The sequence below is a fragment of the Diuraphis noxia genome, unplaced genomic scaffold (assembly GCF_037042655.1).
Source record: "Diuraphis noxia isolate RWA-SAM2 unplaced genomic scaffold, SU_Dnox_SAM2 contig0005, whole genome shotgun sequence".
Taxonomy (NCBI): Eukaryota; Metazoa; Arthropoda; class Insecta; order Hemiptera; family Aphididae; genus Diuraphis; species Diuraphis noxia.
The window spans coordinates 28,942,532-29,230,889 of record NW_028301715.1 but is presented as its reverse complement, the minus strand read 5'-3'; the positions used below and the strand labels follow the sequence as shown (position 1 = coordinate 29,230,889).

The window sequence follows — 288,358 nt, the reverse complement described above, 5'->3', positions numbered from 1 at the left end:
GCCTGTATGAAAGGACAATATTATTGATAATTGATGATCATACGAGTAAAAAAATTCAGTAATATGAGAATAGCCATGTACAGGATTTCGTTGCATGTGTTTTTGAGTTTATGATGATAATTTTGTAACTGAGATTATGAAAGAGGGAATTTGAATATACTACTATTATGCGACAAATTTTATTCCCATCTTATACTAAAATACTAAATTAAAATCGGAAATAAGAATTTAATACAAACTTTGTACATATTAAATTTAAATAAATATTTTAAAAACATTTAAAATATATATCATAATATTAATACATATTATTATTTTATATTTTAATTTTATTAAGTTTTTATCAAAACACTGAAATAATTTAACGATACTCGATAGTTTATACAAATTATAATCATTAATACTTAATAACAGCGGCGTAGCCAGGATTTTTTTTCGGGGGGGTTGGGGGGGGGCTGATCAATTTTTTACACAGCGGTGCATTAAATACCTATTAGCACGGCCGAAGCTATAGAAAACTAACAAAATAAAGATGACAATTTAAAATTAGTAAAATACAATTTAAGACTTTTTGAGTGGATATTGTAGACCATTGAAATAATTTTTAAATTTTATTAACATTTCGGGGGGGAGGGGCTGTAGCCCCCTCAGCCCTCCCCCTGGCTACGCCACTGCTTAATAATAATAGCTTTGAAATACATGGATTTGTAAATAGGCATTAATGGTAAAATTAATTTGTCTTTATTATTTTATCTTTCTGCATCAATAGGTACTTACTTTATTCGATGTACATATATTTAATATTTAAATACATTGAAATCTTCGAACGATTTCTCTGATTTCGTCATGGTCAACTTGATTAAATAAGTCTTGTTCCACAAACAACAATTACGACGAATCAAGCCAGTCCTAGGCTTCCCTAGCTATTGCACATAATATTATACATTACGTATACCTATAGCTACCAAAATAATGTAATGAATATGGCTAAGATTTATATGCATTTGTTTTTTTTTGCAACTTCTAATGACTACTTTTGTTAGTAATATCTAGAAATTAGCTCTCATTGTGAGGTAAATGGTGGTATTTTTTTTTGCATACCTATGTTCGCATAATTTTGTATATTTTGAAGAAATTTAATATTACAATAACTCAAAAAATTCATATCTTATACTATAATATTTCGTTACAATTTATTTCATCGCTGTAAAAAACCCTTAATTTTTAGTCTCTTATCGTTAATATAAAAAAAAAGCGGGTAAATCATGGATGTTGCTCTGCTGTACAGTAGGTTACTGTAATGGATGGGATTAAATTTAAATGCAATGATAGGTATCATTGTATACGAAAAACGATTCTGGACGGAGATGATTTGTCAGTCTAGGATATATTATATTTAAATATTGTCATATATTCTATTTTGAAACAAATATTTTATTTTTCAATTAAGACGCATTTTGCATAAGGCATGATTAATCAATTTTTCCAAAAACATTGCATCTAGTTATCATAATTCATAATACTTTATATATTAGATATACATAATATACCTGGTTTGAGGATAAATCGTTATCATTACGCGATTTCATAAAAATTTTAAACTCAAACGCTCAAAACACTTTTCCTATAATGACGCTTCAAATTTTCTCTATAGCTATTTGAAGCAAAACTTATGGAAAACTTGGTGTTAAATTTTATAACCTTAAATATAAATACAAACAATATTATGAATTTTGAACTACAAAATAATTTGCAAATATTCATGGTTTTGACGAATTTTCGTCAATATTTGAAATTCAAATGAGAATAAAAATTTAATTTGAATTTCCGGTTGACATTTTTTTTGTGATAAAGATTGACAAATTTATAAGGAATCTTGTATTAAATTTTCAAATCTTAGATTTAAAAAGAAAATTTTTATAAATTTCTAACTTAAAACAATTTGCGAATTTTTGTGATCACTATAAAAATCACTTATGAGAAACTTTGTATTAAAATTTCAAGTATTTTTATAGGGTCAAAAAAAATTTATCGACACTTCAAAAAAAAATTTTCAGTAAAATTGAAAATTTTAGTTGTCTATAAATATCTCAAAATAAGTCAAAATATTTTGAAAATTAAATCATGTAAAGAAAATGCCAATCTTAATAACTAGTAAAATTTTCAAGTATCTACTACATATACTTTTTGAATAATAACAAATATTTAAAATCGTTTGAGGATAAATCGTTATCGTTACGCCATTTCGTCAAAATTTAAAATTCAAACGCACTTAAAATTTTTCCTATAATGATGCTTCGAGTATTCTCTATAGCTACTTGAAGGATAACTTATGGAAAACTTAGTGCTGTATTTTTAATCCTTAGTTATAAACACAAAAAATTTTATGATTTTTAAACTTCAAAATTACTTGCAAATTTTCGCGTTTTCGACAGATTTCGTAAAAATTTGAACTATAAATGCTTATAAAAAAAAATTGTGACTTACGATTTTTAATTTTTTTTAGATACAATAAGAACAACTCATAAGGAACCTTGTATTAAATTTTCAAGTTGTTTTGGTCGTCCAACATTTTTTTACCGGCACTTCAAAAAAAAATTCTCAAAATAATTGAAAATTTCAGTGGTCTATAAATAACTCAAATAAAGTCAAAAATTTTTGAAAATTAAATTTTATATAGATATCACTAACATAAACATTTGGTGAAAATTTCAAGTATTTATAGTGATTAGGTTTTGAATTACAACCATATAAAAAAATCGATTTTTTTGAAAACTGTTTGAAAATATTTACTTTTGACCTCTATAATGCACCAAGGATATTCACTTTTACATCGGTAAGCGGTAACCACCCCCAAAGATTGAAATTGAAGCATTATTTCGACTAGTTATGCTGTACACAGACACAAAAAAAACACACACCATTGTAAAATCAATACATTCATCACTTCGTTCAGAATCTAAAACTATGAGAAACTTTTTTCACAATTTAATCGTTCCATGTATATATTTTTGAATATTGAAGAAGAAAGTTGTCATTGTCGAATAAATGTTTATACTTTACACTGAGTATACAAAAAAAAAAATAATAATAATAACAATAAAACACAGTTTATTACAACTAAGTAAACAATCTCGAATAAAATTAATATAAAAACAATTTATAAGTTCATCCAAGGTTTATAAGGCGTATAAACAATGAAATTGAATACGAATGAGCTAAATTCATAACTATACTTAAACAAGCAGAATTAATTTAAAATAGAAAATAAAAAATTTTCCATGACGTGAAACAATATAATATTTTTGAAAAAAACTTACATCTATAAAGATATAATAGTTATATATTATACTTTGTAATACGAATTTGCGTATATCTACTAGTGTATCAACCTACCAAGTATATCAACTCGACGAAATTGACAAAACAAGGAAAATTTATATTATACTTATGAAGTAAAAAAAAAAATCGTGTCTAGATTTAAATTCGTGTTGGAACTTTACTTACGTACCAAGTACATTTTTCGTGAGAGATCTTACATATTATAATTAAATTTTAAATATAACCTCTTACCTACTTTGCTTCGTGTTGGAATTTACTCCCATATTTTGCACGTTGCACCTATCAACCAATCATTTCTTTGGTAGTAACACATAGACGCTAAACAATACAACACGTTTTGATACAACTAAATAGGTACACCGTTTTGGCACACCTGCAAATTTCTAGAACAATAACAAGTTTGGGTACATAGGTATTAATACAACGTTTAGAAACACTTAAAAATGAAAAATAACACGTTGATACTTAATTATTATTTTTAAATTTTTAGAGCCTATTAGCGACTGGTGTTATTCAGGAGACACCACGAGGAGGTTAGCTCTTTTTAGTCTCCCATAAAAGTTCTCTCTAAGTTCACTAAATTTATAACTGTTAATCGCAACGCACTTTTTCTATTTCTCACGTCGGGTTTCAAATACATCGAAAATGTTCACATCCATGATAAATTACAAAGAATAAAATAATTTTACCGATTGTAAATCCAAATCAGAACTGAACATTGAAACATTTAGATATTTTCATAAACCACATCTTATAATTAATGTATATTGATAGTTAATCATTTCTTTTTTTTCATGATAACCTATTGCAATTGACAATTATAGCATTTACGCCTAAACGCTTTATGTGTTAATATACCCAAATGTGTTTCACATTACAGGTAAAAATAATGCAATATACCTACTCAAACTTGATGCGCACACTTCCTTAATCTTCATACTCTTCGCAGCAATGCAGTACTGCCGTTGCAAGGTTTTGTGAGGCCCTGAGCATCATTAGAATTTGAGGCCCTGGACTTACAATATTACATGCTAAAATGTTTGGAAATATTTTATTTACACGATATATTATTTTATTTTTTATACGCGAGACCCAGGGCATGTGCCCCGTTTGCCCTGCCCTCGGGACGGCACTGCTTCGCAGCAAAAAAACTACATACTATATTGCCTATCTTAATCTAAAAAACGGGTTTGATTTAACACATTTTTCAGATATTATAGCTATTATTCAATATTCAAAATTAATGAATAATTATGATTGTTGTCTCTATACATATATACTCAGCACCTCAAAGTTATGACTGTGGGCTGTGGGAGATCAGATGCTGCAATTCTTTTCATATTTTCATAGATGACACCCACATATAATGTTATAATGATATCATAATTTCATAATCTACAAAATGGAATATGTTGCGATGTTATCGATTGTAATATTTAATATAATTAATGTCCATGCAGTATTTCAAGTGCAACTTAGGGTAGCTGGTGAATGCTAAGCTCTTGCTCCCCCAAAGCAATGTTGGGAAATATCTAGATAAATTTATTAAGATCAAAATTGATTATCTTTTGTTTCATCTCGATAAATATAAATATAGCTGAGCTGAAAATTATCTAGATGAAATTCTAGTTATCTATTCTTACCTATAACGTCCTAACTTGATATTTTATTTTAAAGGACTAAAATAATAGTTAAAAATATTATTTCTAATGTATTAATTTGTCTGTATAGGTACCTACTTAGATTCGATAAGATCTATTATTATACAAAGTATTTCACTATTAATTTAAAAATTAAATAAACGTTTGTACTAAGCTACTAACAATTTCCAACCACTAAATCTCTGCTGCCTATTACCCGACACCGTACTTTGACGACAATGTTATATAGTAGATACCTACATAGTCTGAACCTTTACAATTTCCACATCATTCCATATGTCAATATTGTGTATACCGTTTAAAATAATTAGTATTTATAATTATTAAACCGACGGAAATAAATAAACATTCATGACGATATTGGTAACCATTGTAGGTACTTATATATTGGTAACCCAATCTGAACCCTGAACCAATTTAAGGATTGTAAAAAAAAATGTTTATAGTTCTTATTTGTTTAATCTTCTGGAAGATGTATTTATATTGACCGATTTATCATCCCGAGTAACTCTAATGGCATTACAGAGTCTATTTAGCCCAAGTTAAAGCTTAACTAAAACATTTTAAGAGGACGCCACACTCGCATGTGTTGTCTCCGTCTAACAAACGTATAACATAGCAAAATCTGTTTAGCGCGGGACAACTTTTCTCCCTAAATATTTATAATAGAATTTTCAAAATTTCACAACGTATAGGTAAGAACATTATCTATGTCATAGCGTCGTTATTTTTTTTGATAGCACAAACCAATAATTTTAAGTAATTTAATGAAAAAATAAAAAATAAATGTATTTTCTTAAGCTTATAACTTTAATTATATTTATGTTATCAAAAAAATAACGACGCTATGACACAGATAAAGTTCTTGAGTTCTTGCGTTGTGAAATTTTAGTAATTCTACTATAAATACAAAGGGAGTAAAGTTGTCCCGCGCTAAACAGATTTTGCCATGTTATACGCTTGTAAGACGGAGACAACACATGCGGGTGTGGCGTCCTCTTAACCTCAATTATGTATAAAAAATCAAAATACCATGAAATAACATGATAAAATGGGTATATTACATCTGATTTTAATTTTTTTAAGTAGACTTGAAACAAGTCGTGAACGCTTTTATTGTTTTATTACCTGGTAACAATACAATTTACTGCCAACTCAGTTTTCAATGAAAAAATCATTGTATTCGTGCAATACGCCTAAAGCAAATCGTCTATGAACGATAGTTCAGGACACGTCTAACGGCTAACGCTATACTAATAGAATGTTGAACAAATTGTTATCATACAATACGTGGTATGCTTCTGGATAGTTCAGCCCTCTAAACTATATTCACGCATATACCCCCTGCCACCTTATCAAAGGCTAAATACATCCCTGAATATACGAATAGGTTGACAAGTGGGCTTAAAACACGTTCCTTAAATTGCCGCTTGTTTATATAGGTATCGTATTATCAAAATTCATAACTGTATACCAGAAGCAGGCTGTAGTCCGCATGAACATAATAAAGGTATTTTGATAAGGGTGTACCTAGCGGCCAGAACGCCATCTACTGCCCACCACCTACTATCTTCACCTAACCTAACCTGACTTGGCCTGGTCAATGGTCACAAACCTGGTATTACATTTCTTTGTAGTCCATAAGTCGACAATCACACTATTTAATAATTACTATTTAGTCAAAATTTACTCAGTTTTGCTCGCTCATTATTGCATTGGAGTATTTGCTGAATAGTATAATTACCATCGGTATCTAGTTACTGACTCTATAATCTATAGTTTTCAACGGATCGCCTTCACTGTGGAATTGTGGAACTGGAACGTAGAAACATGGATAATCTTAAATTCATACTCATATTTTTTATGTTTTTGTACTTCATAACATTGATATTAGCACTAATATGGCAATTGGTGAAACCCGAAATCTTGCAGTATTTGGAGGCCAGTAGACAAAGTAACCATTTCAACCATGAATGTCAATGTGTCGAACAAACGGAAACTATAAACGTATAACAATCATGCATTCACGGTGATCATGATTGAAAAATTACTACCCATATTCGTATGAAAATTTAAATATATTGTGTCGTGTATTTTAGGTATGAACAGTGTTTTACTTCTGCCTACTATATTGTAATACTTAATTCATGCATGCAATACTTATTCAATAAAAAAATAATGTAAATCAAATTAATATGTTATTTATTTAATTTTTTATTTATTATAATCACAGTTAAGGCTTTGTTGTTTACTTACAAAAGTGTACCTACCTACAATATTAAAGAGGCAAATGTTAAGTATTGTAACAACAGTATTTTATGATTACCCATGTCGGTAATTATAATCAATATTGAACGCAGCTAAGTCACTCTGGTCTATATGGAGTTTATACCCTATACAATATTTTAGATAGCTATCTTAAATTGTTATAAATGGATATTTCATATACCTATTGTTCTTATCTTTTTACTAAAGGCTCTGCCTTAAAGCAAAAGTTGACTCCTATTATTTCTCTTTGGTGCTGGTCTTTATATGTGGGTATGTTAGCATTCAGTCATTTCTACCATTGAACCATCTCTCCTATAAATCTCTTACTCGGTTTTCTCCTTCCTTTCAAACAATGATTCTTCATTCCAATATGCTTGTCTAGAAGGAATCTTATCTTATGAGGTGTCTCCTATTCCAAAATTTTAGTGATCTTCGATATACATGAATTCTTTTCTCTCCTACCATTTCTAGAATTTCTGCATTGCTTTTCCTTGCAGCCCAGCTAATATGGAGTAAGTAGTCTTCTCCAGAGTTATAACTAACCATTTTACAAACTTTTTTTGTCTTGCACTTGAGTCCAAGTTTCGCAAACTACAACAAAATACTAATAAATGGTAGATATCTTTTTTGCAGATAGCTGACTCCATAAACAACAGTATTTTAATAGAAATTTAGGTATTTTTATTCACAACCATATTATATCCATTAAAATATAAACAGAGTTGAAATTTTGATATAAATTATTGAATTTATTTTAAATTAGATAGCTAGTTACACAATAAATCCAATTTTATTATTTAATTGTTATTAATAAAAATACCCAAGATAACACAGGTCATCGCAAAACAAATATTATTTTACTGAGTAGACTTAATTCTAATGATTGAAAGATAAAGAGAATTAAGAGAGTACTATTTGCTAGTAAACAAAATTATTAGGAAAAAGAGTATGTGCATTTCTATAGTTAACAATTTGTTTTGTAGATTTGCTTTTATGATGAAGTCGATGGTGACTGTGAGAGACAATATTCTGTGATCAAGAGATTCTAATAGCTTTTCTTATTTCAAGAAGTTTAGCATTAGTTCCGAGTGTAGGTATGACATTTCTTCATTATATGTTTGATTGAAAGAAGGATGTCACATGATGAACAACTTCAATCGGCATCTCCAACTTCAATGTTTAGGGGAGTAGTCATTTTTAATTTTTATTCATTAGGCGATGTGATTTGTGAGTGATTTTCATTATACTTCGTAGCAAAAACAAAATTGTTACAGATTCGCTCGATAGTATCATTTTTGTTCATCAAAAAATTAAGTACAAATAGTCTTTACTTTATGATCGTTTTTGAATATTATTGGTAATTAAAAAAAATATTAAAAAATCATTATTTGTTAGTTATTGCACATCATTTACAAGACCAAATTAAATTATTTAATGCTAAAAAATGAAATTTTTGCACATTATTTATAAGAAATATTCAAGTCCATACACCACTTATACTGCTATTATTACATAATATCATAAAAAAATTAACAAATTAAAAATACCAGGTATTTTTTTTGATGATTAGGTCTTAGGTTCTCTATTTTTTTTTTTTTTTTATGTTTACCTACTTGATATAATATGCTAAATTATTTAACTTCTTGAAAATCTAGATTCAAATAACAAATATTATTAATTTAAAACAAAAAACTTAAGGACTTGTCACCATTTATGAAATACACAAAATAAAGCCTTAAATTGGAAAAGTTACTGTTTTGTTCATATATCTGAATTAAAATTCAGCAACATCTTAAATTAAAATGTATTAATATGACATAATTTAAATGGTGTACTTAAGATAGGAATTAAATAATAAATCAAGTAATAGAATTAAACTCATTTGTATTATGATATATAAAAAAAACATTTTGAAAAAGTATTTTAAAACTAAACTTGAGCTATATTTTATAATGCTATAATTACAATACTATAATATTATAATTTTATGTGGTTGTTACTTTTATTATTTAGTAGAAAAATTGTTTATAAAGGTAAGAATGAAGGATAGACTAGATGATAGTTATATAAACTTAAAGTTGAAATCTTATTATTTTTGAAATACAAATAAGTAATAATCTTTTGATATGGGCAGTAAACACACTCAACAGTCTAAAAAGTTGGCGGCCATCAGTAGTTCCAAAGCGATTTGTGGCTTGATGGTGAACTCTGGTATTTCTGTAGAGCTATTTGAATAACGAGCTTTGTATGTCAAGTACATACAGACATTATGCAACACGTGTGAGCTAAACAAGAGGAAATCATAATATCAACACTTCTGGTATTGTCTGTCCAACAATATTGTTATTGCTTACGGTATCTCCCTAAAGTGGATTTTATTTGTTTCATTTTCTGAAAACTGACCAGGACCACTCAACATGGCTCTGATCGTGCCAGACATCAAAGCATATTCTCGCTTGACGATGAATTCGTGCCCATCACTCGAGATAAGTTTGATGTACAAAGCTTCTGGACCGTCGCAACTGCAGTACCCATTCTAAATTACAAATATATCTTAAATAAGTTTACAGTATAATTTAGCAAATACATTTTTAATATATTTTACAATTCTATTAGGTACCTCATCCTCTTGAACCTCGTCGACGATCATGTTTTTCGATCAAAACTCGGGACCGTTTGATGATCAAAAGACCAAAACTCGAGGTGAAATATTCCGGCCAATAACGAGAACAATTATAATATTATTATTGACAGGCAATATCACTGGTGGCTGGACAGTTTTCACTTTACGGGGGACACTCACTACTTCACTAGCGTCTAACACGTCTAGTTCAGCTGTTGCTCAAATGCCCATATGCTATAATTGGCGCATGATAAATAAATACATTTAATTTATCATGAATTGGCGCTAGTGCTATGGAAAATTAGAAAATAGAATACAAACATTACAAACAGAACAACGCAACCCGCCAACCCGGTGATGATAACGTGCTACAAGCTACAACATCACAAAATCACGGTTGTAGATGGTTGTTGATGTATTATCTACAACGCTACAACCGTGGTCCAAATATCAGGCATCAGTAAATCAGACACCGCCTTACCACGCTATCAGTATAGTAGTATTTTTGGTTTATATTTATTGTTTTTGAAATTAAAATTAGCTAATTGACCAATTAATTAAGACTCAATTATTTAAAAACAGTATTTTGATTATCACGAAAGAGTGTAATATTACTAATAGGGCCCGTATTTATATGCAAAAAAATTTATAAAATATGCAGATTTATATCATAAATATGCAAAATGATTTTTTTTACAAATTAAGTGAAATTAACAATATATTTATATATTATGTATAAAAATGACGGAACAAATGCACTTTACCACGCACCTCACTAATTTCGATTTAAAAAAAACAACGTGTTTTTCAACGCTGATTTCGAAACTGCAAAAATATGCAAAAAAAAAAATAATAACCCTAGGCTCTACAGTCTACACATAACGAAACGTCGATATTTATAATCAAATATCAAAATTATTCAACGACAATTGTACAAGAATATGCATTTTCATATAAATCCAGCCCCTAATTATTACATTTACACAAAAACTATACCTATGAAATAAAACAAAAATTAGTGCCAAATAAAATTCACTAAAGGCGCCACAGAGGGTAGTTACGGCACAGATCAATAATAATTAAAATATAGGGGTAATGACGATAACTTTTGACCTTTTTATAAAAAATTAAAGAATTTTCTATGATCCAAACAATTGTCATTACACTTCGGTACCCTAAAATTTAGAGAGATTACACCTATACTTAAATATATTCACAATGTATCAATAACATTGAATAAAATACAAGATAGAATTAAAAATTCTTTAGAAGTTGATTTTATTAAAGATGAACAACTGATATAAGAATAAAAATAAAATATTTTTGACAAATGACTAAATAATAAGGTAATATATTCAGTATTATATTGATGTATATGCAATGCAGAGGCGTCATTTGGGGGTGGCAGGGTGCACGGTTGCACCCCTTACTTTTAGAATGTTACAATATTGGCCTGCGCCTTGCTGATGCCTAAAATAATGCACGAGCCACGGATGCACAATTATTTATATGATTAAAATCAAATTGTAATAACCGGTCTATAATGTATGGAAATAATTGAATGCAGGATAATATACATAATACGTATGTATATCTATTTTTATATGGCCTGGTGAAATACTGAAATTTCAAAATGGCCTGCTTGAAACTTCACACACCCGAAAAAAAAACCTGAAATGACGCCCCTGATGCAATGTCCACATCAAACAATCTGTAGGTAATATAACAGATTATTATTAAGAATTTGATTGATAGAGATGAAATAATAAAAAATAGAATATTTTACATCTTTAACATTCAGTAGCACTAATTATATTTGTATTTATTTCTAACATGACTTATGCCATTGTGTTTATTTTGCTTTAATAATGACAATGATCATCAATATGCACCATTCCATAATAAAATATAAACACAATTAAAATGATAATCATTTACGTCTAATTTTTAGGGTAATACCGGATCACAGACTTATACTTAATCATTATTTAGGGTCTACACATTGTAAGATGGAGATAACAACAAAACTTAATTTTTCATAGCAGATGGGATCTAAATTATTTCTAATCAGTCATTGCTTGCATGTTAGAATTCTCATGTATTTTTTTAAATTTCGAATTACTGGAACTTAATAATTATTTGCAAGTCCATAATTCATATAGCTTTAATAGTTTAGGCTCCATGTTGATCAGTTAGTTAACCAGTTGGTACATGCTTGATTGTATGTATTGATACTTTATTGTTTGTTTAAGTAAACATATTGGTTCTGAAGTCAACTAGTGTTACGTGAATTCTGCTATATACAAGTATTAGTAATAGTGACAGGGTAAGAAAGTAACAGACATTTTAAAGGTCAGTGATAACATTATAATTATGGCTGTATAAATAAAAAAAAACATTTTAAATGTTATATTATTTATTATAGATTATACTAAATTAATTCATTCCTAAATCATAAATAATTACTTTTACGACAATATAATATTACCAGGTCAGCTCATGAGCAATAACGTTTAAATTCTATAATTAATTGGCTTCAGCAAGGTATGAATATAACTTCATGGTATGTAAAATTATGTTAGTATTTAGAATGTACATATATGCTATAATATAGTAAAAATTAAACCTAATTCATTTCTAAATTATTGAATAAATAATATAATATAATACATTAACAACTAACATGTATTATTTAAAATTTAACTTTCCATTCATTTTAAGATTTAAAATATCAACAAAAGGTATTTATATTAATTAAGTACTAATTGTTATTACTAGGGCTTGGATTTATAATATGTGAATAAAAGTTTTTACTTTGACTAAATAATTTGATTTAGACAAGTGATAGATTTGTTTCCATTGATTTATAATAAAATGAGCAGCTTGATATCACATATTTTTACATATTATATAACAATAATTCCATTTTCCCAACATAGTCACATGTTGATAATATACCATTATATACTTTTGAATTCCAAAAGTATGTGAACAAAATGATACTAGTCATTATATCTAATTTATGGATTATGCTCAATATAAAAAGTATATATATATCATTGCTAGGTCCCAGAACTTGATGCATTTGCATCTTTTTTTCTAAATTTCTAATGCTTATATACGAGGCTCGTCTTTACGGAAATTTGATTCATGGAATATAGAATTTAATGGTACAATTTTTATTTTGCATTTTTTAGGAAATTTATTGCTTTACAGTCATTTTTTAGTATTTTTGGTGCATTTTATTAATTTTTGTACTTTTTTTACAGTTATTTGCATTTTTCTAGTTGAATGTTACACTTTATCGTAACACATATTCAGTTTCCGTTACCTTGTCGATTATCAACGTTCATTATCTTCATCGTTTGTTGTCGCAATCTATGATTATTTAATTAACTATTGGCAGATACTATGTTAGGCCTGGTGCACACGTGTGTTATCGCTGATCTGTTTTATTTGAAAATATTAAGCACACTTTAATCGTTCAGTATAACACATTTATTGTTTAAAGGTAAAAACATAAATTAAATTTTAATTGTTTAATTAATAAAAGCATATTTAATGTATAAAAATAAAATTAATAATAATTATAAATTTATAAGAACCATTATGTAAAATTATAATTTTGTAAAACAAAATTTTTAAAATTATTTATACAATAATTTTTATTTTTTAAATTATAAAGAAATTTTTGTTTTTTGTGGTCGTTTTTTTAAGTTATTTTTTAATGTTTATAAGTCATAATATTTTTTTAAGTGCATTTTTTTAAAGATTTTTAGGTCATCAAGTTCCGGGCACTAATCATTACTAAATACCTACTATATACCTGTTACCTTATTAATAACATTTTGAAATTTGATAAATTTTTCAATTATTTTTTTTTTAAGTATAATATTTTAGTGCTTAAAAATATAATATATTTAAAATTGGTGATTAAAGAAGTTGTTTTTTGTATTATGTAGAGTATTTATTTATGTGGCACACTTAAATATCAAATTAATGTCATACTAAATTTATTTGTCAGTAAATAAATGTATAAAGTTCATTATAGATAACTAAATTATTAAAAAAAAACAACAAAATTTAATATAGCTATAAATATTCATAAATATATATATATATTAATACAAAAAGTATAGTAATAATGAAATTGTCGAACAAAAAAAAATAATAATAAAGAAACCAATTAGAAAACATTAGTTTATGTAAATCTGTGCCCACATATTATATAGTTACATTAAATAATATTGACTATAAATTATTATTTACCATTCCAATTATATTTAAAGTATCAAGATAATGGATACAAGAATGTTTAAAAAATTTAGATTAAGAATTTAAATTCTGAAATTTTAATAGTTTGTAAATATCTGTTTTTATTACTCAACATTAACAATCCAAAAAATTGGCTGCCATCAGAAGTTCCAAAGCGATTTGTGGTGGAATAGGGAACTCTGGAATCTCGGTTGAGCTGTTTGTATAACGAGCTTTATATGTGAAGTACATACAAACCTTTTGTAAAACGTGAGAACTAAAGATAAAAAAAAAATAATTGTTTAGACTTGTTTTAAAAAGTACTCTATTACACATTTATATAGTGGTCAACGCCACTGCCACTTACGGTATTTCCCTGAAATGGATTTCGTTTGTTTCGTTTTCTGAAAACTGGCCAGGCCCACTCAACATGGCTTTTATGGTGCCCGACATCAAAGCATGCTCCCGTTTAACAATAAACTCATGCCCATCACTTGAGATCAGTTTGACATACATGGCATCTGGACCCTCACAGCTACCGTATGCCGAATTCTCCTCATCCTAAACACAAACAAGCATCATTACATTTAATTTGGTCATAGTTACCACCATTAAAATATTTATATTTCATCGTTATAATTAGGGCTGGGATTTCGATGCACTTAGCATTGTTTTTCAAAGCTTACTGTGCAATGCTCATCTTGTCACAAATTTGTTTTATGTACATTTGAATAAGAATAAGAAAGTTTATTTTGCATTTTTTGGCATTTTTTAGTTTTTAGGTCATTTTCTTAATTTTTTAGGGCATTTTAGAGTTTTTGGAGCATTTTTTGAGTTTTTGGAAACCAAGTGCATGAATTTGAAATTTTATTTTAAGATTTTTACACCAACATGGTTTTTAAATAAATATAACAGATTATAAGTAGGTACTCGTAATTAGTATTATATTATCGGTTTGTCGCCATTATCGGAGTATTATCGAGTAACCTCTACCCGCATTTCCTGTTAAATAATCTTAAATCGGTAAAATCGACGTCCGATGATATCGTTCGACGTTCAGTACGAGTTTTGTCGTGGTTAACACCGTTTTATTACTCAGGTTAATTTTTTTTGGTAATTTAATATAAAAATGCCAAAAGTAAAATGTAAAAATTTTAGTTCATAAAAGCAATTTTTAAGGGCATTTTCGGTTTTTTTTAGGGCATTATTTAGAGTTTTTAGGTCATAAAAGCATTTTTTTTAGGACATTTTTCGGGGGTTTTTAGGGCATAAAAGCATTTTTTTTAGGACATTTTTCGGGGGTTTTTAGGGCATTAAAATCCCAGCCCTAGTTATAATATACATAAATCCCAGACATGTGTGAAATCTTACATTTATCCTGAACCTGTATTATCATAGTCATACCTTATAGGTATGTGTATAACTATTTATGATTACTCAACTAAATTTATAATATCAATCCTTCAGCCTACTACACATGTTAACACTTCTAAACTAGTCTCATTTCAACGATTGCTCAGTGTATTTTATTGCTAATTGCTTCCAGGTCAGCAGGGTATAGTGAAATAAATGATATTAATATCTAATTTCAATTGATATAACTAAGAGTATTGTCTAACATTGGTAACATCAAAATCCTCTCACATTCGCCATTTTTGTATTAATCTATCAATGGTACATAATACGAGAGATATATGTTTTAATAGGTACTATTAAGTAAAAGTCACTTTGTCGGACATTATCAATTATGATTGTTACCTGACCGTCTTCCACCATGTCGACACTCATGTTTTCACACGTGTGATCAATGACGTTCACGGACAGGAAGGACACAGACGACGAAATAAACGGTTGATATCAAGTCCAGACGGCCGAGTTGGGGGCGGACGAAGTGTAATTGCGACCCGATCGACACTAAAAGCCTCCAAGAGTGGTTACTGCCGTTACTGGTTATGACTTATGACCGAGGCCAGTGAGAAAGTCAATCGTTGTATCGTACATTCGTACACTATATAGAGGGGCATAATATTTTGATATCTCTAAACTAGATTCTCATTTCTTGATATGCCGCGGGCCGCGGTGGCGTTATCAAACTTAAATTCGTCGTCGACAACAACGCGATTATAAATAAACAAAATAATATGGTTACACAACAATCCTGCATGTTATAGACTTATAATGACGTCAAAATCTCAAAATGTTATCATGTTCTCATTAAATTACTCAACAACCATGGCTAATAGGATGTAGCCATGACAAAAACAAGCTCATTTCTGGCATAGAACAATGCTAGCGCTTCCAGAATCCAGAGGACTCGGTAGTGTACTATTAAGTATTAATAATAGTATTCATTTAATAGTTAATACTATTATAGTATTATCACAGAATAGATAAATAAATAAGTAAATAAATCTATTCTGTGGTATTATACTTATACCTGGCGTTACATCATGAACAATCAAATACATTCAATTTTATTTATTTTGTGATATGAGTTATGACTACAGCCATGACAAAATATAAGATACTGTATGAGGCTTAAAAATTTTGCTTAAAACATAATAACCCTCAAAACGTCAAAACTAAATTTCTAAGTTCTAACTACTCCACTGTATTGCAACTAGGGTGACCATATTTAAAAAAATAAAATACAGGACAAAAATGTATAATAATGTAATAAATAAACTAAGTATTTATTATTATTATTATTTAATCAGGTATATTATGGTAACAACAAAAAACCCAAAAATTCAAAAATACAATATACAACTAAAAATTATAGACTCTTATATTATTATATTCTATTATGACGTTCAAAAATAAAGTAAAAAAACGATTTAAAAAAAAAATTTAAAAATTATAAATTAACAGTATGTAAGGCAAAAAACGGGATTAATATGGGACAGACTAAAAAATTACGGGACAAAAAGCCTGCTGACTTCCCGAGAGATGTTTGTCAAGACAACAGGATACAGGAACAAAATAAAGGACAATCCTTTATAAAAGTACAGGACGTATGGGTATGGTCATCCTAAACTATAGTATCTATAGGCTATAATAGATCATCAGGGGTATAATACTATAATATTACAACATTAACTTTGTTTTTAAAATGAAGGCCTTTTTTTCCGTTGAAAATCACTACATGGGAGCCGTAGGTACTGTTTTCACATTGCTTAGTCCCGCATTTCATATTGCTTAGTCGCCCCACCCCCCCTAAAATAAAACGATGGCCTCTCTAAATGTTTGACAACACCTCCGCCTATTAATGGAGAAAATTAATTTTTTTTGGTTAATTACCAAGACAAAAACTCTATCATTTGTTTTTATTTAACATTAGTTTCGTTATGATAAAATAGGAATACTACGAAATATGAATGCTATACAACCGAGCAAATATTCAGTATCATTATTACATTATTACCTCTGTACTAATTGATTATGTTTAAAGACAAAATATTTAAATTAATAAAATTTGTACCATACACCATACTGTACGAGCGACTTTTTTTTTCATGTGAGACCCCTTTTTAAAATTTCCTGCTAGGCCAAAAATGGCCTATCCACCCATGACCGTACACCTATTTTAAATGTTTGAAATATATTTTAAAATTCAATGAATATTTCTAATTTTATGTATCATGTATCTGAATTCAACAATTCAACTGGGTAAGAAAATAAGCTCTATTTAAAAATAAAATTTAATTTTTAAATTTCTAATATTTCTCCTTAGAGATTTCTTGAATTTCTGAAGTTGTACATCACTACCACCAATGCAACTATACATAATTAAAAATTAGCAAGTATTTTTAAATTATTCCTTGATATTGATTATGTAAAATAAGAATTTATTACGTACTTAGCAGTGTCAAGAGTTTACATACGGTAATATAATCAAATAAAAATTATTTTTCATATAACAATAGCAGTGTTCATTGTGTTCAATGTAAAAACAAATAGCTACATTATAAAAATGACTGTACACATCAATAATTGGTAGCGACATCTGTCTGGGAACCGAGGAACTATAGAATTGCCTTATATTCCAGCATCCAGCATCAAAATAGACAAAATATAAATATTGTTGTGCCCGGAGCAAGAGATTACAAAGCCGCATCGCGTTATCTTTCTACATCGCGGGTACAATAATTATTAAAAGTTATATATTATTATTATTATTATCATCACAAAACATATCTTTATTATTGTTTATTATTACCAAATACCAAAACTGTAGTTACAGATTTTTGTGATATTACGTAAATATATGCATATACATATATACATATATGCGTATATTAATATTATTGATTATTAATAGACGGCACGATGTAGAAATAGAAAAGATATTATATCGATAGGCGGTTGAGAGTTGAACCACAGACTGTGGTTGAACGATTTATTAAAACAAAAGGTATATATATATTTAAATCGTACGTATGAATGTATAGACAACAGTAGTTATTATTATGACTTGAATGTAATTTAATTTAATGTTATTATTTACTTTGAAATGTTATATTGTTGATGATTACGTGTTCGATTTAATGTATCAATATGCTTAATAATTCAAATTGCATACTTGCATATTGTGTTGCACTCGTGAACGGTTGCGAAAACGCGAAATGAAAATTTCTGTTTTGGACCGTTCACGACTGTAAAAAATCATAACATTTATATTGTGTATGCCGTAGTTGAGTTTAGTCGGCGAGTGCAAGACGAATGACATCGAATGAAATGTCGGACAAGAAATAATATCATGTACGAGTGATGTAGTTAGATTTATTCACATTGTACATGCCCATACACAGCTGTCATACGTTTTTGAATTAGTTTTTGAGTTCTCGACCATAATGAATCAAATCTTTACAAACCGTTATCAATTTTTATGTTTGACGAATTATAGAAAAAAATTAGGTACGCTATAAAAGTATAAATATGGGTACAAATTGTTTACCAAACGTGTTCAAAAACGATTTGTTTACTTTAGGTATAGGCATTGAGCGCATACTACAACCACCCATGCTATGTTATAAACTGAGTTATTGAATTGGCTCTTTGACAGTCAATGACAATGGATGATGTAGGTGACATCGAAGATTTGATTTTGTCTGTTGCCGATATTGCTGAAATTGGTAGAGTCAAACCTAAGAATATTGTATCTCTACGTCCAAAAGTTAAGGACAAACCAGTAAGGGAAACTGATCACCCCACATCCCAAGTCCCTGGCACCCAAACAATATTTATTAAGACTTGGGGATGTTCACACAACAGTTCAGATGGGGAATATATGGCAGGTCTTCTATCAAACTATGGATATAAAATAACTGGTAAGAATTAAAATTCTTGGTAACTATTTTTTGGTATTAATAATATCTGTTTTAAGAGGACAAAGCTATTGCTGATCTGTGGATACTAAATAGCTGTACAGTGAAAAATCCAGCTGAAGATCATTTTAGAAATGAAATTTCTACGGGTAAAAAAACTGGGAAATTTGTGGTAGTGGCTGGTTGTGTACCTCAGGGTGATCAAAAGTCTTCTTTTATTCAAAATCTGAGTGTTATTGGTGTTCAGCAAATAGACAGGGTAGTAGAAGTAGTAGAAGAAACATTAAAAGGTTTGTTCAACAATATTTCTTTTGCATGACACATTATTTTTACTTACTTTCAATAGGACATACTATTCGTTTGTTGGGTCAAAAAAAGATAAATGGAAAAAAAGATGGAGGTGCCAGATTACAGTTACCAAAAATGCGCAAAAATAAATTAATTGAAATTATTGCTATCAGCACTGGATGTTTGAATCAATGTACTTATTGTAAAACAAAACATGCAAGGGGAAACCTTGGTAGTTATCCTCCAGGTAAATTAGTTATATAGTAATATTCAATGATAGTTGTTAATTCTTATAACAACAGCAATATATTTTAGATGAAATTGTACAAAGAGCCATAGAATCATTTAATGAAGGTGCTGTGGAATTGTGGCTAACAAGTGAAGATACTGGTGCATATGGGTTGGACATACAAACAAATTTACCAGATCTTCTTTGGCGATTAGTGGCTATCATACCTGAAGGTTGTATGATGCGTATTGGTATGACTAATCCACCATACATACTCAATCATCTAGAGGTTCAGTAAAATCACACTTGACGTAAAGAGATAGGAAATTAATTATTTTTTTAAATAGGAAATAGCCAAGATTTTATCTCACCCTAGGGTATATTCATTTTTGCATGTGCCTGTACAATCTGGAAGTAATCAAGTACTAGCAGACATGAAGCGTGAATACTCAATCGAAGAATTTGAAACTGTCGTTAATTTTTTAAGACAAAAGTAAATTAAATTGTAGAAACCATTTGAATTGTATATTATAATTTATATGTTTAAATTATTTTACCAGAGTACCTGGTGTTTCTATTGCAACAGATATTATTTGCGGCTTTCCAACTGAAACAGATGAAGATTTTTCTGAGACAATGAGTGTTTGTGAAAAATATAAATTTCCTAGTTTGTTTATTAATCAATTTTACCCACGTAAAGGTACACCGGCTGCAAGAATGCCTAAAATTCCTACTGACATGGTAATCAATTATTTGTTTTTTCTCATACAAAATTACAACCAAATGTTATCCATAGGTTAAAATTCGAACAAAACGTCTGACTGAATTATTTCATTCCTATTCCACGTATGACCATAGAATTGGTGAAATACAAGATATTTTAATAACCGAAGAAGCCAAAAATGGTATTGAGTTGATTGGACACAATAAATATTATGAACAGGTTAGTTACAAAAATGAATCATTTAAAATCCTAATGTGGTGGAATATTTTAACTATCTAGTATATCTGATGTTGAGCTGAATCTATCTTATTTATTTAACTTTAATTTACTATTACAAATTGAGGATAAATCTTAAAATGTGAGCTTTTTTTTATTAGGTTTTGGTGAAAAAGGAACCAGAATTAATGGGGAAGTGTATTAAAGTAATTGTGAAGTCAGCAAAAAAACATTGTCTAATAGCTGAAATAGTGGATAAACCAAGAATTTCTAAGAATAACCTTAAAAAAATCAATGATATATACTCAATATGGCCTGTATTTGCTTTATTAGTTTGTGTTTTAGCAAGAATACTTTGGTTATTTGTATAACTTGAAAAATTATGTAGTGTATGTAAAAAAAGCTTTAACACATTTTCATGATCTCCATGTAACTTCAACTTCATCTGTCCTAAACCTAAGAAAAATTATTTATGATTATATTAAGACTATTTTAGAAATTAATAATTTATTTAATATTTTAATAATTAAATAATACCTCTGTGTACAAAATGTATCTTCCCATGTAGTCTTATATCCACTATTATGCATTAATGCTCCAGTATGAGCTATCATTACTCCATTGTCTATACAAAATCTATTATAAACAAACATTTAAAAACAATATATCAATATTGATTTTTAGATTCTAAATGAAACTAAAAATATGTTGGTTTAAAAATTTAAACGTATATATGTTCTTGACTGGAAGTTATAATTTTTGTAGTTATTCAGAAATATGTAGTTTCGATACTCAAATGAAAATTTAGAAATTATACACAAATAGTACTTTTCATGTATATTTATAATCCTATAAACACAGGAAATATAATATACATGGGTAGTACGTGTAAGTTATAACAAAGACAATTACTATAACTAGATGATTATTAAAAGATATACACTTAATATTAATACAATATTATAACTGCATATGTCTAGTATTAATTTACTAATTTTGATCATATGGCTAATGGTATACACATACTTGTGTTTTCTAACTACACAAAACCTTAACGTTTTCATTAAGGACATAGGTTAACAAAAAGACTTTAATTAGATAGTGTAATTTAAAAAAATTGTAGGAATTCTAGAAAAATAATTATGAAAACAGAAAAATTATTCCGTTATGTTATTTTTTTGAAATTCAAAAAGTGATAAATCTAGTCATCTGAAATAATAAACAATAATTATTTTCTGCAGTTTTACTTAACACAGTATAATCTTAAATCATAATATTAAAGAAGTCATAAAAATGTATTATCCTAAAACAAAATCATTCATGTTAGTGGTCAATTAAGCAAAGAAAATTTAAATCGTCCTCACATTTTAAGCAGTTTTTCATAAAATTTGTCACAGATTTTAATATTTTATACACTCATAACTCATCTAAAAATTCAAATAAAAAAAAAAAAATAAGAGAACACAGATGAGGTACCTACCTTAAGCCGTGGTCATACAATGATAGAATAATGCGATAGTTGCTGTCGTGAAAGAACTATCATGAATACATGACAATGTGAGTGAATAAGTGAATTAGATAGTGATGGTAAATCAACATCTCCTGATAGATGATTTCATAATAGAAACTATTGTGTAACCACAGCTTTAAAGTTAAAAAAAAGGTGTATAATTTTATTTTTTTTAACTTGAAAATTTAAATAAGATATGAATTTAACTGCATAACACTAATCAATTTTTAAAAAAATGTTCAAAAACCTTGAAGGATAATTTTATGAGCAATAATCATTTATAATATGTTTAAAGTCCATTTGTTTAAATATATAAATTATAAATATATAAAAATAATTATTTACTATGTCATAATTGATTATTATTCATTATCTAACCTTTCATCAGTAGCATATAATACTGCACCCCTTTCTTCACACATAATTTTCATCATTTCTTGTAATCTTTCATTACAACCAACACCCCCGACTATTAGTACTTCTTTTGACTGACAATGAGACATTGCTCTTTCTGAAAAAAAGTTTAAAAATTAAATTTTAAAATGCAGCTTAGTCTTTCTATGTTATTACTAATTATTTTTTACTCTTCAAAATAACGAAGCAATCAAAAGTTTGATTAAATATTTTAAAATATTATTTAAAAAAAAAAAAAACTCAAACCCTAACTTCTTGTCAGGTGGCACTGCTGGGAGCCTTCCTTCTCTGTAATTAATGTTATTTATTTTTTATTTTTAAGTCACCACACTTACTTATTATGCACTGTATGTATAGATTGTAAATAAACTTTTATCTTCAATAAAAAAAAAATAAAAAAATATATTATTTTGAATAAACACAAAAATTGAATTAAATGTGAAATTATGTGGCTGCACATTGAAAATAATTTTTAAAGAGTTAAATAACGGTTTTGATAGAAACTGTAAATTTAAGATAAAATATAAAAAATTAATATCAAAAATCTAAAAGGTAAATAGTGTGTAAGTAATTGTTTTTGATTAAAGCTTCATAGAATAATGATTTACTTATTTAATCAAGTAACATTGGCTAGTAGCTTTGTGCCATTTAGTATGATCTTAAACTTGTAATTGCTAATGAGTTATAAATTGTATGTGCTGTATTCTTATTATCTTATTCAGGTGCATAATAAGTAGCTATGTTATAGTATATAACCAATTTTATTAAAATGATAAATTTTAAATAACTATATTATGTATATATAGTGATGTAAATAAGGGAAGAGGGGTCCAGGGGTACTGGATCCCCCCTCTAGAACCTCATACATATTTGCAGAATCCGATTTAAGTAAAGACTAAATGGATTGGCCATGTTAAACATTCACAAGGAAGTTGAATACTTCATAATATGTAGTGCTAAATATAATATATATAAATGATATTCATAGGCAGTGTGGGCACCGACCTCCCCAGTGACTTGATTCTTGGCCTTTTGGCGTATAATCTACCGTGGTTGAAATAACCATATATAATAGTTATATATAATTTCCATCCAAAAAAAAAGTCACAAATATAGATTATAAAATACAGATCGTTGTAGTAAGTAAAAATTTTAATTTTATAAATGGCCTACTCAGCCATGGAGATCTGGACACGTCTATGATATTACAATATTGTTACATAAGACTAGACTATACAATCATATATTTAGTCCCTCCGAAAACTTCATGAGGGGACGTATCTATTAAAAGATATCATTATATTAGTTATGTATAAACTGAGGAACCCCCTCCCCCCCAGAAAAATAAAAAATATGCCACTGCTTATATGATTTTTCACATTTTTAACACCTTAAAACAATAAATAACATTATTGTACAGTAGCAACGGAACTAACAGCCGTAATTGTTTATTATATAATAATATATAATCAATATTATTGAGGAATATATTCAATAAAGCAATACAGGTCTAATAAAGATTAATTGGTAAGTTGGAATATTTGAATTTGAATTAAAATTAATTCTTATCATTTTATGATTTCAAAACCATATAGTTTGTGTGATTTCAGATTTATACTACTTAAAATTAAAAAAATACTGAGCCAAAGCTACCATAATATATAAATACCAAGTAGGTTACCTAGTAGGTTACTGTAATGGATGGAATTAAATTTGAATTCAATGATATTATATCATTGTATATGAAAAATGATTCTGAGCAGAGACGGTTTATCTGTCTAGGATATATTATAGATTATCAAAAATTTTCAAATCTTAGATTTAAAAAGACAAATTTTTATGAATTTTTAGCTTAAAAATTGCAAATTTTTGTGATTTTTACGTATGTTGTCAAAATTCAAACTTTGAATGTTTATAAAAAAAAATGTGACTATGGGAGCAAGTTTAGAGGGAGAAAAAGTGTTAACAGAATAAAAAATAAAAAGCAATTAACATAACTGTAAAACCAATACATTCCTCGCTCTGCTCAGAATCTAAAATTAAATATATATGATTGTATTTATTGTTATTGTAGTATTAAAATAGTAAAATATACACATTGTATCGATCTTACAAAAGAATTATATTTTGTGAAAATTTTCATTAAAAAGACACATTGTCTCTATCTTACAAATATATAACATGATCAATTGTAAGTTCTACATAACCCCTTTAATTCAGTTTTGATTAATACTAATGTAAATTAACATATCAAATTTAAAAGTAAAAATAATATGTAGAATATCAAAATTTTTTTTTTTTATATAATTTTAAAGTGAGATATGGAGCAATGAAAATTTCAAAATTGTAATACTTGGTAATTTTTGTACAGTTACATATTTGTACAGTATTATAAAATATTCATAACTAGATTTAAAATTATAATAAAAAATAAAAACATATGACATTTACTATATAATATTTCTGATAATATCATTTTTTTAAATTTAATACTAGGTAGGCAGACCAAATCATTCCAATATCACAGATTAAATAAAACTCATTTAATCTGTATTAATATTATACATAATACAGTTAAATGGATTATTTAAAACGTACAATTTTCTTTATTATTTGCTAGTTTGTCATTGGACACAAATACACAATGTGTCTTCATAGTGAAAAATTTAAACAGAATGGGTACCAGCCACCAGGACATTGGGTGGTAATAAATTATCAGTGATCAAATGAATTACTAAAGATAATTATAATTGTATTTACCTGTTGTTTCTATTAGCATTGCAAAAATAGTTTCTTGAAGTGAAAAACACAAATCTTCAGGAGTATATTCACCAGATGACAACAATGATGGTGCTTTTTCTTCAATATAGGATAGTATACCAGAGAACGAAACATCCATACCTTTAACCACATAAGGTAATTTAAGATATTTTTTTCCACTAAAAATGTTAATACATTATTTAATAGAAATTTAAAATTTTTAATTTAACATATAATTTATTACTTTTTAGCCATTTGTTCAATATTATAACCAGGACTAGGGTCATTGGATAATTTTAAAACTCTCGCAAATCGATCTAAGCAATTTCCAACTGCAATATCTATTGTTTCACCAAATATTCTATAATATCTCCCAGAATAAGCTATGACTTGAGTATTTCCTCCACTAACATATAAAACAGTAGGGTTGTCACTACCAGTTATTAAACGACCCATTTCTATATCTGATCATGATTATTAAGGTTGGATTTAAATAATAACTAATAAGTAATAACTAAAAACATCAAATGCCTTAAAAGGATACGTGCAATACAATGGTTAACAGGTATTAAAGGTTTGTTCCAAAGTTGAGCAAGGGTGCGTGCTACAGCAGCAACACTAGTTAAGGAACTACCAATTCCAGGACCTTTTGTAAAACATACAATATCAATCTGTTCTAGTAGTACGCCAGATGTTTTGATTGTTTCTTCTAATAACAATACAATATTATCCTGGTGATGTTTTGCAGTTTCTCGAGGTAAAAATCCTAAAATCAAAACAATATTGGTTTTTTACAAATATAGGTAATAATTAAAAAGGAGGAAAAACAAATACCTTCACCAGGCGGTGTTATGTATGTTCTTCTACAATTCGCTAGCACCTCACCATCTTTAACAATTCCAATACCTAGTTTATTTGCACTTCCTTCGAATCCTATGCTAATAACCATTGTTAAGAAATAAACTTATTTCACTAGTGGTTTATGCTTGAAAATTCGATTTCCAAATTCATCAAATTCATGTTGGAGCCAAATGACTTATCGGTTATCACTTTTAACAGTTAGTTTTAACTCCGGCCCATAAAACACGAAGCCATGAGGTATTTGTATTTCTGTGGTGGTATACAAACTTTTTTTTTATAGTATCACAGAATTCAGTATCACGGCCATAGATAATACTTATCATAAATCGTGGGTGGTGGTATTTAAAGTACATAAAAACTATACACTATATAGTCTTGTCTGTGGTCTGTGTAGACTACTAAGACTAGTAAGTGTCTACGTCGACGGACGATGGTGATTTGAGACTTAAAAGTAGTTGTAGTTGAAACAGTACAAAAGATTTTTTTGTTGTTGTTTGAATGAAGACTGTTGAACCACGGTTACGAGTAAATTGTAGATATTTATACCTTCTGTAACCCAAATCTAACATATGTTTTTCATCTATTTTATATTTTTATCTATAATATTGTTCTGTATTTTCGTAAAATAATAATACAAATTATAAAAAAAAAATAGTAATTGCTATAATTTACTACCTATATAGACTATAATATAATATAGTATCTATAATCTACTATCTAGGTATATACAGTTTGTATTTTGCAATTATTTATGTTTCGTTGGGTATGTAGTATATTATATATTTTTTCTCAATCGTTTTATTGTTTTTTCACGTATAATTTTATTTCCAATTTAATTAAATTTAATATTTGCTGAAATCTATGAATATATCCTTACATTAATTAATTGTGTTATTTACTTTTATTTATGAACTATTAGTCATGGATAAATTCAGCACATCCCGTTTTAAATGTTTTATACTCATAACTCTATTAACATGAAAATGCCAAAGCTAAAAAAGTAAAAACGATTCTGTGTTTTGGTTTAAATATTGTGTAAATAATATTAAAATGTCGTCAAACAATACTATTGAAAATTCTAAAAATACTGGTTTGTAAAATCTATTAACATACCTAGGTACATGTGAATATATTTTTATTTAATTTTTTTGTTCTATGATAGATATGCTTACTCGAAGTTATTCAGATCGAAGTAATGATCGAAATCGAGATGCTAATAGTAACCGCGAACGTGATTATGATGGATTAAAGCAACAATGTGATAAAGCAATGCATGAGTTGATGATGTTGAGAAGGTATATAATTATTTCAACTTCAATTCTGAAAAGATGTAAGTATCACGCATTTTGTTTGTTAATACAGACAACATGGAGAAACAGTTCGAAGATATGATCAGACTAGAAAAGAATTAGACTATTATCGTGGTCAAAATCAAGTTATGATTAACCAAATTGAACAGGCTGCCCAAGAATCATCTTCATTACGTGCTAAACTAGCTGCGGAAAAACAAATTTTAAATAGATCGGAACAGGTACATATTTCTTATCACTTACTAAATATTAGGAGTAAAAGGTCCCCTCATTGCAGTGGTTACGGCAAAATGAAGCCTGACACAATTTTACTGTCACCGCTGCAGTGTGTGGTGACCTTAATAGAATTAATTTTAAAGAAGGTTAATATTTTATCTAACTATATATAGGCTTGCCATTCGTCCCGGTTTGACCGGAACAGTCTCGGTTTTAACAGCATATCCCAGTGTCCCGGCCGGTCATTAATTTTGTCCCGGTTTATGGAAGACAAGAGAAAATAACTTTAATATTATTTTGTTTAATAATAAAACATAAAATAATATTATACATAGAATTTGGGTTTAACTTGTAAAGAATTTTATTTAAAAATTAAAAGTAATACAGCTGTATTGAAAACAATTTATTCAACTAAAAAGTATGAACATTAGTCATTAGATTATTACTAACAATTAATAAATGTAAATGCAGTAAATGTAGTATATGTAAAAAATTGTATTGGGTAATACATTTTTCAATTAAAATATGGGATATTATTAATTTCCATATAATTATACAAAAAAAGGTTTTTACTATTTTTATTTTTTATTTTTATTAACTTCTAGTATTAAACCATGATAGCTCAACAATTACAATTGAACATGATAATTAACAAATTTACGAAAAAAAGGTTATTCAATATGATGTCCCAGTTTGGCGTTTTTAAAATCTGGCAACCCTACCTATATACAATTCTATAAAGCTCATCTACTTTCTTTTATTCTGAAATATTCAATTATAATAATGATTCATAAGTCATAAAAACCCACAGAAATGCCTCGACTGTTCAGATCAATCAGCTTCTTACCCTATTTCTCAAAAATTTTCGAAAAACTGATACTTTAACTACTCATACCAATCATAGAAATAAACCTTCCCAATACTTAATTTGGATTTAGATACAATCATTCTACAATACATCAGATTCCACCGTCTTGTAGATAAGATAAGTTTCTTTTGAAGAAAAGCTCATATGCACCAAGGGCTCCTTCACAAAATTAAAGCAATTCCCCCCCCCATACTTATTACTTGTATCTATTTATAAAATCATATCTTAGTGATTACCACTTCTCTGTGCGCTCAGGAACAACTTTTTCAAATATTTCTAAAATAGAAGCCGGTGTCACACAAGGTGCAGTTATTGCCCCACTTATTTTTAACATCTACACCTCAGCCCAGTGGCTTAATTACAAGGAGTGATATGGGGGATAGATCCTCCTATAAGCTGTATTTATATATTGACTTTAACCTACAAATATTTTAAATTCAAATTTCATATTTATAAATTATTACAAAAATACAAAACGAAATCAAGTTGTGTCAGTTGTATCTTGTATTAGTATATAACTAGTTTGTTACTGGGTAAGCAATAAGCATGATTCAAAAATAAATGGTTATTTAATTTTCATTTTTATCTTATTGATTTATAAACACAGGGTGTCCTGCCATACATTGTATCTAATTAGTAGGACATAGAACGTTTAGCATTTGCATAGTCTCAAAAATAGTAAAGTATAAAGCAAATACGTTTCATGTTTAAAAAAACTAGTTTTGAAATTTTATTTTGCATTTAAATGCATATTTTGAGTTTTTTAATTTTTAAGGCATATTTCTTCCATGTTATACTTTTAGATGCATATTTTTTTATTTTTTTTTTTACAATTGGAAATACACAATCTATACAACATAGCACAATAAGTATATATGATATTATAATAGTAACATGAATATCTTGAATTAAGAAATCACCCATTGGTGACACTTGGCTGAGAATTAACGCTGTCTAGAGTCTAGAACTTCGTTTTTTTTTTCATTATTATTTATAACAAGTCACGGGCACCAGTTCCTTTTTAGACGACGGCGAGGGTTTCCTGGTATGGTTTGAGTGTAGAGACTCTTTATCAATGGATTTTGGTGGGTTTGTAGGCGATTATGAAAGCGTAGATGCATATTTAAAAATAATTAATCATTGTATCAATATATTTTCGCTAACTTCCAAAATAACGTTTAATTTAAAATTATTTAAAATTTTGATCATAATATTAATACGGTTGTTGAATTTTTCAGGTTGCATGTTTTTCCTAGAAAAAACCCTGAATAAAAGATTGTAAAAACAAAAAATAAATATTTTTTGTAGTTTTCAAATTCTTTGTAATTTGTACAAGTATTATTAAAGTAATAAAATAATAGATAACATTATTTATCTTATTACCCATGTCTTGATAGTTATTTTGAGAGGAGAACATTTTTATAGAAATTGTTAAATAAGATATACTTAAATGCACTTAAATGCCCATGCTCTAAAATTCTAAATTTTTATGTTTGTAGGTAATAATAAGATAACAAAACAGTAGGTACAAATCAAAAATAAAATATTTATAAGCTTTATTATAAAAATATTGTTGAAAAAAAGGAAGAGATGGGGTTAAGAATAGATTGAATAAAACTAATATGTAAGCGTCAGGGAAAATAGTAAAATACCAAATAAATTTAACAAATTTACAATTTCATAAAAATTCTTTTGGTATTAGATCAGGACCAAGATTGTATTGTCTTATCGATGATACTATCATATTTATATTTTTGTTATAAATTAATAAATAACCATAATAGTAAAATCTCGTCATAATCCATATGCATCAAAATTACTTTTTTAAACTGTTACTGAGCTTACCATGTTTTTTTTTTATGAAATAAAATATTTATGCAATTATGAGTTTGGATTTCTTCTCTGATAAAAATTATGAATAATGTTACTGTTTACTTATCTTGAATTTTTGGTTGATATTTTATAGTTAATTTCGTTAGTTAAAAATGTATTAAGATGGGGCAGTTTTTTCTGACATACATTACATTACTGTAATTTAAAATACCGTACATAAAGAAATTATTTTATAGACTTACATCTCTAAATACTAAATATATTAATTATTGGTATATTATAAACATCTATGATTTGTTTAAAATATGAATAGAATTTATATAACTTATTAATTTAACTTAGTTATAAAATTTATATTTTTGGTATTTATTTTTTTCATATGGCTAAATTAAGCTCAGATAAAGTTATAAATTATAACATTAAATATTTAAAAATTGTATTTTGACATCATTAAAATATTTTTTTTAGGATATTCCTGAAGATGATACAGCAAGTGGTGATTCACTTAATGATCATTTTATGCCATATGATTCAAGGCTAGAAGATTATGAAGCTCTGAGAAAGGGATATGAAGATTTGCGCACTACACATTCAGCAGCTGTAGATAAAATGGACATGATGAAAGATGAAATTAATCAATTAAAAAAACAATGTAATGAGTTATTTAAAGAACGGGATATAGCTTTACGAGAAAGAGATGGTTTAAAACAACAATGTACAGCTGCTATACGCCAATGGGATTTAACACTTCGAGAACGTAATGATCTTCAAGAAGCTATACAAAAAGTGCAACAACAACATGAAGAAGCAGTTCAAGAAATGAAAGCTGCTGTTGCTTATAGTGTAAAAAGTAGTAAGGAACTTAAAGACTTGAATAAAGCTCATGATGCTGCTGTTAAAGAATATAGACTCATTATGAGTGAACGTGATAGTGTTCATAATGAACTTGAAAAGCTCTCTGAAGATTTATCTCAAGCTTACAACAAAAATAAATCATTGGAAAATGAAATAAAATCTTGTAGAGATGAAAAAAAAACTCTACAATTGCATGTTGAATCATTAAAGCGTGAAATATCATCAGCATTACATGATCGTGATAAAGCACTTAAAGAATGCAATGATTATCAGGAAAGATTTGGAGAAATAACTGCTAAAAATGAATCTCAAAGAGAATTTAAGAGTCATTTAGATTATGGTTTCAGTAGAGAAAGAGAAAATCGAAATGATTCACGAGAACAAGTAGCTTCTCTAGATTTATTCAACTCTTGTCAAAAAGAGCGAATGGATAATTTAGATCAAGCTAATCAAGAAATTGAACGTTTAAGAAAATTAGCAGATAAATATCATAACGAATTAGATGAGTCTCTAGAAGAAGCAGAAGTATCTAAAAGACGCCGTGATTGGGCATTTAGTGAACGTGATAAAATTGTGTTAGAGCGTGAAAGTATACGAACCCTGTGTGATAGTTTAAGAAAACAGCGTGATGATGCTGTGAGCAAGTTAGCGCGTGCTATGAGAGATTGTGACGATATAATGAAACAAAAAAGTGATACAGCTAAAGAACTCAATGATTTTAAGTATGATAATAATTGTTTAAAATGAATTTTTTCTAATGAAAATATGTTTTATTATTTTGAAGGGAAAAAATGGAAGCTCAATTGGAAAAAGAAGCTCGTTTACTACAATTACAGGCTACTGGTCGTTATAGTCAAGACTCTGCTATAGATACCGACCTTCAAGATTGGGATACAGAAATATTAAATATTGATTTAGTAAGTATTATTTAAAATTTAATCAGTTTATATAATATGATTTAATGTAAATTTATATTTTTAGGGTGTTTTAGGGACAAATAAAGATTTAGGGATTGAATTACTTGGTGGAGCAGATGATCCTTTATATCCCAATGATAATGCAATTTATATATCATCTATTAATAAAGGAAGTGTTGCAGCAAGAAAATTGAGGTTGAACATTCTATTTTTTTAAATCTATTTATACTATACTATTTACTATACAGTATGTCCCAAAATGTTTCATATCACCCTTAGTATCTCCATGAAAAATCAATATATTTTAATGCATGATATCAGTGTACTTTTTTCTGCCTAATATATTATATGCAATATAGAACATTTGATCCAGTTTGGTTTGGTTTGGTTAGTTTTCGAATTGATTGATTATAATAATAAAATAATATTTTATTGATGTATTAATTTTAAAATGTGTTACAACTTTTTAGGTTCATAGCTCACTTTTAAAACCTAGATTATCTTAAATTCGTATGATAAGTCACTGCTCTTTAATATTATTGGTAAAAAGTAACAACACAAAATCATTTCTAGTACATGCAAATTGTCTGTTTTGTGTAGGTCTGATATAGAAATTAAACAATGTAATAATTTCTGCTAAACAGTTATATTTAATCATTTTATAATATAAACGATAATTTAAAATATTGAATATTTTTTTCTACCATTTGTTAATATTAATACCTATATATGTTTTTCTTCTAGAGTTAATGATTGTATATTAAGAGTGAATAGCCTTGATTGTACATCAATTAGTAAGCGATTAGTTTTAGAAACTATGAGATCATTAAGCAGTGCTACTTTGGTTGTAAGACGAAGAAAACCTGCTTCTCCATCTAGGAGTCTTTTCACAACTCAACTTCAAGTAAATAATTATGATCATGGAATCTCATTGGAAACTGGTGTATACATTAATAAAATAACACCTGGATCTCTGGCTGCTAAAGATGGAAATTTAGATGTTGGTGATAGAGTATTAAGTGTAAGTAAATGTTTAAAAGAAAATAAACAATTTGGCTGGATATTCTTATTTCTGTTTTATATCTAGATTAACAATACATCAGTCGATAATATAAAACATTCAAGAGAAGCAATGCTGTTACTGCATGAACCTGGTGATGTATTAACTATTACTACTATGAAATCAACATATTGTGCTGGAAATTGTGGTTCCGGTCCAAATCGTGATATTTATAAAAAATATACTAATAGTACAACTCAAACCGACAAATCTAGTTATTCAAGATATCAAGAACCTTATCAAAAACCTCAATATGTTCAGTCAAGAAGAGTGATGCTTGATGTACCAGAAAAACCTCATAGAAATCCTTCACCTGTCAATAATTCTATCTCTGAACGAGATCAAGAAGACGCTATTGCAGAATTAGATTCTGTAATAGATGCTTTTAGACCACATCCTGCACCTCCTACTGCTACTAAACATTCTAGGTAATTATTTATTTTTTATTAGTTATATACAATTTTTTTTTTTAGCGTAATATTATCTACTACTATAATTTCTTCATTGATGATTTTTATTAATATGCACAAATTTTTCCATATTTTTAGTATCTGCTGCTTTAGGCTTATATATATTCAATACAAAATTCGTATATCTTTAACTTTTCATGTTAAGTAAAAATATATGTTGAAATAATTCTTAATAGCATAGTCTATTATATAATCAAGTAGTAACTTGCAGTTTCAGTTTTAAGCTATTATTAGTTACAGGCAGTTGTGTCATTTCAGTTTTTTTATCTCCAAATTAATAGTATGCTAAAAAAATGTGTCTGTGTACTATGTAAAATTTATGAAACCAATGCCTGTAAAAAAATTGTTTGCTTTACTTGCATCTCAACTTTCTCACATTAAAAACAAACAAATTATTTCAAAATATGAATGTTTTAATCAACTTATTTCTATGAAAACTATAATTTTTTTATTGATATTATTCTCATGACATTCAAGTCATTAGCTGCAATAAAGTTTACTGAAAAACCATAATAATATATTTAAAACAAATTGTATCCAGAAATTACTGTTATAGATATAAAAATAAAATAATATAAAACACAGATTTAAATGATACTGTAATAACAATATGTCGTAGGTATATAGTCAAATTCGGCAATTTATTAAATTCCCAGGCATATAGTCAAAGTATTTAATATTTATGCAATTTCACTATCTGCCTAGACATTTAGTCAAATGCCTATTTCATGGCAGTCAAATAATAAAAATGTAATATTTTGTATTATTTAAAAAATTTAAATATATTTTCTATTAGTTATTTATTGCTATTTTACGTATAAAAAACTATGTATTATTTATTAATATGTAAAACAGGTAGAAAATAAAATAATAATAATAATTTAATAATTATGTGAAATAATATGTTTAGTTTCGTGTCCACTGTTACTATTGTTTTAAAAATGAAATGAAAATTTAAAAATAACAATAAATAACAGATGGAAAATATATTTAAATTTTTAAAATAGCACAAAATGTATTTTTTATTATTTGCCTGACATGAAATAGGTATTTAATCAAATGTCTAGGCAGATAGTGAAATTGCATAAATAATAAATTCGTTGACTATATGCATTACTAAATGCCTGATTTGACTATATGCCTATGACATATTTAATATATACATATATTATCAGTATTAATTTGTTAACAATTTGTTGAATGATGTCAACATTATTACCAGTCAAGATAATATCTTCTTTGTTGATTTGTTTGTAGGTCTATTTCTAAATTTAAACTTACAGTCGTATAAGCTAATGGCGAATAAAACACTCTAACTTTTACATTATGTAATATCATTTACCAAAAAAAGAGAGACAGACAACTATACAAATTAAGATTTATGAGTATGGAAATAATAAAAAACATTTTTAAATAAAAATATTTTTCACTGTAAAATGTTTATTTTTACAAATAAATTATTCATAATTTGGTACAACCACATGATAGTGCACAGGAATTTAATGTAGGCATTTATTTTTTCAATAGGAATTTGCATACCGTGCGATATTATGCCCCTGGTTATAAGTACAAATTATGTATTATAGTATCAATTGAATATTAAAATATCATACAAATTGTGGGGGACGGAGTGGCCGAGCGTTTTAAGGCTACAACAGCAACACCGGTCTCTGGTTCAAATCTCCTGCACCTCTCTTCGAACAGTCACGGTGTCTTCTGGAGAGAGAAGCCTCCATGTTTCCCCTGGGCATGGCAGAAACCTACGGCCTACGGGTGCCCATTAGAAATTCTGCCAAATAGGTGTCCGAACTAGGCCTTCGGACCTACTCAAACATAACGCCATATGAAAAAAAAAATACAAATTGTTTTAGATAAAGACAAAACAAACTACTTAATTTTACAAAACTCTGAAATAAATGTCAATTAGTTCATTGTATATTTATACTTTCATTTAAAATTATTTTATAAACATATGTTTCGTGATTTTTATTTTTTATAGTCGACATAGGAAGTCTAAGGAATTAGACAAGAATGGTGGTACTTGGCCGAAAGCTAGAAGTGGCCCTGTAATTGAACATGGAACAGGTACAATACTTCATCCTCGTAAAAACAAGGAACGTTTGCCATTATCTGTACTTTTAAATAATCCTCCATCTTGGTCTTCTCAAAATAATTCAAAACCTGATACTTCATCTATAGATTTCTCTGTCAGGTAAATATTTCATTTTATTCTATACTTCAAATATATATATATATATATATTTGAAACTATTTGTTTATTTAATTTAAATAGATCTGGTAAAGTTGGTAAAGATGTAATGGACTATTATGTCAAAAAGAAAACTGGCAAATATACAAATAGCGATACTGAAAGTAATGCTGGGGATAGCCTTGCTGCAAGACCTACATCACATATGTATGGACCACCATCAACCAATACTCATCATTTTTTCACTCCACAGTATAGTAGATATTCTCAACCATCACCATCTCATAGTGGAGAATCAATGTTATACTGTTTTGAACCTCCTTATAGTCACGTGTCTCAAGTAAATTAAAATATATATGAAAAAAATATTATATAAATATACTTGTTATTAATATAGATAAATAATTTTTTTACAGTATCATAGTCACTCTCCTTCGGTTGATATGCACTACAATAGACATACAACTAGATCACCTCATCGCATAATGACTAATATCGGCTATCGTGGTGAAGATATGCCAGAATCCTATCATGGTTATGAAGTTGGTACATTTCCTAGAAAGAGAGAAACTCCTAGATTTAGGTTTGTATTTCATAGGTGAACATTTTTATTTTAAAGATAATACTAAAAATACACCATACTCACATGTGTTATTCTTGTCTTACAAATTAATTTATCTTCAGTAAAATTGATTTTGTATTGTTAGGTTGATTCAGTCTAATATTAAAGCTATGAACATACAATTTGTTCTGTTAAATACAAATTTAGTATTTACAATTTTTAAGTATTTGGCGACTCATAATTCACTAAGAATTGAAATATTATTTTTTTTAAATGTATGTGAAATGTACATACAAATTATGTTCTTAGTACTTCTTACCTTTAAATTTTAAAATCAATCAATTCGCTATAATATTGAAGCTATTAATATAAAAATTGGTTCTGATGATTTTGAACGTTTGAAGGAGACAACACATGGATTTTGTCATTATTTTAAATTAATGTGATAAAAGTATTAAAACAATTTATAATATCAAAGTAAAAAAAGAATTAAGAATTCTATGACCTATACCCCAATTGATTCAATTAACTTAATACATTCATTATTTCAAAACTTATAATGTTTTTAAAAATATTTTTTTATTTTATATAATTTTAAGTTTTTAAAAACAAAATGTCTCTAAAAAATATTTTTTTAAATATCTTGTTTCGTTTAGTGACTGAGCCACATTAGATAATTAGATATATACATTTAAATATAATAATAATAATAAATAATTAACATATTATTTATTTTATTTAGAATACCTTCCAACCCAAGTGTGGCTAGTAAAAGTAGTGGTGGTGCAGTTGGTATATCAACTGGGAGTATTGATAGATCTGTTAGTAGTGAAAGGGATAGCCCAATGCCTACTTTTAGAGTTGAAGTTCTTAATCCTGGACAAATACCTATGCCTGCTAACAAGCGACAATCTTTACCTGAATATGGTTGGGCATCAAAGTTAGTATAAAAATAAAATTATTAATAGTTTCAATGCTAATTACTGACATAATAAATATTTTAGATATTTGAAAAAACCGCTACTAAGAGGTGTTGGAAGTGGTCCATTAACTGGCGAGTTGAGATGGATCAGTATAGAAAAATCAGTAGAACCTCTAGGAATTCAGATATCTTGTGTAGACAGTGGTGGAGTTTTTGTATCTACTGTTAGTGAACATAGTGTAGCTTCCAAAGTAGGTCTTCAAGTTGGAGATCAGCTTCTAGAAGTTTGTGGCATAAACATGAGAAGTGCAACATATCAATTAGCTGCAAACGTTTTACGACAGTGTGGAAACTCAATTACCATGCTAGTACAATACAGCCCAGATAGTATGTCATAATTAGTTCATAAATGATTTTGTATAATTACATTTTAACTTAATTATGTTTTTAGAATATCAAGAATTAGAAGGCGCTGAAAGTTCAACTAGCAGCCGTTCAGAAACACCAACACCGTGCAATTCACCTACTGTTAATAGAAAATCTACTGGTGCTTCAGTTATAACTCATGGCATGGCTACATTAACTCGTCGAAAGAGTGATAGAAATACAGATAGTAGAAGCATAAGAGCATATGAACCACGGTATTTTATCATGGAGACTAGGAAGTGTAGTAATTTAGGAATAAGCCTAGTTGGTGGAAATGCTGTTGGAATATTTGTACATAGTGTTAATTTAAATTCATTGGCTTATAATGCAGGGTTAAGGTATGGCTACTTTTAATTAATCTTAATTATACATTTATATTTTATTTACAAATACTTTTATATATATATATGTAGAACTGGAGATCGCATACTTGAATATAATGGAACAGATTTAAGAGAAGCGACTGCTGAAGAAGCAGCTTATGAATTGGCCAAGCCAGCTGAAAAAGTCACAGTTCTCGCACAGTATTTAATTGATAGTGAGTAATAACATAATTTTAAAATTTTTGTCAAATATTTCTAATTGAATAAATATGTGTTTAATATATATACATATTTTTTTTAAATAGAATATAATGAAATAAAGGATAAACCTGGTGATAGCTTTTTTATACGAGCACTGTTTGATCGTACAATTGAATTAAGTGATGCTGGTAGTAATTCTTCTCAGCTGCAATTTCGCAAAGATGATGTTCTGTATGTAGATAACACAATGTATAATGGAGTTCCAGGCAATTGGCGAGCGTGGTTAGTTGATCACAATGGTTATAAACAACAAGTTGGCATTATACCTAGCAAATACAAGTAATTATATTTGAAATTTAAATGTATAAATATTTTTTAATTATTTAATTTAATTTTTTATGATTAGAGTTGAGGAAGAACTTGTAATTAGACGTAGTGGGGGCGAATTAGAAGGCGATGCACGACGTGCAACAAGACGCAGTTTCTTTAGACGTAAAAAGCATCAACGTAGCAGTTCCAAAGAATTGGCTAGTTTTTCAAATATAAACTTAGGATGGTATAGTAGTGACTCTGGTACTTTACATGATGATGGCATTGTTGTTGCTTCTTATCAAAGAGTTATACGGTTAAATTGTAAGTGTAATTTTATGAATAATGATGACTTGTGTTTACATGTTGTATTTATTCTAGCTGAACCTAGCATACGTCCTGTAATGGTGGTTGGACCTCTTGCAGATTGCGTAACTGATAAACTAATAGCAGATTTTCCTGATTTATTCATGCGATATATACCAGAGGCTAAACATTGTTCTCAAGCCTCTATGGAAAAAGGAGTTGCTGATAGTGTGTACATTGATTATCGGAAAAAAGGGTCTATTTATGAATGCGTTTCTGTTTCTGGACTTAAAGAAGCATGTAGCAAAGTAATTATCTGAACATTTCTTAAACATTTTCAAACAAATATTTACCAGACTTTGTGATATTTATTTTATAGAATTGTCATTGTATAATTGATATTGGCCTAACCAGTGTTGAGAGACTTCATCGTCATCATATATATCCTATTGTATTGTTAATTAAGTTTAAATCTACTAAACAAGTGAAAGAAGCTAAAGACTCTCGATCATCTCATGATAAAATTTCTGCTAAAGCAGCTAAAGAAATGTATGAACACGCGTTAAAGCTTGAATCAGAATATCGACATTACATTTCAGGTGTGTTTCTATTAAGAGACCATCTCATCCACGTGTGTCTTCTCTGTCTTTCAGACATACAACATAGCAAATTTTTGTTCACTAGTGTCAATAGTGTGTTGTTAATTTTGATATTAGACTATTAGAGTGAATAGACCTATTATGAAATTTAAAGGTAAAATTAGTATCTAAGGCCTCACTAAGGTATCACAGATTTTTATTGATATTATTATTAAAAAAAATTATAAAGTTTTAGATTCTTAGCAGAGTGAGGAATGTATTGGTTTTACAATGATGTTTATTTTTTTTCCTTTTTCTTTTTTATTCTGTAAACACTTTTTCTCCCTCTAAACTTGCTCAAAAGTATCAAGTGTAGCATCTTCTCTTAAAGTTAATGTTATTGAGCTGGTACTCAGACTCTAAAGTTTAGAGAGGTCATTTTACGATTTTCGAAACTGTACTCGAAATAAAAGCGGTTAAAGGAGAAAAACATACGATTTTACGATTTTATAATATTAAATAATTACGGACGACATTTTCTACTAGTAATATTGATTTAAATGAAAAATGACAAGAGATCTTTTTTGTTGTATTTTGGAATTTGTTTCTTACGGTTTAAAGTTTGGAAAATTTTAATCATTTTTGAGCTATTTATAGACATTTTAATTTTGGTAGTTTTTTTGTTGTAATTCGGTTAAATTTTGAAATTTGGGTTGTTTAATTATATTAGCTTTACCTAAACATCGGAACATTTTCAAAACATTTGAGAAAATTTTTTCTTTTTAAATCTAAGATTTGAAAATTTTTAATAATCTATAATAGGTATATCCTAGGCAGATAAACCATCTCCGCTCAGAATCGGTTTTCGTATACAATGATATAATATCATTGGATTCAAATTTAATTCTATCCATTACAGTAACCCACTTGTAACCTACTGTACAGCAGAGCGACATCCATGACTTGCCTGCTTTTTTAAACTGTAAATTTTAAAATGATCATGACCTACTTAAAAACAATAAGATTAATAAAATCTTTTGTGGGGCCTTAGATAATAATTTTATCTTTAAATTTTATAATAGGTAAATTCGCTTTAATTTCAAAATTAACAGCACACCATTGAAACTGGGAACACAAATTTGATAATATGTATTATGTGTGTAAGACGGTGACAACATACATGGATATGACATGATCTTAGACTATAAATTCTCATGGTGAATACCATAATTAAATATTAAATATTTTATTATAGCCGTCATACCAGCTGGAGTTAATGTGGCATACATGTGTACACAAATTAAAGCTGCCGTCGATTTAGAACAAAGCAAAACACTTTGGGTTCCTTCTCCAACTCCACTTTGATAACAAGTGTTTTATAAATTACTGTTCCGTCCAAACAATTTAGTTTTATTATTATTATTATTATTATTGCTTTTATACTAATTTGGGAATACCCTTCGAGTTTTATATTGAAAAATGTTTTTTAAACTGTTGTTGGTTGTTGGATTTTTTTTTATACATAATAATTTTGTATTTAAAAGTTTTACTGCTTATAACCTATTAAATATGTAATGCATAACATACTATAAAGAGTATCAATGATATTATTATAAACATTATCTTTAATTATTCTATTTTATAAGAAATAAAATATAGCCCTATTTTATCTATTTTTAATGAGTGGTTAGGTGGAAGTGAAGTGGCTAAGTTTATTGTGGCTTTGAGAGGAGATACATTAAAGATACAATGTATCAATATATACCCAAATTTCTAACTTAAAGTACAATCTATACAGCAGAATGAAAAAATAATAAGAATTATATTATAAGCACTGGTGTTAAGCTGTAGATATCAATTTTTTTACTTGCAAATGGTTATTTTTTATGTATATTTAACTAAAAATACATGAACTTGTTTTGTTTTTTTTCAAACTCCTAGTTTTTTTATTGTATATTAATTAGTTGGTAATTGTTCTCCAATAGATAATATTATAAATTTTATTGTTTAATATTATTGCTTATAAAATTATCATTTTAAAATCTTTTGACTCAAAGTGAACTGTGGTTTTTATTATGTTTAACATTTAACAACTACGAAAATTAAATTTCAAAATGTACTATATTAACAATATTATGTGTGGGGTTGGCATGCTTTTAAAAAATAAATCAAATAAAGAATTACTTTTGATTATATCTGTGGACTTACAGACAGCCTATAGGTAAGTGAATAACAGAATAAGTGATACCACTGATACAGAAATTTAAATAATTAACTTTGAACTTGGACAAAATATATACCTAATTACTTGCTAACAAACTTTAAAGTCTGTATACTTAGTTAAAATTGAAGCCAATAGCCCATAGAATCCCTAACTTTATGTTATTTAGTATTTATAGATATTTAATATTATTAGTGGCACTTGTCGGTTATCGCGACTACCATAAAATTATAAAAAAACTTGTATAAACTAGAAATAATTAATAATTCACTTTAGGAGGGAAATGCTCAGACATGCAATTTAAAATTCCTATAAACGGGTTTTTATGCTTTTGAAGTTTTGACGCAACATGAATTCAACCAAATAACTCTCCAAATGAGGATCCCTATAACCTTTCGATATTCTGTGTTTGAGCGCCAGTTTGAGGATCGTCAAAATTATAAGTGGTTAAAAGCCACAGCATCTTTTTCGCTCGATGGTACATCCCAGATTTGCATTGTAATAATAAGACACGACACACGACAATGATCCATCACTAACTGCATTGGAAAATAGCATGTAAAAGGTCATATTAATATTATATTATCTATTATCTAAAAAAAATCCCCACACCAATGCTAATAAATAATAATAACCACCATTCAATACGCCTCGCCAGGTAGTCACGATAACCGACATGTACCATTATTTTATATAGGTTTTAGGTGGAGTTAAGTTTTTATGCATGGTTTATGCAAGAAAAGTTTTCATAAATTATATTGTGACCATAATCATTTTATCCTAAAGGGGGACACTAAAAAAAGAGGTACGTAAAATGTAAATACATAATAATAGCAAATACATTACATTTTATTTAATTTAAAATTATTTTTTATTGATAAACATGTCAGACAAACGTTAGATACTACATATTTTAAAATGTTAAAGTTTTTACTTAAACAAATTTTAATTTACAATTACAATTACAGTTTTAATACTTATCCTTAGATACGATTGTTTTATTATTATCAACTTATGCATTTTCATAAATGAATTTAGATATGTCGGACGCACCTCTGAAAAACGGTACAATCCCTCCTAATGGGGGACGTCTGGTCACACTAATAAATTATTTTGGCTGTGTTCTTGAAGATATGTATGTAGGTAGCTTCAAAGATAAATGTGTGAGTCAAAAAATAATTTATTGTAATACAAATACCAGCAGGGGCGTCATTTGGGGGGTGGCAGAGTGTGCGGTTACACCCCTTACTTTTAGAATGTTATAATTGGCCTGCGCCTTGCTAAAGCCTAAAATAATGCACGAGCCACGAATGCACAATTATTTATATAATTAAAATCAAATTATAATAACCGGTCTATAATGTATGGAAATAATTGAATGCAGGATAATATACGTATACATTATACATATGTATATCTATTTTTATATGGCCTGATGAAATTTCAAAATGGCCTGCTAGAAACTTCGCACACCCGAGAAAAAACCTTAAATGACGCCCCCGAATACCAGTATAACGAGGGATATAATTTCTAATAAAGTATAACAATTTAAAAAAAAAAGATCAAGTAGGTACTTTATTTAATCAGTACAATCTTAATATAATTAAAACAAATTTTAAATTTAGATTTTTCAACGGTAACTATATTCCTTGGATTTATCAAAATGAAATTATTATACTTAACAATAAAGAAATAGGTAAAATGATATTATTGATTCATGAATACAATTTTTTTCGTCAATTTATGACTGTTACTTATTGTTATTGAGTTTAAAATATCTGTAGAATACATTTTACCAAATGAAAATGTAATCTTATGCTTAAATTATTTCTGTATAAGTAATGCAATTAAAACTAATTTATGGGGTCTATCTTATTATTATTATTATTATTATTAAGATTCATCAAGTTTCATTTGCGTTTGAGATGCTTAATAGTTATAAATAGCTGGCGATTATCATATTCTATGTAATCACATGCAAATGCAATAAAATATTAAATCGTTTGTATAAATAATAAAAGAATTCAAATTTTAGCTCCAATCAACTAGTTCTAGATAAATATTATTCGGGAAAAAAAATTTCTTAAGTCTTATGTCCGAACAAAATTAAAATATTGTATGCCTACCAAATTGTATCTTATCATCTAAATTTGTAAAAAGTCACCTCTTAAATAACGATTGGCTAACTTATTATTCAATAGTCAATACCATATAGATATTATATATGGTTCCATATTTCAACCATGTTCAACCAACTTACCAACTGTAGGACCAGAGACCAGACCAATGACAGACACAATGAGGTAAGGCTAATTAATGGGTACCATACGTTCATAATTACTACTTGGGGTCCTTATCGGCGGTACTTTTTTATATACTCGTAAGAGAACGATTGTACATGCTATATTATTTTTGATTTCATACAATGTTACCAAATAAGTTTTTCCGGCTGTCTAAATTAAAGCATCCTATTTTTACTTAGGACAATCTAAATGGTACGAAGTAAGTTGAATTGAATAAATACGATTTGGAGCCGTATATATTAAATCTGTTTATTCATAGGTGGACTATTTTTGGGCTGAGAAACTATCACCTGCAGAGCCAGCCTAGGTAAATATTAACTAATGCAATTCCTAAAAAGCGGGTAATAAGTGGATTGTGGATGTCGTTCTGCTGTACAGTAGGTTACAAGTGGGTTACTGTAATGGATGATGGTATTAAATTTTAATTCAATGATATCATATCAGTGTATACATTTTGCATACGAAAAACAGTTCTGACGGTTTATCAGTCAAGGTTCTAGACTCTAGGACACTAACTAAATAATTTTTTTATTTTTAATTTAACAAATTTTGCAAAAACATGAACTCTAAATACCATTGTAAAAATGCGTGCCTATGTATTTTTTATATTTTCCAGTTGTTATTATATAAAAGTATGGGGAATCTAAGATTTTCATGTTTTTTGACTCAACGAATAAAATTTTATTGACATTTTAGAATAACATAAAATAAAATTATTTTTAAGAAAAACAAAATTGTTCAATCTTAGGTATATAAAAAAAAAATGTTATCCAAATTAATAACTTTCCATTGTATCAATATATATATATATTATATTATATAATTACTGTATAAATAAGTGAAACTAATGGCCTTTGTTGTCGATGTAAATATGCTCAATAAAAAAAATAAAATAAAATTACTACTAATTATTGAACATATTATTATAAGTTATTTTAAAAAATAATTCCTAATAGTCTCAATAAATTCTAGCGATTAAACAGCATGCTAATTTTTGAACACTCCAAACCCAGTAATGAGATATTTTTTTTAGTAATGCGTAGGTTCATATCATAGTAATAATGTTGACGACTGACGAGTGAGCTTAGATTTAAAATTGAGACAATTTACATTAATGTATTAAATGCATAATACCTACCTACATTAAATAGTTGTGTAGGTACCTATTATATATTTTTTTTAAAATTATTTCCTATTTTCCTATAGAGTTAAGTATGAATGTTTAATTACCCCCTTAAAACAAATGTTTGATAATATTGATTTGATTTTATTATATAGTTTAGTGGTAAACAGATCAAAGTAGTCAATGTTTCAACTTTTAATAGGCAAGTAGATACATACAGTACTTATCAACTATACCATACTAACTATGGCATAGTTGATAAGAGTTGAACTCTTACTTAAATCTTCTGTATACAGTATATTCTATGTATGTACTTACCTTAAGATACATAACATAAAATATAATTATTTAATATACTAAATAACATGTATTACATCGAAGGTTTATAAGAGTTTCTTTCGTATGTAGATGATATTTTCATAAAATTAATTCGATTTGCCCATGTTGGGCCATGTATCGTTGTTCCACAAATTTCATTGTTTATATTATATTAAAATATATTCAAGTTATTTTAATTGGTATTAAGAAAATATTCAAAAATATTTGAATAAATTTGGTATAAATAGATTTACCGTTGGTTAACTACATAATATATTAACAACTATGAACTACCTATACTTACCCTGTTAGATTGTTATAAATTAGAATACCTAATAACAACACACAAATAATATAGGAAATGGACAAATATATATTGTATAATTATATATATTATAAAAAACTTGTATACAAAATACTACAAAATAATTAAATATAATATCGTTAGTTCGTTACGGATTCAAATGATGGCTCTTTTGAAAATCATTCATTAGAATGATAAATTGATAAATTAAAAAAAAAAAATAATTTTTATAACATATCGTGATGTAATAATATTATAAACATTGAAGTTAGGTAAGTGTATTCATGCTTTCGTAGATACAGTTAAATTGGTTTTCTGACCAAACGTTCGTTGCCCTTCAGAGGTCATAAACCGTAATTATACTTAACCGAGAGCTCATATTTCTTTATTTGACTAGAAAGATCTATTTAAAAAGTTGTTTAAAAATGTGTCATATGGAAAACTATGATATAATATTCCTAAAGACTAAAGAGACATAAAAATAGATGGTGAATCATGTGAGTAAATACTTCCAGGTACAAATTAGTAATTACTAGTTTGACGGTCTAATACACTGTTATAATTTATTATTTCGATTAAACATGATAGTTTATAACAAACAAAATGTCGAATTTAATTCATTATATAGGCATTATATTTAAACAAACAAAATAAATCTTGCATATCAACAGATCTATCTGTACTACAATAATTCTAAACATAACATAATACTGCAAATACCATATATTAATGTTCTTATATAGGTACTTAAATTTTGTATTTTTGTCATAATAATTATATAGATCATAATCGTATAGATTTGCATACCTATTAACTAATAACGTAATGTGATTTTATTTTCTAAAGCGCAATTGATTATACGAAATTATATATGAATTTGAACAAATGCCAAATCGGCCAAGTCGAGTCGTCGTGGCCGGAGACTTAAACGTGACATAAGCAGTAAAATAGGTACGCATTACAAATTTAAAGCATCTACACATTTACCTTAGAAAAATCAATAGTGCTCTGCTCTATGACAATTATACCCTATATTTGAACTACCTAGATTTCAAAGGGGTTCTAAAATTAAAATCGTCAATATCCGTACATAGTTTAGTTGAACAAATAAATAATAAAAAAAAATAACAATAATTTAAATCTCAGTAATACGTCGCCGTTTATAAAACTATAGTATCAATAAGTATATCGTAGATATCTATTATACTTATTAATATAACTAAAATAATCAAATTACCGCAGACCATGTCGATGTTGTCACGTTTTGATCGATTTCGGTCGAATTCGATTTTTATTCGCACGTGCGCCGAAAACAAACAAATCTTATTGACTTACAGCCTATTTTAATAGTAGGGGGCACGAAAAACGAAATAAACCATTAGCAATAAGAACGAAAAAAAGGGAAATGCGCTCGTCCACGCCAGGATATCCGCGAACTATTTTTGGCTGCAATAATAATATTATAATGGCACACGTACGTTCGAATTATTAATTATCATTATCGTTATTATTATCATTGTTATCATTTTATACGCTGTGTAGGCAGAGCATAAAATAATAATATTATTATTATAATATATATTATCCACACACACGGCGGCCGGTGAAAGTGAGCCACGTGATCGGGTGTTACGTGCGCGGGCGCCGTCGATATGATGGCGGCGATGGCGACGGCGGTGCACTCGCGTGGGAACTACCGATCTTCGACTCATTCTTCGTCTTGTACGGTCTTCTTCCTCTACTCTGCCGCCGCCATCGTCCGAGTAGGCTAAATGTAACGGTATATACCGCGCTACAGAGCTGCTGCTGACCCAGTTTTGCAGTCGCCGCCGCCGCCGCCGTCACCGTCGCCGACAGGCCAGTCAGTCAGTCTCGCGTGCGACACCCGACCGAGCTCAGTCAAACCCATGTGCGTGGTCGCGCGCGCCCCTACAGTGTACTGCATGTGGACGACTCATGTACTTAAAGATACTATTCCTTTGGGCAGTAAGTACTAATTGATGATATTATAATGATATTGATACATGGTGATGATGATGATGATGGATGTAGTACGTGGATTATGAGTATACGTCATTAAACAAATTATTATTCGTTGTTCAACAACCCCACAATGTCAAGTTTTTTATTTAACTTTTATGTTTTTTTATAAATATAATATAATATACGATATTTAGGAAGAATAAGGAAAAAACTTTTACCTAAAACTTAAATTTATAAGTTATGATATTATGATACGTATATTATTATCGTGATATTATTATATATTATAATATGACATAATATAATAATATAATAAAATAATATAATATATCATACCTATGAAATGTTGTATGGAAGTTTGAAACACCGAGAATTTTAAAGTCAAATAAATAATAATGCAATTCTAATATAGTAATACACTGAATACATAACATAATAATATAACAATATGTAACATGCAGCCATAATAAACCTTAAAGAATTATAGTACATTTTTATTTATCTATATGTCCTGTTGCATACTCTCCGCATGGGTCCCATGCCAAATAAAATACACGAACTTTTGGGGGTGCACTATGACGATAATGAACTTTTTCACTCTTGCGAATACTTTGAATTCTCTTCTGTTTTGAAAATCACCTATACGTTTTTCGTCTTGAGCATAATATATGGCGTGCCTCAATAAAATATCTTTAGCTGTTATTGTGTATGAGTATACCTATGTGCAGGAAGGTAATACCGAATTCGTGCATCAATACATAAAACGAGGTTTTAACAAAACGCGTGGTCAGGAGCAGGAAGAGGAAGAGCTATCGGCAAGGTAGGGTGAAGGTCGGAGCTTCACCTTTCCAGTGCGGTCGAGTGTACCTTATACTAAACTGAACCATGCAATGCCCTCGACCAAGTTAATATTATCTTAATATCAAAGATATTTTTGATATATTTCACTGTTAATACTTAATATTAAAATAAACTATTATATATTTTACATTTATTAGGTACCTATGTATATATCGAGATAAACCGCAATATCCAATCCAATAAAAATAAATAAATTTAGAACTTTTCAAAAACGAATCTAATTCACTCGTATATGAATCGTGAAAGATCTTATTGCTACCTGCATTTAAATTTTAAAGGATATGTGCCAAATATGGTACAGTACGCTGTTCTATATAGATATGTTAAACTAGGTTTCGTTTTTATAATTTTATCAAACTTAATAATATGATAAATTACAATAAACTATAAAAATAATAAATAACGAAAAAACACGATAAAATCGTACTAATAATACTATATTGTAAGCATGGTTGCCATTGCTATGAATTATTAGACATAATCTTATTATTTTCGTAATATCACAAATATTTAAATTTGTGTACATTTATATTTATTTTGTGTATTATATACGTAATATATAATATATAAGTAATAATAATCCGAATATATGTTGTGAAATTAACTTCTCAAAATTTCTGAAATTATTGAGTAAATATAATTACATGAGAATAATGTTACCTATTGCGTTTTAATCGTTTTATATTTTAATGTAGGCACCTAACACCCCTTTAAAGTGATCAAAATCGTTAAAGTTTATAAATAAATACATATAATATAATAGTTTAAATTTACATGGAATAGCCCTAGAAATAAATCTTATTCCATAATACTGAAACGTTTTTAATTTAATTAATTTAACCTTAGTATAAAAACCATATAACAAAATTATTTCTTAAATTGTACTTGAATATTAACTGAAAAATTATATTAAATTTATTCGAATAGTTTATAACCATATAAAAGAACAAAAACATTAAGTATTCGGTGTGCACCTTCTCGTCTATTTGTATAACCAATAGGCGCAGATTGTGTACAATTTAATTCTATCAATAGTAATTTTTGTCAGAATACAGGAATACATCCATTCAGTTCATTCTGAAAATAGTTTGCTTATTATAATAAAGGCTCGGCAAATTATTAAAGCTGACTTCTGCTTGATCATTGCACACATTTTCAGTTATAATTTATAACTTATAGGTACGTGCAATTATTTATGTTATTATTGTTAGGTATTATAATAATAACGACAATATTGTTTTATACGCTATTTTTATTTATTTATTTAATTTCATATACATATGAATACTGGGCCCACTGAGATGACTCGTGTGGGAGCCTACGCTATGTTTGAAAAGATTTGCCTAATAAATAACCCCTGAAAAAATAACCCCGAAAAAATAATCCCGTGAAAAAATAACCACGGAAAAAATAACCATATAATAAAATTGATTTGTAAGGTGTACCTGCAGGCACCTATCTATTTGTAATACAATTCAATTTCAATAATATAATAATAATTTAAAACAAATTGTCAAATTTTTCAATTACGGTAAAAACGAATGGAAATATAAATAATATATAAATAAAAAATATTCACCATAAATGTATAATACGCATTGATGTTCATGATCAATTTTAATTAAACGTTTTTTATCCAGGGAAGTTTTTAAAATACATGGACATTTGTGAATATTTTTTTTTTGCAGCATTTCCACCTTATAAAATTTAAACACTCTTTGTGTACAACATACATATACTTTTTAAATGCCAACTTTTCTTTGTCCTTCTAGCTCTCAAAAATATCTAGTATAGCCATATTATTATTCAAATAGAAATTAAAACAAAGCACAGAGAAATATATAATATACGAGAGCACACTGTAGTACCTAATACTGAGAAATGAACTCACAGGACTTGACAAATTTTATAAATTACCGCTTTTATCAGAACATTAAAGATAAAGGTACCTTTCTTATCCATTAAAATATTATTTCACATTGCCGCTGTACCTTGTTATTATACATCTGATCGATATGACAGACTGGCATCGTGCTCTGAATCGTTTTTATCGTAGGTAATTAATAATTTATCATTGAATTCAAAATTAACGTTATTCGTAGGAACATAAAAATTGTACGTAGGTAATAGGTATATTAAACATTTTTTAATTTTTTTCACGCAATGACATATTAACACCAATATTTAGATTAATTTGCAAAATCTCATTTGGGGTTATTTTTTCTGTGGTTATTTTTTCACGGGGTTATTTATTCGGGGTTCTTTTTTTCGGGGTCTAAATTTACGGGGTTATTTTTTCGCGGTACCGTTTGAAAATGTTCTGTAGTCCGTCTGTCATTGCCCGATATGTTACCAATTTATAATTATTATTGTCTATTCCAAATGTCGTGTTATGATTTAACTTTAAAGTATAGTTTTCTTTCCTCGTTTCCGGTGTATAGGTAAATCGTATACCTTTGTGCTTATAAAGCTATAGCTAAAACCTTACTAATCCAGATTCGTAGGCCGTTACGACAAATGGATCAACCTAACTGGTTGGTCATTAGTTCATTACTCATTACTCATTACTCATTAGTCATTATAGACTATATAGCTATATAATAGTACATTGCTCATTAGTTTTATTATTGCAAACCATCGGACAACGGATATGCCCAAATGCAATGTTTTATAACATTGTCTGTGTACATTTCTCAAGTATAAAGCTTTAAAAATATATATATTACTATATTAGTTTAAAAATGTATTGAAATAATAATTAGGTACTATCAAAAAATAGGCAAAAAATAAAACATAACCACTACGGTCCCATATCGAGTGCGATCTTCACAAGCAAAATCCGAAACAACTGTGTGCATATATAGGTACGTAAAACGTGACGTAGAGTGCGTTTTAAAGTGGTCAGACCAGATTGGTGGCAAAAAAAAAATAACGTTCATCATTGACCGCGCAGAGGTCGAATCCGCGAATTTATTGCGAAACTAGCGGCTCGTACCCATATTACAATATTGTTTCCATGTATTATTATTACACTGCTGCACAACATACTATAAAGCGCAGACGCGTGGTGTACTGCACCTGTACATGAATTAATAATTCATTCGTCCTTGTGAAATAGAGACACCACTGGAGGAGGTCTTTGACTGTTTCGAGAGTGGTTATAATAATATGCCTTTATTTTGTGTTTAATTGAATAAATATGTATACGAAAATCGTCGGTGACGTTTTCACATGCATGTATACATTTTTGCTGAAGACGTTAATTGGAAATCCGACCGTTTTATTTTCGACACCGGGAACCGTAACTAAAACATGATAGCCATTGTTCACATAGTGTATGATATATACGCATATTTTATAGTTATTTAGTGTATATTATTATGCTTCACGAGACGAAAAATAATCGTTGTTCATCCTTGCAATGTTGAGGCACCTTGACATTGCGTGCACAATAAAAATCACCGTCGGCCGCCACATGGCACAGTTTCCAATGCCAGCGCTTAACTTTCACGTCTCCTTTCTTCTGCCCGACATACTGCTCCTATATAACACATAAAGCAGGTCATGCTTTTCTCAAATTTTGATATTGCGTTGAAATTTTCAAAAAAAATTTTAAATGCTTATATAAATATTTTAAAATAGATTATATCTACGAAACAATTATATTATTTTTGCTATACATAATAAAATATATTATATTTTTTTCAGCTGCCGTTGGAGCTCAATGGTTACGGTTACGATGGTTATAGCACCTGCACAAAACCGTATCGTAATGCAAGAGCCAAATTTCCAGATTTACCTTGCGATTTTAACTCTCAATCATGGTGCATGGTACCTGGATCAACGTACCCGTGGTAATATATTATAATATTATTTGCGACACAAAAATCTCAAGGATCTAGTATTTAGAAAGCAAAAACCCCATTGTTACCCAAAAATATACGTAGGTTATATGGGTTATTTGTTGTGAATGAAAAAAAATTGCCCATTATATTGTTTGTCATGATTTATGTAACACACGCATAAATGTAGGTGAAAGTATGTCTAATGTGACACGAGCGAGTGAAAGTTCTAGATTTAAGCGGTGATGTTCTTTGTTTGTGTTCGGGATCTGATAAGACGTATATTTTAGGGACACGGTGAAAGTATACCTATAGTGTTTATAATTTAGGTATTTTCAAGGAAAACTAGAGTATTTCCATGAAATACAATCATTTCTGGCTTTTTCTTGGGGTCAAGGTCAATCAATTCGTATTGTTATAGTATATGTTTTTGTAAATAATATCCCAAAAGATGTTTTTTTTATAGACTATTATTTTATAAATATTTCATTTAAAAAAATTGGTTGAACTGTAAGAAAATTCCTAGTCTCGTGTTATTTAAAAGTTTAAAACATGTAAGCCCCATGCCCCTCATAACGACATTGTATAGATCAAAAATGAAAATACAATACCTATATCTTTATATACCTATTGAAATTTAAGTATAGATTTTTTTGCCATATTACTATAGAAATAGGTAAAAATTTACATAAAAAATGTTTAAAGTTTAACAACAATCGTATTGGAACAGTATATGATGCATAAAACACATTTGATAGTTTGAAAAGCTTCACGTATCAGACAATCCAATGATGTAATGATATTATACATTTTTAGATGTAGATATATATAGTTTTCAAAATATTTTGCGGCTTATAGACATTTTATGTTTGAATTTTTTTACCTTTAAATGTTGATGCTTAGTAAAAACGTTATAAATGTATCCAATACAAAGTTCTTATAAGCATAGTATTAAAATATAGCTATACTAGCTGCTAAGTATAGTAATTTTAAGATTTTAAAAATAAAATCGAAATATAATGAGCGATAACAAATTATTATGAAGCTTAAAATTAATAAAAATTTTTATTTTTATATAGATTAACATTACAATTTTAATATATGGTTCTTCATAAATTGGTCTTACAGCATCTAACTCAATGATAAAGTATACACGAAAATTATTATACATGATGCAAATGAGTAGCTTTCCTGGTTTAAAGAGTTATTATAATTTAAAAAAACAAAAATACAATTTTTAGTTAAATGATTATCAAAAAAAAAAAAAATATATGATTTATTTAAATAGACAAGTATTCAACAAAATATTCAAAGTAAGTTTGTTCTTAAATTTCATAATATATTTATATGTTACATACCTGTACCTACCTACTTTAAAATCAGTATGCGTCCTTTACTGTAACTCATGCTGTATGGTTGTTATTACTAATCATTAATTAATATATATTATACCGGATGCAATAGTGGGAGTGTACTTATTGGAGTGGTGAGTCAGTCAGCAAGACAACTAATACAATTAGAAACATCAATGGACAATAATTATGTTATCATCATACAGCGAAACTTGGTTAACTCGAAATAGTCGATACCTCAAACCTTTTCCAAGTTCCTGGAATTTTCTATAATAATTATACAATTATTGTATAACTCAAACTTTTTGGCTAGTCCCTTTGTGTATTCACATATTCTTGATACCTTAATGGAGAATTGGAGAATATTATATTATTATATGTAACTCTCACTCTGGAACACTAATTAACACCACAAAAAAAGGGAGAAGTAGGTAACCATTTCTCGTTATTAAGTAATAACCGCCATGCACTGTAATATTTGTGTTCGATTTGAATTCGATAATAAATCATTGCATGCGATAAACGATTGCGAAAGAAGAGATCAATATTACCAAGTACATTTTATGATATAATTTATATTAAAATATTATTTTACTTTTAGTAATAATAGTAATAGACTATTAGACAATTACTAATAGTATTACTGTGTTAGTACTTTAAGCACTTATGGAGTTTGAATTATTTTTTGCCAAAAATATTACATTTTAAATGTCATCATTGTTTGTTAAAAATATAATAATATGCTTCAATTTCCCAAGAATAATATTTTTTTAGTCACAAAAAAACAACTAAAATCGTAATTATTTTTCGTTTAAATATACCGGGTGATTCTTTTATCATTGAACACTCATTATTTCAAAAAGTATCAATGTTTTTTTTACAGAGTTTCATGTTGTTAAAAAAACAACATTTTTATTAAAAAATTATGTTTTTTTAATATTTTTTATCCTTATAATTTTTTAAGTTTTTTACTTTTTTGAATGACAACATAGAGTTTTAATATCATATTCCAAAGCAGAATATTTTTCTAATTATTTTGATACGTAAAAATCGAATTTTGGAGTAGTTTATGAGTTATAAGTATTTAAAGTTTAGATTGGCGGAGTGGAGTGGTATGGGGTTACCCCGCAAAATGTTTGTTCACTACTCCACTTGTCTAAACTTTAAATACTTATAACTCATAAACTACTCGTCCAAAATTCGATTTTTACGTATCAAAATAATTAGAAAAATATTCTGCTTTGGAATATGATATTAAAACTCTATGTTGTCATTCAAAAAAGTAAAAAACTTAAAAAATGATAAGGATAAAAAATATTTAAAAATATAATTTTTTTAATAAAAACGTTAGTTTTTTAACAACTTGAAACTATGTAAAAAAATATTTTGAAAAAAGTAAATACTTTTATAAATAATGAGTGTTCAATGATAAAAGAATCACCCTATAAATTCATTCAAGTTATTAACTTTAAATACTTATGAAAAAGTTCCTTTGGTTATTCAATATACCTTTGAATAGCTAATTATTTTATAATTATAATACCATGTATAAAAAATGATAGTTTAAAAATTTGATGAAAATGTCAAGATCTCCGGTTATTCGTTTTTTTTTTGCAGTTACCAAAAAATCAAAATTGAGGTTTTGCAAAAATAATTTTTTCTCAATCCTTTTTTTGGTTTTCACAGTAATTTTGAAAAGTATTTAGAATTTTTACTTTGACTCAACTTTTCTAAGTTCAAAAACGAATAATTTTTATTTTTTTTAAATATGATGTTACATAAAAAAATAAAAAAAATACAATACACATCATCGTTGAAAAATCAATACATTCCTTGCTGCGCCAGAATCTAAAACAAGTATAACCACAGGGCTATGGTACATCGTACTGGCTGCACTTAACTATAATATTGCATATTATATTATTATATGATAGATATATACATCATATTAAAACTACAAGAGTATTAAAATATAACATTACATTTTAGTATTTTTCAATATTATAGCCTGGGGATGGTTGTTAAACTATCGACATACTTTACAATTTCAGACTTCGATTTGCGACAAACCATTGATATTGTAGCTTATTTTTTTTATCGTAATCACGTTTTATCCGGTTATCGTGATCCGAACAATGGGCCGTTAATCGTTATTGACTATTGTAGCAAAGCTACCGTGTTTAAACCTATATACGTGTATTATACATTTATACGCGTGACATTACGCATGGCCTTGAAAAACAACATTAAAAATAAAAGACACCAATAAAGCTATATCATAATATGGGATGAACATTTCCGAGCCGCGAATCGATGATTGTTTTTACTCTAATTTTCAAATATTTAATAATAAACGATTCAAGCTACAGCGATCATGCACATTTTGAACTTTTAGATACTGTGTGTTAACTTAAATATAATATAATTATCATTCAAAAATCACGACATATCATATACATATCACAAGGTAGCGATAACAAGATTTTCCATGGTTTATTATAGACAAATACTTAAGATTGTATTCCATTTAACTGTGTATAATTGTTTCGTTACCTAATTAATATCTACGTAAAAGTAGTGGAATTATTGTGCCGGTCAAAACTTCTGAGTAGTATATTTTGAATAATATTATGTTATATACGGTTAAAAACTATATTTTATAAAACATTATACTCATTAATGTTGTTTTTAGTGCCTTCTAATAGAACATTATTAGAATGCCCACGAATTCGGTATATCTATACACATTGAATATTAATGTACTTATAAAAGCAATAAAACGCAAAATATCATAACGTTCTATTTACTGCCAAATTAAAATGTGTCCATTTCTGAGCGGAGCGATGAATGTATTAATTTTACAATGATGTGTGCTTTTTTTAATAATAATAATAATAATAATAATAACAATATAATCTTTATTAACGAACATTTGATTCCAATGTTTATTTTTTTCTATATATAATATAATACAAATGTTTATAGCAATGAAGCATGAGTCTATAATGATAGCCGATAGGTACTAATTTATAATTTAAAAAAATAATTTACAATAGTTTTAAAATTAAATCAAAATAAGTATACACAAAATACAAAGTAATACATGAAAAACTTAAATAAATAATAAAAATAAAAACAAAAATCTTTATAATTCTTATTTTGTATATCTTAATATTTGAATAGAAAATTCTGTAAAAGATGTATTAAAAAAATCAATATTTTCAACATAATTACCATCTAACATTAGAATATTCGACGGCAAATTTGACATGTATGACGTGGTTACATTTTTTAAATAAGATACATTTTTTTCACATAATTTTTTGCATTTATTTTAAAATGTAAGTTTTGGAGTATTTCAGGGCAATCAGTCATATTATTTATTATTTTGTATAAACATTTTTGTTATATTTGAAGAAAACGGTTTTCAAGCGTAAATATGTTAAAAATACTTGATTCCACTTCGTAGCCTGATTGTAGAGTTCTAAAGACAAAACATTGAAAACACAAGAAACGAATAAAATTATTTTGAACTTTCTCTAAACTCTGTATGCTAGTTTTAGATTCTGAGCGGAGCGATGAATGTATTGATTTTACCATGATGTGTGTTTTTTTTTGTGTCTGTCATCACGCGTTTTGGGGCAATAAAAATGATTCAATTTTTGACTTCAGTACCTTGTTCGATCAGAAAGTGAATCTAGTTGGTACTTTGGGGGGTCAAAAGTAAATCTTAATACTTTTCTAAATAATCGAGAAAAACAAACTAAAAATTAAGGAAAAAACGGGAAATTTTACGCACACTCATTTTTCGACGAAATCGATTTTGATTTATGATGTAACTTTAAAACGAATGACCATAGATACATGAAATTTTCAAAGAATGTTTATATAAGTATATTCTATTCACCGTGCAATTTTCAAAAAATTTCGACTTAAGTTGATCTATTCATAGGCATTTGAAATTTTCGATCATTATTAGTTTTTTTAAAATTAATATCGATCAAAAATTATTTGTTAGGCAGGAAAGCTTGAAAATTTAATACAAGGCTCCTAACATATTTTTACAATAGCAGTTGCAAGATAAAAGGAATACATAGTCACAATTTTTTTTAAAAGCATTCAAAGTTTGAGTTTTGACAACATATTATGTAAAAATCACGAAAAATCACAAATTATTTTAAGCTAGAAATTCATAAAAAAATTTCTTTTTAAATCTAAGATTTTAAAATTTAATAAAAGATTCCTTACAAATTTGTCAATCTTTATCACGAATAAAAAGTCCATCGGAAATTCAAATTAAATTTTTATGAGCATTTGAAATTAAATTTTTACAACATTGGATTTTCACTGGATTTCACATTTAGTGATTTTCTTATTTTGGTGTAACTAATTCTAAAAGTCTAAAACAAATGACCACAGATTCTTGAAATTTTCACTGAATATTTATATAGATATTTTCTATATTTGATAACATTTTCAAAATATTTAGATTTCTTTTGAGCTGTTTACTGACATTTTAATTTTTCAACTTTTTTAGTTTTTTTTTTTCTATAAATATCGATAAAAAATTATTTGTTCGGTAGAAAAGCTTGAAAATTTAATACAAGGCTTCTAACACATTTTAACAATAGCAGTTGAAAAATAAAATAAATTCATGGTCACAATTTTTTTTTACAAGGATTCAAAGTTTGAATTTTGACAACATACGTAAAAATCACGAAAATTCATAAATTATTTTATGCTAGAAATTCATAAAAAATATTCCTTTTATATCTAAGATTTGAAAATTTAATACATAGCTCCTATCATATTTTTACAATAGCAATTGAAAAATAAAAGAAATGCGTAGTCACAATTTTTTTTTATAAGCATTCAAAGTTTGAATTTTGATAACATATGTAAAAATCACGAAAATTCGCAAACTATTTCAAACTAGAAATTCATAAAAAATGTTCTTTTTAAATCTAAGGTTTGAAAATTTTTAATAATCTATAATATATCCTAGACAGATAAACCATCTTCGCTCAGAATCGTTTTTCGTATACAATGATATAATATCATTGGATTCAAATTTAATTCCATCCATTACAGTAAATCACTTATTGTAACCTACTGACAGCAGAGCGACATCAACGACTTACCCGCCTTTTTAAATATGGATGTCAAATAAGTAATTCATAATCAAAATGAGAACGAACAATAGACTGGTATAAAGTTTTTAATGCAAATTGATCTCTAAAATTGTGTCCGTGTATACACGATAAGTTGTCGAAATAATAAGCTTCGATTTTCAACTTCAGTAGCTTTTCCAGTTAGAAAGTGAATCTAGTTGATGCATGTAGGTGCACATTTTGAAATTCCAAGTATTTTTCAAAAGCATCGGGTAAAACAAAAAAAAAATTAAGAAAAAACGGGTATTTTTACAAAATGTAATATACCATTCATTACAGTAACCTACTTGTAAACTACTGTACAGCAGAGCGACATCCATTTACCCGCTTTTTTAACTTTAAGATTTGCATAACATAGAAATTGTGGCTAAAATAAACATCATATTATGATAATATTTGGTTTACACCTGATATTACGATTTGCAATCTGCGCGTCGTCATTGCACTGCCGTTATAATATATTATAGTGATTGAATTATGTACGTCCATGTGTAGGCACGCTGTCCGACGATTTGTTTTCGAGAATCATGGTTTGATGAAACGCATGTACGGCGAACAGCGACACATATCGGTGTTGCGCGCCGACATGGACACCAATGACATCGAAGGTGGCGTCTGGAACCGGCGCCGGGAGGAATCGTCGTTGAACCGCTACAACTTGCAACCGTCACCGCCACCACCAACTTCAGGGACCTCAGCTGGCACCGCTACAGCTAGTAACGCTACTAGCCCCACCACGTCGACATCGGCAACTGCGACTACCGCGACCACTACCACGTCCACGACGTCCACCGTTCGACCATCCAACATCACCGTCACGCCTGTGGCCGACGTCGTACCACCCACGACGACCACCGCGACGGAAGACGTGGAAGACGGCACCGTGGACGATGTTACAGTGGACGACCAGTTGCAGTTCGAAACCACCACCGACCCGATAGCGTCGACCCAGCGTACCGACCAGGTACAGGAGCAACCGGGATTCTTCCAGGAGTCGACTGATGGCGAAACGGATAACACTCAGAAATCAAAAGGCATGTGAGTACCCTGTACTTGTACAATAAGAAAAGAAAATATTATGATGCGAAAAATAAATTTGTAGCGATATATATATATATACGTATATGTACACTAGGCGTAAATATGGTTAAAAATCTACTGGAGAGCTAGAAATATAAATTACACGTATTAACATAATTTATGATGTTTACGAGGTAAAGTTTGGAAATATACTTTGGGGGCTTCAGAAGTATTTAGGAGGTTCCCCTAATTTACGCCTATATATATAATATGCGACACAGGTCATTTTATAATGTTATAAGTATATTCTCATTTCGTCATTCGTTATATTTATACTTTTTGAAGACTTGAAGCTGAAACTATATTATAGTATTTATTATGTTTTGGCCTTATATTGTAGATCAATAATTTTAATAGGTACCTTCCCCCAACTCCCCCCCACTCATTTTCACTCAGAATTTCAACCTTCCTTTAAACTTTAAAAAAAAAACTTCTTTTTAAAGTAAACGAGTTAATTTGGCTAGAAAATTAAATTTAGCAGGTTTATTAGCAAATATATTGTTGTGATAGTATCTTACTATCGTGTATGGTGTATGTATTATCATTGCGATGTGCCTTGGGAAGAAAAAATTTATCGGAGATATTTCAAGTACCTATACATATCAGAGCTCATTACTGTAGTCATTTACATAACTCGACCAATGGCGTGGGGATGAATGTGTCATATTCCTTGGGTTATTTTTATGTTTTGTCGTATAAAATATATGGTAAAGCAATAAATGTATATATAACATGGTCTGGAAATATAATCAAAAATTCATATCCTACCTTTTTAAAAAAGCTGAGAACACTTTAATAATATGACATTATTATGACAATAATAATAGTAATATATTATATTATAATACCTATCTCTTTTTCGATTATGTGGAACCACGTATTTTTGTTTCTTGTAGTAATGCTTGCCCGGTAAAGGAAGAAGTGGTCGCGCCGTTTTGGGCGAACAACACTCGTGGCGAAGTGCTAGCGCTCCTCAATCTCTATCCGTTCGAGCAGTACGTCCACTGGGAGCGATGCACGTGAGTATTGAATAGTTAATAATCAAAATTATATAATATTACCATACACCGAGTGTTTCAACCACTGTGGAGAAACTGGGGATACTAAACACGTCTATATCATTGCCTCGATCAATCGTAGTGTTTATCAAAACCGACAATGTAATTATTGAAGCTAGTATTTAAGGGTAAAAAATCAAATACTAAATTTAAAAAAATATGAAATTTATGTACTGAAATGTCTGAAATTATTTTATGATAGGCTGTGACTACCCTTTTAAAGGACATAATCGAACGTTGAACTAATATTTTTTTATTTATAGAGCCTATTAGTTATTTATAGAGCTCGGAATTATATTCTTTTGCATATTTTTTATGAGTCTATGCAGTCAGACGGGGGTTCGAAATCTTTACGAATCATGAAACCGGTGTAATAATGGCAAAAGTTTTTTTGCATATTTGAGAATATTTTAAGATAAAAGAATATTTCGTATAATAAAGAATATTAGAGAATATATCGATAAATTTGTATAGATGTTCGATATTTTTTGTTGCAGTGACGTAAATAATATAAACTATATTATGTCCGATAATATAGTGATAATGATATGATATTAAAAATATACTAGTTATACTACCTATATATTTATATACCATCGTCCATCGTATATACGATTGTTATATCGTTATACATCCTACGTAATAATGTGCTGCAATCCACTGTAGTATAATATAAAATATGTGGCTATCTAAGATAACAATGCCCGACAAAAAATGGAATTACTACACAAAAATAGCTAGCTCCAAGCAAAAATCATATTTTTGGCATATTTTATTATGGTTTTTAAAGAATATTGGAGAAATATTTTCAACTTTTTAAGAGAATATTAGCATCTTATTTTTGCTATTTTTAAAGAATATAATTCCGGGCTCTATAACTTATTTATAAGCAGTTTATATTGATATAAACCGAGGTACCGTCTATAATATTATATTTATATTCCAAATTTCGAATATTGAAATATGCTCTATAAATAAAAAAATGTAAGTGGTTATGGAAGTAGCACAGTACCTTTTTTATATTTAACTGGTATATTGTGTTATTTTATTGTAGAGAGAAGTAGGTAACACTTAATTCCTCATTAAAAAAAACATAAATTTTGATTCATTTATTAAAATTAAATTATAAATTTAATGTACCATACTAACACTAAATAATTTGTGCGTGCATGTATACCGATATGATATTATGTTGCGCAGATTCGAGAACAAACAGATGTTCTGCCGCCAGGGCTGTCGGTGTGAACAGCAGTACCGCTTGCACAGGCTGCTCGCCTACGATCCGTCCAACGATTGCCGTGGAATATTCTCTGACTGGTTTAGGTTCCCGTCGTGCTGTGTGTGCCGTTGCTACGATCTGCCCAACGATCTAAGGATCACTTCCCGCAGTCCTCGCATCGAAGGAGACGATGGTTCCGGCAACAACGGAAACAATAATGACCTCGACACGTGGTTCCAAAATCCGTTAAACTCTTAACTTTTACTTTTCTTTACCCGATATTACTGTATTGTTATAACGTATCCGTGTTTTATTTTTATTCTCTCACTCTTTTTCTCTCTCTTCTTCGATAATATTTTATTTGTCATTGCGCATCATCTATAGTGTTGGGCAAAAAAAAAACCACTTTAGTGTTTATTGAAGATCGAGGGGTCATCTGAAAGATTATGCCGCTCATCAATATATCAAAAATTGAAAACCAATAAATGTCGATAAACATAAGTAAACCTACCAACATTTGTTTTGAATTATTTGTCAGTCGACTAAAGTATTGAGACGATTACATAATAACTTTGTAACTTATAGTAATTGATAAATATAATTAGTGATTACAATATGAAAACAACTTTAATCGGATTTAGTGAGATCAATACTCACTTCCCCGTTCTATTTCCAGAATTAATACGTACACAATAATATTATCAACCGTGATATATTTCGTTTAGCTTTGTTTTTATTAATCATGAAATATATTTTAAAATTATTATTATATTATTATATAAGTGGAGCCACAAATTTGATGAACATTACTTACCATTTTATTGAATTTTAAAATGTCAGTCGTCACTTAGTCGCACATTAATTTAAATATATTTTTTTTGCCTTACACTGCCGCGTATAATATACAGCTGTTTTGATCTATATATATCTTATTATATAGAAGCCATAGGTTTGTAATATTATTTTTGTTTTTAAATGTTTATCAAATATAACTCATAGGTATCATCAATATAATATATATGTTGTACATAAACTTTAGTGTACATATAATATTTTTTATGTAGTGTTAAGGTGTTTCAATTTTGTGATACATATAAATTAATTATTTATTACTTTTATTTATTTATTTATACTTTAAACGTACTCATCGATAGTTAGAATGATAAATCATAAATGATATTATGTGCATACTTGTGGTATATTCGCGTGTCCACGTTTATATTCCCTACAAATCATTACAGATTTACGATTTGGAACTGCAAAGTTTATCATTGATGTATGAAAATAATGTTAAATAATAATGTTACATCGTTGTTGATAATATTATAATATAAATATATATCCAACATGAGAATTAAAGTCATTCCATCACTCTCAAGTCTCTGCCTAAATCTATATAGTCTATTTTTCTAGGCTCCTGCTTAGAATGTTGGCTTGATTTTTTATGCATATTTTGTAATACAGCAGTCCATGTCCATATACCATTATAAAACAATGCTTGAATTAGAAAAATAAAACAAAGGGGACTCCCAGAATTAAAATGGCGTTTCTTGCAATGAAATAATTAGAAACGGTGCTCTAATAAAAATATAAAAAAATTAAGAGGAGCTCTGTTTCCCTGCGCCCCCCCCCCCTCAATCCTAGCAATGTTCCATACTAGCTGATTTTACTAATGATAATAGTTCCCGAAAATTAAATTTGTTTATTAGTGCATATACTACATAGTACGTCCTGCATACGAGTATACAACTAAGTTCAAAAACCGTGTTATAAAATGTTCGCTCTCGTTACAGGTTATAATACTGGATGGATAAAACATACCTATCAAAGTAGGGCATTATTCGAGTAAGCTTTTAATCTAAATAATAATCTAAGTATTCTAAATACAATTTTGTTTGATTACGTGTTATTTTTTTCTGGTAATTGTTCGAATAAAAATTCCAATCATTTATTTTAAAATAATAAATTGATTAATTTTATTTAAAAATTAATCAAATAAAAAAATATTCAAATAATTTTCTGGAATTTGGATTATAATTATTTAAATTAAATGTTGACATGGTAGACAGGCAATTAAATTAGCTCTTATTTCAGGTTTCTATTGAAAATATGTTAAGACTAATCTTATAACTTTTAAATATCTTATATAATAATGTATCAATTGAAATTTAATATTTGACTATACCAAAAATGTTTATCAATTAAAAAGCTACCTAATAAGAATTTTACTAGGTACTTATTTATTACGACAACAATATACATTATACACGTTAACAATATTATTAACATCTATGATGTGGATACCTTCTATAAATACCAGTATTTCAATATTTGACGTGAACAATATTTTTTTTTTTTCATTCTTTCAGTGGAAATAATTTTATTGCATTGCGTATATACAATATATACTGAACAATAAATTATTGTGTTACAAAATAATACTTACAATATAATTAATAATATTATTATTAATAATATTTATTACTGTTTTGTTGAAGTTTCAATAATTCCATTAACATACTGTTTTGTTTTACGAGTGTCTCGACCAACGTGTTCGTATCCACCGGACTCACGGGCGGGTCTGGCGTTGCTGTCGACGATGTCTTTGATCCGTTGTTTTCGTTCATTTTTTCCGTTTGATCGTTTTCTTCCATTAAATTAATAACTTTCGGTGCATTCAGTTTATTCGATTCGTTCGATGTATTTTCTTTATTCATTTCGTTCATTCTGATACATTCATTAACAATTGCACAACGTTTACTCGCATTCCGTGTTAACATCGGCATTAGTTCAACATTCACTCATTTTATACGTATCCCACTTCTGAAAACTGTAGGGCGCATACATTAAAATATAAATAAAATAATAAAAAGAAATAATAGGACGGTAATGCCGAGAGAATAATCATATTTCATTATAATAAGTCATAACTAACTACTGTAACAACGCACACCGAAACGCGACGAGCGAGAGTGCGTTGTGTGCATGCCACTGTGCAAAACAAGTACGACAACTTTTAGAGCAAAAAAAAAAAGAGTAATAATACATAATTCGTTATCTTAGTGGTCGGCTGGAATCGGTGTGTCGATGCATGCTGACCACGGCGACAACGCGGACAATGTAGACAAATAATAATAATAATAATAATCATAATCACCACAACATAAAATCACATTTTTATCGCCGGTGGCGATTTCAACGCTAAGAACACACAATGGGGTAGCAGATTGACAAACTCTAGAGGGAGATTATTTCTTGACATCATTCAAAAACTAGGCTGCTCTTTTATATCTCCAAACGGTCCAACCTACTGGCCTACTCACATAAATCGCCAGCCTGACATTCTAAACTTCTTTCTCACCTCAATTCCAAAACACATAAGACATAAAATTCAAAATAGTTGTGAAATTTCATCAGATCATACCCCCGTCATTCTTGAAATAAATGGTTCAATAACCTGCAAACCTCCCCGATTCACCCTCGCAAAAGGTCCTGTCAATTGGGAAAAATTCTCCACTATCTTAGAAAATAACACAAACTTAAAAATCTCTCTAAAAACCAGCAGTGAAATTGAAATAGCGTCCTAAGACTTTGTCAACTCAATAAAAGCAGCGATCTCTGACTCATCCTATACTCCTAATCCAAACAAACTACCAAATTCAAATCAATACGATATACCTCTCAACATAAAAACCCTAATTATCGAAAAGCGTCGTGCACGCTCACGCTGGCAATACTCTAGACTGCCATCCGACAAAAAAAGATACAAATACCTGTCCAATACCATAAAAAAAAAAATTTGGATCCACAAATCTGAGTTATTCAAACACAAATACGAATCCTTATGTTCTAAAGATGGATCCTTATGGAGAACCACCAAAAATATTTTAAAAATAAAAGATCAACCTTTCCATTAAAAAAAAGCAGACGGCACTTTAGCCTTCTCGGACATTGACAAAGCCAACACTTTTGGTAAACACCTATCCGAAATATTTACTCCTCATCACGATATAACTCCTGAACCAAGTCACTTAAAGCAAATTATAAACTTCCTAACTAGCCCGCTATCAATGTCACTCCCTACCAAACACACATCTCCCAACGAAATAAAAAACTTAATACAAAAGTTAAAAACCAAAAATTCACCTGGACATGATCAAATAACAAATAAAATACTCCAACACCTTCCTAAAAAATCAATAGTTCTTCTCACAGTTCTCACACACATTTTTAATTCTATGTTGAGAATGTCCTACTTTCCGTCAATCTGGAAATTATCTGTAATCATCCTTATACATAAACCCAACAAACCAAAAAATGAACCCTCCTCATACAGGCCAATAAACCTTCTACCAGTATTAGGGAAATTATTTGAAAAAGTGATGCTTAAACGAATTAGACCCATTCTTAAGTTCCACAAAATTATACCAAATACCCAATTTGATTTCAGAGAAAACCACTCCACAACCCACCAGATCCACCGAATTGTCGACAAAATAGCCTCGTCGTTTGAGACCAAAAACTTCTGCCCAGGAGTATTCTTAGACGTATCACAAGCGTTCGACCGTGTCTGGAACATCGGATTACTCTTTAAGCTAAAAATGTTTCTCCCGACTCCACTCTACTTGTTGACCAAATTATATCTACAAGACCGCTCATTTCTCGTCCGCCAAGGAGACTCCCTCTCATCACAATTCAAAATCTTAGCAGGAGTACCCCAAGGAAGTGATCTATCACCAGACCTCTACAACATTTATACAGCTGACATTCCCAACTCCAAAAATACACTGATAGCCACTTACGCCGACGACACGGCAATCCTCTCATCCCATCCCGATTCCACAACAGCATACCAAAATCTCCAAATTCATCTTGACAATATTTCACAATGGTCCACCAAATGGAGAATAAAAATCAATACAGACCTTTCACATTCATTTTACTTTAAGAAAAGCTGTTCTTCCTACAAATCTATTTTCAAAACAATCCAATCCAAACCAAATACTTAGGTCTAATTTTAGACAAGCGTCTACTTGGGGCCCACACCTCAAAATTAAAAGAAAGACTCTCAACACCAGACTTCATCTACTACGACCTATCCTGAAGTCCAAACTCTCTATTGACAACAAATTACTATATACAAATCAATGCTAAAACCTATCTGGGCATATGGCATACAAATTTGGGGATGTGCCAAGCCTTCCCAAATACGGACCATACAAGCCTTCCAGTCTATTTCCCTTCGCCTAATAATATCCGCGCCATGGTACGTCTCAAACCTTTCACTTCACAAGGATCTTAAAATTGAAACAGTCTCCAAAACAGCCAAAAACTACTACAAAAAGTTACACACCAAAACAGCTAACCACACAAATCCATTGATTTCCAACTTGGCCAGTGAATTCATGCCTAATAACCACGTCGATTAAAAAGACACAGGTGTCGTGATCTCCTAAATCACGACCTGCATTAATTGAAAAAAAAAATAAAAAAAAAATAAAATAAAACTCTCTCCCCCAAGTTAGAGGGTATCCACACTGGTGGGCCTCCCTCCTCACGCCATTCATGTTATACCTACCTTTTCTTTGTTATCATATTTACTTATTGTATATATATAAATTACAGATTGTAAATATTCTAATTTATCTAATAAAAAAAAAAAATCACATTTAACCACTATGAATTACGAATTACGATGATGCTATTAAAATATAATATTGAATTTTAGATTTTGTAAATGATATGCATAAAAGTATTAAATTCAAATTATCGGTCGTACAATGTACAAATGCAATTCATATGAAGAAAAAGATATTATTAATAATTATGTGAGACGGTGTTACCTTGTAAATGTTTTTAAACAAAACATTACACGGCGATGTAGATAGGCTATATAATGTACATCTAACGTTATCTTGAACATCATTGTAATCTTGACCTTATTTTATTTTGTTATGTTAAAGAACTTCACAATAATATTGTGGTTCATATTTTAACATATTAAGACAACGACAATCACACACACTAATGCACTAAATTGTAATATTTTCTTATATCGATTATGATTGAAAAATATTATATCGAACCATACTTCATATTTTTGTATCATAATAATATATCATAACATAACCTTTAAATCTCATATTGTGTCGCGCGATATTGTGTTATCATTGTTTATTATAAATTAACCTTCTCTACAACTTACTCTAGTCTACTCTTTTCTCCTTGCCACCGTGCTGAGGTTCAACGCTGTTGCCTGTTACGGTGGATACAGACTGTTTAGTGCTTACGTTGAGTCTTGAGTAACGTCCTGAAAAACTTATTTACAAATTAGCGGAAACAGAACGAATCTCGAATACTTCACGATTTTGTTTGTATAGTCTTCCCGTGGGAATCAACTAGGTAGGTGACATATTTTGATTATCAATAAAATATAAACGTGTAATACTTATTTTTTGTAAAGGTGTAAAGATGCATAATAAGGATCTGATAAAATCCAGTTGGGCGGATGAAGTTGAAGAGCATTTGGAAAAAACCACATTGCCACAACCAAAAGTTGATGTACACGGAAATACCAAAGTTATAACTGAATATCGTTGGAACAAGGATGACAAAAAAGAAAAGGTAGTCCGTACGTATAAAATTGAAAAACGACTAGTGTCCAAAACTATAGCTGAGCGCAAGACATGGGCTAAATTTGGAGATTCACGTAACGATAAACCAGGACCAAATACTTCAACTACGATTCCGTCCGAAGAAATACAGATGCAATTCTTATCCGGTAAGGATGGCGACAAGGTCGAAGAAAACCCATTAGACAAATTAAAGAATGTGAACATGAATATAAAATGCCGAAATTGTGGTGGAGAACATTGGTCGTTTTCATGTCATCTCAAAGGTACCGGTTTGGTAATTGAAGATAAGAAACTGGTTCAAGAAAAGATACCGGAGCCTGAAAAAAATACCAGTACCAACAGGTATAAATACAATGTTTTTTCATTTTCTAAAATTTTAATTTATGTATGTGTATGTAATCATCTAATACCCAAATTTGTTTTGCATAATAATATCTTAAACAAATACCATCATATTATTAGTATTAATTTGCACCATATAATGTTTTCAGTTCTGTTTCTTTAGATATTTTTATTATTATTGTTTAACTTACAAATAGAACTATTTTTCATGCTCAGTTATGGAGTTTTTTTTAAAGTACATTTACATTTTACATTTTTACTACAATTATTTTGGTTCTATTATTTATATTTTTTTCAATAGTTATTTGTTCTAAAATGTTAAAAATTAACAAAATCTTATCAGTATTGAGGAATATAGATTAGTGATGTATTACATGTATTCAAGACAAATAATTCCCCACATTATTGTAGAATCCTCTTAAAATTATTGTGGTTTACAACTATACAAAATATTGTATTCCTAAACTAATGTTTTGTTTTAGACCATACATTCCCCCATCAGCAAGAGAAGGAGCCACAAACACAGCTGGTAAACGAGATCCATACTCACGTGGTTATGATGAGGTACCTGCTATCCGCATAGAAAATCTTTCTGAAAGTACATCTGAAGCTGATTTAAGTGAATTAGTGAACAAATTTGGTCAAGTTGCTCGAATTTTCTTGGCATCTAATAAGGTCACTGGTGCTTGTAAAGGATATGCATTTGTTAATTTCAAATCCAAAATGGATGCTGAACGAGCAATAAAAGGATTACACGGATATGGATATGACCATTTAATATTAAATGTTGGTTGGTCTACAAACAATTATAGTAAGAGTAGTTACTAATTGGATATAAATTTACTGGGAATAACAATATTCTTTGGATACATTATTTTATACATATTTTTCAGTCAATATCAATTAAAATATAAATATATAATCCAAATAATTTATATACTATTATTAATATTATAATATTATTATTTAAATGTAAATTTGTATTTGTTTTTTCAAATCTTTTCATTTTATAGAAAATGTATGGTAAGGTTACAATAACAAAAAAATTGACCTAATATAAATATTGGTACTTACATTTTTAATTTAAAAACGATTCTGTAGAAATATTTTTTTTCTTTTGATTCAACTCAAAGTTGTTTATTGAAAATATTGGTTGAAATTTAAAATCAGTGTCATATATTCACAGTTAAAATCCTAGATTTTTGTAGATTTTCAGTGTAGGTTTAACCTATGGAATTTGTAATTACTGCATGTGTATGAGACTATTGATACAACTGATGTACATATGCTACCAGCAAACTCAATGAATATTGAAGCATTTTTCTGGTTTGCAAACTAAGATATGCATATATTGAAATAAAAGTCTACATTTGTAGAACCAAAACATTCATCAGTCTACTCAAAATCTTAAATAGATAGTCTATGCTAAATAATAAAACATTTTTACATTGGTGTCATACCAAAATATTTACTCATCACAAGGTTAGTTATATACAATTATAAAAAACAATATTTTAGATTTATAGTTATTCTTATTTATAAGTTTTGCTAAAAATTATAATATTTCATACCTGTATATTTTTGTGTAATAACAGTTCATATTATACTTTTTTTTTCCATACAAAATAACAAAATAATGATTGTTATCCTACAACATCACAATTTAAATAAACCAATTTGGCATTATCTTCTCGTATCTATTGTATTTGAGTATTTGACATAATTAAATCAATTTATTTATAAATGTTATGTTACTATCAACCACTAAACTTTTTTCCACTAATTTAGCAAACACAATTAGTAAATTTTAAAATTCACTTGTTTAGTGGTAGGTTTATGTGCCAGCTAAACATAAAACATATGTTGACATTTTATTCATGTTATGATATATAATTTATTCGATAAGATGACAATGAATAATATAATGCTGATGATGATATTCTCGTAAACGACTAGGTAATAGTCGAGGTAATAGTTATATATAGAATGGTAATCAATAATCATTATAATAAATTATTTAATTATAAGTATTTTTTAAATTTTTTAATTAGTTTTTAGTCAGAGACTGACAGCTCGACAATTACGTATTAGTTTAAACTTTAAAATTATACGAATTTCAGTTGATAGACGTTTCGGAACAAATGCACTTTACTAACCCCCTCACGATTTTCCTTTTTTCTTTCAGATGAATTGTTTTTTTATGCTTAAAACGATGGTGTATTTTTTTCTTCCGGAAACCATTATTTTGGAAGTTATAGCCTTCCAAAGTTTGCGATTTTACGTTTATTCGCATGCGCGCGACACCACTACTTTACTGCCGCAGTATGTGGGCAGTGATTACACAGTTTGCAGCACTCGTCGCTGCGCTCCTCGGCGCAAATCGAAAATATCCCTCGATTTGCTGTGTAAAACCACCTTTGGTAGGCCTCGGAATTAAACAATGTTGTTAAAAAGCAATTATCTTCACAGGTAGATGACCGACTAATGGTTACCTATTTACCTATATATTATATTATTTTTGTTATTATATAAGTACATATATAGCATATTATAATATCGTTAATTACTTTTAAGTATATTTACTGATTAAATTATAAATAATCCAAAAAGTAAACTAGTATTTATCAAATATTAAAATTTCTTATAGGCGCTGCGCGTGGCAGTCCAGCGCATAAACGTAAAATCACAAACTTTGGAAGGCTATAACTTCCAAAATAATGGTTTCCGGGAAAAAATAAATACACCATCGTTTTAAGCATAAAAAAACAATTCATCTGAAAAAAAATTTGAAAATCGTGAGGGGGTTGGTAAAATGCACTTTAGCCGACGTTACATCTGCAACACAGTACTCACAATGTACCATCATTTGGCGTACGGTGAAAAATTTTTTTTTTATTGGTACAGCATCAACATCGTGGTTATTAGCTTACAATTGATTAGGTTACATATTATATGGATTTTTTACATGATTGTTAAGAGAAGCAAGAAAGAGAAAAGAACAAAAAAAAAGAAGCAAGGTGAAAAATTGTAAAATTAAAATGATGAAATTGTAAAGTATACAAGAAGTCCACAAAGAAATATTCCGTCTGTTTTGTACATTGATGTAGCTTTCAAACAATTTAAAATCGTCGAATGACATGCAGGCACTATTATAGGTTCTCATCATAATAATTTCCTATGCCAATCAAATCGTCTCGATCGTCGTATCCCTTATTGAGCAATAGCAATAAATTGAGCTTATACTATGAGTGACCTCACTCATGTCACACGTCGCACAACAGGTCCACTAACGCTTTTTTCAACACCTTATAATTTGGAATGTCGATCATTGCACCGTTCAAACGCCAAATGTCGTGGCTCCAATTTCACGGTTGCACTGTTCACCTTGTGATTTGAATTTTTCGCCTGTTATATATTCTGTGTCCGTATACACGAGGCTTCACCAACGTTTTCGGCGAAAACACGTCAGACACCGTGAATAGTTTCGCATTGCACCATTCCCGCTTGCGACTCTCGACTTACCCCAACGCTAGCACAGAAGGGGCAGCTGGCCCAGCGCATTTTATGATTTGTAACTTTGTAGAGCCAATAATTTTGTTTTCAAATTAAAAATACATGCGCCGTCTGCAGATTCAACGCTTTCTTGGTTCACTGAACTTCTTTCATCGTTTTACTTCCCAACGCGGCCGAATTACAAGCCCCGCTGTACGACATGGCAGCCGAGATCAACAAACAGGACGGTCCACTGTACCGCGGACGGCGCTCGCCGATACAGCACGATTACCGCACCTGAGCCCGGTCGCCGCCCTACGCCTCAGCATCGACGCCGTGGGAGCCGTCCTCGAATAACTGAACGTCAGCGGTCAGTGGCGGCCGCTAGGTTTTTTCTCGAAAAATGTATATGAACAAAGATACAGCAACGTACGACAGAGAACTTCTCGCCGTGTATTTGCAGGGCACTCGACATTTCGTCGAAGGGGCGCCTCACGACACTATTATGAGTGGATCACAAGCCGTTCGCCTATACATGTTTACACTCAAGACATAGAAGATCATCGACTGACAGATGGGTACGACAAATTTCGTTATTGACTCAATTCATCATACACAACGTCGAACACATTTCGAGCAACGACAACATCGTCCCTGAAGCGCTTGTCGACTGTTGAAATCGCCGAGACGACAACGCTACTGGAATAACGGCAGTGGGCAATCGACCAACTTAACGATCTCCATAGCTTCAGACGCTTCAGTGTATTATAGCTGATAATATATAGCAAGTCCGTTGTCGTTGCAAGCGCGCACCTCTGTACGGGGCGCGGCGCGCTGTATTCGGATTATTCCGCGCGCAGTTTTCGACTCGTTACACGGTAACGTGCCACACTTTGTCTCGACAAGTTGATGCAGGACGGACATGGATCGAGAAATCACGCGATTCAACTGAGCCTGCGAGCCTTGCTAACGCGCCAAAGTACACAAACATTATGCGATGTTCAGCATCACACCGAGCGACGCTTCGGTCACAGTCACTTTGACTTGATTTGGCCGCTACCACCGTGTCCAACGGATACAATAGCACGTACTAATCGTCGTCGATCGATTCACGCGCTGCTCAGAGCCGTGGCCATTCGAGAATATGTCGGCCTACACAGTTCCGCATCTCTTAATCACGAACTGGATAGCACGGTTCGGCGTGTTATCACGAACTGGATAGCACGGTTCGGCGTGTTATCACGAACTGGATAGCACGGTTCGGCGTGCTCGACGGCCGACATCATCAATCACCACCGACCAAGGCCGACGGTTCGAGTAGGATCTGTTCAAATCACTTTTGATCACCTTCGGCATTCAGCACATTCGAACGTCGCCGTATCCACCTCAAACCAACGGGATGGAAGAACGTTTTCACCGCATGCGCACGGATCGCCGCAGTGGTCAGTCAATGTGATATCTATCGTACTACTCGCTCTGCGCAACATACGATACCACGCTCAGACTCTCGGCGAGTACTTTACCGCTTTCAACCCGCTCAACTTGAGCCATGACCTCCTGAGCTGGTAGCCGCGTTGCGAGACTCTACGATACGACCCGACGTTAAACGCATCACTACGCCTTACGGAGAAGACGTTCAAGGTGCAACGCGACCTGTCCACGGCGTGGACTTCCATCGGTCGACCCTAACCAGCAGCATTCGTCGTCACACACACGCAGTCTAATCCGCCAACGTCCAACCGAATTTCGCCCAGTCCTTTTTGTTATTGTATTATTTGTATTCATTAGGTACCGACCGACGACGTACTTGTTCACTCGAACAGTCGCGCACGGTTCTTTCTCTTTTGCTACCGGCCTCGCGCCAGTACGTCTTTTTCGCGCCGTTCGCCGTAGCCCTTTCGTGCGTCGATTTTGCATTTGCATTTTAGTCGACCAACTCGTTTATGTTTTTATCCACGAAACGTCCGATCGTCCGTGCAACTTTTTGTCAATCCGCTCACATGAACCAAACGATCGGCGTACTTTGTAGTTTGTACCACTGCTTTAGATAGAATGGTTGCGCGTCGACGTATGTTAAGTTTACCGACCAAGTGACTATGCAATGTACTCACATGAATTGACCGACAGTTAGTGCCATCTAGCGTTGACTTCTATATGTTTTACTAAATCGTGCTAAAAACAGTAATTTTGTTTTTGGGTATCTCAAATCTCAATTATTCACTGGCTGTTTCGCTTTACTTCTTTGCACAATGTCAACAATGTCAACCATTTACTATTCTATGGACTACAATGTCGCCGTTGTTTAATTTTAATACTTACTATTGTACTAGGTACATATTTCCAACACATTTTTATAGTAGGTAAATCGGGCAAATAAATTCCTAATATATTTAATTATACACTGAAATACAAGTTATAAGTTATAAGTGCAATAGTAATTAATAAACATTTTGATAAATAATTTAAATATAATATACACCGTGAAATATATAGTCAATCTATAACTCAATAATACAATTTTAATTAATTAATTAAATAGGTACCAAGTAGCTAGTCGTGAGGACAGTTTAAGCTAAATTATAATCAACTAATCAAGGTTTATTTTATAATATTTTGATAGTTAAAAATTAAAAAGTGATTTTGGCCAACAAAAAAATCGTGGTGCACATTCCGTGCAGAAAATAAGCATCATAAATAATAATAATATCCTATAGTTTATAAATATGACCGCTAGATCGCGTTAAGAGGTAGTCAATTGATGTAAGCACTTTCTCTTGCCACTACATTTCGATCGACGGCGCAACCATTCTATCTAAAGCCGTGGTCTGTACTCACTACTCAGTACTCACAATATCGGAAGTGTCATCGATATTTTGTTGTTTGTATAATACAAATTATTTCTGTCGACACACACGTGCCCGACACCCGTATATTAGCGTTGCTTTTATTCTTTTTTAGTTCGCCCACCAGGCCACATATTGTGATGTTCTCCTTCTGTTCGGGGTCGAAAGGTAAGTTGCGTAAGCTTAGCCGTGTATTGAATTATTTGAATTGCTCTAAGTAGCCTTTGCCTTTTACATTTACTAAAGATGGCCAAAATGTATTGATATTGATCGACGAACGTCATCAGCTGATAATCGGAATATCCCGAATATAATATATTAATAACCGAGCGACGGTAAAAATAAAGTACAATGCCGACGTTCAAAGTAATTCGCTGAAAAAAATTTAATTGGTTATGTGCACATCAATTCTTATAAATATTTTTAGATAAGTTATATAAATAAAATGGAATAAAATGTCAAATACTTTTACATAGTACGCGTTCAATTTTTTCATGGTATCGCTTGTTAGTCGTCTCTCTTACCACCATTATTCGGAAACCGTTGTAACTCGGATTTTTTACGAAGATATTTGTTAAATGCGTATTTCTGGCTCCAACAACTCAACCGTGGAAATGGAATTATAGATTTTCTGCGAATACGAGTTTCCAAAGGTTATCATCTTTGAAAATTGCGTAGTATATCCATAGATATTAAAGAATGGATAGGGCCATTTATGCTTATCATACGAGAACGAACATGAAAATATAGATGCAGGGGTTAAAGTGGGGGGACGCAGGAGGACTCAGTCCCCTTACCTCTGACGGCGGTTAAAAAGCGTCCCCTTTAACAAATTAGGATTTAATACATTAGACATATTGTACATAAAATTATATATGGAACGTTTAAAACTTTTTGGAAACATTAGTCCCCTCTAGAATTTTTTCCCACTTTAACCTCTGTATAGAGGTCTTATACAAATTTATAATTATATAATTATTGTACATAATTGATGATAAGACCTCTGCCAGAATGAGAGGCAATGATAAAAATATTAAAAATCAGTCTTTCTCTCTTCCACATTCCAGCACACTTCCCTCTATTTTATTGATATAGCCATGGCCTATCCATTCTTTAATGTCTATGAATATATCACGAACAAAGATAATATACTGGACTCTGGTAACTGCAGGACTGAGTGGACTGGTATCGACATGGTTAAGGGATAGTAGAAGAAAAACAGTCCTCAAAGGGTTTTGACACCACTACTCCTCCATCCCTAAGAAGTCCAAGTCGTCCAACCAGTATAGTATACCCTTGACTAGGCGTAAAAGCGCTCCTAGTAAAAAATAACAAATTAATGATAATTATTGTTTATTTAGATATAAGAACCACAAATATATACAATATATATATATATATATATATATGTATAAATTAAATACTATATTATGTTATTGACATGAATTTAGATATACCTCAGGTACCTATATCTTAATTCGTGGTTATTGTAAAGTGAAACCTCCCTTAACAGACACCTCTAAATAGTGCCAATAGTGATCATTTTTCGGAACGGAAACCGGAAAAATTCAGGAAAACCCTTAAATACCTGACACTTATACGGCATTTTACTTTTGATTTTGACAATTTGTATGCTAAATGTAGAGTAATAATGGAATACCTCAATAAATATCTATCTATCTATATTATAGTTTATCTTATTTGTCGATATCCACTGACGAATCTGCGTATCCGACGCGCAGTTAGAATAATTATAAAATGCCTTGTTACACCTTACACGTAATTACTATGCATTAAGTAGGTCTTAAACAAGCTTAGGTAACTGATTTATTCAATAAATGTTATTTTTTTTTATATAACTATTTTTATTTATATTTTCACTAATTTTTACACACATAATATTATAATTTTAAATAATAATATGTATAATTAATATTTGCATTGAAATAATATTATTAATTATGAACATTATATAAATAATCAATATTGCGCATTATGTGTAGTTATTAATTTCTCCGAGTTATTGTCGAAAATTTACCCCCTTCTTTGAATAACGGACACCTCTAAATAATGGACAAAATCACGGCCACCTAATGTGCCCGGAATTTAGAGGTTTCACTGTGTATTTATTTTGTCGTTATGCTGTGTCTTGACAGCAATTATTAAAACGGTTAAGTTGGTATTACTTTTACATAACTCAAAAATCCATGTCCATCACCTGATATAATCACGTTGGTTATTGATAAGAGCTATCTAGAGATTGATTAATGATAAAGATTAAAGATTTAAAATACGAAGCACATGTTTGATACTTGATCGTCTTGAACTTGTTTAATAATAAATAATAATAAATTGTTACTTGTTAGTTGTTAGTGTTCTTGTGCTTTAGTGACTGCCTTGTAATGCCTATCATTATGTCTTCGGATGTCGATTCTGAGGAAGAAGTAAGTTATAAAATGAAATATAGCTCGGTAAAATTAAAATTTTTTTAAATGCCATCGTATATTACAATATAATGTGTATTGTGAATTCAACATACAGATTTGAGATCTGCATTTAAAAGAATTAAACTTTCATAACCTAGGTACTAGGGTTAGACAGTAAAACAACAATATATTTAGATGGAAACATTAAAGAATAATATGACATTTTAAGGTTTAACGACCATAACTCAATATCACAGATGAACCCATGCTTATGAAATGAATTATATTACAAGTATAAAATGAGTGTCATTCAAATTTCTTAATGATATGGAATCAATTTTTAAATATTTTATATTAATTGTTAAGTGCTTTATTAATGTAAATCATTGCTTTTGTGTTAGTTTTTACTATACTAACTCATATTATATTATTTTAAATATGCAATTTTTTTTTAGTTGTTGGAATTGTATGCATCTGGTAAATTAAAGCCAGGTTTGAATATACCTGTAGAAGAAGATAAAGTATTCATCAACAATGTTGTAAGTAATATAATTATTATTTATGTATTTATAAATACATATAGTATACATGATGTTTTTGATATATTTAATAAGTATTATTACCTATTTTGGAAGTTAAGCTAATAGTTAGTGTGGTATAGAAAAATTATAGGCTGTCATTGTCTCGTTTTGTCGAGTGAAAGAAGTAAAATATAAATTAAAGTTATAAAACTAACATAAAGGTTAACAGAAAAAAATGCAAGTGGACAGATATTATCAAAGAAAAACTAATTAAGTAAAAGAATTGTGTTTTATTGGAATATTCTGAAGGCTAGGATAAGGTAATACCTATGTCCCACCTGCATAAGAAAAATACAAAGAAATCATTGTATACTTAATTTGTACTTATAAATTCAATATCTGATCAAATTACACATTTACACATTGTTTATTTTTATTTTAGAATGCAATGAAAGAATCTATTACTTTATTTCAAAGTAGTTTACCATGGAGTGAACGACTTGATATTGTGGCTGAAGTTGCTCCAATGGCTCCTGAGCTTTCAATGGAAGTATGTATTTAATTGTTATATTCTTTATACCTAAATATCTTTTAAATTTCAAAAACATTTTTAAAATAACTGATTAGACTTGGTTTGTATTACTACTTATTATTATTATTTTTTACCAACTATGTACTGTAATAAAATTACAATAAGAACAAATAATTGAAAAATTTCTTGTACCAGCAAATATCACTAGTACCTATACTAAGCATGCGTAATTCACCATGCTCAAGTAACACATAACCATTTATATGTGTCTATAACAAGCTTAGATATGTCTGCCATCTGTTAACTCTATAGTTTTGATCCAGATATAAGATGATTTGTTTTTATTTTAAATTTTGAAAAAAATATTATTTACTATTGCAATTGTTATTTGGGGTGACCACCTTTGTTATGGATCTCCACTTTTCTCTATTTTCCACATCTATTCACACACCGACAGTTCTCATATCATTATCAATAGTATATAGTACCAAGTTATCTATTAAAGTCTTTAATTATGGTATGAATTTAGGTATTTTACATGATTTCTATTCTTACAAATATTAATTTTTAATGTGATTGCAATAGTTAGCATTGAAGTAATAAAAATGATTATTCATTTTTTATTGATATTTTGGCTCCTATTATAGCCCTACTACTGGGTTTACACTGTTGTCTGTTGTACTATATTTTAGTCAGTGATATAATTTTTTAAAAACCTTAAATCATGTTTGCTTTCTTTTTGCATGCATATTTTTAATACAATGTTTAAATTAAATTATATTTGTTAAATTATGTATTAATTAAATTAATGTTATTGTATTATTCCAATATAATGTACTCCAATAAAAATATATTATTTTTAAATTACTTTTTTCATTATCTATATCATAATATTTTCTGATTATTTCAGATTACTGAACAACAACAATTTCTTAAAGCTGGTAAAATTGATGAAGTAGCATTAAATGATTTTAAACGAGAAACCTTGTTTCACCGTCAAGCCCAAACAGCTGTTATGCGTGGCATAGAATTGTTACGTAAACATAATATAGCTACACATCGACCAGAAGATTATTTTGCAGAAATGTTTAAATCTGATGAGCATATGCAAAAAGTACGACATGCCCTCTTACAAAGAAAGACTGCTCTAGAACAAACGGAAAAAGTGCGTCGTATCCGACAAGAAAAGAAATTAGCTAAAGAGAAACAAGTAGCAGCTATACAAGCAAAACATAAACAAAAACGTGATCTTAATGAAAATATTAAGAAGTTTAGAAAAGGTTTAAGAAATGATTTAGACTTTTTGGAAACTGACAGTGGAAAGAAAAATAAGAAAAAAGATGATGGTGGCGGTGAAAAGAAAAAAAATCTAACAAGGTATTTTTCAATTTTCAATTATTATTTAATATTAAATAATGTTAGCTTAGATCCAACTTTTAATGCATTTTTTATATTATGTAAGGTATAATATATTAGCTAAAAGAACAATGCATTGATATAAAGTAGTTTGTTTTTAATATAGAAGTGAAAAGTAAAATATAATTTTCTATACTAATGTTATATGAATGCATAATGGTACGACTAAAATCTATTATTATAAAGAATTATATATTATTTTCTACTAGAAGATATGTTTTTAGTATTAAAATTAATAGTCTAAGTCCTAATGTATTATAATAATATGTATCAAAAATATATTAACTTTTTATTTATATTTTTCCTATAGATCACAACATAAAAGAAAAGGAAAAGATACAAAATATGGATTTGGTGGTAAAAAAAGAGGCATGAAAGAAAACACTACAGAAAGTACATTTGGTGGTAGTGGTAAATCAAATTTTAAAGGAAAAAATAAAGGTAGAATTAATAAAAAGAAAAGAATGTCTTCAAAAAAATAAATAAACCAATTTTTAAAAATTTGAATGTAAATAATTGTATCATCTGAATCATTTTTCTACTTAATAATCCAATATTAAAATCAATTTCCTATTTAGACATTTCAAATTTAAATACAAATATTTTACTTTAATAACAAAGTATATTTTTCATATTATAGTTTTTATTTATTTAATTATTATCAGTAGGTAAGAAAGAAACTGATATATACTACAACACTGTATTATTAAATAGGTTTATAAGTTTTGATAAATTCAAATACAAAGTAAGTATTTTTAACATCAAGAAAATGTTATACCAGCAATTAATGGATGATTACATTGTACAAAATATGAAACGTGTATGAATTCATGTTATAAGATCTTATAACATTACAAAATAGACGATGAACCACAGCACTTCATAAATTTAATCAATTAATTTAGTTACAGTGAATAATAATTAGTATCCGTCGTAGAAACATTAAGCAAATTGAGCATAATTTTTTTTTATTTGAAATAAAACAGAATTTTAACAAAGTTCATTAGAAAGTTACTTAATTATAACATTTATACATAAATGTTTTAAGTTATATTGGTAAATACTTGGTAATATAAATAATTTATTTTCAAAAATATTGAAACGGAATATAATTGAAGTAATATTAATTTAAGATACATTTTTATTTTTTAAGTATGAAGTGTAATGAATAATGATTGTTAGAAAACGTTGTACAGAGGTATTGTAGTAATCTAGCAGTAAAGAATAATTTTATTTAAACATATTATATGTGGTTATGTAGATAAAATGATAATTTAAAATCATTTTGTTGACTTTGAAATTTTAAATTAAAGCCTGATAAGCTTATTTATTTTATTTTATCACAAGTCACTGTATGTCATATTTATTATACATGTATATACAAATATGAAGTATCTCCTCAGTTTAAACTTAAATCAGGTATTGACTATAAGTGGTCTGATTAGGACCACAAATGGGAAATAAATGGACCAACATAAAACTAACTTAAGGAATACTTTACTTAAATGCTGACATTTTTCATTATTTTTAATTGTAGAAGAACTTCTAAACTAAAAAAGTTTTCTGGACCTTGGAAATTTATTTTAAAATCATCTTTAGCTTCTTAGATACTAATCTCTGATCAGATTATTTAATGAATAAAGAATATAATATTCTCAAAACAACATTTGGTAGAGTTTTATACCTAGAAATGAATTTAATTATTAAATATATGTATATATTTTTTAAAATTATTATTAGCTTTCAGTATAACTATTACAGCTCAACATATAGGATAATTAATCCATCCAGATAAACTTTATTTATCTAAAAATATATCCAGAAAAATAAATTCATTGACATGTATTTGTCAAATACTTTAAATAGGTACTTTAGTACTTAGGTTTAATTTATTATTGGTTGATAAAGTGTTGAATTACTTTTTATTCTCTGTTAAAACAAAACCATATGTATTTATACTAGGATTACTATGAATTATGTTTAAAATATAACATCCATCAAAACAAACTAGTAAGACACATTTTACTAGCAAAGTAATAAGTGTACTTATGATTAAGAGTTATTACTTATTATGCTATGTTTACTTAGCCTTAGTTGACCTACGCAAACATCATGAATAAATATTACCAAAAAAAACAGGAGGTCATGTTATGCATTATTTAATGAACTAGTTTTTAAGAAATTTTTCAAAGTTCATTTGATTAAAGTTTTTATAAATTCCATTTGCATGCAGTTAATCTCAATCGACGACAATTGAATTATTTTTTAGCCACAAGCCCACAGCCAGTACCTATATTGTATATTATATTGCTTTCGTACCTAACTACTTGCTTCTGACCATTTTAGAGTTAAACTTGTATTTACATTCTATTCCAATCATTACATCATAATTGATAATAATTAGTAGTATCTACTATCTTCTCAGTTCCCTTCAATTTTTTTAGTGCCTATTAAATTCAAACTCCTAAACGTTTCATGTCATTCATTAGATTAAGCACTGTAATAATTGATTTGTACGAGCTTAAAGATAAGATGCACTATAGAATTATCTATAATTTCTGTTCATTTGATTTAAATATTTTCTTTTTTAAATCTCAGAAATATATTTTATTGCTTTTATTGTAGGTGCCTACTCAGGTATTACATGATTTAACATAACTGGTCAACTGGATGTACATATACTACCGACATGGTGGTGATAGGAGGAAAGTCATAATTTCAAAATACTTGATATAACATTACATTTTTGTATTTTTTTTTGAAAATATAAAATTTTCCATAAATACATTGTAAAAAAAGAGTGACCAAATAATAATTATTTTTAATTCAAAATATCGATATAATTTTACTGGACAGTGTATTTTTAATAATATTGTCATCGCTGCAGCGTCGATAAATCATTTGATATGTATCGTAATTATTCGTGTTATACATTTACTTTTTTTATTGCCACCTTAAGTACGCGCATAAGTGCTTTACATTAAACAGATCGATTTCACTGAAATTTGGTGAAATGCGTCTTACCGTGTCTTTCGAATTTTATTTAAAAGGTAGGTAAAACAACTGTTAGGTACAGAGACAATATTTTCTAATGACTATAACCGCAATCGTCCTTCGAGGTATTCTTCCTCACTTCTCTTGAAGAGATTTGCCGTTTTTAAATAGTTAGATACCTAAGTAAAATGTTAAACAATGATAATATACTCACATTAAAATAGTATTATCTTGACAGCCAAAGTCATCACGAACGTTGTTAGGTACTCGTCGGCCGTCGCCTTGAATTTTTCGTCTAAGTCAAATTTGAAGGACATTGTTTGAACGTGAGTTTATTGTAATGCGCAACACAAAACAATGACGGTTTATAAATGCGGGTTCAGCGTCCTGTTATACCTAATAGTTTTTTCTAAAAATATTCAAATCACAAAATTAACAACTTTTTTTTTTGATTTATTTACGAACGTCGGTCACACATATTTAAGAGTATGCAAACGAGTAGGTAAATAAAAAGACCAAACGATTACACATTTATTTAATGAACAATTTTTCCGCCCGTCTTTTATACCGTTTGCTTAGAATTAATTTCTACTTAGGCTAGTATCCTGTAGTCCTGTGGCATGTAATTTATATTTTAGTCATATGGTTAAAATAAATCTTAGTGCGTTATTTTTTATAAGGTAGACATAGGTATCTCCTATACGTATATGCAACAAGAATGAAAAATATTGTAATCATTGAAAACACCTGTCACGCTGCCAAAAATAACGAGGGGGGGTCAGTAGTATTCCATAGACGTAAATATAGAGGCTGTTTCCAAAAATTAATAATTAATAAACACAATAAATTTTATATGGATATGAAGTTTTTTAGAGAACAGGGGAGGGGATCGCCCCGATCGCCACCCCCTGGATCCGTCACTGAGTTAATATTATCAAATAAATGCATTTAAATTTTGAAGAAATATTAGAAAGAATTTTATAATCCTGTAAGTGCGCTTTAAGCTGGTAGATAGGTGAACTTAATTGGACGGTCGTTAAATGTCAATGTTAGTTATAATAAAATATTTATAAGTAACAATATTTACATTTTGGGGTAGGTACCTAAATGCGTTCATTGTGTACACGGTTAAAAACATTTATTCACACTAAAACAACAAAAAATGCTTGTTGGTCATACATTTTTGATAAAAGGCTATTAAAGTCTTTAAATAAAAATTAATTTAAGCCCATGTCTATACCTAGTCTATGGCATAGCTATCATTATAGCCAACGATTACAATTTTGATTAACCTCGAGTCAACAAGTTGACTGTATAATAGAGAGGAATACGCTGTTTATCGGCGGTACCTTTTTCGACCTTTTTATTTAACCCGATTACGTACGTTATTTTTGTGCAACGGGGTCAAAATTAAACACCAAATTTTACGAGAAAATTGTAAACGCAAAAAAATGACTCAATTTCAATTAGGCCATCAAAAATAATCAGATCTGAGGTGACGGCAATATATTTTTAAGTGCCACATTCATATGTAAAAGACCACTCCTCCCAAAAATATATAGGTACATAATAATATTATATTATTTCTAGCTAAACAGGCTAAACATTTTGGTATAGGTATTAAATTATTAATAAACATCGATTTAATAACGGTATAAAATTTGAAATTCTTCGATTATAATTCATTGAAAATTTATTATGTTATGCTTTTTAAATATAATTTATGCTAACGTATACATGGAGTGTATTGACGTCTGGTGGGAGAAAGGCAGGTGATGGCGTGGTTCAAAAGCCATTTATATTTTTTAAATAAATAATTAAATATAAAAATTCCTTCATTGTTAATTTATTTCCATGATTATGGCCAAATGTTGAGAAATTAAGTCGCATTGTCGTCATCAAATGACGTATAAATACGGAATACCATGTGATTTGGATTTTAATTTTATTAATGGTGACATTAATATAGATCAATTATCTAAAAATTGTTTCCATCATTAATTTATTCAAAGAAAAAAATTTACCTATCCGCCTAATTATTATTGCTTCGTCAAAAGCTATAAAAAGACCGAAAATAATGTCGCTGACAGTGTTTTAGACGATGAGTCGATGACTAATATTTAGACCGAATAATATTTCTGGGTTAACAGTTTTGATCCGAAAATATTTCAGTCGAAAATAATGTAGCCGAAAATATTAAATCATCCACCGCAAATATTTTGTTCAAATGTATTTTAGCCGAAAGTATTTTGACTGAAATGTATTTTAGGTGTCGGCTGAAATAATGTCGTCTTGAATATTGATACTGAAATAATTTTATCCATATACTATGTTGGCCGAAATATTTATCTGTTAAAATACTGTCGGCTTAAATATGGTTCTGCTGAAATACATGTCCAATAATACATTTTTCGGCTGAAATGCGGATCGAACACAACATCTCCGGATTTTTTTCCGCTCTAGTCCACAAAAGATATACCCACCTGCGGATTCATATTTTTTGTTTCTTAAAAATATTAATTAATTGTTAACTTAGTTTTATTTCAATTTTTTTTTACAGGACACTGGAGGCTGGAATATTTTCGTTCATGATATAAATCGTAAAATAAATAATCATAATCTATTACCCAAGTATATCGTTAGTAATGTATTAATAAGTTATAAGTACAAATAGTACTGACTACTCGCCTTGTTTATCTTATCTGCCCATCTTCACCCTCTCTAAATGTTAGTATTTCAAAATTTACAAACTTAGGAAGTTACCTAAAAGGTACAGATACATAGATACATTTATATAGGACCTTTGATATTTTGTAAAGTTCTAAAATATTCATGTCGCAAAATTAAAAATTAAAATATGAATACATACCTACTTAATCACCCGTTCCTTATTACATTATATACATGAATGATCAACCAAATATGTTTGCATTCAAATTAAAAATACAAAAGTTGATGTTTAAAAGTTTCACAATAACTGACGAAAAACGTGCTTACATGGAAAAAAATCAATAAATAACTAAATTAAATATAGTTTGGTAAATTATATGAAATGTTGATCATTATGAGACCATTTTTCTCTCTCTCTAGTTCAATAGTTGAATCATCTATATTCTATTATCTACTGTATTTCATATAACTATTAATGTGATCTAACGAATCAATGATTTTGGTAATACGATAGGGTATTTTAATGCGAAGGGAAGATAGTATTATACTTTCCAATTGTATTTACTCTCTAAGAAAAAAATGTATTATTGTTTTTTTAGTTTTGCAATATCTTTGCTGATATTTTCTCATTTTCTGTACTACCTAACTCTCAACTTATATGTAATTTCAACTTAAAATACACATATTTTATTATTTTATTTTTCATAACATAAATATAAATTTAATTAAATGATAAAAATAATGTATACCTTATAACTGACATAAATGTTACTGGTTAGGTTAGGTTGATTATGTTTATTGTTTTTATCATTTTATAGTTGTTATACGTTCTGGCCGTTCTGGGTATAGTTAAAATTATAGAAATGCATTTAAAAATAATTGTAAATGTACCTAATCTAAGTATATAAAAGAAAAATAGCATAGTATAGTCATGCAAATTACGAAGTAGCTGGTATTCCCTACAAACTGCAAAGTGCATATATGACGTGTAATAAAGTAGATAGTAAGTAAACTGTAAAGAATACATATAGGTAGACGATAGTAACTATACTAACTAGTAAGGTAAGTACAATAAATTTAAATAAGGCACGGAAATTTCTTAGAATTATTGATCGATATCGTATGGAGCAATCATTAATAGGCGATTAAAGTTGGGTGGCACTACATAGTACATACGTTTTTAAATTAATGGAACCAGTTACTTTCTTTGCATATTAGTAAAACAAGTCTGATCGAGTATTCATGGGTGCATTTAGAATTTAAATACAGTAATTTCAGCTCATAATTATAACCTGCCCATAGCTGGCCCATAGGCTTTGATATTTAATAGTAATTACAATGACTAATGATGGATATAAACAACAGAGGCGGGTTAGTCGCATTTTAAAGTTGTTATTGGCACTTTTACTTCTAATAATTTATTACACTTTTAAATTACAACTGTTATTTACTTGATCTTATATAGATTGCAGTTCGTATAATGCAACACTATTATTGTTGAGAAGCCATCATAATGCATATTTTCCTAATAATTATTTGTTCTGTAGACATTAATTAATAATTATTAAAACATTATACAAACTAATTTTTTACTATACAATTTGTACAAGAAAATATTATTTACAACTCTAATTTAAATATATATGATGATTATGTTTTCCATTTCTCTCCTTGGCACGATCGCTTGACTTTTAGATCAAGGTTGCAATGGCGTTATAACATATTTTATAACATATTTCATATATGCAACTTCAATAAAACCTAAATAACGGTATTATATAGGCGTCTGAAGAAGTGTGATTAGAACGAGGGATTTGTGAATATAGGTACATTGATGATTGATATGGACATATTATGGTAAATCTTACATTAACGTAATCTCGGGAAATTAGGCGAAGCGTTAGAATTAGTGATGACTTTAAGTCCGTTTAATTTACGGTACTTAAACCCAGTATAAGCGTCACAAAAAACAACCCCTTAAACTATTTAGAATAGTTTTGAAGTCCGTTTGGAAATATTTCCACAGCAAAATTGACAAACATGTGAGATTTGTGTGGAAAAGACCAGCAACAGGTGTCGCTGTGTATCTGCGTGAGACCATAGTGCAAAAAAGTATTATGAATTTCAATTTTTTTTTTTTGTATTAATATAGGTACATTGTACGTCGAACACATGAAAGGTAAAGCACTGTTTAAACGATCAAAATATGCTCCATCTTCATTATAATGTAAGAAACATATTTTAAATTTAAAAACTATTTTTCCTTAAATAAACTAGGTACTTAAGCCAAATACTTTTGTGATTTTTTTTGTAAAGATGTAACTCAACACTCCTTTAAACTATCTAGAATAGTTTTGAAGTCTGTTTGGAAATATTTCTATTATAATAAAATTGATAAACATGTGATATTTGTGTTCAAATGACCACTAACAAGTCCGTGGTCTGCGTCAGACCATAGTGGAAAAAAGTATTTTCAATTTCAAATTTTTGGTAATAGTAGGTAGGTACATCGAAGTTATTAGTTTTTCATAGTGTTCGTGGAAACGATCCTTCCCATCACCACCTATAAAGAAACTGTTACAATTTAGCCTTTAGTTTAAGTATTATTTCTGTGGTATATTATTGAAATCGGTAGTTTCGATGTTTGTAGATCGTCATATATAGGTATCAGTGGTATCACTTTACAAACTTACTTTGAAGCACATCTTGAAATAACACATTATAATAATAAGAATTTACCCCTGATAGGTAGCTTAGAGATTTTAAATTTTTTCTTTGGGTTAACTAGCATGGTTATGGTATACCTATAGTCTATACATATCCTTTATGTATAATTATTTTCGCATAATTTGTATCTTTAATTAGCCTAAATGATGGTTGATATATTTTTTAAACGCGAGCATCATCGATATTATTAAATTCATAGTACCTATACCTTTTTCTAGGAACTATATTATTTTTGATATATTAGAATATTATACCTATATACTACTACGTTATACAGATGTCGCGTAAAGATTTACCCATTACAATATCTCCCGAAATAATGGAGATATCAAAATTCTGGTTTTGTAATAAATTCACATGGAAAAAAATACAATTATTTCATATTTTATTTTATTTTAATGTTTTGATAAAAAAATTAAAAATATATTTTTTTTATTTAGTTATTTCCAAAAAAATCGCTATTGCCATTTTGTTGAGTTTCTTTTTCTGAAAATATTGACGTTCCAAAATTTTGTTTTCGTTAATTTCTTTATTTTTTTTAGTATTTTTTTTTTTTTATTTTCGAGAAAAATCAAATATGTAAAACGCCACGCCACGCGCGTGCTCATACGGCCGGCTAAACGCTTTCATTTTGCCTAGTTATAATCACATTTTATTTTTTCAAAACTAGAAAAAATATTAAAAACCAGAAAATTAATGAAAATAAAATGTTGAAACGTCAATATTTTCAAAAAAAGAAACTCAACAAAATGGCAATAGCGATTTTTTTTAGAACAACTAAATAAAAAACATATTTTTTAACTTTTTTACCTGAACATTGAAATAAATTAAAATATGAAATAATAGTTGTTTTTATCCATGTGATAACCAGAATTTGGAAATCTCCATTGATTCGGAAGATATCATCGTAATGGGTAAATCCTTGCGGGACACCCTGCAGTATATGGGGCGAATGTAAGTTCCCACACGAAAAATATTACACGCGTACGTAAGTTCCACATGAAAAAAAATTATACCGAATACAAACTTCCTTCCCACTTTATTCAGACATAGGACTGACAACTTAAACGTAGTTGGTGTGGTTAAAATTTGTTTTTTTTTGTGTTGCATAAAAAAAGTCCAATTAATTTTTTAATTGAATCTAATCCAATAATTAATAATATAATGTGTAGTAGGTATGGTCCACATATTATTTGTATATAGGTATAAAATAATAAAAGTTGTAATAATAGCGTTGATTCTAAAATCAATGATAATAGTAGTAGAAAAAAATTAAACTTTATTTGGCTTATTGCAAAGCTCGAGATAGTACTAGTTCTGATACAAATCTTACTATAAACACTTGCGAAAGTACAAATAATATTTGGACCATATACCCAGGGCCGGATTTAATGTTGTGGGGGCCCCAGGGCCCATGACGTGACAAATTGAAAATGATAATGTTTACCGAAAACCGCCGCTAGCCACTCCGCAATGTGTACCTACCGTTTTACACAAGTTTTAGGAAAAAATATGTATTATTAAACAAGCGATAAGCTTGATGCCCACCCCGACGGCCCACCGACCGACGGCGCGCTACGACGACCGACGGCTCGCTCCGTCGACCGGCTGCACGTGTCCGACGACGATGCCAAAAGAGAGGGAAATAGGAGCTCGGCGCTCGCTCGACCGTCAATCTCTCTGGACAGAGTATAGTTGCGTAGTTATAATATAATTTACTATTTATAATTAAGTAGAAATGGAAAAAATTACCTCACAATCTAGTGATTCGTTTTATCACACACTAATAGCACCAATTTTCAAACTTAAAAAAAAATAGTATATTGTTTTGCAAATTACTAGAAAAAAAAAAAAGGTAATCATTTTGTGGGGGCCTCTTATTAATAGAATCTTGTGGGGGCCCCGGGGCCTGGGCCCCGTGGGCCCCCCCTAAATCCGGCCCTGCATATACCTACACATTATATTATTAATTTTTATTATATATTTGAACTAGATTCAAAAAATATATTGGACTTTACAAAAGACTTTATTTTTACAAAAACAATCAAATTTTAACTACGTTTAAGTCGTCAGTCCTAAATCTAAATAAATTTTCGTGTGGGAACTTACATATGTACCCGCTTACCTGCTATGTTTCATGTGGGAACTTACCAAACCCCTGTATATGTTATTATTTCATAAAAATATTTAAATAAATTATGTAACTAGGTACCTATAATAGTACATGACTCTAGTGATCTACTATCGCGTTATTATAGTGTTATTGCTATTACATTGATACAGAATTTAAAGTGATGACATTGAAAAATCACAACGAATTGAAAACCTGAAAAAAAAGTTTACTAATTAGTAATTTTATTCGGTCTAAACAGTAGAACAATAGAACTTTAAGAGTAAATAATTTATTTAAAATGTACTCAAGCACCTACTTTTAATTTTCAGTATTTTAGCACATGCGTAGGTAGAGATTAAAATAATTAGGAATTACATATATATTTAGGTAATTCATTTTAAGTACCTATTCAATGATTATGAAAACTAATTATTAAATAATTTTCATTATAGGTACATTGAGATCGAGATATCATTTTCATATAACGTTATACAATAAAAAAAAAGAAATAGTAATAATTAATGGATATACTTATAATATAATAATACATTATGATAGATATATATTATTAAGAAATACTGTACATCTTTTTTTTTAAATAACAATTTTTTTAAGGAAAATAGTAGATACATAAATAAGTTGCTTCACAATTCGCAGAATTATATATGGGAGTCATCGCGAAACTGTACAGGAAAAAAAACCGTTTACGTAGTACTTTTTTGGACTGCATATGTATAGATATTAATTCGGCAGGGAATGACAGTGTAAAAACTGTCACTCATTACTCATAAACAGAAAATATGCATATTCAAGAATATTAAATACAATATGTAAACACGCGCGCAACGCGGCGGGCGTCCGGGACAGTATCGTTTAGTAACGAGTGTACACATCATTATATGATGCTACATGTATGGATGATAATAATATAATAATGTATGAAATATAAAAACATTTAATGTTATAGTTCACGTAAAAAAACCGAACGGAAAAATATTTTATTATGACGTGTCGTGTCTGCATACAGTTATTATTACAGAGTAATATTTACAGGACACTCAGACCTTATCGTTTTCTCTTCCGTCGCTGTCATCAGTACCCGTCCCATTGTTCCATCATGTCAGTCACGTGACATCAAATATCAATCCACCGGGTTTGTCGTACACCGGTAGCGTCGGTATTTTTTTCCCGCGCGATTACCATTTCTCCGACTGCGTGAAAATCTTGTGCTGTATTAATATAATTATTAATTACCTGCAATCTTATTGATGCGATGTAATACTATACACACAAAACACTTGGCAGAAATAAATCGGTGTTATATAATGAATTATAATACCCGATTCCTACGAAGTACATATTAATATGTGGGTAATGGAATGGCTAAGTATAATCCACAAACATTGAAAACGCCCGTTGCGTGTCGTCGTCGCGGGGAAGAACAGACATTGCGTATTTTTTTTTATTTAATTTAAGTCGTAACCGTTTATCGTCGGTGGCGCCGCGCTAGTATTCATTCGAATTATACAATATACATGTTGTGCAATAATAATGTTAAGTTATTTTACATAAGTAGGTATAGGTATTATATTATAATACAAGTAGGTTTATATAGGTTAGTACTTGAGCAGTCGCGTCCCCCTAAAAATAAAACATGCCTCGACTTTCGCTAGGTATCGCAATTCAGCGCTCGAACACAATTATTTTCGGTACCTAACTACGTCTTATATATATATATATATTAAACTATTGGTACCTATATCAAATAGCCAGGTACACTAACCACTAACCTTACAGTGTATAATAACTGTACACGATCTATCATATTATACTGAACATAATTTAAAAAAAAAAAAATCATTATCCTGTATAATAGTCGTATTAAATTAAAGTTCTGATAATCAGATTCCGTAGCGCACGCAGAACACGAAGTTACGTGTACGGGAAATGGAAAAGAAAAGAATAATAATGTATTATAGTCTGTTACTGGCAACGGATTCGACGGGGAAACAAATTGAAAACAAGGTCTCTGGGTCGGCGCGCGCGTAAAACATAACGAGGCGAGCACCGCGGTGCGCCGATTCGAGAGCCGAGGACGACGCCGTCAACCGAAGACACGCGCGCGACGGTTATTTCATTTTTATCGTATTTTTCGTATTCGTCCGACGAGAGCGCGCGCGCCCGAGGCAGTTAGCCCGCCACGGTTTCACGTGCGTTGTCTGCCACGGTTCGCGCGTTCCGTTTGTTTCGCGCACACGGCGATAAAATAATATAAAATATGCATAAAGAATAATTTCACGACCCGTCGCCCGTTTTACGTGTACTCCGTATTGTTATTGTATATTTCCGTACGAATCACAATAATTATACACTATATTGCTTCTATATAACATACGTATATTATTATTATTTAGACGTGGTGTTTTTTTATACATATTTTTTGTATACAATTTTTTTTTACCGTTCGTTTTTGCCGCGCTACCGTCGTCGTCTTCTCCGACCGACCGACCGACCGATACAACAACGACTCTCGAGAACATAATATTTTAATTATTCCGAGTGTTCGGGCCACGCACCTGTAGCAGGAGTGCAGGACGCCGTCACCACTGCTGCTGTAGTGCGCGCGTGTGTCCCAGTGCAGTTTATGCCGACCACTTTGTTATATCGCCGCTGCCACTGCTGTCGCCGTCGTCCATTTCAATGATGATAATAATAATAATAATACATAAACCGTAACCTCTCGTCCTCTCGTCTTCGTCGAGGAGAATCCTACACTACGTTCGTACGTCGCTGCGTGGAACACACGTGTATGCGCGTGTGTATTTAGTCGTCCGTCCGTCTGTGATAACATTTTTTTATTTTTTTATCTTTTTTAAGTTTTTTTTTAAAGTTTTTCATTCAATTTTAACCATTCACAATTTGGACCAAAATAACATAAACCGTGAGTCTTATATTGTTTTGATTTGATTTGAGTAGAAATGTAGAATGGTAGAATTTTCTATTATCAGTACGATACTCTGATATATATATATATATATATATATATATAATATGTTTTGTGTAGTTTTTGTTCTCTCCGCAATGTGCTTAATAATAGAATAGCTCGCATTGACCGCCGATATAGATACACAGTCACTTTACACCAGCGACTAATAAATTTATAGTTTGAGGGATTAAGAAAAAAAATTATTAAATGAAACAACACGTGTGCGTCGACTAATAGCGTAGAAGTATAGAGCTAGTATATTACACTGCGTAAGTGTACAATACCAATAGTTTATTGCGTTTTCTCCGAGTAAACATATACATTTCAATTTTCATTAGGTAGGTTTCAATTTAAATAAGCAGGGAAAATACATGACACGAAGTAGGTAGGTATATTATTATTATAATCGTTTAATCTAATTACAGTATGTAGTTTTATTTTATATTTTCTACTTACTGATAGATTATAAAGTAGACACGCGTACAACAATTTAAAACAAAATATTTTTAAAGTGTAACGGATTTTTATTAACCGTCAAATTCAAACGCAACATTTTTATCGGCTTATAAAATACTTAATATTGAAATATATTTAATAATGAATGTAATTATGTGTATAATAAAATATTTATTTACTTTTGGTTGCAAATAGAAATTCAAGTAAAAACGTGATTAATATTATAGCAGTTATAATGTTGTACTTTGTGCTGTTGTACATAGTTTTAACACCATAGTAGATTTCTGAAAAGTTACCTTTTCATGTATTCTCTAATTTCTCTACATACACTGATATACCTACTTACCTACTTTCGTTTTCTCTCTTTCTTGTGGATTATATGAAGAAATGTACCTATTCGGAAGTGACAAGTGTTTTTGATTTTACCATTAATAATCCCCATACCGCAGAAATTACATTAAAAATCTACTTATGTATAAGTTCAATATAAATTATTCACTGTATTTATGATCGTTTTATTATTGTAGAGTTAATATTTTTATAAATCTGAATAAATAATTATTGTCATGTATATACAAAAACCCTCATACAATTTTAAAAAAAGACGTTTTTAAATTATTATTCTGGGTAATTGTGCGTAGATATATTATTTTATAATGTTTGGATTAAGTTAATAGGATATTTATACGATTACGCCATTACAGGTTTATTTCTTTCGCGTAATCGTGTACCTATCTCGCGAAGGTAGTCAGTATACAAGGCCCGGATTAATATAGCTGCAAGAGAAGATTTTGCTTTAGAGCTACACATTTTTACGACAATATCTTTCACATATTCATATAGTATTGTATGTGAAATTTGTTGTGTTGTTTTAATGACTCCTTGATAATAGGTATACCAAATATATACTGCTCCAGAGTGGTTCTGATTGCTTTATAAAATCGGTTCTACATATGCAACATGCTTTACATTGTTCCATACTTACACAATGTTACTTTTTTAAATTTTTACTTTAGTATTTATGGAATAATTATAATTAATATAAGATACTAAATAGTGATAATATGACGATAATATTCTAAAAACTAGATGGTTATCTCATAATAAAATCTTTAAACAAACATTTTTATCAATTCAAAAAAAATCTACACAATAATGTTTTTAAAACGTATGCATTATTGAATAAACGTGTGTAGAAGTGTACACATTATCTAAGATAGTATAAGCCAATGGCGATTGTCAGAAGCTATATTTATTAAACGATTTATTCGAACTTAATAAAAAATAAAAAACATTTACAGATCGATTTAATCTATATTACAAAATGCGTCAATAAAGTTGAAGTTCAAAGTATAATTTTTATGTATTCTTAATTTATACTAAATTATTGTTTAAAGTTTTTTTATTGATTATGAAATATTATATGTATTTGATAATAATCTTTGATTTGGTGAATATTGTTATTTTAATTAAATTTCGTTGTTTTTTAATTTTAAAGTCACGAATACAATAATTTTAGTCTTTTTAACCTACCTTATTTTATTAACTTTATGTTTGCTTATTGTATAATTGTATCTATACTAAAAAGAATATTTCATGTCTTTTATATCTCATCAATCCACTTAAATATACTCTAGAGTTTAGATAATGTAAACTGAAATGTTGTATAATTTATGCTTTGAATTATATTTAGTTTTTTTTATTTTATTCTATAGAATCAACTAGGTAAATATGTATTGAATAATATTATAATAAGTCATGAATATTTTTTTCTTCAATTAGGCGAAAAATTGGCCCCCATACTTCAATGAACTATAAAACTTGCTTAATGTTTGTCTATTATAGTTTCGATGAATAATAAATAATAATGTAAATAATGTAAATAAATAATAATGTAAATAAACCGTATTAGTTAATAAAATGTAGGTAATTTATTTTTTATTTATGTATAGTAAACGGGTATTAAACCCTTTAGCAATTTGAAAAATTATAGGTACAGTTTAGCTTATCTTATAATACATTTTAGATACAAAAACAAATTAAAAATTAGTAGTACAAATGGTAATAGTAAACAGCTAAATGAAGAATAATTATATACATATACTATACAGTAAAAAAAATCATTGAATTATGAATTATTATAAATTATTGTAAATAAACAAATTGGATCATAGTTTCCCTTGTTTAGTGTTTATGATATTATATCAACCAATAAGCACCAATAAACAGGTGTAATAAATTGTTAACAATTATAGCAAAGTTTCTTTATTTGATTATGTACTTAGATGAAATAATATAAGTATTACAATTGAGAAATGTGTATGATGTTATTCTTATTGTTTTTTAACGGTCTGTCTAGCTTCATTTCCATATCGTCTCGCTCTCATTTGCTACCAAGTTGGTCCCCGTTTTCTACTGCTAAAATAATTTTGTGCTCAGTTGCCATCTTGTATCCAAATCTACGGGTCCTTCTGACGTCTATACATGACCGGCTTAGCTTAGTCTTACTCCCTAGGATTCCAACTACATTTGTATTTCTCCATACATTTCTTCTATTCCACGGTTTGTGTTTATCTCGTATTCTCCTGAAATATTGATATTCAATTTATAAATCTAGCAATAGACTTTAGGTCGATCGTAGGTAGGTACCAAGAAGAAATTGATCTTTTTAAATAAAATCGTGAAATTGGATTGTTATTTTTATGTTTATCATATTTTCGTGTATAGAAAAGGTAAATTGTTTATAGTAAAATAATATATTTTGAGAATTAAACATTAATTATACAGTTTGTATTGGGTATATCGATTTTATCAGTTGAAGTTTACCATAGTCCATGGATGCTTCATAGTTCAGCTAGATAATTATTTATAAAAATATATTTTATAATCTATATTCTAAATAATATAGACTTTAATTTGCAAATAATAATAAATAACAATTTTTATAATATTTTTATTTATCTACAAAACAACAGATTACATTTTAAATTGTATGTTTATAGTTTATACCTACTAATTACTAAAATTTATTTTCAATTATTGTACACAGCGACGTAGATACGATTTTTTTCTGGGGGGGGGGGGAGGGGTTTTAAAATATATTTATGACACATATTACAAGTTATTAGTTAAACTAAACGTCATTTTTATTTTGTTTCAAATTGGTATTAATTCCATCATCGAAAAATGCAAAAAAAAGATTACTTTAAAAATAATCAGTATCACAGAAGATAAAATACCAATATAAAAAGTTTTTTTTGGATATATATATATATAATATTTATACAGAAATGTATGGTTATGGTTTAATATTTTGAGAATATTTTATCACATTAGCGAAGTACATAACTAAAATGTTTGAAAGGAATATTCAAATTCTGCGTTTATTTGAAAATTGAAATCAATTTCGTTGTAAGATCAATTTACTTGACATTTTGTGTATATAAGTCGATCTCTTTTATAGATATGAGATCGAATAGTGCTCCTTTCTCTTTATCCAATAAAGGAAAACATTCTTAAGTAGGTACCTATCTTAATATATTACGATTTCAGCAGTTTATTATTTATGTTATAAACTAATATTGGTACTAATACTACACAGTACAATTATTTATTAATCCTATATAATATTTATTATAGTATAGATAATTTACTCAGCAATATTGGTTTAGTATCTATAATATTACGTACGGCTATACCCTATACATTATACATATTGGTTCTTAATTTTGTATATCTACGAATCTACAATTATTGATTATTTGTTATTCGATAACTAATAGACTAGGTGGTCAAATATTTATTTTTCAAACAGTGAGTTATATTTTGTACTGAATGAAATAGTTAAATTATTTTAATTTTCAATAATTGATTGTCTTTCAACATACATAAATATAACAATATGTATAAAAATAATACACTATTATGGTATAAGACAGAGCTTTCATTGCTATATATGACAATAGATTTTCAAATAATATTTACTAGTAACACGCGCTTGTAGGTACTAAAGTTTAGCTTAGATATATTAATTGTTTATTACATTTAATTAAACCATTTTAATGGCTTTGTGATTTCCAATTAATTGTATATAGGCTATATAAAATATATTATGGATAATAAGTAATTACAATCAATACTACATCGTGGCCTTTTTCGAAGGAATTACAAAAAAGTGTATTTTTTTTTGTTTATGATTTGTTTATTAGATATTTATACAAACAATTTTTATTTATTTTTTGATATAAATTTAGGATATTAATATAAGTACTTTTAATACTTTCGTGTAATACTATGAAAATCTAATTCTTCTAACTTAAATGGAGGAGTTGCATCGACTTATTTAACTTCTATTTTTAAAATGTTTCTTAATAAACAATTATTTTTCAATAAGTTTGTTATTTGTAGAGGTTATCTTCTCGAAGTGTAAGTTTAAAGGAATATAATTATTTTCTTATGTTGTGTATAGCTAACGAAATTTGTGGCTTCAATAAATTAAAATGTAACTGTAGTAGACAATACAAAAAGACATTATAGTTATTTTATTAACAAAAAGTGTAATTTAAATTTATTTTTCGGAATCTCGAAAAGTGTAGATCATATAATTAATAACATCACAATAATAGAGTAAATGTGTTTTGTTTACATTTGTTTATTATTTCGTGATGTATACCCCACTCAATTTGTATTGATCAATTTTGTAACACACTTACAGAAGTTTTAAGTATAATGTAGGTTGACCTAGCTTTTTCGTGCAAACGAAACATATCGACTTTCAACAGTGAACTTGAAAATAATAGTAAATGATGTTCATATTACAGGTATTTTTTTATACAGAATGATATGATTCTAAATTTAGTCATTTCTTTTAATATTTTATGTATGGTTTAAATTTGTGAATAATGAATAAATTTAATATATATAACATTGTGTAGGAAAAAATAACACAAAAGTTACATACAATTAAAGTTTATACTGAAAGTATAAAACAATTTTTTCCGTTAACTAACATATTTTGAATAAAACTTTATTTTAATCTATGAACAATTTCCATTTTGAATTAATGAATGCAGATATTCGTTTCTTAATTATAATTTTTCAATTTATTACTGCAAAGTTTTAAGGTTATTTACTATAATGATTAGTTAGTCTCATATAGGTACAAACATAATTAAAAAAAAAAAATGATAGTTCTTGAACTTAAAGGCAATTTAAACTAAATATTGTAGGCCATAATAATTGATCTTGTTGAATTTTTTAATGCAAATTTATTTGTATTGATTAAATAAGCCCAAACGTTAAACATATTGCATGTTTAGTCCTTTCGTGTTTCTAAGTTTTAAGACATGAAAATTGTAACTTTAATAAGTACATAATATGTATATCTAAGGCCATTCATTTAATGTATTATTAATATAATTTGTCATTATTATAATTTATAATGATACCTATTTAAGCCATTAATATATTAATTTTATTGAAACTAAAACGATTACGTTACCTCTTACCTACTTGTTTATTAAATGGAAAACATTTTTATTCAAACATTGATTATTTATGATATTGTGATTTATATTATTTTTAGGCATCTATGTACAATAAAAGAACAAAAAAAACTTTTTCAATAATCTATTTTAAATAATTCAAAGCCTAACATTTTAGCTATAAACAATACATTTATATGCATTAAATTGTAGGAATAGGTAAAACTTGTGCCTATGAATACGTTTTCAGACGTTATAATTAAGCGATATTAATCTTCAATTCGTATTTGTATATTTATATATATTATTATTATTTTTTTATATTTGAATTTTTAATAAAAATTTATAAATTTAAACATAATATATTATACTATACTAATATTATCATTAATATTATTCGGTACTTTTAGGACAAAAGTGATAGATTTTTTACCACTAAAAGTTGGTGTAACTTTTGAAAAATGAAGAAAGAAGAACCAGCTAACGTGGAGACTGGATTGGTCATTAAACAAACCCGTAAGTATTTTTAGTGATTAATACGATACGCCTTATACGTATATACAGCTTGTGTTGACAATTTTAAATCTTATATAGGGTCGATGAACTGTTCAAGAATATTAAATCTTATGGTTTTATTTGGATTTATGGTCAATTATATGTTACGAGTTAACTTCACAATTGCCATCGTAGACATGGTGCCCACCAATAAGCATAATAATGTCTCGACAGAACAAGCCACTAATTTTTCAACTTCACCTTTAAATGATACCAATGTAAGTACATCTAATATTATTTTTTTAAGCCCTCAGGGTATATAAATCATAACATATCCAGACACAATTGATTGTAGATTGAGTATATATTAGTAGATATATTACCACTTTGTGATGTAACTAATTTCGTATTTAATATTTCATTTCAATTTATTTTAATTTTTAAACATAACTACTTTGAAATATCAGATATTACGAGAAACACTGCCCTTGAATTTAATTTCACTACTTTATGACAACACATTGTTGGTCAGTTATTTTACTTCATTGGCACGAAATCTAAAAGTCTTTGGATGCGCCCCAAAGCAAAAACATAGGTTTTCCTATGACGATATAATTAAAATCTGATTCTATTTTTGTTGTTACTATGAAAATAGTTCTCTAAAAGTTCAATCAGATTACCAACATAATATGAATTTTATAAATATCGATTAACTATTAGAAAAATTTGACAAGAACTCTGACCATTTTGGCGTAATTAGAATAACATTAATGAACTAAGAAAATCATAACTCATAAATTATATTATAGATATAATCAGGCGCGGACTGGTAAAAAAGGGCATGGGATGCTACATAATTTAAAGGGCAAATAACAAAATGTCTGGAGCAAATTTAAAATATGTAGATTATGTATAAAATATTGAAAATAAGAAAAAATCGTAAATAGGTACCAAGTTACAACAAATATTAAAATAAAATTGTACAATATTAGATTAAAAAAAACAAATTAGATCAAATTTTAGATCGAATATATTTTAGGACAAGGGATGCTGTAGCATCCTAGCATCCTAGCATCCCAGCCAGTCCGCACCTGGATATAATGTTATATATACTGTGTTATACTGTTATATATTATATTTATGTTATACATTTTAAAATGATCATAATTTACTTAAAAATAATAAAATCAATAAAATCTTCCTAGATAACATTCTTGCCTTTAAGTTTTATAATAAATAAATTCATTCTAAAACAATAAAATATAAATAAAAATATAAAAAAAAATAAAGAGTAAAATTTATTATTGTGAACATCAAGTTTGCCATGTTGACATGTTGTACATTTGAAGATGGAAACATCAAATCACCGTTTGGCGTCCACGTTTTATATACCTACGTCTGTAATCGAGAGTTTTTGGTGAAGATTATGTCATTTTAGTTATTACCCACTTACTAAATTTATTTTCCAATGGTTTATGCTGTTAATCTATTGTCATAGGATATGAATTATAAATGTAATAAGAAAGAGGGCGCCACTCTTATTTGAGACTGGTAAAATTATTCAAATTTTAGGACATTTTACTGCTTTTATGAAATTTGTTGAAACAATCCAATTTTTGTACATTATATTAATTTATAGATTTTAAATGGAGTGATGAATGTATTGATTTTACAATGATGTGTTTTTTTTTGTGTGTCTGTGTACAGCATAATTAGTCGAAATAATGCTTCAATTTCAAACTTTGGGGGTGGTTTCCGATGTAAAAGTGAATATCCTTGGTGCATTATACAGGTCAAAAGTAAACATTTTCCTACAGTTTTAAAAAAAATCGAGAAAAACAGAAAAAAAGTTACAGAAAAACTGGAATTTTTACGCAAAACTAGTTTTCAACCAAACCGATTTTTTATATGGTTGTAATTAAAAAACTAATCAATGTAAATACTTGACATTTTCACCAAATGTTTATGTTAATGTTATCTATATACAGTTAAATTTTTTAAAAAATTTTGACTTTTTTTGAGTTATTTATAGACCACTGAAATTTTCGATTTTTATGAGAATTTTTTTTGAAGTGTCCGTACAAAAAATTTGGATGACCAAAAAACTTGAAAATTTAATACAAGGTTCCTTATGAGTTTTTCTTATTGTAGCTAAAAAAAATTAAAAATCGTTCTTCACAATTTTTTTTTATAAGCGTTTATAGTTCAAATTTTTACGAAATCTTTCGAAAACGCGAAAATTTGCAAGTAATTTTGAAAAATCATAAAATTTTTTGTGTTTATAACTAAGGATTAAAAATACAACACTAAGTTTTTCATAAGTTTTCCTTCAAGTAGCTATAGAGAAAACTCGAAGCTTCATTATACGAAAAGTTTTAGGTGCGTTTGAATTTTAAATTTTTACGAAATAGTGTAGCGATAACGATTTATCGGATTCAAACGATTTTAAACATTTATTATTCAAAAAGTATTAGTCGTAGATACTTGAAAATTTTACCAGTTATTTAGATTTAGATTTTCTTTACTTGATTTAATTTTCAAAATATTTTGACTTTTTTTGAGATATTTATAGACAATGAAATTTTCAATTTTTCTGAAACATTTTTTTGAAGTGTCGATAACATTTTTTTGGACCAATCAAAATACTTAAAAATTTAATACAAAGTTCCTCATAAGTTATTCTGATAGCGATTAAAAAATTATAAGAATAGCATTTGAAGTTCAAATATTGACTTAATACGTAAAAATTACGGAAATGTTCAAAATATCTTAGTTAGAAATTCATAAAGGTTTTTATTTTTAGATCTAAGATGTGTAAAATTAAATACAAGGGTCCTCACATATTTTTACAATAGCAGTTGAAAAATAAAAGAAATATATAGTCACAATTTTTTTTTATAAGCATTCAAAGTTTGAATTTTGACAACATACGTAAAAATCATGATAATTTGTAAATTATTTTAAGCTAGAAATGCATAAAAATTTTCTTTTTAAATCCAAGATTTGAAAATTTTTAATAATCTATATTATATCTTAGACAGATAAAGATAAAGTCTCCGCTCAGAATCGTTTTTCGTATACAATGATATAATATCATTGGATTCAAATTTAATTTCAACCATAACTGTAGGTAACCCACTTGTAACCTACTGTACAGCAGAGCGACTTAAAACTTTACATGAAAATATAATGTATTTTATTACCTACCTATATTGTAGTGACTATTGAAATTTTTCTTTGGTAATCAATTATTATTAATCACTAGGTAACAGGTATTAGTATGACGTTAGATTCGTTATTTAATTTTTCATTATAATCAGTGATTAGACATAGACGTATAGTGTAATTGGAAAATAAATAACAAATGTTAACGATGAATTTATGAAATTTTGAATCACATTAAATTAACGACTATTATTAACCGATTATATATGTCATTGCACTTATACATTCTAAGAATATAAGATTTCGTCAAGGATGAAAGTGTTACAATAATACATTTTCCTTTGCACTTTGCACTTTGCAGTGATGTAATTTATAATACATTTTTCCGGCTAACTACACAGAGCCCAAGGAAAGATTGTAATTAAAATGGATAAACCTTTGGAACTTGCTAGTAAAATGTATAATATATGTACATTATACATATATAAGATTTTATTCTCACTGCGTTATACACACAAATGTCCTTATTATGAAAAGTAGCGTTTCGCCTTCTTCTATTTTAATGGAAAATTGGTACTTTTTCTCATCAGAATTCACTGACATAATATTATATAAAGCTATATTTTTTTTAATTCGTGAAATTTAAAATATGATTAAAACACTTCAGCATTTTGGCTTTCCACATTTAGTTGCAAATAGATTCAAATATCTATTAAACTTATTGTACCACGAGTACAGATTGTTAAATGTTCTTAATTCAAAATAAAAAAATAAAAAAAGTTTCAAATAAAAACATTCCAAATCTAATCAAATTAATAAAAAATAGGTAGGTAGGCACAGGAAGATATTATAAATCATATATAATATATAATTATTACATATTATATATATTATATATATATTGTTAGTTCTTATAGTATAGGTTCTAGTACTAAGTATAAAATAACCAAACTATTTATAATTGCATTAATATAAAATATTACGTCTTAGTAATTTGGAAAATGTTTTGAAGGTAAATCAAAGATCTTTGATTGTGATCAAAGTGCGACTTGATTCATAAATAATTAGGTATAGGTATGTTAAAATATAAATTAATATTTTATAAATTTTTACTTCCTGATATAAATAACAGATTAAGTGAATCATTTATGCCTACTAACTAGCCTACTATATTATATGTATGTTATTCGATTATTTTTATTCGTGTGGATAATTTTAATTTAAATAAATATACTAAACTAAATGTGTATATAAAAATAAAAAATACGTTTTAATAATTAGATTGATTATTTTAATCCATAGTATTAGATTACATATATCTATATATAATTACATTTATCTGATTGAAATTTAATAGGGCATATTTTGTTTTTGAAATAATACATTTTTTTAAATTATTATAATTTATAATATATTATAATCTTAAGAATATAAAGATCAGCAATAATTTATCTAATTCGAATGCCACAAAAATTTAATTCTGTTATAGTTATTTATTAAGAAAACTAAGGAGCAAAAATATTTTGAAAATATTATAATGTTTAGAAAATACAAATATAAATATATATTATAAATAAATAAATAACAAAAACTCATCGGATCGTTGTAAATCAATACATTACTCATTTCGCTCTAAATCTAAAACACATTTCTTATATAAGAAAAATTACATACATAACTTATTAGATTTAGATAAAAATATTATAAATTATGTAATTATGTGTTTTTAATGAATTAATTGATGAAAACAAGTTGAATAATTGATGAATATTTAAAATATCGTTTTCTTAAATTATTTTTTTTTGCATACTTCCTACTGATTTACTAATTATATCCAATAATCAATATAGGTATATGATGTCATATCAATAAATTCAACATTTCAAAATAATCTTAATACTTACCTATTTGGCTGCTATATATAAATATATAATATTATGGATTAGAATCTAATTATTAAAGCTGATGATCCGTGAATTAGTTCAATAATCTTACAGTTATATCAACTCCGAGGACATTTTGTTTATAATGATAAGTATAGATAATTTAATTTTATATCTTCGGATTTATAGTATTTATGTAAACTTTAAATGATAAAATATAAAAGATTTTATATTTTTAATTTTCTGATTGATGAATATTTAACTATTTATAATATTGAATGATTAATATCATTATTTATGGTTAATATAAATGTATTATGTTTTCTAGTTATTAGATTAAGAACCCCGAGGTAGTGAAAATATAGCTTATAATTTATCAATAATAATTTAGGGCATTAGATCATGATATCGTTTATGCTATTTAATTATTATAATACCTATAACTGATTTGTTCGGGTATTTTTTCGATTGTAATTTTATGACGACCTTCCATGTTTTGATATTGGTATAAATTACATCTGTAGACTACAATATTTTTTATAGTAATTATGTTACCTAGTACGTTAGTTATTTATTACCTAATGATAAACAATATTATGTTGGGATAGGTATTCGATATAGGCTGAAATATACTAATAGGCGATGAAACAAATTTTCATATTTGTATATATTTTATGTTATATTTTTCAACCTTGAACTGTTATGATACACAAGCATTTTCAAATTGTAACCTGAAATAGTACACTACTTTATTACAACTTAATCAATATATTTACACTTAAAATGTATATCTTTAACACTTTAACTATTGAAATTATCACACAAGAAAAAAAATTATTTAATTTGGAGAGCAATGATTAAAAAATTGAAAAACAAATACAATAATTTAAAGTTTTTTTTAAATTATATTTTCATTTTATATGTTGTTTATTTACAATTTTTTCATTAGTTTTGTAGTTTTGTTACTGTAAGTGGATGAGTATAATTTATGCATTTACCTTGTTTTATATTAATGGAAATTCCAACATTTTTTTTTTTTTTTTTTTTTATTAATAATACCCTCGGCAACATGGGCTATTGGGTTTAAAGTGAGAAATATATGTATATAAAAAAATTACATGAATTATATCTATATCTAAATTATACTACATTTTGGTTAGAAGATTGGCGGCTGTGATGAATTGTATGATGTTGGTAATGGATTGAGGATTGTTGTTTAATATTTCTGAAAGTGATGATTCGGGTAGGTTGAAGCTTGTACGGGTACTGAGATATGTTCGGCAATCGGTGAGGATGTGTTTAATGGTTACTTGAACACCGCAGGTTGTGATGCATATTGGAGGCTCTTCCCTGGACATTAGAAAATTGTGGGAGATTTTTGTGTGTCCTATTCTCAGTCTGGTTATTATTACCTCTCATTTTCTATGGATTTCGAAGGGAAATGTCCAATTGTCAGTGTTATGTTTTATGTGGTTTAATTTTGTGTAATAAGATGTCCAATTTTGATGCCATCTTTGTTGACATTCCTTTATTATAAGTATTCGTATGTCACTGGAAGAAGAGGTATTTATGGACGATGATAGAGGTGATGTGATAGCATTTTTGGCCGCAAGATCAGCGAGTTCATTTTCTTTTAAATTCTAACATCTTTTATTAATTTTTAAATTTTATAGTTATATACATATATATATTAAAATGTACACAACGTGTTACATGTAATTAATGCCATTTGGCATTTAGAGTTATTTTTTTGACTGTATAGCGTTTAAAAAACTCTTTAAATTTCTTATTATAAATAAATAATATTTAGGAAAGAATAAGTACTTACATAATTTATTATTTATTATGTGCCATTCATTTCGTTATTTTAGTAATATTATAACAAGTATAACAGCATCCATTTTTACGAAACTTGGTGCATTTTTTTTTTAATGCCTTAAATATAATCTAGCGGGGAATTTCAAAACCAGATATTTTAGTTCGATCAGTGGAAATAATATATATTATAAATTATCATAAAACCTGATACCTTGAGTAAACATATTTGAATTCTATAGTATATTTTAAGGATCAGGTTTTTTTTTTTTTATAAATACCATTATGTTTCATTTATTTAAAGGTATGCTTGATTTTCTAAACGAATTGTAAAATTTAAATTAATGCATTGCCAACTATGTTGTACTAAAATTGTAATTGTAAATGATGGAGTCAAACGAGTCAATAATATATATATTATACATAAGTTAATCATATTTTAAAATATAGTTATCCCTATCCATCCGTCTTGAAATATTGACATGCGTTGCCACAGTTACCAATATAATTATTGTCGATTTTATAAAAATGTTATTACAGAGACATTTATGCTTTTTTTTCTTTTTGTTGCATAACGGTTTTATTTAAAAATATAATTATGATATTTTGATCATATGTTATAGTTTATAAACAATCAAGGAAAATAAAACGCTATTAGTGTGCTAATTTATTATATGTACTATAACTAATATAATAATAATGTTTTTTATTTATAGGATTTATCACAGTTATAATACGATTCCAATACGGCAATACGTATGGAAATAAAAAAATAGAAGAAAATTAAAATGTTTAATCATAATTTAATATATGCGTTTTATAGAGCCATTTTTTAAATCAATTAATATTATTTTATATTATAAACATTAATTATGTTTAAATGTGTATATCATTTCATTAATTTAAATATAAATCAACTACATTTGATTAAGTGTGTGGTATAAGAAATTATAGGTTATATTTCATTTTGAACTCATAAATTATCTATAGAAAACCGAAAGCATGCATTTTATAAAAATATTTTTTATTTAAATTATTTTTGTTTACCGACTAGGTGCATAAACATACTTATTATTCAATACTCATGTAGTTTTTTAATTGAAAATAATTATCATGAGTAATTTATTATTTTGGATGGATTTATAATTAATGTACATACAACAATAAATTATAAAAATGCATTATATCAAATATTTTAAAAACTAATTTATAAATGTTTCAAGTATTTTCAAGTAAAATTAATTACAATAAATAAATATAAATATATATTTGTTATAAATATTTTTTTTAACATTTAAAATTTGAGTATTGTTAAATTAATTATTTGACAAGAAACCAAAAAAACAAATATGAAGTACCTAAATTATTTCTTTGAATATTACGCGTTATGTTTGGTTTACTTTATTATTTATAATAATATAAATATATCGAATTGTGATAAATAATAACTATTAGTATTTACTAGTCTTAAGTAAGTATAGTAAAAGGGACATAATGGAGCGTGGAAGAGAGCTTCTCATGACTCTACAACAATAATCGCTTGGATTTTCCACAGCCCCTCCATAGTAATTGACTATATGGCTATAGGAATAATAACAGACGGCCATGACCGAAACTGCTACTGATGCATGTTACTGTTGAAGTGTTAATTGAATTATTAATTTACGAAATCCATTTAAAAACAATTAGATTTAAATTTAAATTTAAATTTGATGAATTAACAATTTAGACGATGCTATATACCAACGTTTGGTTTCCGTCTCCCACAATACAGTTATTAAGTTATCATGCATATCAGTTTTATTTTTTATAAATAATTAGAAAGAATTTTTAGAATACAAACAATTCTAATAAAAATTAAAGAAACTAAATATACTGGAAATTCCACTGTTTTTAAAATGTTAATATTAATTACTAACCAATAAGTAATTGATGTTTTTTTTTCAGGCTACTGTTAGTTGGACACATTCTAATCCACCTGGTGTCACGAAATTCAATTGGTCCGAGTATGAACAAAATATGATATTGGGCAGTTTCTTTTGGGGTTATGTTCTTACGGAATTGCCAGGTGGTCGTTTGGCTGAAATGATTGGAGCTCGACCAGTATTCGGCTACTCTATGCTGCTAGCGTCAATGGTTACCCTATTGACACCTATGGCCGCCAAAATCAGTATATATTGCCTTATATTTTGTCGGGTGTTTTTAGGATTTACTTTAGTGAGTATTGTTTAATATACTTAATACTTTAAAATAAATTTAAAATTAAAATGATACATTGTTATTATGATCATATCACATATATGTATGTTTATTATACGAAATAGATTGTTCTCATTTTAGGTATTCTGCACATTATATTACACGTTGAAAACAGTTTTTTTGAATTCTAAACATATTAAAATAATTAATTAAAAAGCTATAACCTCTATTTTCTGATACCTAGTTGATTTTATGTAGTTAAAAAATTGGTCAAATACAAATAAAACTCTAAAAATAGTAGGTATTATCTAATACATTGATTTATATTATAGTATATTATACAAATTAAAAAAAGTTTGTGTTGGGTTAATAGGCTTGATACTACCTACTGAACAATTAGTTTTCACCAAAATTTGCACACACATATTCCTTGACTATGTTAGTGTTTTTTTGCTTTGTTTTGTTTTTCAATCTTTAAAGGTTTTTGTTACATGAAAATTGAATTTTTGTTAGTTTTTATACAGGGATTGTCATTGGTAACAGAAATAAGATACAAAAAAATATTTGTATTGACTATTCGCCCGCTATACGTTGCTATGGAATTTTATCAAAAAGAAATTTAATAATATTTTTTGTTTTGTTTTGTTATTAAAATTCCAAAACGTATAACAAAAAACAATGTCCGTCTCCGTATGTTTGTAGTTTATAGACTCAAAAATTAGTAGACCAATTTTCACAAAAGTTTTAGATTGTTATTTTCGATAATAATTTAGAGAGTAGCTTGAATCGCGTTAAAAAATATACCAAATGCAATATATTTGTTATACACCGATTCAGTGCCGTATTTTGTGTCTATCCACTTTTTTCTGTCAAAGTCTGAATATATAATTACTTATTTAAAAACAAAAGTTAGTTAGTTAGTTTAGTATACTTCAAATTGGGTTATATTGTCTATTATTTTTTGGAAAATTAGACAGTTGATTTAGTTATTTTTTATAAGTTTTTATTTACATTATGATTTGTTTTAGAGTTATTTAAAAAATATAATGGTAGATTTAAAATGCCTCATTTAATCAATTTAGTCATTGGCTAAAAAGTACCCTTTATATTATTATTCTATAATAATTGTATGTAGTAACTTTGTTAAAAAACTCGTTATTCATATTTCAGGGAGTAACATGGCCGGCTATATTACCACTTGCTGCCAATTGGATTCCACCAAATGAACGCAGCAAGTTCATGTCCAACATGATGGGTATTATGGAATTTTATTTTAAATTATATGTATCATCTTTTAAAACTTTATTTATTTATGACTATTCATTATTTATACCTCTTCATTTTTGGTTGTACAAAAAATTACTTAGTAGCAATGTTCTGCTTATTGTTACGTATATGAAATGGAACATGTTTTATTAATTTATATAACTGTCATAAAAAAAACTGAGTTCTTGACAATTAATTATAAAGCAATCAGTAGAAAAAATTTGTCCTACACTAAAATTAATTTGTCAATTATACTGTCTCGTTTCTTAATTAATTCAAATTCGTTATAAAACTATTATATTGTCGTGGGAAGAATTTTTAATTTTTATATATTTCTAACCTAAAAATATTATAATCGTGAAATAAAAATAGTATTGCATAATATTACGATTATTTAAAAAATAAATAGGTTATAAATCAGTGTTTATTAATCATTATAATACTTATTTTTAGGTAACTAGTAGTTGTGTAGATATTAAAAAATATTATAAAACCATATTAATCAATTTATATGAAAAAAAAAATGTCTATTAAAATTAATTTAAAGCTATATTTAAGCTATGTATTTAATTGTTTTTGAAAATTGGCTAATTTGCAAATGTACTGGAATTTTCAGCTTCTACTTTAGGTGCAGCTATTACATTACCAATTTGTGGAATACTAATTTCTGCATGGGGATGGGAATCGGCATTCTATATCACAGGACTAGTAGGTCTTACTTGGTCTATCATGTGGTTTAATTTAGTTTTTGAGACTCCTGCCGATCATCCTAGAATTACCGAGTTCGAAAAACATTATATTGAAACAGAAATCGCCAAGCAAAGCAAACCGGGTACAAAGGTAATGATGAGCTACAATCAATATTTGCCATAGTATATTCAACATAAAATCAACGATTTATCATATTAGTCAATATAAAGTATTTTAAAAAAACACGTTATAATATACATTTTTATATAGGTATATAATATAATGGCACTAAAAATGTTATATTACTGTAGTTAGATTTACATATCAAGCTCATATATTATTTCATGATTAGTTTATTTTATTTCGTAGATCACAAAATACTTTAAATTTAAATAACATAGATTTGCAGTGTTATAAAATATCTTAAAACGGATAAGAATGATATTATGCTATTTAACATGTTCACTCAATTTTTGATTAAACCCACAAAAAAAGATTAAATTACCTACAATAAATGTAATTTATAAGATTTTGTATTAATTTTTTTATTTATGTACAATTGTTGTATTGTTTACAGCCAAAAAAACTGCCATGGATACAAATACTTACGTCATTACCTGTATGGGCCATAGTTATTACACACGGAGCTAGTGTCTTTGGTTACTTTACTATTGTCAATCAGTTACCTACTTACATGAAGTATTTACTTCATTTTGACATTAAATCGGTAGGTATATATACATTATAATATATATAATATATATACATGATGAAATATAAATATGATTTCTTATTCTTCATGCTTATTTTTTATTTGTAATATTATTAAAGCTTAGAATAGAATAATTCATTTATCTTTATCATAATTTCAGAATGGTTTTCTATCTAGTCTCCCTTATTTGGGTAAATATTTAATGGCATTGTTAGCTGGAATAATTGCTGATCGTCTACTGAATTCTGAAAAAATATCTAAGACAATGACTCGAAAAATCTTCACCTTTATCGGTAATTTTACTTTAAATAATTTTATTCTAGTATCTTGCATACGTTTTTACTTGATAAAACTTAATCGTGTATTTGAATTTAAGTTAGAAAAAAAAAATAAAAATAAAAATATTTTGATACACAGGAGTATTTACGCCAGGAATTTTGATGATTCTACAAGTGTATTTTGGAAATAATCAAGTGTGGTCGGTTATTATATTCACTATTGCATTGACGTTGAATGGAGCAGTGACGGGTGGTTATTTGGGAAACGGTTTGGACATAGCTCCAAATTTTTCTGGTACATTATAATAATTACTTACAGTTTGTAAAATAACTATTATGAAACGAAATGAATCTGAATTTACGATTTTATTTCAGGCACAATATTTGGAATGGCAAATACATTGTCTTCGTTCGGAGGGTCGTTGTCATCATACTTGGTGGGAAAACTAACAAACAACAATGTTAGTATACATGCACATTACTAAATTACGATTTAACATTTTAATACCTGTCGATATTATATTATACGTTTAATTTTACATAATATACTTGCAGCAAACATTTGAGCAATGGTGCATTGTATTTTGGATTTTGGCTGGGACTTACATGTGTGGCGCTATGGTATTTTTAATATTCGGAACTGCAAAAACGTTATCGTGGAATTCAGGACCCAGCGTCGACGAATCAAATGGTATTTCGACGAACGAATCGGAAGTGATGAAACCATTGAAAAATCCTTCAAGTTCTTAATGATTTAACGAAGATCCAGTCTTTGGAACAAAGACAAACAAACTATATAACGACCACTGTGAATTAAATGTACAGATTACAATTTTTCTTTTTAAACATTGTATATACATTGACGTTAGTATTTATTTCAATAATAATATCTAACACTTGATATCAAGTGAACTATTATAAAATTATACACACGTTGATAGACATCATTAAGAGACTAATACAATAAAAATAAATTTTAATATTTTTTACTTACTGTGCTGATTACCGACCCTATTTACTTATATATTATTATAACTGATACAATATATATAACTACTGTAATAATGGTGAATAAATTATGGTCAAAGCTAATGAATTTAATCTTCAAATTGTACGAATCTAACAAAACGGTTACGAAGAAATAATAAAGGGATGAGTGTTCCGGTTAAAACTTTTTTTTCGATTGCGAAGCATGAAGAGGACCTAGTGTCGTTTTTATGTAGGTATTATTGAGATAACTATGAATTATTTTTTATTTATAAGTTTTTAATATTACAACTATCAATTATTAAAAATATTCTTAAATATTAAAATGTAAAGGTATATACAATCGAGTGTTTTGCATTAAATTTCTAAATAATAAATAAATATTATACGTAGCAACGCGTCATTGTATAATATTATTATCATTTGTCAGTTGATTATAATTCGGGAAATAGTAGATGACAGCTAAATGAAGACGCTGCTCTTAATAATCATCAGAATGTAAAGCTCAATATTAATAGCTGTTGTAACGTAAATGTATGGAAAATTATATTTCCACTGACATGTTAATCCGAAATAATAAGTACCCATATAACTGTGTCTACTAAATGTATATTAATGAGTTCGAAAAGAAGGATCGACTTGAGAGCGTCCAAGATGACCATCCGACTGCTATTGATCGACTGTTTAGCCACCACTGAAATAATACAGTGTGTAGCGATATCTATGATTATCGTGCATTATCTAAATGAATAACCTAAGTATATTATGTCATTTTTAAACATTTAAATAACAAGTTGATGTTTTCACTATTTCAGTCATCTATTATGATATCGTTGATGACGATAATATAATCTGATGGATTATTTACCTTATAAATAAGTAAGTATTTAAAAGTAGGTACTTCAAATGAAATATTTGATTATTTAATCAAAAATAATAAACATATTTTTGGTGTCTTATCTTTTTAAAAGTTGTTCATTTTTATATGATAATAATATAGTTAGGGAATAACTGATAAATATAAAAACTAATAAACATAAATACTATAACCTTTAATTATAATGTACCGTTGTACCTACAGTATATCAGTATCACTAATTGACAATAAATAATTATAAATTTAACAAAAACATTAATATGGTGATGGCGTAATCGTAGTATACCTTTAATCACAAAATTAAAATATTCATATACCTGTTGATATAAAAATATTATTTGTATGCAATAATATATTTTTAAGTAAAAGTAGAATCATAACAATTTATTCTGTCCGTACCATTCAAACTAGTAGAAGAGATTCAGGTAATTATTTTTTTCCAAACTCATTGATTTCTGATTCAAATTTGTGAAAAAAACTTTAATACACGTTTATGTTTAAATTTATGCACTGAATATTTATATGATGAATTTATTTAAGATTTACAGGTTTATTTATTTCGACGGGAAGGTAATTGTTTCTAGTTAGATTTGTGTTGTGAGTTAGGTATGACACAGTATAAACACTAAGCAAATACACTGGACTCGCTCTTATGATATAGTGTTTACTACATTGTAATGTACTTATTTTTAAAGACGTTACAGTAAATCGTAAAAATATTTATCGATTCAAACTCGAAGAACATTTAAAATTATTGTGACAATTTAAACATGCAGGAAGCTAAGAGGATCAAATACAATATTACTTTTATATATTAAACATAATCATCATAGTAGGTAATTAAATAAATTATAGCTATTAACTTTGTTACATTTTAAATTGTATTTTTTTGCAATACACATGTATAAAAATGTCGAAGCTTGAAAATTAAATTCTTAATTTGTACAATAAAATTATTAAACTACCTAACTTTTATAATAAGTAAAAATGGTTCCTTCATAAAAGTTATATCATTATTACATATTATTATAGGTAGGGCCTAGTGTAACTTTTAGTTGATTTTTCTTCATTATTCGGTGTACTATTAATACTTATATTTATCTGTTCGTCACCGTATCCTACGTTGTAGCTTAAATAAAAAATCATTACAATTTATGATAATCTTAAACAAACTTAATAATTACCTATAATTTTTATTCATTTATTGCAGACCAAGCAAAATGAAGTTAATATAATTATTATATATGAATACGTTTTTGTTATAAATGAATGTCGCAACATTTTAAAGGTTTTCTTTTATTTCTAATCATTGCAATCGATAAATTCAGAGTACCTACCTAATAATCCTTAACGTACCGATGGTAGTATTGAATAAGAAAAATGAAAATGAAATAATTATAATGTTGAAAAAATAATAGTAAAAATAATTTCGATCTATTTAAGTCACCGTGTAAACGGTTTTCGACAGTATGTTTTGGTTGATGTTTTCCGACAACGGTTCTTCGTCGATGGGGTTCGGACCGGGGCCCAAGTCCACTGTCGCTTTGTTGCCTTGCACCGCCTGCAGCCCGACCCTGATGCTCTCCAGCGCTTCGCCCAGCCCGACTTTGATCTCCTTGAACTCCTGAGTGACCAGCGACAGCCGTCCAAGCAGGTAGTTGAGGTTCTCGTCCACCTCGGTCATGCGGCCAGCGATCGCCGACACCTTTCCGTTCATGCCTTCCACCGACGTGGCCGTGCTGTTGACAAACATGTCCGTTTGCTGCTGGAGCGTGGCCAGCGTGGATGCCGAGTCGGTGAGCGTCTGGTACATGATTCCGATCTGCCTCCACACCTGGCTGATTTCCGTTTCGATCTTCACGCTCAGGTTGGCCATGCCCACGGACTGCGCGTCTAACACTGTCTTCACCGCCCGTTCCAGCCCGGCGGTCACCGAGTCGTTCAGCTCCTTCGACCGGTCGTTGATCACCGCGGTCACTTCCATCAGTATCTGGTGCGTGCCGTACTCGATCCTCCGCTTCGTGTCCAGCACGTTGTCTGCCGTCTGCACCAGAACTTTTTCCACGTCCGACAGTGTCTTCACCTCGTTCGACATCAACCGGAAGCTGTTCTGCACGTCGTCTTGGAACGCGGTGGCTGATTCGGCCACTTCAACCAGCTTGGCGTCCGACGCTGCGCGCTTCCGTTCGACGTCGTCCATTCGGTCCGACAACGACTTGACCGCCTCCATGACCACGTGTCTGGTCTCTTGTACCAGCTGTGACGTGGCGTTCGCGGGTTCTGATACCGTGTCTCTGTTATGGGTGCTCTGGTCGATAAATTTATTAAGCAATTCAAAGATAACGTCGTTCGTCACAGTGGACTTGGGGGCCTGCTCCTGCAGAGAATCAAATCGGGACTGTAACGCACTGATTTGTTGCGACATAGTGGTCAGCTTGTTGTCGAACGACTGGTACAGTTGATTCGAGGACTTTTGTTCCGCTTTCAACATAGACTCGACCTCGGCTTCACCGGAAACGATGAGCTTGTCCAATTTCTCCAACATAAGTTTCATGCTTTCTCTATCGGCAGCCTGAAAAATGACAAATGTGACGAATTGATTTCAATACTAAGACATATTATAATATTCTAAGTTCAACGGCATTTTAAAACGGCGTTAAAAATATATATCAGAATGTTATCGATGTGCATCCTCGACGGCATCGAAAGAAGATAATATTGTCATCTAATATCGTGTAATGCGTATAAGTCTTTTCGTTAGGTAAGTTTCTCACCTCCTCTGTTTCTGCTCTCGTCAATGCGTTCATACTCTCTTCCAATCCTTTTATGGCCGTCTCGAGTTCCTTGTCTTCTACGTACTGTTCCCTCTGCTTGTTCACGATCGTCAACAGCATATTTTGCATTTGATCACCCGATTGCTTTTCGCGCCGTTCGTGTCGCTCCAATTTATCAACGTTATCGCGCAATGAGTGCGCAAATGAATATATTGCCGTTCTGATGTCTTCGTGCCTATACATATTATTATATATTTATGTACAGACATATATTGTTTACGTTTCACTTAGAATATTATCGACGACAAAGAGGCCAAGTGTTATGTGATACACAAAAATTATTTTATTTAGAAACGACTATACGATTTCAGGGATACGTTATAGGTACTTAAAAAATAAAATGTGTATTTATTATTATGTCTTCATCTATTTATTTGGGCAAACTCTCATAATGGGCTCAAATTCAGGTTAGTATATATATATTTACAAGTTCAGTATAAATTTATCTAAGATTAGTGCGCTCGCTATTCTAAGTATTATAAAACATAATAAAAATTTACAAAGTAGCTGACAGAACATTAGTATTATAATGCAGATCAAATAACAAAATAATAAAATTAAAACTTACAAAGTAAAATTACCTACAAAATATAATATTAGTGATGTACATTGTGTCATTGTACCAACATCAAATGACTGAAAAGCATGGATTACTGTAAGGATACAATTATCACATGCTAAACAAATCAAAATTTTTCAAATCGTTAAATGTTGTAACTAGGTATACGATCAATGGGATTTTTATTACTATAAGATTTACGATGAAATAGAATACCAAACATAGGAAATAGCGTGATTGATGTTATTAATATTTGATCAGTTGTTGAGCGGTTAATAAATACCTAGCTATTTCATAGCTGGTGTGGTTCATAGTGTTCATACCTATTTTATAATTTTATTTGGCCTCTCCACCGCCGCAATTTTGACGATTGGAAAAATATATATTTAAAAATACATCAAAATACACAATATTATTATACTCACGTGGCATCTTGGGCGGCATACGCAAATTGGAAATCTACGACAACCAGCAGCCACAGATAAACAGTAAAAGTGACAGTATTCGACCACATCGTGTCACTGTAATAATAAAATAATGTTATAATATAGTATCCTATATAGGAGTTCCGATGACAATATTTCGGTACGGATTGCGAGCGACTAAAACGTTATGTTTTATCTCGGAATAAACGGGCTCGTTTCCATTGTCCCCCGGAACATAATACAAATAGTATAATATATGTGTGTGAATGTTAAATGTTTGTAAATCAATATTATTTGTACGCCGTGCTTGTGATAAGAGCCCACGATCCGTTTTGTTCCGTTTCAGAGCGGAAACGTTTATGATAGTCGCGGCGACTGGACGACGTACGACCGATAAATTTAAATATGACAAAAATATTGAGCCGTCATATTTAATAACTAATAATTACCTAACCGTATTATAATTTTAGGATTATCGGAACGCTCGCAACTAATTCAAAATCGTTAATAACGTATTAATTTAAATTTGATGTCGTAAATAATATATACACATAATAACGTGTCACTTTCTTGTTTTGCGGTCTATTATTATCAATTCATTAATCGTATAAGGTTGGACTAGACTATTCGTTTTGATCAGTTTTTTTTTGGAACATTTTTTATTTCAGTTGTTATGTGAAATAGGTCAACGCACATTTTCGTGATTAATAAATCACGTGTCACCACGGTAATTGTACGAGTGTATTTAATAACAACGAATAGCAGCCCTACCGCAAAAAGGCGGTACCTACCGAAAATGATTGATTTTTGATTTAAAATCTTATCCCCGGAAAACTTTAAAATACATTATTATTTTTTAATCCACTTATAATATTTAATTAAAAATAAAAAGTTCAATGTCCTGCCATGTTAATTTCCTATGAATGCATATTGCACAGTTGAGTGTTATTGATTACAAAGTAAAAGTCTGATAATAAATTACTAGAATGACAAAATATATAATATTTTTATATATTAATCAAATTTTACGTTATCAGAATAGTTTATAAAAGTTATATAACCTATGCCTCTAATAAATTCTACATACTATTATGGAAAAGAAAATTAATAACCTTAACTGCTGAAGTATAATTAGAGATCAATATAATATATATATATATATACCGGGTGATTCTTTTATCATTGAACACTCATTATTTCAAAAAGTATCAATGTTTTTGAAAATATTTTTTTACAGAGTTTCATGTTGTTAAAAAAACAACGTTTTTATTAAAAAATTATGTTTTTTAATATTTTTTATCCTTATAATTTTTTAAGTATTTTTACTTTTTTGAATGACAACCTAGAGTTTTAATTTCATATTCCAAAGCAGAATATTTTTCTAAGTATTTTGATACGTAAAAATCGAATTTTGGACGAGTAGTTTATGAGTTATAAGTATTTTAAGTTTAGACAAGCGGAGTAGTGGACAAACATTTTGCGGGGTAACCCCGTACCACTCCACTTCGCCAATCTAAACTTTAAATACTTATAACTCATTAACTACTCGTCCAAAATTCGATTTTTACGTATCAAAATAATTAGAAAAATATTCTGCTTTGGAATATGATATTAAAACTCTATGTTGTCGTTCAAAAAAGTAAAAAACTTAAAAAATGATAAGGATAAAAAATATTTAAAAATATAATTTTTTAATAAAAACGTTGGTTTTTTAACAATTTGAAACTATGTAAAAAAATATTTTGAAAAAAGTAAATACTTTTTTAAATAATGAGTGTTCAATGATAAAAGAATCACCCCGTATATATATATATTATCGAAAGACGAAAATAATCATTAAGAAAAAAAAATATTATTGTTCTTAAAATTGTTTGATATTTCAAATCGATATATCTTATGACTTAAATAATATACTTACAGATATCTTGCAATTTCCAGATAAACTGAAAAATCTATTCATATGCAGAACACTAATATATAAATAAAAGTTTTATTTTCATATTTTCAAAAATAAGCAGTTTCATTATTTAGGATTCAATATTACTTACATAAAAATAACCTCCTCGTACAATATCGGTATGGTTAAATGTAAAATGTAATTCTTATAATACTTATAACAAACGATTTCAAGAATTCATGATAAATAATTGATTATTATATTATAATACTATACTGCAGCAACGATCGCTATGTTATAAGAAATGCACATGATGCACATAATAAGGCAAGGTAAATAATTAATATATTTACGTTTCTTCATAATTATTTTTTAATAATATAATATAATATAATAATTAATAGATTATTAAACAATTCGAATGTTATTCGTATTTAAAAAAGGTATATAATACAAAGTGCGAGGTCAACTAAGTTGTATTAAAAAATTAAAACATTAAAATAAAGTAAATATTATGTATCATAGCTAGGCTCTATAGTCTATACCTATATAAAATGATAGCATTGGAATCTATAGTAAATATCATCAGGTAGAAATTATTTAAAAAATATAATCAATATCATTCACACAATAGGTAATTAGGAGCAACCTTTTTTTATTAGAACGACGACCGTTTAACTTTAAAAATAACAGTGTATTATTTACTTTATATCTTTAATAGTACAAACATAATAATATGTTTGATTATATTATGTTCCTGGAAAATTAGTAAAAATTAATATACAGTGAAAACTATTAAAGGCGAAATCGCAAGAGACCAACCAAATATTCCACTTAAAGTAGTTCTCATGTAGTCATGTTAAATATTGTAATAGGTACTATACATATTATTGTACACATTAAAATTATTTTATGATGTTGTAATGTATTAAATCTATTATTTATGTTTTAGCCGTCTATATAGTCCAATATATTGGTGTTGAATTTTAAACGTCCAAAAACAAATATATGGTTACTATATTGAGTTAAACAAGACGTGCAAACTATATTTGAATAACCACGTCGTATGAGATGAACTTTGAAAGTTAAAAACACGATATCATAGAATAATCTAAAATAAACCAGGCCAAATATTAGCATTTTTGCATACGAATTTTTACGCAACTGTATTATTTAAATATTTTAAATTATTTCTTTATATTTATTCGTAATTCCATTACCGTACTCGACATACCTATATATTGAAAGTCTTGTGGATATTTTGCCAAATATTATTTGATTTATGATTTGGCACATTGTCATTTTATCGTAGGTATATATAGGTACTCATTAAGTACACTTCAAATAAACATTGTTTTCGAAAAAATGTAAAATTATATTGTATACTACAATGGATAATGTGTATTGGTTGGAATGTTGGATATATTTAATGTATAAACACGCGTTAAACTGATAGTATATATTTCATGTTTAATAATATATAAATCGTGCATATTAGGAAATAATATTTTTAGTAGTAGGTTGATCGTATGTATACTTACAATGCCCTAAATCCCGCAGATCTTAGATATTAATAAATAGGTCATTTGTTTAACGTTTTGGTAGATTTCCAGACAATCTATTTATTTTTTTAACTACACCTTGATCATTTTTTAGGTAGGTTCACATCGAACTCCAAAAAATATCGTATCTTAATTTGATCATTTATCATTCACTCCGAATATATGAACACAGACCACAGTGGGCCATTTGAGAATTACTATAGAATAGAATTGATAAAAAATTACCAGGTAGATGAGACAATTATTTTACTTCTAGCATTATAACTTAATTAAATTGTTATAATATAATATAAATACCTATGTAATAAAATATTCCTAGAAATATTGGCCACCGCTCAAAATCATTGTTCAATAATATTTATCGTTCAATTCAAATTTAACACATCCACTATCGTGACCTACTTAATGACGATAAATACACTCGACACTTACTATACTGCAATAATGTTTTCCAGTTTTATTTTTTAAAATACTTACCCACGATTGACGAGATGTAAATAAAAAATGAATATTCTTTTTCAACTTATTCTGGTCAATGACAGGGGTCATCAAATGGCGGAGTGTTCAAATATTATCCAGCACTCAAACAAGAGAAAAAAGTAAACACCGATAATATTATACGTTTAGGTATTGTAATTTAAAATTATTGTTCAATGGTTTTTACTAACATCTGCAATTTTGATTCTCACGAACAATTTAAAAATTTCTTATTTGGCTCTTAAAAAATAGTAATTGGTGACCCCTGGTCTACGATATCATTAGCAGAGAAGTACTTGCATATAATGTTGAATTTGGAATTTAAGTATAAATAATTAGCAGTTAATGTTGCCTGGATAATATTTCGAATAGGTGCACATGATAAATAATCAAATTAATGCTTTAATTATTATTATCTACTTATATTATAAATCATAATGAAATAAATGCTTATATTAAATTATAATAGTAATTTAAATATCCTTAATAGGTAGGTAATTGTTTAAAATATTAAACAAAACGTTCATGATCCAATACGCAACATACACTTAAATAGTTAAATAGGTAGTGTATTTGATTATGGATATGTGTGTGTATGTGTGTATTGGATAAAAATAGAAATAGTATAAAAATGTGTAAATATAAAAGCGTACCCACTAATTTATTATAATATAACATACCTATGACGTTGTGTAATATTTCTGCAAGATATTAACGATATTTTTCCTCTTTATTACGTGCTTTTAAGATATAAACTATGATCTGATATACAAAAAAAAAAAAAACATGGTAATAAACCAATACAATTGGTTTACATCCCTATTAGTTTAGGTGAATATTGTATCATTCTCAGTTTGTTATACCTCAATACAAGTGAAAATAATCAAAAATTAAATTTTATAATTCAATGTAATATTTTTAGTCTGTGACGCAATTATTCAACATAATACTCTCACGCAGATAATATCAGATGTCTAGATTATGCCATTACAATATGCAGCATCATATTGTATGTTATTAATCAAAAAACTCAATGAGTTATTTCATTATTTGTATATAGTTTCATACTCGAATTGAAGTAAAATATTAAAAACTAGTAGATACCTGCTTACAGTTTTTTTAAGCAAGCGTGTAGGTTTCAACATTTAATGCATGTATAAATCAATTTCTCAAAAATAGCCTATTATGTAGTCAAAGTTAAAAAACGAAAAAATAGAAATATTATTCATGCATTTTTAAATAAATCTACCTATATAGTAATATACATAATAATTATATTATCTATGTTTTTAAAACTATCATAGCGTTTTAATTTAATTTTTATCGATTAATCAGTTTCAAGGCTTGTGCATTAGTTTAATGTGTTAAAATTAATATTCATATATAACAGTTGTACCTATACTTCTTAATGACCACAATCATATACGGACAGCACTATAATATACCTTTTAGACAATAATCAATTGCATTTGCATACGATAAACGAGAATACTGTAGCCTGAAGTAGGTACAAAGAACTTAAATAATATATTATATTATATTTTCATATCATAAAACCAATAAACTAAAGTCAAATTGAATTATATGAAGGAGCAAAGACCAATGTCTGCATACTCTACTACGAAAATGTATAGCAAACGTAGTGATTTGTACAAGGTGAATTTTTCACCGAAACATTGAAGTCTAAGTACTTTTATATTTGTTTTCTATAACAGCGGCCATTCGATACATATTAAATAATTTTTATATTATTTCACGAGTTAGATACTAATTTCTGAGCAGAGCGACTATATATGTATAATGTATTAGTGTATTCCTAATTATTTTAGTAATGTATTAATAATTATGTGTGTGTATATGCGAGTGTTTTAAATCGTTTTGTTTATCTATCATTACTATAGGTAAAAACTAACAAAAGTAAATGGTAAATGAAAACATTTTCAGCAAATCAGTTTCGATTTTATTTTTTTCATTACAATTTTTATTTAATTTATTTTTTAACTTGATTTCTTAGAGCATTAAATAAGGGCCATAATATTTATAGATAAAACTGTTGTAACTAAGTGGTATGTTTCCATTTGCTGATTTTTATGTTTTAGTTGTATGACGTACAAAATAAGTTAATTTCCATTTTTTTGTGTTTTAATAACTTTTGAAATCATTTTTTTCTTCTAAATTCAGTTGTTGTGCTAAATGCTATCAATGAATCCCAGAGACTGATTATAATTTATTAGTCGAATTATTAACTAATTCATAATAATATATATTGTGATATAATAATATTTAAATAAACATTCTCATATGGGTGATTTCTATAGGTACTATAATATTTTTTTGTGTTTTAAGCTCCATCGCTTTAAATTATTATTTTTAAGTTTTCATTCATAATATTATTCATTATTGTTTTTGTTTACTTAGTTAGGTAGCGAAATCGTATTACTTATTTTACAATGAGAGAAAAACTTATTTAGAATATTTGAATTGGGAACACCTCTGTAGCGTAATTGTTTAAAATAATGATAAAAAATAATCCAGGAAATAATAAAACTATAGGTTCACAAAATAAATATAATTAATACATTATTCACTGATAGTATATGTCTCTGTTGCTTCAATTTGTGTTAACGTTCGATTTGAAAAATAATAACTAATAAGTAATGAAATATGTGAATGTATTTTGTCTTGCAGGGCTGAAATTTAAGGAATAAAAAAAGTAATGTTATCATTTTTATCAAAGCGTAAAATAATATCATTAAATGTTTACAACACAATTACGCTGTAACAATTATACTGCGCGAATAAAATATTTAAAACCAACAACGACGAATACTTTCATGCCGGTTATTTAGATATACGCATAATGTGGACCAGTTGACATTGAACGTCATCTGGAGCGCTCGTTGTTTTTTTTTTCATTCGTACTTCTATAAAAGCCCGGAGGCAACTGAATTCAAGCTCAAACTATTATATTTCTCGCAATTAATATTACCATGAAATATTTGTTCGTAAGTATATCTATCGTCAAAAAAGCGAATCATTCAAATTTTATATTATTTTTGTATAATTGTAACCGAAATCGCCGTAATTATTCATAAATCGCACGCAACGTATATTAATTATTATTTCATTGGGTATTAATAATAATATATTTTATTACCTACTGTCGTTTTTAGGGGAAAACCGTTGTGTTCTTCTTAGTATTTGCGAGATCGAGATGTACCCCGGGAAGATTAGGCACCATCGACCGATTTATTCCCGACTTTTCCGTGACCGATGATGACGATAAATTGTACAAGGTTACTTCCGATGAAACGGAAGATCATACTTTGAGCTACTATGAAGATGACGACGTTACTGACACGACCACGAACAAAATACCTTTGGAAAGTCTAGCGGCTCATATCGACCAGCTCGCTGGACAGGGTAATACCAAAGGACAGTTCGTGTACACGGACAAGACAGGCAATTCCATCACCGTCGTGTACGTTGCGGGTCCGTCGTCATCGTTCGCGGCGGCGCACACTGCAGTTTAAAAGAATTTAAAACTGGATGAATTGTTTTTGTAGTCGTATTTTTCTTTGTTTTCATTGTTTGAATAAGAATATACTACAACCATAGAATAACCATAAAAACGTGTTTTATATTTTGGAGCATTGCCTGTCAAAATCGATGTCAAAAACCGTTTCAAAAATAGTACAATGGGAAATCGTTTGTAGTTTGTTTGTATGCAGGTAATTTATTTATTTTTTATATTAATGACGATTTTGACGGATAAACATCCCGAAACCACATTCTATGCACGATAAGTATTTATGTGTTGCCGAAACGACAGAAATGATTAGATTGTGTTATATATTTTATAAGATCATTTTATTAATTTTTTTGTTTAACGTGGACTAGTCTTTAATAATATATATAAAAACAAATCGATTAAAGAACAATATGTTACATTTAGTATTTTGCTTAAGTTCTAGCTAAAGGTGCGCATCAGTTTTGACTGAACGTGTAGCTAAAACCGTCTGGAGATCTGTTCAAGTTGAATTTGCCAGAAGCGTGGTTGACGTTGTATGACGGGGGCGGTGGGGTCGGGGCAGAGTTCCATTGGTTCCATTTGGCAGTGGTTGGGATGGAGTTCCATTGGTTCCATTGAATGTGTCTTGGCGCCGCAGTCGATGGAGCGGAGTTCCATTGGTTCCATTGGCCATCGTTAGATGATTCTGAACTCCATTTGTTCCATTGGCCGTCATCGTACTTGGCTGCTTCAGCGTCTGAACTCCATTGGTTCCATTGGCCATCATCATCGGACTTCGATGCGGCTTCTGAGTTCCATTGGTTCCATTGTCCGTCGTCATGCTTGGCTGCTGGTTCTGCGTTCCATTGGTTCCATTGGTTTGGGACCGCTGGAGGTTGAGACCTAAAATATAATCGAAATTGTTTATAAAAATGATAAAATACGTTTTGGCTTAAAGTTCATCACAGGTAGGGGACAGCATATAATAATATATATATATAGGCAGTTAAATAATATGATTAAGTATGTAATGAAAAACGCACGCTATATAGGTATATATTGCCATTGTTTGTAGGACAAAATGTATACAAAACGAGACTTAGACTTTCGAGTCATCATAACTATGGCGAACAATTAAATCGATTAAATCAATTAAAACAATCCATTTCCAACCAAATTATAAAATCGTAATTATTATTTATTGAGTATATACATTGTATAATGTATGTCAAGACCATCGTTTACTATTGGAAATAATAACAAACAAACAGAACCCATTGGAGTAAAAATGTATTATTCTAAAACATAATATTATAGGTACACCGTATTCATTCACATTTATATCTAATATTATATTGTTTTATATCCGGCTGAAAATATATAAAACCTATACGGTTGACGACTTATATAACATACATCGGTAGACAAACGCCCATCGAAATTATATATTTTATTTAATTATGAACGGAAAGTGCAAATAAATGTGATCGCGTAAAATATGTCGGGTAATATAATCGGGCAATTTTATTTTCAAACAAAACACATCCTTCCCCCACCGAGAGTCACCAATGTTATTGAACTCTATCTCGCGTTCGAACCTCATCTGTATTATACTTTTTGGAACTATGTCGCGCATCGATTCAACGGCCGTGGACGTTCACCCGCGATGGCGAGCAACAACAAACAGCCATCACTATTGTGGAAAAAAGTGTTTATGTATACTCATAAAACTGTCACGACTAACAGATTGAGTGTCGACAGACGAAGCTCGTAATGGCGCACGGTATAAAGATATTAAAAAGAAAATTGCGCGTGTGTGTCGAGCGCAGCTGTGCAGCGCATATAAAATATCGAATCCTATAAGTTAAATGTCCGAAGTTTGTCTTAAACGACCCTCGTCGGGGTCGCAGGAGTATAGAAAAGGGGTAACCGGTGTGGGTAAACTCACCACTGGTCTTGTTGCCATGAACCCGACTTTGGTACCGGTGCGACGTGGGCAGCGGGTACGGGGACTGGTGTCGGGGCTACTGGCAAGTGATCGCCGGTGGCCTTGAAACCGTCCTTGCCAGCGGTGTAGCTGACTGTGCGCCTCTGGCCGTTGGGGTCCACGTAGCTGTAAGATCCTCGTCTGTTACCGGCGGCGTCTGACTCTTCCTTGAACTCCACACCGTCACCCTGTGTATAAGCGGCGCCGAACTGACCGTTGTTGGACAGGTACCGGGCGTCGGTCAGTATGGCGGCGTTCTGCTGGGCGGAGGCTGCCAACGCCATCGACGTCAACGCCATTGAGACAAATACCTGCAATCGACGTGATGATATGCGTTGTCAGAACGATCGTCATAAAAAATAATATCACGGGGTTTGAACGCGAACTTTCGAGCATATATATTTTAAACATTTAAAGGACTTATACCGAACCCCGCTGCAAGGTCTTAAAAATAGCATATGTACGAAAAAATTCATACAAGATCCCATTCGAAATTTTAAACTTTAAGCTTTACAGTGAAATCATAATATACGTTTAATATTTATCGATTTGAGTAGATCGTAGATATGTAAGAAAACTTAGAAAACTGCAGCAGTATATTATCAGTGTATCGCAATGAAACGTTTTAAGGTATATTTTTAAACAATCTTGTGTTTCTGTCTACTAGATTAAACGATATATTTAATATCATAATACTATTTGTTTAAAACGTCAATAAACGAAAATAATATAGTTTGTGTTCAAAATAATTTACTAGTAGTCAACACTTGCTTAAGACGAATTGAATAAGAGTGGAAGTTAAAATACGACCGGTCGTTTTCAAAGTGTGTTTTTAAAAATTTAACTTAGAATTTATTTATAACAAATTTATGGTCGTACACTATAAAATATAACACAATAGTTTTATCGACCTTACGATTCTCTATTCAAACGTATTAGGTATATACAGACACCGCGGAGTTTATATAGTGTATAATAGCGTATATATAACTTTATTTTATAAGTGTTATAAAATGTACTCACGACAAATCGGCTCATGATTTCTTCAATATTGTCTTGTGCTACGGCAACTAGAAAACGAGAACTGTACTGTCTGGTGTCTGTTGATAGCGTATTTATAAAAGATCGTCGCCCGAGTCCTGATTGCCTTGCATTGCGAGCAAGGTTAACGGATACGCCCTAAGGAACCGAAGATAATGGAGGGAAACATTATCGAAGTAAAATTAAATAATAATAATAATCATAGAAAAAAAATCCAATCGTTCCATTTACGTAGCATTTGACTTCCTGGGCGAAAATATGCTTAACCTGACCAAAACGAGATCAATCCAAACGGGTAAATATAATATGCGATGGTGATTGTTAATATGAATTTTTTGAAGGGCAACGAATGCCTGAAGTGTACGAAAAAATTCCTCGAGACGTGTTTATATTTTTCATTATTTCATGGGCGTGCCTCAAAGAGTGCATCGGCTAGTGAGTCGCCACCGTGTGCGTGGGTAGTAAGCAAATATGTATTGTTTAGTAAAATTACATTTCTAAATGTATTCGTAACATATGATTATTTATTGTTATTTATATTGCATAATTTATTCGATAAATACACGTCCTAAGTCTGGCGCCAGTTGTATGAGTACTATAATGTATGTGGCCAATGATATTATTATCTAAAAAATAACAAAAAAACACAAAAATGAGAGTTGACCGTAATGTAAATACCTAGGTACATATAATCTACCATAGTGTCTATACAAATTACAAAATATGAAATAAAATTAATGTGTACTTATTATACAGACAATTCCCGATTAACCATCGATAGTAAAGGTTCATATAATAACTTATAGTTAAATTGATACTTATTCTAAATGTTTTAAAATTTAAACTTTATAATTGTACATTTATATTATAATACACCTAAAAAACTTACTTTACTGCGGTAAATCAACGTTGTATTTATAAATTGTAAACGTTTATTGTTCTAATAATTTCTATTCAAGTAATTGGAGATAAATACCTATAATAATACCTATGATAGTACTATAAATATTAACTTTCATTTTTTGATAGATATAAACTCGATGTTTTAGAGCTTTTAAACTGTTTTACATTTTAATATCATGTTGGTTTTTTAATCATACATATTTGGTAAAATATAATATAATGATCATAATAATATATATCTGCTAACTTCATCATCTCACGGGGTTATAAACCCAAGTATTAAATATGCTTAAAAAAACTTGAAAATATTTCGTTTTTATTTGTCGAATGTTAAATTGACATTTAATATTTATTTTATTTTTTAATTCAGATTTTTCAGATTTTGCTTTTATAATTTATTTATAAAAGATCTATATAATCGTGCATGTATTAATTAATTAATCAATTAATCGTGTTTGAGTATTTGGAGGATAGTAATATTATGTGTTTCGATAATTTTTTTTTAACAATTTCGTTTATTATGCCAAATTAAAAAATATTTCTTTACAGTTCCTTAAAATTTAAAAATTATTGACAATTGAATATATTATATTAATTTTTATTCATTGGAATTAGATCAAATATTACTTATACACAATGATATTTTGTTAAGTTAATTTTACTTAAAATCTTTATGTGATTTTACGTTTCATATGAGTATATTTTGTTTTATAGTTATGATTAGGGATCGGATGTTGTTGCACTAAAATTGTGCGGTCTTCTTATTTCTCAGAAATCTACAAATAATTTTATCAAAATTTAAAACTTTTTATTTAAACTATTTTTTATTTGTTTTTTTAAAAAAACCTTACCTTACCTTGAAAATTATTGCACTGTATAATCTAACAAAAAAAAAAAAGTGAAAACATAAAAAAATATATACAATTGTATTGAAAATGACGAAAATCAACAAAATCAACAAAAAGTTGCACTTAAATTTTTATATATTAATTGGTACTCGTTTGAAATAAATTTACAACTTACTTAGCAACGAATCCGAACAATAAAAAAAATTGCAAATGCAACAACATAATCCGAGCCCTAGTTATGATCCAACGATAATCCACCGAAATATTATATTTGTACGCATTATTACATTTGATTTAAGTATAATAATAATTAATAAGTGTGTGCTCAATTTCAATATAATATGAGACTTAGTAACTCGAAACCCACAGTGTTTTAAAGCATTAAATAGTGTACTGATATACCTGATGGTATTTAAAAAAATTTTAAATTACAACAGTTTTATAATAAAGGCGTAAAGATACAAAATATAGTATGCGTATTATTTAGATTTTATTTTTAAGTAATAATTTTTATCATTACTTTATTAGAATGTCGAAAAATATGTTTCCGTTCTAAAATATGTATTAGTGTAGTATGAACGAACAACGAACCTTGATAATATAATTAGATGACGAGAATAAATTACAGAGTGTTCAATTATATGTATAGGTCTAAGTTTTGTACTAAATTATTAGTAACAATAATTCATTTTATTGAATAATGATACATGATACTGGAAACATAATAATATTTTCTACACTTAAAATATTATTGTCTTAAAAATATATCGATGGTAAGAAAAAAAATATTTTTTGAAAGATTTGTTTTGGCAACTGTAATTTAATACGTATCCATTTTAACAATTTATAATAATAAACGTTAATATTATAAAATAACAAAGCTGTGTAATATTCAAATAATTTTTGATCATTGCATAAAATAATCAGAACTACATGTATGTTATATGTTATGTATTATGTTCATACGTAGGTATAAATAATTATCGTTGAATATAAGCATAATGCCACGCAAAATAATATTCAATAACACGTTGGCGTTATGTACGATTTGTCGATTTGTCAACACATTTAAGCCACTTAAAGTTTATAATAAATATATGAGTATCTCTTACACACAAACGTGTGCTGACAATATTCGCGTTCCTATACGATTTATGAAAACCATTTATATCATATAATTATGCATTTTTTACATTAAGAGCAATTTATTGGATTTAGAACGATGCTTTTGTATAATATATTGTCAAGAAAAACACTTTTTTTGTAGCTAATATTATAAAAATGCTACACGAGTATTGTATACGTATTGTGCACGAATATGTATACAAAAAAGTACTTTGAGTTTGCACTTACATATATAGCGCTGCCAATAAGAAAGAATAGGTACACAATTTGAAGAATTCGGAAAATTAAAGAACAAAAACAGCCCCACTCAGCTGAATATTCAATATTCGAGTGCTATAATAATGGTTTATATTATTATAATAGTTACTGTAATAACACATGTCTACAAAACACTTCACCCGAGTATAGTTGTTTGGAGTGGAGTGGAGAAGACCGAACTATATACTTGTTTACCCGTCCTAAGTATGACGTATATCCGTATATTCTTAGAATTTATTCATCACTCGTGAAGACTTGAAGCGAAATTGATTATTTTTTTTTATTTTGAGTAGAGATATGGAAGTATGTTTTGCAGTTACGCAACACTGATCATTACGTATATGGTGATGGATTATAATAATTGCAACTTTATAATTCAACAGCAGTAAAAAAAAAATCTATTATTTAGTATAGCACATTATAATATAATACAGTTTTACGTGTTTCAATTTTCAACATTGTTAATAATTTATGTATTTTTGGAAGAGTAGGTAAACCTATATTTATTAATTGGAGTGCTTATTGCTGCTATTATACTTACGGACGATAGAATAGTTTTATTGACCGTGAACAGACCAGAAGCTGTAATAACGGTATGAGAATTCTGTACTTGAGACATAAAGAAAGTTACCTGCACAGTTCACAATACATTCATTAAAATATATACGTATTTATATTTGTTATACATACATTAACGTGACAAAATCTAAAACTATACAATTTAATATGTGTGTTTGGTAGCTATAGAATTACATATACGTATTTGTATCGAATATTATTGTAGACGTTATAGTTGTGCAATATTTAATGTACATTAAGTTAAACTGCACAGATAGGCTACAGGTATTTTAAGTATTGAAGAAAAAAAGTATATGGTTGATATTTTATTACAACTTGGGCGTCGTAAATATATAATTTAATCGTTAGCCTATATAATTAAGGTGAATTTTTTTTTTAACATGAATAATATATTATATAATATATAATAATAAATATATTGTTATTAAGTTATTGTTTTCAAACCATAATTATATATACACACAGACACATACCTAGTCTCCAACATGCGCATAATATTATTCATATAATAGAAAACAAACCAAGTTATTAATACCCTTTCAAAAGCTAAAAATCTTGTCTTGAAATGTTGAAGTCTAATACGAATAACACGATAAAAAAAAAAAAAAAAATGTTTAAGTAGTTTTTGTAAGAAAATATTATATACGTCAGAGAATTCTATAAGTTTAATAATTATCTTGGATTAAACTGAAAATATTTTCCACAATATGCAGCCAGTAGATATTTTAAGTTCTGATAAATATATTTTAATTGTTAAGTGGTTAAAATAAATACAAATGTAAGTTTATAAAAAAACATTTGACATTTAAGGAGGTACCCATAATTGAAAAAAACATTTATTTATATATTTTTAACCTCACTTTAAAACTAAAAAAGGAAATTAAATACGTCCTGTTGGCTGTTATTTTTGAAATGTTAAATCTATAAGATTATATTTATAGCCTGAATCATATAGTTTTAGATTTCAATTACTTAGTAAATTTTCAAAATTAAAACTAAATTAATTTAAAACTCATTATATAGGTACCTGTTCAGAACAGTCTTGGGGTAATTTCCATATCGGTATGTTTCTTAAGTCTGTTATTATTTCTTTACTCTATGAAAAATTGTATATGATATTATATTAAAATGATTGATTTTTAAGGTAATACTTAAATTTATAAAAACCATGCCTATTTATACTAATTTAGTTAGAGGATGGTTTGGGAGGCTGCGTATTATAGTCTAAAATTAATTTTTGTCTCGAATACCTGGTTTGTTTGGTTATTATTTTATATTATTATTTTGGTCATGCAGTCAAACGAAAATATTTTGATAAAAAGATACGTAATATGATCTCGAATAACAATGACGATCAACACGTTCGTACAAGATTGCGGTCTACTTACTATAGATATATGTAGGTATATCAAATAGGTATCAATATACCTAATCTATCAGTATTCTCGAATTACCTTATAATAAATAAAATAAAATTAGACCAAGGATTCCCATCTTTTTTTGGATATATACAGCTTTTTCAGATTTTTAAAAGCTCGATCCCTACATTTTCTGGAAAGCTCTATTCAGTGACGATTGCTCTTCCCCATAGTTGGTCTATACTGGTTCTGACAGTAATTTATTTGTTTCCACCAAAGTAAAAATATTAAACATATTATAATATCGAACAATTTCTGATAATTAAGACTTAGCCTCCCCCCCCTCCCCCATTAACCAAGTATTCGTATTTTTTGGCACTTGTCCTGTAACATGAGCTGCAATTTTATTTTCATGCTGCAGTGGGCAAACGTACTCTAAAAAAATACATTTGTCTCATTTTGCGACAAGTGTAATAAAAAACGATTATTTTACGAAATCAACACGCATTCGGTATGCCGTGTATGTCGTTTATCCATTTCTTTCTTTAGCGTTCTTATTTATATCTTGCAGCCGTTATTGTCTAATTCCTGCAGTGACATGGTTCTACCTAGTACCCATAGTATTATATATCTAGTTACAGATTCAGTGAGTGTGTCTGACAGATAGGCGACCAGGTATGTACCAATCCAGGCATGCCCCAGGAACATCAACGACTCAAACACGCTGACACCCTTGTTCTCCAAATCCGAGTGCTTGGACCTGTAAGAGGGCATCACGTACGTGTCGAAGTAGAACCGGGCTAGGTGCTCGAGGAACACGAAAAGCAGGTACGTAGTGAGCCGGGGTCCGAATGCAATGCGTATCTCCTCAACGAGATCGCAGAGCTGCGCGTGCGCCAGCCGCTCCGATTCCAGTACTTGGCACGTGGTCCGCGGCGTAGACGCGAGCACTTTGGCTACTTCCATGCGCCACCGTGTACGCAACGACCGGAAGCGAACGCACATCTCGTCGCAGAACAGCAAGTACAGCAGCGGAAATATCGAACTCATGTACCTGCATCAGGTTGTACATCATCCCATATATATATAGTATATAATAATAATTGTATTTATTTTATATCATCGCATATGTATGAAATACAATGATTAATTCATATTAATAACAATATACAAGTATACAACAGCGTGTTTCAATTTCCAAGTCCCGCGTACGGACATTTCCACAGCCCTCCCAATTCGGAAATTGTACATCAAAATATTACTTAGGATTTGTAAGTCGTTTGTAAAGATTGGAAATGAAAATATTTTCGTTTGTAAAGAAAACCTCAAAAAGTTATACCTATTTCAGGTTGGGAGGGCTGGAGAAATGGCTAAAATGCCACCAATTTGAAAAATTACAACTTTATGCACCTCAATTGTTTGTAAGACGTTTGTAAAGTTTTTTAAAAGCAAAAATATCGTTTGTAAAGTTAACCAAAAAAAGTTATGCCCATTTACAATTAATAATACATACATAATACAAAGGCACAACTTTTTTTTGGAGTGATGAACTTTGGGGGATCAAAAGTAAACATTTTCTAGTAGTTTTCAAAAGTACCGTGTATAACATATTATGAAAAATTAAGAGAAAACGGGAATTTTCACGCAACAATGACTTTCGACAAAATCGATTTTTTTTTGGTCTAACTCTAAAATAAATAACAGTAGATCCATGAATTTTTTATTGAATGTTTATTTAAGCATTTTCTTCACACCATACCGTTTTTAAATTATTTTGATTTGTTTTGAGCTGTTTACCAAAATTTTCAGTTTTCAATTTTTTTTTTTTTATTTTTTTTTATAATTGCCAATAAAGTTTTATTTGGTGGGCCAAAAAGTCTGAAAATTCAAAATTTAATACAAGGTTTCTAATTTATTGTTACAATATCAGTTGAAAAATTTTAAAAATACATAGGCATGATTTTTTTTTATAAGCATTTAAATTTCGTATTTTGACAAAATTTATCAAAATCTCGAAAATAATCAATCATTAGTAGTAATTACTAGTAATTAAATTACTAATTAGTAGTATTATATTATTATTGTGAATAGTGATTATTATTATTATTTATTTATTGTTTATTTGGAATATTTTTAAGCTATCAACTGGCTTTAAGCTAACATTTTTTTGTCAAATATATATTTAATTTTTTTATCAAACAGATTTTTGTCAAATATAGATTTTTTATTCAACTAGACTTTTTTTAAACAATAAATATTTTTTAGATTTACTTATATTTTATAATACATAGGTACAGATTTTTTTATAAATCAAATTTTAATAAAAAAAGCTAGTAGCTCAGTAGCTTTTCTGGATGAAAAGTAAACCTTGTTGGTACTTTTGAGAGGTCGAGAGGGTGAAATTGAAAATTCCAAGTAGTTTTAGAAAGCGTCAAGAAAAACCCCAAAAAATTGAAAATAGTGGTAATTTTTGAAAAAACGATGGTGTAACTAAAATACTAATAACCGCAGACTTTTGAAATTTTCACCAAATATTTATATTAGCGTTTAAAATGAATGGAAATATCTTCATAATATTTTGACTCTTTTTGGGATAGAAATTTTTTAGAAATTTGTAATTTTTCTTTTAAAGATGCATAAAAATTAGTAAAGCGATTAAAAAAAAATATATTTTTTAAATTCTTCAATAAGGGTTCGATAAATCAACATTAGCATAATTTTTACAATTTGTTCGAACTCGATCGGACTACCTCTGTCGGGTGGCTGCGTGAATTCCCCCCCCCCCCCCAACAACAAGTTTTTTATTTCCCAAGGCCCCAGATGATTTACAAATTCGGGGACTGAATTTACAATTATTTACAATTAATTTAAAATTGTTTACAATTTGTTTGAGATAAATTGCAGAATGTGGAGGGCCAACTTAATGTAGGTTCAGGAGCCTTGTATTAAAGTTTTTAACTTATTGGCGCATCATATAAAATTTTATTGATATTTTTTGAAGAACAACTAACGAAAATTTTGCGTTCGCACAACTTTACAACCGACTTACAAACAATTGGGATAAAAAAAGTTTGGGTTATCCAAATAGGACGGGATCAAATTGGTGGCATTTTAGCCATTTCTCCAGCCCACCCCCCAACCTGAAATAGGTATAACTTTTTGAGGTTTTCTTTACAAACGAAAATGTTGTTTTTACAAACGATTGAGGTGCATAAAGTTGTAATTTTTCAAATTGGTGGCATTTTAGCCATTTCTCCAGCCCCCCAACTTTAAATTAGCATAACTTTTTTTGGTTTTCTTTACAAACGAAAATTTTGTTGTTACAAATCTTTACAAACGACTTACAAACCCTCAGTAATATTTTGATGTACAATTTCCAAATTGGGGGGGGGGGGCCTGGAGAAATGTCTCCAGTAAAAGTATCTTGTGATATTGTCACACAACGACGTACATACAAATACAACATAGATAAATAATATTTAATGCAGTTTTTGTCAGTTAATAATAATCAATACAAATTCATATCTAATGGTGTTCGTATTTCATGTTGAAAAAATCTCATTTAGATCTAGGTAGGTGTAATTGATTTGCCAAGGAAATATAATTGGCATGATTATAATGGCCATATAATTTGCCAAAACAAATTGACACTCTGCAGTATGGAGATGTCTCCGCAAGTCAGAACAAGTGAAGGTGTACACATGTTGTATATTTTAAAAATTAACAAATGGCAGTTAAAGATTTAAAAAATAATAAAAATTATACCTAAAAAGAAAAGCCAATAAAATATTGCATTTTTTGTGGATTTGAGAAGAGACATTAAAAATTGTTTTCTAAAAAATGTTGCATTCTATTTTTTCGCAGATAGCCAGATGACGACATTTTGTTCGACAAATCTGCTTTATCTCAGTATTGTTAATAGAAACGCGTCCCTTGTTAGTTTTTATAGAGAAATAATAAAATTATAGTATTTTCTATCTCCATTTCCCGTGTTTATAGTTATAGATACCTAACCTAACCTACGTACGCTTTACTCTATTATAATATATATACTGCAGATGTAACCCGTACGACAACAACGTACTTTTGTAATACTGATATTATACTATTATTATGAAATAAAGAAAAATATTTTAACAATCATATAGCCATATAGGTAGTTAAGAATAATATTATATAGACTCAAGGTGGTAATAAAATTACGACGTTATGTAAATTTGTTATTATAGTAATAAGAAAATACCAAACACCCACGTCTGCACATGTATTATATATAGGTAGCTTGGTACCTACCTATATGTATTTATTTATTTATTTATTTATTTATTTATTTATTTATTTATTTATTTATTTATTTATTTATTGAAAAACGGGACGTGCCCAATTACATATAATCAATGATATAATAGTAACCATAATACTAAGAGGGTTACATACATACAAAATACAAATATAAAATATAAGGCATAGAGCGAACAGAACATAATAACATATTAACTAAGAGAATGTTACATAAGTTACAAAAATACAAAATATAGAATATTAAGATATAGAGCGAACAGACAATAAATCTAATGCCAAGCACTCAGAAATAGAGGGTCCTCATTGGCTAGTTTCGTAATACGGACATATTATTGTCTCTGTTTGTCAATTTCCCTATGCAGCTACGTGCGAAAACATTTAAACTACTTTCTTCACTGCAATTCTTATTATTATACACGTTTACAAACTTTTTTGCTGCAGTGCATTATATTATTTGAATACAATGTGTTCCACTTATACACCTAATACTGTGGTTTCACAGTGCCACATGCCTAGATAACATGTATCTATGATACGTTTATTTGTGTGACTGCCGACGAAGATCGAGGGGGGAATGGTTGTATGGTAAGTGGCCTGCCTTCCGTGCCATGATCTGCGCCTGCTCGTGATTTTTTACTGTGTTTAACGTATTAATCGGTGATGGAATTATTATAAAACACATACCTCAAAATCGACTCGTAGATAACTTTAGTTGACATTTTGTTAAGCAAAATATCAATGCAGCCACACGCAAGCAACGTAAACGTACATCCCAGATAGGCGACTACGTAGTAACGGGGTTGACTTCTTTGTTCCGTAGGACGACCGTATTTGGAGTCGAAACGGTTTGTGTTCTCGATGATTTTCGGCAAACGCATGTCAACGTAGACCGACGTCAGTAGACTTAGAAATTCCCTCAGTATAAAATTTGTAGTCCAAAACCACAGGGTGGCTGTTGGATTTCTTATGGCTTTCAACATCAACAAATAGCATGGCGTGATGTACGTTACCTTGATTGACAGACATTGAAAATAAGGAGTGATTAAAAATTGCCACATCCAATCATAAAAATGCATATTACAATTATATATATTTATATTTTATGGCATTACAATATTATACCGTACTTTCAACTGATTTTTTAGGTTTTCAATAAGCGGTCATTTTAAGATGTCCAATTATGAATATCAATGCAGACGTTTTGATGTTCTGTTAGTTTTAAAGATAAGTAAAAAAAAATTGTATTCATAAAATAAAGCAGTTTTTTTTAAACTAAATCAAAATATGAAATCTTTAATCAAATTATCACGAAGGTTAATCATATTGTTCAGCTATATGTTACAAATAATAATATTATAATAAATAAAAAACCGAAAGGTAGGTAACTACTCTGATACTAAGTAAATGTCAAGTTTACCTTGTCATTGAGTTAGCAGTGCGATGGATATGTGTTAGATTTGAATTAAACGATGGATCATTGTACCTATACGGTGAAAAAGATTCTGAGCGAGGACGGTCAATATTTTGGTAACCAAAATTATAAATAATTATTTTAATAATAACATTAAGATTTTAACAAATGTTTTTCCCAATTATTTTTTAATAGTACTAAACATTTTTCATTTTTGACCTCACGCAGAAATAAGAACACACATCATTATAAAATCAATAAAAAATATTTATTTTATTTTTTTAATTTTAACAAGAAATATACAATCTTTACCCTTGGGCACAATAAAAATAATATGTGATATAATATTTATTTTTTTGTTTACATGAAAACGTGAGGGAAGAAGCCATCCAGTAAAAGCACTACCTATTTGTTAATTAATAAAATATATAAAAATTTAATTTTGATTTTAAAATATAGATATCTAATAATAAAATATAGTACAGTATATTTTATTTTCTTAATAAATGACACATAAACATATAGGGCGGCCAATCGCAGCAATTCTCTAGTTTACTAATTTAATTTAATTAATTCACTGTTTATTAACGAAAGGTTAACTCGTTGCTCGACTCTATTATACACATTTTATTTATAGTGGACAGTGGTTATTATGACAATACTTAACGATCACTGATCAGTCGTTTGAAATCGATCACAGTGGTCAAATCTCCTCGGTAGTCTATCTCCTCTTGTATCAACAAGATACTTATATTTACTTAATATATTAATTAAATTATTATGTTATTTTTCATTATAATATTTTGTAAAATATTGGAGTGACAATTTTTTTTTGATTTTACACTGTACAATATACATACAAATGTAGCAAGTTTAATAAACACTAAACTTTCAATACTTACTTCAACTCAATGCATCAGAATTAACCTACCACAAAAAATTAGAAAACACATTACTACAGAACTTACTTCTGTTATACACTTATACCTATACAAGTAATGAATTAGGTATATCGAATTTGACAAGTATTCACTAATCGTAATTCGTCTAAAAGTACTAAATCATCTTTTTGGAAATCCTATTGCTCCGCAATCAAAATCGAAAATACGCCACTTAACTATAAATAAATGATATACCTACTTGGCTACCTACCTAATTTATAATATATTACTCATATAATATCATAAATATCACCTATATTACTATATTAGATACATAATCAATTATTAGCTTACTCACTAATAATTATGAACATTCAACATTGTCTAGAAGAGGATTACAACTAATATTATAAATGATTATTAAAAAATTATACATAAATACCTATTGGTGCTTTATACCAAAACAATAAAAAATTAAATTAAATCGTATAGGTTAAATATATAGGAATAGTTTAATATAGTTAAATAAAAATGACGAATATTTTAATTAATTATGCGAGTATTTTTTAAAATTATTTTTAATATTGTTTATAAAAAATGTATGTGATATGGTTGCGGAAAAAAGTGTTTCTAATTTTATTTTAATATTTAGCTAGTCATAGTTTGTTGTAACTTTTAAAAGTTAAATTAAGTAATAACAATTCAGTTTTTATGTAGGTATATGCATATATATATATATATTATATATATATAAGATGTAGAAGCCTATAAAATCTAATCTGATGATAGGTAATAATAATTATAAATCAATAGATTTATAATACTTTATAAATGATAGGTAATATCTATAATACTCTTAAGAAATATCTATTAGTTATTTGTTTTTGAATACATACCAATGGCCATATAAGATTAGATCCCCATTGAAAATCTATTCGACCATAAAATACATTTTTAAGGCTTGTCAGTCCCATAATTTTGTACAGCATTAACGTTGATCTTATATCTTCGTAGAAATCTTTATTCGCGATCGACATTTTTTTGAAAACTAAGTTAATCAAAGGATAAAATCATAAAAACAATTGGATGCATAAGTTTCAATTGAAATAATATATGATATTATAAAGTCATACAGTAAGCGTAAGTCATTTACAATGAGAGTATTAACACCATTTGTTGTTATCAAACAAAATTAAATGACCCGTACATTCATAATATGTTAAGTTTAAAATATTAATAAAGTTTGCTTAATATAGTAAATTTTGTTGAGAAAAATGCATATTGTGTACATATAATATGAATGTTAATATTTCATCTTTTCGACCATTTGCAAGGTTCTAATTTAGATTTCATGAATAGTAAATGTATATAATCATTTTTCACGTAGGTAGTATGTAATATTGTGTATGCGTGTGTTCTTTTTTTAATAATAAAATTATTGACCGCGCAAATATTTATACAAAATAATAATATTTATCTATATTAATGATATAGGTAGGCGTGTAACTGTTTATTGGCAAATTAATCACTTTGATGTAACACAAGAAAAAATACAAGTTATCGAGTTTGATTGTCTTAATTTTTACCATTATTTATTTTATCAAACGATTAATTGGAATGACGCTTTGATTATTCCGTCAGTTCTAACGAATTAATATTTTATGTTTTTGGTTCAGCATATTATTATTATATTTTATTCAGTGGCCTGGGGCCTAGATATTATATTCCACTATTCGTCCAAACGAACGTGTAACAATGAAAAGTGAATTTAGTTTATGTATAATCTATATTATAGATACTTCCTACTATATCATTCATCTCACTTATTATGTTATTATGTTTTTGTCGAAATAACTTATTTCAGTGTAATTTGGCAAAGCCAGTTTTTGTGTTGTCTACGATTTCATGTTAAATTATAGATAGGTATATATAATTTATATTCCTAGGTATACCTATATAATATATAGGTATGGGGAAAATATCGTTTTTCGAAAATTATACTTGTTTATTATACGCGTTGTGTACAACATAATAAGTATGATTCTTTTTATTTTATCACTTATTTATGAACATGACTCAGTAATGAGTATTGGGTGAAGGAAATTGAGTTAGGAAAAATCATATAGTTGATTTATATACTAAAAGTATACTTTATATACCTACAATAAGAAAATTAAAATTATTTTTAAGCTTGGGGAATCAATTCAAAATATAATATGTATATTTATTAAGGCACATAGTCCTCCATAATTTTTATGTATGCCGAATGGTCGGTACCTATGTAATATACTAATATGCCATATGCCGTAGGGTGATTGTTTTAATAATAATAGAAAAATTAATGTTTTTGAAAATAATTTTCATATACAATTCGAAGAATTCATTACAAAACGTTATTTTATAACTAGAAATTTTTTTAATTTAAATTTTTTTGTCATAATTTATTATTAATTTCACGTTCCAAAGGAGAATATTTTTCTGAAAATTTCGATGTGTTATTAAAATATATTATACAATACAAGCGATTTCAGTTAGTATAAGGTAAAGTATCGTGGTTAACACCAATATCACTGTGTCGAAAAGTTTTTAAGTTGTTGAAAATATTTTCTCTATGTAATATAAAGTAATAACAAAACAATATTTTTTTAAACTTTTTACATTGTTGAATGGCAGAATATACTTTTAATTTCAAATTTCTGAGCTTAATATATTTTCTGTGAATTTCAATAAGGTACATATAAAAATCAAATTTTTAGCAAGTTTTATACGTATAAAATATGTTTTTGTGTAAGTATTTAAAATTTAGATAAATTGAATAAAACGTAGGCACTTATATTTCAACATCCTTAAGTGATCGAATTCATTGAAAATCAAAGTCAACATTTTACAACAAATTTTCATCTGTTTGAAGAGCCGCTGTGACAACTCGAGAGCGGACTATGTGAAGCTCCTCCTCTTCTCTAAAACCTATTAAAACTCAAATCGTGGTGAAATTATAGGTTGAAAATAGTTGAAAATGAGTTGTAAAACATTGCTTTGTGTGCGTGTTTGTGGGGGAGGGTATCTTCATGGACAGAACCCTGAAATTTATAGGTAGGTAGAAGGTAGGGGTAGAACACGATTGAGAACGGTCCTTATCGGCCGTACCTTTTTTAATAGCACGATTGAGAACGTTCTTACCTGCTCACTTTTATGCAACGTTGCCACATTAATTAAAAATAAAAATACAATATATATAAGATATCCATTTTTTAAGATTAAAAGTAAAAAAAATTATATTTATATACAACATATTTGTCAGCTTAAGATAAAAATTTAAAAAATTTAAATTTATTTACAATATATTTATATATTTTATTTGTCAGCTTAGGATTAATAATTTAAAAATCAATATTTTTTTCCTAAGTACTTATTTCCGGTTAATTGTAAATACCTTATAATGTCCTTATTTTGTTCAAACTCTTTATATAAATTAATTGTTGAAACAATACGATTATAATCTTTGCTGGCCATGGTTTTTGTAATATTATTTTCGATGGAGTTGATTATTGCCACGGTTTGTGTTTGGGTCTCCTTTAAAACAGAAATTACTGCATGTGTAGGAGGATGTGTGCTGTAAAATTATCGACGATAACTTGTACCTATGTATATATGTATGGTTTATAGGTATATATAACGGCAATAGTTTGAGCGGAAAAGCCTAGCCATGATAAAATTGTTAATGGCTCTAAAATGGCTCTTGTTAATCGCAAGAATTGTCGTACATTTTATACTTACAAAACAACGTTTCATAACACCAAAAAAAGATGCATTTGCATCAAAATCCAATAAATGGCAACGTCGCTAGAAAAATCGTTCTCAATCGTTTGATTTTAAGGTACAAAATATTGTTTCTTTGATCTGCCGACATCGTTCTCAATCGTGTTGCTAAAAAGGTAAAACGTTCTCAATCGTACAACACCGGAAGGTAGCACTACCCCATTAGCTCTGTACCGCCATACCAACGAGTTAGTCAAGGTAAATATGTTTATATGAAGAGTGTATGAGTTTTGAACAAAGAGAAAATAGTTGAATAGGTGGTTTTTTTCAATTAGTTTTAGAACGATGATGAGTATTTATGATTGTATGGCGTATCTATGGTCTATAACAGGGATGGCCAAATCACGGCTCGCGTCATAGACTTTTGCGGCTAACATCTTATCGTAACATTTTTACATACAATTTGAAAACATGAATTTATGTATTTGTAAAAGTATAATATTTTATTAAATTACAGTGTATAGAAAATAATTTGTAACAATAAAGTGTTCTATGATATCATTTTTCTTTATTTACTATTTTCTTATTTGTTGCGTGTTTATTTTGCTTGTAAGCTTTTTAAAATCAGGACTATAATTTGTTTACGCAGTCCTTAACAATTCAGTTAAATGATCATTCGTTAATGTTGACCGATGTTTAGATTTAATCATTTTCATGGTTGAGTATAAAGACTCGCAAGAATATGTTGTTCCAAAATTTTTTTTTTACATTTTGGCTCTTCCATATTTATTAATATATTTGGTGGCTCGCGAGTCTCTTCTAGTTGGCCACCCCTGGTTCATAATATATGATATAATATACATTGACACGAATCATTATATATTTTTTTAGGTAAGTACCTATCATAAAATATGGCATCTCTATATTTTAGTCAACTGTAAACACAACTGGAAAAGAAATCGGATAGTTGTTTCAATAACCCTGGGATGCAATCAATAAGATAATATTGTAATATCATGTATTTAGTGTAACACTCTAATTTATTGCAATTCATATTCATATTATATGTTTGGGATCCGACTAATAAAATACGTCCTTTAAAACATTTTTAACGATAACTCGAGGTCGAGAAATTTACCTTCATTCCATAATTTCTATTACACTGATATTATATTAATGTATTCAATATTATATAATAATTGTGCGCTGTACACTATATGTATAGGTACCTTTAATATACCGAGTTAGCCATAACCAAAACTAGTCTCTAAGTATTAGAAACGTAGCGCATAATATTATATAAATTATCTAGACTTTGAGCGCGTTCTATCATACAATTATTATGATTTCATTCAGGGAATATAAATTTATATATTTTTTAAATTAATTAAAAACGCCTTTTGCTATTCTTATTAAAAATTTGTTGCAATTAGTATAATGTAATTAAATAGGTACAGGACGTTTAACAGAATGGGTGACAAATATAATTAAATTTAATCACACAATAACTGTATTGTTGTTATGAATATTATATTTTGTGTACCTAGTTTATGTATATATTTATATCATTATATAACAACCATAAATTAAAACAGAACAAAAAAATTGAGTATAAAAGTTAATATATAGTTAGGTATAGTCATAGATAATATTATATTTATGAGTGAAGGTAGTTAATATTTGTCACTAGTCGGTCTTTTTAGTTTCACCCAGTAAACATGTATTATACAAAATATACAAAATCGTATTTATTTATAATAGCGTAACTGCATCGCATTCGAATATACCAAAACGTGTAATTTATTACTTTTAATTTGGTACCTATTTAACTTATAAAATATTATTATGAATTAAATTTGTATTAGATATCTAAAATCTTAAACAACAACAACAATAATAATAATAATAATAATAATCGTCTTAATTACGGAAAATATTTAAATTTACAATTTATTAGGACAGTTTCAATGTGAACAAGTAAAAATAGTTATAAGTAAATATTGACGAAATAAATCAAAATCTATCAATTGAAAACATAATAAGACGAGTATAATAGGTAGGTAGTAGGGTACCTATATAATGTCATTATAGTTATTTACGAGAAGAAAAGAGGAAAAATCAAGATTCTAAATATAAATATAAAGGTTATACCATAATTTTATTATTATTATATATACCCATATTATTGAGTTTATTCAATTTATGATAAATAAAAAGAAACAGCTAAGAGAATGTCAGCGCACTACTTTTTTTTTCTCTTTCTGGCCCACGCACAACATTGACAAACACAAAATGCATTTACGCAGAATCATTTTTTTTGATGTTTTTAAGTAATCTTAAAGTAAAATCAACAATTACGAAAAAGATAAAAAATAATATTTTTGATGGAATGACATAAAGATATTATATTTTATTGTTATTTGATTTTGTATTCAACTTTCAAAATAAACAAAAAAATGTTGTAGATAATTCGATATGCCATTCCCTCAAAAATATTATTCTCCATCTTTTTCGTAATGGGTGATTTGACCCTAAAATTACTTAAAATCATAGAAAAAATGATTCTTTGTAAACGCGTTTTGTCTAAGTTGAGCGTAGACCAGAGAGAGAAAACAAATAGTGCGTTGATATTCTCTTAACTCGGCGATTTGTGTATTAAATAATTCAATATTACACAATACACTTCATAGAGCTTCAAGTGACTTCAAATTTGTATGTATTTGGAAACAGTTAAAGGACAAAAACGCATAAAAACTTTATTACATAGGTAGGTATTATAAAATCTGTCATCTGTAGTAGTACCATATTGAGTAGGTACTAGGTAGATAAAGAAAGTAAAAAATAATAAGTAACTCAATGATAATAAGTAATACCTAGGTAACTCCTAGTGGTTTTTTTCCATAAAAATCTTGTATTTTTGTTTCTACTTTATCAATGTTTGTTTTTGAACTTATGGTACCTATTAATATACATATAATATGACAATGATCTAAATATGTCTGCGTTATCTTGAAACAAATTTTTCAAAAACGATAAACCTTCAATAATAGTTAAATAAAATATTTGTCTAAAATAACCAAAAATAAACGCCATTGCAGGGTATATACATATTATTCTTATGGTTATAATAAAAAAACGATACTAATTCTAATAATAATGTTATCAGACATAATATAATGAGTTTTAGATAATGGTTGTGTAGCATGTTACAAGTGGGTCACTGGCCACTTAGATGGTGTTAAATTTGAGTTCAATGATTTATTATTATATACACAAAAAACGATTTTAAGCGGAGGTGGTTTGTTGGCCACTTGGATCATCTGGATAGTGGATACCTACTTAATATTTTTTTTTTTTTTAGATTTACATTATACTATTGCTTAAAAATTACACGGTTTAGGTGACAATTTAGTTACAATAATAAGGGGAAGGGCTGTTGACTATATTTATTCTAATTAAATGTATTTATCTATTTTGGTTGTCCTGAGGAACATGATTTTTCGGGTTGACAGTCGGGTCCCATTGATTCGTATAAGTTGGTTGGTATATATAGTTTTTCTCTTTCTTCTTCGTTTGATCGGCATTCTGTCATTACTTAATATTATAGTGACTTGGTGTGACGCGGTTGCTGCAACTTTTACGTAACGTGATATGCACCGGCGCACCGCCCACCTACAGTCGTCAAAAGTTACCTGATGGGTGATCACCCGCGGGTTCTTAGTGGCAAAAACTTTCCCATCCATGTTAATTGTTAATAGACGTGTTTCAATCCAACTATACCTCCACCCCCCTCACAGTTAAAAAAAATTACTAAAAATAACCACTTAATGGCCTTTACAGTCAAGTCGTGATAACTTTAAAAACTTGAAAATTCAAATTTACCATGAACTTAATTTTGAAAAAATTGTTTTTGAGTATATTATTTAAAAAGTAACATTTAAGTGACTATTATAATCAGGGCTTGGATTTTATAAAACTAAAAATAAATTAAATATGTGCTATAATATGATCTAAATTTTTTTTTTAATAAGTGCTATAATATGCCCTAAAAATATGAAAAATAAAAATGTATTCTGCTCAAAATTAAAAAAAAACATAATATTTATTATTTTATTAACTAAAGATTATTTATGAATTCATAGGTTTATTTATAATATGGGTGTTTTTTTAAGTATTCAAAAAAAAAAAAAAAAATACATTTTTATAATTTTTATAATACATAATATAAACTAGATTTATAAAAATACAAAATAAAATGTTATATTATGTAAATTAGCAAAAAATAACACCAAAACTTGAAAAATTGCACTACAAACCTAAAATACTTCAAATATGCAAAAATAGCATTATAAAATTTCATATTTGGAGTTCCTGGTGCATAAACCAAATTTATAGCTCACTCTGCTATTTTTATCTCTATCCTATAATAATTATCAAATGCTTTAAAATCCGATCCCTGATTATAATGTATGTACAATAGACAATATTTACAAATACAAAATAACAAATCACTTAAATTACTTTTTGAACACCTTTAATATAATTTAATTAGACTTAAATTTAGTATATTAAATCATGATTTTATTTTTATTTCGGATATTCAAACATAATATATTTTAAGTTTGTAAAATACAACCAAGTGCAAAACTGTATGTTTCAAAGTCTTCGTTTATTTAAAAATCAATTAAGGTAATATGAAAATATAGTTAATATAATAATTAGTTATTTTCAGATGAACAATATGTAAGTAAAAATTATATTTCAACATAAAAACATAATGTACTTTTTAAACGTGGAAAGATACATACAACGATAAGTTATGAAATAATCTTAAATGATAAATGATAATAAATTAAGGAGGCATCACTTTAGGAATGGGCATAGAAGCTGGCATGATTCCATTTGTGCCATTAGTTTGTGCTTGTCCAATGTTTGATGCACTAGATTTATTCATCACATTCATATTGTGCTCATATGCAGTATGAATCAATTTTGTTCTCCGTCTAGTGTAATGTTGCCAAATCAATAATAATTGATCATCAATAAATTTTGAACAAATAGCAGTAGCTATTTCTTTTCTAAATGGTTCATGCTGTAAAAGATCTAAAAAATACAAACACATGGGATACCTGAAACAAATTAAAAAATCTTTATAAGTATATATAGTAATATATATTTTTATGTTATTGTACTACATTTTATACTTAGTATCAAAATTAATATATTTAATTATTTTTCTTAATCTAATCAATTTGTACACTAATTGATGGTTATACTTTAAAATGATTTCACTATTAATTGATTATAATTATTTTTAAAATATTATCACTGTTTATTACATTTTACAATAATCTACTAGAATATGATAAAATACTCTTAAGTTTTTGAAATAGGATGTCACACAAATTTAAAAGTTCTATTCTAAAAGCAAGTACTCTTAACAGGAGAAGAGTGGCTTCAAAATTCTTACCGGGCAAATCAATATTTTCAGGCCACTTTTTAACATGAGCTCTGAACATCAGAATAATTAATTTTTTTTTTACATTTTACGCTGTAGTCAGTGTAGACTTTAATATTTTAATATTTTTTTAGTGATTAATATTTTTGTGACCTATCTTTTTGAAAATTTTACCTGGAAGTTATTATTTTTATTTGATTTTAGCAGTAAATAATCTGCAAATTAAATGGTGTAAGGATTAAAGTTTAACGTTTCAAACAAATAACAGATATAGTCGAATGTGGTTAACTCGAAATCTTTCATATCTTGAACTTTTTCTCCGATCCCTAGATCTAATTTTGTATGTTTGGTTTTTCGAATTACTCAAACTCTTTTTCTGGTCCCTTTTCGAGTTAAGCAAGTTTGACTGTACTTTACAATATTAAACAAGTCCTCTTATTTGATATAAAATAAAACTTATCATTAAGAAATATTTTATTACATATATGTTAAACATAGAATTATTTAGTTTAATTTAATCATAATGTATGTATCATAGGTTTCCACTCATAGAATAATATTACTCTATGCATCAATCACAATTAAAGGTATATCTTTAATGGTCTCAATTGGCTTCAATGTAACGATTATCAGTAAATTGCAACTAAATGTGATTACGACAATATGGAATGATAATAAGTTATTAATAACCATAATACCATATAAGTTTAATTTATCAGATATCTCTTTATTATTATTATACTAATTTAAACTTAATCAAACATTATAAATTTATAAACAAAAATTAAATGCACCACAAAATTATGGAATTATAGAAATATAGGATGGTCGTTGGGCCATATTTTGTATAAGCAATCCAGGCCACCGAGAAATGTCCCGGTTGCCCACTCCGCCCCTGACTCTTACTATAAATTAGTTAATACATTGTACCAAAATATTAAACTAATTTTTAAATTTACTTTTAGAATTGAATAAATTATATACTATTGGTATTGCATAATTGGTGTATGCATGATTAATTATATTAAGACTTAAATTTGTGTAAATAAAGTAGTAAATTAGTATTCTAGACTCGTTATTAAATTAATTCTTAAATGCCAGTCTCCATTTTTAATTAAGCAACATTGCAGGAATTTTATAGCAATAATCATTACCAGTACGGAATGTATAAAAAAGTATGAAAAAATGGTAGGTGATTCATCAAAGAAAGTTAAAAAGTAAAATATGTTAATTAATTACTTCAATATTTAATTATGCATACAGTTGAATTTAATAGTGTTACATATTTATATTATTTTAGGCCCATAAAATACATCTACTATAGTTATTCAAAGAGATGTTCAGTTAATCAGTCATCTACTAAAAGTATAGTGCTTAATTATTATCAATACTTACTTAATAAACTTTGCATAATCTGGTTCTTTCCAATACAGTAAATATTTTAAATAATTAATAAAAGACTGATCCTTAAAGTATCCACGTTGAGCTAAAACTGAATATTTGAAAAATAAGATATACATTTTTTAAATTGTTTTTAAATATCATTGTTAAAATTTAAAGCTTACAGTTTAAATAATTTGGATTAGCTAAGCATTGCACAAATTCAAGTTCTACTTGAAACCTTAATCTGGTTTGTTCTTCGGTTTCAGGACCTCCTGTAAAGAAATATAAGTTTATTAAACAAAATAGGTAACAGTAATTTTAACATATGATGTTGATGATCTCTGAATAGTATTGAAGAAATAGAATTCAATTTCAATGACTATTAATTAAACTATTAATTAAAAGAGAATTATCAGTTGAGCGACTAATTTACGCCAATAATGCGCATCTTTCACCAACTTTCCAGTGAACAAATGGTTCTCAACTAGACAATCTCATAATCACAATGCACAAAAATTGATTGTTCTCTTTTGAGACATAATATACAAATATAGTTACTATATTTAATGACACTAAAATATATATTAGGTATTTCAATATATTCTACAAGTATAAATTTCAATTCAAAGTTAAAAGTAAAAATAATATGTCAGAATGTAATTTTTACTAAAATTATTTTCATTCATTTTACAATATTGCTTGTGCTAGCAAGCTTTCACTAAATAGTCTCAAAATGTATTATTAATCATTATTACCTTCTAATATGTAATAGTGTTTAATTTCTTATGTTTATCATTTACCTTTGTTAGCCATTTTTGTTTAGTTAATTCTTCATTAGATTTATTGTAATTTAAGTAAATTATGGTAAAGAAAAGCATAAATTAATCATAATAATATAATAATGAAATATGAAAATAGATTTTTTATTTGGTCATGAATATTGTCAGTTGTCACAGACCAGTAGACCACGGTTAAGTAAATATCTGAGCGTTTTGGAGACTTGTAAGTTGTATATAAATATACTATTTAGAATTTTTAGATGGTATACTTGTCTAAGGTTGTAGTCGACTGTCGAGTGTCGTCTTCGACTTATCACTTATCAGTTTTCACCCTGACTCTGCGACCAGCAGCTGCTGCAATGCTGCCATCAATCCATCATCAGTCATCGATCGAGTGAGAGAGAGATACGGGAACTCATCAGTGTTGCCACATACTGTCACGTGTAAGTTTAATTATGTAAATTGACTAACTGTAAAATTAATAGTAATAATATGGATTAAAGATACTATCTTATCTATAGCCGGGATAAAAAATTAAAAACATATTTTGTTTTTGTACCATTGTTTAAACATGATGATTAAAAAAATACCTATTGGTTATTAGTGTTATTATCTATTTTTTTTTATATAATTACCTTTACTTAAGATCAAATAAAATATTAACATTTATAAGTATTAAATATTAATTCATATTTCATAATTCGAATATTTTATTGCATTTCCAAAAAACATTGTTAAATTTAATAATTATTAAATATCCATTATTTATATACATATTTTCCTAATATTAAAAATGTATTTAAACAATAAATTGTTTTATTGGTTTTGAATGTATTAGTCTCGTAGACAATAAAAAAGGTTTAAACTATTAATTCAGATGTTCTTCTACAATTTATTAATTTAAAGTTGGATAATGGTAGACAACACATTAACTGAAAAAGTGCTGCTGGCTACTGGAGGATATGATCACACTATTAAGTTATGGCATGCAAATACTGGAGTTTGCAATAGAAGTTTAACACATTTAGATTCTGTATCCTTAAAACGTTATCTTAAATATTTAATCTTGCTTTAAATCTACTTCAATATTTTATCTAATAAAAGTTGAACGAATTAAATTCGCAAAAAGTAATAAATAGATATACATTATTTCTGTTCATACTTTTCCTGTACACAAATACTGTGTATTTAAAGTGTTTTATATTTTTAGTTTAATTCCTCATGCAATTAATTGATAAGTGTAGCTAATATATTATATGTATTATGTACTATGACTTGAACATTTGTATTAGACATTAATTCATCTAACCTATTAGATATTAAAATTGTTATTTTGTTTTTTACTTTTTGAACATAATTTATGAGTAGAATCCTTGACCAAATAATTTAGCAAGTAAATGCATTGGAAATCACACCTGACAGACAACTTTTAGCTGCTGCAGGTAATTTTTTAAATAGTTTAATCTCGTACTTATTAATTATCTATGTAATTGTGGTATTTTGTTTTACAGGGTTTCAACATATTCGTATGTATGATTTGAATTCAAGCAATCCAAATCCAGTTTTAAACTATGAAGGGATATCAAAAAACATTACTGGTGTTGGATTCCACGAAGATGGTAAATGGATGTTTACTTGTGGTGAAGACTGTAGTGCCAGAGTGTGGGATTTAAGGTAAAATATAAATTTGAATTACATAAAAGTAATTGTTTTCTCATAATTAAATTTTTTGCAGGTCTAGAAACTTGCAATGTCAGCGTATATTTCAAACAACTGCACCTATCACTAGTATATGTCTTCATCCTAATCAAGGAGAGTTAATATTAGGTGATCAGTCTGGTTTGCTTCATTTATGGGATTTGAAAACTGATCATAATGAACAACTTGTTAGTGTAAAATATTAATTCAGTTCTTCAACATTCTTCCTGTTTTAATATTTTATAAGTTTAGATACCCGAAGTTGATGCTTCTATACAATGTGTGGCCATTGATTCCAGTGCAACTTATGTTGCATCTGTAAATAATAAAGGAAACTGTTACCTATGGAGTTATAATGGCAATGGTACTAGACTAAGTCCAGAGCACAAAATGAATGCTCACAAGAAGTACGCTATTCATTGTAAATTCAGTCCTGATTCAACGTAAGAATATAAATATTGTTGCCTTGTAATTATATTAATCTATAATTAATTTTTTAAATTATAATAGATTGTTAGTCACAACTGCAGGTGATCGAACAGCTTTTATCTGGAAAACTAGTGATTTTTCTTTGAAACAAGAATTAAAAGATGACCGGATGAGATGGGTGTGGGATACAGCATTTACTAATGATTCAGAACATTTATTAACAGGTATTATTTATACATATTTTACATATATAAGGAATGTTTATAATAAATGAGTAATAATTAAGGAACAAGTTTCAAAAATTTTATATAATTATATAAATTAGAAAGAGGCTATTAATGTGAGCTGGATACGCTTGATGAAAAACAAATTTTTAAATGCAAAGGGTCATTGAAGAACAGCCAGTTGGAAAAACCCTGTTTGGTAAACCATGCAAAATAGGAAGACGAAATAAAAATGCATATAGAAGCAGTAGTACCAAATATATGATGGAAAGAGTTGACAATGGATATATAGAAATGGTTGATTGGAGAAACTAGTTGATTTAATTGCATACAACTTTTATCTGTTACAATGCAGTTCACTGGTGCAGTGCAATATAAATTAAATTTTTTACTCATTTTTAAAAAATAATCTGAGCCATAGTTATTACCACGCGTATCAACAGCAGTCGGGCTGAATTAGGCTAGGATTGGTTGCCACTGAGTATTCTCAACATAAATGTTCTATAGTAATGCAAACATTTTAAAATAACCTAATATTATTGTAATTGAAAGCCAATTAAATTTCTATGCACAGTCTCTAAAGTTGTAAGTTAATATATTTATAGCATGAATATTGAATGTATTAAATAATTGTATGAATCAAGCTTACAGTGCTTGGTTAATAATGTAATAATAATCTAATTAATTTTGTTATTTGGTATCATTGGTCTGTGGACAAAATTGATTTTAACTAATTTATGTGTTTGATTACATTATAAATGAACAAAATTTAAGATTCTTGACAAAAAGTTATTACTCTGTAAAGCCATTATATCTCTAAATCTAAAATTGTAATTTTTGTGTAAACTCATGTCATCACTTAGTAGCAGCTATTTTGAAAAATATAACAGGTGCTCACTTTAAAGAAACTATTACCATGGACCAGTATTTCGGGTAACCCAAAAAATGACTCATCAACAAAGTTATTTTCAACAAGTTACTTTATTCAATTTTTAAGAATGCACATTGGACACTGAAAGTCTGAAAATGTATAATTTAGGTTACTGTTTTAATTCATATAATTAGTTAAGTAAACAAAATGGATATTTAATTTAATAAAATAATAAAACAAATTTTTGTATTTTACTAATATGTTTAAATACATCAACATTTTACATTATCTGGCAGTACTACATTTCTAACATATTTTGTAGTGGATACGTAATATTATACATGATTTTATGATTTTAATTTCTCATTTTTAGCTTCATCAGATGGTATGGCAAGATTATGGAACATAGAAAGTGGCAATATAGAACGTGAATATGAAGGGCATCAAAAATCTCTTACAGCTTTAGCATTTTGTGATTCATGTAATTAGTTTTAAAAGTTATACTAGTTTTAAAATTATGAAATAAAATTAGAAAAACAGAGACATGCATTTGTACCTCCAAAACCAAATGCATTTTTTAATGCTATTCTATTTCTTTTTTTCCATAGCATTGGACTTTTAGAAACACAAATCAAATTTTCAGCTTCTTTGCAAACCTCGTTTAGATTTGCTGTTGGTGGAATGACACCTTCATAACAAGCAAGAATTGTAAAAATACTTTCTAAATTACCTGCAGACCCTAGTAAATGACCATGACTACCTTTTGTGGATGAAACATGTACATTAATGCAATGATCATCAAAAAGTCTTTTAATTGCTGTTAGTTCGATAGCATCTCCTACCGGAGTTGAGGTGGCATGTGCATTAACATATGAAATTTGTGTCTTGTCTAAATTAGCATCTAAAATTGCTCTAGTCATGGCTAATAAGGCTCCTTGGCCATTTTCTGGTGGTGCTGTTAAGTGTGAAGCATCACCAGATAGACCATAACCCAAAACTTCTCCATAAATATGAGCATTTCTATTAAGAGCATGTTCTAATTCTTCTAGTATAAGCATAGCAGACCCTTCGCCAATAACAAAACCATCTCTATTTACATCAAACGGTCTTGATGCCAATTCGGGTTTATCGTTTTGAGTAGATAGTGCTCGAATTCTACAAAAAGAAGCTATTGACAAAGGGCTAATACACGACTCTGCAGCACCACAAATCATTGCTTTCGCTTGACCATACTGAATAAAACGAAAACCATCACCAATTGCATGTGCTCCGGTCGCACAAGCAGTAGACACAGCATGATTAGGTCCTTGTATACCATAAGTCATGCTTATTTGGCCAGCAGCCATATTGAGTAGAATGCGTGGCACAAAGTATGGGCTGACTTTACTATAACTAATTTCTAAAGCCTTGGCTGTTTGACACACATCTTCTAAGTCCACCATTCCTACTCCTACACTGACCCCAACATCTTGTTTGTCGACTGTAGACAAAAAAAGTTTTGAATCATTAACTGCTTCTTGTGCAGCAATCAGAGCTAGACGAGTCGAAGGGGCCATTGTACGTACTTTGCTCTTGGGCACTGATTCTGGTAAAATCTTCAGTCCATCCAGAGTTGCTGCGATTTTGGAAGGAATGTTTTTATAAAGATCATTGTCCAATTTTCTTACAAACGATTTTCCCGACAAAATATTTTTCCAAGATGTATATTTATTGACACCAGCAGGACAAATGGCACCCATGCCAGTTATTACAACTCTTTTTTTCATAATTTTATACTCTTATTCTTATAACTCTGAAAAAATTTAATTCATGCAATACTTATGTCACTTGTAAAACAAAACAATTAACTGAATTAACAAATAGAAAAATATTTTTTATTCAAATAAATATTAAATAATGATAACTGTTATCAATGTTATCAATTCGTTGCAACCTCGGCTTTAGATATATATATCTTTCTATCTTTTTTTTTTCCTTGTTAAATCGCTACATGGAGGCCGAACTGTTTTCACATTGCTTAGCCCCCAGATTGCTTAGCCCCCAAATTGCTTAGCCCCCACATTGCTTAGCCCCCAAATTGCTTAGCCCCCAATATATCTTTCTATCTAAAGTACGTGGTCGCAACCGATATCGCTGTACTTTTTAATTTATATCTGTGGCCGAAACTCTATGATCTGTGGGACGAAACCACAAATACCATAAATGATTTTTTTTTATTCAGTTAACTGGCCTTTGGAATATTAGATATTTACATCACTGACCATTGGATGTAACATTATACTATTATAGTGCCAATAAAATGTATATATTACATATTTACATAATTAATCTGAATTATAGGTATAGCAGATACCTATATTCTTAATTATAAAACTACTGCCAGTTGCGTAGCCAGGAATTATTGAAGGCCCCCCTGGGGCCCGGGTTTATCTTTTTGCACATCACTAAAATTGTTTAATCGTTTGAATCCCTACCCCTTTCCTGGCTACGCTACTGACTATTGCAATTGCAATAAAGACAGCCTATACTTCCAAGGATGATGATTAATTTCAATTATACTTGAAGTTATGTAAGTATTGTAAGTTATATATATATATAGGAGTAGTACCTACTGGCTACTTACTCAAAATTTAATTAATCAGTTCTTATTTTCGTATTGTCGTTTTTATATTTGTATTGAATACCATAGTTGTTGTTGTTGATTGTAACTTGTAATGTCTCCATAATCCATTGGTGCAACCATGTGTGAAGTGTAATATTTTTCAAAATGATATCCCAACTATAAGGTCGAAAACACATAATAATTTAAAAAAATTTAAATGTAAAAACATTTCATGTTATTTCCGCTATTATGATTTTTGTTTTTTTTGTGTATGCAAATAGGTACGCAATTATTATATTTTATATTTAGTTTTTATTTTTGTGGTTTCGATTAATTCGATTCCGCACTTTTAATCTACACTCCCAGTTTTTATAGCATTTGATTGTGAAAAAATTATTCTAATCTGCACAATTTGTACTCAAAAAGACGTCGCACCCGCTGTGTTATCTTCGTCTTACTAACGTACATTTACGATAGCAGTTCCAATTTTGTGGTAGTTTAAATATTAGAGTGAAATAACTTATCAAACTTAAATGTAAAAATATTTTCTTTAATCTGTGTTCTCACTTTGATGTTATTATATTAGGTATTTATTTTTGATCTGAGTTAAAATCTCCCTCTAATTAAATAAAAGAAACAAATTTACAATTTATCAAAGTTAGTAATTTAACTTTTGAATTTTTCATTAATAACATTCAAACTTATTCAACAATAATAAAAGTGAAATTTTTTCAGTTTTTTGCACTGAATGTTACATACACAAAAAGTATCATTTTAGTAACATATTTTTGAGAATGCGAATAGGTACAAACTATACACTTTATATGCACACAAATAAATACTATTCTTATATTGTTCAGTGTTGTTATATTGTTCTCAACCTTTTAGTGTCGTGACCTTTATGTTAATAAATCTACGTATTTTATGATTTTAAATATACCTAAATATATATTTTATTTAGGTATTGGTTTATAGATATATAAAACGTAATTTGATAATACTTTTTGTAAATTAACGTATTCCTTCTTTAGGATTTTTAAGGTTTTTGAACTGTGTGTTTTATCATTACTTTTGTTACTTATTTTTGCTGCAATTGGACCATTTGTAATGCATTCTTATGATGTACCTATATATAGGTAGTATACACAGGTTTGTGGTTGGTCAACATTTAATATTACACAAGTAGGTATTAGGGATTTCACAAGAATTATAATATATGGGAATGTAATGTTCACATTTTTGAAATACACTATTTATTTTATGATCACCCCTTACGCATGCACATATTTATTAGCTATTGTATATTCAATGCCATTTACAAGATGTTAATGTAGGTACTTTTTTTTTTTTCAAAGTTTATTAAGGCTTCAACAACACAGCAATGTACTTTTATGCCAGTTTAATTTTATTTTACGCCAAATAATTGATCAAACATCATGATATTATAATGTTTTGCGTATATAGTTACTAAACTTTAAAATTTAAGTTGTTAAACAACAGTGGGTAGGTATCACATTATGCATTTTATATATTTTTAAATATTTATTGAATTTAATAACAACCATTAATGTGACACAAATAACAAATACATAAATAATGTTAATGGTTATACATTTATAACTTAAAAGGTATCTTACTAATTAATGTCGATGTCAAAATGTAAATTTATAATCATAATATATGTATAAAACAGATCATTGTCAGATATATTTATAGTCGTAAACGATAAATCGTAATGTATATTACATACCTACAACCAATGCACGCGCGATCAAACACATTTTATTTTACTGTTATAATATTAAAATTATGTATAAACAAGATGGGAAGTCATATGATAGATTATATGTGGTGAGTTGACGAAATATTAAATGTGTTAATAGATTATAAAATTAATTTTAAATTTACATGTAAATATTACCCTTAGATTTTTAAATATTATTTATACAATAATTTGTACATATTTTTATATTTTTTTCGTTAATTTTTTCATGAAAATTAATAATTTAATAATTTTCATCACACTACTTATTTTGTAACATATTGCCTTGGTCCAATTAGTTGTATAATTATAATATTATAGCAATATTACTAATAATAATATTAATTAATATTTATTGATTATTTGGTAATTTTTTAGGTACCTACTAACATACATGAATAAAAATAAACTAAATCTATTGAAAGCTTTACATAAGCATTTAGGTAGGTAGGTTCAAATATGCATAATATTGTATATATTATACAAATTACATTAATATTATAGGCGTATTTTATAGCATTATTAATATATTTAATATTTATGTATATAATAATGTAATATATTGCTAGAGGACGGTCACATGATATATACAATATTTATACTTAAAAACTTATAAACTCATTTCAATCATACAATTAGTTATTGGATAACATGGGGAGGGGGGTTGTTATAGAATAATTTAATATTATAATCAAAATAAATGTTATGGAAGTATCCTAATCATACTAGCTGTATACAATATTTAATATGGTGGGTAATAATTTGATAAAAAATGTAACATTACATCGAACAAGCTGCATATTATATAATTAATTAGGTATTGCTAAATACATAATTACTATTAGGTTTATAATGATACAATGTAAATACTTTGTTCTACCATATTATTTTATTGATTAGGTATATTATCATAATATTGCATGTATTAGAAAGATTTTGTACTTTGTCTTGCCGTCTTGGACTTTGCAATTTAAAAATTTTGAATATATAGAAAAAAAAACTATAGAATTTTTTTTTTCAGAATCTTGTGTTTCATTAGTCTATAAAGTCAGCGTTTGTTTTATCCGTTTGTACAATCAGTATTCGTTTCATAGTGACGCAATTATTGATAACATATTTATATGCTTGATTTTACTCGATACTAAATAGTTATATAAATAATATATATTCTAAAGCTGTCTTAGAAACAAGATGAAATCTCGTACCCACGACACCCCGCATCATACTCGATCAATGTACCTACTCAATGTAGACATATTATGTTATGTATTTTGATATCAACAGCAGATGTGCAGATTATTTAAGCAGATTTGGCAGACGACTATCCCACATAGTGCCTGTGATGAAAATCCATTAAATACTTCATCTAATCTGTAGGTATAGGTACAGAAACACATCAACCCACTTGCGCTTTCTTATTGGTGTAACTGTTTCACAGAATTTAAGTTAACGAAACAAAACCTGTACAAACAACATTTGATCACCATCATCCGGAATTTCTTCAAACAGGACCCAGTACCGGACTTACAAATTATGCAACCCGGGGCACAACATAATAATAGCACCCCTAAAAGTCACCAAATCATAAAAATGATGAGTTTAAAATTTGAAATTTGCGCCCCTCTGTGATAAGCGCCCGGGGCATGGGCCCCGGATCGCCTCCCCCTAGATCTGGTGCTGACAGGACCACCGATACCTATACCAATGATGTAAGCAACATAGTATCTACCTAAACCTATATCTAGGTTACACAGAAACAAATATAGACAAATGTTTATGTAATGTAGGACACGCGCATGTGAAACCAAAACGATTTTCCTTAAATAGTAAATACTTACTTAATATAATAACATCCTTACCCGGCATAATTACAGTCTCCGAATAATAGTACAAACAGGCACGCGCGCACCCCACTACTAAAACCAATACATGGAGGTATGATGGCCAATCAGGTAGGTATCCGATTAAAGATATTATTAGTAAATACATTTAATTACCAATGATTTTCAAGCGTACAATAATACAATCCGATTATAAATAGTCCTGTACAAAATTGTTCATACGGTATATTAACGTAAATACATAATTTTATATAAAACTGTCAGACGAGTTCTATATGATAAATCTTAGATATACATATATCACGAAAAATTTCATAATCATCTCATTATTTTATTATTTGTTTATTTTATTTTATAAGACATTCCTAACCAACAGTAGGCTATCTATATCTAGAGATAGTATTTATTTAATATATTAAAATATATCCCTTGTAAGTTGTAGTTCTCCTTCAGGCCTAAAAACATACAGTCAATACAGAGTCATAGATATAACCAACCATCATTTCTCCATTGTTAAGTATTATAACTTGTGATGCCTAGGTACTCTTTTTACCCACTCTCATCACGAATGCAACTATAAGAGCTTACATTATTTTTTAGAGGAGGGTAGGCTAAGCCCCTAATTGATCTTCACGAAGGATTAAAAGTTACGGAAGTTACGGTTTTCAACAGCTATATCTGTATTTTAAAACTCCACAAGACATTTAATGTCAAGAATAAATAATATTATATAATATTTTCAATTTATTAAAGCAGATTATCGTGTACATAAAACAAAATTCGTAAACACATTTCCACACGTAGCATAGATTAATTTTTATGGTAGATTTAACAATATTTTGAGTTAGGTAGATTTAATATTTTAAATTTAAGATGTCGTTAATTTTCTAGATGAGAAAAAAGTAAATATTTTACTTTAATCATTTCAAAATAAAAATTGACTCTCCATTAACATTATAGTTATAATTATTCGAGATTTTTGTATTTGTAATCAATAATCATTTAAATATTCAAAAATTTATAAATATACACAATAACATAAACATGTATTAGAACTTCAAAAAATAGTAAAATGATGCGAAATAAGAATGCTCAATTTAAATATTTTATAATGAAGAGTGAAAATAATACATAGTTAATGTACACACGCACTTATATATTAATAGTATAATAATAATAATAATAATATAAACTTGTAGATTATTTATTTTAACTTAAGGATTCACATTTTTGTAAATTCGAAAGACATTAATTTTATAATTTTGTTAATTATATTTACATAATATGAGATGGACTATGGACAGATACCACCGTATAATCAAATCTTTTATTTCATTATTTTATGAGTTACTTAAAATTAAATTTGTTTGGTTTGTCAAAAATTTCAACTGGATTCTACTCAGGTTAATGTAAAATGTTAAAAATAATTGTGTGCGATGTATGCTGAATTCATTTATAATTAGCAGATAAACAAAAGGTAATACTTATTATTCGTCATTTACATATACTATTACAATCTATATTAGCCATCCAAAGCTTAGATTTGAAATATTAATTACTACAAAATATATTTTTTTAAATAAATATGAGTTCAATTTAATTTGTACAATATCTGTAAAATGAAAACTAAAAAAAAGGTTTTGAATAACTATCTAATTAATAGATAATCTGTCTGTTTTTATTAATTGATTAATCGAATCGCATATAGGTTCCTATAATTAATATTTATATATTATTTTGTTATACTTTCTACACGTTTTAGTGTAAGTATAATATATCATTTACCTATGTACCTATTATATTATATAATTGATAATTTTAATAAATTATTATTATAATTTGCTTAATATTTTTAAATACAAATCACATAAATTTATTTTATTACATAACTTATTAGTAAGGAAGCAAAAAAAATCGTTTATTTATGTTTGACGGTTTAAATAATTGTTTAAAAAAATAACACTGACGGAAACTAGGTGTATCTGTATCGATATAAATATAAGTATATTTAGTATACATATATATTGCGATTTATGTATTAAAAGAAGTTTTATAACTGTATAACTTAAAAACAGAGTCAATAAAAATAAGTTTATTATTTTTATTTTTATAAACTGAAAATGTCTGAAGGCAGGTATATAGATTAACTATGCAATATCATGCTGTTTAACCACTTAGCGTTATAAAAGAGGAACGTTGAAACAAGTGTGTCTCTGATTAAATATTTAATTATTTCATATTAAACTTTTTGCATTTGTAAAAATAGGTCACCACTAAGTGTCAAATTAGGAAATTTAGAGTTTTTCTTTATTAATTATTTACGACAGCAAGAAGTAACTTAATACGATAAAAAATTGTTTTTTTTTTTATTACTTTTTTGTTGAAACAAAATACGAATTTTTGTTTTGATTGTATCTAAATTTCTATCCTATCGAAATTAATATTCTATGCAATATTTTTGTTTTTAAATCGTGATTTTGTTATAAAATTTTGTTGTTATCGGGCTCTGTTGAATTGTACACTGCAATTACTAGTTTTGAATACTTATGACTAAAATACATAAACGAAATATGAACACGGGTGATTGGGTTGTAGCGTGAAACGTTTTTTGAGATTAATAGTTGTAACTTGTAATTATTATATGTGTAATGCGTATACTCCGTATTATAATAATATCGCTAAGCTATTGCATTTTTTATGAATGCGGAAACGGTTTTGGTTGGCGACTTCTAAGACTCGACAACATTCAGAGAATTGTTTAATGATATTTTAAGGAAGAGGTCATGACATAATGTGTGCTGTCACTGTCACACTGCACGGGCACGAACCAACAATGAAATATTGTCGATGGATATTAATATATTATATTTACAATAATGATAATACAACAATACAAGATAGAACTACTGTATTTTGCCATGCCATCAATAAAAACACAAGTGTTTAGACTTAGTTACCGCCGCTAAATAATACATTGTGACTGTAGCACTGTGCTATTCACGCCATCGGTGACCACGCGGAATGTTTCATTGGCTCTATACCTAACCTTGTAATATTATTTTCTCTTAATATTCTCAATAGTCAACGGTAATTATTTAATAATATATTGTGTAGTCTTAACTATATATTAATACGCGAACAAATAATAATATATAATACTATATAGTCTCCAGTGGCGTGCACACATAGCAGTAAAAGCCTGAAGTCCTGTCACAGCCTGAAGTTTCATAGTGATCATCAGGACTCAGGAATGTTTTATTAATTTTTAAATGACATACCTATCATAAACTACCTGTACCTAACCTGCGTTTATCGATAAGAATGATTTTCTCTCTCCATATTATATAGTTTAATTGAAAAATAACTTTCAACCGTTTCGGACGACTTGTCTGCATCTTTGCATTACCCCCCCTTATTTTATAAGCCAATATCGGTATACACCCTTTTGTAATCCATCCAGTGCTTCAGAGAAAATCGTCGCGTATAGATCTTCGGGGAGAAAAATTAGCTAGGTATATTATAGGTTTTGTTATTATTATTTTATAGAACGATTTGTTCGGTATGACATCCGTTTCCACCACTTCCGCTATTGCCGCCACTGCCACCGTTGTTTTGGAGCAGAGCTATGGTGGCCGGATTCATGTAGTGCACTTCGGAAGCGTTGCTATAGTTGTACATGTTTTGTTGGCCGAAAGCCGCGGTCGCCGTTACCGTCTCGTTGCGCGACTGTTCGTACCGACGGCGTAGACACGGCGGACACCACGGCGGTGACTTGGGCCAGCAGCTCTGCAGCGTTTTTTGGAACGCCACCCTGAACTCCCGGTTGAAATACGCGTAGATGAGCGGGTTGAGAGCCGAGTTGAAGTAGCCGACCCAGAATACGAGCACCGTCACCCACCGGGGCATCCACGAACCGCCTTCTAGCAGCGAGCTCATCATGTACCTGAAACAGCCAAATTCAAGATTTGACGAATCACATGGTATAGACGGCAATAATGTTATTAAGTATACAATTTTATTGAAATAGAAAATAATGATTATCACGATCGTCGTGTATGAGAGATAGGAAGGAACAGTATTGCACTTTGAAAAATAGATCCTGAAAATTTTAGTCTACTATATCTGCGATAGGTTCAACTCGATATTTGAAAATATATCTCTATTTCTTCGTATGCTTGATGCCATCAAGGAAAGTTTTGTGTATTTAAAATTATTTATAGCCAAAATATTTAGATTAAGGGACCCAAGTAAGAGGAGACCCAAAGTGAGTTTCATCGTGAGAGAACCGGTTGGTTATTAATTTCGTATACATTCATTACCTATATTATTATAATATAAAATATGATGCTATTGTGACAGATTTATAATAGTTGATGCTGAATCTATTCTCAATCAATTATATGATTAACATTTAGGTACATGGGCAGATGTTAAATGCAGGAATACTGAATACCAAACTATATCAGAAATACTTACTAAATACCTATTCGTACTTTTTATAATTATGAAATGGTAAGTTGTACAGGAAATATAATTGTAAAACGAGTAAACTTAGTTCATTGATTTAATCTCGAAAATAACCCAACGTTCAAAGGAGATTATCTAAAATATTTAAATTTATAACAAGAGGATTTTTGTAAAATGATTAGATATATGTATTGTATTTATACTTATTACCTGTTGTAGCCAAAATTGTATTTAAATATATTTTAAAACGTTGCGTTACAATAAATGAAAAGTAAACTGAAATGTTTTTAATATTTTTTCAATAACATAATTTAATGGGGAGGGGGAATAAATCATTAATACAAAAGATGTCGATAAATTATTGAATAAAAGGGATTCATATTTTTTTTACTGTTATATAAATTTATTAGTCATAAAATATGTATGAAAATTTGTTATGTACTACTTAAATCAAGAAAAAAAAAACCGAGTAATTAGGCGAAGCTCTGCTGTACGGAGGTATTAACTTTTAAAACTTTTATAACTCATAAAATATGTACTACCTACTGTAATGGATGGTGTTAAATTTAAATTTAAATCTAATGATATAATATAAATGTACCTATATGAAAAACGATTCTGAGCGAAGACGATTTTTCGGCCTAGGTTACTTTATATTATATTTATATTGCTATTATTACTACTGTAGCTGGCAGGTTGAATTAATATTATTTTCATATTATCTTATCTATATATAATTATGTACTTTAAAAATTATAAGTATCCTGCACAGGCCCGGATAGGCCAGTCAAGCATTCGAGAAAATCTCGAAGGGCTGCTTAAATGTTGTACTGGTATGAAAAATTGTGTTAATATAATTTTATATTTTTTGGTTATAGAATTTACTGCTTACATGGAATATCGTTTTAAATTTTAAATTTTAAGCTATAAAAGTTGAATGTTTTATAAGTTTTTAAGTACTAACTAATTTGTAAATTTTCAATTTTATACATTTCGTAAAAATTTAAGCTTCAAACGCTCATAAAAATTTAATATAACATTCCAGTAGATATATTTTTTTAATATAAAGGTAGACAAACTTAGTAGGAATGTTGTATTCAATATGCCAACTTAAAATTTAAAAAGAAATTTTTTTATGAATTTTTAAATCTATTTCTAACAAATAATTTGCAAATTTTCGGGATTTTGTGAAGATTTTAAATTCAAACTCTCATTTAGCTTATTTTTTTTTAAATAGCCATCATCTACAACAACTTACGAGGGATTTTGTATGACATTTTTAAGTTTTTATTAGACTGACATGTCTGATAAACCGAAAATTACATTATAAATAATATAAATATATTTATATATCTAAGTTAGCTAGGAATAACCTTAGTTGCTTAGTATAATATATTATTATAATTTACTGTGTATTATTATGTAGTTAGTTTTGAACTCCCGGTAATAATTTTATTAATTTTACCGTGCATTTTTTTTTAAATTAAAATCCACTGTATTTGTTAAGACATTTACAAAAATTATATTACCGTCGAACTGAATTTTTCATTTGGCTGACTGGCATAATAATATAGATAACTGCACCGGCTGCGTAAGGGTCAGGTTATTAATGTTAATGTCAAGCGTGTTATCTAGAGGTTACATAAAATAAATGGTACACTACTAATCAGCTGTTTAACTTTTAACTAGTAAAGTTTATATTTGTGATCGATAAGATTTTAGAGACAGCTATGTTGTATATTATATAACAATACAAAACACAACTAATTTTACTTTGTTTTTGCATCTTATATATTTTAGTTTTTAATGGCTTACTTTTGAGAGATGAACATTGCAAAAAATGAAAAATCCATTTGGAAATATTTATCAACATCATTATTTGTTTTGTTTATAAATGGCATTTAGCGCGAGTAAATAGGATACTGTAAAACTGTGTTTCTATTTTATTGGTTGATCTTTTTTTCCGTTTATTTTTACCGACGTTGGCCTAGAACAAGTTGTCAACAACGAGTGTACGCGCATTGATGCTAAACAAATTCGATACCAAGCTTATTGAAGTGAAACGACGAATCAACATTAAACACAGAAATTATTATTGCAGTGATGTGCAGTGATAAAGGTAAACAGCAGAGGTGACTAAAAAACAAAATTTGAATAATCGATACTATTTATTTTTAAAATAAACTGTATACGTAGTGTGACGTAATAAGCTGCGAATAATAGAGCGATTGATTTTACAATATTTAATCATTTTTTCATGAATAATTATTTTGTACTTTTGTGATAAAAAACTTACAAGATAATATAAATTAGATATCAGCCACAAGTAGTTGGGTATTATCAGCACAGAAGTTAATTGCATACATTTCTATGTCTTAGAGAAATGGCAAAAAACTGTGAAATAAGCAACCGTATTGAAACACCTAGCTGTGAACTGATCTCTGTTCAGAATGATTTCTGGATTAAATAATAATATATCAGTGCTTCAGTTTATAACATCCACGGTTAGAGAAATGGGATCAGGTATTAATGATTAAATTCTAAAAAACCATAGGAGAATATCAGATGGCTCTTAAATAGTTATTAGGTAAGTACTGAATGAATGTTTTCGTAAATTTAATAATTTTATTAGGTATTGATACAACATGTACCTAATAAATATAATAATATAAACAAAGGATAATTTAATAAATATATTGCAGTGGTTAAGAAAATACATATTGATTTCTTGGCATACTTAACTATACAAGGATATTTTACTCTCTATTTACATTATATACTATGATATATATATTTTGTATACCAGTTAAAACTTTATTAAAATACAATTCTGAAGCTTTTGTACTTAAAATATACGTTTATAATATTTTTGACGAGGTAGACTTAAAAAAGAGATGTCTAGGGTTTAACGAAATTAATATGCAGATAATATCACATATTATTATGTGGAGTGGCGTGTTAGGTATGATGGCGTTTGGTGCGATGAGACATGGGTCGGGTAGCCAACTTAATGTAGCTGCAGTGAGAGAGGTGGTGAAGTATACAATATTTTTTAACATGGGATCCGAAACTCGAATGCTGTATTTCAATAATTTTCGCATAAAAAAGTGCTTCGAGTGTTCTGAACTAATCGAGATGAAATTTTATGTTTTAAAAATAAGAGTTTTCCGTTACATTATCGTTTAACTATTATAATATAGTGGAGGTACATACATGTCCAAGTTTGAATACTGATAAAATTATATTGTTGAAGTTTTAAATATTTCTCGTAATAATTATAAGATATCTAGTAAATAATATTATTTATGTCATAAAAAAATCCCATTATATAATGGAAAATATAGTATGATCGATACTATATTAGCGTATATAGGGTATACCTTACCTACCCAACTTTTTTCATTAATTTCAATCGGGTGGCACGCACGTATATATATTAATTTTTTTTACGGATGTTCAATGAATTTTGTTGTTAGTTGTTGCGCTTATGAGTGAAAACTGTTTCATCGTAACTGTGTATCGTCGTCTCCCGCAGTGTGAAATATATAACCAATATTGGAAACATCTGTCCGGACTTGTAATATTAAATAATTTTTTTGAGTGCGGTAAAAAACTCGCAGATGCATCCAATGGTTACCGAAAGCACGTAAGTTGTACGGCATCATACGTCGAGTATACCAGTTAGACGTTATCAAATGAAAAAATAAAATAAAATCATTTTTAACAAAAAAACCCGGAACAAAGCAAAAAGATACTGTTTAATTTGAAAACAAAATGTACCCACGTATGTATCATGTATGTCATAATAAATAATATCAAATTATAAAATTCACCATGTAAAAAAAGGTAGCCAACACGCCAAGAACGCGGACATAATGATGCCCAAAGTACGGGCTGCTTTCCGCTCCCGTTTCATTTTGTTACTTGAGGCCGCAGGTTGAAAAGCTCCCGAGTCCGGATCCGTTTCTACGTCAACGTCTTTCACAGCGTCCGAAGTCGACAGCGCTCCAAGTGCGCTTATGCCGTTGATCTGTAAATGCTTGTTAAGTAACGCAGCGGCCACTTTGCTCCTGAAAACGCCAAAAAATAAAATAGAAAATAAATGACACGAATAAAAACTTGTTTACGACCAGTGGCATAGCCAGGATTCAGATTTTACTCCGGGGGGGGGGGGAGGGGTTGATAATTTGTTACATATTAGGGAAGGCTTATCCGCTTATCTAGCATCCTTCATAATAGTTTCACTAAAAATATTTTTCAAAACTTCTAGATACACCCCTACCCGTTACACGGGGTACCTTGTGTAAGGTTCGTGATTATTTTTGATGAGACATACCTAATAGAAAATCACAGATATCTAATTATTATTATTTACTATTTATCTCATTAAAATCGTTTTGTCGGACGTAATACGTTTGCAGATAAGATTGTAAAGCATAGAAAACATTTTATTTTTAAACGAAATTTGTTTTTTTGCCAGTAGGTTGATTGTCAAAGTGATTGGACAAATCGACAGAAACGTGTTAGTGGTGTAATGGCGTTATCGAGATGAATTTCCTTGACGTCAAAATGAGTCTTAAGTGTAACGGGGACAAATTATATTTTAGGGTTTATAGTTGGTACTATCGTATAGAAAAGGTTCGCATTAATGTTTCCAGACCCTCTTGATTGACCATACATTCATCTAAAACAGGTAGGTAGTGAATATGATAGTAATGTTAAATTAGTTTACGGTTTTAGGTATTAACATTCTCCTTTTTACTTTATTCATGTACTTGCATAGTCATAGTATCTGAAAGTTTATGATTTTCATTAGAAAATTGGGAAGAATCTAAAATAGTATCTTATAAATATGTACATGTAATACCACCTAAATATATATTAAAATACTCAAAATAAATAATTTATTAAATACCCCAATTATTCGGATTATTTTTATTAACTGCCTTACTGCAACCAATCTTCCATTGTTTTATATTTTTTGATTAATAAAGCTAAATGTATACATTTATATCGTGCATTTCATAAATAATGATATCTAATTTCATTATAATACCTATTTCTATAAAAGTGTAGATAATATTTTAAATCATTTATTTTAATTGTAAATATATATATTAATATATATATGTAGAATTCATTTTAACCTGAATGCATATAACTTATACCGGGTAAAGTGAACTAATAATGTTGTATTTTAAAACCTATCTAATTAACTTGGAATGAAATTCAACTCACTTATATTATATAGTATAATAAGTAAGTACTCCACTATACCTTTAATTTTTGAGATTCAAATTGAAGAAGTGAAAATTATGGTCGGTTGCATAAAAATCACGGTAAATTATTTAAAAAATACATATTTTAAAGTGCAGCTAAGTAAAATGTATAATACAAATTAGGTTTTATGTTTTCGTGCACAGAGTAGGTTCATTTAAGATTAAGTTCCCGGTAACGTCTATATATATTATATATTATGCTGATGCTTCAATATAGTACTTATCTATTCATAATAAGACTGTCCTTATTTATTTGGTTTTAAGCCCCTATTAATAATCATATTTACTATATTTGGTTTTATATTTTTATTGAATATCAAATCTGTATTTTTTGCTTGGTATTATGTATAATTAGTGAATTATTAAAATAACGATATTTATTAACTACAAATCCTTACAATTTAATTAACCTATTATTTATATTATTTTATCGATATTTATTTTGCAATACGGAAAACACGGTGTATTAAAATTAGTGTGTATTTTAATAATTGTTTTTAATTGAGTTGAAATAAACAAATTATGGTGTTCAAATTAATTTTAAAATATTTTTGAAATTTTAAACCACACCATATTATTTGTCGGAAAATATCTTGAACATTCAAATATACTGTTTAGTATAGCTCACAAAATAGATATATCTAACTATTTATGAAAAATATACAAATGATTTTCTTTTGTGTCAGATATCTTTTCCCAACATAATTACTGCGAGTAACTTCCGTCCTTCAAAAGGAAAGGAAAAAAAGAGAAATCCATATTATTTTATCCAGTGAAAATTATTTTCTCTGTTTACTTTTTGTTCTATTTCTTCAAGTGTGACAAAAAGTTACACTAGTATTAAAGTTGTATTTAATGAAAAAAATATTTAAAAAAATAATATTAATGTATTATGAATATTAATATTGAGGTATAAAACACTTTTTAAGCAACATGGCATAAAAAAAGTTGTATGAAAAATTAGTTGAGGTTATATATATAGATTATCCTTATCATTCTTTTGAAAATTATAATTGTTATGCAATACAATTTAAAAATATACCTATTTATAAATAGTTCCATTAAATATTAAAATATTAATTATTTACTTCAAAAAAAGTATTAAACGTTTGGTTTAAATGTATCTTAAAAGAGGAAAACAATGAATTTTCCTTGTTTATTATTTAGGTATAGATTATGATGATCGTTATTATTTCAATTTGGTAAAATTATAATGTTTATTGGAGTGGCATTCCCAAAACAATGCCCTACTTAACGTATAAGTACCATCCACTATTCAATTTTATTTGGCTTTTTTTCATAAAATTCCCTACCTACAAAATATGAGTTGAAGTAATCCCTTAACATATTTATTTTCAGGTGGACAACTAAAAACATGTTATGTATTTATTTAGATATACCTAACCTAGAATACATTTTTAAACGCATATTTAATGTTGTTTAAAAGTTATATTATCTTATATATTTTTTAAATTAATAGATAATTGTACCTAAAACCAATATAAGTGTTAACAATTCGACTGCAACTGGTCTCTAATCATTTTGTTATTAAAACAAATATAAATACATGTAATTCGATTAGAATTTTTTTTTTTTTAACAAACAGTTGAATGTAGTTTATAAAAACATCTATAACACGTTTTTATTGTTAATGTAACAAATTTAACAAAAATATTTTGAATATTAATTTGAAATATTAATTAAAAATACCTTCCTAGTACTATGATGTATGTATATATATATAGTGACCGTGTAGGTATATAAAATTAGTAAATATTAGAACTTTTATGCATAAATAAGTATCTTTAAATAAACAGCAATGAAATTAAATGAAAATACCAGTACATATGTATATATGTTATCATAAAATAAAGAAGAAGATTGGTTATTGAACAACAATGCTTTCAATCAAGGATGAATAGGTAATCGCAGATCCGGAAAAAATATGATCAAGAGAATTTTCACCAGGTTGAATCAAAATTTTTTACTCTTTTCAATACTTTTGGAAATAAAATAATTGTATCAACTAGTATTAAATAATAGTGCAAAAATGTATAACCAATATTTATTGATATTATAATATAGAGTTTTCGGCTTTTTCGTTAACATTATCATAATTTTTTGATGCTTACGTCACATATTCAATTTATTTATTTTTATGTTATTCGTACTAATCATAAAGTTATGTTATTAAACTTGATCCGAAACATTTTCACATGTTGCAAATTTAATATTTATGGTGAATATAAATACGATAATTTTTTTTTTAAATTCATTTTGGAAGGCAGATCTTTGCATGATATTGATACTTTTAAGAGTTCGAAGGACAAATTAATATAAACTAGCATAAAGTTGGTAAAATTATGAATATATAATATCATTTTTGAGAATGAAATAGTATGAAATAAAAAACTAATTTTTCATCAGTATTGTAATACAGTAATGCAGAAATTATAATTTAATACAATATAATATATTTCATTGCGTAAAATATGATTATTTAGTTGTAACCTATTTATAATTCTATTTAGGATATATCTTAGTATTTTTCACTTTTTTTTTAAAATATATAATAACTTTTTTTAAATAATATGTCTACAATGACAGTCGAGTGTATAGAATTATTTCATAAGCTTATTAAATATTTATAATTTCTCTGAACTTTTAATGTATTATGTAACATTTATATTCAAACAGTTACTTTTTTTTTTTTTTTTAAATGGGTTTTATACATTTATAAAGTAATTAGTGAACACGAAGTATTAATATATTTTATGTTATATAAAATTAATTGTCTTTTTATTGCAACTTAAACATCAATACATAATAAATAATCAACAATTCATACAATTTGTAATCTTGTAAATTATAATTATCGTTGATATATTATAATATCATATAATTGTTATGATAAAAAATCAAAAAAATCTGATAGGTAATATCAAATGTAAAATTATACCTAAATAAAAATTAAATATAACATTTCACTCGTTGCGGTTTTTATTTACAGTGTAAACATAGGCAATAAATAATTGTCAATTTAATAAGAAAAAAAAAATCAATAAATTTAAAAGTCTATGAATAAGACTATGCTATGGTTGAATATTCCTATGAACTTGTAATGAGATTCAAAATATTATAAAACAAAGCCATGTAATATATAAATATATTTTATCTGAAAATCAAATCACAATATTTAATACTTTACGGATTTTACAAGTAATGTTACGAAAAATAATTTTGTAATTTGTCATTTAAGTATCATTATGAGACAAAATAATGACTGTATTTTTTTACAATAAAGTATCTGAAATTTCTTAATTACTATTTTTTAATAATTTAGTACGAATCTTATGATTTTAAATTCAATTGTTAGTGAATAAATATTATATTTATCCGGTATTATATAAATTGTTTTAATTTTAAAGAAAGACACTGAAATATTATGTAATCGTTGTCATGTGGGTGCTTATTAGTTATGGATGTAATAAAATACTTTAGGAAAGTTTCAAATTTATTAGCCAAACATTGTCTAAGTGGATTTTGCTTAATTTGGTCAATATTTAGGCTAAGCAATATATAAACACATCAACTCTTTTCCAACTCAAAGACGGGAAAGGTATCAATAGTTTATCTAGAAGAATCTATTCTCCCAGATATGAACTATAAATCAAAATTAAGATGAACAGATAATGATAAATTATTGGCATGTACTAAATTTTAAGTATAGAGCATTTGTAATGGCTTAAATAGCTGAAAGTGATAAGAAAATAAAGTACTGTATTTTAGATACACCGGGTACTTTATTAGTGTTTATGACGATTAAATAGTACTTTTTAAATTTAACATTGATTTATTATTTAATAAATTAAACTATTTGTATATTTAATTTACATTTTCTGTTAAAATAAAGACAGTATAGGTTAATATATTCTAATACGAACATTATTTATCAATGAAATAATTACAGTAATAGTATTGACGGATACAGTAAAGATTTATTTAACCTTAAATGTATAAACAAATTAATAATAATTATAATAAAAATTACATAAGAATGATAAAATGATAAAATATTCATCGTAAACCTTAAACTAAAAACATTGTTTTGTTAAATGTTAGAATTTATTTGTTTGTACTATAATTTTTTTGAAAAATCATGGCCCTCAAAATTCGAAATTGTAGAGATTCAGTATTTTAATAATTTTAATTTCGTTACATATAATATTTGTTAAAAGTTTATGGAATGAGACTTAAGTATGATTAATGTATATTTAACTTCTTAATTATAAGCAAGAAAACGCATATTTATTAAAACTTTTTTTTAATGACGATTTATATATTTCAGAACATTAATGAAAATTAATCTTGTCAATATTTTATAGAGTTTTAAATTTATTACTTACTAGGTAAATCGTTAAAGAAAAACGTTTTTTTTTTCGATTATTTATTATATGGATTCACCATCAATAGTTTACCATTTTTTGTTTTATGAATTTATCAGAGTTAAATAATTTTTATATTGGTCATCAAGAACAGTCTAATTCTATACATTATTAAAAATGAAATATCCAAAAAATTACGACCTACCGTATCTATTCCTTCTAAATAATATGCTAATAGCATTGTAAAATAATTTTAAAAATATATAAATCAAATCAAATCACTTTTTATATTTGTTCAAAAGATTATAGATTAAAGAACGTTGTTAAAGTTAGGCAACAACCATTTTGTTACAATAACAATAATCAGGACTCAGGAGTATAATATATGAATAAAATATAGGTTAAAAATAAAACAGATCTAATCAGTTGCAAAATATGAACTTTATTAGTATGCATATTATTTCCAAAAGAATAAAACAACGTTGATTGTTTTTATTATAATTCGAAATGTTCATAAATATACAATATAATAATGGAATTTAAATAAACTAATATTGCTATTTTAAGAATAAAGCCTTCAAGTACTTATATAATATGGTCTTATGATTATAAATGTATACTTAATTTATTCTACGATCTGGAATGTCGCAATTTATAAATATTCAACAAAATATGGTTATTAAACATTGAAGTATATTGTCGTTCTGCGACTTCACAGTAAAAACCGGGTTTTTGATTATTGTATAGTATAATTATATTTTTGAGAACAAACCCTTTTTGTATATTTTACTAATAGAAAATAATACAAAATGAATGGTAATTAAAGTAAAATCATAAAATCTGTTTTTGAGCTAAAAGATATCTTGAAATTGTCAATTTAATAATATAATACGCTAGTTAATTATAAAATATAAATGCTTTGGTTCCCATATCTGAAGTTTTTTTTACATTGGTAATATTATTATACAATATATATTAGTATTATTATCTGTTTAAGTATTTATAGGGTTTGGTGATCGATTTTAAAAATACAATCATACGTATAGATTATTTTCTTATTTGAATATTCATGTCTAATTTTACTTAATATGTATTTTTTAGTGGGTGTATGCCGATGGTATAAACGAGATCAGTGGCATGTTTGAGGGACGACACGGAGGGAGATATGGCAGGAAAGTATAAAGACCACGTTATAGTAAAAATATTCATTACTTTTTAGGTAAACTTACCTACGTGGCTACAAATATAACATCTCGTAATTGTTTATTAAATATTATAAACTCGCTTTTTATTTCAGAAGACTGCACCGGTAGTTTATTTACTGTACACTATACGTTATTAACGGTGACGTGTTTTCGTTCCACTTGAATTCAAAATTACCATAAGTAAATTGAAAAATGGCAAAATCCGCTTAGTTTCTATTCTAATCATGTGTCAGATATTTGAACGCCTATCAGACTGAAGAAAAATCGTTTATATTCGCAACACATACCGATCCGTACGATTTAACGACACGGAAATAACGATAAAATGCTTACTTGTATACAACCCGATGTCATATCGTCATAATAAATTAACACGATCAATATAATTGAAAACCCGAAGAGAACTGTTTTTAATAACAACGTGCTTATTATAATGTCTTACGTATCCGGAGCGCCAAGAAATAACTCCACGGTGCGAGTCGTTCTCCTACCTGCCGAGATATTATAGTCGTGCAGAATTCACAAAATATAGAAAAACTATGTGTATAGTACCTTATATACATTTTATAAGTTTTTAACCTATACAATAATTTTATGAAACGAAAGCAAGTAAGTAAAATTAATATATTTAACTTATAGTTAACAAAGTACGGGTGTCATATCTTTTTCCAAGTAAATAGTCACTATATATTTTAATATATAAGCTCTCTTTAAGAATTGCTGTGTGGAATATTTTTGTCTTTTTTGAATGGGGAGGATGAATCACAGTATACTAGTGAATAATCATCTGGCCACTGGTTGAACTTTGATGTTGGTGCATTAATTTTATTTGACTTTTTATTTAGCTATAACTACCTTCAATGACTACCTATATAATGAATTAATGACGTATAATTGTCGATTTGTAGGAGAAAATCATTACCTAAGAATATTATTTATCATATTGTTATTGGATATAGTATGATAGTATAAAATAGTAAACGATTTACACGCATAATGATAACACAATCATGTATAAAATGTATAAAAAAAACGAGTAAGGTCTTATACTTATTATTAATTAAAATTTGTATGCATATTTTGTTTAACGCTGCCCTTAAAAGAGATGCGCCAACATTTTAAACACGGCTGTAGTAATTATACTGAATGAATTTTTAAAAACCCTACATACAATGTTGTACATTAACTTATCAAAAATTAAAAATTGACTATCTATTATGTCTAACGACAAAAATGTCATGTTCAAATGAATCGAAACTTTAAAATGGATCGCAAGTATAGGTGCATGTACCTAGTAAGATGAAAGAGTATATTGAATAAGTTTCAAGTTTTTAAATAATTGTTTTTTCAAACGTTTTTTTTTTTTTATGAAACCCTTTAGAATTTTTCCTGGAGACTGATTGATCGAACTTCGTTCGGGTTAGACACGTGGAGCTCGAAACTTTTTTTTAAGCTTAAAAAAAACTAATACAATTTTTTTTTATATATATAGGTAAAGAATGTTCATTAAATATCTCTGAATTATAGTTAGTACTCAATTACGAATAACTATTTTGTGTAATAACAACATTCATCCCCCGCATAATTATTTTAATATTATAAATATTTTCTAAAAATAGTGAGTGGTTTTTAGGTTACTTATAGTTACTACTCTATAGTATTACCCTGGTATTAAAATAAAATGTACTAATTAGTCATATGTTACTTTATTCTTAATTATATATTGATTTTTGTTTTTTTGTTTTTGTGGTGCTGTTCTATAGTTTCATATATTATTATACAATATTTATATTCTTTGAAACATCTGACGTTCGGCTTAAGCATGGTAGTATGTATGTGAATCATTTTTATTTTTATTCTTGTCTCGTAAAAATATACATCTGGAATTTTGATTATCGTCAATCAACAAAGTCAACCTTTTTCGTACGTTAATGATTTCACTTGTCGGGGCACTCGGTCTCTGAGGGATTGCCCTGCACCCTTCTCGATGCCTTGTAAATCAAAAGTCTCCTTCTTTTTAGCACGAAAGTCTGCAATGATTAGATCTCACGATAAACAATAATTGTGGTTTCAGCGTATACTCCACATACTATATAAGTGTGTTAAATACATTTTTATAGAACAATTGCGTTTTCAATGTATAACACTATCTGCAGTGTTATTGTTTTTGCATTTGAATTTATATATAAAAATGCCTTTTAACGTGTTTACAAAAAAAATTATCGTGTTTATATATCATTTAGGACACTATTTTTATTTGCGCTTGTACAGGTAAAAATATAGAAACCTATACACATATTTGATCGAATGTTATTACAAGCAATAATATGTTGAATAGTTCTATAGTTGTTTTATACTTGAAAAATTGTTCATTATCATTATTTTTAAATCATTTATTCGGAGCTTTTTTTTTATAGCATGTAACGGAATTTGTAGCCCATCAAATGAAAAAAAAAATTAATTACCTCATTATTCACCTTAAATCGTAGAAAAATATAACACCGGGAACACTTACGAACCTCATTTGATGGCCTAGACTGCGAAAGAAATTCTATAAAATACTGACAGTTTACGCAAGCAATTACTTACACTTTCTCTGTTATATCCATCGTAAATAATTTAACACTCCTAGAATTTAACTTTAGTGAAATATGGCGCTTAAGTCATATAATATAAGACACATCCGTTATTGTATTTATCATTTTGCGGTTTCAGATATTTTTATGATAGTTTTTGTATGACGGCGATGATGTTATGATAAATCTTTAAATTTATAGCAAAATAATAATTGCTAAACTACTGTAAGTATGTAGATATAGCATAGCTGTTATATTATATAAAATATGTTATAGTATAGTATTATAATATGAACTGTCCCTTAACTGCTTAATAAGGAAATTAATTAATTGTGAGAAACATTTTTTAATTTTTAAAATGTGCATTTATTTCATTATAAGTTATAACATCAGATATAAAAATAACATTTCATTTTAATGAAGTATAATATTATAAGTGAAGAAATCTTTTTTTTTATTTACAGAATCCACTTAATAGTAATTTTAGTTGTCATAAGCGTGGAATGAAAGTAAAAAAAGTGTTATTCAAAATATAAATATTTCTAAGGATCTTTGATTATTTTTCGTATGTACCTTGTGGAACGCAATATTACGTTTAGGATGTTAGTGTAAAATTGATTACGGTAGTTTGTTTTGTCTAAGGTTATAATTTTAACAAAAGCAGCTACGTTTACGTTTCATATTATCTTTAAAGCCATACAAAGGATGTTTGTCTTTGCATAATGATTGTTAAACAACTGTACCGAGCAAAACACCTCCATTAAATTACATATATTATTAAGTGTGTGCTTATGAGTAAGAATATTATGTGGATCCCGTGGGTTTATATTTTTATAATTATATGTTATTATAATATGTCAGGTATTTTCATGATATCACAATTTATGATGGCCTTTGTGGTCCACGCCTCACAGCAATAGAAATTAATTATATAGTATGAAGTATTTAATAAGAACGCAATATTAATGATAGAAATATACAAAGCGTGTACAAAAAAAAAAATAATTCAAATTTAATGATTTAATGTAAAATTTTTTAAGCATGGTGGATGCCAGGAATTTCCGGTGGCTTCCCTCCGTATTTTGGCAATGGAGCTTTTTTTATCGTTGACGCAATGATTCCTTGACAACTTTTTCTATATAGGATCCCTTTTAAATTTCTCTGTAGGCAAAAATTACCTATTTACTTATGGTTATAAAATATCAAATAATCTTGTACATAATATTATTAAATAAAATCAATTTTATTTTTGTATTATTTAAATTAAAATCTGATTGCTAAAGATGATTTTTTTTTAATTGCAAGTTGAATATTGAATGAATTGTTAAACAGGCTTACTTTTAATTTATACAGGGTGATTATAAGTTAGTAATTTAGTACATTATTTAATTAGTTTTAAAAAATATTCTATTACGATTATTTAATCTAAAGGTCGAATATTGTATTTATTTTTTAATTCACAAAAACAATTAATAATAGGACTAAAAGGGGGGTAGTTGGTGAATCGGTAATTGCAATTAAAATCTATTTGTTAATTCATACATACAAATAATATTGAAAGTTTTTTTTTTTTAATGGTTTGAACTTTTTGAATACTTTAAATAAATTGTTTTCAGTTCATTAAATACAAAATGGTTTAAAATCGTGTACAAAACGTTAAATGTTGTATATTATATTAGTAATAAAAATAATATTCATAAATCCGTATTAAAGTTGAATATTTGAACTTTAAGATACACATATTCAGTGAAATATTAGATATAATAACCAATAATCGTTATTTAATTATTTTGTCGTAACCATAAGCTATAGTAAATAAATAATTATGTAACTCCGAGCAAAGTAAGCAAGCTATTATTATAGTTTTTTTATTTTATTATTTTTTACCTACTTAAAAATTGTATAGCATAGTAAACCGTAAATTAATTATTCTGTGTATAAAATATACGAATAAACAGTATAATATTAATCATTTATACATGTTTATCATTAGTTTTTTGTCTGAAATTTGAAACAAAAAATAGATTTAATCTGAAAAAATGTTTTTTACTTTTTTTTAAATTAAGATAAGTTATCTAAGCCATTGGCTGACAATTATTGTCTAGGTAAAACATATTATTTACTGTTTATGTACACCAGTACACCACCAGAAACTTCAAAATTGAAAACAAGAAGTTTAAGGTTTAAAATAGACGATTTTGTGATATTATCGTTTCCATTTTATCCAATATTCTAAGTGTTCTAATTTTTTTTCTGACTGTATTCAAAATGTAGTATTATAATAAAATTGTTTTATGGACATTCTGTATGATACAATGTTAATGTGATAGATAGCAATAAATGGCGTTATAAATCATTTTTATCTGATTTCCGAATTTCTTTAAAAACCGGATGTAAAAAAATATATGTTATGTACAAAAATCTTTAATGGCAGATAAAATTTAAAACAAAAATGTATTTGAGCAGTAATATTATTCCGCCGATAACCAAATTTTCGCAGCACAGAACTTTCCGGCGTAATAATATTATTATACATTTGAAAGTTTAAACTTTGTACTTCATGAGTGTTATAATAATCGGAATACACAGTAAACATTAATAACGATCAAAAGGTTAAGTCCCTATATGTATTTTTTATTGCTGTCGAAGCATGGAACTTATTTTCTTCGAAAAATTTAGAAAAATTTAGTTTTTTAAAATATATTACGCAGTACCTATATTTAGTCCACGTGAGATAAGATTAAAATGGTACACGTTTTGTATTCAATATTGTATATTTTATAACATTGTAAATGGACAGTTTTTTTCGCGAAATTGTTTTTCACCACTGATATAATAATAATAATATGTTTCATCGCCCGCAAATTCAATCACTATACTACACGACTCGATCCGTCCGCTATCGCAATAACAAATCGTTGGCATGAGAGGCCTTTGCTGATCGCGCAGTGATTCGGCGGTGTGCATAATCAATATTGCTGGATTATGTTATGCGACGACGACAACGACGGCAGCGGTGTCTCCCTATCGGTGTTTTTTTCTGCCTCTACAAAAATCGAGTGATGCTCTACAATACTGCAGCGATCTGTTGAGGTTTTACGACATACTTACACGTAACATAATATAATATTTAGAAAGGTAGCGTTCATGGATGCGAATCAGTTTATCCGTTTCCTTTGTCGTTTTGATTATAAATTATTTGTTTGAAGTTTAATGAACTTCCTTTTTCTGAGGCGAACATACCGATCGAACGTTTCATAAATAATAAATAAATAAAAAATGGTGCAATAAAATGAGAACATAACCTGAACGACACCAGCTCATTTTATTCAAACGCATAAAATAATGAAAATTAGTTTTCCAACTATTGATCTGATGGCCACTAATGATGAACGATATAGGTTTTAGTTTCAAATACGATGAACGCAATACTATACTACCTACGAGATAATAAGGGAGGTTTCAATAAATTGTATTGCTGCGAACGATGCTGTAAAAATTATGTATCGCAAATAGAAACTATGTCTTACAATTATATCTTTAATGTATAAATATAGATTAATAGTTAAACCAATGTTGGATTTAATTAATAAACTACGCAGTTATATTTTGTCATTCGAAATTTCGAATTCAATAATAATAGCATTCGATTTTCTTGGATTATCTTGCAAGACAAAGGATAGAGTCTCTGGAGGTCAATATTAATTTTTTTATTACTTAATAAATTTATAGAAAAAAATGATTTAATATACTTTATTTACCTACTATTATTATTCCAAGGAAAAGATTAAAATCGGTGCTAATTGTTTACCTTGTTTTTTTTATTTAGTTCAACTTAAGTTTTAAAATATCTCACCATTTTTAAATTATTCAAATAAAATTAGTAAATATTATTAACATTTTATGCCAAAATAAATAATTATAGATTATCTGTATTGAATATGAAACCAAATGTAAATAATTACAAAAGTTTTACAATTGATACATATTTTTGATATTTGATATACATTTTTTATGGGGTTGGCCTATATTATTCTAGATTGACTAATATTTATGCAATAATTATAGGTATTGTGGCCTGGTGAGGTGCGGTCGTATGATCAATTTTCAGAAACGTACTGACCGCAGTTGCTAGCTATCGGATGGGTGACCACCCTGGATTTTCAGCAACGGCCTCTGCGTTCCCAAATATTTACCATTATCCTTGGTGGCAGAGATCCTCATTGGACCATCCCTTGTCTCCAGCGACACACGAAATAGATCACACGTGTGGCGCCACATTGTCACAAATACGTATGAGTTTCTACGTGACCAAACAATGCAAATCGTTCCTTTCCTCAGTAATTAATATTATTTATGTCTGCGTGCGACAACTCGACTGTTATTTATTTTATTGAATATTTAAACAACATACAATCATGATATGTGAGCATATCATTACAATTATTGATCCGATAAATTGTTATAAGATATGTCATGAACGAATTGCTTATTAATGAATAAAAAATCCCATATCAGTTATTATTTAGTTCTCATAATATTATATTGTCATTATTATACTTGTAAAAGATAATAATATACATTTTCAGTTGATTGTGAAGAGAATGCACCTCATTTGAAACGGACAGAATAAAATGATAACATGTTTTTTTGTGCGGTCAAGTATGTTTATGAAAAATGTGTACCCTCACTAATTGACCCTCAGTTCAAATGATAAATGTCTTGCGAAAGAAGTAGAGGGGCGAGTAGGTGACAGGTGAAACGTATCATTTCGAGTGGACTTTAGTTCACGATGTGTATATTTCTTCGGGAGTTTGGGCACTTACTCGGGTGAGTCCAATTATTACTACGGACAAAATGACGGCCCTTGCAGTTTTGTATGTAAACTAGACTTCCAAGTCAACAAAAACGGTGTCGGATAAAAATTAAATTGAAAAGTGAAATTGTATATTATCTAGTCACAAGTACTATGTATTACTTACATATTCAGTTGTTTTTAATTTTAAAATCATGCTGTATGTGAACTTTAAAAAAATGTTTATTGAGTTTTGAACCAATTTTTTTCGAAGCTTAAAAAGACTATATATTTTTTTTAAATGAAAATGTTTTTTGAAGAATAATATTTAAATTTTTAAATTCTATATTATTTATTAAATTATTTTAATATCATGATACCAATGAGTTTATATTAATTTTGTAGTATTTATTCATATCTCACAAAACTATTAAAAGTGTTAATCGATAATCGTTTTTTCTAACGATCTTGCTTGAAAATATTTTACCATCCCACTCTTAAAAAATATGAATTACCAATTTCTTAAAAATATTCTTTACACTACTTAAACTTTATACTTAAAATATTTTTTCCTGTAAGGTATCACTTAACCTTATTTTTTTTATAGTCATAATATGTATTCGACACATTTAAAACGTTTTCAGTGCAATTTGTCGAGAACAATCATTTTATGTGTAAAAATGTCCAAAAAAAAAACGGAAAATACCTTTGACGTTGTATAATGATTGGTGCCTAAGGTGCTTTTGATGGATTTTTTGATAGCTTTGAATGGCTGTTGCATATTTTGGAAAAAAAATTTGAACTAGATTTTTTAACTATTTTAAATTCTACGATTTCTTCTTTGTGTAATGTTGCTTGAGGCGACATACAAAATGAAGTTCATTATGATTTTTGAAATTTTTTCCTTAAATCAGTCCATTATTTTATTCTTGATATGTATTACATTTAATAAAAACAACTTTAAATTGTACCATATACGATATCAGTTAGAAATATTATGATGACTTTATGACCACGTAATATTTAAATGAATCTATCATATGAGGTATTTTATATCTTTTTAGTTGTATTTATTTTATTTCTAATGAATGTCAATTTTTAATGGATTTTTTTTTCATTATTGTTTATTAGAGCCTCAAATACTATACTACGTTATTGGCTTACAATATTTAAAACAGTAGTACATAAGTTTACATCATGAAACTAAATATAACAGTATGTAATTTTAAAATAGGAATGGAAGAATAATTTATTATTGAGGATAAGTGTTGGGTTCTAAAACTTTTTATCATTTATTTAAATATACACAATCTGTAAATAATATTTTGCAATAAGGGTATGTGATGGAGGTGACATGGCTTGAGTGGTAGGAGATAAGAAGCAGCCCATTGGAGGCACTTAAGGTTGGGATGTTAGGCTAGGATTTTAATATGCTAGCAAAAAGAGGGAGTGGGATTATAAAATTAGGGATGGTAGAGGTGTATACAATTTTAGATAAGTAGGTCACGACATCAGGTACGTTTAAGACGCCTTCTGGGCTCACCAGGAATAGCGTTGGTGGATAACTCGGAAATCAGGGGATTACAATGGCTGTGGATCTTGGAGTGTGTGCGTTTGTAGAAAGTTTTTGCGACGTTTTGGACTGTTGGAATGGCTAGATCTCTATGTAGAGTGTTGTTAGATACATGGTAGGGGGCTTTGGTTTTTGGCGGAGATATTTTGATTAGAAGACTTATATTTGGTTCAAGTTGGACTTTTTGGCTGCACACCAGAGTTGAATACCGTAAGTCCAGATCGGTTTGAGTAGGAGTTTTTATAGTAGCTTGTTTTTTAAGTTGTTGTGTTGTGATTGTGAGGAGATAACGTAATTGGCGAGAACGATTATTTAAGGCGAGTCTTTTGTTGTGGGTGTGAGTTGCCCAAGTTAACCTGTGGTCTAAATGTAGACCTAGGTTCTAAAACTTAATCGATTTTATAGCAGTCTGTTGCATTTTTTTACTATAATATACGTTATAACATATACCATATTATTTCTATTGAATATTAAAATTTATAAAAATAGTTTACTGTATTTATCTTGTATAGTATAAATAGACTTTATATTGTACTATAATAATACTCTATATTATAGAGTATTATTTGTTAATTGTTTACGAATTTAATCCCACAAATCTGTCCAAAATACTATTCGGTTTTAATAGTTTTTTTGTGAGTAGAATAATAGATTTCATATTATTTATTTCTAATTATCTTGGCAAAATTTCAAGTTTTCAAAGTACAGTAATTAGGTAATGGGACGTTAGGATCTTTTCTAATTGCATTAAATAACAACAACGGTTAAAAAAATAATAGGTCAAATTAATATTTAATATATGGAAACTTGATTATCTTTGTAAAATGTATTATTGTCCATTAGCACTAGGGTATATTGTATTAGATAGATACCTATTAATATTGAAGGGATGTTGTTCATAAAAGTATAATTACAGATTATAGATCTATGTAGGCAGATATCAGTCTGACACACAATAGTGTTAAGGTAGAGGTTATTATTAATGCATTTCACATTTATTATTTAGGAGAAGTAATGCTAACGTGGTTCCTTCTCTGGCTCTTGATACAAAAGGAAAAAAAACAAAAAACATTGGTTTATTTATTTTTTTAAGTATGAAATTTTTTTTTGTTCTGGGAATTCGAAATATATTTTGATAAGAAACAATTGTTGAAATACTCATTATATATTTTTTAACACAATAAATATATATATGTTCTAAAGTTGTTTGGAATAACTTATTCCATTTACACTGATCGTCTTTTATTGATCTAGCACACGGTATGTTGCAACTAACATTATAATAGGTTTTTTTTTCAGTAAAAAGTCATATTTAATGTGATTTAGTGATGTTAATTTGAACATTATATAAAGCTAATAATCATTGTTAATTTAACCACGATGTATATAATATAATTGTCGAGCTGTAATAGTTGATACTAAAAGCTAATAAAAAAAAAATTTATTAAGGAGTAAATAAAATATAATATTAGTAATGATTATTTATTTATTAAATTTTTTATTCACCTATGAAATCCAGCAATCAGAAGGTAACCAGTTTTAAAAAGTGTATAATTTTCTTTATCGTTAGTAAAATTAATTTTGAATACTTATATTATTTTTGAGTAAAAAACGATCGAAATCATAACTGATTTCAAACGATTCTTATGTATAGTCAATTATTATTGTATTGTGAATTGTATATAATAGTACCTGGTACGACCTATTATATGTACTTGAATAATTTATCAAACGTACACTACATCATATATTTTATATACCTATCTAGTTTAAAATTAATTTTAAAATTTAAATTCCTATATATTATTTTTAATACTGTGAATTGGACAATAACAATTATTAATATAAGCAAATGTGCACCATAATTATTATGTTAACATACTTAATTATCTATGTTACTACATTATCATCAAGTTATTTTTATAATATATTAAATGCAATATCGAATGGGTATTCGAATTCATAAATCACTTAGGTTTCTATGAAAATTATTTTACTGGCTATTGATAGTGTTTAAATTTTAAATTTTTTTAAATTAACACTATCATATATCAATTAATGGTCGAAAAACATATTTTAATGTTCTTTAAAATAATATTATTGGGATATATAACATATAACACAAATCAATCCGATTACAAATTTATAGTTAATAATTTAATATAAGGTACATTAAAAATTTACTATTCTTTACTTAGTTATCTACAAACAATCGGAATTATACAAACTTAGCAAACACTTTAATTGCATTCAATTTAAAAATATAGGTAATTATTGTAAATATTCAAAGACCCGTAACATTATTTAATACAAAATAATTGTTTGAAAAAGGATAACTGCCAACTGGATACTGAAAATATGTTATGTAAACAGAAAAAAAAGCTTAAACCATGTTGGCTGTTACAAGCATAATTATAATATTTAATGCTAATAATTAAATTTTTAATTTCACAAAAAAATTTAATTAATCTTTATATTTTTTTGACGGTAAATATTAATTGTGCAGCGGAACGGAATATGATTTGGGATATATTCCTGACACAGACGTCTATCATATTTATTAACATTTTGTGCACCTTCTGCCTCTGGAAATTATATGCGATCCTGCAATGTCTGCATAACATTATGGTCATTTTTTAAATAGTTTTTGTTCATAATCTCGGGATAATATTAGGACAAGGAACCTTTTGGTAGTTCCGAGAGATAGTCTTTCTTATACAATGTTGTGAAAACTAGAAAATCTACATTTTAGTAAGATGCGGCTGTGAGACGTAAAGAAAATACAATTTAACCGTTCTTGCTTTTACAAACTTACTCAAATCGTTTGAATTTGACGAAAGCGCTACCATACATTTGTAAGTACTTATTTCTGGACTAATGGGAAACAAACTTACAAAACCTTTTACAAATTGTATTTATCCTTGATAAAATGTGCACATTGGTAATTGCAGTGATATAACATCATTATATTTACAGTAATTTATCTTTTTAACGAAATATTGTATAATCATATTATAATATTATTATTGTATATACTACACCCATATTTTGTAAAGTTTAGAGCAGGGGTTGTCAACTTTTTCCATCGAGTGAGCCACATTAAACATTTTAAGTATCTAGTGATCTATCACTAGTTATTTAGGTATTTAGGTATTTAGGTATTCTATTTATACGCGTAGCTGTAGCATAATAATAAATTGTTTAATAACATTCATATTTAATTATTTCTCCATCAGAAAATTGAAAGTTTTCGTTGCTTATAAAATACTTTACCTACTTAATATTTAAAGCGTTTAGGTGAATATTAGGTATGTGGTCAACATGTATCGGTATATTAGGTATAATTAATTTCTATTAAGATCGACCAATATTTGGTCGCTAAGAGACTAACTAGTTGACACCCTTGCCTTAGAGATGGTGTTATCGATTTTAGTTGTTATTATCGCAAACATTAAAAAAATGTGTAATTCTATTTGCATAAAGTAAATACTAATTTATGAAACTTTGTTAGCACTCACCAGTATAAGTGTTCACTATAATCGAGATAAGCTATCCATTTAATATTACTTAAGATATGGTAAACTAAATAATGTTTAATTTCAAAATAAAATAACGTATGTTGTATGTGTACCTTAATTTCAGACCTCAACAATATGTTTAAAATTACAATGAATAAAGTTTTTTCTTTTATTACAGTAAATTAAAATGTGCTGCTTATTCTCGAAATACTTAATAATAATATTTAAATAGTCATTTAAATGGTAGTTTACTAATACACCATTGATAATAATCACTTATGTTACTTATTTATACAACTATTAACGATATGTATTACAATTTAAGTACTTTTTTGTGCTAAATTAAATAATAAAAAAATAATTTAAAAATAATAATACAATTTGACGTAATTGAGTAAATTATTAATTTTTAAACGTTGCACTTCTTCATGATAAAACCTTTCTAGCTTACAAATTGAGGGATAACAAAGTTATTGAAAATGCTGTAAATAGATACCTCTGCTGTAGTATTGAAAATCCACTGTTAGTTCAGTTAGTTGTCACTTCTAGTTTGAACATTTCAATAGAATGTTCTTGATTTATGTTAGGTATGGCTTCTATGAGTTATGAGTTTAAATATTATAACATAAACTATGACTTGAATTTATCAAAACATTTCTAATAAATTTGAATTTATATCATTGAATATTACACAACATTCTGACAAATAATTTATAAGCTTTAGAAAAATTAAAAATTGGTTTATTCGTACAATATTATGTTTGTGTGGTTGATTTCATTGGCATATTTGTATAGGTAGTTATGTCACTATTATTAGATAAAAATATATATTCTGAAATATATATTGTAATATCTGAGTAATTTGTTTTATTATATTTGGAAGGTATTTAAATCTCTGTAGATGAAAACCTGAAAATGAAGATGTTATTTCGTTAAAAAATAAAATTGTTTTGAAAAGATTAAAATATATTTTTTATCCTAGTCTACCTGTGGGAAATTTAATTTTATCTTAGACCTTTTCAAAGTATTTTCTATTCTATATAATCCTTTTCGTGCCGATAACTTTTAACAAGAAAATAGTTGTGCTATTACTTTCCCTTTCGTTCTGATTTCTACACTGAGTAATTGTTTCAGACCTTTTCCACCCTTCCACTATCAACACTGCTAGAACTTCTATTGTTGTCCAAGTCAGCGTTGGCCGAGGGAAAAAAATTGTTTCGTGTTCAGTTTTAGTCTCATTAGCTGATACTCGCTGTGCTTACCCGTTTGACGACGGTTAATCATTTACGTCGATGACGGGGTTTCCGAGTTCCGGTGTATTTAGACAATGTGTATGTACAGTACCAGGTCATAATAATAATAATAATAATAATACTATAGGTATTAATCGGGACCCGGGGGCTATGTTGAAATTTAAAATCTCATTTAAAAATGTAAAACTTATTTGTATAATAAAAGGAACAACGATATAATGACTTTGAAACCTATCAAATTGATAGTTGTTTTTTTAAAACAAAAATTTGAAGACGTTTTTGATTTTTGATTGGAAATGATTATGGTAATATATAATGCATTTTTTCAAAGCAACCATTGGTAAAAGTAGGCAACAATATTTTTTATAAAACTGTTTATACATAGAAAATTATTTGTATTATACCGAAAAATTGAATTAAATAACACTAAAGCTCAAAATGTACATTGATTAACTATAATAAACATCAGCCGTATAATTTAAAGTAATATTATTGATATATTTGTGTATCTATTTAAGTAATAGATATTTAATAAAGTACACTTCTAATTTCAGTTTAGTTGCTAATGGATATACTGATATACATATAATCTCGATGAGTTATTTCAAACATCAGTGGATTTTAATAAATAAGAATCGTACCTTGTTACTACTAACTCTAATGATGCAAGTTGTAAAATACTCAAAGTCTGAATGTTACTGGTATTACCAACTTGGAATTTAATGTTATACACTATTTCATGTTTATAAAGGATTTTTTTATTAATGCTACAAACGATAAAAAAAATACCATTACATTTACTAATTAATAATGTTATTGGCAGTGTCCGTCGTACGTATTGTACAATATATTACATAATAGTGGTTATAATTATTATAAATCATTTAAATATTCAAAAAGCTTTTAATTTAAGTAGTTTATTTTACTATTTATAGATCACAATATTGTTTATAAAATGGATTTAAGGATGTCGTGTAATAAAAAGTTTAAATCTAATTTATTATTATTCATTTTAGATTCTGAATTTAGCGACGAGTGTGCTGATTTCCCAGTTTTCACAGTTTGTTTTTACTGTTTTTAGACATATCAATCTAAAATTGGGATGAAATAACCCATGTAAAGTTAGCATTACAATGTTGGCAGAACTTTTCAAAAACCTTCCAACAATGTTCAAATGGACTTATTGGACATTGTTGGAAGGTTTTTGAACGGATTCAATTAAAATGTAATGCTAGATGTGGAGTTGGTAGTACAAAATATATGGTGGGATAGTTAAAAATTGGGGATCCAAAAAATGTCCAACAATGTCCAACAAGTCTATTTGAACATTGTTGGAAGGTTTTTGAAAAGTTCTGCGGGCGCGTTTGACGTTGGGAGGTGTACATGAGCTACCAACATCCCGCCGACTGTACCGGCCGGATCTATGTATTATGTAGAGCACGGGTCAGACTGGTCCACAGAGCACCGGTTGCAATAAGGTACACGATAGTACAAACTTGCTCAATCAAACTGTTGATGACCCGTGTATATTCTGCGATAAGGAATGCGTATCATAATGGTCATTACACTAGTAATAACTACTAAGGCTCAAATGAGCCAGGGCGGCATTGTATGTGGAAAAGTATACTGGCACAACCCGGCCACCCGGCCTTACCAAAAGGCAGTGCCATGTACGGGAACTCGTGCGTAGCGCCGGATCTGCACGTCGGTGTGCCGGACACTGCACCACTCGCAGCAGTTAATCAGACTGCTGTGGGCGTGGTTTCGAAGGTGACAACAACTAATGCATTGGTCAGCGCCGTCACGTGACCGCACGCAATAACCAACCACAGACAATCATGGGCGGTTAATGTTAGTACACAGCGCCGCAGCAGGCGAGACCAAAATTATAAAAGGTATTGCGGAGCACAAAATCATTCATTATTCCTTTCTTCCTTACTACAGCAAGACCCACCCAGGGCAGACTTGCATGGTATAATATTTCCTTTCTACCTCAACGTACTGGTCCCATCCAAGGCAGACTTGCGCGGTGTTGACTCTCCACTCAACACCAAATTAAGCACAAAATATACAGTCCACTCTACACCAAATTAAGAACAATACCCTTTAAGTAATATTTGCTTGTATCATTTTTATAAAAATAAAATATATTGGCGTGTATTGGGTACCATGGTTTTTCTTTATGTGTAGGTACATATTATTTTATTATTTTAATCATATTTTATTATTGTTACTATTCTCTACTCAGTGTTCTATTAACAAATTGAGACATTAAACATAATAATATATGCATTGACTCTATAAAATATGGCTCTGTTTTTACATGCATTCGGAGAGCCTGAAATTATTCCAACTGAAGCCTTCGTCATTCAACAGGACGTTCAGCTTATGAGCTTGGTGTTTCTGGTGGGGGTCTTTCTTCTGTTGGTTGTTTACACATCGTTTTATGCATTTATCTATAAACGATCGGATTGCCTTCGACGTTCAGACGAAATTAACAAACCCATGACGGACATCAAAAACGACATTGATCCCTGCGGCCGCCGTCATTGGTTTCAACCATTTTGTTCTCTTAATGAAGATCTCGATGGTTTGAAGTCGACTGAGTGGTTGGGAGATTGGTCTTCGGCATGCAGCTCAGGGTCGATAATTTCTTCTGAAGATGAGTTGTCTGATCCGTAGTAAGCCTCTCGGACGACTGCAAACGTTGGGAATGTAGGGATCATCGATAAGATAGGTAGTAAAACGATTGAAATCACCGACAGTAACCTTAACAGGACGTCGTACACGCGTGTGTTGTCTCCGTCTTACACACGTACGACATAGGAAATGTTCGTTCGCTAGTTTCAATAGGGTATTGTCAGTTTTGATATTAGAGTGAATCCACCTATTATCAAACGTTTAGGTAGCAACATTATCTATGTTCTCTCGTTGGTTTTTTACGATATTTTAATTTTTAAGTGAGTTATGGGTATGTAAATTATGAATATTTTAAAATGTTCATAACTCACTTAAAAATTAAAATATCGTAAAAAACCAACGAGAGAACACAGATAATTTTACTACCTAAAAGCTTGATAATAGGTGGATTCACTCTAATATCAAAACTGACAATACCCTATTGAAACTAGCGAACGAACATTTCCTATGTCGTACAAGTGCGTAGCATAGCAAATTTTACGCTCAGCATATCACGTTCATCTCCGTTAATTAAAAAGTGAATTGACCTATTATAAAAATTACAGGCAAGATTATTACCGAGGGCATCTCATGGGCTTTTTATTATATTTTAATTTTAAAGCAAGTTATGAGTATTTTAAAATTGTAAATTGTTTTTATATCTAAAAATACTCATAATTTGCTTTAAATTGACGGAGATAACTGTGATCTGTTGAGCATAAAATTTGCTATGTTACGCACTTGTAAGACGGAGACAACACATGCGGGTATAATGTCCTCTTAAGGGCCGCCAACTTCTACAGTCTGCCACGAGTTCTTTAATTTAAAAATCCAAAAAATGCGTAAGACCATGTTTAAACAATCGATAATAGAGAGACTCCGGTCACAAAATATCAAGTTCATAAGGTAATATTTCTATTGAATAGTGACCGCTTCGGAGAACCTTTTATATCTTGGATATCTTTTGTAAAAAAAAAGTCAAACTCGAAAGAATGCAAAATGTAAGTGATTTATTTTAAAAATCTGAGTGCCATAAAGTAATATTAGTTATACCTGTTAATCGAATTGTCAGCTCAAATAGTTCTTAATCTCGGTTATTCGATCAATTGATACACTATAGGTACATACAATTAATCATTTATTCTTATTATGCTTTTGTTTTATTAGGAACATTTGTGATTGAATTTTTTTTTTCAATTATTTAATCATAATTTACTATAGTTGACAGTTTCTTATTCTTTTTAGAAAATACTTTCTTTTTTTTTTCAACAGAAGAAAAGTAAAATATAAGTGCCACAAGTACTGACAATCGTTGATGGAAATAGATGTAACTCGTCGTTGAAAACGTTCAAGTCGAAAAATAATTTTTAAAATTTATTATGAATAATTAATCAATTACTATGCATTTTAAAGTTTTTTTTTTTTTTTTTTTAAAGTTAAAATATATTTTATTCCCTGGCAAATACGATTAAACTTGTTATTTTTCTAATTTCCAAAAACGCGTTTTAACTTGATGTTTTTCTTATACCAAATAATTAATTAAAGGTTGATTGGAATGAAAGGGCTTCCACTACTCTGATAAATCCCTTTTTTTTGTACATAAAATTAACAAATATTCAACAAAATTAGGTTGACGTGTATAGTTTGATATGATTTTATAGTGTTTGCGTTGAAAGGTGAAGGTTTAATTATAATTATTAATGTGAACTGTAATTTGAAACGTTTTATTGGTCTTAACAGTAAAACGCATTTATTTTGCTGAGTACACAATCGAAAAGTAATTGGTTTTAATGAAGTTTACAACTCGCGTTTTGACTACCAAATCACAAAAAATAATAAAACCAAGACTAACAAACCGAGATCGAAAGGCTTAATTTAATTTTAATAGTTTAATAAAAACGATTAATAAGAATTATTCAAGCCTAAAATTGATGTCTAGTATTATCTATTTCAATATGTTATGATTATATGTTTGAATCTAACAATCGATTAAATTATGATAAATATGTCTCGTGTATAATATCTATATTTTTTAAATTTATTACTTTTTTAACTTGAAAGTTGAAAGTAGTATTAATTGTATTATATTAACGTACAATTAAAAACCAACAAATGAGATCATTTTTTATTTCTAAAGCATAACAAAGAACGTACGTTTTTATATATTTTTTTTCATTATTTTGACATTATAGATTTCCGGATACAAAAATACAATGATCACTGATGATAAAACGTTGTCATTTTAAATTCTCATAATGCAATTGGTTTGCTGAATAAAGGTTATTAACGAACTAACCAATCAATATTTAAAAGGTCAACGATAAAAATAAAAATAAAAAATAAAAACATTAAAAACCACAATTTTGATTATTTGAGTTCAAATGACTTAAGTATTATATGCACTATATGCACAAAAAAAAAAAAAAAATTAATTATTAAACCTATTATAATATATTATAATATTAAAAAAAAATATAAAGCTCATAAATAATTATCCAAATTATTTATAAAAATCTCTTTACACAATTTAAAATTAATGTATTTAAGTACAAATAATTATGTTTAAGTCATAATGTATACCTAATGTAATGGTATATTATGAGAAATTAGACCATTTCTCATTACAAGAATGTTGGTAATTTTCAAATAAAACATCACCTTAATAGATTTGTCAGACTATCTATCCATATGTAAGTAAATATTTCAACTATACTCGTAAATTATAGATTGTAGAATTGAAAGTAATAATTGTTTCATGTTTTAAAATTGATAATTGAGGAATATTAAGAAACTTATGTACTTTTTCACAATAAGTCTCTAAGATTTCTAGTTCACGAACTTTGTTAGGAAGGGTATTTTAAACAATGTGACATCGAATAACTATTTTTATGTAAAAAGTATTTATTTACATTTATTAACTATTTTTATGTAAAAAGTATTTATTTACATCCATCATTTGTTTAAAATTACTTCTAAACATTATAATACGTCTCTTAAAACTGTATTGGTTGTCTTAAATATTTATAATGATTGATTAATATTTTTAGCACTTGTAATATTTTGTTTTTGTTAGAATATTCTAAAAAGCTAGTGCTTATAGAATTAATTTTGATACAATTTTGATATTTAATGTTTTACTAAATTTAGATTAGACGCTGGTATTTATAAAAGTAAACAATTAGTTTTTAGTTATAATTTATATCAGGGTTTCCTCTTCATTTTTAGGTTAAACAATAATGCATAATAGGTAGGTGTAACGTTTATAAAGTATTTATTAGATACCAGACCTCCTTAAACATTCCAGAACACCTCTACGAAGCACTCGGACCGGACTATGAAAATTCTATTAATATTCTAACTTTCCTAAAAATAACCAAACTTTATAACCTCATATAATTTCATATGTTTTCCTAGATATTCCCCTACTTTAATTACACATACCTACCAAGAATAATTTTATTGTAATATTGTAAAATGTATTGTAAATTGTACCTGTATATATAAGTAATATTTTAAAATATGTAAGCTAATAACCTTAGTTGTTGAGGCTTTAAAGTAATAATAAAAAAAAAAAAGTATTTATTATTATATTGGAATATTTATTAAACAATTAATTTAAACATCAATTGAATGGGATTAATACTAAATACTGGTTGTTTTTCAGTAAAATATTTACATCATCTTTATAAAATTGTTTAAATTCTTAAAGGAATTACCTATTTTACAGAAATACTTATTTTTATTAATTGAATAAAAGAAAATTATTCGTACGATTTCTTGAAAAAAAAAACAAAAAATGTGTACCTAAATATTCGTTATAAATCGTGCATTATAATATTCCCAACGTTTTGATTTTATTTAAAAATTCTTATAATTGTATGGTTCTTTATACATTTTATTGAATATTAAAGTACTATTTTGTAAAAGAATTTATAAAGAAAAGTAGGCACCTAGAAATAATTTATGCAACGAGTAAAACCACATAAATAAAATAATATTAATATAGCTGCACTGTGGTCGTTTTTTCAGTGAACACCGTTTAATAATTATTTTTGATGAGTTCAGATTTGATATTCTAAAATTATTAGTTAGATGTTATAATAATTGTTAAAATATAATTTTATTCTTTGAAAGAATTCCTTTAATATAAATAATTAATTTTAATTTGACAATTTGTTTAGCTTATTTCCTTATTTTGAATTATATGAAAAGGTAATTTAATTTTGAATTTAAACTAAATTAGTTATTAATTTATATTAAGTAATTTGATTATTTTTAGTTTAACGGAATATATTTGTAACGCGGTCAATATTACTTCAGCGATTAGTAAATGTTTAGTTAAATTATTTTTAATAAAAGATAGTTTGAATAAGTCTCATGTTGACATGGCAGTTTAATTTCTGAACTTTAAATTGCACTTATTATTTTTAAACAATATTGAATTATAAGATAATTTTTGATAAATATTAAGACTTAAATAGAAAAAAAAATGTTTGTTATTTATAAAAATAAGTTTCTTTGGAGGAAAGAGTAAATTCAGAATGTAAGAAATGATCAATAAACACACTAGTGCACTATATATATATATAGTTTGAGAATTATTTTCTTATAAAAACATATGAGAATAAATATTATATAAACGTTTATCAAAAGTTATACTAAATCATCCCAGAATAAGTTATACACAAAACACACCTAATGAAAAAAGAACCACCAAAAACATGATGAACATGCAGATAGCTGAATTTTATGAAATCTATTATCGCGGAATGCATCACCACGGAAGAGAACCGAAAACGGTTAAACCAATTTTGAAATTAGGGGTGATAATATCCTATAAGTCCCTCTTTTTGCACTTATAACAGCTGCGATTTGTATTTTCATAATTACATTATATTGTAGGTACCTATATTACATTATATTATATTATATTATATTATAATATTCACCGTGTCAGTCATAAATACATTTTGTTCGATGTAATAATTGTTTGATAATTATTCGTATATTCGTTGGAATTTAAACACAATAACGTTTATTTCCTACAAGGTGCTTTTTAAAATACATTAGGATTTAAGTTATTTCCAAGGCAAGGCCTTGCATTCTGATGATCACCTTTTGTTGTGCCACTTTTCGAGAGGACGACCTAAACGAACCAGAAAAATATCAGTTGCACTGACAATACACGCGCTTGCACACTTCTATTTTATAATTTAAATTAAGTACTTCACTGTCGTTGTTCGCTTTTTGTACTATACACTATGGTCGCCTACAGTATTTTATTTATCGTATTGCATTTTCTTCTTCCAGTAGCTACCGCCACCACAAGTTGCGAATGTCAGTGGAATTAGTTTTTAGTTGAACTTAAAGGCTTAATTTAATACAACGAAATGTCAAACGCGTATGCGAGACACACGGAAATCGTGTTCGTGATAATTGATAACCACGACGGTTAGCATGAAATTTCCAAGCACGTGATACACAAGAATCTGAAGAAATTGCTAATTGTCCATGGCTGTCAAAACAAAGGTCTTAAAACTTCACAACATGCATATCACAAATAATTAATTTAATACTTTTGTCTGTTTCGTTAATAAATTATCAAACAGTGTTTGTCATAGTTCATAGTTTATTAAATTAGGTGGTACGTCATGTACAATTCAAAAGTTGAGAAATTATTATTAGTTTTCTTGATGAATTAATTACGTTACCTTCGTATTTTTTTTTTTAATGAGTACTTAATTGATTTAAAATAATTTTAGAAATAAACTTGAACTAAACATTGATGTCTGACATTTTTGATGGGCACTTCAATCTACCAAGTAAATTCCGAAAAATATAATATGTGTTATTACTTATAGATTTAGCGTACATACTATCATTATGTATAATGGATAACAATAAGATATAACGTACCTACACAGTGAAATATATATCGTTAAAGTAAATATAAATACATATTGTATTTTTATCAAGTTATGATTTAAATAATTTATGGTCATACAAGATATTATTAAACAGTAAATTAGTTATACAAAATACGTTAATGAAGAAAACAGATATCAGCAACTAAGTATCCGGAATATAGATTGAGTAATGAAGTTTAAACTTACCATTAAAGCTTATAACTTAAAAAACTAATTCCTGAAAACGATGAATGATCTATAAACATACTTATGACTTATAATTTTTTTAAATCTTATTATTAGGTAATCTATAAAGTTAGGTTTTTTTCTTGCTATTTTTATAAAATACGTATAATCTACGTCTGTAGTTCAAAAAAATATGATATTAATTAAAGACATTTAAATAAAGGATAATTTTTTGGGTCATACAATTGAGGATGTTATGTTGTTCGCAGTTGTTTTTTAACAAACATTTCATGCGCGAATTTTTTTCAACAATTTTATCGTAGAACCATATATAATTATAATATACATATTACATATATATATTTCACTAACGATCCGCTGAACTTTGGTTTTCAATTTGATTTCTAAAAACCAAATCAGTCACATTGATCTAATGAAAAACGAAATTATTTTCAAAACAATTACTTATATTATTTGTTACAAGTTACCACATACATATAATTGCAATTATGAAGTATTAATCGTTGAGTATTCGTTTATATTCAAAATTAATTTGCATAAATTAATTATTTATAATCTTATTTTTATCTTTATATCCTATATGACTGTATATTTTATTTCGTTTATTTAAAGGGTTTTTATAGGGATTATAACATTATAATTGTTTGAACACTTTTTAGTTGGATAATTTTTGATTAGGACACACAGGTGAGTGCGTGCATCATATAAAGGTATCTAAAATTTTTTAAGCATAAATTAAATAAAACCAAAAAATTCTTAGTTCAAATGACATAAAAACGTAATTTTATATAGTATACCAATAAAATATTAGGTCTATATAAGTTATATTGCTTATAATATAGGTTCACTTATTTTTAATCATTGTCTCTTTGATTTGAATACAATCAGTCGAGTACCTAATAAATTATACGTTTCACACGTCTTGAATTCGAAAGTTAGATAATATTGATATGCGTCAAGTTAAGTATGATTTTGTCCATATGTTCAACATAATGATTTGAATTAAAAAGATAGTAAGTGGAAGATTATCAATTTAAATGAAACAATACAAATATATTAATATACAATACTACAAGATTAAATTGAGGTATAAAAAATCACATAATTACTTTTCAATATCTACGAATATGTTTTTAAATTATTTTTCGTTATAATCATACGATTACAATATATGTAATTATGTATAATTTATTAGTTTATAACCTTACACAATTATATTGGTATATATCATAAAAGTTAAAATCTTAACCGCAAATACATAATATATTATAATACGGAAACGTTGTCTTTAAGTTGCCCAACTCTCTAAACAAAACCACCAACTAAAACTTTATCAGTAAGCTTTGAAAAATGTTGACTTAAAAGTTTGCACTCGAAATGAAAATAAGGAAATTTGGTCCAAAACGTATGCTTCTGTTATTGCAAATATCTACAACATTTATAATTCCATTCCTTCGTCCTAATTATTGCAATATTAATCCTCCTCATTGTAAATGAAACATTCAATATTGCCCATTGTCTATTCGTTGTATTTGTAGTGCTAGTTTATTCCGCTGTGAACTTAGAAACAAATCAAAAAATGTGAAACGAGTGTTTTCAATTCAAAACAAATCCTCGGAATGCGTATTGATTTTTCTATTTTGTATTCAGACATTTTTTCCGGTAATGAATATTGAACAATAGTTTCAACTTTTCGAATGCTCTCAAGTTGACGTTTTAAACGGGTTTTGAATTTTCGATTTCTATAGTTAATGCTGTTAGTGTGAAACTACCAAAATATAGTGAAAAAAATAGAGCTGATGAAATTTAATCATAGTTCAGAGCTGAAATATTAATCGAATGCAATGATTCTCAAATCTACCCCAATGTAGATAATGTAGGCAATGGTTAATTCAATCGCGGTTAAAGTATTACCTATCACATGTATTTTCGTAAGTAATTTACCTTCATTATAATATGCGTAAAATGTACGCTGTTCTATCGTGTTTAGACTTCATCAACATTATATGATAAGTAGGTACACTTAATTGAACACGAACGTATGAACAACATTAACCCATAATAATGATTCAAACATAAAATCGTGGAGAATTTCTCACCTTTTGTTATGTTTTAATAGTAAATAGTTTAGTTGTTAATCAATAAATAAAATCGTGAGTTTCATTATTTTATATTTATCGTGTACGTTAAAAAAAGTTGTTTTATCATATTTTTTTTCTGCTGTTGATCAAAATAATACATGGTAAGGGTGGTATATAATATAACATATTAAAGATATTGGCAAAGCCGTTATCAGTCACGGTAAAACACGATTGCGTACGGTCTTTATCGACATACGCAATCGTGAACATTAAATGTTCACGATTGCGTACGATTTTTAACTGCAGCTTTTAAGCACTGTTGCCATTTACTTTGAACTTATAGAACAGGAGTTACTTCCATATTTTTTTTTTATTATTATTGAATAACTATTTTTTATTATATTATTTTAACATTTAATTATTTTTAATTATTTTATTTTGTATACAATATTATTCTAACATATTTGTCGAAAATTGAGATTTGTAAGTGGTACCAAAACTTAAGTCATTTTTCCAAAATTTAAATTTTACTGATCAAAAATAAAAACATAAATTTGGCAACGTTGCACAGTAAATTTTACGCAATCGTTAGACTTTTGGAGTAAATATTAAAGTTAATGGTTTAACGTACGCAATTGTGTTAACGTATGCAATCGTGTTCTCAAAAAGAAACATCGTACGCAATCGTGTGGTACCCATCAGTCAAATATTTTTATTTATTTATATATATTAATTTTTTTTTTGGTGGGAGGGGGGAATTTAAGAGTATAAATATGTTTTTTGACTACTAAATTTTAGAATTTAAAATGTAATTTATTAATTTCAGTGGGACTTTATGCCCTCCGGCATCGGCCTTGGGCATTGCTGTTTATAATTATTGTATATACCTACACAATATTATTTAGGTACAATTACATTCATAATATTTAAAAAATGTATACTTCAATTAAACTATAGGTAGGTAGTTAGAATTGTATACGAAAAAGTTTGTCATTGTTATTGTTGTTGTATTTGTTTGAACATAAATTTAATCTGTGCGATTGTTTTATTAAACACTCAAACTTTAGTTAAACAAAGTATTGGCATTATGATTTTATACGTAGACCATAGCAGGTGTACAACGGTTTGGTTTACTGATATTAATGACAAACGTATAACTAAAATGGTGGACAAGATATGAGAACTGGTGTTGGTCACTGGTCACGCTTCACTTTGTGACAGGAGATTACGATGTGTAATGATGATCAATTTTGAAATCAACCCAATTTGAACAACGGTTTTAAGCGTGTTTTAACGAGCGTATTTTCTGACGATTGTCTGCAGTAAGTTATGCTTACGCGTTACGCAGTAGGTTAAGTTGCTAAAAAAAATCGAAAAATAACCTCAACTGCTTCCATGCGATGCCCACTTCCTTTAACGAGATTCTTTTATAATGTGTATTGCTTTTATGCCAAAAAATAGTATACAGAAAAAAACCGACGTTCAACCCTTGACATCCACCACGAATATAAAATGTGATTCTTTAACTAATTATTATATTTTAGATTCTGAACGAAGTGATGAATGTATTGATTTTACAATAATGTGTGTTTTGTTTTTGTGTCTGGGTACAGCATTACTAGTCGAAATAATGTTTCAATTTCAAACTTTGGGGGTGGTTTCCGATGTAAAAGTGAATATCCTTGGTGTATTATAGAGGTCAAAAGTAAACATTTTCCAACAGTTTTCAAAAAATTCGATAAAAAAATAAAAAAATGTTATTATTCAAAAAGTATAAGTCGTAGATACTTGAAAATATTACCAGTTATTTAGATTGGCATTTTCTTTACATGATTTAATTTTCAAAACTTTTTTTGAGATATTTATAGACAACTGAAATTTTCAATTTTTCTGAAATTTTTTTTTTGAAATGTCGATAAAATTTTTTTGCCCCTATAAAAATACTTGAAAATTTAATACAAAGTTTCTCATAAATTATTCTTATAGTGATTAAAAAAATATAAGAATACATGGGCACAATTTTTTTTATTAGCATTTGAAGTTCAAATATTGACGAAAATTCGTCAAAACCATGAATATTTGCAAATTATTTTGTAGTTCAAAATTCATAAAATTGTTTGTATTTAAATCTAAGGTTAAAAAATTCAATACTAAGTTTTACATAAGTTTTGCTTCAAATAGCTATAGCAAAAATTTGAAGCGTCATTATAGGAAAAATGTTTTGAGCCTTTGAGTTTTATATTCTTTATGAAATCAGGTATATGAATATCTATGATAATATAAGGTATTATGAATTATAATTAACTACATGCAATGTTTTTAGAAAAATTGATTAACCATGCCTTATTCAAAATGCGTCCTAATTGAATAATAATATATTTGTTTCAAAATAGAATATATGACAATATTTAAATATAATGTATCCTAGACTGACAAATCATCTCCGTTCAGAATCGTTTTTCGTATACAATGATACCTATTATTGCATTCAAATCTAACCTACCCTAGTCAGAGGTCCACCACACCACCTAATGTACAGCAGAGCGACATCCACTTGCCCGCTTTTTTTTTTATATTGACCTTAAGCCCGGCGACTATGGCCATTAGTTGTTGGGGCTATGAACTGTTGTAGGAGTAAGGTTTTGGTACGGTATGTAGTTTTTACGATTGTTAGGGTAGGTAGCAAACACGTGTATGTGTGGCAATGTTTTTGACTACTATGAACCCGGGTGATCACCCATCCGGGATCTAGTAGCTGTGGCCGTTACTTACTTTCAGTCGCATTCCGCGATTGGTAGCATCCAACGCGCCACGCCAAGCCACAACCAACTAATTATTTTGTTACGATATGATTATGTAAATATAAAGGTAGTTGAAATATATAACCGATGCACCTTTTAAAATTTAATTTACCTACAATAATATTTATTGTTTTACATACAGAAATGTAACGCTTGTCAATCATATTGTTATGATTTTTACCTTATCGATTTTTATAGATTAAGTCTAAATTTAAATTCGTTTTCATTCAATAGTTACACACTAACACATACATTAATACATTATTATCAAATATATTCGTACATACATTAACGGACACTGAACCTTGTACGAGTACTCTGTGTTCTATAGTATAATGAATGTTCAATCAATAATATACTCTTCCCGATACATTACTTTATTAGGTAGGTGTAGTAGGTGTACACGAATGATGGATCTATGACGTCGCATGTACCACGAGTATACTAATGTAAATGTATCTGTTTTAAAATTGTTATTTACTGCAGTAGATAGTATTATATTCCAAATCTAATAAAAAGTTTCGTTCTAATTAGGAATAGTTAATGAACAAATGTATAGGTATTATAACTACGTGTGTTTATGTGCGTTGTGTTCGTATAAGCATCGAGTCGTAATTTATTAATATGGTACGGGATTCGAAATTGCAATGTACGTTCCCAACAATTTGTGTACACGAAGTGAAAAAATGGAAATTAAATTTACAGTTTTTTATACATCGATTATCAAAAACTATACCCGACGAAAGAATGGGAAAAATGAAACCAAAAGTGTATATTCAAAATATATCCTAAGTCGTTTGTCATGGATTAGTTGTCGAAGTGTAATGAATAATTTAATATGTATTAACGTTATTTGTTTAATTATTCCAAAATATATTTTCCATTTCGTATTTGAGTACCTATTTACATAAGTAAATTTATAATCACAGCTTCAAGATATTCATTTAATATACGGTTTATACTGTTGTATACGATTTCAATGTGATTTTATAAATTTCGTAAATCAATGTTTTTATCCAATAAGATTTTTTTTTTAAAGAGATAAATTAAAAATATTGAATCGTAACTAAGTTGTAACAAACTATGGATAAGAAATGAGTATTTTTTTTAGAAACTATAATCAAAATTATTTAATAAAATGTTACTTTGGTATTAGGTATCAATGGATCAGGAATCAGGTATAATAATATCGGAATATTATGCAAGAGTATCTTTGTTATTAAAATTATTATACGACATAAACGTTGTATACATATATAATATATATACAACAAAACTACCATAAGAATAGTCAATTATACCTGAATGTCTGATGTTATTTTCATTACTTCAAGTAATATAAATTTGATTAGTGTATTGAAAGTGTGATTAAACCATTAAAGTAGTTAGTTTTCATGGGAAAGCTCGGAGAAATATTTTTTCGTATTTTTAATTTTTTTAAATATAAATATGTTTTTTTAGAATTTTATCGAACATTCGCATATATACTTAAGTTTTTCTTATTCAAACTTTGTTTAATAAATCTGAGTTTTGTTTAAAATATTAAAACACATTAATAGAAATTCAATTTATAACATTATGACAACAGTCAGAAACTTTAAAGTTTAAGTTGTCTTGCGTCATTTGTTAGGAGTACCTTGTACGTATTTAAACTTATGAGCAAAATTAGTATTTAAATAATTTAATGTACGGAAAGTTACTTTCCCAGATTTCAGATTATTATTATTGTTATAGAAAGAACACAAAGAAATTAAACCCAGCTCAGAAAGTTTAAATTTCAATGGTTAAGACGTATTTCATATTTTTAAAACTTTATGTATTATATAGGATTCCATTACTCTTATCAACTATCAAGGTGTTTCGTACAATACTTGTTCGCCGAGAAATAATATTATATTGACGCCACATAACCTATTTATTTATATTCTTAATGTGATTTTGATATCCTCACTGTGTTATTATTCTGTAAGACACAAGGAATGGGTTTTCCTTCATCGATTAATCACGCTGTCGTGAGGTTTTTTTTTACTCATTGACTTTTTGGCAGCAATGTTATAAAAAATTACATTCATAAAAGACATCAGGTTTTCGATTACGTTGAGAAATGTATCGTATATGAATGCGAGTTTACTCCGGCGGAGAACATAAGCGCCCATGTGGGTATAGGTAGTTTATTATATTATAAAGCTCCGATCACTCAGCTATAAAATAGTTACGTATTTAGATATGTATTAGGTGATAATAAGTTGTACGTGAATAAGTTCTGAAGGTACCTATATGAATATTAAATAATACCAAGGTTGTAGAGAAGGGGGATCACAAACATAAAATAGCCCCGTCCCCTTCTCTCCCAAAAAAAGAAAAGTCTCATGGTTTGTATTGTACTTTAATATTTTTAATCTATAAAATATTTAATGAATATTAATCAAATTTAAGTGATTTTGTTCTGTTATTGGTGATATATTAATTTAAACATTCATGTTACATCCTTAGATTATTATTTTAAGACTATTATGTTTTGTTGCGTTTTACGTAACTAAATTTTATCATCAATGTCTGAATTCGTGGTAGTATTGTTGTACACTAGTATTGGAAAATAATATTCCTTCATAGTTATAATAAATAAGTAATAAAACTCATGAAAAACAGAACTTAGGCTTCAGTTCCTTCAAATAAGTTTATTGAACTTCGATTATGTGATACACAAGATGATATTCCGTCATATAAGTTTATAATGTTTAATATTAATTGTTGTGTAATTCCTATAAATGTATTTTTAATTGTTTGGTTTGATTATTATTTATACTAAAATATGATTTGATCGAGTACTAAAAATAAAAATAAAACGAAAAAACGAAAATATTCATCAATAATATTCTATTCGTGGTTTAGTATTATGGTACAAATACGATTGAGCACAACCATAGTAATAAGTACCTACAGCATACGATAAAATTGAATTTATTGTTTGGAAATGATTTACGTTAAACCAAAATTTAATAAGTGAATCGGTTAGGTACATTTTTTTTTATACTTTATATTTATATATAAATGTCATACATATGATTTCATTGAATTTGAATAATAAATAATATTTTACTTATATGTATATCGTTGTGAGTAGAACTATTCAATAGGGTTGATCCATAAAATAAATTAATAAAACGCGACGTGTAGGTAGTTTTTGTATATTATTATATCTTAGAAATTATTATTAAATAAAATAAAATCGTAATACCCACACCATACACGTTACACACACAGGTCTAGGGCGTTTACCTGTTTATTTATTTTTTCATTTTTTGTGAAAGTCACAAATTTAATTTTTAAATCTAATGCTTTCCAATACTAAGATACATTTTCAAAGTACAGTGCTTGATTTGGTATTCGATAAATAAAACTATACATATACAAAATATCGTGTTGTACTAAAAGTTAAATTGCATATTTTTTTTAGTATTTTTTTTTTTTTCATTGCCGGTTGTTTAGCAATATATTAAATAGTGATGTCGAGAAAAATGTCTTTTAACTTCAATATCAAAAAATCAACTAAATTATTAGTGTAGTAGTGACATCGAAAGTATTGTGGTTTTTAATGTTAACTAACGAATAAAATGCAACTTGATTTAAATCTTGGTTTCATTGTCGTAGAAACTGAAAGGCATATTTCAATGGATCCTTTGCTTTGTAGTTGTTACAGTAAGATGTGAATAGAATAAAATTTGGTGACTGGGTTTATTATAAACGCCCATTGGCGCAAAAAAGTCAAGTAGTACTTATGTGTATGCTTCGGGTACCTGTTTTAAGTATTGGATTTACAATTTTTGCTCCTTCAAAAGAAATATTGTGTTATTTTTCGTCATAATAATCACGGATGTCGTTTATTTTTACTTCACTCTGGGGAAAATGATTCGGATGAACGAAATCATTCGTATTCTTTGGTGTCCTGGAGCAAAATTATTTTTGTTGAATATATTCCCTAGTGCCATTGTTTTGTTTCAAAATTTTTCTGATGATTTCACTATATACATGTCATAAAGTTCTTGGAGGATTCTAAAACGTTTAAGACACTATATAGACAACTTTTATAAATTACATTTTACAAATATCATTGTGTCCATAAAATGTTATTATATTATTTTTAAATAATAAGGTGATTAATATTTACCTGACTACTTGTATGAGAAGTCTCTAGTTTTTAAAAGTGACTTATAGTAGGTACTAAGTAGTGACTAATTTGTTCTATTTAAATTTTATTTAACCATTCGAATGATTTTTGAATTAATTGTTTTTTAAATTCTGAATTCGTATTTTCAATTTTTAACTACTCTCCATTTAATTTAATATTGATGAGAAACTTTAATCAACGTTTGATTAAAATGTTAAATGATGATAATCGTAATTGTGGTCATTACTACAAGTGCACGAAAGCTCGATTTAGCCGTAGTGTATCGGATATAGAATTACTTGGAAAAAAGTTTTTCTGTTTTTAATTTAATTTAAATCGGTAAACCATAGTAATTGTAATTATAATTTTTTTTTTTGATCGGATATTATTATGTACTTAGGGTCTATTATATAGACATAAAATTATAAATTTGAAATTTGAAATAATTTAAGCTTTCAATAAAATTTTTCTCTACAAAAGTTATATTTATAACGAGAAAAGGTCATTAAATTAATACCCCCCTCCATCGGTTGCAATTAGTCTTCAGTTACGACATTGATTATAATATGGTATGATATAATTTGAAAGCTGCTATTATCATTTTCAAGCTTTCAACGATTACACTATCATTATGGAAAATTTTGCAAGAGATAGATTATTATTTTATTTTAATATGCTTAACGCAGTCATGAATGTAATTTTGAATCTTATGTTCTCGCAAATCCTGTATATCATGCAAAAAGTAACCATTTTTTTTTTATTTTACCATTTTTATATTTTATAAAATCATTTATATCTTTATTAATTTAATATAAAATTTGATTGACGTCATAAAAAAAGAAAATAACCAAATTTTTTGAAATAGTTACATATTTACACGCTCACAATAAAAATCATATTGTTATAATCTCCAAATAAATTTAATGTTATCAACCTTTCGAAACCTACTTTAGAATATAAGCTGTTTTTTTTTATATAATGAGCATGTTCGCAAATTATAGTTTATTTGTTATGGAAGCTTAAGATTAAGAGCCGAGCAACAAGGTGAAGCTTATGAAACATACTTGTAGTTTAGAATGCTTTAAAAGTATTTAAATATTTAAAGTCCTTCAACCGTATAAACACTATTGATCTTTCATTTAGAGTTAATAATCTACTTGTATTAATGATGTTATAACTTACTCTAAGTTCAAGTTAAAATTAGAGTTAGCGAACACAATGTTGTTACATTTTATATTTGCTTTATCACATGACACCAAGTCTGGGCAAGTTAATGATAATTTTTAACTGAGTTAAGTTAAGTTAATGGAAAACATTTAAAAAAATTTAAAGTTAATAGTTAATCTAATTCTTTTTTTAACTCAGTTAAGTTAAAAGTTACATGAACATTTTCAATTAACTTATTAACTTAAGTTAAGTTATTTTTTTTTTAAATATAATATCTATATAAATAATAAAAATCATAAATATTATTGACCACAGGAAATAGCCAATAGCTTTTCTATACATAGGTATTGAATTAATAGAATTATGTAGTAGGTATGAAAAAAATACAAAATTGAAAATGCCGAAACAAATACAATCTTTTGATTTATTAACACACTAATACAGACAACTGACAAGTATTATGCATTTTTTTAAAATTATTAAATAAAAATAACATGGTATTTAAGAATGTACTCTGAATACTTTTTTAGGAAACTAAAAGTCTAAAACTGTTTGAGAATATAGCCAACTATATACTTCATTATATTTATTATCTAATTATTTATAAATTAACTTAACTCGAATTTGATTAAAAGTAACTCGTTATTTGTTAAGTTTATATCAATTGAAATAAGTTAAGTTAAAAGTTAAAATTAACTTAACTTTTAACTTTTTAACGCGTTTATGCCCAGGCTTGCATGAAACAATGAAAAATTCAAACTTTCCGACTTTCTTAAAGATTAAATGTACAGCTATTATGATATCTTAATATTCAATCCTGAATAATTATATATTATAATTATTATGATTTAATATCCTTTATTGGATTTTAGAATCTTAATTTTATCGGTACTTTATATCAGACTTTTTTTAATATAGCATCTAAAATTTGTATATAAAAAAAAAAACAAAATTGTCGATGAAGTTACATACATCAGCGATGAGTAACTACTATGCAATTACATGGAGTTAGGACCCAAAGATTAAATTGATTTTTGATAATTTACTTTTCGATACAAAAAGTTTTTGTGGATTTAGCTTTCAACATTATTAAAAGCGTTACCCAAAGATGGTAAATAAATAAAATTTACAAATTTGTTGTTTATCAGTTATTTTGGTAGAATCTTTTGGTTTTTAGCTTCAGTGTTATCTAAAATAATCAGCCCCTATACACAATATGATACAGTTATTAATTAGTGTTAACTAAGAAATAGGTACTATTTAATCTTGTTCAGTATGTCAACAATACAATAATTATAATATACGATATAAAAATTAACTATTTTACATTTATAAATAAATAATTTTATCAACTTATTATTTTGGTTTGACATCATAGCACATCACTTCTGTTAAGCCGAATTTCGTTTCTAGGGAACATTTAATGCAGAACAATTAAGTTTGAACTAAGTGAAAAACTATATTAACGACTAGTAGGTGCTAGTTGAAAAACTTTTTATTTTGAAACTGAACATATTTTTCAGTAAGTTTTACTTTGAACAAAAAACAAATTTCAAGACAACGTGAAATAACTTTGGGATATTTAGATTTAACAATCATTAAAAATTATTCATTATGAATAAAAAAAAAACTTAACAACTTGAAGTTAAATTTTTTCCATGGATCAGTTATTTATTTTGAGATAGGCATCCTAAGCACCTTTTGGTTCTGATTGCACATTGATTGAATAACAATGCATATAATTACCTAGTCTATTCTACTTACTTTTGTTATATAAATGCATTGTCTATTTTATTTGAATTATTGTATACATTTAATAAAAAGTCATTTTAATGAATAACTTTGGGCTTCCACCCGTATTTAGAAAAATAAATAAGCAAATAATTGTTTTGTATTGTCTCTCGGTATGTAAGGACCCGCCGAAAATAATAAATTTTCTGCTAAAATTATTCTATCAAAAATAATTCCTAAGTTAAAACATAATTTTCTTGCAAGACGTGTTATTCTTATTCTTATCGATTAAAAAATATTTAGAGCATTATAGTATTACTTCTTATGATATGAAGACATCCTATGAATATCCTTCAGTTTGAATATTATCACATATTTGCATACTATATTAATACTGTAATTCTTATCGACCATCGACGTCATGATGATGTCTAACGTTTTTCAAGTGTGAACGAGTTCTAGACATATAGCAAAATACATAATTTACCTGATAATAATAATAATATATACAGTTAAAACAGAGTAACATAGTCAAATCCGCGGTAGAGAGAAAATGCCATGTTATATTATTATTACACGACCGTATGTCAGACGTGATAATACGGCTATAAAATATATCGTTAAGTTATAATATTATTACATCTCCTCAAATAATATTATAAAATATGTTATATTATTCCGAAAAAAACTTTTTTTGTGTGTGTGTAAAACGACAGAGTCTGCCGGACTTTAAAACGTGTCGTGCGCTCAAAGTCAAAACTTGAAACGCGCAAAATAGGAGAAGAGACGGATGGATAGACGTATACGGATTATATTGACATTTTCCATTACGGCACGTCCATAATTTCACGAAACAAACCGTCTGGCAGGACTCAGACAATCTTCATTTTCTTATTTTTTTTACCGGTTGGATATAGCTGAATGCCGTCGCAAAATTATATGGCACTCCCAAAGCAGACGTGTACATTCTTGTATACCCCATGGAATTCCGTTGGAAGAATATATTCATTCGTGACGCTCTACGCGTTTCGTTCGACAAAGTTCAATAAAAATGTGATTTCCCCGGCTACAGAGAATCATTGGTAAAATTCCTAAGCAGTAATCATTATGTTATTCGACTTCGATTCAATAAATTTACTTCGGTTGTCGGTTATAATCGCGCACTGACCGCATTAACGACAAACATTGTTGATTTATTTAATTCATAATCGTTTTTTTTTTATAAGCCAGAGAATTGCAATCATGTATATTATGACTTATTATATTAGGTGACCTATTTTTAAGATTTTTTTTTAACGTTATTGTTTAGATTTATAACTTTTTCAAACTGAATAACGTAGATTTTAGTTCTAATACACAATATAGTATTAAAAACACTTTTTTTTTTAAATGAATAAATTTAATCAAGTATCTTAGTATCATATACTATAGTGTAATTGTAATTTTTTATGTTAAGGTCAAAATGTAATTCTTTAATCTATTAAATTTGAAATAAATAAGTAGAATACTCGTAAAGTATTATTATTTTTAGAAGTGTAAAAAAAATAATGATTGTTGACGGAGTAAAATACAACATTAATCGAGTAATTAAAAAGAGTAATTTATTGAACGCCACAAAAATATCATATAAAAAATTATGTGGTTGTGAAAGTCAAAGGCAATATACTAATATTGGTGAATAATTAATGTTTTAGTTGTTTATTATCATAAAACAGTGGTAATATTAAAACTAATATTAAAATCGATTGAAGAATAGGTAAATATTATCCAGATGGACGAATTCTATCAACTAATTTAATAGTCATCATTTTATATTTGTAGGAAATGGCTTATTTAAATCGAATGATTTAAACTCGTAGAAATTATTCTGGTAATAACATATATATAAATTAATTAGATCTCTAAATAAATTAAAACTGTCAAGACTGCGAATTCGGTGCGCTTTTGGATGGTGCTTGTGGCGATCGATTAATTTTGGGTCTAGTGGATAAAGGTTAAAGTCAGTCAAACTAAGTTAGGTATTTGACGAATCAAAATTAACATTCAAAGTTGAGCGTACGTTAGTTTTGGATGAGTAGCTAGCGAACAATCAGCCAGGTGAAATTATTAGTTGTAGGTACTCGAATAAACTGTGTGGCCGAAACACAACAACAAATAATTTGTTACTAAAGATTAAAAGGTTCATCACGAATCGTTTAATCCAGGAGACATGCAACATGATGATTCACAACTGGATGTCGAGAACACATTCAATCGTAGAAAGGACCAAATAAAAATAAGCGATTAGTGTTGGTGAAATTGTGATCTCATTTCGGATTTTGGCTTATGGCTACATTCATATTGAATAAAATTACTGTATTTCAACTTATAATTAGAAATAATTATTTACGAGTAGTATTGGTGGATCATGGCAAGGTACGCTTTAGGTTAAAATAGGGTTTGGTAGAGGAAGAAAGGTACACTTTTAGTGGAAACGTGTTGCGTTCGGTTTCGGTATGACGCATAAAATGTTATGTATGTTTAGGTAAGTTATAAATAAGTTTGTAATACTATAAATTATCATATTATTTTGAAAGGTAAATAATAATAATAATAATAATATTAATAACAATAATAATAATAATAGTATAATAATACAAACAATGGTGAGGTTTGTTTAAAATCCACTACTTAATTTGGAGGATAAAATACGTTATAGATTATCGTGTGGTTCATTGTGTAATCGAATTTAATTTTAATTTTAACACTAGTCATACTACTGTAATATGTATGGAAATAGATTATATGGCTTTTGTCATATAAGGCATATAATCTTTTTCATCTTCGGTTGTACTCAAAAGTGTGTGACGAAGAAGTTCAAAAGTCTACACAGAAATATGGTTCATTCAAATAAAAATCATGTTCGGTTAAGTGACTTGAACTTATTACTGAGAATCTTGGAAAACGTCCACCAAGTAAAATGAAATGAATTTAATGAATTTAAAAGTACCTATTATATTATATAGGTACTCACTTATACTACAAAATGCTCGTGAATGAAAACAAATAAGTTGTTTAAAAAAAAAACATCAAAATTGTACTCTTGAGATTATTAGTTAAAATATACAAATAAATAATAAAGTAAGTATATTTTTTAAATTTGCTTATTTTATAGTATCTTGAAGAAATAAATATTGTTAAATTTTTTCTCGTAGCTACGCAAGATTGATAAATGTCTCACATTTATGATAAATATTAAAGACATTAAACTTAAAATAATGTTAATAGAATAGTTTTCTATATTATCAAGAACAGAGTTCAGAGAGTATTCTTAAGATTATTCAATTCAAGTCAAACGATTTAATAAAATCAATCATTGCAGTATAATATATGTATGATACATTTAAAAAAATATATATTTTATGATGAATTTATAAAATACATTGATTAAGATTTTATTAGGTAGTTCTAATATGCTATAGTGGTTTGATGATGAAAGCATCACGATGATTTTTTTCATTAAAAGAGTTCGACCGAAATTATACCGTCGTGAAAATGAGGCGCTTAAAATAAAGTGTTCTCTGTTTGGTCAATCGTTACGATATGATAGGTAAGAGATAAATACTAAGTTCATTCGATTGTAAAACTTATTCACTTAAAACAAATAGAGTAAATCTATACTATATAAAAACAATCTGAGAGAACTTGAGGATTTTAAAGCACAAATTGAAACAACTTAAATTCATTAACCTTGAGTTAGACAAATAAAAAATAAAACCAATAATAAGTTTTAAGATTATAAATAAACATTGTGTATTTTATTGCTGTTGTATAAAATAAAATTTAAGCAAAGAAGATTTAGTATAGGTAGGAATTTAATTTATAAAAACTGAAAAATATATAATTTCAATATATTTGCACCCTTTTATACAAAAAAAATTTGGAATTTTTTCAAAAGTTTTTAGAATGAATAATAGTATAAAAATTTCCTATACACAAATATTTATAAGTATAGTAAACATTCAATGTTAATGGTTAAAGAGATATTTCATTACACTTCAATTTTTTTTTTTTTTGTTTATTGTTGTATTAAGCTATATAGTTTGATTCTAGATGTGGGTGTCATAAATATTAATTCCATACAATCTAAATTTCTAATCATTTATAGACAGCGAAAATGTTATCACAATTTTTGATGATTTTATTTACAAAATTTCTATTTTTTTTTTTTTTTTTTTTTTTTGTCAAAACTTAATTTGTCACAATATGAATATTATCCAGTATTATAATTTTGTACATATTATATAATATTAAGGTTTCATAAATAAGACATATTTTTGTAAGTTACAAAAATGAATAGAATTTTTTATTTATTTCCCATGTAATCACCGCCATTTTTGAGATGAAAACATTTTAACAACTGCATAATAATATAATATCATAGTTTTAAAAAAAACTGTAAAATTCACGCCATCAATTTAAACTTAAAATTATTTCGATAAAATATACAACCGTTTGTAAAATAAAATAATAAAACGATACCATACATTTATTTTGACAAATACATACTGAAAAAGTTAGTAAGCTATTTTGATTTTGATTTTAAAACAAATTTTGACAAAATAATGAAAATAAAATAATTGTTGAGCTTATTTTAATATATTGATTATAGCATAATATACCATATAGTAACACATTATATTTGAATACTTGCATCATTTAATAGTGCATAAAATCATATTTATATTCATGTTTGACATGATTAATGTTCTGGACATGAAATAATCTACGTGTAGCGTTAAACCATTTCATAGTAACACAAACATATTATAGTGTGTGTGACGTGTGAGTGGAATTTTGGCCAAATTCCACAAATATGTTTGCGTTACCTCCACACAGGTCTTCTCCGTTAAAGAATATTAAACATAATCTGATGAGGTCAAAAAAGTGAAACGTGAATTTAGTTTTGTACCTAGTATAATGGATTTACTCATAAAACATTTTAATTACTAACCGTTTTTAGTGTTTTTTATTCTTATCATTTTAGATTAACAATGACGTGGGTACATTTTTTTTAGGGAGAAAAATGCTTTAAAATTTTAATATTATTTCTACTACATACATGTTCACAATGTTAGGGATCTATTGTGTCTATGGTCTATAATTTTTAATACAATAATAAACCATAATTTTTTAATACCTTGTATTTTAAACGATGTTAAAGGTAGTAATATAAAATTAACATTTTTTTTATATAACTCTCTTGGTAATTGCCTGGAAAAATAAAATTTTAAGAAGATGAGATTTCATTAAAAATAGTTTAAACTTATTTGGTACAGGATTAAGAAACTAAAAATAACAAAGACAATATAGGTAATAAGGAAATAAGAGATATGCTTCAACACAGACATATCACATAATAAATTATCATTAAAAATGAGATGTACTTATAGAATATATTGATATTTTATTATACCATTATTGTACTCTCATAAAATGGCAAAGCTTAAAAATTTAAACTCAGGAAAATGTTTACATTTGTTCGAAAATCATACTTTGACATCGAGGATCACAATCACAATATTTTACTGCACTACATAGTATGAGTGAATTTAGCCATCTTCGATTATTTATGGAATAACTTGTAAATAGAACAGAATATTTTTTACTTTCCAATCACCAAAATATTGTATGAAATTTAATTTTTGATAAATTATGAACGTATTAAATTTACCATCGACTGTACAGATATTTTACTTATAATTAATTTAAATCGTTCTTTATTTCAGTTGAACTACAAGATGACCATTATATGAAATAAATAACGCGTAGTGGTAAATACTTCCGATTCAGCGTACAAACTGCAGGTGGATTTTGTGATATAACTAAAGCTGGGACATTAACTAGTTAGTTATAATTCATATTGACTTTGTAACTTAAGACTTAACTAGTTGAATTGAATGTGTAAAATAATCTAATCTAGTTCGTTAAAAATAACAAGTAAGTAATTATTTTTTTGTTTTCATTCAAAAAATCCAAGTGTTCTGAACAACTGACGAGTTCCAATTATTTATCAATAGAATTTAGCCACGATCATAATCTATTATTAATAATAATTTTCGAGTATTTTCAATTTTACGATAAAAACATTTTTTTGTCCTATTATTTCTTATTACTTATTTAATGTATTAGTTATACAATACACCTATTTATTGTAATACACGTTAACCACGACAATGATAATAATTATAATTGTAAAATGGTCAATAGATAATATACAATATATATATTTTACGAATTTAGTATTATACTGTTTGTATATTTCTTATTTTGTTATAAGGTACTATGTCCTAATTACTGATATTCCAATTCGTTTCTTAGAAATAGGGGTTATTAGTTTTTACCTATCTTTTTGAAATTTGAGATATTAGATCAAATCATCAGTTAGGTCACAAATAATGTAAATTGGATTTCGAGACATGGACACCTAACGACCTAACTCAATAGATACGTATTGTAAAATTTACTGTAGGAATTATTTGAAGTACCACTGTAGTGTTGTTAAGAATATTGTCACACTTTAAAATCCTCGAGTGAGGCGTATACAGTGGTCATGTTGGGGTCGGGAGGTAAATTCGAGGAAATCGACGTCTCCAGCCAACGCATCTTCAGAGATGTTAAGGTGTCATTTCCACACCGTCCACACACACCCCTCAATTGAGCCTACCCATAATAGTCGCACAGTAATCTAATGGATCTATCTGCTTCCACCGACACTGCTAGGTGATTAATCTGCTCGTTAATTACATTGGGTGTTCCGGATGTAGTAAAATTCGAAAACGGTGTTCACGGCCTCTCCTGTTTGAGACGAGATTAAGTTTGTTGCACGGAGTACATTCTACATTTGCCGCAACTACTGAACAACTAATCTCTCATCGAATGTCGTCGACGGCGTGGACGAGGTGGACAAGCAATAGTAATAGCAGAGGTGCTAATAATAATTATCATCATTTACACTTGTTAGGAAATGGTTTTCCTGCTGTTTTTTTTCGTGACAACATCCGAGATAAGAGGACGTATTAATTATTACGAGAGTCGAAAGATGGCGTGGTAGTTGTGCGAGGTGGTTTAGCTCTGTGTGGCGATGGGCAATAAATTAAGAAATCTTGTAATCTAATTGTTAGGTACTCGTTGCTTTATATTTAATCGACTTTTTTTTTACCAGGTAATATTTATGATGAAATTACTTTGGCTAAGATTTTTTTTTTGCGTATTATACCTTTATATATACTATATAGTATAAAAATAAATACGTACCTATGCGTTTATTTTATTAAAATGCGGAAGATAATTTGTATCCGTCTCTTCGAAGCGTAAATAATTTTAACGACTGCAAACGATTTTTTTTATTTATATTTTATTATAAATTTGTCTAACTAATAACTTTAGTTGATGAAACTCGGATCCATGTAATTATTTTTTTACTATACGTAATAGGTGTTTTAAAGACCGCAGACGCGCAGACTATCTTTATGGTGATAATATTACTTTTATGTGGCATCAAAATATCGAAAGGTCATCTAAAAACAATACACATGTGAGATAAAAAATATACTTTTAGTATCAAAATACGATATTTAGTTGTAAAATTAATAATAAAGAAAGAAAATCATTGAAATTCGATTTATTTTCTCAATTATTATATAAAGTAATAAGTATCTATCCAAATTCAGGGAAATTAAATTTTACAAATTAACTAGGAAGGAACGCAAATTATTAAAAACAAAAAAAAAAGCGGGTATGAGTAAGTGGATGTCGCTCTGTAGTACAGTAGGTTACAAGTGGGATACTGTAATGGATGATATTAATTTTGAATTCAATGATGTAATATCATTGTATACGAAAAACGATTCTGAGTGGAGATGGCTTATCAGTCTAGGATATATTATACTACATTAATTATATTGTTATAATTTCGAAAAAAAAAAACGTCGCCGTCGTCCATAATTATTAAATATTATACAATCGTGAAATCGTGAAATCATACGTTTTTTCTTCTTTAACCGCTTTTATTTCGAGTAACGTTTCGAAAATCGAAAAAATGATCTGTTTAAGGTACCACCTCAAGAACATTACCTTTCAGAAAAGATGCTACATTTTATACTTTTGAGCAAGTTTAGAGGGATAAAAGTGTTTGCAGAACAAAAAAGATAAAGAAAAAAAGAAACAACATTGTAAAACCAATACTTTCCTCGCTCCGCTCAGAATCTAGAATATGTCCAAGTTATTTAGTAATTAATCTTTACTTATATGGACTAAAAGTTCTGAGAGTTCATTAAAAATATTATTAATTGTATATGGTTGTCGTACTAATCACTCTTAATTATAAATTGATGAATCACCATATAAGTGGTATATATTTTTAAAATAATAATGTTTTATGATTTAATTTGGATTTTCGATATTATGCAATAATAAAAAAGTAGGTATCATATAAGCATTAGATATTGTCAAAACGTTTGTTTTAAATTGGCATTGAGTTATATCAGCTGCAATACCGATTGTTGTAATTGTAGTAGGTAACATTTATAACTTCAAATAAACAAAACAAAAGTAGCTGCTCTAGTCAATTAATAAACACATTTTGTTTTTCATAATGGAAACCGTCAAGAGATAATTAATGAATTCAGCGATATAGTTCACTTACCTGAGATTTGAGATAATATTTGTGGTCAAACCTTTGTTGATGTTTTGAGAAAATTTAGGGTTTCATTAACGAAGGGTTTCGCAATATAGCACGGTATATTTAATTTCAAAGCATTCGAACATTGTTTTCTAGACTCTAAGACAACAACGTATTTTATAAAATAAAAATAAAAATCTTAAATGTTTAATATTATTGTTCTTGAAAAGTACTGATCAAGTAAGCATATTTAAATTTTAAGATATTCATTCAATAAAATATATCTTATATTATATGCGGGATTCACCAAGCAAGCTTACTGGTATTATTATTTTTTTTAAATTAAATTAATTCAAATTATGGTTTTTGGAACTTTTTAACTATAGTGAACTTTACTATTCAAAGAGTAACCTATACTACTTTGGTGATATCAAATTCTTTTAAAATAATAATAATATTATTCCTCTACGAATAGTGATAATAAAAATATAAGTTATATAATGACTATGATATATTTCGGAAATGTTGATGCATAACACTCATAATTCCCTTTGATTAGTTTTTGAGTTATTTTATTTTTTTTAGTGATAATTATAGATCATGGATCATGGATCATGATTAAACGTTTAAAATATGGGATATAAAGATTTAATAGCCATCATAGTTAATCGTTCAAAATTGTATATTTTGATAAAATTGTCTGAGAAGAACTGTGTTTATTTTTAGGTATGGGAAAAATTAATTTTTTTTTATTTATTAAACTTACAATGTGTCAACATATTACATGTTATTACAAGGTAAATACATTTTTGACAAGCTAAATAATTATTTTTATCAAACATATTATCTACTATGATAACCGATATTTTTACTGACAATTTAGTATAAATAATTTATATTTTATTTGTAAAATCATACAAGTAGTACCTATAATTTTAATTACTCAAAGTTTTGGTTTAGGTACCGTGTATGTTATATTTTTGCTTATAAATATTTGTAAACAAAACACACTCCATCCAAGTTAATTTAATAAAGCACAAGTTGTTTTTGGATATATATGTATAAAATAATAATTGTAACAATTTTTTTAGATATTTATGAATTATATTATTTATGAAACTGAGTAATGACTAATGAGTATACATAAGTATAATATACCAATGCAATTAGAATGGTTAATTTGAATTCTAAATGTAATTTTCAATTATTAAATAAGCATTAGGGACTTGAAAAAAAAATGATAATTTCAACGCCACAACAATTTTTAGTATGCAAGAACTGTCAATTATAAATAATACTAAATTAATGCAACTAGATTAAATTTTTGTACGAAACATATTATATCAATAACTGCTATAAAAAAATCATAATTTTTCCAAATTGTTAACCATATTATCATTTTACTCTATAATGTTTTACTAGGAATAATAGCTACTTTTTACATATAAATATCAAATTTAAAAATAATTAAATTTTAAATTCAGATGGCCCAATTGCGATTTTTCTATAAACATTAAGTTGTCAACATTTTATTATTATTATATTATCTTACAAGTATATTACTGAGTAGCCAAGTAAAATAACCTATGCTCTCTCCACTGTGGAATACCATTGCACTTAAACTTTATAATCGTTAATAAGCTTAAGATTAAATAAAAGTTGTCAATCAATGACTTGGCACAGATTTGATCTGGACCTGGTTTTATATCAATTAAAAAAAAATCTTAAAAAGTGTTATTAATTTTTATTATGGAGTTAGTATAATTATGTTCTGTCTCATAAAAAATGAAATAGTTTTCTAAATAATTTAGTTGAGTTAAACATATTTTTAGTTACCTAATATATTTAACATTTTAATCAATGTTATCAAAATAAATAACACAATAAATTTAGTTTTTATATTATTAATAACACTTAACACATGGAAAGAGTAAAAGACTATTATATAATATTTTAATGTAAATTTCCAAATTAATGTTACATAACGCAAATGCAACATATTTTACATTTTTACGTCCATAAATGATTATTTTTGTAAAAAATATATATTACATTAATATTTATGTGAAATAATTTAAATCAAAAAAACTTTTGTGTATTTTTGTGAATGTTTTAATGGTTATTTTTAATAATTCTCTCTCATTTTATTTGAAAAAATGATTTTATTTCTTATATTGTTTTAATAAGTTTATATGGGTAAAAATAACAAGAAAATATTTGTTTGACCTAACATAGGTAGGTATAATAAATACCTACGCAATAAATTGAATTATTATTTTTCAATATAAATATGTGTTTGAATTGCAAAATCTAAATTTAAATATTATTCATACTATGACAATTGACAGTATAGTCAAAAGTCATTGTTTTAGTTGTAATAAATCGTTTCCTATTAGACAGAGTTCACTGCGTTATAAGCTATAACTTCTTGTGTTATATACTTATAATAATATTATTATGCATGTATTTTATTTTATTTTAGAGCTTATATGAAAAGTTCAAAAGATCCTTTTTTATTGTACTGCTCCTTATTGTAAGGCAAATAAGAGTTTAAAAATCCTTCGGAAGTATTCGTTTTAATAATTCTTAGTTACTTGAAGAGTGTAGATTAGTCAATTTTTAAGAATTTCTTTTTAAAGAATTATTTAAGTATAATTAAGTGCAAGGTTATCCAAAAAAATTCATAAGATTGTTTTCTAAATTTATAATAATATGCTATCAAACTGGAATCTATTATCGTTCTTATTTTTTTATTATTATTTTTCTGTAAAGCCCAAATACGAATTCAGATATTAATAGTATAGAAAGAAAATAATATTTATAATCATTTATACTTTATAATGATGATGTTCGATTGGAAATATTTTCAAATTAAAATTCACCCACAGGTTATACAATTATCTTTATAATAATATTTAAAAATAAATATTGATTTTGAAACTTTATTGGAGTAGATTTTTATTAATGAAGTAGGTATGAATATGTAGTTTTATCAATAAGATATACAAAAAATAACAAAAAAAGACTATAACATTAACTGTATTAAAACATTCTCATATACTTGTAATTACTAAAATCTTTTTAAATTGAATTAATTAATAATAATGAATTGAATACATTTAAGATTGACCAACATGTACGAGAATCACTGGTGTAGGATATATAGTCATTGAAGCAGTGGCGTATTTAGGTTTTTGTCATGGGGGGGGATATGACTTTTTACCGTTATCACTAACTTGAGGGGGGCTACGCCCCCCCTCACCCCCCCCCCCCAAGTTTCCAGGAATTATAAAAGCTTATTAATATTAAATATACTTTCTATGTTTGCCAAAATTATAATACACAACACATTACTTGAGATTAAATGTTTTATTAAACCCGGTATAATCACTGACCACAGACCAGTGACCAGCGATACCAATGAGAATACTGTACAATAATATAATATTTTAATTCTTGCAAATGTAATCAATTATTGATAAAAAAAAAAAAAAAATCATATTATTTTAAATAATAATCGTCAAATTATAACGAGTAACGACTATAATTAATTGTGTGTATACAGTCTATGGGGGGGGGATTGATCCCCTTGATCCCCCCCCCGTAAATACGCCACTGCATTGAAGTGTATACAAGTTTATATTTTAAATGAAATTAATGATCGCATTAGTAGGCAAAATAATATAAACTATAATATGGAAAAATATGGTTGCTGATAAGTTTATTTTTTGAGAACAATATTATGGTTGAATTCATAACAGTGGCTAAGCCTCAATTGTATGTGGTTGATGTAAATAATCATTAAAATACAATTCAATTTATTCAACCTTCATAGGGTGTATTCTTTTATTGTTTTTTAGTAGTTAGAAAAACTAGATATATTATCACAACAGTTCGTCTAAATTATGTTATAATAACATTGGATAAAAAAAAGACTAAAATAGTATTTTTTTAGAACGAAATCTGTTGTTTTATTCATTCCAACATACAAGAAGTTTTTACATAAAAAATATGGTGGGAACAATATCATGATAATAATATGAATACAACTGTTCTAAAGTTTTAACCCAAAAACTAATTCCAAATCTCAACAAAATACTCTAAACATGGATTTTGAGATCTCATAATAAAATCTCATTGAAATCATTTTCAGCGAGATATTTTCGTTGGGGGGTTCTCAATAGTCAATAGTCAATATTTTCTCAGTACATTTCAAATAAATAGGGTTGCTGCTTTAGCAGGTATTAAAAGTTTGCTAGTATCATCTAAAATATTAATTAATATCTTAATTAAAATTAACACTTTTCTTAAGTTCGCTTTCATTTTTTCTATTAATCGATTTTTCTTTAATTTGGTGAAATTTTGATCATGTAAACGTATGAAAAACGTCCGCGATGATGATGATCAGGACAAAGTTCTCAAAACAAAAGAGCTCATGGTGGTCAACGTGTCAAAAATTGTTTCTCTAGGTGAGATACATATTGTTATATTAAATTCCTTTATAGAAACAGGCAGAACATCGTCAATAAATGATTGAGTGAGTCAATGATTGCTAAAAATATTATAAAACTTACATCCATTTGATCTGTGGGAATATTTGATGGTATCATCCAACATCCCACCCAAGAACAAACACGTTTTTGAATAACAGGATTTGTGGCATAAAATATGAATATTTCAGTTTTTAAAAATTTAATTTTATCTCTTACAAATGTGAATTACATCTGATGTGGTTCGGATATAATATATAATTACATTATATGTGATGTAGAGTTTTATATTTTAAAATGGTATAATTTTGTCAAGCTATATAGTATTATTTTAAATTGATAAACTCCGTATTTTAACCCTCATAGACGTAAATTAATATAACAATTAAATAATGTACGTTATTTATATATATATATATATATATATATATATATATATATTCAATATATTATACATTTTGGATCGATTTTGCTTTCTTTCGAATCAACATTATTTGCGGAAGATAAAACGTTTATAATTGTCAACTATAGATTATTGTAAATAATAGTAGATATTATTATAACTTTATAATTTGTGTGAAAAATTTGCAAGTTGGACGCATTCTAATCATTAAGATATATATCAATATCTTCGTACAGAATTATACCGTAACTAATGTACGTTAATTTGAATTATAACATTTATAACTCGCGGAGACTATACGTCATAATATACCTAGTGAACTTACGTTGTTAAGAACGACTTGGTTATACATAAATAAAAATATTATACTAACGCAGTGGTTTTTTTTTTTTTTTTTTTTGAAGGAGGGGTTGGAACTATGAAATTTTTCAAACAATCATACTATACACAACTGATAAAACCTTCTCTTGCTTGCGAAAAACAATTAGCACTCCATTTCGCGTCGTATATTACACGTATGATTGTATATAGTATTAACTGTAAAAATTAAGAAGACTAAACAAAAGCGTAGTATTTTCAATTTCGAATTACGTGTTCACATTTACAGATCACGTCCTCGACAAAAGTGTATTTATTTTTAATTTCATCGAAAAAATCTTAAACGATATATGTTATACAAATATCCAATACACTTATTGTAAATTTCATAAATATGATACCTACATAATATAATAACGTAAATGTGAATACAGACAGACTGCAGTACTTGGCTGGAAATCACTCAAATGATAAGTCTCAAACATAATATAGATTACATATTGTGTAACTAGAAATTATTGTTCTATACACTGAGGTGAAAAGTAAAAAGTATCGTAAAGCAAGTTAGAGTACTTATCTTTAAAAATGTTGATAAATAGTTCCACGTTTGGAATAAAAATTTGAAATACACTTAAAAAAAGTTGAGGGCTCAAGAAGGAGGGCTGCCTATTGTTTTGAAAAATCTTTCGGGCTGCATTCACAACAAAATAAAATATAATTAAAAAATACAAGATATGCTTAAAACGCACTAGCAGAACTCATATAAAGACAAGGTGGGTGACGGGTTGAAGACCTCTGTACTAGAGTATGATGTAAGGGTGGTACGCACCTGTAGAGCATGCGCTCCTGTCGGTCGGCCTCCTGATAGATGCGATAGTACGTGAACAGCATGATGACGCCCGGCACCCAGAACGACACACCGGACGACACGACCGCGTACTGCTTGTTGACAACAAACGTGCACACGTCCGGGTGACGGGCCCGGTCGCGGTCGTGCGCGGCGGTCGTGTACCAGCCAGCAAATATCGGCGCGAACGATATGAGCACCGGTGACACCCACACGGACGCCAGCATGACTACCGTCCGGGACTTGGTCATGATCAGTGGGTAGTCCAGGGGCTGGACAATGGCGTAGTACCTGTCCACGCTGATGCAGCACAGGTGCAGTATGGACACGGTGGAGAAGTACACGTCCATCGAGTTCCAGACATCGCACATGAACCGACCGAACATCCAGCGGCCGGTAATCTCGAAGCTGGCGTTGAAGCACATTGCGAATATGGCCACCAGCATGTCAGCCAGAGCCAGCGACACGACGAAGTAGTTGGTGATGACGCGCAGCTTGCGGTGGCGCATCACACTCACCATCACCAGTAGGTTGCCGAACAGCGCGGCCACCACTATGAAACACATGGCCGCACATTTGGCCACGTAGCCGCAGAACCGCGCCTCATCGGCCAGGTTGTCGAGCAGTCCGTCCACGGTGCCGCTGGAAATCGCGGTCGCGCCAATCGTGGCCACCGTAGTTGCCGTCGAAGCGTTCGTTGTGACGGACGCCGTGGTTGTCGTCGCCTCAGTCGTCTCGTTGATCGTCGCTACGGCCGCAGCCGCCGCCGCCGCCGCCGCGAACATTTTTGTTATCACCGATCCCGGGATCTTCTTTTCCGCACGTCTAGCTCTTCCGCCGCCGTCTCCGTTGCTTCCGGACCACAAACTACATTTTCCAACCGTTTCCGGTCCGGACGCCGCACGCGCACCGCAGTAGTCGGCCGACGCCACCGCTGCCGCTGACACTGACGCCGTCGTCCCGGCCGTTCGACGACGGCAGCATGTCGACGATCGTCTGAAAATCACAGTCAGACAGAAATGAATTAAGTTTTAGTATCCAAACAAAATAATTAAACGAATTATTATTAAAATTAACACGCGTAGTGTGCTCGGTTCAGTAAGATCGAAACTGTGTGTGTAGGCACATTGTAAGCACTGTGACATCCACGCCATAATACTCACAAATATTTTTTTTATTCAAATATTTTCTACTCAACTTTTAGGCGTTTCCTTAACTAATTTTAGAGTTTTTTGACACATTTAATAGTGTTAGGTAACATCAAAAACATCGAAAGCTGGTGGCAAATGTATACGGGACACCCGCATATTATATATTTTATGGACTGCTAGATGCTAAGGCCTAAGAAACAATACCAGAACCAATATTATAATAATTATTATCGTTCAGAGTAATATTTACGTGATACTATTATTATTATATATTTTGACACTAGGAAGAGTTCAAAAAATTAAAACCATTTGTACCAACCGAGATATTATGTAATAATAATTTTAGGATTGTTATTAAAAAAAAAAAATAATAATAATCATATCTTAAGCCAATCGTGTAATATCGGATACGATGGTGAAAAGAGATTAACTAATAAAAGGTAACTTAGATAAATATTAATTTATAATAACGATTTGGAACGTTCACGTTATAATACAATAACAACGGCCTCTCGTTCGGAATACGAAATATTGCGTTTGTAATTAAAATTTTATGAATAGTTTAACGCCGCGATTAGTGAGATAATATTATCGCAGTGTAGAATGTTGAGGGATCGATAAACAATAATAATTATTAGTAACTTACGCGGCATAATTGTATGTTGAATTAATAAAACTAATATATATTAATATAATGCTGTACACTATAAATCAGGTGGTAATTTGTCGAGGAATTATTTATAAGACTCGACCTAACGTCGGGCTCGTTGACCGTACCATATAGTTCGAAGTTTGAGCGGTTCTTGATTTTTGTGTTTTTTTTTATTTCTTTTTCCAGTCATCTCAATGTTTTATTAATTTTTTTTTAAATTGTCAGCACAGAACATTGAAAGACTGTGAAAGAGGGAGAAGTGAACGTGGACGAGCTGAAGGGTTCGATGAGATAAATTAATTATTATATAGGTACACATACAATTGAAACGTATGGGATTTGTGTTTTTATAATTAGACCGTAGTCAAAACGCCTTACGGATCAAACTCTACTCGTTCACAAAAACACTGATTAAAATTAATAATTCACGATCCTATCGATTGCCTTCTTACACACACATATACCTACATAATATTATTATTTATTATTAATGGACTGGAACATAAAAAAACATTAAAAATTTGTATAAAAAAATATTTGTATCGATATTATTATATTGTTATAAATACAAACAAATAAAATACAGGGTGTTTGGGTTGTCTTTATAGTTACAACATCAAATTCATCTAGATTTGTGCACACCTCCATCAAGGCTATTTTGTGATTTCCTCTGATTTGATAAAACGTTATTGATTTAAATAGGCCAACCGTCTTTATTATTTCAAAATGTTTGAACAAAAACTACATCTGAAATCCGAGTATTTTGATATAACACTCTGGGGCTCAAGAATCTAATGTTTCAAATGGTTAAACGCAATGTGAGGTCACGAAATAGTTTTGTTTCATTTCATTCTTGAACACACTCGTAATCATCGATACCTACTCTTTCGAACTTGAACTTTGATTTGTTATAGTAACCATAACTATTATAATATAATTATCTTTATATTATAATAATTGTAACTATTATTTATGACCGACGTTCGAAAAATAACCAGCTATTGAATGACGTCCGAAAATCAAAAGTCGACACTGTCACGATCAACGCATTTATTATTTAAATCCCTTCGTTCCCTCTGCACCGACCCTTGATGTATACCTGTACCTGTACTGACGTCTCACCGTCACTCATCCGACTCTGACGCAAGCCGTATTTACTTTTCTTATGCCTTTGCGCATTTATGTATCATAATATTTGATCGTTCAGTCGTGCAATTTAATTATTACCATAACAGCTTTATGTCATGTCTGCGTGCGTTTCGTTTTTGTTATTTTGTGTTTAACATATAATGCACTCTATTAATACGGCAATACCATAATAGAATAGGCAATATATTTTAGTTTGGGATTCGCACCACCCTCGCCATTACCACTGTCGTGGTCGCGGTAGAACATATCGTTAGGTGTGCGCGATAGGTATATTGTTTCATACTAAAATTATTTTTATTATAATATGTTCGATGTTGTTTTTGTAATATTTAAATAACTGCGTTCGATGTCGCAATGAGGTCGATAATGTTTTTGACGTTTTACAGTCGTAATTTTATGAAATATAAAGGCAGGGGGATGCGATCGATATGACAGAGAAAAGATAAAGATGAGCCTATTCGTAGTTGAGATAATATTATTATGTGGCTTACAAAGGAAAAAACCAACTTACGATTCAAGAATGAAAGATAGGTACAAAAGATTCTTAGTATCAACTTTTCAACTTTTACTCTTCTCCTCACTTACAAAAAAAAAGAAAATATTTAATAACAACTTATAACTGATTCATAATTTAATAGTTTATATTGTAACATTAACATTATTTTTTTCTATTTATTCCTTTTGAATGTGTGGTGCCTTTAAAATTAAATCATTTATGAGATCCTTAGTCTACAAATATAGAGTGTCTTTTTATTTATTATTTTATTATTTTGTTCAATATTGATTTACTGATTTAAAGATTTAATTTTGTGAATTTTTTGGTAGGCGTGATTTAAGTAATATACCATAGGTACTATATTAAAAGTTGTAAATTTTTTAATTTTGAAAAAAAAAATGACAAGAGCGCGATTATAAGAATATTAAGGCCACCGGCTTGTTTTACCACAGGTATTGGAAACCCTATGGTTACCTACGTCAGTTTTGGTATATTATGTCGTTGTTATTACCTACACTTGTGTGACCACAACAACGATGTTGTGGTCACTCCGAAAACCGTCACCCACCGTATTCACGCATTGTCAGTCGTCACGCACGCAAGCTATTATTGCTCATTCGAATTCGGCGTCTCGTCCTACCACCACCACGCGGGCGTATAATGTATTATATAATATGGTTGAATCGTATTGTTTTCTCCGAGACAATTTAGTCCCCGGGCTCCGTGGGTTAGCAGTAGAGGGTGAGTTTCCGGAGGCTCACCGCGTGTACGGGAATCGCGTATACAATGACGGTGACAGGCCGAAATTAATATAAATCGACATATCGTATTTCGCGGTCACAATATGACGCGCAGTCGTCCTGCCCAAGACGTTACGTATCGTGTATATAGACGATAACCTTCGAAGCACTTCTACTACCTCCCCCCCCCGCACCAATCACCAACCGTTACACCACCAAACCCCTTCTCGAGTCGAGTCCAAGACTCCTGCAGCCCACCAGACCCACGTGCATTGTATTTTGCCGACTCGGCAAACTGTCAAAACCACGTTCAATACTCTGTGTAGCTGCTGTAACTGTAAATACGTATATCACATACATATATATTCTATATGATAATATTTCGAAGGACTCGCACGCAGACTTGTACAGCTCTTCTCCGGAATAATGTTTATCTGCACGATTATCATTATTGTTATTATTATTGCTGTTGTTGTTGTTAAAATCGCCAGCCACACTGTAATAATAGGTCCTCGTATTTTATTATCATACACGTTTCGTCAACAGCATTCGAATACGAACACGATGACATGCACATCAGTGATACAATAATATTATTATTGTACATGTTGTTTCTATAACATGATAGTTTAAATAAAATGTATTATTGTGTTTGTTTTATTATAGTCAATGGAACGATTGGACTCCGAAATTTCGCAGGTCAGACACGTGATATTATAAGCAGGGCTCGGATTTTATGCATTCGGTAATTGTTATTGGATACAGATAAAAGTATCAGGGACTTCGAATGTGAAATCTTATATACTGCTAATTTTTTCGGATTATTTTAGGATTTTAGAGTTATTTTTCAAGGTTTGGTACTATTTTTGATAATTTGCATGGTAAAACTTTTATTTTGTATTTTCATAAATCTAATTACAATATAATATATGGTATTAAAAATAAAAAAGTTTGTCATTTATTTGAATTCATAAGAAAAATACAAAATATCCACATTTTTTATCATATTGAAATCTACATTCATACGATTTTTTTTTTAAATTGCGAACAGAATACATTTTCACATTTGCTATTTTTATATCTTTAGTACATATTATAGCGCATATTTCAGTTATTTCTAGCTATATAATCCGAACTCTAATGATAAGGTTTCGAATTCAACTCTAGTCGCGATCCGTAACTATCACTGTATTGGATGTCATGTTGACAACATCGGTGCAATCGGTGCGCAATGATAATTTCTTAAACGAAATGCATCATCATATTTTGTTTTATTTTTTCTTAAGGTTTTGAAAGATGAAGTGTTTTTGTAATGTCTGATAAGTGGTCACTTAAAACACTTTTTATATTATGTTTGTCTGCAAATGTTTTTTTTTTTATAATGGAAAGAGGTTTTTAAAAAAACAATATCGAGTAGTCTAATATATCGAATAGAAACCCTGTGAGTATTGTTGATACTTTGAAGCCTCGAAGGGAACGATTTTATTCTTTATTTTTGACAAAATCGAAAACAAATTTAAAGGCACATGTCACAGAATTCTGTATTATAGACATTTTTGTAGTTTTGGTGTTTTTGTTTTTGTCATTGTTATAAATATATATATCACGTCATAAATATTTGTAAACATGACCTGTACCAATTATTAAACTAAAGTATTTTTTTTTTTTTAGAATATTCTACAGTGGAGTGTTATTCTGACAATTTAGAATTATAGAATATGAATTTATAGTTTGATACTTATTTATAAACGTATATAAAACCGTAGTCATAGTTGAATGCATAGTAAACATATTTTACTGATTTTACCCTCCATTCTACTCTTCAAGTCATGTATAATATTGTTTTTTCTTTAAATATGTATAAATTGAGAATCATGTATAATGATGAAATAATAATTTTATGATACCCTATGTGAGTGTAATGTTATGTTCGCTAGTTGTGGAATTAAAAGTACCCAATAGTAATAAAAAACACTAATAACGAGTTTTAAAACAATAGTTTAATAGGTGATTATAATGGTTTACTACACAGCACATGCACAATACGTTAAATCTTTTATTAAAAAAAAAAAATATAAGAATATGTTTATTATAATATAATATGTACTTTAAAATATCGCGAATAATAATAATATTGTAATAATGTCAATGTTATTCACGTAGTTAGAAATAAACAAAATTTATCACCTGTATGGCTGTATATGTAAACTTGTATGAGTACCTTTTTACACAAAACCGTACTTTGTTACATCCAAATTATAAATGAGTTATTTTTTCGCTAAGTTTTTACAGTATGTGTTTCGTGAACTGAACAACTTAATGTATTATTGCATATTTTCGCTGTCATTATTATAAAATAATTGGTATTGTATTAGGTATAATTGAGACCTAGTAAAGTGATTTCATATGATTTATAATGAATTCCATTTATTCACAATAATTATTGAAAACGAGAGTTCTACCTATTTGGACTCTGAAATATTTTTTTTACTTGTCAGCGTATTTTCAGTTAAAGATATACAACTGTATAGTAATTTAAATTTAAAAAATACAGTTATTTCTTTTTTTTATTATTATTAATAAAAGTCTCGGCATCTAGGCCATTGGCTACTACAGATTTATGGAGTTACATTGGAATGAAGTTGCTTAATATTAATATACAATTATTTTATAGATGATTGTTTAAATTAGAGTTGATTATGAATAAAATCGTAGTTATTTCTTATTTGGCCTGTTACAGCAATAAGAGTTAGGTTATACCAAAATAATTGGTTGATCTATAAATGAATGTCAAAAACATTATAAATCAATTATTATGAAATTCACGAAATACCGATATTCAATAAAATCGATGTTACATACTCGTATTATTAACTATGATTAAAAGTATACATATAATAATACCCCTTAATGTTTTTAATTTTTATAAATTGTTCAAAACAATATCTCATAAATACAAAAAGTTTTTAAAAAAATCCAAAGTTTTTTTGAGGCGAATGCAACATTTTGAAATTACGAGTATAATGTATGGTTATTCAAATATTTGCAATTTTTATTTTAAAATAAATTGAAAGCTTATAACAAAGTTACCCATTATTTAATTTTTTATTTTTGCTATAAATTTAAAAATATCATGAATCGTTTATCAAACTTTTTTTATAAGGGTATAAAAGTTTGAATAAGTTTTTAATTTATCATACAATTTATTTGTTTAGATTTCATTTTGAAATATATGTATTTATGGTTAGGTTAGTTTGAAGAGACAAAAATATGTGTTTTTTTTTTTTAAACAATGCGACATATACAGTGTGATAACGATATTAGGTACCACTGAATATCTCAGTTTGTATTGAAATAGGGTTTTGGGGATGTGATAGGGAGTAGTTAAATACATATTTTCAGATAAATTTCAAATTTTTAACTCTCTCGATACGCGCAAGCACAATACAAAACTGACAATGTTAGAGTAAGTCAAAAATTGGACTTATACATATATCGTGTAAAATACTTCCTATCGCCTTCCGAAAACCCAATTTCAATACAAAGTTACCCAGCTGAGATATTCAGTGGTACTTAATATCGCGATAACATTGTATATTTTACTCCAATATATGTTTAGATTTGTAAACATTTTTTATATAAGCTATCATACTGATTTTTCAGTGATTAATGCAACAATAGTTATTAAATTAATTTAAGTAGCGTCATGACCTGTTACAGGACTTACAAACGGAGATATATTTTAATAATTTTAAAAGCAAATGCATTAACACATTTGTCATCTAATCTGTTTTCCCCATTTCATTTACATTATCATTATAATGATACGTCATAATTATATGGAATTCTAGATAATTGTTGTAACTATATCACAGTCGTATTTAATTTTTTTCATAATGAGGCGTGTGTAAGCAATAAACTTTTTCTGGTCGCAATTTTACTAATAAGGGTTATTTTATATTTAAATAATATAGTTTTTGTTTTAATAATTTTTTCCAACCTTAACTAAACAAAAGCAGAATATGTATTGTGTCTATAATCATAAAAATATTACGAACGTGAAGAAAAAAAGGAATTTGAAAATGTATTAGGTATATTGTGTACTTGCTTAGATATTTTAAAATGTTTGTTATATTATATAATAAATTTAAGTACCTATTTATTCGTTATAGTTGATGGAAGTTTTTATTTATACATTGTAAGGTATGATGAACGATTTATAACCATTAGTTTTGTACAAATTTTATGAATAATTCCCAATTATCTGGAGGTCACTCGTCGATTGATTCCAACGCGAACACAGTAAAAAAATAATATCGGGAACACCATGTCGACGATGAAAGCTTATATATTTTAAAACTAACTGTGTTGGCAACTACAGAGTTGTTGTTTGTAAAACCCCTATTCACACATCAATTATAAATGTTACAACGGGGGTTTTTTTTTTAATTTCTTATTTAATTACTCGTTTCAAATAGTTAGATTCACTTTGGGACTTGATTAAATTTTACTTGGCATTATACGCATAGTGTTCAATAATTATATTATGTATATCTAGACATATTGCTGTTAACCGTTTTAATTATGGTACCATCTATCTTTTGCTTTGCATTAGCAACAATATCAAGCCCCTTGTATTGTGGGCCGACAGATGACAGGTATAATTGTATTTAATATAGTACATTACATACGTTATAATTATTATTAATTTGTAGTTAATATTAAACATTGCAGTAATATTGTATTCAGCAAGACTGATACGTATAGGTAGATAGTATTGTATAATAATTTAATAATTATTCGATAGCATTGGATCCTAATAGGAAATTCAGCGATTTTGATAGTTTCGTTTTAATTTAAAAATGATTATCATATTATACTTAAGTGTATTTCATTTATAAGTACCTATTTCGGGTTGATCATGTAACAAAATTAAAATTAATTATTCGGATAAACAATTGTAAACTGCTTTTAGTGCTTTGTGTATGTATTTTTAGAACATGATTTTGACTTAAAAACTGTTACTGATGTAATGATGTCTAGGATATGTTTTAATATTTTTATATAATATATTAAACGATTAATTTCTATAGTGTCAAAATCAAATAAACCGAAGTTGGTTATAATTAAATATTTAAGTGCATTTGTATATTTTGTAATTTATGATACTATCCAAAAATAATGATTTGCATCTTAAATCTTTAATTTACCATCTATATTAATATAGATTTCACACAATTTTTTTTTAAACAAATATTACTTGAAATAAGATAATATTAAATGAACCAATAATGATAGATTATTAATTAAACAAAAAACAAACCACACAGTTTATATACGATTCAACAAAATCAATGGCAGTATAGAGTATAGGTCCCTAATTGCAATTTATGCGATTATAGATAATACTCTTTTTGTTTTTTCTTGTAACTTCTAAAAATGTATTTGTTTGACGTGGGATTTTTTCAACGATGTCGTTTTATTTATTCGAAAAGTTAGTATGACATTTGTTAGAATCGAATAAGAATAAAACACGTTCTATTGTGTTATTTTTCTCGAAGCACAATAATAATCTCGACACATTATTAATTTTATGACCTACTACAACAGAATAAGCTTTCTAGAGAAATAATGGGATGACCACATATTCAACTTCAAAATTACCGAAGTTCAATCCAAATGATAAATTTACGAGACTTAAATTACTCAATTACAGCCATACAATAATAATACATTGTATAACACTGTTCAATTATTTTTGAGTTTATCATCATTATCATCGACTTGATTAAAATGTAATCAATTAAAAGTAAGTTGTGTAACAAAATGCCATCATGTATATAAATTGAAGATTTCTATCAAAAATACAAGGTAACAAATAAATCATATAACTGTTTTTAACTGAATTTTTTAATTTAGTTTGTTGATGATTTTACTCTTACCCAAATTTCATATTAATAAATAAAATATGATAATCCAACAGTTTCACAAACATTAAAATATTATTAAAGAATTGTGTCTGAAATCACGTTTAACATATTTTAGAAAGCTTTTGTCATACCTGATTTAAGATATGACAATCAGGATGTAAGTATACTGTGTATATCATTATATTATTTATTTTTTTAATTTTATATTTCATGAAAGGTTGACTCAAGGAAATAAAAAAAAATACCTAATTTTTTATTTTTATTGTAAAAAAATTTACATAATATCTATATATAAAAATGTAAGTGACTAAAAATTGAGTCTTATCTATAGGCATATTTTATATTCGTATAACGTGCATGTATTATGTACCTATTATTAGTAATACTATATATTACTAAAACATAAATGTATTAAGTAGGTAGTTACATAAAATTGATTAAATAAATGTATAAATATGATTTTAATGATACATTTTCTTAGAATAATACTGCCGATCCACAAAATCTATTGTATGAAACCAAGCAGCACGTCTCGTCTATAAGACACACATTTCAAACTTTAAGTGAAAAAACTGGTGACAAAATATTGTGTTTTTCGTTTTTAAAAAAAAATAGTTTTACACTATGCATAATATAGTTATTGACAGTTAGAAAAATCTTGTGTTATACCTACTTATGTTTAATTAATTTCAATCTATTGTTTGAATGTTTGAATAATTAAAGATATAAATTATTTTTCACCTACGTAAAACATAAAATACAAACTGAGTAAAGTTGTGTAGTAGGTAAACGTGACCGAAATCTTATATCTGCCCTCGTATTGTTTCAACGCTTCCAGATAATATGTTTTATAGCCACGATTATTTGTGTATGATAAAAAAAAATGCAATGAATTAAACGTCGGGGAAAAGCGATTGGTTTCTATGCATTCAAATCTTTTTGTGAACTAGGTGATAAATCAGTTTTCTGATATGGCGATACGGATACGGAGTTTAGAAACTAAATAAAACAATTGTTGTAATACCAGTAAAAGATTTCGTACCCATTTATATTTTATCGTACCCGAGTAAACTATATGCAATGCAAAAGTATAAATATGTTTGGTATACGAATTTATTTCTTAAAATTAAATCATCCTTTTTCAGGTATTAAAGAAAAAAATTGTATAATTTATCCGATTTCACAACGGAATAAATAGGGACGTTAAAAGTTTGCTGAAATAAAGCAGAAAGTGTGACGTTATGGGTGATTAAATAATGATATGTTTTTTGATGTCGTGTGTTTCAATCAGTTACACCTTATACGACTTCATGAGATATACTATAATATACTTACGATATCACAATAGGTATATTACTTATGATATCAATGACTCGTACGATAATAATAGTTTTGTTTTTTATTGATTAAAAATGAAGTAAATTATATTGAAATAGACGTATAAATTGATTTTCCCGTTCAAATTGTATTTATTTTAGGCTAAAAAAAATACATATGCTTAAAAATGTAATCAAAATGTGAATAAAATTCGTCTTTTTTACTAAATTACGTACAACGAAAAATTATTGTTAAAATAATATTTTAATTTATGGAACTCAAAAATAGAAACGCAATTCAATCACAATGTTTTTTTTTTACATACCTACATAATTCTCAACAAGAAAATATTAAAATATTAAAAATATTTTATTATTATTAGTTTTAATTTTTCGAAAAATATAACTCCTGTAGCAATGAAGTCGAGATCTAATACTTTACAAAATATATAATAATGAACAACGAAGAAAACTAAAAATTATTGTTAACGAAAAACTTAATAGCAAAAACTACAAACGCATGAACTAAAGTGGAATTTTGATCACTTGATGATGTAGTTTAATCATGTTTCATGTCATTTCAGAAAATTTTTTATTTGGAAAAATGATCGAAATTTGGACACGTGATATCGGATTTAAAGAAGAAAAATATATATAAACAAAAAAATATGCAAGCACGTTATGATTTAAATATTATTATTATTATTATTGTAATCCCCATTCGACATTGTAATATTGTACAACACATGTAACTGAATTATTTTATGTAGGTACGAGCAATTCGACGGAACGGAATATATTATTTGTTCTTGCTGAGCGATGCAGTAAATACGAATAATCTGAAATTTTTCTGTTCGGTTATTCATGTATAACACACTAGTTTTTGACGCGGTTCGACTTCAACTCGACACGGAGACATTGCAATTACATTATATACGTTCCATGTTGTTCGTATTAAATTCCCAATAATAATATGTTATGACAGTGCACGCCGTATGGTGTATAATATGTTTTAAATAAAGACAATTTATTCTCTTTAAACTACAAATGCCTGCAGCAGCACTTCTTTACGCAAAATCAAGCGTGAGCAACGCGTGTTTACATTATTTTTATTTTACATTGTTTCTGTACCTATATTAAAAGTTCGCCAAACGTTTATATAATATATAATATGTATAAAAGAAAAAACAAAAACTTTGCCATACAATTATTTAAAAAGTAAACGGACGATAAAAAAAATCTTAACGTCAAAAACGTATAAGAAATACACGGTACCGGCGATATGTTTTCAGATCAGACAATATTTAAAGTAAAATTCGCGAAGTATGTGTACATAACTATCGTAATACGAAGTTTTTTTACCGAACAAGTGGGACGAATAAGTCGGAAATACGAGATCTTTAGTGATGAATGTTTGGAGTTCAAATACCAACGTTGAATGCACAAAACTAAATTTCATCGTTTAGCGGACTGAAAAATAAGATGAATTCCAATACCTAATACATAAGACATTATAGTATTGTAATGTAAATCGAAATACTATCTACACGAGTGTAGATTAATGACAAATAGGTTTATATAATATCATACTTTTTCCGAAGATTCGGTAATGTAAAAATTATATTGATGTAGATAACGAAAAAATATGAGTCATAGAGAAAAATAAAATGACTTCATAATGCTTTTATATACTAAAACCAATAAAACGACTACGTTCAACTTGAATGGTTCGAGAGATCTTTGACGGCATAAACAACGCGTTAAAAATATACATTTAGTGTAGCATTTCTCTATTACTTTTAGAAATTGTGAAATATTATACAGAAAAAATATTTTATAGAGTCGGCGATGTTAAAAAAAACCTATTTCATTCTTGTGTGTGGAATAACTTGATTATTCAGTTATAAATTTATTAAGACGGTATAAGGTTATATAGTGACCTATTTTATAAACACTAAAACGGGTCTTCTGGTGAGGACGAACAAACAATAAAGGTCGATGTTATTTCAATCGATTGGCATTGTCTATTTGTATAGAACACGAAGTAGGTCCCGGCCAACTGTTGTGCTCCCTAGCAATCATCTAAATTGCACTTGCTAAATTTATAATCGTCTTTTGTAAATGTTTCGGGGCATTAAAATATATACATTTATATTTTTTACCACAAATTTAATTGTTACGGTTCAACTTACGTTCTCGTAATAAATTATACACATTAAAATAACTACAATCTTCCAACAAAAACGATATCTGTTTCGACCTTCAACAATGTTTGTGTGGGGAGAAGGGTGGAGAGGGGAGTGGTTATAGCATATACGCTTTTTGTTGTACATGTGTTTTAGAAATAATCATTGTGCCGTGAACGTCTTTGTGATTAATAAAAAAAAATAATTGCGAAAAATCAGCACGACCAATCCAGGCAAAATTTCCCAAGTTTTCATATCTCGTTTTAGTGCAGATCTTACTACAGCTTACGCAAAGTTTGGAGACTGGTAGGTTTTAGATGGAGATTGTGTCATGTGCCTCTACTTCCTCTATGATAAGCGACTGTCAAAAACAACAACAATTGACGAATGCACTGGACAGCATACATTATACACATTAAATTCGTATAATTAAATCAAAACAGATGATTTGGTCGTTATCGGTTTCGTGATCGGCACCCACTAATCGACAAGAGGGTTTCCAAACTTTCCAAACACTTGTCGTAGGGCTTTCAAAACGAGCATAATATAGGCGCAACTATAGTATACGACTAAACATTGTTGAAGGGTGCTGTATAGCTTTCATATTTGTTCTTTATTAATCTGTGTGGAATTTTCCTTATACCCTAGCTAGAACCCACTCTACTAAGTTTGTATGTATTAATTTGTAAGTGGATCGTTATAAATATACAATTCGATTAATATTTGAATGTGTAGACTATATACATATTATATATTTCAATTGAAAAACATAAATTATCCTCCGTCTTGTAAACTATATTTTTCCAATTTTTATCGTCATTATTCAATGAGTATTGACAACTCTCTAAATATTGAGATTTCTCAGATTTTAATAAAATTGTTGAGCGCATTCGTTCTTAGCCGATTTTTTATGAAATCAATAGTTTTCGTGACTTTTAATAACCCAGTATAATATATTTGAAGGGGTTTAGTCCCACTTTTTCAAAGCCATAACCTAGTGGTTATAAGGTATGATAAATTGGTAGAAATATTAGAATTTCTGAATTTACAAACTATGCATCGTAATTTCAGGCATATTTAAAAGGGAACAATAAACAATACGACCTTTTCCAACTGAAATAATATAATCATCACAGCTGCTTTAAATTCTGTATATCGTTTAAAAAAACGACTAAAATATTAATAAATCAAACGCATGACTCACGAATATTATTGTTATTATGTATTTGGAATGTGAAAAAACGCGTATCCCCGCCACCGCAGGGTAAATTTAGACCAACAATTTTTTTAAACTCATACGTATGTATATTATATTCATTATAGCAAGAGGCACAGTCACACGCACGCTGACAGTTATGTACCTAAATATATTCCGTTTGTATGGTTTTACAGTGCCTTATAAATCAAAGCGTTTTTACCACCGGTGTGCTCAGAACTAACGAGATATAATAGCCGTTCATCCGCAAGCATTTTTTTTTTCACATGACTACATTCGTTTTCAAGCACAAAGCAAATATAGGGTTCCGTGAACGATGTTAAGACCGCCGAACGCCATGGCTCGGAATGGTCAAAAGACTCTGGTTTTGACAACTGGTTAGATTCAGGCCTATTTTGTAACTGTGGTCAATACGTCATAATTCCGCTGTTTTAAAGGTATACTACATCACGACCGTGTTTATAATGTTCACGCAGTTCGTTTTCATAAGTTCCATGTTATTCACCTAAACTAAATAATATTGCTTAGGTAAAACGATATTTTCAAATAATACGATAATAATAATACGAATTGACCGGGTGGTTCGTTTTGTATATAAATTACGGACACAAAAATATTACAACGTGTTAAGATAACGTAGTGACGGAAACTCCTTTTTCCGGTCATGCCGATTCTCGGGATTAATGATCGTGCAGGATATTATGGCATATAGTTGTACTGTTGTACACGCAGAGTTATTATTATTATTTTAACGCATTGGTTACCATGTACATCTACCTATACATTAACACTTGCCGACCGGATCACGTGCATCGCATAATGCACATACGAGGCCGATTTCCTTTTTTCCCGTCACGTAAAATCTCTTTATAATGGTGGAATCCATTAAACCGAGCTGCGCGCACGCGATCGGATCGATGAACGGTGTTTTATTCCTCGTCAATTTTTGCTCGACATGTTAAACGTTTTTATTTTTAAATTCATATCCCAAATCTGCGGAGCTATTAAAACCGCATTAGACACTCGTGTTGTTTTAAACTTTTAGAGCATTATGCGGTTTGAAAACAACAATATCGTTCGGGAAAACGATTTATCCCTAAAGGCGTTCGATGGTTTATGATATTCAAAGACGACACGATATGACAGTCTTAACAATCTATTGGTTTGAACTCGATATAATGTTAGAACGGACTACTTATTTAATCGTAATTCGACGACGTTTTGACAGCGCAGAAATGAGAAGCTAATTCACAAGGAGGGAAAATAATGTACCGTTCGACTCTTCGCTGAGAAATACAACATATTGTTAACAAAAATCGATAAATAATAATTATAGGATAGAGTTCATTAAAAATCCATCTAATAGGAATATCAAAATATACGAATTAATTACGTTTTTAATATTTATATAGAATAACTACATTTTATTTTTGATAGTATATTATATACGAGATAAATAATTTAAGTTTATTGTTAAGAGCATTTATTTCTCTAAAATATACGATTATATTATTAATATACATATTGACATAGTATATATTGGGAGAATGTGCAATATTTGTAATTGATTTAATAATATCATATATAAGTAATAGTAATAATAAATTATAAAGTCAATGGTACAGTAAATACTCAAAAACACAGTGCCTCACAGAATTTATTTATTTTTATTTTTCTTAATCAGCAAATAGCAATTTTCAAAACGGTTGGCTTTTATTTTATAATGCTTATATTTAGTTTTAGTAGGGTTACAAGTGCTCGGTTCATACAACATAATTGCATTTTTTGGGGATGCATTGCAAACAAATAATATATATTTATTATAAATCATTTTCACGCACTATCGTCAGTCATACCTATATGATAGGTTAGGTTAGGTTAGATTATAGATATGATGAGTACACTTGAATGGATAAAATACAACTGACTCGAACATCATTTTAAGTGTTCGTAGAAAAAAAACTAGGTTATACACAATACTATGTAATATATAATGAAATGATGATATGATAAAATTTTCACTCATGGACAGAGTAATAAAAAATCAAAACAATAAAATTGTAGAACTAGGTATCATATTAATTAAAGTAACTCAATAATACTAGTATAATTATTATATATAATATTATTATACTATAATAGCCACGGTTGACCGTTGTTTGTGGGTTAAATTTCTAATGGGATTTCATGGGTTCATAAGATTTCAATATCTATTGAAATCAATCAATAAACAGTGATTGCTAATATACATTTATGTTAATCATTTCATTCTGTATTTTCTTAGTACTTATACCTATAAATTATATGGCCAACCTTTGAACTCCGTGGCGGTGTAAAGATATTTTCGTTTAGACCATTTGAATACAGAGCCATTGAAGGTATATAATAAGATTAAAGGGTCTTTAAAATCATTTCCTACGTCTTTTGAAATTATGTATTACGACCTTTGTTGCATGGTTCACAATATGGGCAATAGAAAGAACACTTAGGATAATAATATGTTTTGTAACCTTCTAAATATGATAAGCTTTAATTCCTTTTCATCTATTTTACTCTCAGATATTATCACGATCAAAAACGTCACATTGAGAGAAACGCTATAATATGCTATAACGTTCCTGTCTAGATAATCTCGCGGAAGTGCAAGCTGTCAGTTGTTGTCAATTTCATACCGTTCATTCAAATATCTAAAAATACAGTTGGTATATTGTTTTGTATGTTAAAAGGTTAGATTAGGTTAAAAAAATTTTAACCAGTTCATTGAGAACCTAATAATGATTATTTTTTTACTACATTTTGAGTTTGATTTTTCATATTATATTATAGTGAAAAAAAATACACTATTTTATTAGATATTCTGCAGTATCAGTTCTATACAACAGATCATAGAGTGAATACTAAAAATATTTGGTATTAAATCAGATAAGTGATATTTGAAATAATTTTTCTAGTTTAATGTCCGTGATGGAAAGAATTCGCAGATGTCTTTTATCAAGCGATACTATTTTGATATGACGTAATCTCTTCAATTATGAGTAGGTAATTAACTAATAATTCACATTTTGCTTTTGATTGTTAAATTTATTTTATAAAAGTTTTATATTAATTATTAGTGCACTATTATTATATTATTATTATATATAATTATATATTTTATTATGGTTGAAAATTTTGTTCTAGGATATCGAGTTGAAAATGTTTAACCACTTATGTATAATAGATATTTGATATTGCCATTTGTTATTTTTCTCAGAATTATATTTTATCATTAATTAACCTTACTTGTATCCCTCCGAGACGTAATAAATTATTATGGTTAAAATAATATCGGAAAATTTAAATTGAATAGTTAAAACAGCTATTGATCCGTTGCAATAATTTACATTGGCACTCTATAATATTATTTACCTTTTGGCAAAATAATTTAAAATTGAATTAATCTTTAAACCCCATTAATTGAACTGACATACGGACAACTTGTACTTATTAATTTGTTTACCGAGTAAATTTGGTAGATTCGGGTGTGGTTAACTATATAAGAAAAATTGTGGTATCAAATTTACTATTAAATAATAAATCTTGTAAGATTTTTCAGTGCCAAAATAGTATTATATTTTATATGATGCGCATCGTATGATTAAAATATTATAATATTCGATTTTTATTAGAAGCCAATCACTTCTGTAAAATGGAAAACGAATGTGCCGACAATAAGATTGTTAAACTTTTTTCACTCCACGATTATATTGTCCTTATCTTGATTTCATATCGATCGGAACTATCGAAACTATACGCATATATACGTTGTAGATAATTGAAAAACCAATGGATGTCTCTTGAGAATAGACTCGATTAAATTATAACTAACACACTTCACGTTCAGTCGCCGCGCCAGAACGCCTTAAAAATACCATGTTTGAGTGTTCTTAAAACTTGTCTAAGTATACTGCGCACGCCTTTATTATTATTATATACCTACTTCTCCTGATGACGAAAAAATAAAAGAAATAATAGAACACTTCCTGTTAGCTGCGAGTCTTGTGCCGTTCGTTTTATCCATCATCGAATTCAAAGTATGGATTTCTTTGGAAAACATAACCGAATACTATGCACGTAAAATATTATGTAATCGCGCGCCGCCATAACATAAAGCGATTGAACCACAATATACAAACACACAGATCCGAGATAATATTCATAATTTATTTTATCGTACGATGCGATTTAATATAAAATTTAAGTGTCTAAGAGTTATAGACTTTAAAGCCTGCACGAGAGAGGTTTGGATTTAGATTCTTATATAGCTCACCGGTATTCATGTAATTCCAATTTATTTATGTCACCAAATGGTAATAATAAAGTCAATTGAAATAAATAGGTATAAGAATAGTGATATTATATTATTATTTAGGTACTTGTTGTGACAAATATGCCATTTTGGCGGAGAAATGTTTTTTTATATACTTACGAACTATGGTATTATGTATTATAATTAGTAAATGGTAAAAATTCGTTTTATGTCACTTTTTAGATATTTTTTTATTAGATATTAAAATCTATAAATAAATTATAAAACAAATAAAAATACAATTTAAGAAACTTTTGCACGTTTATAAAAAAAATTTGACAAATTTATTTTTATGCTCATTAGTTTTTATTATTCATTAACTTCCACCATACTTTGATGAGATGTTGGATAAAGGGATCGGAAGCAGGACCACATGCATACTAAAAACGCAACGTGTTTTATAACCGTCGAGAAATGTTTATAAAATTTGATAAATTACTAAGTACACACATAAATGAAGGTAGATCAGCTGTTAAACGATCACCTAAAATGCATAAACGTAATATATTTTAATACCGTTTATAGCGTCTGTTATTATTTGTTTGTTGTGTAATAAATTAATAATTATAAAATCTTTAGTAGCGGGTGGAGTGACCGAGCGGACTAAGGCGTCTGTTGCCACGCACGCAGTCGCCGGTTCGAACCTCGGTCACGGGCGGCATCGCTCTTTGGGCATTCCGCGGTGTCTGGAGAGAGAGGCCGCCGCCCCCCAACCGGGCATGGCAGAAACCTACGGGTGCCCATTCAAAATTCTGTCAAAATACCCACGTGTTTAAAACCTACAGTACCTTCTCCTACAGTTCCCCCAGGCTAATGACCTCAGTTGTCGAAGCCTTAACCCTCAAAAAAAAAAATCTTTAGATTGCGTTTCAATTTCACTTAATTGAATAACAAAGTTATAATGGTTTTATGTTTATGATCGCACTTTGTATTGTGCAGTTTTTAACCCAAATTTTTAGTTTATGTTTTGTTTTATACTATATATAAACTGAGAATGTCCCAAACCAAGAATGTCCATGGTAAAATTTTACAAAATCAAAAAAATTGATTGATCGTTATATAATAAAATTGGAACACCCTGTATCACATTAGTTATCCATTAAAAAAAAAAACCCTGTATGGCTGTATATTTTCTATACTATGACTGTGAATACTTGAAGATATTTATAACTACCTACCTAAATTGTGATTAATATCATGTAACGGTATGTACGATAAGATTATCGAGACAATTTTGTTACAAGGTATTATACGTAGATAACACCTAATTAATAATTTTTTTTTTTATATTATTATTTATTATAGTCAATGTTGTAAATACGCATTTAGTTCTACAATTATGTAGGTATACTGTGTATAATATTATATTTAACCTGTACATATTTTATCCTATTTTTGATTAAAATTAAAAAAAGTATGTGAGGAGTACAACAATAATGAAAAAAGTATTGACAACTTTTTAAAATGTTTATCATTGACGTTTATAAATTTTAATATGGTAATATGTGTTTGCGTAAATTATATGATTATTTTGACAATTTTACTATGGAAATTTTTGTTTTTGAACAATTTTACCGCGGACATTTTTAGCGTGGACATTTTACCTAGATTCATATGTTCACGCAACACCCCAACACTAAAAAAATTGACAAATCCAGACGTGAGTTTGAAAATAAATATTATATTAAAATTTTATCGTACACTGCATGTGTTTTCTTCACGTTTAGTTTGATATGTGACTTGATTCGATTTTTATTTGTTTATTATTCTACTTCGTTATTTCACGCCACGTAAAAGCGAACAACTCGAAAACGATATTCAATGTCAGTAGTGGGTTTGAAATACCCAGGTAGGTAAATATTGGATATTTATACACAAACAACGTGATATTCAAGGCAGATTAAGAGAAAAGACAAAATAAACAAAAAATGACAACACGCACAGCAACGCAGTATTTCACTTTAAATAATATGTTATCGTTTTAATTTTACTTTCTTTTTTGTTACGTAAAAATAATAATAAATATTGCATATACCTACTAACCAGAGAAGAACGTTTAACAATACATTGGCATTAGCGCGGCCGACGCCTACCGTGGTAGTTGTGTATTATTCTCACCTTCCTGCTTGCCTACCTACCTACCTACCTATATATAAGTCTTGTTCGATGAGAACAGCACATTTACGTGCAATTTATCGATTATAAAAATATCATGTCCTCCCGTTTTTTTCCACCACGTTTAGTTTACGTGCGCTTTTTAATTTTTTATAATAATTCGTGTTGGGGGGAAAAAAAATCATTACGACAATAATAATTCATCTTCACGTGTGCCGTAGAATACAAATGAAGTTTTTGGGGACTGCGCTTGCGTTTTAGATTCTAATGACTCATTTGAATAATGCAATAACGTTGACAAATAGTAATGGATTTTTCTGTTTTTTTTTTTTTTTTTTTTTTTTTCATAATAATTCTGGGGACGTTATTGGATTCTTGCTCGAGCGTTGATAGCTGGAACGAAATAATAAATAAACCGAAGAAAGAAAGCGCATTATTCACTGTTAATCGCATGTTTATCTGCATAATATTCACGTCACTAAACCGCATTAATCTGGATTTTTTTTATAACAATCAAATATAATAAATTTATAATTTTTTTTTTTAGTATCACAAACGAGAGAGACACCTTGTTACGGTGAAATCTAAATTAATATTTCGGTTAAATTTATACAAAAATTTAATTTTATAACTAACCAATAAAATGTAATTGCTCGTCTTCTATTATCTTGTGTCTTATACCAAAAAGTAGGAAGTGCATATAATAATCGAGCAGCGGACAATTGTAATAACAATATTATTGTTATTGACGTTTCGACTCCGAAAACATCAGATTAAACTTCTGAGTGTTACTATTAGTGATAATTGGTTAGCTGATATCCTCGGTTACAAAACCGAGTAGTATTTACGAAATCCCGTGATGATAATTTGATTTCGATATTAGTTAAAAGTCATCTTCAGATATTTGAAATCATCTCAATATCACATATATCTGAAATTTTCTCAATACGTATATTAATTAAACGTGGAATTCAGTTTCATACGTCTATTCGTTAATTCTTTTTATAGTCATTCGTCAAAAAGATAACAAGTCCTATGGCTCTATCGAGACAAGATAAGGTTCGAGTAGACAATTTTTCATTTCTATATTTAGACAGTTGTATCAGGGGAGCGTTTTTGGATTATTGTTAACAGATTTGTCACTTGAGTACTTGGTATTTCGCCAAGTCCATCTAGCATTTTAGATCCAAGTTCCACTTTAAGGCCACTGGTAAGATAAGTAGACAGTTTATTCAAATAATTTGGTTGCTTAAAATTTAAACTTTAAGGGGATGATAATGCAATATCATGCAGTTAAAATCTATGCACTATTCGTTTACAAACTACACATTTTGAGTTTTTATAGAGCTATTTAATGTTTCTCAGTAAGAATTACTTTTCGATTATTTCCAATTAATTTTTAGTGTTAAAACAACTTAATCTTAAATAAGAGCATAAAGTAAAAAGTATAAATTGAATGATATAAAATCGTAATAAAACTAAAAGTAGGTAAATTTATTTAATACTGGTATTATAGTAGAATCGATATGTTTTTACAGAATACTAAATTTATATACATATTCGTCGAGTGTAGAGATCAGAATATATCTTACAAAAATTAATTAATTGTTTTTGTAATAACTCATGAACCACAAGCTAATTTGCATTCAATGTCGGTTTTTACAAACGCAATGCAAGTACTACAACATAAAATTGATTAAACACTTAAAAACCTAACTTTTTATTACAAATTGGTCAATTTATTGCAAGAATTAATTATTTTTGAAATGTATAGTTCACTTAAAATTCAATTAATTTTCGTGGGCTAATTTATTACTACAACTCCATTATAATTATTTTTTTCTAAGTGAAAGTGTATCATAATTTTTGATTAATTAAATTCTCTACTTAATTTATTCCAATTTTAAAAAACAATCCACTGAGAATATGTATAGCTTTTTTTTAATCATTATCTTAACCTACGTTAGTATTTATTTACAATTTAAAGAATAGACTTCAAACTTATTTTAAGTAAATTTCTAAAAAAAACGAAAATTACAAGGAACTATTTGTTTTTAATTCATATAATACAAAAAAAAATCAATATTTACTACCTATGCAAGGAGATTTCAAAATAGATTTTCAAACATTAAAAATAATAATTGGTTATCTAATTGATAAGTTGCTGGGTTCAGTTTGCATGCATAATATAATTGATATGCAAAAAATGATTAACGGTAGCCTCATATTTAAATAATTTAATTCCAGCTGTCTTTCAAATAATAATGATTATTCAATAATTAAATTTGTTGTAATATCTAACTATGGCGAATACGTGTTATGGCTAATTTAATGTTATATTAATCGTAATTATTAAATTGACGTGTTGTCATTTTAAACACCACATGGCTGTTCAGCAATTTTTTAACGTAATATCATTTAATTAAATGTAAACAAGTGTATTATTTAATTTGATTTTTCTATATAGTGTGTAGTGTGTACATTATACTATGCAAATCCTACAAATTGCCAATTCAATATAACAAAATAATATACCTAGGTATATATTATTCTCTTTTTAAATTTCATTTTTTTTTATCGAAAACTGTAAAATATTATTACCTTCAAAATTCGACGAGCTTGAGAATATAAATATGATGGTAAAATAAGTGAATTTATTGAATATTCGTGTGTTATACCTTTTATGATGTTTATTTCAGGATGTATGAAGAGCTGGGCGTATAAAATAGAAAATAAAATATTTGATTAAAATTTTCAATTTTGTATAATATTCTCTTTATAGTATGTTCTCAAATATATTAAATAAATATTAAGTATAATATACTTAGTATATACACAAAACAATGTAAGTTAGTTGGGAGATTATATCAGACAAATACATTATACATTTTAATATAATCGTATTCACACACAAAAAATAAAGGTTTCGTTTATTTAATGAATGAAAAAAATTAGTTTGAATTAAAATTGAAACTCAAGTTCAAAGAAAAAGAACTAAACGCAGAGAAACAGCCAACAGTAAACACTATTTTAAACGACGACGTAATAAATAGTGTTTACAAGATTATTTTAAAATTTAATTTGCACTTAAAACTATATTACAATTAATATCAGGGCTTTGCACCTGAACGAAACCCAAAACCCGAAACCCCAATTAACCCGAATAAATTTGCAAAACCCAAACCCGTATAATACAACACCTGAATGAAAAAATTAACACCTGAATTAACCAGAAACCAGAATTAATATTTGGGTTAACCCAAAACCCGAATTATTATTAAATACAAAGAAATGAGTGGCATATCAATTCGTATGTATTTTACGCAAATAAGAAGATAAGAAAATAGTTGGCGTTATATTAATAAAACATAACATAATAATATTATGTTGTATCAACTATTGATATTGACTGCAACTGTATAATTATTAATTCTCGACGATATTATCTTTAAACACGCGCGTGTATTACCCTTATTTGCTTGTGTTGCTTGTGACCTGCGTTTAGTCATGACTTGTGATCTATTCTTTTATCCATGCTTGTGATCACAATAATATACAGTGTCAAACGTGTCTATACAGTGTACAGACTACAAATACAACAGAATATAATATGAAAAATTAATATAAATTTAATGAATTAATATTAAATATAAACCAACTAAAGGTGTAGAATCTAGATCATTGTTTTATATTATTTCACAATATTAAATAATTATATTTGTGTTATCTAACCTTTGTATTCAACAATACTAACAACAAAATTATGTTTGATCAAAATAAATAATAAACAAGAAGTTTTTTTTGTAGAAAAATGACTTTTTAATGGTAAGTATGATTTTAATATGTTTTTTTTAAAAATTATATTTGCTTTAAAAATAAAATAAAAGTACAATACCAAATTCGCGTCGAAAATCTCATGTTAATTGATATAAAACATGGGTATTTTTTAACACCCGAATTAACCATAATTAACCCAAATAAATTTACATTTAACCATAACCAGAAAAGTTCATTAACCCGAAACACCCAAATTCAATAACCAAAATTTTCCTTAAACACCCAAAACCCAAAACCCGAAAAAATTATTCCGGTGCAAAGCCCTGATTAATATTGAACTAAAACTACTAAATATCTTTAGGTTAAAATGAGAATTGAGTAACCTCTTATTGTCTTATTCATATTTTAGTTCTTACACTTGCAGTGACTACAATTTTTATTTTTAAAATATAACAAAAATGATAACGACGTTAAAAAAAAATTTAAAATGCTTGAATTCAAATATTAAACGCAGTGAAAAGTTGTGTTATGATGGAATTCAATATTTTTAACTTTTGTCTTAGTATATGATGTATAATAAATAAATTTGCAAAACGTTTTCTGTAGGTCTTCACGTCATGTGGTTTATTGTAGAACTGCAAAAACCGTAAAAAATACACAATATTTTAATACTCAATTAATGTAAAGTACTAATAATAGTTTGTCGTCTGTCCTCTGATGTCTGCATAATTTATGCGCAATACAACTCGTAAATAAGTATCAGTGAAAGTCTCGGCATTCCCCGAAGGATTATTAATATTATTATTATCTCGTGAATATTAGACAACCGATGCGTGAAATAAACTGAAATCGATTTCGTCAAAAACGGGGGCGCTGTATTCACGGTAGTTTTCCGGTAATTTTCTTCGCGGTGCACGCTCGGGAATCCAAATGTCAGAAAATTAGTCGCCGGATGGTTGGCGTTCCGGTGGAAAGACTGCAAAGGAGCAGAGACGTCACGTAGACGTTTTGCGCCCTGTGCAGTAACATTTCGCAGGAGTGCCACTGTTATGATAATTATTGTCATCGACAGGCCGCCGAGAAAATCGTAATTGGCAAAAGTCGTAGTTATGAAGTAATCATTTAATATTATTGTCATTATTGTTGTGGTAACGAAGACGGTTCGTAGCCGATTTCTAGATTGTTTTATGCACGTGCTACCAGTGTCGTGTTCAAGAGGAATAATATTCCTACCCAGAAATTATTCATTCGATCATATTTTAGAACTAATTTACTGATTTATAACACACAGGTTGCCCGGTGAGGATATACCCATTAGCTGTAGAGGACTCTACTTTTTTTTTACTAGGCGACTCGCCACTAGGATAAACACCAGTTTTTGCCGTTTTATCCATAAACTAAAAAAAATATTAAAAATCATGAGATTAATGAAAATAAAATGTTGAAAGGTCAACATTATCAGTAAAATAAACTCCATTAAATAGGTATCTTTATTTTTTTCAAAAATTAAAAATTAAAAAATAATTTTTTGAAACTTTTTTTACCAAAAAATAAAATTAAATAAAAAAATAAAATACGTGTAGCCCTCGTATATGTGAGTAAAATAAAAACAAACAGATTTATGATATATTTATTATCTCAGGAGATATCGCAATGGATAAATCCTCGCGGGACACTGTATATCTTCCACCTTGGTAGAATGGGAAATATACAATATAAATAATTACTCGTAATACAAAAAATATTGAAAGAGCATATTGATTGAATAATTATACATATTATAAACAAAATATAATACTCGTACTCGTATATTTGTCATTAATTTTTGTTGTACTAATACAACCTAATTATTTATTAATATTGTCTAGTTATAAACGTGTTGATATTGTTGATAGTATATTATTTATAAAGGATTGCGTTTAGTGTTTGATTACTGTTTATCATCGACTCGACGTATCACATCCAATCGCTGAGAATATAATCTTATGATTTGTACATTTGCTATGTCAGTTAATAATGTATTGATTTTTAAATTTATATATAATACTTATAATAAAGTTAAATGATTTCATATCTAGCTACAATCAGTCTCGACTATGCCACTAAATAGCATTAAAATAGCATTAAATGCATGAATAATGTTAAAACAAACAGGAACAAAATGTTTCTATATTAGGTGTATTATTGTGTCATAAAATAATGGTGTTCTTCATGAAGATCTTTTTTTTTTTTAAATTTGAGGGGATTAAGTCCTTATAAGCCCCAAAATCTACTCCACGTACTCTGTGTAATAATGATATTATAGCCGGACGAAACGTACGAAACACGTTGTCGCTATGTTTATCGTAATGTCAGCGGCCGCGTATCAATCATTTTGACGGTTAATTTCCGGAAGCGCCGTATGTGTTACGTGGTGTGTCTATGCGTTATCGATAAAAATAACAAACCCTAGATGAGCATTAGGTATAATAATATTGTGTTGTACGTTTCATAAATATGATGAAATACAAATAACTTATTTGCGTTTTGAGTGGTCAGGAGAAAAATAAACCATGGGTCAACACCAATAAGTCATACACATAATAATAAAATGATTTGATATTAGATTAAATTATGTGGGAAGTGCCTTTGCTTCTTAGTCAGTGTAAAAAAAAAAAAAAAAATAATAAAATGATATTCTTTAGTGGCAAAGTAACTGGAGCGCGTGAAACACATATTGAAGGTAAAGGGATTAAGGGCACAATAGCACGTATACGAAACCATTAAAAGAGTCTCTGACGACGATGATGATAATGATTAAGATGATATTACTGACATTTAAAATTTATATAACGTGCAGCGCAGTAACGTTAGGTGATATTTTTCAACTCTCTTTGGTAAGAAAAATCTGTTTGCCAGCAACGATTATTGAGGTATTTCCTCGAATATTGTGCTCTTGATAATAAAATCTGAGGATAGTTTTATCGTTGTGTGCGTGCCCTATGTGAGCTGTCAAAGTGTGTTGGGGGGGAGGTGGTTGTGAATACATATCTGCAGGGCGTAAATCGCTCGTGTACAGGTTCCGCAAGTGGTGCCGCTGTTGTAGGTGTAATATAATGTAAGTAATGTTCAGGAATAAGCACGATAATAATAACGATGAGAAGGGTGTTTAGGATTTACTTCTGAGATAAGTGTTGGGGCGTTGGGTGTCTTTGGAAAAACAATTTTTACTTGTTGTATGTGATGAAAATATGAAATTACATTATTTATAAACGTTATGAAAAAATAAATAAAAATAGTCACACGGCGTCTTGTATATGCAATTTAACTACACATTAAACGAGAGGAATATTAATGCTCACAATGGTTGTTAATTATTTATAGCTTTATAAATACAGTAATTATAGATGTCTTTGAATCTATACATAATATATATATAATATATTACGTAGATTTAAAAAGTTTAGTAATCATTTTTTTAACTTACATCATCAAGAACTTAAAAAATCATGTAAATCGGTTCAGTAGAACTTTTTTTTTATTGAAACAAAATTTAATACATTTACAATCTGTGTTTACAAGTTATACAATAAGTAAATTGGATGATATTTGATTGACGGGGGGGGGGGGGAAGTAACCCAGTGGTGGCACCCCGATGGTAGAACTTAAAATGATGATACTATAACTGTATAAAAAAAAATCACTAAATTTTTACTCAAATATCAATAAGATAAAAGTTTTCTAAAAACGTCTAATGAAGTGCACTATCAAAATATTGTTGTAAAGGCTCAATAATATTATATAAAATATCTCAGTGTTTAGAGTTTTTATAGCGTAATATAGGTAATAAGTTACCGATTAGTAATAAATCAGACTGAAAATAATAAATATTGTAATATTATTTTAGTATATATTATGCGGGAGTTATTAATACCCGAAGAGGGGAAGCGAGATACCTATAATACGTAAAATATATAACACACTAGTCGGGGTCGGTAGTGGTGGCGTTGGTGATATGGATCACAAGGAAGAAACGGAGGAGGGAAATTTGTGCTGTGTACACGGAACAATGACGAATGGAATAGTATAGTTGCCTGCGAATATTATTTCCCGCTGCGTTCGCACAGCAATATGATTAATTAACTAACCGCAATACCGAAAGTAACTTTTTGTTTCGTCTGTTTATTTTAACAAATCGGATATAGCTATAGCCTGGCCTTTATTCCGTTTGTTATAATAATGTATTAAGTATACTATACGCACTGTTCGTACAGAACTATCGTGATGGTTTCGATTCCGTGAATCATTTTCAGCCGTAAATCTTATCGATCATAATGATGCACCGTGACATTAACAATAATAAATAATATTATATGAAGATGATGACATTAATAACGATAGTACCACCTACCACATCGATGACGATTGGGGAAACCGCAAAAAGGCTGCACGGCTGTCTTTCCGGAGACCACGGCAGGAAGAGAGTTGTAAGTCCACCGCGGGGTAAAGCTCTAGACGAATATTTCCGAATGCAAACACATTTATTTAGTTTCTGGGCGTTTCGGATCGCATACGTATATTTTGGACATTTGCCTTTTGGGCGTAACTTTATTCAAACTTGGACGATGCCGGGCCATAAGATTAGTTACATCAAACCAGCTTATTATTTTATCTGTATCCGCGTGTATTTTGTTCCCAATTTATTTTGAAACTTTATAATATCATTGTTATTATTATCATTATTATTATTATTATTACAGTGTTATTCAAATTACGCAATAGTTATTATATTATTTTTAGTCTGCAACGTCGTACATGATAATGTTGTTTTTAGTCGAACATGTTTTGTGGTGTTAAAAAAATATCATTGAACGATTTACTTTTTTTTGTTCATTTAATGAACAACGTTGACGTAACTTACATAAAAGTTTTTTTTTAACCACCCACGTTTACATAAAAGTTTATGAATTAAAATAAATTAGGTAATTTTTTTTTATCATTGTTTTATTTCGATGCCATGCAACTTAATATGCTTTTTACTGTTGTAAAACATATGAATTAAAAATAGAACGTATAAAAAGTTATCAATCCCGATGTTTACTTAAATTTTAAAATATTTTTTCACCTATGAATGACATTTTTATTTTATTGTATCACTATAAAGTAAAAGCATAACAAAAAAAAATTGTTTTATACGATGTTCCTAAGTTAAACGATACTACTCGTATAAGTAAAATGAACAACATTTGATGTAAAAAATAAAAATAAAAATATTAAACTATTAACTTAACCATAACGTTGAATAATAATACCATTCAGACTTGACTTATTAAATTTAACTTTCAAGCACTATATCTATATTGAAAATGTAATAATAATAAAAAATTCTTAGTGCTTTTTTGGCTTTTAGTAATTATTTTGTTGAGTAAATAATTAAATACTTGTTATGTAAATTTAAATATTTTACAGCATATCATATACGTTGGATATATTTTTTAAGCTTTGATGAAAGCAATTTAATATTTAACATTTTATCTTACCTAACCTATGTATGCGTTTAGTATGCGTGTATTGTTTGAATTACCGTAAGTTAAATTTTAAATGTGTATATTTGATTTTTTTCTCGGAATTATTGTTGGTGATAAAGTTATTTTTATTTCAAATATATTTTGATGAAACTTGTATTCTATGAATAGGAACATCAAAGAATTCCATAGACAGTAAACATGCTGCGCATAACAATTCGTATATGATGGCTCGCCTAACCTTAAGTGGTTAAGATAATATAATATTTTTGTATTATCAAAATAATTGTATTTTATCCAAATGTAACATTCGATATATTTTCATCATATACCTACTATAATTTTTGATATTCACCAATGACACCAATGGTAATATTATATTGATATATTACACCTGTCTTCGTAGTATTGGTAGTTTTAAACTTTTACCTTTCTAAAACTTTATAAATTATGGTATATGTACATAAACTTTTTGAAATCCATTTTTTGATATTTTATTTAACTCGGCCACAAATATATTCATAGTTTTAATTAAATTTGTTCATAAATGTTGAAACAATGAATCCATTATGCTTTTATTGTTTCTTTAATATACATATATTCAATATTCAATTTGTTTAGCACATATATACCTAACTTAACTCATAGATTTATAAACATTTAATATTAAACACGAATAAAATAATAATTTTGTGTATTCTATGTTTTTATTTTAAATAAAAATATGTTTTTTAGATCGTTTGAGACAAATTATTATCGACGTACTATTATTTCCTGTAAAATCACTATTGCTGATATTGTTGTAACTAATTGTGTTCAATTTTGTAATATGAAAATTATTTACTATTATTATTTTAAGCCTTTAAATAGAGTCCATCCATCCGTAAAATGCAATAAAGAATGATTATCCCTGTTACTACATATTTTATGTAAAAAATCAATATAAACTAAAGTCGCTAATCAAAATTATCGTAATCATGACATTTCGGTATACAGATGTCAACCTCAGGTACTAATTTATTATTATAATTGTTTGGTGCTGACTCTAGCGGTGACAATAGTTATTTGGTCATGGGTCTCCGCTAATAGAGTACAGAGTCTTCTAGAAAAGAACCCCACTCCTCGCCCCCGTATCGCGCAGAACCGGCTTCCGCCGCCGGAACAAAGGTCTACCGCCTCGAGCCTACAGTCGTCATCTGTCGAGTCTGTCGTCGTGTTACCTAAATTGTGCCGACCCATTATTGTTGTCGCCGTTGTCGCAGTATATATACATAATATATTTAAGCGACGCATTTCCGCACAATAGAATCGCTATTAAGTTCGATTTAGTTTTCGTTGGTGGCATGTGGTTTTCATTCCATGGGTGCAACGAGCGTTAAAAAACGTACACGCGGATGCACGTAAAGATTGACGAGCAAGTCAATAGTGATCGTGCGTGGGTGCGATCCAATCGGTCACCAAAAAGACGTCGGACATTCTGGCAGCCATCAGCATGTGGATTGCGGGACCTGAATGAAGCGAGCAGACGTAGGGGCATATTCTTCGTTATACATTTATATGAAGTCATATGGGCGGTCGAGCGGTGGAAAATAACCGGTAACGCAGTATCATAATACTTGATACGAGGTTTTTATCTGTATTCCATAATATCCCATTATTATTTGTATAGATATGTTGTTTCAATATTTTTGTATTATGGTCTTTGTGGCGTTTATTGTATCATTATAATCACGGCCTTATTATTTTCAGATGATAAGTGTTTGGTCCAATATTCATATTATATAGTAAGCGGGCGCCTACACCTCTATGCGCATATGTGATTATTATTATTATTATTTATAATATATATATATTCAATTCGTGTTATATTGTTATATTGTGTGAGGAAATATCATAATACGAGTACAGTCTATTTTATATTATAATCAGCCCAAATTTGTTGATTTATTATTATTAGTGTTAGCAACCTATTAGTCTATAGTTCTATACAACTTACTCAAATTAAACACACGACAGTCAACAATAATACTTCTGATTGGTTGGTTAGTTTCATACCATTATCATACAACTCCAATTGATTGGACATGTCCATTATCGATTGTATACAACAAGTATGCCTATTATAAACGATGGTAGCAGAGGAGTAATATTGTTCGCACGGAGCTTAAAAAAAAAAAAAAAACTATACCTTTTATTGTTTTCGAATCATTCAATTATAAACAGCAGCTAAAAATGTTAAACTATAACAATAAAAATAGAGCTAACAAAGTAAATTTTTTTCTATGGTCTACTGTAATTCTAAGCATTTTTCACATTATTTTAAATACAAATATTATTTTTACAATTTTGTAACATTGCAATTATTTATATATTTAATGAATATTGATCATGCATTTTTAGAATACAATTTTAAATATCATTGGTTAAGTTTAATACAAATTACAACGGCAAAATGGTTCAAATTGATTTTGTTAAAAATAACATTCTGTAAATTTTTAAGTTGGGTCGAAGTTTTTCAGTATTTTTTTTACAACTTTCTGTAAAAATAAAGAGAATTTCAAAAATCGACGTTTTTAAAATACTGTTCGTGTCCAATTTCTAATATATAGAGTGGTCTATATTATGAAACTTTTGAAGCACTCCTTTTTCAGAAAAACTATTTACAAAAACAATAACTGGTTAAAATAAAAGGCAAAACCCTTAGAGTTGGTTGTCCATAATTCTATTTAATATCATTTACACCTAAACAATAATTTCAATCAATTGTCTACATTTATTATTGGTTTAAAAATTATTAGTTTTTAATTTTGATTTATTATCATGTTGTTTATTTAGCAATAATTGTGTATATTGCATAGGAATAAATAATAAGGCTTGAATCTGACTTGATTAAAAACTGAAATACAATTACTATAAAATATAATTTTTATATGTTTAAAAATAAAATTGAAAACTATTTTTAAAGCTATGTAATATAGTTAAAATTTGTGTATTTTATGTCAGTTCACAGAAGAGTTTTAATATAATTTTAAACATTAAATGGAAAAAAACAACCCAATTTTTGGATTATTTAAAATGTATCATAATACATAATAATTATACTATTACATATTTATTAAGCAAAGATTATATTCGATTTTACAGCATTAAAGGAAAATTAAATAAATTACAAAAACAATTATGAGAAAAAAAATTATATCGGCAGGTACTATAGTTTTTTGAGAATTCATAAAATTCTTAAGTTCTTTGCCTGAATTAGTTTTGCTTTGTGCTGGGCCCGATACCGTATACTTAAAACTTATTAATATTCTCCAAGTATTTCTATTTAAAGCTTACATTGAAAGTTGATTAATAAGTTAAATAATAACCTTCTAAATTATTAAATAAATTTGGAGTTCTGTCAAATTAGATTCATTTTGAATTTCAAGTCGTTCGTGAATATAAATAAAAAAGATAAGACGGGTATTATGACGAAATAACAAACAATGATAATCTTCATGTAAAAATCCGGAAATTAATATGTTCATAATCTCCAGAGAAACACTTACACCAAAATCGTTTATGTCGTAAAATTTAATATTTGAATACCGTATTATCTATACAGAATAAAACGTTATCACTGTGCTTAAAATCAGTTGCGTTTTTATTTTTTGTAACTCTACGTATTTATCCTGTAAGCGATTTCACCATCGGCTAGAGACTTTATGATCGAAACTAAATAAAAGGTGCTTCAACATTAATAATTTGTATTCTTATCTTTAAATACTAAGTTAAATTTTGTCATTCTTGCGTAAATTAAATTTTGAACCCGTCGGTTTATCACATGTTTATATCAGGCGACAATGATTAAGTGGCACCTACCAGCTACTTATCAGTAATAATATTTTAGAGTCATAAACCCATAGTTTGGATATTGTGAGTAAAAATTTCTGAAACATCCAGAAAAAGAAAATCGATTATGTAATGACTATCATGTGGTGTTATATCGTTCGTTGGCGTGTGGGTATATCCACATCATCGTTAGAACGTCTTTGTACGTACTACTTAGTTCGTGTCTCGAGGTTAATGCTGTGGATCAATTTTAATAAAATGTTGGTACACTGTATAACAAAGGTTAAACGGTTTTTTCCCATCTTTCAAATAAGTGCTTTTTATTTATATGGCGATGGAGTTTGGTCATCGGCAGACATGGAGTAACAGCTTTTTGGGTGCCGTTTTTTTTTTAGCCCACATAAGGTTTATCAATAGCAATTATTAGGATGCATATTATTATTATTACCGTTGTTCGTAACATTATAAGTATTGAACAGGAATTTAATTGAGTTGTTTGCGTACCTTTACGTATATTTTATCTATCATAACGCGTGCCGGGTATTCGTATTGGTAATTATTGTGTAACTTAAAAGAGGGAAATACTGTTCAAATAAAAATAAATATAATTTGTTCCAAAGCTTACCTATATTATTGTACCATGAAGGCGCGCTATTATAATATTATGCTCGCATTGTAAATCATTTTACGTAGGTAGGTACCAACTAGGTATACATCGCGTCTGGTTAGTACACAAAACAATTATTATTACGGATACAACGTAATTATATATTCCTTTGTAATGCCAAATTCGCAGTTGTGCAGCAATCCAATAATTTAAGGTACTTAAATGCGCCCTTTGCTATTATTACCGGGGTCATAGGTTTTTACCTGCTGCAAAGTCGCGTTTTCGATCGAAATTCGCGTCTATATCGTGGGTCTACCATTTCCATGTTTAACCCGAACGAAACCCACTTAGCCACCAAAATATAAAATATACACTTGGATTACTGATGCTTCTATAGAGTCTAACAGTTTATACTTGAAAACAAGACCCGTAATATAATATTGATCTTTTAATACTTAAAACGAGACTTTATTTTTATATCTCAGTGTATTTTAACCACGAGTCATTTATTGTAAGCACTCGATTCAAAGAACAACTTCCTGTGTTCTCTTAGTCTAAGTGAAGATTTCAAGAAATTTTTTTTTATTGATCCCCTATGTAAACTTTGGTAGCATGGGCCATATTAGTTTTTTTACTCAATTTAAACTTTTTAAGTTTCATTCATCACTATATAGTTTATTTTCGATCAATAATAATAATAACAATAACACATTTAGATTTTTTTCTAGCGCATATTCGTGTCTCCAGTACCCAGGGATGACCTTAGGTTTTTTCCCACCCTAGAAAAATATTTTTCAACAGTTATCTTTCTGCTATAGTTATATATCCGCTTCTGAACTAATTCCAACCTAGGTGGTCGCTTATTTTGCTACCACGTTATGCTTGCCCAGCTAGAATCTCCAACTTGGGATTAAAATTATTTTTATCAAATATTTGCGTGCTTTTCATTAATTAAGCATGGTATTAACAATGTGAATGAGTGAAAGAGGCTGTAGAATCATAGATGTCTTGGTGTTCGACATTTTGTATTCTTTGAGGTTTTGTTTGTAATTATTGTGAAATTCCGTCAGTAATAGCAACGTTTGGCTGTTATTTACACTCCACAGGTTTCACAGGTGAATTTTAAAAACATTAAATTAAACCTAAACATTTTGTAATTGTTTAATACAGGTCGTTTAATAAATTCTTGAACTTAATAATTCATGATATTTTATTAATACATAACATATTGAATGTTGTTATGTATTATTAATATAAATAATAACATAAACGTATTATATAGACATTTATTGTTAACAGTATAAATCGTAATGACGTACAATATATTTCTACGGTAGTCAGAACAAAAAGCCACGGAAAAAAAGCCAAGAAAAAAAATCCAAAAAAAAAAAAGCCACTGGAAAAATAATCCAGGGAAAAAAATCCACGGGAAAAATAAGCCACGGAAAAAAAAGCCAAATAACAATAATTAAATATATAACAATTAAAATTAAAGTATTAAATAAGGTGTTATATATATATATATATATATTTAATTACACGGATTATATTATAATATAAACAATTTTATTTTTATATAATATGAATACGGACAATACAGTAGACCAAATGTGTTAAAAATTTTAAATTAATTAACACTGTGTATTAATAATCATATATATGTATGTATTATGTATACAATATGACCAATGTTTAAAAATTTTGAATTATACTTTAAATTTTATTATTTATATATTTGACCAATTATGTATTAACAATTTTTAAATAATACCTAATTTAATACTTTAATTTTAATTGTTATATGTTTAATTATTGTAATTTGGCTTTTTTATCCGTGGCTTATTTTTTCCGTGGCTTTTTTTTACCTGGATTATTTTTCCCGTGGCTTTTTTTCCCCTCGATTTTTTTTCTTGGCTTTTTTTCCGTGGCTTTTTTTCCTACATTCATTTCTACTCGCTAATAACCGATGGACAGTCCCCACCGATCGTAATATGATACTTATGATTATTGTTGGTATAAACAGTATAGGTGTAATATCATATAATATAAATGCTGAATATGCAACATCTTTTTCCTTAAAAAAAATATATATATGTATATATAAGTAATATTTTGTGTATTACTTAATCGCTATGTTAGTGTGTTAGTAAGTTTAATTACATTAATTATAATCACTTGGAGAATATCGCTGAGGTGGTTTTCTAGATCTAATTGGTCTGGGTGTGTTTTATTTATTATTATAGTATCAGGATTTTGTTTTGCACCTACGGTTTCGATATTTTCAGTACCTATTTTCATTTATTTGTCTAGTGGGTGTAAGTGAAATTGAATTATTCGCTGGTGTCAGCGATTTATCAATGAGTAATTGATCATTGTATCTCTTCCAAATAGTTCCATCATCGAGCTCTACATCGTGTGTATTACAACTAATGGATTTGATAATTTTACCCTTTTGCCATTTATTGTTATTATTCCTATAATCTCTAGCTAGCTAAAACATTATCACCTGTATTAAATGATACTATCCTATTACCACCATTGTTTATTTGTGACATTTGTCGTTCAATAACCACTTCACTTGTATTCGGCATTAACGTGTCAAATTGTAAACGTGTTGATTGACCTAACATTAGTTTAGCTGGCGTTTTTCGTGTTGTTGAATGAGGTGTATTACGATACATCAAAAGAAATTTATTTAATTGGGATTGTGCAGTCGAGCATTAAAAAAAAATTTTTTTTATTGTTTTGACTGCTGATTCCGTACAGTCGTTTGATTCTGGGTGAAATGGAGCGCCTGTCATATACCTTATACCTAGATTTTTGCAATATGCTTGAAATTCAAAACCTGTGAAACATTTTGCACCATCTGATGTAATTTTTTTTGGAATTCCAAATCGTTCTATCTTTTCTGAAAATGTTTGAATAACAATTTCTGCTGTCATAGAATTTATTTGAAATACTTCTAACCATTTTGTGGTTGCGTCATCAATGACAAATAAACATTTATTTTGAAATGGTCCAAGAAAATCGCAATGCACTCTAGTCCACAGGTTTTTCTGGCCATTTCGAAGGTGATGTTACAGATTTTGGCGGATTTTGACTGACATTAATACAATTGTCGCAACTTTGTGTGATATTTTCGATTTCTTTGTCCATTCCTGGCCATCAAAAGTATGATCTCGTCATATTTCGTCGATATGAAATTTTTCATACTGGAAGAACCCATATGACATGAATGAAGTTCCTTGAGTATGTTCTTTCGAAATTTAGCTGGTATAATAACACGGTAACTCCATAATAGACATCCCTGTTCCACTGCAATTTGAGTTTTTCGTAAATTATATGAATTAAGTTCAAAATTTTTAGAAAAATCACTATTCCATTCTCCTGTTATGACTGCGTTTAATACTTTGGCGAGAATTGTGTCTCTACTTGTTTCAATTTTTATTTTAGACCAGTCTAATGTGAAAGGTGATTGTTCGTGAAGAAAATTAAGACTTATACATTCTTCATTATGATTTTCAATTTTTAATTTTGAACTTTTTATTCGTGATAAAAAATCGGCTGTATTATCTTCGGATTTCACATATTTTATGTCAAAATCGAATGATAATAAAACATATCGTCGTAATTATCTTATTTATATTCGTTGATAATATATTGTTACGATAGAATGGAAAACTATTACCATTTCTATAGACTTTTTAAGTTACATACATGTTATTACTTATATATCTAATATTATTATTTAAATAAATATGTGACAATCTTCATAAATTTGTTTAATATTGTTAAATTGTATCGCTAACGACGATCACCACATATCGTAAAATAATCACATAGAATTATCGAATTTTTTTGTTATTTTATTATTCTTCGAAGGTTAATAAAATAATATATTTCATCGAAAGCACCAAAATTTCATCTATTAATGTTTTTTATAATATTATTTATTCAGCTATAATAGATAACTAATGGTTAACTCTATTATTTATGGACTCAAAAGCTAATTATTCATTACCTACCTGGCTACCTATTATATTATATTGTTGTGAGTTTTGTATAATATAATACTATAGGTACCTATTGTATTGGCTTTTATAGCTATTATTGTAAGCTTTTATAAAGTACTCACAGGTAGCGTCTGGCCAGTCTTCACACCAACATATTATTTTGAGTACTCGTCATTATTATTGTTTGATATTATCGTTAAACCAGCTCAAAAAGCTGCAATACATTTTTTTTATTATTATTTCCTTTATATTTTTGTTGGGCCATAAGTGCCATATATTATTCAATTATCATATTTATTATTTTCGGTGCTGTGAGTTTTTATTTTATGCAAATACATATTATTTATTTGGATCGAATAAAAAAATACAGTTAATTTTTAGCAAGCCACCTTTTTATCATTATTTTATTGTTTTACACCTTCTTTTACTTAGCTAGTCACACTACTCAGAATTCAGAAGTTTCTATGTACATAAACAAATAAATAAATAAATGAATGACTGCACTGCTGATCGAACCACTTGCACCATTACACACACTCACACATATTACAGTCAGTGTAATAGGTGCGCATTTTATATCAGTTACGTGTATTAATATTACGTATATGGTATATTATACGAGTATATGTAAAACTCTCGGCTCGTCCAGATATATTATTTTTATTGAAAATGTCCAACAATCAGAAATTGTCTACTAAAAGCACCCCGACCGACTAAATTATAGGTACCTAGATACCATTAGTAATTCATTATCATTTGCCTGGTATAATGGTGGAATATCATAAATCAGATAGGAATGTACGCAATATTCAGTATACGGGTGTAGCACGTGTTTGGTGAAAGAAATATGAAAGTGGTACGAACACGGTAGGTAAATTACAGAAATATTATACTATTTCAACACACGAAATATGCGTGAACTCTGATGTTTGTTTTTTTTTTGGCACAGGTATTTTCCATTTATTTTTCGTTTTCCAGTAACGCACAATATTTTTAACCCTGCACGATGAAATTCAAAACAAAAAAACAAATTTTGACTGTACAAAAACTCATTTTCTTACACAATTATTTCACGACTGACCGCGTTATTGAAACGTTCAACGTTTAAACTTCAAAAATTGATTTTCGATATTGTACACACAACACGTGTGCATGTTACAAACCACCGCCGCAGAATTCTATTGAGCGGATTCAACTCTTGTCTCTAATACGCATACATATCGAACATAATCAGGCTGCAGATGATGCAAAACGGAACTTATGGATTCTCTACAGCAGCGTTTAAATCGCTTTACTGTCTAAATGGCAGAAAAGTTAATAGAATTATTTTCGGGGTGTTTCTCCCGAAACGGGGGACAATCCTCTTACCCACGACTCATTTTGTGTAGGATCATAATATTATGCTGTATATTTATATATTATAGCCAGAATTCAGTTCTTCGAAAAAATTGTCAAACTGTAATGTATTATGTAAGTACACTTTGAATATAAAAAATCAACAAAATATTTTAAATATAGCGATATAATTAATAGTACGTACCTATTATATTTATCACATTGGCTCATAATAAAATATCAAAACATAGAAAACGATAATCTCAATTTCGGATAACGTAATTGCATAATATCACAATAATAAAATAATATTATGTTTTACAAGTACTATAATTTGCAGTTCAATAACCATAAAACAAATTACAGTTACTAATTTATTATAGGTCCTATACAACAGTAAAAGACCTATTTCATCATCATTTTTTTTTTTTTTTTATTCGTGAAAGAATAATACGTGACAGACAGCAGTAGTAATATTAAATAACTACATGCGAAACACTGAAAATGTAAATTTATGGTAGCAATATAAGTAGGTATACATGCAAAAAAATAAAATTAATTAAATAGAACGGCACAGTACGGAATTATTAAATTTATATCTTGGCTATTGTTTATAACTCTGCAGCGGCTTACGCTTTCTGTTACTTGAGTTTTGTGTTTTTCTTGTTCCACTCATATTATAATAAACGCATTGTAGGATGTAACATAGACTGAAAGCTTTTCGTTCACCCTTATCATACATACCCATACACAAAACATAGTATATTATACAAACGAGTCCAAACATTTCATATTATATAATAATATAATATAAATATGTGACCTAAGTTTTCGTATGTATGAAATATTACACATGTGTTTTACCTATAGGGCCTTTCAAAATTTACTACGATACAAATGGTGTGAGCGATTTTACTATCGAGTCCTTACTTCTTACCCGATCGTCGATCCGAATACCATTGCAGTTGTCACAGACAATGTTTGAAAGACCCGGTAGAAAATAATATATTAATATAGCCTACAAAATTACGCTACAAAATTTTCAAGCACGTGATAGTTTTCGTGAAGTAAGCATCACAAGTTAATTCTTTAGGTCATGTAATCTTACAATTAAAATCATACATACCTACGTATAAAATATGTATAATATTCACGCGTGTACGATTAAATTCCACATTTAGCAGGTGGATAGGTTTAATGAGGAAGCGACATGATTGGACGTGTAGACCATTTGGAGCAGACATTTTAATCGAGAACCGCGTTTTCTTCGTGCTGCGCGTGTATGACGCACATGACCGCGATATTACAATAATATTATCACAGTGCGAATATTATCAGGATCACGAGGCCACTGGGGACACGAACTTTGCAACACCACAGAGAGGACAACAGTCTGCGTTTAACAACGCAACGTACACAGAAAGGACATTTTCGTTCGGAACCAAAATAATATACAAGTAATAACAACACCCGCGACTTAATTAACATTTTTAGATGTTATAGAAGTATATTTGCGTTAATTTATTTAACGCGAACCACAGAAAATATGTGGACTTAATTAAGTGATAAGCTTAATTATTATGGCTATGCATGCATTTACAGTGTACAAACGTTATGCGTGACTGTATCTCCACGGATTTCTAACGACTTTAATTATAACTTTGTAATTGCAGCCAGCCATCCACTCTGCTTTAACGAATCCACCGGAAACGCATATCGGTGTATCGTTAAAATCGCGTTTCACAAATGAGAGTAATAATAATATTATTATGATTTGTGACGATGACTAATGACGTTTCTTCGTTTATATTCTATTATATATACCATTTAATCATTTGCAAAATCATACCATACTATATACACTCTTCGAAACAACACTCGTAGTAAGTACACGACATTCCATGCCGATATCTCTGCATATTATGAGCCATAATTAAGTTCCGACCTTAGGTTTTTTGGAGGGGCCAAATGTGAAGATAGTATTTTCGAAACTTGTCGTACATTTGTTTCAAAAGACGTGTCTTTGAAATACCTACACTGTTTCACTGTTTAAAATTTATTGACCTCAGAAAAATTGTCCATCATTGATCAAGCAGAAAAAATTGTGCTGTCTTTACATTATTCACTTACAAAGTCATAGTAGCTATGGCACACGGAAGAGAAAGAAAATCTACAATATATAGAGAGTATATTATGGAACAAAGACAGTTCTAACTACTTTGGTCTTCAGAAGATTACTTTCATAAAAGGTACACTTTATAGGTGCCTTCCACTTAGTTTTGGATTTTTCTTACCTATGGAAAATATTTACCTCATTATAATAATATTTTTATGCTTGACCAGTGAACATTACACATATTTACATATTACGAATATTAAGCTGTATAGCGCTACTGTATTCCAAAGAAATGTTTATATGTATCATGTAGGATATGTCATACAATTTTAAGTGCTATAAAATAATGTTCATGTTTTTGTTTTAAAATGTTTATGTAAAAAGTGCTTATCTTAGGTTAAATATCTTAGATATTTCAATTTTTATTTGACATTAATTAAATCGTTTCATCTTGAGTTTGGCCTGGATTAGCCTCCATTATTTCTATTTACGTTACCTGTCCCGGCTATCCCTCTTTTAATCTAATACATTTATCGATCCAATTTCCACCCCACTGGCAAAATGTGATCCAATTATTAGACGAACCTGTCATCTGCTATATAGAGATAGGTATATCGCATGCACCGGCCTTTCCGACTCAAGCTTTGTTCAACAATATAAAACTTTGTAGTAAAACAATAACTTATTTTTCGAGACTCCAATGCGATCGCACACTCCGTTTCTCCCACTTCCTCCTTCAAGTTATTCCCGGACGATTCCTCTATTTGTTCTATCTGTACGATTCTGAGTCAATATATAATATGACATTCTTCGTTTATAATTTTCATTGATTGTCCCGTTCTTCATCACAACTGAAGTGGGTACATCCATCACCCGCCGCTCTTTTCGAATTTCATTAAGCCCGTTCCAGTTCACGATCCGTATATCATCTCATACACCCGATCACATTCAACCATATTTTCAGCCAGCTGGTTTTAATATTGTATTGTACGATCTAATTCTCGATACAGCTCACTGCAATACATCATATTTTAGATTCCGAGTGGTATCAGATAGAGCTGATATTATATCTCTTGCAATAATTCGTTTCGTAATTTTCACTCCAATAAAAGATGCGCAAAAAGTTTCATACGACTGTACTTCAATATAGTGGTAACTGAACGCAGATCGTGCTTTAAAAGTTGTATGAAACTCATAATTTTAATTTTCAAGCAATAAAAATGTATTCAAATGGGGCGATAGAAAAAAAACCTGTAATAGAGAAATGTAAGCCTTTGGACTACATCGTTTTCTTTTTTTTTGCAATTCCATCAAATAATATCTTTTTTATTTGTAATTAAATACTTTTGAACTTAACACAAGTAATACAATTCAAACGAGTTATTCGACCAACTTATTTATTTTTTTTTAACGAGTATTTTAACAATTTTCGTTTCTATAATTCTTGTAAATTAGCTTAAATAATTTTTTATACATGTGACTTTTATACCATACATTTTGACTTTAAAATATATATAATATTAGACGATTATTTAAAAGGTAATTAATTCGATCGATAATGACAAATATATTTTGGAAACGCTTTTTAAAATAATTATAAGTCATTTAAAATAAACATTCTTGAATAAAAATTGTACTTTTAACAATAATTTGTTTTACCCTGTATATTTTACTATTTTCAAAAACATTATTTTATTACTATTTACGAGTTGTAAATTATATTATAAAATAAACATTTTTCAAAACGTTGGTACTTTTTGAGAAATTGGGTGTTTATGTTTATGTTCAAAAGAATATTATTTCGAGTACCTATATATAATAAAAATATCACAGTAATATTTTTGGTGTGTACTTTATAGTATTTTGGCGAAATAAAAATAGGCATCACTCCGTACGGGCATACGGTACGCTCCCATATTACAACTGTTAAATTATTATGCGCACAATCTGGTCAATGTGATTTGTTTATCGAAAAATAAAGCAAAATAAATTAGAACCATTTGCACGCATTATAATATTTCAAAATGATTTATATTCAATTCCAAACACAAAAGCGGGGATATTTTTCGAGCATCACATAATATAATAAATGATTTCACCGTAAAAACAATAACCGTTTTAAACGATATAAAACATCGGAACCAAATATTTAGTATTCTCATATGCATTGACTGGATAGTTCCGTATAATAATGACACGAGCCGTGATGAAAAGGTGTCGTTGGTTTCAGTATCGCATCATTCGCGGAAACTGAGCTGCACAACCACGACCGTATAATATAATATATTAATAATAATAATATATTTCAATATTATAAATATTTAACGGAGATTAACCGCCATAGCATCAGACAATGGACCACGTCAAACCACTATATTAAATTATTACTATTATTATTATTATTATTATTATTATTATTATATTATTGAATACCCACGCGTTTACCTTCGGGTTGTGTATAACGCAAATCATCTCTTAAATTACCTACTAATAGTTTACATACTATATTATATAAGTATAAACAATGGAGGCAGTTATATATATATTAATGCCCTAATGTTTTATGCTCACCATTATGAATCGCACAACTACTACTGCGATGGAATAACAAACAAAAACCTAGTGACCGTACCGAGATTAAACGGTCCAGATACCAAACATTATTCAAAATATTCGATTGAAATATTTACACAAAATGTGTATCGTGTGGCAATCGGCTTGCTTGTGAGTCGTAATAGGTAACGCAATACGGTATTGATGTCGTGTAAATCTAGGACCCCTCGATCCGTACATATTTTATCGTATTTGGAAGGTTGGCGCTTATCGATTTATAAGGTTCACACATTCAAATTTCAACCGGAATCGATTTTTTTGTATACCTGCTAGCTGCTTATAATAGTTTTCTTTTTTTCGAGCGATTTGGTAACTACCGACAGTTTTTCTACGAAATCTGTATGCTCGTCTGCGAAATGAACTCTGAAAATATATTTGAAATCTTATGGAAGTCTACTCAAAATCGATCATCCTGTTCTTTTAAAATTTTAACTCTCATACAATTTCTTTCTATTTTATTTTCAAATAAAGAAATTAAAAATGTTTGATCAACAAATTTATCATTGTAATACGTTATTGAGAAAGATTAAGTTAAAATGTTTTTAGGTTTCTAATCTCATTAATTTTTTATTTGTCTGTACAAAGGACAAAAAGTGCACGGATTTAGCAAATTACAGTACTTGTCCACCACAGATTGGTGGCATGCACCACATGCACCCCTATGATGTATCTTTTGCGGCCACGCGCTCACACAATGATCGATTACTATGCACACGTTCGCATGACTCGCGCTTAACTTAGAAAATCACCTATAATAAACTTGTTGAAAACGATCGGTACCAAATCCCTTTAAAAAAAGGTTGAAAACATAGTTATCTTGCTTACCACTTATAAAATATAAGTGTCCGAATTTAAAATCGACTTTTACAGTCAAAATTATAGCGTACGTGATCTCCAACTGTTTTTGTTTGATTTGAAAATATATTTACAACAATAGGAGCATATAGTGCATATACAATCAATATTGTTATTATTATTGCAGTAGATTTATAATACGTCTAGTTACAGGTCACTTAATAATAGTAATATTATGAATTTACGATAAGGAGAGAAAAAATGAAGACACAATAACGTGTTCGTAATATTATATTGTGAACACGATCATTCACACGAAGTGCTGTCGTATTTCATTTCGGTATTGGAAAAAAAAAGTCTTATAACTATCGATATTTCAGCTGCTACTACTGTTGGGTCTTGAAAGTCCGTATAACGATATTATAACGAAATTCAATCGGAAGAAAAAAAGGCGTTCGCGTACGAACGATACATACGACAATTTAATATAATATTCATGAATACACCTCGCTGCAGGTCTCGATTATAAATTGTTGTATAGAAATGTAATGCGCGTTATAGTTCATTTAAACTCAAGCGAATACATCTTGTTCATGTAATATATACGTTATAACTCGGACTTTTATAGAATATATATGATTTTGATTTTAGGTAGGTACTCAAGATTTTTGATAGTTCGTTCGAACAGAACGTTCGTTGATGAAACACACATTCAAATCGAATGTTATTAAACCGGAGAAATTCACAATAGCGTTCAAAGTTTCTCATTTACACATATTTGAACGAACTATATATAATATGTAATAACGTTATAATGTTTATGTATACAGTCAAGCTGTCGGAAATACAGATGCTTCGTGGTATCACATATTAAATTCTACAGCACGCGTACGTACATTTGTTTGAACGTGTATTTTGATACGTCTCGTTCGACTTTGTTTCAAAATATTTCTTGAAAACTCTTTACTGTTGTACCTCCTACGTATCTTAATACTTGATATATACATTTATTTATTTTTTTTTTTTTTTTTGGTTTCCTTTACGTTTACGCGGTTTATGTACCTACTATATATCATTCGTAATCCGTACACTCAAAATTACCTACTTGTTGAAAAAATCAATTCAAATCTAATTTTCATACCTCTCTTTCGTAAAAACCTAGGGAGAATTATTTACCAAACTTGCAGGGAATGCGACGATGTCTTATCGGTCTGGGTGCCCGGCGGATGTAAAGATGATTTTTTTCATTCGACGAACGAAACTGTAATACCCTCCTACCTGCCTTTTTCAAAAGGTACACAATAAAAATGGTTTATATGGTTCGTACAGTCTCGTATTATTGTAATAATATGTCACCATTAGAAATGAAATTATACTCATTTTTTTTTTTTTTTTTGTGTACCTAATATTCTGTGTACCGAATCAGCCGCGTACTACGGAGGTTAGTGTGGCTGTAATAAAATAAAAGCACCCACCGAGAATTCACTTTTATATTTTATTCAGTTTGTTTTTTTCTCCTCGTATTATTATACAGGTACCTGCGCAATCGAAAGGGATTATATATTTGTAATGCTGTCGAGATCGTTTTTAAAGAGGTGACAAAAAAGTTTTACGCAGTATTTACACGCCGCACGCCTATTGTGCCTGCGCAAAAGACCGCTCTCGAGTCTTTCGCATCTCAAACCATTCGTCCTCCTCCCAATCCCTCTATTCACATCACCCACACCGTCCAACTTATGACCCACGCAAATCCATTTCTCGTGTATCGTTTGCGCTCTCGAAACAATAGGATTTTTTCCCCAGCTATACAGTTTCTTTTTCTATTATTTTTTTCAATTTTTTTTTCGCCATTTAGACGTTTTTTATTTTTATCTCTTTTATCTTTACTCTTTTATTTCTCCCTACCGCGGACAATACTCTTCTTAATTCGGAGTCACGCGAAAAGCTCCGACAAACTATAAATCACGATTGTCGTCGCGCACACATCCGCCCGACGTATTAATAAGCCGCAACGCGGTAAAAAGTTCCGCGCGATCGCGCTAGACGAGCGTTTCGTCGATAATTACATTTTAATAACCGTGGCCAAGAGGTAGGCATGGTGTACTCGATTAATATAGTACAATATTACATACCAACATTATATTACATATATAAGAGCAAGGTGTTTTTTTTTAACCATGTGTTCCACACACGGTTTCCGTTCGATATATCACGATGCTGATATAGTGCTTTATCTTACAGTTTTATTTTTTTTTGTCACTGCTCATCTTTGTATTCAACTGTTGTTTCTATATACCTTTGCGTTGGCACAAAATAAAAATTTTACTTTGTATAGCTTTGACAACTACAACAGCTGTATGCAGGGTTGACAACGGACCCGTTTGCCTATCATGCATCTGCGATTATTATATTTATAAATATATTTATGAATATTGAACGAAATATAATAGTCTCCAATTTCATAATAAAATCATCACTAACTGGTTGTCGTTTGCGCATCACTAATGTTAATTTTGACCTTTATTTGTAAGAAAATAATTGCGCATTGACTGTTTGGTGTCAGGAACGATGGTGCTACATCATTTGCACATCAATATTATTTAACAATAGAAGTGAAAAAAAAAAATGTACACCCAAACCACAAGTTATTTTCTAACTGTGATATTAAAATTTGTTCATGTCTAAATGTACTCAGATGATATTAAATTTTAAAATATTGCATAGGTATAATTGTGATATTACAATATCACAAATAAAAATTTAATTTCGTGTAAATTTTTGAGATTTGAAGAATTTTTTCAAAATTTGAATTTTAAATGTTTATGTATGTTAATTATTTTCAAGTTTGAAAATTTTAAATTATTTATTAACTATATAATATTAAACATCATGTAATACAATTTTCTATACACTTTTATTGTTCAGAATATTGATGCGCATTTGATGTACAATAATTTAGTGTAGGTAAACAGACAATGCGCAAACTATATACGGCCAAAATCATATAGGTTATCGTCAACTATTGAGTATAATTGTAATGGTCTTATTAGATAGTATTAACAATCATCATGTATTTAATCGATGTTTAGCAAAATGTCGCAACTAATTATTTTAAATTGTTTAATAGTGCGGTCAATCAATAATTTTTGAACTCGTAAAAAATAAATAATATACACAATTTATTCAAATTATAATAGAGGCATAAGGATAATATAGGATAATATACGCATTCAAAACATTTAAATTAAAATTAAAAAAGGCATCCTTTGGTAATTGAAAATTATAATATTTTTAAAGATTTCATTATTTTTATATTGAGGGCATTCAATAATAATTACCCAACAGTTAGTATGTTTAAAATATTTATTTTTTTTTATTTACACAAATTTATCCTCAGTGACATAGGCCATTGGGTTACTTTTTATTACAATATTATAAAATAACTTTACATTTATCAAATTATGCCTATTTGTTTAAATCTTTATAATAGTACAATATAGATTGGTAGTTTGAAAATGTTGTATGACTTAAATTTTTTTTTACATTTTATAAACATAATAAATTTATGTAAATTAAAACAATCAAACAAAATTTTAGATTTAATATGGTCTATAATCCATGCAAACATATTTATAATTATTTTAAATTATCTTATCAATATCAATAACTAATTTTCCAAATTTTCAGCATATCAATAACTATTACATAATAATATAAAGAACGGTATTTTATCTTTCAAATATATGACGATTTCTTATATCGAACGATCTGCGTGGACGAAGTTTAAAATTTCGATTTTAAGGTCAACTGAATGATGACGTTATGGATATCTTCATCTAACGTTTGGTATTTAAATTAAATTACTTCAATGGGTTTTCTATTTAAATACCGAATAACCTGACATTTTTGAAATTATTCCTTTATTCATTCGACGATTTTACTTATTTCGGTTAGCAAAGTAGTCTTTTAACGAACTGTTGTAATTAAATTAAAAATATGTTACCGTAAATCAACTGTGGGTGTAGGCAGATAAAATTGCTTTTACGAATTCCATTATATCCGATTGGCGTTTAATTCGTTAACGCAATTAAATAAAATTTTTATAATAACGAAACATATTTTCGTTAGCTCAGTGATAGTATATGTTATATATTTTTTTTTTTTAATGAGAATTTTCAATTCCTTTCAAAATATAGTTAAATAATTATTGCGAAACACCTTACGAAACGAAAGCATTTGTATTGATTGTCACATTATCAGCTTTAGTTGCACATTTTTAATTTTCATATTGAATTGCGCAGAATTCGTGTGCGTGACAATTTATTTTTTTATTTTCCAGCGGGATTTTGGACATACGTCAATAATATAAGCGATGAAAAATATCTAGGAAATTTGCAATGATAAAAAAAAAATCTTGATAGATGAGAGACACAGTAGTGACACTGACACATGTGTTAATAGGATGACTAAAGTTTACAATATGATTACACGAATTACGGCCCAAAACTAGTTTTTTTTCGTTGAATGTTTGCGTGGGTAACAACATAAAACGGTTAACTTTAAAATTAACATCCAAGATTATACCATACATAATATAAATAAGTTTTTGATAAATCTCGGTTCTACAGAGTCATGACGAACGACCGTCTAGTAACCAGTGTTGTTGAGTATGTATGTTGTTGTGTATGTAATAACATATATACACCAAATTAATTATTGTATTTTACATGTTTTCGTTGCCACTTATGAAAAGTCGATAAGTGAAAATGTATAATTATAGTTATAATGCACGTAAAGACTTTCGCATACAAATTCAATTAGTTTTGATTATTAAATTTATTGTTTCTATACTTCTCGACCATCCCAAACATCATCAACACCTCCTCCGCTCACCTAATCACCACTCAACCACTTAACCTATAATTTAACCATTTAATGAATGTACCTATTCCGCCGCACACCACGCGTTCAGTGTTTTATTCAAATATAATGTAAAACACATACACACACGCACACACACTTACGCGCACACATGTACAACAACATAATATTATTATATTCGTTGTTGAACATAATAGTTTATGCAATAAACAAGCGAAAAATGAAATAAAAATTGTACACACATGCACGAGAGACTTGTAGTAGGTATTTGATATTTTTCACGAAATAAGCTGTACCGCATTTGTTAAGCGCACCCTCGACATATTGCACTTGTGGATGTTGCGATGAAAATGTTCTTTGCCTTTTGTAACATATTCCGTTCGCTAGTTTCATAAAAACTCGAAATATTCTTAGGTAATCCCCAATACCACTACAAGGTGGCATGGCGGCGGTGGCGGTTGGCAGACCGTGAGTCAACTTTTCATATATTTACATGATATATTATATTACGCGTGTACAGGGTGTTTCGACAAACATGCTCACTCCCATTTTTTTCAACTTTAATAATGAATATTAGAACTGAATTTTAGAACTTTTAAGAATACTTACATACACTTAATAATTAATAAACTATTAATACTCAATAACCATATATGCTATTATTTAAATTTTCATACCGTTCAAAAAGTGCGGTGGTTAAAAATTTCAAAAATCGTAATAATCTGCAAAAACAGAATGCTAGCGGTCGGTGAATGCATAATAATATTACAAGAAAACCTTTTCGGAGCTGCTGCGGCTGGTCGGTGAAAAATATTCAGCCAATAATCTTCCGGCATATTTTGTTTCGATGTAATAGGTATTATTTAAACGGTAATACACATCGGTACGCCTGTATGTATAAATATTATAATAATACATCTAATACGCTTATAATATCCTAAAAGCAATAATGGCCCGGACCGGGGACGTTTTGTATATAGTTCAGCACGTAGTGGGACATTCGCGATATCAACTGAAAATATGAAACAAATATAGTATATAGCTACGGGCGAACGAGGCCGGAATATCAAGAATACAATGCGAATCGCCTGGTAAATTGGGTACGATTTTTATAAGAGCATAAACATATTCCGGCAAAAATAGTCCCTTATTATTATTCACTCGAAAGACATCGTTATGAAATTATTTTTTAAATTGATCATACCACATAATATAAAGTTACGGCTGGCATTAGCTATACTGAAACTCAAACGGAAGTACAGTCAACTAAATAAAACATTACATAGTTTATACTTTATACATCGAGTAGATTATCATAAAAATATTTAAAGAGTTGTAACACGTAATCTTACACTGTAGGTATGACGAACATTAATGAATAGCAAACTATTTAGTTTTGCGTTAACTCAAACTTATATTAATGAAAGTTCTAAACACATAAGAAAATTATTTGTCGTTTGCAATGATAATATACATTTTACTGACATATATTTTAAACATGAAAATGTTATTTTTTTTTTAATTTTGACTTTCATGTATATAATCATATAAATTTATAAAATTCTAAAATATTTAAAGAGCCTCGAGTGACACTAACTTAAGGGCAAAAAAAAAAATAATGAAAACATGTTATTAAATAGTTATATATACATAATATATGTTATAAATAAAATATGACATTACATAATGTAAAAATATCTTATTTTCTTCTTTATAAATATAAAAACAATTTAATGTTATTAAACTATTTAAAATTATAATATTAGGAAATAAGTCAATGTTTAGAATAAATAAACTATATATACTGTAATTGATTAAATTGTTTGTAAATCCAAAAGCCCATGTTGCCGAAGTCTGTTATAAATAAAAACAAAAATAATAAAAATATCAGAAAATAATTTTTACTATAGTTCAATATTGACCATTATGTTAGTTTTAGATAATAATAATTATAGTTATACATGTATTCCTCTCCAATTTATTTCAAACATGAATTCTCGTCCACTTTGTATACATACTTATTAATTAATATTTAATGAACTGTATTAACTACATAGTTATCGCATTTACACTACTCAAGTATATATACACTACAGCTTAGGTATTTCATGAATCCGATGAAGTTAGTTTTAAATCAAGTATATAATTTATATTCCTAAATATTATATCGAAAACAAAAATTTGTCCAGTTGAACTATTAAAAAGTAAACAAATGCTTTTGTTTGAAATTAAATTAATTTTGTTTGTTGATATTATATTTATCATTCTATTATTAGTATTATTAACGTTAAAAATGTTTCTTCACTTGCTAATACATTTATTATATAACTATCAAAGGTTTTTTTTATTTTATTAACTTGACCTATAATCCTAGTTATTTAATTTTGAATGGAATTTGCTATTTAGATAGATAATAGCTACCACCTGCTAAAATTAAAATATTGAATTTAATTTACTGAAATAAAATTAATAAAACAATGCAGTGACGTAACCACGATCAACATTATATTATATATTATATGTATACTAACGAGGGATAAGCAGAACATTAAAATGTTATAATTATATTTTATTTTTATAGTAGTTATTAAAATAAAATAAAATGCTTAACTTTTAACATGTATATTGCAGTAGTGGCCACCGAGTTGAAAATTGTGATTAACCTTAATGATTTATTATTCTTTTACATTTATTCTTCACTATATAATAACCTAACCAATAGTACCACAAAGATCTAGGTTATAGCCTTATAGGAGGTTTTAGGTAGGACGATTTAACGCGGACTTTTTTGATGAAATTACATTTTGGTGAGCCACTATTTTTCTTATGAATCGGTCAAAATGTATGAAACTAATTTAAAGGATATATATATATGTCAAACTAGTAAAAACCATCAAAAAAATCCAAGCAATGTCAAAGTTTCAATAAATATAAATTAATAATAAATGTTTGAAATTATAGTGTTATTGAAAGGAGTAATAACTCATTTAAAATTGTTAGTTTCGTACACTGTTTGAAAAATAATTACAAAATGTAATAGAGGCTGAGATGTTTAATTTTAAAAGCGCCTATATTATTGATTTAAAAATCATAGATAAATTCAATAAACTATAAGCAAATTTAACATTTTTTAAGATTTCCACGAGAAATAGACTCATCAACAAATGGATTTGAGCATTAATGTTTGATTTTTTCTGAATATATTTGTATTACAATCTACAACAATATATTGCCCGTTGAAGTTAAATTTTACTATAGTATTTATACTGTCTATACAACTTTGAATATTTTTAACAACTATGAATAATGATTTGTTTTATAAATATATTCAAAGAGACACATTATAGCTCATGACAAATAATTCAAGATATTTAAATTGCAGATTTCATAAAATAAATACTGAAAAATTAATACAATTTTCACATTTTGATAATGGCATCATTATTGTTTAAAAATAATATCACGTCAATACTATACTTATTTAAATAATTCGTTAAAATGTCAAGTGTCCTGAATTTGTTATACCCATTTACAACGAAATAACGAAATAAATTTAGTTACAACTAATGGCTTTGCTGTAAATTACATTCAAGTTTTCCTCTTTTTTTCAGATATTGTTCAATAATTTTCATAAAAACTACTGAAGAAATCCAAAAATTGCATTACTATTCAAAGAACCCAAATTAATATAATATTTCTGAGAAAAAAATTAAATCAATAAATAATATTTATTTTGGTTGGATAATATTTTAAATTATAACATTATCATATCATCTTTATGCAACTAATTAATTTACTGTTATGATTATTTATTTTGTTAAAACACATATTTTATGTAAAAATATTATTTCACTGCTATCTTGTACACCTAGTTATATTTTGTTAATACATTATTCTAAAACCCTAGTTTAATGAAAGTAACAGAACACATTTTTATACATGGTTCAAAGTGTGTTTGAGAATAAAGGGCAACGAAACAGTCGAGTACTAGACAAGAGTGTATTTTGATGACGATGTACAAATGAATAGTTTCTTGAGGATCATTGAAACACATGCAATTCTTAATGACAATCTAAAAAATTATGTTTTATCAACTAAATTTTAAAATTTACCTCACATTTTTGTACATAATTAAGCTGTTTTAGTACAATATATATTCCAATAAAAAGTATTACCTTTCCTACATCTCTAGGTATAGATAGCGTAAGCTAGGGGTACCTTAATGTAATAATAAAAAAAAAAAGTACAATATAATATACCTAGACGTTATATATTATTTGTATTAATTGTGCACTCAAATCAGAATTTTTTTGACTTTAATATATCCACATTTATGTTTTCTTAAATATCGATGGTAGTATTAATGTATTACAATTTTATTATTTACTCTAATACATTCCAAGTTAACAATTTTTTTTTTAATATTGTTAATAATTTTGCTTTTCATTTTATTAACTAAAATAAATATGATTTAAAAAATATAATATTAAATACGTATACGAGTAATTTTTATGTTAATTAACGTTTGAACGAATTTTATACTATTATAACTTAATTAAATAATACTATAGTTATAAATTGGTTAATTAATCAAATAATCTTTTCATGAAATCTATTGTATATTACATTTACAATGTTATTGATGGGTCTTTTAAAAATTATATTATTTATTATATTTACTTACAATGTGAACTTGCGTTTTACCGTTATACTTGTGTCTAATTGTACAATATTAATTAGGTGAATTTTAATGAAAATATAAAAATGATAAAATAATGATATGGACTAACATAAAATTATTCAAATTTGAAGTATAACGTCTTAAATTTAGAAACCAATTTTGGTACTTTTATGATGCTGTATGATATTTCTATTTTTTAACTTTTAGTTTGCTAGAATACGTGTTATTTAGTTTCGAATGAAAAATACTTTGTTGATATAATATTTTTTTTTGTTTATTTATGATTTTAAAAAAAATAATACTTTTTTATATTTAACTTTTTCAATTGTCGTCTACTCAAATTTTGACATTGATGCAATGTAGTGTAGTATCAATAATATCATTAATTAATAATTAGTACTAAAAGTTTGGGAAGAAAGCATTTTTAGTTGCTAATAATAATTAATATCATAATGTACTTTTTCGTATTTTAATAAATATCATACACAAAAGGAATTATACTTTGTACATGTCGTATATAATATTATATGAATACATTTTGGAAGAAAATACTTGAATGTATGTATTTCAAATTCAATTGCCGCTCATGGTGTTCGAAATACTTATCATAAGTGTTCTTAACAAGTTTGTGCAGTGAAACATATTTAATTAAAGTAAATTAAACAAAAATATCGCTCTCAATTCAGCAATGTAATCCAATCTAATATAATACTGAATACGAAAAAAAAACTATATATTAAATTACACACAAAACGCATATTTTGTATATTCACTACGTGACATACCAAAAACCTATATACGTATATGTGTTCGGTGAGTCTTCTGCAGTGATAAATAATATTAATCTGTATGATATTCTACGATTAATACAGTAATAATATTACTTTAAAAGTGTGCGTGCATTATGTGTACATATTATACATAGGTTTATACTTACGGGTTAAAAATCAGCTCAATCGAACCGAACCGACAAGTGTAAATAACTCGTTACGACGGCTGCTATATACGTATACGTGCGATCAAACGTTGGGAAAATTCTTCCGACAATGGCAAACAGTAATATTATGGCACGGCCATCAAAATGATAATATTATACGTTGTTTATTTAGGTAATGTACCCGGCCCTACCTGTAGTTATACACTGGACGATCGATACGTGCGATCCTAGTTAATAGTGATTTTTCAAAAAAAAAAAAAAAAAAAAAAAATGGTTTTTAACATAATAATAATAATAATAATGACGACATCGAAACGGGTCGGGTTGAATTTGCGTGACAAGCGGACAAGCGATATTCTCGCGATACCGAACTATAATATCGCACGGTGCGTCTCTTATTGGTTGCTAATATTATAATTTAAATATTTATGTGCATATACATACACGTACCATAATACGCTCTGTGTGCGATTCTTGGGCAACGCACGATGATCACACGCGCCACCTCGGTGATCGACTGGACTAGTGCTGAGCCCCTGGCGAAAGGGTCCCTCCGGTTTTCGTGCGCACGCCCAGGGCTATCGCCGAGCGACGTATCCGTCCGATGTCCCATCGAAGCTTTTTCGCGCGGGAAACTCTGTTTCGTTTTTCTCGCGCCGTTTTCTTGCGACGTCCACGCCGGATGACTCTCGCTTTACCTACGCCGTAACGATTTACGTAGCTATATGCATACCGATATAATAATTGTATTATATTGGTAGGTATATCTATATGTGTATAAATCTCACGGTGCAGAGGCTTCGCGTGGTCCACCCCCGCGGCGTGAAAGTCTCCACGACACTACCGTACACGATAGACGATTCGCAAACGATTATAGAAAATCTCTTAGACGCTTTCCGCACTTTCAGTAGCGACAATTCCAATCACCGTCACCACGTTGTGTGTTGATTTATATTATTACGTATATATTGTTTCGTACTGACGATTAGGCCACGCGATTGAAAACATTTATCATGTGTGCAGGCACAACAAGTTTCCGGAAGACGGTTGCAATCGATATTCGACTCGCTCCGAATTATTATCAAGTATCTCGCATCGATCGTATTATAGCGTTGTATGGATGATAAAAAATAAAAAAAGTCATTATAGTAAATCTCTTAGACCCTTTCCACTTTCAATCTCTGTCATTGTATGTAATACGTTAGATCTCGTTATAAACAATAGTCATGGTCCAAAAAATGTGATTGTGAAGTTACCGGGGCGGTTACAATCGACGTTCGACCCACTCCGAATTACATACAAGTGATATGTCTCCTCTCATCATTTGAATAAGATTCCCCAAAACCCAACTGGATTCGAACCAGAGACGATTTTTAATTTCTATTTTAGTCACGTCATATTATTGTGATAACAGTATAACGACGATATCAGCGGTTTGGCAGAATTTATCGAATGCCGTTGGTTTGGTAGTTATATTGCAGGGGTGGCCAATAACCTTAACTTTGGGAGCCGCAAATTTGTAAAGTTAATTCGAGGTGAGCCACACATTGTAAAGCAATGTTTACAAAATAAAGATACATTTTTCATTTTAAAACAAATGAAGGAACATTTATTTACTTTTAATTTTAGTCTAAGTTTGGTTCAAGAGCCTCACGAAATTGATTTAAGAGCCGCATGCGGCTCGCGAGGCTCGTTGTGGCCACCCCTGTTATATTGTATACCTTTTAAGCGTTGGCTGCTCATTAAAATCTAACGTACCTAATCCAACAAACGTTAAGTATAAATTAAAGTATATAAATGGAAATTGTAATTAAAATATCTAAATGTAAGTTAGGATGCATGATCAAAAGCATACTGCGTAGATGCAAAATATATATGTATTTAATATCTAATGTGAAAAATATATTCTTTGGTTGTGTATACATTTGCATATTAATAAGGTTGATTTGGGATGATTTCTTATGCATTTAGTGAGAAAGTGTTACACCTGGAAACTGTAAGTGTTTTGATTTATATGCTGTCCAACGATTGGTTTGTAAAATATAAGCTTTGATGGTTGTTAAACTAGGTATATAACGACACTGTCGTAATAATCAGAGTTTATAATTTGAAAACTGTTTTGAATTTAAAATACACAAACAAACAAACAACAAGAAATTGTAATTATTGTTTGTAAATAATGTGAAATATACATTTTAATTTAAATATTTCTAAGTAGTAATGAGTACAAATACTACAAAATAAATATTAAATAATCTTAATTCCAAGTGAATAATATTTGAAAGCCAAATTCCCAAAAATAAATCCGAAAATTATAATGGAAATGAGTTTTTGATATTTGCTGATAGTTTTATATAATGGAAAGTCGAAAACGACACATTTCTTGAAATAAAATAATATGTCTATATTTAAACATAATATATGATTTTCAAGTGTTTTCTGATACAAAATATTGTATTAGATTTATAGGTATAAAAGTAAATATTTTTGACTATTCTTAGGAAAAAGTAAAAACGTTTCAATCTTGTTGAAGGTTCGAATTCTGAAAGAAAATTAAATTTATTTGGTTCTTTGAGTCATCAAAAGTAAAAACACACGGCATTTTTCAAAATAATAGGGAAATAAAAAAACAATATGGAGAAAACAAAATACTTGCTTAGGAGACTAGTTTTCTAAAAAATTGATTTAGGGTGATTTGTCGTAATACATTTTTATAGAAATTATCAATATCAAGAAGGTGTTGTTTATTTAATTGTGAAAATCTCATATATTATTCATTTTACATCCAAGAATTAAAAGTTTAGTAAAATTTTATCTTACTTTTTTATTTTGAAATTAGAAATAATAGATGTAATTCCATATGGGTACACTTTTTTGAACATTTTAACTTTTTATGACATAGGGTATTCAAACGTATACCTAATGGAGATTTATCATTAAACGATATTTGTTATCATTAAAGTAATAAAAAATTCAAAAATCTAGGAACTTGAAATATCTCACTATCATTATTAAATTTTAATTGTCTATAAACAATGATATTTCCTAAATTATTTTAGATTTGTTGTGTCAGAAACCCAATCACGTCGTGCTTCAGAACTTCAGCGGGTGGTAATCCTACAAATATATGACAAAAATATTTGAAATTATATTATAAAAATACATTTTATAATAAATAATAATATACGCGATGCTTTTGGCAAAAATTAGCTCAGCATATCGTAAAATCAAAATTAAATTAAATGTTCAATAATAATTTAGATAAAATTGTTTAAGGTATCTTCAGAATGTTGTATATGGGTGAGTGTGTATGTAGGCAAGTATGTATGTGTGTACATATATATATTATGTATACATGTATGTACGTAGTGTGTATGTAGGCAAGTATGTATGTGTGTACATATGTATATTATGTATACATGTATGTACGTAGTGTGTATGGAGGCTTGCATATAAACGCTCAGTTGTGTTGACTCAGGGGAAAATGAGTGTGTGACCATTTTGGTTCTCACGATGGCCTACGTGACCATTTCGGCTGGGTCAGCACATACCAAAGTCCCCGGGACAGTCCGTTGCGACGGGCCCGGGCGGTGCCCGAGGGTCAGGAGAGTGAAGGCTGATGAGAAGAGTGAACGACACCAGCGTTACTCTGCAAAGCATCTTTTAAGTTTTATTACAGAGCGTCACGTATATCTTAATCAGAGCCTCTCATAGTATTAATATATCAGTGTTAATATTTTATTCATTTATATTCTATACCGTGTTTAATTCAATAAATCGATAAGTATACATCTATTCAATCCTCGTGTTTCTACATTGTACACCAATACCCAAACTTTGAACGTCATTCGACGGTGGACTACACTTCATTGGTGGCAGCGGTGGGATCTCTAAAAGGGAAAAATTGTCGTAATTTATTTTGCGATAGTACAATTTTGGAGATCTCTAAAGAACCTACGTAAGCTACCGCCGTCTGAATTCAATCGGTTTTGGTGTCAGAAACTCTACAGAAAATCGTCAGAAAATCTTCAGAAAATCGTCAGAAAATCTACAGAAAATCGACAGAAAATCTTCAGAAAATCGACAGAAAATCTACAGAAAATCGACAGAAAATCTACAGAAAATCGTCAGAAAATCTACAGAAAATCTTCAGAAAATCGTCAGAAAATCTACAGAAAATCGACAGAAAATCTTCAGAAAATCGACAGAAAATCTACAGAAAATCGACAGAAAATCTACAGAAAATCGTCAGAAAATCTTCAGAAAATCGTCAGAAAATCTACAGAAAATCGACAGAAAATCTTCAGAAAATCGACAGAAAATCTACAGAAAATCGACAGAAAATCTACAGAAAATCGTCAGAAAATCTACAGAAAATCTACAGAAAATCGTCAGAAAACCTACAGAAAATCGTTCAGTAATCAGAGACACGAGTGACATAAGGTATACAATATACATATAATATAAGTAATATAGTGTATTAGTGTTTATCGATAACATACGCGCTACTGCCGGTAGGGTCGTAGCTACTTGTCGTTACATCTGACCAGCGGAGTATACGATATTAAAGATATATATATATATACACTCGGGTATATACATTATACGTATATTCAGTGTCACTATATCACCGGACGATCGCGCCGACATTATCGTCCCGCGCCGTCGTCAAGGCTACCCGTTCGCAGAGTTCGTAAGATTTTTCTTTTTTTTAAAGAAAAAAATAGTGGTAACTCGTACCATACGCGCCGTCATTACATTCGTTGTCGCGTGCCGTATATAATATTTAAATTTTAATACGCGGCGTCGCTAATACATAGTAGCTGCGAAACAGCGCACCGTACGCACGGGCGAAAAGAGTTCGGTCGGCTTCGTCGTTGTCGTCGTCGTCGCCGCCGCAGCCGCAGCCGCCGCCGCCGCCGGGACAACCCGTTACTACGTTACGATACTAGACAGCGCTCCGAGCACATCTACGGGAGAGTTCGGTCGTCGTCGTCGTCGTCGTCGTCGTCGTTGCCGCCGCCGTGTTACACAGTGTCACCGTCAGGGAGGAGTCTTCGTTTCGGTACGCACCGTCGCAGCACGAGAAGGGGCAAGGTCAACGTCGCCAGCAGTGGGTCAACGACACCAAGCAGTAGGTCAGTGGAACAATTCAATTATACAGCGCACAATCTTATCACGCGGTAGACAACAACAATCAAGTGTCAACACAATCATGATGCAACAGTATTTACTATACGTCATTTCGTAAGTTTTATTTGTAATTACTTGGGGCAGTTAAATTATCTAGTACTTATTTCTTTAGTATAATAATTATTGTTATTATTATTATTTTTTTTTCCTTATCTAGTATTGCTCGTATTGTTTTGCTAATTTAATTAAAAAAAAAAAATCAAATCTAATCTAATTCAGTGGGATTTTCTTTTTAAAAAAAAAATATAATAATAATTGGCTTCAGTATATTTAATTTATCTAATAATCAGGCCTTTTTGCTAGTGCATGTCGAACTCAGGGTCAAATGATGGCATTGATTTAAATTTAATAGATTTGGATAGCTCTAGTAGTGAGCCGTCTAGTGGTGAATTTTATGAACCAAGTAGTGGGGTCTTACAAAGGGCAAGGGATACAATAGACCGAACGGACGAACTGCTAGGGTCAACTAGGTATTTATTAAGGAGTCGAAAGACCAAGCCACACACAGAAACTCCAGAGCATCAACAAATAACAGAGCATCCAGAACCTCGACCAAATCGTGAAAAGCAACAATATTCACATAAGACAGAACATCAGAACAACCCAGAGCAACAAATAAGAAAGATGGATGACCAGCACAAATCTGTAGCTTCAGATTCTATGACGGAAGCACCCAAGGTTGGAGTAAGTGTCGAAGCAGCAATGCGAGTAGTACCGAACTTTGATGGGGCGAGCCCCGACCAGGCATACCACTTCTTAAGGGCATGCGATTTTGCAGTCAGGATGGTCAATCCAGAACAGATAGAGATGCTAGTACAGGG

The 288,358-nt window shown here is 28.5% G+C and overlaps 17 protein-coding genes and 2 long non-coding RNA genes across 22 annotated transcripts; 9 read left to right on the top strand and 10 right to left on the bottom strand.

The window, feature by feature from the left end:
* Positions 1-9,138: 9,138 nt before the first annotated feature.
* Positions 9,139-10,263, bottom strand: LOC107162391 (elongin-C-like). 2 transcript variants are annotated; one of them, XM_015509263.2, is made up of 3 exons: positions 9,877-10,263; positions 9,626-9,807; positions 9,139-9,556 (listed from the first exon to the last, which is right to left on the bottom strand). In XM_015509263.2, the coding sequence occupies exons 1-3, from the start codon at positions 9,919-9,921 to the stop codon at positions 9,415-9,417; spliced, it is 369 nt and encodes a 122-aa protein (XP_015364749.1). In that variant the 5' UTR covers positions 9,922-10,263; the 3' UTR covers positions 9,139-9,414. The 2 variants fall into 2 exon arrangements, with proteins under 2 accessions (XP_015364749.1, XP_015364750.1); XM_015509264.2 differs by having other exon boundaries at positions 9,892-10,260.
* Positions 10,264-13,890: 3,627 nt separating this feature from the next.
* Positions 13,891-16,311, bottom strand: LOC107162387 (elongin-C). The gene is made up of 3 exons (XM_015509261.2): positions 15,907-16,311; positions 14,516-14,709; positions 13,891-14,425 (listed from the first exon to the last, which is right to left on the bottom strand). The coding sequence occupies exons 1-3, from the start codon at positions 15,934-15,936 to the stop codon at positions 14,284-14,286; spliced, it is 366 nt and encodes a 121-aa protein (XP_015364747.1). The 5' UTR covers positions 15,937-16,311; the 3' UTR covers positions 13,891-14,283.
* Positions 16,312-18,343: 2,032 nt separating this feature from the next.
* On the top strand, positions 18,344-26,648 carry LOC107162401 (threonylcarbamoyladenosine tRNA methylthiotransferase). The gene is made up of 10 exons (XM_015509280.2): positions 18,344-18,562; positions 18,843-19,065; positions 19,139-19,478; positions 19,535-19,765; positions 19,822-20,010; positions 20,079-20,281; positions 20,340-20,485; positions 20,553-20,733; positions 20,789-20,935; positions 21,094-26,648. Exons 3-10 carry the CDS (start codon positions 19,217-19,219, stop codon positions 21,301-21,303), a joined length of 1,569 nt encoding a protein of 522 aa, XP_015364766.1. The 5' UTR covers positions 18,344-18,562; positions 18,843-19,065; positions 19,139-19,216; the 3' UTR covers positions 21,304-26,648.
* On the bottom strand, positions 21,233-26,590 carry Tcs3 (Probable tRNA N6-adenosine threonylcarbamoyltransferase Tcs3). The gene is made up of 7 exons (XM_015509282.2): positions 26,451-26,590; positions 26,161-26,382; positions 25,861-26,080; positions 25,617-25,795; positions 22,821-22,953; positions 21,470-21,568; positions 21,233-21,388 (listed from the first exon to the last, which is right to left on the bottom strand). Exons 1-7 carry the CDS (start codon positions 26,563-26,565, stop codon positions 21,349-21,351), a joined length of 1,008 nt encoding a protein of 335 aa, XP_015364768.1. The 5' UTR covers positions 26,566-26,590; the 3' UTR covers positions 21,233-21,348.
* Positions 26,649-26,855: 207 nt separating the features above from the next.
* Positions 26,856-41,776, top strand: Dlg5 (MAGUK family member discs large 5). Its single transcript, XM_015509276.2, has 21 exons — positions 26,856-27,240; positions 27,397-27,567; positions 27,640-27,772; positions 27,840-28,008; positions 31,173-32,281; positions 32,344-32,476; positions 32,541-32,671; positions 33,221-33,497; positions 33,564-33,964; positions 36,006-36,218; positions 36,300-36,555; positions 36,632-36,798; positions 37,520-37,717; positions 37,782-38,086; positions 38,151-38,463; positions 38,539-38,663; positions 38,754-38,988; positions 39,056-39,282; positions 39,340-39,572; positions 39,644-39,863; positions 41,098-41,776. Exons 2-21 carry the CDS (start codon positions 27,528-27,530, stop codon positions 41,205-41,207), a joined length of 4,995 nt encoding a protein of 1,664 aa, XP_015364762.2. The 5' UTR covers positions 26,856-27,240; positions 27,397-27,527; the 3' UTR covers positions 41,208-41,776.
* Positions 41,777-47,909: 6,133 nt separating this feature from the next.
* Positions 47,910-64,023, top strand: spz4 (Spaetzle domain-containing protein 4). The gene is made up of 5 exons (XM_015509260.2): positions 47,910-48,097; positions 52,664-52,809; positions 59,816-60,358; positions 61,297-61,419; positions 62,659-64,023. The coding sequence occupies exons 1-5, from the start codon at positions 48,068-48,070 to the stop codon at positions 62,933-62,935; spliced, it is 1,119 nt and encodes a 372-aa protein (XP_015364746.2). The 5' UTR covers positions 47,910-48,067; the 3' UTR covers positions 62,936-64,023.
* Positions 64,024-68,856: 4,833 nt separating this feature from the next.
* LOC107162388 (eukaryotic translation initiation factor 3 subunit G-like) lies at positions 68,857-70,631 on the top strand. The gene is made up of 3 exons (XM_015509262.2): positions 68,857-69,079; positions 69,141-69,654; positions 70,137-70,631. The coding sequence occupies exons 2-3, from the start codon at positions 69,149-69,151 to the stop codon at positions 70,480-70,482; spliced, it is 852 nt and encodes a 283-aa protein (XP_015364748.2). The 5' UTR covers positions 68,857-69,079; positions 69,141-69,148; the 3' UTR covers positions 70,483-70,631.
* Positions 70,305-84,357, bottom strand: LOC149055169 (uncharacterized). The gene is made up of 4 exons (XR_016191938.1): positions 84,093-84,357; positions 77,142-77,307; positions 76,456-76,620; positions 70,305-76,363 (listed from the first exon to the last, which is right to left on the bottom strand). It is a non-coding gene; the product is annotated as an uncharacterized LOC149055169 (long non-coding RNA).
* On the top strand, positions 78,273-81,386 carry LOC107162392 (putative rRNA-processing protein EBP2 homolog). Its single transcript, XM_015509265.2, has 5 exons — positions 78,273-78,433; positions 78,871-78,954; positions 79,379-79,486; positions 80,379-80,845; positions 81,195-81,386. Exons 1-5 carry the CDS (start codon positions 78,392-78,394, stop codon positions 81,364-81,366), a joined length of 873 nt encoding a protein of 290 aa, XP_015364751.2. The 5' UTR covers positions 78,273-78,391; the 3' UTR covers positions 81,367-81,386.
* A 9,170-nt stretch (positions 84,358-93,527) lies between the features above and the next one.
* Positions 93,528-113,805, top strand: LOC107162385 (major facilitator superfamily transporter 3). Its single transcript, XM_015509259.2, has 11 exons — positions 93,528-94,329; positions 100,724-100,829; positions 100,908-101,086; positions 109,619-109,888; positions 111,041-111,125; positions 111,753-111,976; positions 112,404-112,553; positions 112,699-112,831; positions 112,956-113,111; positions 113,192-113,277; positions 113,372-113,805. The coding sequence occupies exons 2-11, from the start codon at positions 100,775-100,777 to the stop codon at positions 113,564-113,566; spliced, it is 1,533 nt and encodes a 510-aa protein (XP_015364745.1). The 5' UTR covers positions 93,528-94,329; positions 100,724-100,774; the 3' UTR covers positions 113,567-113,805.
* A 1,669-nt stretch (positions 113,806-115,474) lies between these two features.
* Positions 115,475-120,565, bottom strand: LOC107162408 (uncharacterized). Of its 2 annotated transcripts, none has more exons than XM_015509289.2 (4): positions 120,547-120,565; positions 118,499-118,594; positions 117,455-117,689; positions 115,475-117,252 (listed from the first exon to the last, which is right to left on the bottom strand). In XM_015509289.2, the coding sequence occupies exons 2-4, from the start codon at positions 118,585-118,587 to the stop codon at positions 116,119-116,121; spliced, it is 1,458 nt and encodes a 485-aa protein (XP_015364775.2). In that variant the 5' UTR covers positions 118,588-118,594; positions 120,547-120,565; the 3' UTR covers positions 115,475-116,118. The 2 variants fall into 2 exon arrangements, with proteins under 2 accessions (XP_015364775.2, XP_015364774.2); XM_015509288.2 differs by lacking the exon at positions 120,547-120,565 and adding an exon at positions 120,417-120,435.
* A 4,631-nt stretch (positions 120,566-125,196) lies between these two features.
* LOC107162407 (uncharacterized) lies at positions 125,197-126,066 on the top strand. Its single transcript, XM_015509287.2, has 2 exons — positions 125,197-125,439; positions 125,608-126,066. The coding sequence occupies exons 1-2, from the start codon at positions 125,425-125,427 to the stop codon at positions 125,965-125,967; spliced, it is 375 nt and encodes a 124-aa protein (XP_015364773.1). The 5' UTR covers positions 125,197-125,424; the 3' UTR covers positions 125,968-126,066.
* Positions 126,067-126,269: 203 nt separating this feature from the next.
* Cpr100A (Cuticular protein 100A) lies at positions 126,270-129,107 on the bottom strand. The gene is made up of 3 exons (XM_015509286.2): positions 128,956-129,107; positions 127,894-128,243; positions 126,270-126,848 (listed from the first exon to the last, which is right to left on the bottom strand). The coding sequence occupies exons 1-3, from the start codon at positions 128,968-128,970 to the stop codon at positions 126,422-126,424; spliced, it is 792 nt and encodes a 263-aa protein (XP_015364772.1). The 5' UTR covers positions 128,971-129,107; the 3' UTR covers positions 126,270-126,421.
* A 152-nt stretch (positions 129,108-129,259) lies between these two features.
* On the bottom strand, positions 129,260-141,759 carry LOC149055168 (uncharacterized). The gene is made up of 6 exons (XM_089229062.1): positions 141,535-141,759; positions 139,031-139,356; positions 134,684-135,098; positions 133,714-133,782; positions 132,649-132,738; positions 129,260-129,599 (listed from the first exon to the last, which is right to left on the bottom strand). Exons 1-6 carry the CDS (start codon positions 141,673-141,675, stop codon positions 129,522-129,524), a joined length of 1,119 nt encoding a protein of 372 aa, XP_089085188.1. The 5' UTR covers positions 141,676-141,759; the 3' UTR covers positions 129,260-129,521.
* Positions 141,760-149,047: 7,288 nt separating this feature from the next.
* On the bottom strand, positions 149,048-152,311 carry MED31 (mediator complex subunit 31). Its single transcript, XM_015509258.2, has 4 exons — positions 152,039-152,311; positions 151,421-151,510; positions 151,251-151,347; positions 149,048-149,526 (listed from the first exon to the last, which is right to left on the bottom strand). The coding sequence occupies exons 1-4, from the start codon at positions 152,049-152,051 to the stop codon at positions 149,250-149,252; spliced, it is 477 nt and encodes a 158-aa protein (XP_015364744.2). The 5' UTR covers positions 152,052-152,311; the 3' UTR covers positions 149,048-149,249.
* Positions 152,312-152,908: 597 nt separating this feature from the next.
* Lst8 (MTOR associated protein, LST8) lies at positions 152,909-155,780 on the top strand. Its single transcript, XM_015509285.2, has 7 exons — positions 152,909-153,050; positions 153,408-153,459; positions 153,529-153,691; positions 153,753-153,903; positions 153,968-154,158; positions 154,226-154,368; positions 155,613-155,780. Exons 1-7 carry the CDS (start codon positions 152,931-152,933, stop codon positions 155,726-155,728), a joined length of 936 nt encoding a protein of 311 aa, XP_015364771.1. The 5' UTR covers positions 152,909-152,930; the 3' UTR covers positions 155,729-155,780.
* LOC107162403 (3-oxoacyl-[acyl-carrier-protein] synthase, mitochondrial) lies at positions 155,331-157,131 on the bottom strand. The gene has a single exon (XM_015509283.2). It carries the CDS (start codon positions 157,003-157,005, stop codon positions 155,755-155,757), a length of 1,251 nt encoding a protein of 416 aa, XP_015364769.2. The 5' UTR covers positions 157,006-157,131; the 3' UTR covers positions 155,331-155,754.
* A 7,152-nt stretch (positions 157,132-164,283) lies between these two features.
* Positions 164,284-282,848, bottom strand: LOC107162399 (octopamine receptor beta-1R-like). Its single transcript, XM_015509278.2, has 4 exons — positions 282,345-282,848; positions 225,938-226,951; positions 169,745-169,981; positions 164,284-165,387 (listed from the first exon to the last, which is right to left on the bottom strand). Exons 2-4 carry the CDS (start codon positions 226,738-226,740, stop codon positions 164,985-164,987), a joined length of 1,443 nt encoding a protein of 480 aa, XP_015364764.2. The 5' UTR covers positions 226,741-226,951; positions 282,345-282,848; the 3' UTR covers positions 164,284-164,984.
* Positions 167,694-177,701, top strand: LOC107162400 (uncharacterized). 2 transcript variants are annotated; one of them, XR_001505982.2, is made up of 4 exons: positions 167,694-168,030; positions 168,291-168,498; positions 176,677-176,794; positions 176,873-177,701. It is a non-coding gene; the product is annotated as an uncharacterized LOC107162400 (long non-coding RNA). The 2 variants fall into 2 exon arrangements; XR_016191951.1 differs by having other exon boundaries at positions 167,694-168,043.
* Positions 282,849-288,358: the final 5,510 nt, after the last annotated feature.

What these genes read in the sequence shown, in the direction of transcription:
- LOC107162391 (XM_015509263.2), bottom strand. Translation starts at nt 9,921, where the DNA reads ATGATCGTCGACGAGGTTCAAGAGGATGAGGTACCTAATAGAATT. An exon ending in ATGAGGTACCTAATAGAATT is followed by an intron (nt 9,808 to 9,876) that starts GTAAAATATATT and finishes TTTGTAATTTAG; the next exon opens with AATGGGTACTGCAGTTGCGA. An exon ending in ATCCACTTTAGGGAGATACC is followed by an intron (nt 9,557 to 9,625) that starts GTAAGCAATAAC and finishes CCTCTTGTTTAG; the next exon opens with CTCACACGTGTTGCATAATG.
- LOC107162387 (XM_015509261.2), bottom strand. Translation starts at nt 15,936, where the DNA reads ATGAGTGTCGACATGGTGGAAGACGGTCAG. An exon ending in ACATGGTGGAAGACGGTCAG is followed by an intron (nt 14,710 to 15,906) that starts GTAACAATCATA and finishes GTTTGTGTTTAG; the next exon opens with GATGAGGAGAATTCGGCATA. An exon ending in ATCCATTTCAGGGAAATACC is followed by an intron (nt 14,426 to 14,515) that starts GTAAGTGGCAGT and finishes TTTTATCTTTAG; the next exon opens with TTCTCACGTTTTACAAAAGG.
- LOC107162401 (XM_015509280.2), top strand. Translation starts at nt 19,217, where the DNA reads ATGACAATGGATGATGTAGGTGACATCGAAGATTTGATTTTGTCTGTT. An exon ending in CTATGGATATAAAATAACTG is followed by an intron (nt 19,479 to 19,534) that starts GTAAGAATTAAA and finishes ATCTGTTTTAAG; the next exon opens with AGGACAAAGCTATTGCTGAT. An exon ending in ACAATAAATATTATGAACAG is followed by an intron (nt 20,936 to 21,093) that starts GTTAGTTACAAA and finishes TTTTTTTATTAG; the next exon opens with GTTTTGGTGAAAAAGGAACC.
- Tcs3 (XM_015509282.2), bottom strand. Translation starts at nt 26,565, where the DNA reads ATGGTTATTAGCATAGGATTCGAAGGAAGTGCAAATAAACTAGGTATT. An exon ending in CATAACACCGCCTGGTGAAG is followed by an intron (nt 26,383 to 26,450) that starts GTATTTGTTTTT and finishes TTTTGATTTTAG; the next exon opens with GATTTTTACCTCGAGAAACT. An exon ending in ATTGAACAAATGGCTAAAAA is followed by an intron (nt 25,796 to 25,860) that starts GTAATAAATTAT and finishes TAACATTTTTAG; the next exon opens with TGGAAAAAAATATCTTAAAT.
- Dlg5 (XM_015509276.2), top strand. Translation starts at nt 27,528, where the DNA reads ATGTCGTCAAACAATACTATTGAAAATTCTAAAAATACTG. An exon ending in TTGGTGATAGAGTATTAAGT is followed by an intron (nt 33,498 to 33,563) that starts GTAAGTAAATGT and finishes TTTTATATCTAG; the next exon opens with ATTAACAATACATCAGTCGA. An exon ending in TCTATAGATTTCTCTGTCAG is followed by an intron (nt 36,219 to 36,299) that starts GTAAATATTTCA and finishes TAATTTAAATAG; the next exon opens with ATCTGGTAAAGTTGGTAAAG.
- spz4 (XM_015509260.2), top strand. Translation starts at nt 48,068, where the DNA reads ATGTACTTAAAGATACTATTCCTTTGGGCA. An exon ending in CCTGGATCAACGTACCCGTG is followed by an intron (nt 52,810 to 59,815) that starts GTAATATATTAT and finishes GTCCATGTGTAG; the next exon opens with GCACGCTGTCCGACGATTTG. An exon ending in GTCCACTGGGAGCGATGCAC is followed by an intron (nt 61,420 to 62,658) that starts GTGAGTATTGAA and finishes TATGTTGCGCAG; the next exon opens with ATTCGAGAACAAACAGATGT.
- LOC107162388 (XM_015509262.2), top strand. Translation starts at nt 69,149, where the DNA reads ATGCATAATAAGGATCTGATAAAATCCAGTTGGGCGGATGAAGTTGAA. An exon ending in AAAAATACCAGTACCAACAG is followed by an intron (nt 69,655 to 70,136) that starts GTATAAATACAA and finishes GTTTTGTTTTAG; the next exon opens with ACCATACATTCCCCCATCAG.
- LOC107162392 (XM_015509265.2), top strand. Translation starts at nt 78,392, where the DNA reads ATGCCTATCATTATGTCTTCGGATGTCGATTCTGAGGAAGAA. An exon ending in ATGTCGATTCTGAGGAAGAA is followed by an intron (nt 78,434 to 78,870) that starts GTAAGTTATAAA and finishes ATTTTTTTTTAG; the next exon opens with TTGTTGGAATTGTATGCATC. An exon ending in AAGAAAAAAAATCTAACAAG is followed by an intron (nt 80,846 to 81,194) that starts GTATTTTTCAAT and finishes TTTTTCCTATAG; the next exon opens with ATCACAACATAAAAGAAAAG.
- LOC107162385 (XM_015509259.2), top strand. Translation starts at nt 100,775, where the DNA reads ATGAAGAAAGAAGAACCAGCTAACGTGGAGACTGGATTGGTCATTAAA. An exon ending in TTCATTTTGACATTAAATCG is followed by an intron (nt 112,554 to 112,698) that starts GTAGGTATATAT and finishes TCATAATTTCAG; the next exon opens with AATGGTTTTCTATCTAGTCT. An exon ending in CATAGCTCCAAATTTTTCTG is followed by an intron (nt 113,112 to 113,191) that starts GTACATTATAAT and finishes ATTTTATTTCAG; the next exon opens with GCACAATATTTGGAATGGCA.
- LOC107162408 (XM_015509289.2), bottom strand. Translation starts at nt 118,587, where the DNA reads ATGTGGTCGAATACTGTCACTTTTACTGTTTATCTGTGGCTGCTGGTT. An exon ending in TATGCCGCCCAAGATGCCAC is followed by an intron (nt 117,690 to 118,498) that starts GTGAGTATAATA and finishes TAATATGTATAG; the next exon opens with GCACGAAGACATCAGAACGG. An exon ending in CGAGAGCAGAAACAGAGGAG is followed by an intron (nt 117,253 to 117,454) that starts GTGAGAAACTTA and finishes GTCATTTTTCAG; the next exon opens with GCTGCCGATAGAGAAAGCAT.
- Cpr100A (XM_015509286.2), bottom strand. An exon ending in TCATGGCAACAAGACCAGTG is followed by an intron (nt 126,849 to 127,893) that starts GTGAGTTTACCC and finishes ATTATATTTTAG; the next exon opens with GTCTCAACCTCCAGCGGTCC.
- LOC149055168 (XM_089229062.1), bottom strand. Translation starts at nt 141,675, where the DNA reads ATGTCGATCGCGAATAAAGATTTCTACGAAGATATAAGATCAACGTTA. An exon ending in CAGACACACTCACTGAATCT is followed by an intron (nt 133,783 to 134,683) that starts GTAACTAGATAT and finishes AATTTTTCATAG; the next exon opens with AGTAAAGAAATAATAACAGA. An exon ending in CCCAAGACTGTTCTGAACAG is followed by an intron (nt 132,739 to 133,713) that starts GTACCTATATAA and finishes TGAACTGTGCAG; the next exon opens with GTAACTTTCTTTATGTCTCA.
- MED31 (XM_015509258.2), bottom strand. An exon ending in TAATCCAAATTATTTAAACT is followed by an intron (nt 151,348 to 151,420) that starts GTAAGCTTTAAA and finishes TCAAATATTCAG; the next exon opens with TTTTAGCTCAACGTGGATAC. An exon ending in GATTATGCAAAGTTTATTAA is followed by an intron (nt 149,527 to 151,250) that starts GTAAGTATTGAT and finishes AATTTGTTTCAG; the next exon opens with GTATCCCATGTGTTTGTATT.
- Lst8 (XM_015509285.2), top strand. Translation starts at nt 152,931, where the DNA reads ATGGTAGACAACACATTAACTGAAAAAGTGCTGCTGGCTACTGGAGGA. An exon ending in GCCAGAGTGTGGGATTTAAG is followed by an intron (nt 153,692 to 153,752) that starts GTAAAATATAAA and finishes AATTTTTTGCAG; the next exon opens with GTCTAGAAACTTGCAATGTC. An exon ending in AAATTCAGTCCTGATTCAAC is followed by an intron (nt 154,159 to 154,225) that starts GTAAGAATATAA and finishes AAATTATAATAG; the next exon opens with ATTGTTAGTCACAACTGCAG.
- LOC107162403 (XM_015509283.2), bottom strand. Translation starts at nt 157,005, where the DNA reads ATGAAAAAAAGAGTTGTAATAACTGGCATGGGTGCCATTTGTCCTGCT.
- LOC107162399 (XM_015509278.2), bottom strand. Translation starts at nt 226,740, where the DNA reads ATGTTCGCGGCGGCGGCGGCGGCGGCTGCGGCCGTAGCGACGATCAAC. An exon ending in CAGGAGCGCATGCTCTACAG is followed by an intron (nt 169,982 to 225,937) that starts GTGCGTACCACC and finishes TGGCGTTTTCAG; the next exon opens with GAGCAAAGTGGCCGCTGCGT. An exon ending in TGGCTACCTTTTTTTACATG is followed by an intron (nt 165,388 to 169,744) that starts GTGAATTTTATA and finishes TGGCTGTTTCAG; the next exon opens with GTACATGATGAGCTCGCTGC.